A 238,678-nucleotide genomic window follows, 5' to 3' on the forward strand; every position below is an offset into this window, starting at 1 on the left:
TGTCAGTGTCGGGTTTTCTCCAAGAGCCAGCAGCCGCCGGATTCAAGCAGTGCCACCCTCAGGGGACTCGCATGTCCCCAGTTGCCTAAGGGACGGCTGGTCCCCTGATGTCCCCAGTTGCTGCCCCGGTTGCGGGGGGGCTGGCAGAGCCCGGTGTGGGGGCATTTGGGGCTGTGCACACAGAGCAGAGAAGGGGAAGGGAGCGGGTTCAGGAAGAGCTTTATTGGGAGATCCTGGCCATAATAAATAGGGGTTACACTAGGAGATGGTGGCGTGGGGCCGGGAGCTGGAGGCACGCTGTGCTCCATGGGGGCTGGAGCCGCCGCCCCTCTGAGTGGGATGTTGCCCTGCATCCCGTCCGCCCCATCCTGCTCCTTCCTCCCAGCGGCGAAGCCGGCCTGGGGGTTGCTGCCTGCTGCCCCTCTGGGGATTTGGGCAGGGAATAACCCAGCAGAAATTGGGGCAGGGACCGTTTTGGGGAGCGGTGTGGGGCAGAGGGGGGTGGGAGGGCAGGGATGTGGGTGCGGTGAGGCCCGGCTGTCACTGTGCCAGGGCCTGGACGATGTCCTTCACTAGCATGGTGCCAATAACCATCTTCTCGCTGTTGACGGTCAGCTGGGCAGCGGCACCTTCCCGTCGCTCCAGGGTGATGAGCACCAGGCTCCCGCTGGTCACCGTCTTGGCCGCGAACCTGCCCGCCGGCAAACACAGGGCATCAGGGCAAGCTGTCCCCCCGTCACCCTCCCGTCCCCCAGGATGCTCCGGTGGGGACCGGGGAGGCATCTGCCACCCACGGCCACCATCATGTGTGGGTTCACGCAGGCTCCTTGTCCTGAAGGAAACCCTGAGTGTCCCCGCTGTGATTTGGGTGGGACAGGAGAGGTGACAGCGCCTGCCTGGTCCCGATGTGGGGGTCCAGCTACCTGTACTCGTTGTCAGCACCGCAGGGCACACGGCCCACGTTGGCGGCTGAGGTCACTTGCTGGACTATGGTGTGGTCGCTCCGGCACTTCTCGGGCAGCGTCAGCTTCTCTGTGATCTCGCTCATGCCCGTCAGCTTCCCTGGAGCGGGCAGCAGAGGCACCTGCCGGTCTCCGGCCACACACCCAGTGGCCATGTCCCTGCCAGGCCCGTTTTGCCATCCCCAAACCAAGCCCGTCCAGCCACCAGCTCCCTGCATCCAAGTCCCCCATGACATCCTGAGCTGGCTGCCCTGCTTGCTCCTCTCAAGCCTGGCAGAGGCGGATTAGGGAAAAATCCTTCTTCCACAACCCTTCCTGGGCTCGTCCCCACATCCCTGCCCGGTGGCAGCAGCCACGTCCCTGGGGACAGACTCCTCCGATCACCGGCAGCAATGGGGCTGGGTGCTGCAGGGCACCAAGGACCCACCGCTCAGCGCAGATATCCCATCCGCGGGGCCAGGGCGGGGATGCTGCTGCTCCAGGAGCACTGGGATGCGGGGCCAGGGTGTCCCCATCACTCACCGGACACGGTGCTGGGAGCGCCAGGGATGGCACGAGCCCTCCATGCTGTGCGGGGACCCGGCAGGGCCACCCTGGAGCACCAGGGTGATCACCCCGACCCATGGGCCAGGGGGTACAGGAGGGGGACAAGGGGAGCAGAGCTAGTCTAGGGGCCAGCCCAGCGGCCACTTACCCTCGCCCGGCCGTGCGAGGTGCTCTAGGGCCACAGCGAGGGCGGCAGAGGGGACAAAATGGGGGGGTGAGCATCGGCGCTGGGGCAGTGGGTGCCCAAGCGCCACCCTGTCCCTGTCCCCATCCCTGTCCCCCACTCACCCTGCTCCTTCTTGAACTCGTTCTCGCTCATGAAGACGGGGGCCATGAGCTCCCCCACGGGCGGCTGGATGGAGACGTAGAAGTGACGCGTATGGGTGCTGGGGAGAAAGGAGGTGAGGGGGCACATGCTCAAAATGTCCCCCTGCCGGGTCCCGCTTCCCATCCCTGCCCTGGGCAGGGGGCAGCTGGAGGGAAACTGAGGCACAAAAGGCCTCGGGAATAGGGGGAACCCATCAGGCTGGACTTGGGGCTGCTGCTGCCTCCTTGTCCCCTGCAGGGACCCTGGTGCCTGTCCTGCTGTCCCCCTGCCACGCCTTGCCCATCCTGGTGTCCCCCTTCCCCTGGAAGGACTCTGGAGCCCATCCTGCCGTCCCCTGTCCCCCAGAGGGACCTTGTCCCACTGGCCCCTGGGGCCTCTCCTGCTGTCCTCCATCCCCTAGAAGGACGTTGGTGCCTGTCCAGCTGTCCCCAATGCCCTGGAGCACCCCATACTCTGTCCTGTTGTCCCCCGTCCCCTGGGGTACCCCATGCCCTGTCTGGCTGTCACCTGTCCCCTGCTGCCCCAAGTGCCCTGGAAAGATGTTGGTGCCTGTCCCACTTTCCCCATCTCCTGGAGCACCTGTGTCCCGCCCCACTGTCCCCCATCCCTGGAGCACCCCCCTGCTGTCCCCACCTCCTGGGACACCCGTCCTGTCCTGCCCTGCACTGGGTGCTCACCACAGCTGGAAGTTGGCTGCCTGGGTGGAGTCGCAGAAGTCGATGCCCATCACCACGCTGGCCGTGTCCCCAGGTGCCAGGCGTTCTGAAAGCACAGGGCTGCCACCGTGTCCCACGTCCCCTCCACCAGCCAACCCCTGTCCCTGCCCCTCCCCGCAGCATCGTGGCTGTGCAGTGCCATGTGCCATACCGATCTCAGGGAACTCCTGGATCCGCATGCCGGAGAGCGGCTTGGGCTCACTGACCCGCAGGTTCTTCACCTCGGCATCAGTGTTGTTGGAGATCTGGATCTGGACGGCCACCATGTGGGGGTCCCCCGGGAAGGGCTGACGGCTGAAGCAGTACTCGACCGAGAGCCCCTCGCCCGCCATGCGGTGCAGCAGCTCGTAGGTCCTCACTGCGCCAAACGGCGGGCTCAGCAGCTGCGAGGGACCGAGGGACCAGCATGGGCTGCTGACCCACACCCTGCAGCCCTCACGGGTGGCAGGGGTCCCAGGAACCCTCCTGGGACACTTACAGCAGGTGCCAGGGAGGTGTCGGTGAGGGTGAGGCCCTCCAGGTCGGTCACCAGGCTGGTGGAGACGATGCTGCTGGAGGGGACAGGCTGGGGAGGAGGGGGGGTGACTGCGGGGTGTGAGGAGAGGAAAGGGTTAACAGAGCTGTGATGAGCCACAGCCCCGTGGGGACAGCCTCAGTGGCATAGCCCCATGAGGACAACCCAGGTGGCACAGTGCCATGGGGTGGCCACATGGGGACAGCCCTGGTGGCACACCTGCATGGGGACAGCCCCATAGGCACAATCCCACGGGCATAGCCGCATGGGGAGACAATCCCATGGGGAAGGCCCCAGCAGGGACAGCCCCGCTGGCACAGCCACTTGTCCCACTGCCATCCTCTGGGGTCAAGGACCGCTTACCCCACCAGTCCCCATCCCAGCTCAGCAGAACCCAAAGGACCCACGGGACCCTGATCCCACTGGGGCAGGTGTCCGTGCCTCAGTTTCCCCAGCGCCATCGCGATGGCCATCCCTTGTGCCCCAGGCAGCTACTCACAGTCATCCAGGTCGAGCAGGGAGATCTCTTTGGCGCCGGCCCTGCTGCTGGGGGGCTGCAAGGGGGCAGAGAGATGGGCGATGTGTGAATGGAGGGTCTGGCGGTCCTGGCGCTGCCCCCCAGCCCGGCCCGGCCCTCACCGTCTTCCTCCGTTTGGCCTCCGCCTCGGAACCTGAGTCAGAGCCCGAGGAGCTGCTCTCGGAGGCACTGGCCTCCTCTGATGAGGTCTCGGCACGGCTCTTCCTCCCCTGCGATGGCTTCTTCTTCTTGGCCTTCTTCGTCCCCTCCTCCTCCTCTTCCTCCTCTTCCTCACTGGGGCTGTGGGGAGAGCCCGGCTCAGGGGGGGCTGGGGTGGGGTTTGGCTGGGGGCACCCTGCTTTCCCAGGGGGTACCTGCCCGCCCTCCCCGGGGCTGCCTTCTGGGAGCCTTCCTTCTCCTTTCTCTTTGTCCTCTTCTCCTCCTCCTCCTTGTCCTCCGACTGCTCCCCACTGCCTTCCTCCTCCTCTTCCTCCTCCTCCTCCTCGCTGCTGGAGCTGGAGCTGCCGGAGCTGCTGCTGCTGCCGCTCTCCTCACTGACGGACTCAGGCTCTGCAGGGGGCACAGCTCAGTCGGGCTGCTGCATGCCCCCACAACCCCACAGCTCCCTGCTGCGTCCCACCGCATCCCCCCATCCTCCCACTGTATCCCACTGCGTTCCCCCATCCTCCCACTGCCTCCCACTGTGTCCCCACACCCACTGCTGCATCCCCACTGCATCTTCCCACTGCACTCCTGCATCCCTGTATCCTGCTGCATCCCTGCATCCTCCCATTGATACCTGCATCCCTCCACTGCATCCCCACTGCACCCCCGCATCTTCCCACTGCATCCCGCTGCGTCCCCGCAACCCCCCACCACATCCCTGCTTCCCCCCCACTGCGTCCCTGCATCCCCCTGCCACATCCCTCCATATCCTCTACCACGTCCCCACCACGATGGGATGTTCCCACTGCAATGTCCCCTGCCTGATGCCCCACCATTGTGGCACCTGCCTGATGCCCCACCGTGGTGGCACTTGTCCCATGCCCCACCGTGGTGGCACCTGCCTGATGTCCCTGCCACAGTGACCCCCGCCCGATGCCCCACCACAGAGGCCTCTGCCATGCCACGGGGTCCTCACCGCTGTCCGCCGACTCCGTGGGCCCTGACTCGCCCTCCGAGTCGGAGTAGAAAGGTTTCTCCACCTTCTCCTTCCTCTTCTCCCGGCTGGTGCATTTGGTCCACTCAGGAACCTGCTGGCACAGGGTTGATGGAGTGGGGCCATCGCCCATGGGTGGGGGACCCAAACAGCATCCCTTGCCCCCCTCCTGTCCCCAAGTGGGTGTATGGGGACCAGAGAGTGGACAGGGGGCAGCTGAGCAGCACCTGGGCACCTTCTGGGGCTCTCCCAAGACCTCGAGATGATGCCTCCACCTCGGCCCCTCCATGTACCCCAGCACCCCAGGGTGCTCCACGCACCTCCACGTTCCTCACAGAGGGGTCGGGGGCCTCATCTGGCCAGTCGGGCAGCTCCTGGTAGCCCACAGCCTTGGCGTTGAGCAGGTGGGACAGGGAGCCCAGCTGGAAATGGTCCCGATCTACAGTGGGGTGAGAGGTGGCAGCAGCTCGGGGACAGCCATGCAGCACCGTGGTGACAGCTAGCCCTGTGTCCCCATGTCCTGTGACCAGGGGTGGGTACCTTTGAAGGAGGACTCCAAGATGGGAGCGGGTTTTTGGGCCAGGAAGAGCTTCTTGGCATACTTGTTGAGGGCCCCGCTCTTCTCGGTGGGCACGATGAGCTGGCGGATGAAGCGAGCTCGGTCGCGGATGTCGTAATTCTGGTCGTACTTGGCCAAGTTGAGGACGTACTGGGTCAGCAGCTTGCTCTGCGCCAGAGGACATGCTCAGGGCCAGCCTCTCCCTCCCCGGTGGAGAAACTGAGGCACGCCATCGGGCCATGTCACCAGTACCTGCTTGGAATTGGTCAGATACAGCTTAGCCGCCAGGTTGATGACCTGCAACTTGACGATGTCCTCCTCATTGGTGAAGGACTTGGCCATCTTGCGCAGCACGTCGGGCGCTATCTTCGGCACGTGCTCGCAGTACTCGCCGATGAGCCACAAGATGCTGGCCCGTGCCATTGGCACCTGCAAAATGCCCCAGGGCACGTGGCACCGCTGCCACTCCCCCTGTCCTGCGGGCCATGCAACGCCCTGACCCACCTGGATGTTGTCGGTGAGCTTGGCCATGTGCTTGATGATCTCGCTGTGCTGGGCTGGCTGCATCTGCAGCAGCTTTTTAATGACCACCACGGATTCGGCCACCACCAACTCTGCCAGCAGAGACCCGGTGTCAGCGGGGTTCTGCCCTGAGATCGATGGAGCCCCTGTTTCACCACATGCACTCACCATCCCGGTTGGAGAGGAGCTGGACCAGGCCATTGAGGCAGGTGTCCCGCACCTTCCCAATGTTGGTGGCACAGCGCCCGATGGCTTGGATGGTGGCCGCCACAAAGTCCTTGTCCATGCTGCGGATGTAGGTCTGTGCAGGCATGGGGAAGGCACATGACATGTCACCCACACGCTAGTGCCAGGCATCCCCCCATGTGGTGGTCACACGTTGGGGGTCTTTGGAGCCACCCATGGGGTTGGCATGGCCTCAGCCCACTCCTCCTGGGGGGGTCAGTCTCCTCCATCCCCTCCATGGTGGTGTTTTGGCACCCAGAGCCATGCCAGGGTGGCCACCCCAGTGGCCTCAGTATGGCTGCGGCATACCTGGAATTCCCGCAGGATGGTGGAGATGTTGGTCTCATTGGCCAGGTTAGTGAGGACCTCCAGCTGCGGGAAGGAGGGAGAGACAGGCAGCACAGGGGCACAGTGCTGGGGCACTGGGTCCTTGCTGTCCTCCTGTCCCCAGGGCATGGAGGGCAGCTGCCCCACAGGGAAGAGCCCCATGAAACCCCAAAGCCACTGGTGATGGGTCCTGTCAAGCATTTCCAGCTCACCTTGAGGATCTTGATCTGCGTGGGGTCCGTGGAGCGGATGTAGAAGCTCTTCAAGTAGGGCTCAAACATCCCCTACGTGCAGAGTGAGCGGCGTTAGTGCCATCCCTGTCCCCCACTCGCCAAGACCACCCACAGGCAGCTGGCCCTGGTGACTGGCTGCTGGTCAGCCCTCACTCCGCTCCAGAGTCAACAGGGCCAACTCCTCCCACACCAAGACTCACCCGCCGTTTGATGGACATGGTGGCAACATTCTGCAGCACGACGTACTGCACCTCGCTGTGGGGACAAAGAGAGGACCACCATCAGCAGGGCAGGGCCGGACCCGCCCCCAGCATGTCCCCGTGAAGATGGGGCAGGACACACCACCAGGCTGGTGCCACCATGACGCTGCCACCCCATGTCTGGGCTGGGCCAGGCCAAAAAGCCCTCTTTTTTGGCAGTTCCCCCCAACCCGACGTCCCTGTGAGGATGGGCTTTTTGGGGGTCTCTCCCAGGGTCTTGGGGCTCCCCGTGGGTCCCACCAATGGAGGTGGCGGGGTAGGGGACCACTGCAACCCGGGTGCCACAGACCTGTGACTCCGCAGGAGCCGCACCAGCGCCTTGGCGATGACACCAACCTCTGCCTTGGGTGCCAGGTGGAAGTAGAGCTGCGCCACAGCCATCACCACCTGCAGGGAGACATCCGAACATCACCTGGCGGGCACAGGGTCACGCCGGGGGATGGCTGTGTCCCCCAGCGTCCCACCCGGCAACACCTAGAGGAAGCACGGCCCTGGGGACGCCCAGCTCTGGGTGTCCCTCAAGCACCCCGGTGGCTCCTTGGCTGGCGGTGAACATCATGAACCCAGGCTGATGGACGCCACCAGTGGCCTCGGGGGACGGGCAGGGCTGGAGCAGGGGGGCTCACCGCGGCATTACGGCTCTGCAGCAGGGGCTTGGTGTTGCGCAGGAGCAGGCGGTGGTCGGGGTCCATGACGTAGGGCTTGCGCTTGGTCAGCGAGGCCGCCTCCGCCTTGGCGTCCTTGGCGTCCTCCTCCTCGGAGCCATAGAAAGCCTTCTCGGCGCTCTCCTCCAGCAGGGACTCCTGCAGGTACATAGGACACCTTGCACCCCCCCCAACAGCACCTTCCTTCACCCACCTCCCTGGCCCAAACTGGGCTTCCCAGGGCACCTCGAGGCTCCCGGGGCACCCCAAAGCTCCCACACTCACGTTCTGGTTGGGGCTGAGGAACTGGGTGCGTGCGTAACGGGTCAACATGTTGATGATGACCACCTGGCCCCACTCCTCCACATCGATGAGCAGGTTGCAGAGCTTGCGGTAGTTCTTGTGAATGAGGTCGATGCGCTCCGGGCAGACCTCCTCGAATGCCATCACCACGCTGCCGGCCACCAGCTGGGGAGGCAAAGCCTGGGGTGACTCACCAGAGAGGTGGCATCTCCATCATGATGCCAGCTTGATGGGGATGGTGGCATCCCTGTCAGGATGCTGATTTGGTGGGGATGCATCTCCATGAGGATGCAGGCTCAGTAGGGATGGCTACATCCTTGCGAGGATGCTGGATCAGTGGACACAGTGGAGTCCCTGTGAGGATGCTGGTTTGGTGGGGATCGTGGCTTCCTCGCGGAGATGCCAGCTCAGTGGAGATGGTGGCATCCCCACAAGGATGCCAGCTCCGTAGGGAAGGCTGTGTCCCTGCGAGAATGCCAATTTGTTGGAGATGTCTGCATCCCCACGAGGATGCTGGCTTGGTGGAGACAGTGACATCCCCACAAGGATGCTGACTCTGGGGATGGCTGCAGCCCTGCGTGGATGTTGGATCAGTGGGGACCATGGCATCCCCGTGAGGATGCCAGCCCTACGGGGATGGCTGCAACACCATGAAGATGCCATATCAGCAGGGACGGTGGTGGTATCCCCATGAGGATGCTGGCTCGGTGGGGACAGCAGCATCACTGCAAGGACGCCGGCTCTGCATGGATGGCTGCATCCCCATGAGGACACCAGGTCAACGGGGATGGTGACGTTCCCACATTTAGGGGCAGGGGAGACGCAGTGGCCCACTCACCGTGGTCTTGTCCGCTAGCAGCTTCTCTATCACTTCGATGAGCTGGTCCTTCTGGTCTGAGTCAAGGCTGTGAGGGAAGAGCAGGGCAGGTGCAGCTGGACCAAACTCCATCCCATCCCTGCCTGTCCCTGCCTGCACCAAGCAGCTGAGACCCCAGGACCAGACCCTTATTGGTACCCCCAAAATTTAGCAGCTGACCCCCCATTACCTGTACAGCTTGGGGATGGCGTGGGCGGCTGTCTTGCGTACGTATGGGGACATGTCCGAGGCGGCCTCCTTGATGGCCAACATCATGATGGGCACGATGATGGGCACACGGATGCTGGAGAGGACCCGCAGGGCACTGGCGCGGATCAGCTGGTTGGGGTCCTGTGGGGATATGCGGGGGGCTGCAGCGTGGCATGGGGGGGCTCACTGACCCCCCCAACTCCCTCCGGGTCCCCAAACCAGCCCACCTTGAGTCCTCGCTGGAAGGTGGAGATGGAGAGCAGGGCCAGATCCTGCTGCTCCTCTGCGTAGCGCACCAAGTAGACGTACACCAGCTTCTTCACCTGCGGGGTGAAGATGGTGGGGCCACCTCAGAGCCTCCCAAAACCCAGCCCATCACCAAAACCGTCCCGCAGGGGACGCACCAGACCCTGGGGACACCCATGGGTGCCACCAGGGCCACACAAGACCTTCCTCACCTCAATATTCTTGCAGGCGACATTTTTCACAACGGCTGGGAAGAGGTCAGAGGCATTTTTGCCCCGGGCAATCATCTAGGGGATAAAGGAGTGGTGTGACACCGGGCAGCTGGCACGGCACAGCATGACACAGCACGGCACGGCATGGCTCAGCACCGGCAGTGGTCCCTGCTGGTGGCTGCAACACCCACCGCCACGATCCTCTTCATGGCCTCCAGCTTGAGCGAATCCTTGTTGCTATCAAGCATCTCCTTAAGGTCATCGTGCCTGCACCACGCCAGGGGGAAAAAAAAAAATCCCATTTTCGATTTTTAGCAATTTTTAGCCATTTTTAGTCTTTTTTTTTGCTCCCAGCCTGCCATCAGGCTGGCAACCCGACCCTTCACCATGCAATATTTATGGGTACAGGAGTTTGGTTACAGTCAGGTGAAAGAGGAGCTGGAGGGACTGGCGCAGCCCTGGCTCTGTCCCCATCCCGGATGCTGGGACAAGGACCCGGTCCCAGTCCAGCTGTGGTTGTGACCCTAGGATGTCCCCAAATCACTTCCCAGGGAGCAGGCACCCATCACCGGCTTCATTCTGGCCAGCAGCCCAGCTTGGCTGGATATCCCTTGTCCCCTCGTGGGCACGGTGACATGGATGTGCCGGTGCGCCCTGATGCAGAGCCCTTCCCCACCCTGAGCTGGGTAAATGCCACCAGCCTCTTACAAGGCTGGTTGTCACCCCTGTCCACTTTTCTAAGGGACCTCTGTCCCCACCAAACCAGGGGGACCTGCAAGGCTGCATCCACCCACAGCGGCTGGGGGTGGCACCCATGGGACAATGCTTGGCCAGAGCCACCATCGCTGGAGGGTCCCAGGGGGGCTCCTTGGGGGGTTCTTACCGCGGTGGTGGCCCGGTGCCGATGGCCACTGCGGGCTCGGGACTGGTGAGCGGCCGCAGCTCGTCGGCTCGCAGGGCGCTGTAGCAGGAGGGTTGTCTGGCCTCGGTGCCCAGCACCGGGCTCGTCACCTCCTCGGCCACATCACCACCCGCCGGTGTTTTCGGCCACCCGGTTGGCCCCGCCGGTAGCTGCCGCAGCAGCTTCTGCACTGGCGGCAGGGACAGCATGGCTTCGGCCAGGGGTGGTGGCCCTGAGGACGGTGGCAGGGCTGTGGCCCTGCTCCTCCTCCCAGCACCGAGGACTGAAACCTGATGCTGGAGTTGGGTTGCAGCCACGATCATGACGTGGAGGAGGCCACCCTTGGGGGGGGTGTCACATCCCAAGTTACACCAGTCCTTCATCTGGGGCTTGGGGACATTGCAGGGAGCTCCTTCCCCAGGTGCTTTGAGTGGCTCAGTCCTGGCCAGGGACCCCATGTCATGATGGGACACCCACCTGGGTGGTGGGGTGGCACAGTGGGACACCTATGAGTGTCCCACGAGTGTGGTGGAGTGGCGGGATGGGACACCTGTGAGTGTCCCACCTGGGTGGTGGGGTGGCACTTGGGAGGCGTTTCTTTTGCCACATGCGCCATGCACGGCTCATGGGGACAGTGACAGGTCTGGTGTGGCCACAAGGGGACGGGCTCCGGCGAAGGGCAGCATGCAGGTGATGGGGCAGCGCCACTGAGGCAGGGTGGGGACACACTGCCGGACTGGGGGACACTGCTAGGGGCTCATGGAAGGGGACACACACTGTGAGATGGGGACACTGCCAGCGGGTCATGGATGGGGGTCACTGCCAGACTGGGGGACACTGCCAGGGGGTTAGGGAGGGGGGACACTGCCAGATGGGGGGACAGTGCCAGCCTGGGGACTGCCAGCAGGGCAGGGATGAGGGGACACACCCAGCCTGGGGGACACTGCCAGGGGGTCAGGACTGGGGTGTCACTGCCAGATTGGGGGACACTATCAGCTGGTAATGGATGGGAGGACACTGCCACAGGGGCAGGGATGGGGGGACACTGCCAGATTGGGGGACGCTGCCAATGGATCAGGGTTGGGGGGGCACTGTCATACTGGGGGACATAACCAGGGGTAGGGAGTGTGACACTGCCAGACAGGGGTACAATACCGGGGCATCAGGGAGGGGGGACACTGCCAGAGTGGGGGACACTGCCAAGGGGTCAGGGCTGGGGGGACACTGCCAGAGTGGGGGACACTGGTAAGGGGTCAGGGCTGGGGGGACACTGCCAGACTGGAGGACACTGTTAGCAAGTCAGGGAGGGGGGACACATCCAGTTGGGGGGACACTGCCAGGGTCTAAGGACTAGAGAGTCACTGCCAGAGTGGGGGACACTGCTGGTGGGGCAGGGGGGGGACACTGCCAGGGGGTCAGAGACGGGGGATGCATCCAGAGTAGGGGACACTGCTGGGGGGTCAGGGGACACTGCCAGAGTGGGGGACCCAGTGCATCAGGGCTGGGGGACATTGCCAGAGTGGGGGACACTGCTGGGGGGTCAGGGGACACTGCCAGAGTGGGGGACCCAGTGCATCAGGGCTGAGGGACATTGCCAGAGTGGGGGACACTGCTGGGGGGCCAGGGGACACTGCCAGAGTGGGGGACACAGCACATCAGGGCTGGGGGACATTGCCAGAGTGGGGGACACTGCTGGGGGGCCAGGGGACACTGCCAGAGTGGGGGACACAGCACATCAGGGCTGGGGGACACTGCCAGAGTGGGGGACACTGCTAAGGGGTCAGGGCTGGGGGGACAGTGTCATACTGGGGGACACTGCCAGGGGGTCAGGGAGGGGGGGACACTGCCAGACTGGAGGACATTTTTAGCAAGTCAGGGAGGGGGGACACATCCATCTGGGGGGACACTGCCAGGGTCTAAGGACTAGGGAGTCACTGCCAGAGTGGGGGACACTGCTGGTGGGGCAGGGGGGGGACACTGCCAGGGGGTCAGAGATGGGAGATGCATCCAGAGTAGGGGACACTGCTGGGGGGTCAGGGGACACTGCCAGAGTGGGGGACACAGCACATCAGGGCTGGGGGACATTGCCAGAGTGGGGGACACTGCTGGGGGGTCAGGGGACACTGCCAGAGTGGGGGACACAGCACATCAGGGCTGGGGGACATTGCCAGAGCGGGGGACACTGCTGGGGGGTCAGGGGACACTGCCAGAGTGGGGGACCCAGTGCATCAGGGCTGGGGGACATTGCCAGAGTGGGGGACACTGCTGGGGGGTCAGGGGACACTGCCAGAGTGGGGGACACAGCACATCAGGGCTGGGGGACACTGCCAGAGTGGGGGACACTGCTGGGGGGTCAGGGGACACTGCCAGAGTTGGGGACACAGTGCATCAGGGCTGGGGGGACACTGCCAGAGCAGGGGACACTGCCGGGGCGGTCAGGAGACACTGCCAGAGTGGGGGACGCTGCCAAGGCTAGGGGGGTGCCACTGCCAGACATGGGGACACTGCTGTGACATTAGGGAGGGGTCCAGGGATGGGGGGACACTGCCTGAACTGGGGACACCATCAGTGAGTCAGGGAAGAGGGACACTGCCAGACTGGGGACACTGCTAGCAGGTCAGGGTGGGGGACGCATCCAGAGTGGGGGACACTGCCAGGGCTGGGGGGACAAAGGGACCCCCACGTTCCCACAGCTCCGGGGACCCCCCTCACCTTCCTCTGCATCCCTGTCCCCCGTCCCAGCAGCCTGCCCCACACAGAGGTGACATTTCTCAGCTCCCCCCCCCCGGCTGGGGACCTCGATGCGGGGGGGTGCTGTCACCTGGGGACCCCCGCGAGAGCCGTGGGAGCCAGCAGAGCCCGGGGCGGCAACACCGTGCCCGGGGTGCCCCCAGCCCAGGGGTGGGGGGGTGCAGTGGGGGTCCCTCGCATCCCCCCCCGCCACACCGTCTCCAAAACCCTGCGGTTTTTCCCCGAAACCCTCCCCGGCCTTTGCAACCTGCGGTGGCGACGGCGTGACCGCGTCCCCTGTCCCCATCCTTATCCCCATCCCCATCCCCATCCCCATCCCCATCCCCATCCTCATCCTCATCCCCATCCTCATCCCCATCCTCATCCCCGTCCCCACCCCGGGGACCGTGGCCAGCCCCCAGGCGGGTACCACGTCCCCGGTGGGGATGGCGGCCAAGGCCTGCGGTGGCGGCCACCCAGCCAGGCTCGGCCTGTCCCCGCCGCCGTCCCCACCTCTTGTAGTCGGAGGAGAAGATGCCGCCGCTGGCGGGGTCGTGGCCGTACTCGGGCTCCCCCAGGCTGGAGGAGCCCCCCTTCTCCTCCCCGTAGGCCGGGCTGGCCGCCATGGCGGCGGGATGCGGGATGCGGCCGGTTGGGATGCCGGGACTGATGTCAGCGTCATGCGGGAACGGGGACCGCCCTAACGCGTCCCACGCTCCCCGGCCTCCAGGGATGCTCCGTTTCAGGGGGGCATCGCCCAGGCGGCTCGACTCTCCCTAAATTGGGGGGGGGGGGGGGGCAGGGCTCTGCACCCCCAAAAGGGGTCCGCAGCCCTGCACCCCCCCACCGCAGAGGTTTGGGTGCCAGCCAGCGGGAAAACGGGCCTAATTCGGGATATTAGTAGTAGTGTTTGGGACGTGCTTATATGGTAGCTATCATGTAGCGCGTACTTCATACGTCATAAGAGGTTATATAATTATACATATTTACATTATACCATAGCATATCATATCAGATAATAGCAGTTATATATTTATATATCCTATCCTATCCTATCCTATCCTATCCTATCCTATCCTATCCTATCCTATCCTATCCTATTATATTGTATTTATTGTATTTATTATATTTATTATATTATAGTATTATTTCATACATAATACATTAGAAAGTATACATTATATATTATATACTCCATATTACATGCTACATATTATATACTGTATACCATCCACTACATATTATATATTACATTATTGTTTATATTAATTTGATTATATTATATATATTCTATATTCTATTATACTATATTATACATAATCCATAATCCAGAACCCATTCTACAGTGTCCATTCTATTATATGCTATATGTTATACCTTATTTTAGGTGGTGTATATGTTATGTGTTATACTACATTATATTACATTGCAAATTATATTAATTCTCTTCTATTCTGTTCTAGCCTAGTCTATATTCTATATTCTATGTTCTACATTCTATGTTCTATGTTCTATATTATATCATATTACATTATATATTATACATTATACATTATATAGTATTTGGTATAATGTATATTATATATGATATATATTATATATGATATCATATTATATATAATATGATATATTATGTATTTTATTGTATTCATATATATAATTTATTCTTATAATAGATAATATTATTGTTATTGTTATTGATCTTATTCTTATTCTTCACAGAAAATTATTGATATTGGCAGATGTTTCAGTTATTATTTTTCTTCGCAGCTAACAAGCCCCGAGAGGCTGGTTGCCGGCCGGGCAGCTCTCTCACCCCATCACGCAGGAGTGAAGCAGCGAGGGAAAAAACGGACACATTTCAGATAGCAAAATTTAATCAAGCATCTAATTAACATCCCCCCCCGCTTCCCCCCCCCCCCCGCCCCCAAATGTCCTTCCCCGAGGCGAGGTGTTGCGGTGCACAGGGTGATGCTGAGGCTCCTCTGTGGGTTGCGGGGGGATCGTCCTTGGGAGGATGCGGTGGCTGCCACCCTTCACACCATGTGGTTGCTCATCTGCAGTGCCGGGGTGGGTGGGCTCCAGGTGGCCCAGAAAGCAGGGGACAATGCCCCGACTGCCTGCCTTGCCCTTCCCGCCCCGTGCAGATGGGTCTCCCGCCAGCGCTGGAAGCTGGAGCCCAGCCCTCCTGGGGACCCCACAGGCCTGCCAGGGACCTCAGCCCCCTTTGGAGACCCCAACCCTCTTTGGGGACCCCACAGATCTTCCAGGGACTCCAGCGCTGTTTGGGAACTCCAGCTCTCCCAGAGACCCCAGCCCTCTTGGGGACCCCACAGGCCTCCCAGGGACCATGCAGCCCTCTCAGAAAGCCCAGCCCTCCTGAGGAGCCCCAGTCCCTTTTGGGGACCCCAGCCCTCCCACAGAACCCAGTCCTCCTGGAGACACCAGCCCTCCTGGGGACACCAGCCCTCCCAGACCCTGCAGCCCTCTGAGGGACCCCAACTCTCTTTCAGGACTCCAGCCCTCCTGGGGACCCCACAGCCCTCCTGGGAGCCCCAGCCCTCCCGGGGACTCAGCCCTCCCGGGGACCCCACAGCCCTCCTGGGAACCCCAGCCCTCCTGGGGACCCAGCCCTCCCGGGGACCCCACAGCCCTCCTGGGGATTCTGGCCCTGCTTGGGTCTCAGACCTCTTCAGAGACCCTGCAGCTCTCCTGGAGACCCCAGCCATGTTTGGGGACCCCAACCCTCCTGGAAACTCCAGCCCTCTTGGGGACCTTGCATCCCTCCCAGGGACCCCACCTCTCCTGGAGACACCAGCCCTCTTTGGGGACCCCATAGCCCTGCCAGGGACCCCACAGCCCTGCTGGGGAGCGCCGACACTGGGGATACTCACAGCCCCACCACTGGAGCAGCCACCTTCTTTTTGGATATTCACCTGCAAGAGAAAGCTGTCCATGCACGGGGGCTCGGCTGCCCCCACGGCCCATGGGCCAGCGCCAGGGGGAATCGGGTCAGGATGCAAACGCAGGGCTGGCTGTGGGTACAGGAGCCGTCCCACCACGGCCGTGACACGCAGCTCCATGCTCACCAGTTCCATGTAGAACTCCAGCAAGCCGAGGAGGTAGAGGGCGAAGTGAATGCAGTTGTTTTTCCCCGCATGATAGCTGGCTTCGCAGTTCATCGCCTCCCTGACTTTACTACGGAAGTCATTGAGGTCGATCCCGCTTGTTTTCCGGTAGATCTGGCATTTCCCCCTCTCCTTTTTCATGGCTCTGAAGCCTTCCTTGCTGATCCGACCCTTGTTCTCATTAAAGTTCGTGTCTGGAAAACCGAGAGCCACCCTTCGCCCTGACCCAGCCACCTTTGGCCGTCAGCCGTTGGCCGCCTTTTGGTCACCTCCACATCCCAAACAGGAACAGGGGGTTGGGCGCTTACTCTGGAAGTGTATGATCTCTCCATCCCCGCAGTAGACAGCCGCGTGTTTGAAGACGCTACTGAGGCAGCCAGGGCTCCATTCCAAGGGGAAGAGCACGATATCCCCGACCTGCAATGTGCTCTCCGACACCTCCTTGAAGACCTCCTTGCTGCTGGGGGTCTTCTTTAACAGCAGGAAGTAGATTGTCTCATACTCCCTCTGCCAACCGTGCCAGGGAGGGAAGGTGAGGAGGTGGCAGAACCAGCCTCATCTCCCCCCAACGCCCCCCGAGACCCCCTTGCTGCCAGCGGAGGTCTCGCTAAGCTCCTACTTACAAAGCTGCTTGACATTGGCAAGGAGAGAGGAACAGAAATGGGGTATCAGCGCCATGCTCGTGCCGTCCTGTCCATGTGCGGAGGGCAGAGTCCCACCCTGCCACCACATCCTGCCCGTGATGGCTCTTGCCAGGCATCAGGGCTTGGCTCGGGCAAAAGCCCACCCCGCTCTTCCCAAATTCTTCAAGCTGGAAACTTCCCGGAACACGCCCTGTTCATCATCCCCCTCCCTCTCCCGGTGCAACAGCAGCATGGGCAGCTGCCTGCAATGGGGTGCGGAGATGGAAGCATCCTTACCTGGCTACTGCTGCTACTTGCCATTGTTTTCTCTGGGACAGAGCTGGTGACAGAGCCGGGCTGCTGGTACCTCCACCAAGGGCTGCGGGAAATGAAGCGGGACTGGTGAGTCGGCAGGCAAAACCTGACCTTGTGTTCCTTCTGACACACGCCTGGGGTAGAGAAAGGCTGAAAGCAAAACCAAAAGCAGTATGAATTCCAGGAAATCCCCGGCTGGGTTTTCTCACTTCTTAAAGGTGGGTTTAATTTGCTCATTCCACTTTAAACGTTAAGTTTGGGAATGGGCGGAGGTGAAATGCTGGAAACGCTGGAAATCCTGGAAGTCCTTTTGAGAAGTGCATGCCATGCAGTGACCTCCCACTTGCCTCCAAGAGACCTTCCTCCAGCCCCAGCCTGATCAGGCACCCAGCTTCTCATTTTCTTCTTAGAAGCCACGGGGACATTTCCCTCTTGCTCAGGAATCAAACTTCCCCTCTGGTGGGAGTGAAGCCTCCCAGAAACTCTCCCATGAATTGGGGAATTGCAAGACTCCCTGAAAGAAAGCCCGGAGAGAGACCCGAAGCAGCTCTAAATAATCCCAGTGGAGGAATATTTTCACAGGCTAACAGAACAGTTGAGGCTGGAGGCACCTCTGGAGGTCACCCTCCCGGTGAAAAAAGTCCTTCCTGATGTTCAGAGGGAACCTCCTGTGTTTCATTTACGCCCATTGCCTCTGGTCCCGGCACTGGGCACCACTGGAAAGAGCCTGGCTCCATCTTCTTTACTCCCCCCATCAGGTGTTGCTACACACTGATGCGATCCCCCTGAGCCTTTTCTTCTCCAGGTTGAACAGCCTCAGCTCTCTCAGCTTCTCTTCATAAGAGAGATGCTCCAGACCCTTGGTGACCCTTCACTGGTCTCTCTCCAGTACGTCCATGTCTCTCTTGTACTGGGGAGCCCAGCACAGGACCCAGAGCTCCAGGGGTGGCCTCACCAGTGCTGAGCAGAGGGCAAGGATCACCACGCTTGACCTGCTGGCAATGTTCCTCCGAATGCAGCCCAGGATGCAGTTGGCCTTCACTGTACCCCAAGGGCACATTGCTGACTCGTGGTCAACTTGGTGTCCCCCCAGGATCCCCAGGGCCTTTTCTGCCAAGCTGCTTTCCAGCTGGTCGCCCCCCAGCACGTCCTGGAGCCTGGGCTTGTTCCTCCCCAGGGGCAGGACTTTGCACCTTCCCTTTGTTGACCATGATGAGGTTCCTGTTGGCCCATTTCTCCAGCCTGTCCAGGTCCCTCTGGGTGTCAGCACAGCCCTCTGGAGCATCAGTCCCCCCTCCCAGTTTGGTGTCAGCAGCAAACTTGCTGAATGTACACTCTGCCCCATCAACCAGACCAGTAATGAAGATGTTAACCAGGACTGGACCCAGTATTGACACCTGGGGTACACTCCTGGTGACTGGCCTCCAACCAGACCTGGTCCAGCTGTTTGGCCAGTTTTCAAGCCAGCAGCCCAGGGACTTACTTATTTTGATGCTCAAAATCAAACACCGGCAACCAAAGTAGCATTTGTTTCGAGAGCAGTTGCTCCCTTTGAGCTGTGTCAAGACGGGACATCACTCGCCAGCAGCTTTTGGGAAAAGGAAAGCAAAAGTGAAAAAAAACCTACAAATCAAACAGGGTTTGCACAGGTTCTCCGTGCAACGGTTTATTGCCACGCAAGAGGGTTGCCAAAGCTGCCGGTGCAACATTGGTCCCCTGGGGAAGGATGCTCCAGCCCCACACGTCCCCCGGGCACTTCGCCGCCTCCATCACTGCAGCTCTGGGGATACCTGGAAGAGAAGATGGGCTGTGGTGACACTCAGCCAGGGTGGGCGTCGGGGTCCCCTGGGGTGGTGGCACCCACTATGGCGGTGGCACCCACCGTGGCGCCGGCGAGCTGGCCCAGCCCCAGCAGGGCAAGGGCGAAGTGGACGCAGTTGCAGGTGATGGCGTCGTACTCCACCACCTGGTCCATGGCCTCCCGGATCCGCTGCTGCAGGGTGGCCTCATCCAGCCCTCCTTTCCTCCGCAGTACCTTGGCCGGACCCCGCGTCCGCAGGAGGTGGCTCTTGCCATGCTTGGCCACGATCCCCGATGGGGATGTCCCCGAGCTGCCTGCGTGGTGGAGGGGATGCTGTACCCCGTGTCCCTTCCATGAGGACATCCCCACGCCATGACCACCTCCTGGGGCTCACCTTCCAGATGGATGATCTCCCCATCACCGCAGTAGACACCAGCATGGGCGCCCCACCAGCCAGGGCCTCCCGAGGCCAGCGGGAAAAGGAAGAGGTCCCCAGGCTGGGGCTCGGCCACCCCATTGGGGACCACGTCAAAGTGCTGGCCCAGCAGCCCCTCGCAGAGGAAGAACGCCGCTGTGCTCGTCACCCCGGCTACGGCCTGGGGACCCGTCCATGTTTCAGGGCCACCGGTGTCCTGGGGACACTGGCAGCATCACTGCCCTGCTGGTTCATCCCCCATCCCCAGTGGCTTGGGCACAGCTTGGGTCTCCACGGATGGGGAAACCCTCTGAGAAGGGGCAAACTCCTCTAGGCGCTGAGCACCCATGGGTGCTGAGGAAAAGGCAGGGCATGCAGGATTTGGCCCTGTTGTGCAAGGGGTGAGAAGAGTGGTGCAGGGCGTAGAGGGGAAGCCAGCACTTACCTGCTTGGAGCTGCTCACCTGGAGGGACAAAGACCCAATATCAGCCCTGGTGGCATTGGGGAGGTGGGACCCAGGGGACCAGTGTCATGGCTCAGCCCCTGCCCAGACTGCTGCCATCCCCCCATCCGAGCCAGTGGCCTGGGTCCCCGTGCCAGCACCCCCAAACCTGTCGCACCCAGGAGTCCAGCCAGCGCCGGGGCTGGAGGAACAGCCCGTCCGGGACTCGCAGGGTCTGCACCAGGGTGCTCACCTGGGGGGAGAAGGGGCAGAGCGAGCCTGGGACCCATTCTTGCTGGTACCCATCCCCTGCTAGCACCCATCCCCTGCTAGCACCCATTCCTGCTGGCACCCATGCCTGCTGGCACACATACCCTGCTAGCACCCATCTCTGCTGGCATGCAACCCTGATAGCAACCATCCTTGCTAGCACCCATCCCTTGCTAGCACCCATCCCCTGCTAGCACCCATCCCCTGCTAGCAGCCATCCCTGCTAGCACCCACCCCTGCTGGCACCCACCCTTGCTAGCACCCACCCTTGCTAGAACTCCCCCCATGCTAGCACCCGACCTTGCTAGCACCCTCCCGTGCTAGCACCCCTCCTGCTGGCACCCACCCTTGCCAGCACCCACCCCTGCTAGCACCCAGCCCTGCTAGCACCTATCCCCAGCCCAGAGCAGCCTCCCAGGTTCCCCTGCTCCCCCCTGCACCCCCAGACTCAGCACCGGGCAGGTCCGAGCCACGGGGTCCGTGGGCACTGGGTGCCATGGTGGAGGGGTGGGACCGCCTGGCCACGGGTGCCCTCCCCACCAGCTTCCCCTTTACCTGGGCAAGGAGGTTCATCTGCAAGGAGAAAACACGATGTCCGGATTGCTGGGGACACAGACCTGTGCCCAGCCCCACCTCGGGGACCTCTCTGTCCCCAAACGGTTGTGGTGCCACGTCGCCCTGCCGAAACCCAAGCCGTGGCCTCAGGCACCACGCCAGCCCTGGCGCTCATGCAGTGCCCAACTCCCTCGCCCTGGGGACGCCTCCGCGGTCCCCTCACTCCACCGTGGTCCCCAAGCAGCTGCTGCTCCAAAGGTGGCCGCCGGGCAGGACCTCAACCCGCCCCGGCAAGCACCGCAGTGGCTCTTGGCACCTGCACATGGCTCCGCCGGTGCCTGGGAATGTGCCCGGACCACACCAACCGGCCCCACCGTGGCACTGAGCCAGTCCCATGGGGCCAGTCCCAGGGGGACAAACCCAACCTGCTGTGACATTTCATCAACGAACCCCTTGGGTGACCCCAAAGGAGTCACAAAAGGGCCCTGTGGCCACAATGCACTGATAGCCAGTGGCCACCCGGCTGGTACCAAAACACCTCTTGGTGCCAAAATGCCTCTTGCCCTGAAGGTGGCCCAAGAAACAGCCACCAGCCTGTCCCCAGCCCCGTGTTGCTGGGGTGGTTCATGCCCAGGGTCAGCTCTGGAGCCACATTAAACTTTAATCCTTATGCTGGGGGGTCAGCGAAGGCTTTGGCAGGACTTGGGGCGGGTGACGTGGCAGCTGTCACCCTCTGTCATCGGGCAAACTCCACGGCATCATTTATCACGGAGCCTCCAGTGAACAAGAGCTAATTACGGCTGAAACTGGACCCTGGCCTGGGCATGGCTCAGCGCTGAGCAGCTGCGTTAACCCTTCTCAGCCACCTCCAGTCCCACAGCCATCTTGTACCCCTCCAGACCTTGGTGTCTTCCTTTGGTTGCTCTTGTCCCCTCCTGATTCCCACCATCCTCTCCTGGTCCCCGTTGTCCCGTCCTGATGTACCCTCTGGTTGTCACCACCCCCTTCTGGTCCCTAGTGTCCCTTCCCGGTCTCCACCATCCCCTCGTGGCCCTCACTAGCTGCTCCTGGGCTCCATCATCATCTCTTAGTCCTCATCAACCCTCTAGGTTCCCTTGGCCCCTCTTTGTCACCATTGTCCCCTTCTGGTCCCCATCGTCCCCTCCGAGTCCTTATCCTTCCCTCCTGATCCCCATCTTCCCCTCCTGGTCCCCATCATCCCATCCCAGTCCTCACAATCCCCTCATGATCCCCGTCCACCCCTATTGCATCCCACTGCCCACTCCTGATCCCCATCACACCCTCCTGGTCCCCATCGTCCCCACATGGTCCCTGTTGTCCTGCCCTGGCCTCCATCATCCCCTCCTGGTCCCTGCTGTCACCTCCTGCTCTCCACCATCCATCATTGTCTCCTGGTCACCATCAAAATATCCAGGTTCCCTCCTGGTCTCCATCACCCCCTCCTGGTCCCCACACTCTCCCCTTGGTCCCCTCCTCGTCCCCACCATCCCCTCCTGATCCCCACTACCCTCTCCTGACCCCCCCTGTCTCTTGCTGGTCCCCACCATCCCCTCCTTGTCCCCACTGTCCCCTGCCGTTCCCCACCACCTCGTGCCATCACCAGCAGAAGCGGGGCTGCCAGGACAGCGGTGCCTTCCCTGGGTCACCTGATGTCCCCAACCGAGCTGTCCCCCGGCCAGGGCACATCCGCCAGCTCCCCGTGGCCGGTGGGATTAGGGCAGCTGGAGCCTTGGGGCTGCTCCCAACAACAAGTTTCAAGTCCGTCGCCAGCATCTTTGGGTAATTAGTAAATTAGTAATTAAACGCTCTCTGCCTGCTGGGGGGAGAAGGGGGGCAGATCCCGAGGTTTTAGGCTGGGTAATCCCGTGGCATCTGCCCCAGCGTCTGTCACCGAGCCGAGTCACGACTCCGCCACAGGCTTTAACGTTTGCTCCTTCGCCCCCACTCCGCCGTCCGCAGCCCCTCGGCTGTGGTGTAGGGCCTGCTTGGGGCACTCCCCGAAAACAGGCTGGGTCGAGCCCCCCTGGGTGCCGGGGTTGGGTGCTCACGGGGTGTTCAGCCCCGGGAGAAGGATGGGATGCTGCTCCATGGGGACCCCACCTTGGGGACGGCACCCAGCTGCGTGTAATGGAGAAACGGGATGGGAAACCATATTTTTGTAATTATTGGCTTTCCTGGGCGTGCCGATGATTGGCCGGCAGCAGATGGTTGGCCGAGCTAATCCCCCTCCCAAATCCCTGCTTCGGAGCTGGCTTTTACCCGACGGCAAGGAGGGGACAGGCAAATTAGCCGACTCAGCTTGTATCGCCATGCCAGCCGCTCCCTGGCGTCCCCCAGCACTGGGAGCCCCTCATCACCCATGGGTGGGCTGGCACCCCGGGGTGCGGGTGCTGCCGGCGCCCTGTGGGTCAGGCACCGGGGATTCTTTCACCCATGGGTGAAGCTCTGCTGAAGGGTCTGGAGGCACCTAAGCTGTGGGCAAGGGACGGGTAGGGCGAGGTGACAGCTTGCTCCTGCCGCATTAGCCCAGCGTCATAATTCTGCCGAGGGAGGAGGGCGGCCGCTGCCGCAGATGGCGGCTGTCAGAGATCTGGGTCAGGGCTGGGGCCCGCCGTGGGATGGGGGGGCTGCGTGGTGGGATGGGACACCCCGGTGGGACTGGGGGTCCTGGGTGTGGAGGCATGCTGCAGGCAGGATGATGGAGCCATGCTGCAAGTGGGGAGGATGATGCAATGCTGCAGGCGGGATGATGGAGCCATGCTGCAGGCAGGGGAGGATGGTGCAATGCTTCGGGCAGGATGATGGAGCCATGCTGCAAGTGGGGAGGATGGTGCAATGCTGCAGGTGGGATGATGGAGCCATGCTGCAGGCAGGGGAGGATGGTGCAATGCTGCAGGCGGGATGATTGAGCCATGCTGCAAGTGGGGAGGATGGTGCAATGCTGCAGGCGGGATGATTGAGCCATGCTGCAGGTGGGGAGGATGGTGCAATGCTGCAGGCGGGATGGTGGAGCCATGCTGCAAGCGGGGAGGATGGTGCAATGCTGCAGGTGGGATGATGGAGCCATGCTGCAGGCAGGGGAGGATGGTGCAATGCTGCAGGCGGGATGATGGAGCCATGCTGCAGGCAGGGGAGGATGGTGCAATGCTGCAGGCGGGATGATGGAGCCATGCTGCAGGCAGGGGAGGATGGTGCAATGCTGCAGGCAGGATGATGGAGCCATGCTGCAGGCAGGGGAGGTTGGAGCCATGTTGCAGGCCGAGGTGGATGGAGCAATGCAGCAGGCAGGGTGATAGAGCCATGCTGCAGGCAGGGGAGGTCGGAGCCATGTTGCAGGCAGGGGAACATGGAGCGACCGTACAGGCAGCGGGCACGGAGCGATGTCGCAGGCAGAGGAGGATGGAGCAGTGCTGCAGGCAGCAGGGACGGAGCCATGCAGCAGGCAGGATGACGACGCCACGCCGCAGGCAGGGATGACAGAGGGGTGACCCCCCAGCCCCCCAATCCACCAGTGTCACTGCCACCAGCCCTCAGCAGGGACCCACTGCCAGCGCCTGTCCCCTGGGACACCTCACAGACAGCAGCGACACCCCCGGGGCCGCAGGCTGAGCCCCCCCTGGGAGGAAGGACATGGGGGGCTGGGGACCCCCAGGCGCAGCCTGGCTCGTCCCTGGGGACAACCCGGGCCAGGTGATGGTGGCCACCCGCCATCGCCCTGAGCTGGGCAGGGGGGGTTTAGCGGCTAAAGCCCTCAAATCCCAAATTGTGCTGCCCTGTCACGGCGAGGGTTTAGCGGCGGTTGCGTAACCCCCGGGGGCCACCTGGCCCCCACCCGCTGCGGTGTCAGCAGCCCCGGCCCAACGCCCCCGGGGAGCCCCGTGTCACCCCGGGAGGGGAAACTGAGGCACCAGTGCCCACCACGGGGGCTAAGGCGCTTTGGGGTGGGGGGGAGGCACTGAGCATCCCCCCTCCCTTCACCATCAGGGCCAGTAATTAATTACTTGGGTGCAGGGAAATTACCCCCCTTAATTACCACTTTTCGTTATTCCCCTCTAACCGCCTTAGCGAAGGGCTTATGCGCTTATAGGACCTGGTGGGTCCCAAGCAAGGGGGACATATGGGGGTCCCTACCCCGAGCCCCATCTCCCACCTCCACCGCAATCTCAGCCTCGCAATGCTGGGTGGGGGGTACACGTGGCAGCAGGGTGACGCCCCCACGATGGCCGGCAGTGGCGCGCTGGGCGGGTGGCTTGGGTGTCGCGGGGTTTAGGGTTACAGGACTGGGGCTCAGCACCTTTTTAATTCTTCATCGCGTGGCTGATTGATCCCCCCCCTCCCCGCCCCGCACAGACACTAAAGATTAAGAGGGTGACAAAGAGGCGGCTGCTTACACAGCGCCCGCCGCTAAGCTGCCTTGAAGAGAGCAAGGCAAGAGCCCCACTGCCCACAGAGCTGCCGGAGCACCCACCGCCTCGCCAGACCCCGGGGCACCCACCGTGGTGGCAACCGGAGGGAGGGGAGAGGGAGAGGCCGGGAACACCGGGTACGGGATGGCTGCGTCGCCGGCGGGGTCGGTGGTGAGCGCCAGCCTGGATGATAGCCCCACGGGTAAGAGGTGGTGTTCTGCTTGAGTGGGTGTGGCACAGCGGGATTGCGGATGCTGGTGGGGTCTTTCTTCAGGATGGCTGGGGTTCCCATTGTGGTCCTTCTCCAAGACACCTGGGGTCCCCGTTGTGGTCCTTCTCCAGGATGGGTGGGGTACCCATCGTGGTCTTTCTCCAAGATACCCTGGGTCTCCATCACGCTCCTTCTCCAGGATGGCTGGGGTCCCCATCATGGTCCTTCTCCAAGACACCTGGGGGGTCCCCATCATGGTCCTTATCTGGGATGCCTGGGATCCTCATCATGGTTCTTCTCCAAAATACCCGAGGTTCTCATCGTGGTCATTCTCCTGGATGCCTGGGGTACTCAGCTATCACCCTTCTCCAAAATGCTGAGGGTCCCCATCATGGTCCTTCTCTGGACCAGGATGCCTGCAGTATCCAACCCCGACGCTCTCCATGATGCCCATGGTCCTCGTCATGGTCCTTCTCCAGGACCCCTGTGGTCCCCAGCTATGGCCCTTCTGTGGGATGCCTGCAGTCCCCAGCCACAACCCTCTCCTGGCTGCCCATGTTCCCCGGCCCTTCTCCAGGGTCCCTGCGGTGACCCGCTGTGACCCTTCTCTGGGATACCCACGGCCCCTTGCTGGGATGCCCAGTGTCCCCAGCTGTGGCCCTTCTCCAGGACACCTCCAGTCCCTGGCATCCCCTCACTGGGACACCTGGTGTCCCCATCCCTAGGGACAACATTTCATCCCCTACTAAAAGTCCCATGAGAGCTCATCCCACAGCATCCCAGACATTGGGGCGTGGGGAGATGCTGAACCCTGTGTGCAATCCCTGGAGTCCCCCAGGTGTCCCCATCCATGTCCCTGGGCTGGACAAGCGGAGGTGGAAACCACCCCATCGCCAGCGTGCTGGGGGGCAGTGGGGACTGGTGGGAGGGACGAGGGACATTGAGGTGTTCCGAGTCACCCCGTATGTGGTGGCTCCACTCCCGCAGGGCTGAGCCCGGCCCCCGGCAAGGCGCTGAGCCCCGTGCTGCTGTGCAAGGTGTGCGGGGACACCAGCAGCGGGAAGCACTACGGCATCTACGCCTGCAACGGCTGCAGTGGCTTCTTCAAGCGCAGCGTCCGCAGGAAGCTCATCTACAGGTGGGGACGGGGGACGGGGGGGGTGTCCCCGTGGGGCAGGGACTGGGGGGGATGGGCAGCCAGCAGGGCAGGGATCCAGAGGTGGGACACCCAGCGGAACAGGGGCCAGGGAGACAGGTACCCATCAAGGTAGGGACCAGGGGGACGTGAACCCAGTGGGACAGGGACCCAGGGGATGGGGACCCAGCAGGGCAAGGTCCCGGGGGAAGGACACCCAGCAGGGCAGGGACTAGGGGACAGGCACCCAGTGGGGCAGGGACCTGGGGAATGGGCACCCAGAGGGACAGGGACCAGGGGGCTAGACACTCAGCGGGACAGGGACCTTGGAGATGGACACCCAGTGGGGTAGGGACCAGGGGAACATGAACCCAGTGGGACAGGGAGCCAGGGGATGGGGCACCCAGTGGGACAGGGACCCCAGGGGATGGGAATCCAGAGGGGCAGGGACCAGGGGAATGGGCACGCAGAGGGACAGGGACTAGGGGGATAGGCACCCAGTGGGGTAGGGACCCATGGGATGGACACCCAATGGGGCAGGGCAGGGGCCCCAGGGCATGGGCAATGAGTGGGGCAGGGACCCGGGGATGGACACCCAATGGGGCAGGGACCTGGGGGGTGTTCCAGGGCACCCATGGGGCCAGGACACTGATCAAGACAAGGTATTGACTAAGACAGTGCACCCATGGAGGGGACAGAGCACCCACTGGGGACAGGGCATTGATTGGGACAGGGCACCCGTTGGGGACAGGGTGCCCATCGTGGTGGGGCACACACAGCATGAAGGGCACTCTTTGGCGGGGGGGACAAGACACCCAACAGGGACAAAGCACCCCCGGGACATGGCATCCATGGGGGCAGGACACCCCTGGGGGACAGGAACCCCCAGGGACAGGGGCCACCCCAGGGGCTGCAGCCGGGTGCCACCTCTCCCGATAGGTGCCAGGCGGGGACGGGGCTGTGCCCGGTGGACAAGGCGCACCGCAACCAGTGCCAGGCCTGCCGGCTGAAGAAGTGCCTGCAAGCTGGCATGAACAAGGACGGTGAGATGGGTGGGGGGGGCCACATGGTGATGGATGGCGGGGGTGACAACGGCGTGGCCGGTGCTGATGCCACATTGCCCCCGCAGCCGTGCAGAACGAGCGCCAGCCTCGCAGCACAGCCCAGGTCCGGCTGGACAGCATCGAGCTGGACACTGAGCTGTCCCCCGAGCACATGGCCACGACCCGTGAGGTCCCCCCGACCCCCTGCCCGGCTCCTCGCGGTCCCGGTGCCACTGCCGCCGTCACCCCAGGTCCCCGAGTGCCCACGCCACCCACCAACCATCGTTTCATGGCCAGCCTGATGACAGCTGAGACCTGCGCCAAGCTGGAGCCCGAGGATGGTGGGTGGCTGCTGGTGGGGAGGGGACGGGTGGGGGTTGTCCCCATGGTGTGACCACCAGCGTCCTCTTCTGTCCCTGCAGCCGACGAGACAGTGGATGTGACAGGCAGTGAGCCAGAGCGGGCGGCCGGCGAGTACCAGGTGGCACCGTACCCAGCGGCCAGCCCTGAAAACGTCTACGAGACCTCTGCGCGTCTCCTCTTCATGGCGGTGAAATGGGCCAAAAACCTGCCCGTCTTCTCCAACCTGCCCTTCCGCGACCAGGTGGGGTTGGGGACCCCCCCGGGGCATTGGGGACCCCCCCCCATGGGGCAATGAGGACCCCCAAAAAACATAGGCAAGCAGTGGGATGGGGCTGGCTGGAGCATCCCCACAACATCCACTGCAGCGTCTTGGGGTCCCCCACCAGAAGATGCTTTTCAGCCCAACCAACCGTGGTGGCTTCAGGTGCTGGAGGCTTTGGGGGTGACGGGGGGTTTTTGGGGCTCCTCCCCTCACCCCAGGTGATCCTGCTGGAGGAAGCGTGGAGCGAGCTGTTCCTGCTCTGTGCCATCCAGTGGTCCATGCCCCTGGAGAGCTGCCCGCTACTGGCCGTCCCCGAGCCAGTCCCCGGCAAGCTGCTGCCGGCCGCCCTGGACATCCGGGCGCTGCAGGAGACCCTCGGCCGCTTCAAGGCGTTGGCCGTCGACCCCACCGAATTCGCCTGCATGAAGGCTGTGGTGCTCTTCAAACCAGGTGAGGGACCTGCCAGCACCCGCCGCTGTCTGTCCCTGTGTCCCCACCCCACCCCGTCACCCCCTTGTCCCCACAGAGACCCGTGGCCTGAAGGACCCTGAGCAGGTGGAGAACCTGCAGGACCAGTCGCAGGTGATGCTGGGCCAGCACAACCGTTCTCACTATCCCGGGCAGCCCGTCAGGTACTGCCGTCCCCACGGCCCCATGGGTGACACCAGGGATGGGGACACCCACCCATGGCCACTGCTCTGTCCCCCAGGTTCGGGAAGCTTCTGCTGCTCCTCCCGGCTCTGCGCTTCATCTCCTCCGAGCGCGTGGAGCTGCTCTTCTTCCGCCGGACCATCGGCAACACCCCCATGGAGAAGCTGCTGTGTGACATGTTCAAGAACTGACCTCCCCCCCACCCCGATGTCACCCGGCTTCTTTGTCACCCTGTGTTGGCACCCTGTCACCCCCACCCCGGTTCTCCTCACCCCGGGATGCTGTGGGACGTGAAGGTGCCCGTGGTCCTGTCTCCAGGGTGGTGGCCAGGACCGTGGGATGCTGCTGGCAGATGGGATGTGGGACCAGCTTCACTGGGGACAGCTGGTGGCAGAGGCATGTCCCCAAGTGGGTGCCGGACATACCGGAAGCACCTCATTGGGATGGGTGCCTCGATGGGTGCCGCTGTCCCAAACGCTGGAGGAACCCATGGACCCAGGCAAGGCGCCCTTGCTGTGGCACCAGCACACGTGGGGACCCACTGCCACTCAGGGGTGACACCAGCCTGGGGGTGACACTGGCCCGGGGGTGATGCCAGTCCCACGGGCGTGACACCAGACCGGGGGTAACATGGGCCTGGGGGTGATGCCAGCCCAGGGGTGACACTGGCCACAGGGGAGATGGCAGCCCAGGGGTGATGGCAGCCCGGGGGTGACGCCAGCCCAGGGGTGGCACCAGCCCGTGGGTGACACTGGAGAGGGATGATACCAGTCCAAGGGTGACACTGACGGGGGTGTTGCCAGCCTAGGGGTGACATTGCCCACAGGGGTGATGCCAGCCTGTGGGTGACGCCAGCTCTAGGGTGACACTGGCCAGGGGTGACACCACCGGCCAGGGGCGATGCCAGCCTGGGGGTGACACCGCTCAGGGGTGATGCCAGTCCAGAGGTGACCCCAGCCCTGGGGTGACACTGACCAGCGGTGTTGCCAGTCAGGAGGTGACATTGGCGAGGGGTGACACCAGCCTGAGGTGCCACCACCCCAGGGACACCACCCCAGCCCAGGGGCGACACTGGCTGGGGGGGTGACGCCATCCCGGGGCCGGGTGTCCCCGCAGCCGCCATCGCTGCCCCTCACTCACGGGGTTCCCCCGCCGCGACTTCAGCTCCGTCATCCCGGGGGACAAGCGGTGCCGGACCTTCGTCCCCATGTGTCCCCCCCCAATTTTGTACTCCAAATAAAGAGGGCTTTTGCAGCAGCCTCCTCGTGCCGCTGACTCGGGGTCCCCGTCCTCCGGTGGGGGTGGCCGCGGGCGGGGCACCAGCTGAATATTAATCTGAATATAAATAAATAAGATGAAAATACATAACCTGAAAAGAAAGAAATCGCAAAGAAATTATCTGACTATAAATAAGCTAACTACAAATAATCAGAATTAAATAATCAGAACGTAAATAAGATTAATAGAAATAATGGGATATAAATAAAATGAAAATAAGTAACCTGAAATAATCTGAATAGAAATAAATTGAAAAGGAATTGTCTGACTAGAAATAATCTGAATAGAAATAAACTGAAAAGAAATAACCTGAATCTGAAGACAAATAAAATGAAAACAAATTCTCTGAATATATATATGATAAATCTAAAAAATCTGATTGGAAATAATCTGAATTAAATAATCTGAAGATAAATAAAATGAAGGTAAATAAAATGAAAATAAATAATCTGAAATAATCTGAATATAAAGAAAATGAAAAGGAATTCTCTGACTAGAAATAATCTGAATAGACATAATCCAAACTGAAATAAATTGAAAATAATCTGAAATAATCTGAATATAAAGAAATTGCAAAGAAACAATCTTAAATAATCTGAACACAAATAAATTGAAAATAAATTCTCTGAATAGAAATATGATAAATATAAATAATCTGATTGGAAATAATCTGAATTAAATAATATGAAGATAAATAATCTGAATGTAAATGAAATGAAAATGAATAATCTGAAATAATCTGAATATAAAGAAATTGAAAATAAATTATCTGACTAGAAATAATCTGACTAGAAATAATCTGAATTGAAATAAATTGAAAAGAAATAATCTGAAATAACCTGAATACAAATAAATTGAGAATAAATTATTTGAATATAAATAAATATAAACAATCTGATTGGGAAATAATCTGAATTAAATAATCTGAAGATAAATAATCTGACAATAAATGAAATGAAAATAAATAATCTGAAATAATCTGAAGATAAAGAAATTGAAAATAAATTACCTGAATATAAACAATCCAAACAGAAGTAATCTGAAATAATCTGGATACAAATAAATTGAAAGTAAATTCTCTGAATAGAAATAATCTGATTAGAAAGAATCCAAATATAAATAAGAGGAAATGAAATAATCTGTATCGAAATAAATTGAAAGTCAATAACCTGAATATAACCAATCTGAATAGAAGTAATCTGAATAGAAATAATCTAAAATAATCTGAATGCAAATAAATGGAAAGTAAATTCTCTGACTATAGATAATCTGAATAGAAATAATTTGAATATAGATAATCTGAATAGAAATAATCTGAAAAGAAATAATCTGAATTTAGATAATCTGAATAGAAATAATCTCAAAAGAAATATTCCGAATATAGATAATCTGAATAGAAATAATCTGAATATCTATAATCTGAATAGAAATAATCTGAATATAAACAATCTGAATAGAAATAATCCAAATATAGATATTCTGAATAGAAATAATCTGAATAGAAATAATCTGAATAGAAATAAACTGAATATAGATAATCTGAATATCGATAATCTGAATAGAAATAATCTGAATATAAACAATCTGAATATCAATAATCTGAATAGAAATAATCTGAATAGAAATAAACTGAATATAGGTAATCTGAATATCGATAATCTGAATAGAATTAATCTGAATATAGATAATCTGAATATCAATAATCTGAATATCAATAATCTGAATATCAATAATCTGAATAGAAATAAACTGAATATAGATAATCTGAATAGCGATAATCTGAATAGAAATAATCTGAATATAGATAATCTGAATAGAAATAATCTGAATAGAAATAAACTGAATATAGATAATCTGAATAGCGATAATCTGAATAGAAATAATCTGAATAGAAATAATCTGAATAGAAATAAACTGAATATAGATAATCTGAATAGAAATAATCTGAATAGAAATAAACTGAATATAGATAATCTGAATAGCGATAATCTGAATAGAAATAATCTGAATAGAAATAATCTGAATAGAAATAAACTGAATATAGATAATCTGAATAGAAATAATCTGTTCAGAAAGAATCTGAATAAGAGGAAAATAAATAATCTGAACAGAAATAAATTGAAAATACTCCAAACGGAAATAATTGGCAGCTCAATAAATAGAAAGAATCGGAAGAGAAATAAGAAAATTAGAAATGCTCTGAGTCTAAAGAGCCTGAATTAAAGGTTCGGCATGAACTCATCTGCCTAGAAACGAGGCGGGAGCAGCGCCGGCGGCCGGGGGCGGCAGGGCAGGGGGGGCCGCCGTACCCCCCGCCATCGACCGCAGCCCCCAGCGCCCCTTGGGCCGACTCCTTCACCAGCGCGGGCTCAGGAGGGGACCCCCCAAAAAAAAACCCCGACAGTAATTTGGGGTTCGACGAGCGGCAGCGGCCCCCGCCTGCGGGGCACCAGGAATTCTTCGCCTTTATAGAATTACATTTTTATTTCTCCTTTTTTTTTTTTTTTTTTCCCCTCTTTTTTAAACAATTTCTAGCGCGGATGACACAGGATAATATATCCTTTTACAATACAGACTTTGTTTTTAATTTACACGCAGCAGACTTATAAATTACTTAAAAAAATTTCCAATAATAATAATAATAATAATAATAATAATAATAATAATAATAATAATAATAAACAGCACACAGCCCCGTCTCCTTTCCAGTAGTAAGTACATTCACGCCGCTCCGGAAAAATCCCGGGTTTTGCCCCCAAAGGGGCCCTTTGCCGGAGGGAGGCCGAGAAGGAGCTGTGGGAGCTGCCGGGGGGATGCGCCGACCGGGGCCCCGGGAACCCCCTGTTCCCCCTCTGATTCCTGGGGGGGTCGAGCGCTGGCTGCTAGCTCGGCTCCTGCCGGAGTTTATAGATATATATATGTATCTATATCTTCAATCTATTTTTTCTTTATATATATATATACACAAATATATTATATATATAAAGAAATCTGTTTTCTCTATATATTCTATATATATTCTACACATTTATACCTATAAAGAAATAGAGATAAATATACAAACTTATATTCTTTATATATGGTATATATATTTTAGATATTCCTTTATATAGAGAGAAAATACGCTCTCTCTGTAAAGAAATATGGAAATATAAAGAAACATATATATATTTCTTTATACATATAGAAGAAATATATTAAAAATATATAAAGTAATAGATATCCTTTATATATAGCATATATATTTCTTTTCTACATAGTTCTTTATATAGGAATATAAAAAAGTATAAAGAAATGTATATATTCTTTATATATAGTATGTAGATCTCATATTTCTTTATATATATAAATATATGAAAATACATACATAAAGAAATATATATATTCCTTATATACAGTATGTAATCTCATATTTCTTTATATATATAAATATATGAACATACATACATAAAGAAATATATCTATTCCTTATATATAGTATATATAAAATATATTTATTTATATATATAATATATAAAAATACATAAAGAAATATATCTACTCCTTATATAGTATATATATTTCTTTATATATGTATATAAAAAATACATACATAAAGAAATATATCTATTCCTTATAGTATATATATCATACATATTTCTTTATATATACAAATATGTATTATATATAAAAGAAACATAAAATATATAAAGAAACATATTTAGTCTTTATATATATTCTTTTATATATATTTTTAGTTATACAGAGAATATATATTTTTTAAATATTTTCTTTATATATAGAATATATATTCTTTTAAATATATTTTCTTTATATATAGAATATATAGTTTTTTAAAGAGACTTTCTTTATATATATAAAATATATATATATAAAGGGAAACATATCTATATCAAAAGAAATACACATATATATATTTATTCGGAGGCGCTGGCTAAGCCCGATCCGCCGTCCCTGCCGCTCTCCTGCCGCCGGGCGAGGGAAGGGAGGATGAGGATGGGGCCCTTCCACCCGCCCTGAGGGCCCGGCCACTTTGGGGGCGATTCCTGGGATTTTAGGTAAAGAGGCTCTAAACCGGCGGGTTTTGGCGCTCCTGCGATTGCCAGCTCCGGGGGGGTTTGGGGGGGCTCCCCGGGAGCTTTCACTTTCGTGGCCACCACCCGCCTTCCCAGCGCATCCCAGCTCGGTCCCCCAATCCCTATTTTCCCCGGCTGCGGATGGTAAAATCCCGGTTTTCCCTATGGATGGAGGGACGACTGACTTGGTCTTGCGCTGCTCCCGGGATGCGGCGCCGAGGCGGATGCTGCTCCTGCGTCCCCGCTCTCCCTGCGGCATCTATCGCTTTCTCCCATTGAAAAAAAATTTAAAAAAAAAAAAAAATTAAAAAATAATAAAATAAAATAAAATAAAATAAAATAAAATAAAATAAAATAAAATAAAATGAAATGAAATAAAATAAAATAAAAAAGAAAACCCCAATAAATAAACCATCCCTTGAAAGAAATGGCCCTTTGGGTAGGGGGAGAGGGGACCGAAGGGCGGCTCGGCTAAATCCAGGGATACAGGGATGCCCGGCAAAACACAAAATACTCCGGAAAACTCAATTTCTTGGTATTTCCCCCCTTTTTCGGTGGCGTTTCGGGAAAAGATGAGCCTCAACCTGCAACACCCAGCCCATCTGAAAGGACGGATCCAGCCTTTATTAATGTAATTAGTGCCCCGGGGCTCCTAATTTCACCTTTCCAGAGGTTTTCCGGTACCCGGAGCTTCTCCGGCTGCCACCGATGGTGAGGATGATGATGGTGCGGGAGGGATTAAGAGCTGAGTCGTTAGCTAGCATCGGTAATTAGTCCTATCACGGGCATTGCTTTTAAATCACGCTAATTACACCTCCAGGAATTTCACGTTCAAGAACCCCCAATGTATAGAGCAAGGTGGTAGCGGCAAGTGATGGATGGTGACACCGGCGGTGACGCCGGCAGGACGGCTCAGCCCATCGCTTCCCTCCTCCCCCGGCCAAAAATTAATAATAATAATTAAAAAAAAAAAAAAAATTCTGTCTGGGAAAAAAATATTAAAAAAAAATAATAAAATATATCTATTTACAACAAACTCCAGTAACCGGCATATAAACAAATATAGCTTCAAGTAGTCCTTGATTATTATTATTATTATTTTTTAATACTGATGGTCTCCAAAAAAAAGAGGAAAGGTGGTTAGGTCACGTTAAAAATAAAAAAAAAAAAAAAAAGGTGATTTTTGGCAGGTTTTTAACGCTTTTCCATGCGCTTGGCATTGGCGTGGATGAGGTGGTTAAAGCGCGGAGGGCTTGGCTGGCTGGAGCGGAGCCAGCGCCGGCTCGGGATGCTCCCGCGGGATTTTTAGGCTTGGTTTTTCTCCCACCGATGGGCGACGGCGATTCAGCACGAGGATTTGGCGGCACGACGCTCCGAGACATCGGATGCTCCGAGGGGAAGGGCGCAGGAGGCCGGCACTGGTGCCCCTCCATCCCCGGTCCAACCCCCCCAAAGGTCTCAACCCCCCCCAAAACCATTAAGGCCACCGTTAAAACCGTCCCCCACCGGCCTTTTTAATTAAGAATTCATCCTCCCGGCGTTAACGAAGAAGCCGTCGGGAGCGCTGCCGGTGCTGCCGACGGGGAGGATGCTCCGGCGCGCGACGCGGCCCTGGGATGGAGCATCTCAGACCATGAACTCGTTGCTCCCCAGGAGGACGAGGGGTTGGGTGGCGGCGCAGTCGGCCTCGGGGTTTCTCTTGCGTCCCCCCCCCGACCCCCCATCCGGGGGCTCTTTGGTTTTTGGGGGGGAAGTTTTCACGCTCTTCAGTTTCTGTTTGCCTTTCTCCGGGTTGAACGTCCCGCGGGTGGTGAATTGAGGCCGGTCCTCGGGATAACGGAGAGGTCCCACGAAGCCCTCGGGGCTCACCCGGCTTTCGGGGGGCTCGACGGGTCCCCCCGCTCGGTAAAAAGGCGATTTGGAGTACATCTGGAAGCGCTTCCGGGGCAGGTGGGGTAAGCAAGAGGTGGACGATTGGGAGGAGGAGGAGGAGGAGATGGAGGCATCGGCTGGGTCCGCCGGGTCCGGCCGCATCCTGGGGTGCCTTCGCAGCCGGTTCGGCCCCTCCGCCTTGGCGGGGCGCAGGGAGGTAAGTGCTACGCTTCTCTCTGGGCGGGGGGGAAGGACCACCGGAGGATTAATACCCCGAAACCACCCAGCATCCCGGCGCCACTCACCGGGGACACACGCCATGAAGCCAGGACAACGTTCCCGGCATCTCGCTGGAGGTAGCGTCACCCGGGATGACGCAGCGGTGTTGGAGGAGTGCTCACCTGCCCACCAAAACCTGGGTGCTACCACCCAGCTCCCCAGTTCCCCGTGTTTTAACCCTTAACCTCCCCCTCTTTACGCCCATTTAAATTGCCATACATCAAGAGGGGGCAGGAAAAACCAAATAAACCCCCCCAAGCTCTCAAAAAACCTGAGCAACCTGATCTAGTTGAAGATGTCCCGGCTTGTTGCAGGAGGGTTGGACTAGATGACCTTTGAAGGTCCCTTCCAACCTAAACCATTCTACCATAAACCCAAGAACGCCTGGATTTACCCGAACGATCGGAGATGGCTCCTTCGGAGTCAAAGTTCAAATTTTCGGAGCTGTCGGCAGTGCCGATGGAGGCTTCGGACTCGAGGGTTTCGTCGTCGGAGGCGCGGGGCTCCAGTGTCAGCATCTCGAACGTCAGCTCCTCCCTGCCAAAAAGCAACCCAGTCCCATTGACCCAACGGGACCGAAAAGGTGGGGAGCAGAACAAAGGGATGAGCGGATACCAAGAGGTCATGGAGGGATGGAGTCTTCCAGCTCACCCTACAAGTAGCACGTCAACCGTACGGTGCCAAATAACATCCATACGTAACCTATAGCCGCCTGAACCCCTGGCCGGACTCACTTTTCTTTCTGCAGGCTCTCGATCTGCTCAGTCAGCACCTTCTCCTCCTGCTGCATGGCCACTTGCTGCTGCTCCGTCACCTCCATCTCCATGGCTTCCTCGCTGCTCATGGTCTCCTCAGGGACATCCGTCACCGAGGGCAAGCGCACGGCGACGGGAGACGTCGGGCTGGGGTAGGCGCCGCGTCGCACGCGTCCTTTGCCCTGAAGAGAGACAACGGTGTCACCGCCACCAGGCAAGGTGATTTTGCAAACATCTCAGGTGCCAACCACACTGCTCTCCCAAGGAGCGAAGACGACGGCCCCGGCCGTCGGTCCTCAGTGCGCCGCCAGCGATTGCACTCAGGACCCTCCAAAATCTCACCCCAGGCTGGGAGAGGTGCCGGAAGGACTCAACACACTGGAGAGGGTGAGGATGGAGGAGGTGAGGATGGAGGCGGTGAGGATGGCGCTGATGGACCAGCTAACAGCTGATGGACCAAGTGCAACTTGGACTTCAAAGCAAGCCCAGCTGGTGGCAGGATGGGTTTCCGCAAAGCCCACAGTCCGTGCAATGGGAAGCTTGACCTGCCAGGTGGTGGCTTTGGGTGGGAGCATCACCAGGGCTTTGATTTCAGGGCACCCAGCTCCTGCTTTATCGCTAGATCATGTCTTGCATCCTTCCCTCGCCCACCCGTGGTGTTTCCTGAGCATCACGAGGGTCTCCACCGACTCCTTTGGCAAATGGTAACTCACACCTAATTGCGTTGCCCACACTCTGATCTCAAGTACACGAGATCCGTAAACCAAGACCACCTCCAACGGTCCATTATAAGACAATAAACATTAATTTTTGCACCTGTGGTTAAACAGGGAGATTTAATGCAGCAGTCCCGGCTGAAAAGCTCTGAAGAACCATCTATTTTTTTTAATATTAAAACCAGCGACGGAAAAGAACTCAAATGGGGTAGTACGTATGGAGAAATATATTATATGCAGCTGCTTAACCTTTCGAGGACCAGCTCTACGGATCTGCTCCACAGAGTAGAAGAAAAAGATGGATTTTTGGGGATGAGGGACACCACGGACATTAAAAAGCTTGTAACTTAACCGTTATTCATAACCAGCCACATCACGTCTTCTAAAGTCAAGATCCTGAAATGACCAGGACTTAGGAGATGTCGACCAGCCTGAGTCATGCCCGTCACTTGCTGCCCTCCTCCTGACAGCCATCCCCAGGATGAACCTGCATCTCCTTGCGGTTGAAAAGCTCGTTGCAATGCAGCTTTTCTCTCCGTAGGGCTATTTAAACCCTGCAGCTGGGGCATCCCCGGGTCTCTCTGATTCCCCATGTGCCTGGAGTAGGTTTGCAGGGTAAAGGAGCCTCCTTTTTTCCTTTAAAAGTGATCTTTGCTCCAGTTTACCCCTTTCATCTTTTAACGTCACACCTCAGAGACCTGTCTCCGGCAGCAAAGCCGCTCCCACGCCCCGGTGTTCTTCTGACGGCACCTTCTCACGTGGGTTCCTGAGCTGAAGTCCAGCTACCCAAATCCTATTAGCCAAAACCCCTGAGATCCCAAAGATCCCACCGGCTCGTGGACTTAAGCCCCTGCGAAATGGCGTGATTGTGAAAAAGCGTCGGGGGAGCAGAGCTCAAATTTTGCTCTTCTCCGTCTCCTGACCCTCGCAGGTGCTGAAGGATGGGGAGAAGCATCATGGGCAGAACCTGGTAGGAAGGGCAACAGCCCCCCCCAAGCATCCCCAAAAACCTGTGGGGCGCTTTTCACGCCCGTCGTGGTTTTGCTGGGAACTCAAACTCAAGCTGGGATGGAGTTGGGTAATACAGGGGTTGCTGGACCCCTCCCAATACAAACCCGGGAGTCCTGACCTTGAATTCAAGGTGGTGGCGGTGCTCCTCCTCCAAGAAGGTGGAGGAGACCTTCGGATGCCTCGTGGTCTCCGAGGCATCCGAGCCGGGGGTTTTATCCACCATCTCGAGATATAGCAGCACTGCGAAAGCAACTTGATGCTGAAACGCATCCTGAGCGAGCAGAAATTGGGGTGGGAAGGGAAGGGATGAGTCAAGTAAAGCAAAAAAGAGGGAAGCACAGGATGGAAAAATAAAATAAAATAAAAAAAAAAAAAGTAGGAAGGGGAAAAGGGGTGGAAAGTGTTTTTTCAAGGAGCTGCGTGCAGGGGTGGCCGAGCGCCGGCCGTCCCGAACTCCAGCCACCCGGGGAACCTGTGGGAGAAACGGTGGCCCTGAGGAGCCGCATCCGCTCGGGGACAGGACGGGCAACGTCACGGACAATGGCCGGTGGGACGAGGCTGGAATGAGCGGCGGTGACAGACAACGGAGGGACGCGGCGGCTGGCGCAGGGCGCGCTGCAGTTAATACATACCGGGATTGAACTGCGGGTTATGCTCATAAATCTAACTGCAATTAGTACGGGTTTCTGGATTAGAGAGGAGATGAAAAGGAAAGCAGAAGGTTAGAGTGCACATGCCGTCGCCCTTCCAAAAAACCCGTTTTTGTTCGGTTTTATGGTTTTTTTTTTCAACTGGGATGAGTGGGGCAGCGCTGCAGCACCAGCCCCACAACCTTGGGCAGCCCTTGCTTGGATTTCATTCCCAAAAAAGCGGGAGCAACGTGTCCCCGAGGACCACAGTGGGCAGATTCAAGCAGAGAGGTCGCTCAGCTCCTTAGTCCAAGCCTGGGACGATCGCGCTGCGCCAAGTCCGTCCCTCTCCCGCAGCCCAACAAGCCAAGCGCAGCGTGCATCTGCAGCCCGCCGGCCCCCCAGGAAGCATGGAAGCTCAATGAGATGGGTCTAAGGCTCCCAAAAAGGCGGTGCGGGAGCAGGGAGAGCCTTTGGGAAGCTCATTTTGGGTTCAGATAATGCGATTGAGCACGAAAAAGGGTGGTCCAGGTCTCTGTGGAGTGATGTTGAGCCGGTCCATGAAAGGCTTGACTCAACCCAGGACCAAACAAACTCAAATGAAGGTGGAAACTTTGATCAGGAGCGACCACGTTTCCACGGACCATTCCCACCTTCTCGTGCTTTGGTATGACTCCCTGCAAAGGTGAGAAGCCACCACGGGGCTGAGGATCCCTGTCCTGAGGGAGATGGCGTGGGAGGTTGTGAGGGATTTGGGAGGCTGGAATAAGCAGGAGAAGATCAGGTAGGGTTGCACTGGGGGCAAGGAGAGGACAGGAGGGAACAGAGATGGCTTTGGCATCTCTCACCATCGATCTGCGGATCAAGGAGAGGCGGCTCTTGGCTTTGTTCTCTGCGAACTCCAGGCTGTTGATGTCCTTGAGACGAGCCTTGTACTTGTTCATCTGCTCAATGACGATTAATTCTACGCAACTAAGAGGGGGAAAAACCCAAAAGAAGACAAAATGGGAGGAGGAAATGATTTGATCTGAGTTGGCCCTGTCTTGCCTGAAGAACGGCCCTGTCGGAAAGGCACGGAGGGAGAAAGGTCCAGCTGGAAACTCAAGGGTAGTGGAAATCCTCCCCCCAGATGAGTGATAATGGGCTACGGATGGATCAAGGAACTCAGACTAGAGAAATTAAAGACCCCCCAAGGATCCCCCCGGAGAAAATCCCCGCCTTGAAGAGGGGTCAAGGAAATACAAACCTAGGAAAGGCAGGTTGCTTCCAAGCCACAAATTCAGACTCGCTTGCACGTAATAATGCTGCAGCAAGCTTGTTTAGCTGAGCTGACTGTTTAATGCTGTCAGGAGTGTGTTTGGGGAAAAAAAAGAATCCTTTCCACGTAATAAAATTAGAGGATGTGCTATAGCTAAGTCTAAGGGAGAAGCTACAAAGAAATCCCGTAGAAGGATGAGTGCTCCTACCAGCTGGGTGTCGAAGCACATTCTGGTCTTCAACAATTATAATAGACTTACTGGAGGTAAAACCACCTTCAGAAGCCCAGCCCTTCACTGGATGGTTTCCATTATCATCACTGTCTCCGTTATCTATTTTTAAATCTATTTAATATGAGCCAGACTGAATTTGGGCAAGCGCTTCACTTTTTCTCTGTAAAATCTTTGCAATTATGTCAAATACCTTAAAGAAATCTAAGTACACAATATTAATATTGCTGCAGACCAAACAAGCTCACCTCCTCAAATAAAAAAGACAAAATTAAGTAAGAATAAAGATCTGCTTGCCATAAATGGGATTAACTATAAAACCACGTCAGCACAAGCTCCACCTTTTCCTGCTGAGATGTGCTGGGCTGGAGCGCAGGTCGATCTGCTGTTGTGGATGCTCCATCGCTTAAAAATCCCCATTCAACAACCTTTTGGGGATTGAAAGAATATGAAATATCTTCATGAAGGTGCATTTAATATGTGTTTATAATTTCCATGCTAAAGCTCCCTATTCTTGAGCCATTTGACCGTACTAAGGGTTATCAAGATGTGAGCGGTGACACCACGGCAATGGTTATGGAGCTGCACTCAGCATCACATTCTTACGTGGTTGTTTTACTGATGTCCTGAACGCTCTGCAATGGGTCCGTCGTATCGGGGCAGCGGAGGATACAAGGAGCGAAGACGATAGCCAAGGCATTAGCTGACATTCGATTGGTCTCTTCTTGGAGGGCAATCCTGAAAAAAATAGGGATTAAGAGAGAAGTCAGAGGTGAAAGCACCTCCACTTTACCTCTTCCACATGGCCATGGATGAACAGAGGAGGTGACACTTCTACAGTGCTGTCTTGGTCCGTTAGCGAGCATGCTGCTCCGCCCTCGTCTTTGCTCTGCTTGATGGAGAAAGCCAAACCTGAAGACAAGTCAGGTGTTCCCAAGGCAGGCAAACAACCGGCGTTTTCCACCCAAAAACCCTGTCCCTGCAGTGGCGAGAGGCACCGCAGACCCGCTGGCACCACGAGTGATCAGAGCACTGCGGAGGTTGCTCATCAATACAAAGATCATTTGGAGAAACAGCTCTGGGGCCACCTCCTGGGAGACATGATGGACCCAAAAGCTCTTCCCTTTCCCTTGCCCACCTGCTTTCGGTCTCAGCTGTTTGTATATGAAGGACGTCCGAGCATTGTCCCCTTGCCCGTTGCCCGAAGCTGCCCTGGCCCAACGTACCTCACCAAGTGGAAGATGAGACGCTCCAAGGTGCTGAGATGGGTGCGGGAGAGCTGGTCGATGACCGAATACACTCCCCGCACTGTCTCCTTCCTCTCCTGGAGGCCTGTGGGGAAAGCACCAGCATTTAAGGGCGGCTTCTACTTCTTCCTCCTATTTAAAATGATACCTTCTTAACACTTATTTACTTTTACTACTTAAAAGATGGATCTTCTGGCTAATGGTTTGGGCTGAAACCTGCTGAACCACGAAGCAAATGTGTGCCACCAAAGGCGAGACCGAACTGCCTGTGGCTTTGCATAAAAAAAACCCTTATAGCCAAAAAATCAGACTTTGAAACCAGGTAAATATAATTTGGCAAAACCAGCTGGTTTAGGCCCAGAGAGTAAATAAAAAGTTCGGCACTAAAAGTGGCCACGGTTTCCCTCTGCCGAGGGAATGGGATAGTGAAGGAGGCTCCTTACCCATCGCCCGCAGAAACTCCTCATAGAGCTCGAAGGTCATGAGAGGGTTGGGCAGATCTCGAAGCCACTGCTTGAACACGCTGGCGATGACATGGATGTTGTAGTCGTCTAAATTCACATTATCGATGTCTGGGTTTGGCAGCAGATTGAAGAAAAAGAAAAAAAACCCAAGAGGCAACGATCAATAGGAAGCCGTTAGCGAAGCCAGGGTGTTGGACTAGATGACCTTTAAAGGTCCCTTCCAAACCCAAACCATTCTATGATAAGCTACTCCTCTATGATAGAAAATGTTCACGTGCCACCCCAAAACCACGCTGTGTTTAATGGCAAGAAATCCAGCACCCAATTGCAGCTCCACATGTTAAAATTAGAGAGAAATGCATTTTCCAGGGCTAGTAACCTTAGGTGGGACCAGGATTTCTTTTCTTGCTGGCATCGACTGCTACGGTGTAAGTAAGGCAGCATTTTCCCTCAACTAGAATGACTTTTTTCATGTATTGCACCCAAAAAAGCATGAGTTGGTGACTCGAGTTTTGGCTGGAGACGTGAAAGCATCACTTGCACAGCCCACAGTCGGGGAAGGCAGGACCACTCCCTTGTTTCGCCCCAATGAAGCATCCCACCTTCCTTACATCCAACCTTGCCGTTGCAGAGATTTTTCTCCCCGTGCCGTTTTTTTCCCCATCCTTTTACCTGTATCGAGTCCTTGCCGCAGCTCCTTGATCTTGTTGGTGGACCCTGATTTTCTGTAAATGCCCTCTGTGTACAGCCCGTGCATTTCGATGTAGTTGATGAGCTTCTCCACCAGCACCGGCACCGCTCGCTCCTCACTGGTCAACCGGGAGAGCTCCACGCCAAACTGCCGAGACGAGAGCTCGGGGTCATACTGAAGAGGAAAAGGAAGAAAAGGGGTTTTAAAATCCTTTTAGGAAGCAATGCTGGTGCAGCACTTGGATCCGACTGCTATTCAGACTTCTTCAGCTGATCCAGGTGACGTGCAAGTCAGTCTAATGAGGGAGGACAGCCAGCAATGTACGTCTTGCAGTGCTAAATCAGTCTCTGGACATGCACCTGAAGTCATAAAAGTTTGGATTTTCTTTCTTTAACCACCCCACTGTGGTTACATTCTCAGCCTGGCAGAGCCAATGCAGCTGGGCATGGTCCTCCTCCACCTCCTGCTCCTCGGGCACCATCTCCCGGGATGATTTCACTCCCCAAAGAGGATGCACGAAGCAGAACAGGTAAATCTGAGTCTCGGGTACTTAGATCAACTTGCAGCATTGGCAGTTACAAAATGTCTGTGAATAAACATGATGCCAAAATAAAAGCATGAAAAAAACCCATCTAAATCTGTCAGGAAAGACCCTTTTGCTGGCTGCAAGCACTCACTTGAGATTTGGTATCTGGCAAATTCAAATGTGAACAGAGTCCTCCTGCACGGGAGATTCTGGGTGGGAAAAGTCCTAAGACCCAATAAAATCTTGACACAAATGCCCGGCCCCAGCAAAAGGAATGTGAGATGGCAAACGCTGCAACCCACTCATCAGCAAGATGGTGGTGACCATGACCCAGGTCACAACTCCCCGTATAACTACTCTACATCTTTGTTTTTCCCCTTCAATGTCATCCTTTCATTGATCTTGTCAACCTTATGAGATGATGTGGGGAAGGTGCCCGTGCTGTTTCATGCTCTAGGGAAAAAAAACCACCCCAGGAACATCTGGTCTCAGCTACCAGTTGAAATTCATCACTTGCTGTTCAACCAGCCTGCTTGGCTGCTAAACTCATTAGCAAATGCGATACCACAAAGCCCGTGTGCTACTTTACTCAAGTAAAGTACCTCTGAGATGAGGACCAAGCATGGGTGAATGCAATTCCATGGCCATCGAGAGAGATGAGCTTGGCATTGGCTCAAGTTCACCATAAATCTGGAGAAAGGGATCCAGTCTGGGACAAGGCTAACGGTTACAAAATCAACCGTTACCAGAAAATAAAGACCTCTTTCTCAAAGCATAATAGACGGTTTGTGGCTCCCCCTCGATGAAAACAACCCTAAAAATGTTAACCCACCAAGCACAGACAAGCCAGAGCCTTCCTAGAGAAGGACCTCCAACTGCCCAAGTGAAAAGCTACCGTGGAGACACGGTGAAGTCGCTTCCTTGGGTACAGCACAAAAACCTCCTTCTGCAGAGAAACCCCAAGGAACGAGAAGGCTCCAAGCATCTCTGAGCTTCTCTGAAAAAAAATAATCAGAGATCTCATTGAACTTCCCAGATTTTAGAGCAGGAACTCGTCTGAGGTGTTCCCAGCTCTTGCAGAAATATTGCCAGAAAGGGAAAGAGTGCAGCAAAAATACTATAGATATTCAAAATACAAATATATTCAAATATATATATCCTCAATGTATATATTCAGATTATTTCTCGGGAAAAATGTAATCATGCAGCGTTACGGAGGCTGTATGATTATGGAGGCTGTTCTTCCTCAAGAAGCCTCCCAGGGAGCTGATAAAGCTTTGCACCCATTATTATCCTGGCTGTATTTTCCTTCTTTTGGGCACAAAATAAACTATTTAAAAGACAAACCCCCAAATCTTGATGATTCATTGTTAGCCGGGGTGACCTGCTGCGTTCATTCACTGTCCTCCATCCCCTTAAACCTGGCAAACAATATTTAATTCCTGTCTAAGGAGCATGGTGAGTGCTTGAGCATCCTCCACCCACCCTTCCTCGCTCAGCTGTAGTGCTGCCGCTGTTTGGGGACCGTGCCGTGAGCCTGAGCAGGGACCAGTAGGGTTAACAATAACCCATATTTCCAAGAATAACCCCACATTTAAGAATAACCCCACATTTCCAAATCCTTAAAAGCTATAAAACGAGGCAGCCCTCTATTATTCGGTGTGGTTACAAGGCAGAGAGCATCACTGCAACATCTGCTGCATGACTAGGCAGATATATAGCGATGCATCGCTGCGTTACTCCCAAAATGCATGCAAACACCGAAGCACTGCTTGGAGAGACCTCCAGGGATCTCCGGTCCAAGCTCCTGCTCAAAGGAGGGTTATTGCCAGCATTATATCAACTTCTGTGCTTGCAAATATTTTTTATACAAGCCGGGGATTGGCGTCTGAAAGGTATTTAAGGAAAGAGAAGGAATGAGAGACATTTACCTTTTTGGAGCACTTGGTCATGGTTTTAAGACAGCACTTCTTGTGACAGGCATATTTACATACTGCAACGAAGAAAAATAGTATTTAATAATCCAAAAAGTCAGATCACTGGAGAAATATGAATTAATATGAATTAAGTAGCTCCTCTCAGGAGTAGCAGGTCAAAAGCACGTTGAATTTGCAGCTCCCAGGGGCCAAGTCTGTATTGGATCCACTCAAACCATAAAAAAATGAAGCCTTTAATTTTAAGGGTCCCATATTTAAGTCCCTGAAACATTAAAAAAACCCTGATAGATCAACTCGGAAATAATCCATGAGTCACTCTGAGCTATGAGACATGGATACCCTCAAAGGGATTGGAAATACCACCTAATTTGTCTTCTTCCTGCACTGGACATCAGCCTGAAATACCCCAGGGCTGATATTTTCAACCTAATCAAAGAAATGTTGGAAAACCCAAAGCAATGGATCAACCTTTCCCCTCGATCCTCCTCCGTTTTCCTGATCTCCCCAAAAATTCATGCGTGTGGAGGTTAAATAGGCTAAGCCAAATGAATTCGCCATGCTCACGAGACCTGCAGGCATCCTACACGCTGAAGCCGTAGGGCACGTTTGCCGTACCCGACTCTACCGTCCTTCTTACCGTGACACATAAATACGGTTTGACCATATGACCTGATGGGATAAGACGTGTAGAGCAAAGCTCTCACGCACAGAACTAACCGTACCATGAGGACTGGAAGGACTGCTGGGAGGGACTTACCACTTGACTTCAGAAACCCTTAAGATCTGTCCCAAAAGCTCTTCTAATGTGAAAAAACCCAAATTATTTGAGAGTGGGCTTGCAGGGACCAGCAGCGAACACCTTTCGAAATCCAAAAACTCATCACTGTGATACAAGCACATGAAAAAAGACCAAAGAGAGCGTGCTTACATTTACAAACAGAAGCCCTGTCCATTATCCAGATCAAGGAGGAACAATATTCACAGTAGGTGGGGATGCTGTACTGGGTTGCCTTGAAAATGTGACCGTTGTGCTCTTCCACCTGCGACGATAAAGGTTGGGTGGTAAGAAAAAGGAGATGGGTGCTTAGTCTGCTGCAAAATGGGGAGACGAACATGGTCAGCTCTCCAACCTTTAGCTGTTACTTGCTTTTATTTGCTATTTTTGTTCCCTTTTCAGCCCAATAACCCCATAGGCAATCCGAACAGACATCCAGCCTGTATGGGAACCGAACCATCATGCAAGCAGGTTAGAAACTGTGTTTGACTGAGGTTGGCTGGTCAACTTCTCCATGTTAAGAAGGTCTTCTATGCATCCATGGCTCCATTTTGCTCTGCACCTGCATCCTTCCTAGTACTATCATATCCTTTAGGAAAAAAGGAGATGTAATCTCCTACAACTCTGGTATTAGAGTTGTAAAACACACGCTATAAGTTTATGTAGAAACCCAGAACAACACTTTCTGTTTCACTTTCAGGTCATTGACACAATTTCTCTTGACATTACGTTTACTGCCTTGACTGATGTGGGACGTGTTTTCAGAGAACAACCTACAGTGATCCTTGGTCAAGCAAACCAAATCCACCTCATCCATCTTTCTAGCACGTCCTTTCACGGCTGCACGTTCATTACGGTGTGATGTTCAGATCTCAGCATAGGACATCTCACGAGCTGGTCTCTTATCGCTCGTCATTCTGGCCACATGGACATTAATTTTTTAATGTGCAGGCACAGAGTGCTCAACTCACCACATCCGCTTCCTTTTTTCTTCTCTTTTTTCGCTCCGTTTTTGGCACCTGGTATTAGAAAGGGATTTAAGCGGATTTAGGGGCAATCTCCCCAGGTAAAGGGTACAGAGGGCTTGTATATAACGTTGCCCACCGCTTTCCAGCCCCATCCTCCAGTGCACCTGGAGCCCCGGGAGAGTCACTCTGAAAAAACTCTCCTACAGATCACCCTGGGCAACTGTCCCCATCTTCATCTCAGAGTTGAGATTAGCTGCTGCTCTAGCTCCAAGTCCAGCATCAGTGACCTAAAGCTCTCCCATCTCATGCGAGATGCCCAAGGAGAATGTGGCACAGCACTGCAGAGAGAGCTGATGCTCAGCCTGCTCCGAAGAAAACCTGCCTGGAGAGGAGCCTGGGGGGGACTTGGAGCAGAAGAGCCAGAAGAAGGGATATTTGTACAATAAACACCATCTCCCAAGCCCAGCCTGAGAGCCCGTGGTTGTCCTCGCAGACAATACGGAGCAGAAAGCGAGGAGATGAGGTTTGTGAAAGGCACAGTGCAAGCTCTGACTGCTCCAAAAACTGTACCCAGACCCTGAGGACAGCCGCTGCCCATGTTCCCTTCTCCTGCAACACAACCGATGGTGAAGTATGTGGTCACTTGGGAAGAGGTCAAGAGACTAGGAAAGTTTGTATCTCTTTCACTTTCCTTCAAAGACTGAACCAAACCCCCCCAAACTAAAACAGAAGCACCAGGAGCTGCCTTTCCAACCATCCACAGACAGTCGCAGCTTTGCCCTAGAGACAACCTCTACACGTTGGCATTGGCCAAGGCCCAACTCAGCCCAGATGTGAACCAGGGTTTGCTGAGCCCAGTGAAACACAACCAATGAATCACGCTTTGCGTGCCAGCTTATGTTGTCCACCTCAGCTTAAAGCAGAGGAGAAGACAACAGAGGTTCCCGTGTGCCTACAGAGAGCACAACCCCACGGAAAGACAGTTCCCAAATCTTCAAGGAGCTTAAGAAAAGTGCCGACTACCTTCACCGCGGTGTAGTCCAGGGGTTTGTACTCTATCATATATTCATCCAGGAAGACTTTGAAGGTATTGACCCAGACTTTAACTGGAGACTCACTCCAGTCCCTCTGCTCAAGCCTCATGGTCTTCTCCAGAATCTGCTCGAATAAGGCGTAGAGGTCCTTATAGCGGATGCTTTTCCCATCATCCATCTTTTAAGGAAACAGAAGCAAAAAGCAAAGGGATTTTTATACACTCCAGACTGCCTATTCTGCTCCAGACAATTATTTCAGTCTGACCGGCTTCCAAACGCTCAGGGAAAGCCCAATTATGATTAAAAGAAGGAAAAAGGGATCATCTAATAGAGAGTTGTTTCGTGACCGTTGGCAGGGTGGCTTCTCAGTGCACAGAGCGGAAGGACGTTAAATGCCAGCTCAAGTCCTAGAGGGAACTTTTTGTACAATTTGGGCAATAAAATAGCTTTTTTTGATCACTAAGCCATAGTGGTCATTGCTCAGATTCAGAAGTAGCAGAAGAGCAGAGCTCTGCATTGCTCAGATGTCCATCACTCGCAAATTGAACACAAAGGTTTCCAGGAACTTTGGGTGGGAAATAGGAGTTTATTGACTTACTGTCATCTCCCACTTGGCTGGGAGCAAGCTGTAACGAGGAGACCAGAAATCTCCACTCAAAGAGGAAGAGTCTAGTCCAAATTTACAGCTTGTGGGACTGAATACAGAGAAAAAGCATCCTTCCTTTGGGATATGCAGACCAGGAATGGAAGGCTTGGCAACGTCTCCACCACCAGGAAGACTCAGAGCATCTCATTTCTCCTGGAGGTGGAAGTTCTCACCCACCATCCAGTCACTTACCGCCAATGCCGAGGAGTAAAAGCTGAAGATGTTTTGTCGGAATTCCTTCAGTGCCTTCTTGAACACGACATCCACCAGCGTGTCCTTCTTGCTGTCCTCATTATCCAGCTCATTCATCTGGGAAACCAAAAGGGTTTATGCACCCATGCCACTTTTGCTGCGGCAGAGCACCACATGAGATGAAGCAGCACTAACAAGCAGCTGCTCCACCACTGGCAGATGATGGTAATAATGATTACAAGGTGGTTTCTCCTGCATTCAAACTAGAAACACGAGTATTTCCCTGCAGCCTTCAACTCCTGCCCTCCTAGGTCATCCATTTCTGATGCCACCGGGGCAGCTCAAAGCAAGGGAAGCACCGAAGCTGCGGTGCCCATGCAGAACGGCTGCAAGGCGCACGCACAGCATGCCCCTCTTTTCTCCCAAGCCTGCCCTGGTGCATGCTGTGCACCCTTAGATGAATTATTAGTATTTCTACTGCTGCCCCCAGGATAATTTTGGCTTTGTTGCCTCCACCTGCTCTTCAAGCTCTCTAATGAGGACGGGAGTTACCTTTTTCAGGAGAAACTCATCCATGCTCTTCAAGTCGCTAGCGCTTGTTATAATCTGCAGCGAGTCGTTCTGCCACTGCACGGGCTCCAGAGCCACGTTGCTGATCTTGACGCTGCGCTTGCGTTTCACTTTGGGAGAGGGCTCCTTGTTCTCCTTAAACTCCCGTCGGTAGATACCGGACAGCTCAGGACTCCGTGGAGGGGTCAGGTGGTGAGGACCCAACTCTACGGGTGATAATTAAAAAGGGGGAAAGAGATTGAAGAGCAGATGAAAAATAGTTCTGCCACTAAAATAGGGAGATGGGCATTGGAATAAACCTGCGGAGGAGAAAAGCACTGTGTGGTACTCATAGGAAGATGAAATGTCATTTCTCCTTTGGTTATTTCCTCTGTCAAGAGGGGAAACATCTGTCCATGTCTGGATGGCTGCCGGGTGGGTTAGCGACATGGAATTCCTTGAGAACCATTTTCGATCCCACCTCAAACCTACTTGCCATCATTTTGGGCAGATGCCATCCATGAAGTCAAGAGACATGAACCAGCACGGACATTTGATTTGTGTAGCTTCCCAACCCATCTTCCTACAGCAGCCTCAGCTAGACCACAGCATCGTATATGATACTCTCAATTACAGATACCTTAATGCTATAGATAAGCCAACCTTCCTCGGTTCTATAGCTTTACCCAAACCCCTATCTATTGGGCTATACCAAGCATAGCCCAAAGCCAGATTTACAGTAGCTTTTCCCTCTGCCATGAGAGCAAATGTAATTCCTCTGCTCCTTACAACACCAGCAGCACGCCACCCCACCACTTACCTTCTCCAAGCTGCAAGCCAGAAATCATCTCCCGGCCGGGAGCTTCTTCCTCTGCATACAGCTCCAGCAGCTCAGACTGGGTAGCAAGCTTCTCCCGTGGGGTCTTCTTCTCCCCCTGCTTTCCCTTCACCCAGAACCTCATCTTGGCTCGCTGAGGCCTGGAAATAAGTTGTGGAAAGAGGAATCACCTTACTAGGAAAATGTCCTTCTGCCCAAAACTACCCCAAATCTCCCAGATCTTCACGGTGTTTGAGGAGGAGTTAAATCCACACAACTTCTACCAGAGAAACCAGGCTACGCATCCTCAGGAAAGGCAAGAAACTCAAGTTTCACGCATGCAATTGGGTGGTTTGGGATGGGACGTCTAGCCCACGGCATCAAAACTTTATCACAGAGCAAGACGCCTCTTCCAATTGGGCATGTCCGTGGTCATGTAGGCAAGATGGGACGATAAACTCGTGTGCTGGTTTTGGCTGGTGGAGCTCCAAAGGAGCTGGGATAGTTCAGCAAGGTGATTGAAACCAAGAAGGACACAGGAGGGACTCATCTCCCATCTCCAGCTGCGTTTCCTACCTCCCATCTGGAGCCAGGCTCTTCTGCGCGGCCGCCAGCTTCCCGATCTCCCCCTGAGACATGGTTTTGTGCAGTTTCGTTTGGCCTTCCCCAGAGGCAAATCGCTGCACCGTCTGTAACGATTCCAAGCATGAAGCGTTTAAAAATGAGACAGCTCTTGGGATGCCAGCTGATTAATTTTTTTCCCTAGCAAAAATTAGATATTTCATCTATTACGTCTTTATTTCTATCTGCCTAAGGTGAAAACCTACAGTCTGTCGAGCTAGCTACAACTAAAGAAATATTTTAATGACTCCTAAAAAAGAAAGGTGTTTCCCTTGCTCCAACTCTACATCAAGGTCCAACCTTCTTTCTCCTTGAGCAACCAATGATGAAAATCAGTGTGCACCAAGCCACGGGTTCTCATCACTCAGCCTGCATAAATGCTCCACCACCTTGGTTCTGGGCAGCCCAGCTCTCCATCCCAGAAGAGCCATGATAGCCACGATGGTTAGTCACGACAAAGTGATTTGTGGTGTTCTTAGCACCAAAGGAACCTTCAACCACGTGCACATGGTTACGTCCCACCAGAGCTTCCTCCTCCAAGCCTCGTTGAGGACTTTACAGAAAAGAAGACCAAAGTCTTTGTGCCAAGGCCACATCAAATGAACCCTTCAGAAAGAAGAGATTTTGCAGCTTTAATACAAAGGATCTCTGCTTTCGCCAATATTTAATATGCCCTGGGATAATTTTTAAGGGTGAAATGAATTTGCAAGAATTCAACCTAACAGGATTCCATGAAATAGCCCAGAAACAGTCTTGCCATATTTTAAAAAAATAGCAATTTTTGTTCTTTTTTTCCAATTGCAGCTGTGATTTCGGAGTTGGACTCCTGGAGGAGAGACTTTTGGCATGAGGAAAGCAGGGAATCAGGTTGTGTGAAAGGATTTGGGAGATGACGGTCAAATATCTCCTGTAGCTTTCCCATCACCTAAGTGTCTGCACTGAACGCACTGTGTTTTCAAGCATTCCTTTTTCTTCTATTAAAAACTTTTCAAATATAATTGTATAAAATACGGGTTGCAGGGGAGTCACATTTATCGTACTTACTCTCTTGCAACGTTTCATTTTTCACCTCTGGACTAACCTCTCTACCAGCCAGGAGATGGCAGCACATAAGGCAAAATTGCCACTGGGAAAGAAACTGCCTAAACCATCAAAGGGTTCTTGTTCCTGTTGCTCTTACATTTAGGCGATGATCACGCTCAAATTGCAGATGGATACTGAGAAAAAAAAAAACCTCAAAACCCATAAAAGTGATTTCCATCCAGCCCAAACTTACGACTTGCTTTTAAAAATGACCTATTAAAACATTTGCCCCCATGATATAGTTTTGCTCTTGAGTAATTTCAACCTTTTAATCACTTTCAGTGCTTTTTTTTTTTTTTTTTAAGTTATTTTGTGGGGGTATTTACTCCCTTTTTTCTATTTCAAAGCCGTTTAAAGCACATTGGTACGGGCTGACCATAGCAGGCAGGCTAAGGGCATCGCCGGGGCAATGCAGAGGTTGCTCTATAGGACACCACAGACGCTTTCTTTTTTAAATATAGATCATACCTACTCCACAAGCAGACCTGGCATACAGATTTTGGAGTAGAGCAAAGCAAGTGAAACCCCTGGCTCATGCAGAAGACTTTGAGTCAAAACCATCTGTAATGCGTTTTTTAGAACTGGAAAAAGGATTTTCTACCACTACTACCACCACCTCTCTCTGCTCTGCCCCAATTCTTGACCTACTATAGTTCAGTGTTTCCTCTGCTATCACAGCAACCCCTCCACCTTTTGAAAGTAAGGATTTTTGGTGCGAGAGCCTTCTGTTTGAGGGACTCCTCCAAGAAGCTGTGATAGCCAAGGTCCTCGTCTGGATGGGAAACCTTCTCAGATGCCAAGACAAACCTCTGCGCCAGAAAATCCCTGGCCAGGGAACACCACAAAGCACCACGCGTGGGCAACCGGCAATAGCCAGGGAGTCTGGAGTTGTCCCCTGGATGAAGAGGGGACCAAATATTTTTCCTCTGAAAGAGCAACCTGTATTTCACCCTCCGGCACTAGGAAGATATAACTGTGGCCAAGTGAGATGACTTGTCCCAGCAGGCAGCAGTGCTACGTGCTGCATTGAAGAGCTTCCTAAAGTGCAATGCTCCCTCTGAATGGCTTAGGACAAGAGATCTTCTTTCATTGCTGGCTCTTCAGGCATGCTTGGGATCAGCTGGTGACAGATACTTGGACTGATGTTTGTCAATTCGTGGCTTTAGTATGGAGGTTGGAGCTAAATCGCTGCTTTGCTATCCAAGACCCTCTCTCTTAGAGCCTCTGCCGAAGGAGAGTATTCAGAAGATACTTCTGGTGTGGTTTCTCTAACCAATGCTTTCTATTTATCTGCTGCAGGAAAGCTCTCCAGGCTTAGGTGCAAAACAGAAGTGGTATTCATATGTGTTGACCACAGCCAGGAGCTATTCCTCCCACTTGTACTTGTCTCACCACAAGGCAGGCTAATCCTCAGCTAATCACTAGCCAAAAAACTCAAGGAACCTTTGAAGGCTTGGTCTTGTCAGGAAGCCCTTTAGCCTTAAAGGCTCTTTGGAGTCAACTGTACTTTCAGCAGCCGCCTTATATACTGGTGCACCTTGGGTTTCAGCTCTGGCTGAAGATGCTCTTGGTCTTTGCTGCTCTGGGATACCACAGACCTAGATCAGGAGCATCAATTTCTGGTAGACCTCTACTTACCAGCTGGTGATCAACAGTCATTGACTTGACGGTCAAGAAACCAATGGGCAAAACAGGCAGGTTCACGCCAGTGCAGCTGGTGAGCCGTCACATGCTCAACTTCACCAGGTCGCACATGATCTCTCTTTTGTCTATCCAGCAGCCCTTGCCCACTGAGCAGCACATCAAAAGAGGCTTTTTTAGAAAGTCATAGCCGGGGGCAGGAGCCGTGTGAATAAGCTATTCACTGGCACGGAAACCAGCCCGCGCGTGGCGGCTGCCTGACTCATCTTCACGTGAACATCACAAGACACAACGAATGTGTCTACATAGGCATCCACCTACTTGAGCTTGTACCCAAACCAACATGCACCAGTATCACTCTATCGTAGGCTGCTTCAGCTGCAACACCCAGCCAGGCTCTGCTAATAAATATGAATAAGTAGTCCCTAAATTTTGCTACTTGTGGCGATCCTGACCCAGAGAAGCCACAAGCCAACGGGCTGGTCCCAAACCTGCAATACAGATGGAAACACTGTACATGTTGTCAGGACATACAGACGTAGGGTGTTGCTGAGCACACGACTTCACGGGTAGCGTTTGCTAGGAAGCAGAACACAACCGCACAAGGGGTGAAAGTGCTGACCACCAGTTAGAGCTAGTGAGGGAGAGCAGAGGAGAAGAGGGATACGGGAGAGACGAGAGACAGTTGGCACCTACTACTACTTGCATGCGGTGAGAGTTGTTAAACCAGCTGAGCAGAATCCCAAGGAGCATTTCTAAAAAGTGGGATAAGCCAGGTCCCTTCCCAAGGATGGAGCTTGCCAAGCTCGCATCCCAATGGGAAAGATTTCTACGGCTAAAAAACCCCTAACGCGTTGTAAGAGGGTAGCCTCCAGGAACACAGCATGGCACCCTGAGTACGGCGCAGCCCCTCGCCTAGAGCTTTCGCCAGGCTATGTAAAATACTACTTTTTACTGCGTAAAATTCTCCCTTTCCTGATCTACAAGCAGGGAGATGTGCTAAGATGCAGTCAAGTGAGCTCAGTTCATAGAGCCATGACTTTCAATCAGGTTTTGAGTATTCCTGGCTCAAATCCCCTGTAAATTTATCAAGAGCAACCTTAAAAATCCATGGAATTTTAAAATCTCTGCCCCTTTCCCATGAGGAAATTATCCTGGGAAAAATTTATCCTTTATAATAAAAGCCGCTAAGAGAAAAGTCAGGAAAAGCACTCCTTGGCCATCTGCCTCTCTTGGAAAAGCAGATTTTAGGATCGCACAAGATGTTTGCTGGACCCACGGCAACGCATAGCACAAAATAAATCGTCGGCTTTGGTTTTCATGCTTTTGTTTGATTTTTACACTCAGCTCCACATCCAGCACCATAGCTGGAGCAAAGGAGCAAGGCAGCTCTATGCAACGCTCCACCTGAGCTCTTACGGCAGGAGACGATTCCTGGTGTTTATCCACACTTCTACAGGAACATCTCCACTACCTCAGGAAAAAAACCATGAGTGGGTTGGAAGCCGTTGGCCTCTTCTGCTCCCGAAACCTCCGGGTTTGTGGTTTTCCCAAAGCAGCTTATCTGGGTGGGAGATTAAGCCCGAGATGCAAATTCTCTGCAGCGCAGGCTCACATAGCACGGTGCTGCAGCCCATGCACTTGCCAAGGGAGACCGGTTACTGAGCTTGAAAAAGCCACTAAGGTTTGCTTTCTTTTTCTTTAAAACCCACTGTTTCTCTCTCACTATATTTTCATTGCCCGATTTACATGTTTTTGCTTTCTCTGAGATGCTGTCTGCCAGCATTGCTCCGATAATTGAGGACTGAATAATCATCGGATACTGTGGCTAAGGATACAAAATCAAAAATAATAGGAGGTGCAAGATTTATATCATTTTCTTTGTTGTCTGTTGCTTTCTGGACAATGTTTGCTTTGACCTTTTCTATGAATTTGTGTAGATCATTTTTAGAGCAAAAGGATCGTAGCGGAATTTTGTTATTGAGGTTAAAACCCCAAAAAACTAGGGAGCTGTGCAATACCAGTTGCAATGCTCCAGGAAAGCTATGGAAACCGTAGCTGATATCGAATCGAGCCAGAAAACGTCCCCACGGCCAAGAAATCCAAATTATTTCCCTAGTTCACATCTGTTTCTGCTGTGTTCACTGAGTTTACCCATCTACAGCATCCTTGGAAGTTGGAGAAGAAGCGGTGGAGGGATCAGTGCAGCTAAGGTTAGCAAAGAGAGGCTCCCTTGTAAAATTTCCCCCACCGCGTTGGAAAAAATTACCATTTCGGAGTCACTGTAACAGGCCTGCCCCAGCCGGGCTGCAGGCACTGCCTCGGGATGAGGAGGTTGGTCAGAGGAGAGAAGAAACTCAAAATTGCCATCGTAATCATCTTCCTCCGTATCCCCCTCCCCATCAGCAAAAGTACCTCTAGTCAAGAAATCGGAGCGCGTCCGCGCCATGCGGGCTTTCTTTTTATGGGTCGGTCTGGGAACCTGCTTGACCAAATGATAAAACAACAACAAAAAATAAAGGTTTTTAAAATAAAAAGGAGATTCTACCGATGTTTGGCATCATAGCGTAGCTCAAGCACAGCCTTAAGACATCACTGAGAGACACTGCACCCCAGGGAGGGGACACAATACTAGATCTAGTGCAAAAAAAACCAGGACCAGCAAAAAACAAAAACCAAGACAGCACGGTGAAAATGAACAATCATGGGTGTTACTCAAACGTACATTAAACCGAACGAAGACAAGACTGTGTTGGACAGTGTTTGCCATCAGGACCGCAAGATCCTTTTTATCCAGAGCTGCTACGAATTAATGTTACGGGGACTTTTTCTTTTTAAGAGAAGGTGTGAAGGTTGCCGTACCGTGACGTCTCCCTTCCCTATGTCTAGCAGCCCTTGTGCTTTATAGTTTACTTCTTCAAAGCTTTTGAGGAAAAACTGGCGGAATAAGGTGGGTTTTTTTTTTCCTCTTGTTCAATTGGAAGAGAAAATAAGCAAGCCACAACTTACCTCTCCTCTGCCAGACCCCGGCATCTTAAATGGCTTCCTGGCTAGTTCACCCTTGGAAAGGCATTGATGACTTGTTTCCCTGCTGAAACACAACAGAACAGAGATGTTTCATCTCCTAAAAGCCTTCCCACCGCACCAGCCCGGCTCGCAGGAGCGTACAAGGGCGCAGCCCAAGCAATCAAAACCAAGTTGCAAGTTTGAGGTCATGGGGTTTTGGAATCGTTTCGAATTCTTCAGGATTTGAGTTAATACCAAAGGACAAGAAGATGTGAAGTTCTGCCTGCCAACTCTACCCATCACGGTGGTTACGGATGGTACCTTTTCACTTCTGGCTTCTCAAATGTGATTGTTCTGTTGCAGAATGAAAAGTAAAATAGAGGAATTTTTTTTTTTTTTTTTTTTTTCCTGTTGCTTGTTCTGTGCATGAACTAGGAAAAGAATTGGAAAGACATTTTTTTGCGGGAAGACTATTCTGAAATACCCCCTTCCAAACCAATTCTCCAGGACCTCCTGCAGATTTTCATACCAACCGGTTCGGAAGGAGAGCATCCTCGCTTTGCATCTAACATAGCATTACAAAATAAGCCCATTTAAAGTTGCTTTTTGCTCAGCTCACTCTTTCTACCATCACTTCTGAATAAAACCCTCACCATGCCCAGGCGCGAGGGATGCTGCTGGCTCTACCGGCGGGGAATGGGCTATTTTGTTATTGACTGCTTTTTTTCCCCAACACGTGTTTCTGGACTTAGTTAAAGAACCCACACAAATTAAACGGGAATCTCCTCCCATCACAATGGCACATAAACCACGAGACTACTACACTCGGAGGTACCTTAAGCAAACATTCACTGGTAGCTTTTGCCTTGGAAAGGGCACAGCAGGATTTGGGAGGGGGTTGTGTCCTTTTTGAGCTAAATGGCCAAAACCTCTCCAAAATTAGGCAAGGCAGCTTAAGCAACAGGATAGAGTGGGAGTAAATGCTGTCCCAAGATCTCGTTGCCATCTCTAGACCCTGTGCTGGAGCAGCCCATCATTTAAGCAATGCGACGGAGCTGAACGACTGCTAAGCCCATTACATGTGGAATTATATATGTAAGCGATACGCTGTCAAAAGCGCATTCATATCCCAAATTCCCTCCGGACAGTTGCTGGTTTTTAACCTGCAATGGTAAGATTGCCCGAATGGCTTTGCTAGCTGTGTTAATTCTAGAGTAAGAAAGAAAAATCCTGAAGTTTTCTGCCTTATCTACTCATTTCTACTCTGATCACCCAAAAGTCCTAAGAATTTTTTCTTCATCTTTTACCTTGACAAATAAACTATCACCATTCATCTAGGGTAAATGAAAGCAGGGTCGACCCTCTTTCTATTAACTCCCTTTGCCTGCTAATGTCTATGATTTTCTCCCCTGGCTTACATAATGCCCATCGCATATGAGACCGAGAAATCACATTTCCAGCTCTTTTTCCTTTTTCTCTGATCTCTGCCTGCTCGTTGCTAGAAGATCAAGAAACCCATCTTAGTTTTGCTAGGGGTTTTGTACGCTCTCCAGAAACTATGTTCTGGACCATTTGTATAAAATGGTCTCTAGGAGAACAAAAAGCCTACGGAGAAAGCCTACGGAGAAATCACATCATCTTTTTACTCACTGGAGGCCGAAGGGATTGTCTTTCGGCGTGAAGAACATAGCGCTTGCCCTCGTCTCCTCGGTGGCCTGGTTGGGCATTCGGGGCTGCCGGAGGCGGTCCGTCCTCGAGAAGTGGCTGCCCGGGAGGTCCCTGGGGTCCAGAGCCGGTCTCGAATGGCACCGGGGTTCCAGGGCCGATCCCGATTGACCTTCTCTTCGCTCCATGAACATGCTGACGGGTCTGTCTTTGGGGGCACTGTGGGCTGGAGAGCTTCCCCTGGTCCCAACGGTGAGACCTTTAATGTCCACCGATGAGGTTGGAGGCACACCTGTGGCAGGGCCATGCTCCCCTCTGCTCTGGGGGTGCAGGATGAGGACCGACTGAGGCCGGTTGTCTGGTTTTTTGGATGGTTTGAGGGAGGGGTCCTTCATTCTGCTCTGCTCAGCCCTCTGCAAAGCCTCCACCCTCCCTTGCTGCTCGAAGGCTTTGCGTTGTCTCTCCAGAATTTCCTTCTGCTGACGGATCTGCTCCATCATCTCCCTCTCATTTTGCAGCTGAAGCTGCTTTTGCCGTTCCTCCTTCTCCACGTTGAGCTTTTCCAGTCTCTTGATGACAGAGTCTGGAGAATGCGCCTGTGTCGCAGTCACTGTCCCACGTTCCTCTCTCTTGGTAGAGGACTTCTCCTCTTCCTCCTCTCCCAAAGCTCTGCCCTGGTCTGGCTCAGTATCCTTCCTGACCTCAGAGAACGTAACTGTCCTCTCCTCTCTTTCCATTGCTTTGTTCCTCAGGTTATTCTCCACCAGCTTTACCTTCACGTTGTCTTGTGGTGGAACATAGAAAGTAGGTAGATTGCTGGAAAGGAAGGTTTCTCTCAGATGTGCCTTGTATATAACGTTCTGGGGGTCGCAGACCACGTGCTCCTTCACGGTGAGGTTATCGGGTAGCTCCAAGTCTGAAGGCATCCTTCTGCAAGCCGGTAAATTGCTGTTCACATCTGCCGCACAGAAAGACTTCTCCTGCGGATGAGCCTGGGGACTGCTAGGCAAAGAGTCAGTGGAAAACGACTGCGCGTCTTGCTCGTCTAAAAACAGGGAAACGCGTTTATTACTTGAGGTATCTTCACAGCTTAACATCTCAAAGCTGCCTTGAGAGCTTTCGCTCTCCGGGGTTCCCTGAGGGGAATGAAGTGCCTCAGATACAAGCTCGGTGGACCACCGCCGCTCTTCGGAAGGTGACAGCCCACCGGTGGACCGGACCTTAAGCAGCTCCAAGCTAAATTTTGCCTGTTCCAGTTCACGCATCCTCCGGCTTTCTCTTTTTGCACGAACCACTTTTTTCTGGTTGAGATCCTCCAATGACTTGGGTCTCTCTCTAACAACGACCTCCTCTTCGGTGTCCATCCCACTCTGGCTACTGGCTCTCTCGTGCCTTTTGTACAATAAATTTGCAGAAGTATCCAGTGGGTCCACGTGATTCACCCGATTATTCTCCATCAGCAATTTATGTTCCTCTATAGCTCTCACTCGCTCTTCAAATGAGCCATCCTCCCACTTAGATGGGTCGGAGCCCTTAATTTCCAAAGCACCATCTGTCTCCAGTCCATCCTCTTCTTTAACTGACATGCCGTTCTCCAGCTGCATCTCTTTTAATCGCTGCTCTTTCAAAGCTTTAAACCTGCAAGAAAGCAGAAAAACAGTACATTTTACCCCCGTGCCCACTCACATCCTTTCAAGGCACTGCACCGGTGGCTTCTCATCACCACCACCATCATCACCTCACCACCGTCACCATCTCAAGCAACCCTCCTTGCACGTCCGCTGCAAGACAACGAGAGCGCACGTTCAGTTTTCAATCTTCTCCTCTTACCTCATCTCTCCTCCTCAAGGATTGCCCCAATGCACCTGGAAGCTCCTCTCCCGCTGGTGGCAGCAGCTCCAGCCTCTGTCCTTGGTCTGGCTCGTTTGCAAGGTGACGGAGCCAGGAGAGCTTAACCCATCGCACCCCTTTGGCTTCTCCATCTTCACCATCCCGCCTGGGCTGCCTCCGGTACTGCTAGCAGGGACTCATGCCCTGTGCAAAGAGCTCTTTGCAGCTCCCAAATCTTCCCCCCTATGTCAAGGTGCTCCACACCTTGCAGGCAGCGCCTCCGGAGAAGGAACCAAGACCTGCCCCGCAGCCAGCAAGCCAAGGCATGGCTGGAAACCCTCTCCCCTTCGCAGCGGCTGGCTCCAATATCTCCTGTCCCTGCGAGACAGCGCAGCAACCAGATCGGTGAGGCAATCTGAGTTAAAAATAGGCTACTTAAACGGGTGCTGCTGCCAAGGGAAAAAAAAAAACCAACAACTCACGAGTATTTATGGCCTCGGCTTTCATTGCCTACGTGCTCCAACCTGAAATAGGCTCTGCTTATTCTAAGAGGAGGACCTGCAGCTAAATAAACTCCTTTGTTAGAAAGCGTGGACAAGCAAAGGGTCAGGGCAGGTCGGGATAGGGTCAGGGATCCTACGAAGGGACACCATCTTCTGTAAGTCACCGTAGTCCGAGCAGTGCCAGAATTCACATAAACCACATCCCTTAACACTTCCTTTTATAACCGAGGCCAAAGGCGTTACCTTTGTCGTGCTAAATATCCTCTGCACGCCGCTTGCAAGCAGACGACTTTGCTTCTGCTGGCTGCGTAGGACTGCTTTGCGCGGTGTCCTCGCCAGGCTGCCTGGATGCTGGTGGCCGCGTCGTGCCGCCGCTTGGCGTACTCCCGCCAGCAGCTCTGGATGAGGTGGGCTGCAAACTGCATCTGCAGGAACCGCCGCCTCTCCACAAAGCCACGCCAGTGGGTCTGGAGAACAACGGCGGCTTTGCCAAGGACGAGAGGGTCCGGGGATGGTTCGCCTTGCTTTCGGCTCTGGTAATTACGCCAAAATCTCTGCAAACACAGCAGGCAGTGCCTTGTAACGGATGTTGTGGGGATGGGAGAGCACCTGCCTTCATGCAACCTTTCCAGCTCTGCCTCCCCCATTCCTAAGTTATTATGGCACTAGGAGTCAAATCCTGACTGTAAGCTCCTTCCTCGGAGAGGGGACCTGATTTTACCCATCAGCTGTATCTGAAGGATTTGTGGATTGTAATTTGCATCGAAATCGGGCACCATCACCTACCTGTATGATGACTGCAGCTTGCTTTAAGCTCAGGAACTGCCTCCTGCAGAGCATGCTGCGGAACCAGCGCTGCAGCAGCGTGATCCGGCGCAGCACCTCCTGATGGAGCAGGTCCTGCAGAAGCTGCCGCTCCCGTTCCTTCATGAATACCTGGCCAAAAAACCCCCAAAAAAACACTAGCGTGGGAAGCTTCCGAGACCACAAGACAAATGATTTAATCCTCCAGGTTTCCATGTCCTGGATGCCCAGAAGAAAGTTCAGCAGCTGGTTTTAGTTAAGCCACCTCTAACAGGTTTCTGCAGTTTTACCTACAGCCTGCGACTGTCCAAGCTCTGAATTACGGAGCCTCTGCTTTCCCTTCAGGGGAGGCAAAATGCTAGCTATCGTACCAAGCTGTGTCTACACACAGACGTAGTTTTTTTTGAAGGCTGCCTCGTTACAACCAGACCTATGTTGGTTAACATAAACCAACGATGTTCCTTACTATTTTGTGTTAACGATATTCAAAGCTTCATTTAAGCCATTGGCTTCTGGCAAACAGGAGAAAAATAGTTCCGTTAATTAAAAACAAGTATAAAGGTGTTAATTTATCATTACAGAAATGCAAGCAAATGTTATATCTGTATCTTAAACGTACGTCTGAGCTGAGGATAAACATTTACCATTGTTCTTCCAACTTGGTAATTGTCTGGATCGAGTTTTATTTTCTGGAAGAAATCATGGATATTGTGCTTAGACGGGCTGATTCCTTGCGGGAGAAGGACATGGAAATGGTTCACAAAATCCTGAGAAGGAAAAAAAGAAACACCAAATTTGGTTAGATGGGTCCTCCTGTGTCCCTTTCTTCCATAAATAACAGATTTGCTCCACTGGCCACCTGAAACGGGATCTATCGAGTGCGCAGAAGGACAGATAACATTTTATGGACCGGGGACCACCAGGTTTCATCCCCCATTTGTGATTTGACGGGAAACACATCAAAGCAGGGACCCAGCAACATTCAAACGTCTTTCAGCGTGGGAGGAGAGGTTCTGCAGAACCCATGGGGTCATCTTGAGCAAAAAATGCTCCAAACCCTCAGCAAGGGCCACTACGGAAGGGGATTAGCAGCATCTGCAAAGCATCTCTGAGATGCTCCATTGGTTACTGCTGTAAGGACTCAAAGAGCAGAGGAGGTACGAGCGGAGAGATCCTCCCAAGTAGGGTTGGGATCCATGCTCACGGCAAAAAAACCATTTGAGCATTTTTCTTTTTCTCAACAGCTGCCTTGCAGGACATGACATCTGGCCCAAAGCAGCTGCCAGCAGGAAACAAATCGGCACCAGCAAAGCATGAAAGGACTGACATGTGCGCAAAACCTGGCAAACACGTGGAAAAGAGGAAAACAGGAAAAGCCGGATAACTCCTGAGCGGTTTAGCGGATGTCAATCACCCTCCCGATGGGGCGAATGCCATTCCCAGGTGCTTCCAAAAGACGTGCAGAAGAGCGCGTGCAAATTGCATACCATTTTTTGCAAAAAACCACTGCTTTTGTTCAAAAACCATGATGTTATCTGCAGAGGGGCTCGCAGCCTTCACCTAGGTCTAGACCAGCTTGCTAGAAATCAGCAGCGCAGCAGAGGACCACTCCATGCCAGACATCAGCTCATTACATCTCCTGCTTGCGCGAGCTATAAATTCATTACTTGTTAAAAAAATGAGCTCAGCAACATTCAGACAACTCTGATAATGGTGCTAAAGGCGGCGTAAGACGGAAAACGTTTCACCCAACCTGGAAGGAGTATTTGCAGCTGTATCCTGACTGACGAATGCGAACGGTCTCCAGCATCCCTGTGTACCGCAGCTGCCTGAGCACCAGGCTGTCGTTGAACCGCAGGGGCAGCTGGAAGGGGAAAATCAGGCCAACGTTGAGCAAATATTTCCTTTAACTGAAGCTTTTAAGCCCGCGGACGGGGAAACGAATTCAGCAGATGTAGCACATCTGCGTGACGTGCACGTTGGCAACGATGCTAGGGGAGGGAGGGAACGCGGGTCCTCAGGAACCGTACTAATCCTACCAGGGTTGAATCCTGTTTGCTTCCAAGCAGCCATCAGATGGAGACTTTCAAACAGCTAACTAGATATATAGAGCTATAAAGAAGGTTTTTTGGAGCCCCCGAACTGAGTAAGACCCCCCCACCGCGAGGGCACGGCTAATGAGTAAGATTGTGAGCAACTAAATCATCTCTTAGGCATAAAGCTTCGTCTTTAAATGTCTGGGTAAAACTCCGAACGATTAATCCACAAGAACGCATCGCTACTGCAGCCTTCATTTTAACCTGCGGGTCCTTAGCCCATGAGACAAATCAAGCCTTAAAGCCAAATTCAAAAAATACGATGCATCACAGAGTCAGATTGAGTAATGTGGCTTATTCTAAAAGTATAGAATAAGAAACCCATAGAAACTTTATTTTAAAGAAGCGTTAGGGCTCGGTAACAGCACAAGTGAATTCACGGCTCTGTAAACCTCTATCACAGGTGGCAGGAGCTTCAAAGGTGTCGAATTAATTTATTAAAACCAATATATTCTTCATATAAATTAAATCCAGATATTTTTCATATACATGTTTCTACAACTACAAGAAAAGCCGGTGCAGTTTATCAAAAGCAACACCCAAGAGAGAACATCCCTGCTTCCCATTGCTCATATACAAATATCTTCTAAATCCAACTCGATTTGAGGCTTTCTTTTCTTTTTAACCCCCCTGTCAAAATCTCCAAAATATTTCCAAGATTACTTTTAGCAGCGCCGCTTTCCCGGGATGGGGTTTACCTTTTCGGCATTGGATCGAATGCACTTGACAAAATAAGGTTCTGCTTGGCCAAGGGTCTCCATCAGCTTGTTGAGCGATGCCTGCAACAGAAAAGACGTCTTCAGTTGGGAAACGGAGAAGATAATGAAAATTTTCCTCTGTCCAAAGCGACTCCACGCAGCATTTGTTCCTGATTTTTCATTGTCAAAACTTCATTGCTGGCCAAGAAAGGAATTTTCTTGATGGTTTTGCAAAGGGAAGATCTGGCAGCTTTCTCTAATCACTGCTTTCCGTAGTTTGCCTGTCCCCTTCTTCTTGAGCAAACTCCCATTCTGTCAAATAAGTTAATTTATAATGATTTTTAAAGCTGGCGAACCCTAAACACTTCACAGGCTAGTTTTAAAGGAGAACACCTTCAAAGCTGGCATTTTCCTGGCCATATTCCTCTGCTGAAATGCCCAGTTGTGATCACCAAGGCTCAAGGGTTTTCCACATTCCCATTTTCTATTTCCCCTTATTTCCGCATCATTATTAGAAGTCTACCTCATAAAAATGAATTTATATTGGCATCATTGCTATGCGCAACCACTCCAGCGGGACGTCACGCCGAGTTATTCCTCCACCTTGCAAATCTTGGACTCTTTTGCGGCCAAGCACAAGCGTTTCGAATAAAACCGTATTGAAAATCAGAGCATGCTGAGTCAGCCTGCGGCTGGCCGGGCTCCTCGGCTGCGTTTTTTTTGCTGCGCCCTATAAATATTTTTAATATCTCTAATTGCCGAGCACATTACTGACGTGGTATTAGTAACGTGCTCCAGAGTTGATTACTCCTGATTTTAATAGCATCTAAAACTCAGTTGTGTAAAAGACATTTTGCTGCGTATTTACTATAAGCACAGTTATAAATTTATGAATATATCTGTTAATAAAACAGTGTGATATTAGAAAGAAGCATTTCATCTACAGATCTGCTTGCAGGAAGCCTTTTCTTCTGATCATTTTAAAGACATCTTTATGGGAAGTCTTTCATGTTTAGAAAAATTTATCTACATCCAGGATCTGGGGAAGAGTAAGGGATGGATCCCACGCACGTGCGATGCAGCTGCGTCATGTGTATATTAACTGCATGCAAACGTCCCCATCGTTCCCATCGCAGGGAACAGCGGGAACGCCATGAGGCGGCAGACCTCCGCTGGCCTGCTCCTGGTTTTCTTAAAAGTAGGCTGAAATAATTCTTTTTTTTTAAAAAAGAAAGCCTATGTGGAGCTATCGATCAGCAAGGATGTTGGTTGCAGCATCCCGCCACGGCCAATGCTGGGCTGGTGGGAGGGAAGTGGGGGACACACGGGATGCAATCCCCTTCCCAAAAAGCCCTACCGAAAGCCCGGCAAGCGAAGAGCTCCTGGCACTGGGAAGTGTGGAAATCGGATCGGATCGTGACCGCCGGCCCTGTAGGACGGGGTATTTCCATTTCAGCAGCAGCCAGCCGTATCCCCCGCGCGGCAGATGGTGCAGGGACCCTCCGCCATCTGGCACAAGCCCTGGTCATCGGGAATCCGTAAAGGACGCGCGAGGTCCCCAGATTAACCCTGTACTCTGCTCCTTCATCCCTCTGCCTGCAAAACTTTCCAGCCACCCGCTCTTTCACCACCTGTATTTGGTCTTTCAGGGCGCGATGAATCGGTTCAGCATCACGCTGTGCTAGGCAGGGCAGCATCCTTTTCGCTTGGGTACCACCCGCACGCGGGAGAAAAGGGGAGGCTATAAATAGCCATGCTGCCGTTTAGGTACCAGCGGTCTAGTTTTCAACTGGGAAAGCCATCGCTGCTCTTACATCATCCTCTAATACAGCTATTTTGCCTATAGATTACCGTAGGTATAGGCGACGGAGCAGCTGCGAGGCCGGTGTTCTGGCATTAGCCACAAGGCAGCATTTATCAGCAAACCCCGCTCCCGCCGCCAAACCCGGTGATAGGAAACATTTGTATTTCCTGCCTGTGACCCAATTCCACGCGCAGCAATTTTATTAGCCTGCTCTTGATAAAAAAAAGCGATCTAGCTGGTTTGCACCAGGCTGCTCTCTCGAGAAAATGCTTCTCTCTTACAAGCATTAAATGAAATTAGGGATGGAGTGCCCAGCATTTGTCTAAGAGGAGAAGCAGGCAGTCATGCCAGAGCTGCCTCTGACTTAAATATGGTTTTATTCATTTAAATAAAAAAAGGCTGTGTTGTAGGCACAGCTCCTACATTGTCGACGTGGGGAACATCAGAAAGCGTAAGGAAAAGGGTATTTGAACGACCTACTTGGCTGCATAGGGCCGGGGGGGCGGGAATCTTCACGGCGTTTAGTGGTCTTTCATTTGTACGCGCTGTAAAAATGTATATATAAAAAACTCCATCACGCACCCTGAGGCTTTTCAGAGTTTCGTTTGAAGGTTGGATAGGTTTCAGGAAGGCATTTCACTTCAAGCCATCCCTGTTTCACCCTCGCCATGGGATTGTACGAATTAAACTCTGCAGAAGTGTATTTTAACCAGCATACCATTAGACTAGACTAAGCTTAATACATATACACACACACAGATGTGCATTCTGCAAATTATATGTGTGTGTGTGTGCATGTATATATTTAATTACTTAATCTAACCCAGATCCACGCAGGGAGACTTTCTATAAATGACCCACATCTCCAAAAAAACCCACCACCAAACCAAAATTATGAGTCAAAAGCAAGCCAGACTTGCTTAGTAACTGATTTTTAACTGAAAAGCTGCTTTCTAATATTACCACCTGCTTGTGCATGTGTCTTGTAGCAGTTTCCAAGCCCTGATACGCATATTGGAGGATTATTTTTGCTGCAGCTATTCCTAGGGATGGATGGCTGGTGCACAGTGCCAACACAACAAATGCTGTATCGATCCCTCCTCTGCCTGCCTGGAGATAATGCAGCAATATTTTGACCTTTCCGCCCCTATTAAAACTCACATTCAGGCTGACTTGAAAACAGATTGAATTTCAGATGCTGAATACAAGGAAAAAGACTGTAAAAATGTCATTTGGGGATTTTGCGGTTTCTGGATGCGGCGGAGAAAGCGCCACGATGCGATGGTTTGGAAAGCGAGGTACCGGAGGACAGGGGCGCACCAACATCTCTGCTCTGCAGCTCATCCTCACGTCCCATCCTGCTCCACCGCATCATCCCCCACAATATCCGCCACTGCTCTTGTTTCTCTGCGTTTACACCATTTAGGTACCTGGAAGGTGTCTCCCAGCTCACCCGAGCCGCCTCCTCGGCTGAATTCAGGTCCTAAACGGCAGTGAGGGTGGGACAGGACTGTGTCTGCATGTGTCCTCCTGGGCACCCTGGGGACCTGGAGCAGGTATTTGCTTTTAAGTCGCCTCTTTGTATCAAAGGCAGAGGATTACCTGGAACTGGGCGCTGATGCTGGGCGGTTTTTTCTTCTTGTGGAGATGGAGGAGAGATTTGGTAATGCGGTCGTGCAGCGTCAGGTTGGTTAGGTGCTTGAGGGACTTCACGTCCAGCATGTGCTGTGGAAGAGAGAGACTCCATTTGTTCTTTATAAATAGAAGAATAACTAGATCTTATCGCCATGCTATCTGCTCTATCCCTCTTTATACCCTCTGCAGGGCTTCCTTAGGTGACCACCCTACGTAATCTCAATGGGAAACATCGAGGAATGGCGTGAAATGCTGCTCTGCTCTATTTGGCTGGAGTCCGATCCCCCAGATCATGTTCCTCCAAGCTCCTCTGAGTACTTGCCAAGGGCATCTTTGACCATGGGAAATTTGGCTCTTGTGCCCACTAAGGGTTGCAGACAAGCTATTCACTATTAACGAACAGTTCATCGATTAACTGTGCCTCTCCAGGTGCAATGTGCACGCAGAGAAGAGTAAACCCAAAGTTTGCTCCTCCTGGTCCTCCGTTCCCGACCACTGACGTGGCACCAGTAAGGACCACAACAAGCGTTATACTTCTAGATACAACAGATCTCTTAGCATCTCTCAAAACATAGTAAATGCAGCCAAGTTGGAGGGAAACGGAATATTAGACAAGCCCGTTGTCTACCAGGTACCAGTCCTCTTGCATAACCTATCTGCTCATTTTAGAGATTTAATTACCAAATTTCACCAGCATACTCCTTCCCAGGAGGAGGAAAAAAGGAGCCAGAGCAGGTCCAAGAAAGGAGGATGTAAGCCCTCATACAGTCTCCTCCCAGGGCTGAAATCCTTTGGTTTTATAGAAATTAAAGAGCCCTGAACAGAGCCGAGTTGACCAAGGTCTTGATGTAGACACAAGCGGTCTTCCTCACACCCATCAGCATCTCAACATTGTACCTACAGTCTTAACCCAGGGACCAGCAAAGTAGAAAAGCTCCTTCTCGCTCACCTTCGGGAAATTTGGTTTGGCTTTGAAGTTCTTATTTCGCCTGGGGAGATAAATAAATGGCTCAGGTTAATCCACATGTGCAATTGCAGAATGGAGGAGTTTTTGAAAGAAGCCCTTCAAAATCCCCTTTAGCAGCTGCTTCCTATAACCTGCACTGAAATCGGGCTGCTTCTGCACGCTGCAAACTAGTTTTACAAATTTAGTTGCACAGGTTGGAAAGAAAGGTATCCAATTAAAGGGAATCGTTACATCGGAAATGAGGGGGAGGCCAGTAATTTGGGTAGAGCGGGAGAGCGGCGTCGCGAAATGACTGACCACCCTCCTGCTTTCTTGTACACCACGTTAACTCCAGCCACCCTGGCGATGTTCTCTGAACCTTCTGACGAGGCTGCAGCGTGAATCATCAACATCATTTCCCCACCTAATTTGTAATGGAAACTTTGATATCACATTAAAAAATGTGACTGCATTACATCGCTGGCATATCTTGAGACTGGTTTGACCGGCAGATTCATTCCTTCTCTCTCCCTGCGTCTGTCATTACAAATGAATGATAAGAATTAAATAAATCAGACGCGTAAAACATACTGGGGTCGCTTTGACCCAACCGTGAAACGTCTCCAAGTCTACTTGAAACCCTGATATTTTTATATTGTGGCTATTTACATTCCTCTAACTACCCATGCTGCTCATTACGCTCCAGGAATAAAGCCAAAATCCCCTCCTTTTGCACTGACATGAGGATGCCGTGGGCTCTCTCCAGCAGCTTGCTGTTGGTCGCGTTGACAAATATCCCATCTTTGTCTAGGAAGGCGCCGGGGCTGGCGAGCCTGCTGTGCCGCATCCCCATCCGGCCATTCCAGCCAACCGCGTAGGCATCGCTGCAACACCAAACACCGCACAGCGTTAGGCAGACATAAAACCACCTGGTTCTATGACAAAATAAAAAATAAGATCATAAAATAATCCGTCGGTAGACAATGAGAGTCGCCGTTGTATTCTTTTAACTGTAAATCCGCTCCCATGGGATGAGTTCATGATGCCAGACACCACATGAAGTGATCGGCTAATTAAACACCTTTTAAAAATCAAATATTCATAAAAGGATCAAAACTATCAGCAGGAGAATAACAGCTCCCAGTTCTCCCAGTTGCAAGGCTTGGATCTGCAGATACCCAGGTGGTCGGAAGGATTTGAGGCTGTGACCTCTGCCATCAGCCTTGCCACCATTAATAGTCACAACTTTGGATGATGCTGGTGCTGATTCGGTCTTTTTTAATTCATGCAATCACTTCGTTAGGAAAAGAAAAAGCAAATATCATTTGCAATAAACTAATTATTTGCCACAAACAAAGGATGCCAGCCCCAGCAAGATGGATGGGTCGGCCCAGAATCACTCACTGGGATCTGATCGCAAATCACCTACCCAATTTGGTCCTCTCTGCCGTGGAGCAGAGACGCTTTGGTCTCCAGAAACTCTCACCCGGCTGCAGGAGGACCAAAGGGAAGGGCGAGAGGAACCAAAATCCTCCCTTGGAGGAAGAGAAATGGGTACTCAACAAAACCTCATGGCAGGGCAAATGATTTCCAGAGTTGAGGATCCTCCCTATGGTGCCTGGGGTTACACAAAGCCCCTCCTGGGCTGCACCCAACTGCAATACTGTTGGTTGGTTTGGTGGTGAGTCTCTGGGGTGGGTTTTTTGGTTTTTTGAGTTTTTTTTTTAATTTTAAATTCTCTATCAGCCTTGTAGAAACCATCATATGAAATAAAGGTGATCTAAGGAAGGATGTGGGGGTCTGCAATCCCCCCCCGAGCTATCTCAGACAGGAGGAAAAGGAATAGGAGGAGATTCAAGGCAGCACCAGTCTTCTGGTCATGAGGATGCTGAAGGACACGGTGGTTTAAATGGGGCCTCCAGCAGCGGTCACTTCTGAGGTCTAGCAACAAGGCAGCCTTTTGCCTGGAAGTCTTGATTTGGAGGAAGAGCAAATATCAAGTGCCACATGGAAATTAATAAATAAAGCATGTAAAGCTGTTAATTCAGCCAGCTCAAAGCCTGGAGCCAGATCCTTGGAGCAACGTGACCCTGGAGCGCAAGTCGCCTTGCTGCCTCGCCGCAGCGCTTTTCAAATTCCTTCCTAGCCCCATTAAATCAGCATTTTGACGTTTACCACTATTAAAAGAAAGGATGAATCACAGCAAAGTAAACCCCTGGCTGAGCGCTCCAGGACCTGGTTTTTTTAAGCAGCCCGTTCGATTCAAGGAAGGCCAGTGAGAAGCTTTAACATCCAGGTGATCTCTCCTGTCCACCTTCTTTCTCCTTACAGCTAAGGTCCCAGGCATCAAAAACCTCCTATTTGCAGGAAGAAAAAAAAAAAATCACCCGTTGATGGGTACCACTAAACCTCAACGGCCACTTCTGGGATCTACAACCCATCATTAATCCTGGCCGACCTCAACGCACTCTCAGGCTTCAGACCAGCTGTGGATATATGGACTCTGAATGAGACTAGAGAATAGAAAACCCTAGAAATTCCCATGAGGTTTTGAAAAAAAAAAAGAGATAAACCAACAGCTCTGTTTATTATGGACACTTTCGGATGGATACATGCATATGGCGACCGAAGCAGCTTTTTCGGTACTTGGGAGGTCAATCATCTCACCAAGGCCAACCAACTGTTTCAAGACAGACTGATCAACACCTGCTTTCCTGCATGCCGCTTAGACATCACTGCACATAAAACAGTTTCATCAATGAACATAAACCAGCAGGAAAACACAGCCCGAGTGGTTTTGGTTAGCGGTGGCATGGCTTTCATTACTCGACAGCCGGTGAAGGCACTTCCAAGGCATGCCGGCTTCCCGATGCTCTGCTGAAGCCTGGTTTCCCCCCCGCCAGCATGTGCAAACCACCCGTCCGCTTTCTTCTGAGATCAGAGGAGAGCGCTTGGCTCGCTAAAGCCTCCGCAATGACTTCCTGTGTGACGTCATGCCTCAAATTTGCTTTTAGAAGCAAGCCCCAGGCTACCCTGTGGGTTGGATGCACAACGCAGACTTATCAGCGACCGCATGATCATGAGGTGGCTTTGAAAGCAAATTCCTGTTTAATTTAGCTCCGTAAAATCTCTTGCTGGTCTATCTGTTGGAAAGCTGTTAAAGTAAATCTCTCTTCTATATGTGTTACCTTCACCCCTGTATTTAGCCCTTCTTGCTCGACAAGCGCTATTTAACTGAAATACCAACATTTATTAAGTGTGATATGACTCTTCAGATCAAAATCATGACTCTTCAGATAAAAATCATCCCCAATGAAAGGTATCAAAAACATCCGCCTACTCCGAAAGCGCAGGTTGGATTTTAGAGATCTTATGAGAGACCCGGTTTGTGCTTTCAGAAGGAAGGGGCACAGAGGACATTTGGGGACCCATCACCGCTGATGCCCAAGAGAAGTAAAGATCATGGACAGTGCTGCTGAAGCACCCCACCAGGAGGAACATAGGACAGCTTCAAAAGTACATTTTCTACAAATATATCAGTAAGGGGAATAAATTGTCTGTCCCGACCCTGTTGTTAGGATACAACTGCTGAGGATGACGGAAGGAAGACACAGTAGTTGCTGCCCTTGATCCTGGCTGTTTAAGGGAACTTGCTGCTACGCTGGCTTGGGTTAAGCCAAATAAATAGAGCTGACCACAGGCTGAACTCCACAGTAAACAAATACATCCCCCCTCGTTGCCTGGGCCAGGAGGAGTTTCCCTGCCTTTACAGCAGCCCCTCGCTGAGATAATTGAGGTGTCTTGGGCTATGAAAATGCTAGCAGCCCAAGCTGCCGCACCAACGTGCCTCCAAAGCTGGAGCTGTACGGTCAAGAAAAGCCCCATCCCACTTCCGAGATGTTCTTCCCGCACCAACATCAGATTTGAAGGCGTGCTGGAGAAACTGCAGAACTTCTCTTATCTACAGGTGGAGATCTCCACAGGGACAAAGTTTCACGTTACATCACGTTTAGGGAAACCTGCGCAACCAGAGATGCTGGAAACGGTGAACGTCACCTCTGGAGACACCAACCTTCTCTGCCTCAAACGTTATCATGTACCTACTATCGTCGTAACCCAACGCATTAGAGCCACAGCAGCTATAGCATTGGGAAAAAGAAAAGGAGGGCTGGGAAAGACTGACCCGAGGACAACCAGGGTTGCAACGCCTTCCCACGATAAGGCGAGACTGTTTGCACAAGCTGGATTTGTGCCCAAACTCGAGAAGTGGCACAAATTGATGAATTAAATCCAACAATTTTATGGAAATCACAGCCTCTCCAACTGCTGAAAATAAGCCAACTTGTAATGATATGAGAATATTCAGTTCTCCTTCAGCAGGGTGCCACCACCGTTCTCAAAGGGAGGAAATTCAGGACAAGAGGGATATTCTAGTCTTGATGGCAATCAGAGGGCACGTGGTGAACAAAGCCAGACAATAAAAGCCACTTTTGTTCCCCTAGAAAAAAAAGGAAGGATGTATATCTAATTTCTGTCTTGGCCATTTGGCATTAAAGCCAGTAAAAAAATGAGGTTTAATAATAAATTTGGAGGATGTTTTATTTTGTGTGGAAGGGAAGCCCAGTGAGATGCAGGGGATTTGACAGACACGTTTCAGGAGACAGTCTCAGACTCCTCTCGACTTGTTCTGGACTTCTCATGAAACTCAGAGCAGCCATGAAGTTACACCCGGATGTCTGCAGCTCCAAGCAATCGTTTTAGGAGCTGAGGATGCTCTGATCGTATCTCTCCCCAGCATGCACACACATCTGCTCAGAGGGAAGCAGAGAGGCAGTGTACCCCTTTAGAGGTGGATAATCAGACTTTCTGGGGTCTGCAGAGAGACAGCACAAGAGTAGCTGGAGAAAAGGAGGAGGATCAGTGCCCAGATATCCATTTTGCTTCACAAGCAACTTAATTCTGAAATGGATTTGGAAAACCTTTTGCAGAGGAGGCAGAGATCTGCATCTCAATGTGTAGACCTGACTCTCAAGCAAAAAGGTTGCTTGAATGGCCAGAACCTTCAAGGAAGGATTAAAAAAAACCCCTGTACATAAAAACTGTAAAAAACCGAACCTTTTTGAAGTTAACATGTGTCTTTCCCTTAAAAACAAGCAAACATTTGACAAGGTACCATCTCAAGCCCCGTAACTTCCCAGGTCCTCCACACTCAGTGGTGCCTAGAGCCACCATCGCAGCGCTCGTGTGCGGTTCTGCACCCAAACATATCATTGGGTTTTTCACGCCAGAAGAATCCTCGGTAAATTTTTACTTCCTTGGTGTGGGCACATTCATTAATTTTTTTGGCAAGTTTCTTACCACCTCGTATGCCACACCAGCTACAGTTGCTGCCTTTGGACACAGGAGAGTTGCTTTCCCTGCCTGCTGTTTAGTCAGGTAAAGATATTTAGATATGATCACACAGCAGAGAAAGAGCGAAGAGAAGACAAAATTAATAAGCAAGCTGGGAGAAACATTAATACAGTCATTTATAACAACAGACAGTGCTCTCCCATCCCAGATTTCCTCGTCGTGCCAACGTAAAAGCAAGAGACTTACCGCTGAGCCCTCTCGTTGATGGTATTGACTCCCTGGAGATCCGAGAGCGGTGTCCGCGGGCTCTTCCGAGTAATACCTAAAGCAGCACATGAAAGAAAGAAGTTTCTACCTGGCTCTTCACCAAAAGGCAATTAGCACAGCCATAGCTTAGCGTTGACTACAGCGAGGAGGAGCACGTATGTGTCATGGCACATGCTGGGCATACAAGGGTGCCAAGGACGCTGACGTACCCATCGTCTACTAAGTTGTACCTCTCTGCCACAAAGTCATCACTCTTATGAGTAACGCTGTTTGCTCAAGCCTACTAATTCCCCTCCCACACATGCACGTTGTATTAGGGACACGTTGTCCCAGATAGTAAGCAAACGGGGTGAAGGAAGAGGTCGCTGTGATGCGGGGGGGACCAGCCACCCGTGTCCTGCATGTCCAAAATATTCCTAAGCTCTCCGCTACGCATGGGACAACCCGGTTGCTTGCATGGGCAAAACACCCGGACATAAGTAGGGTGCTTGGAAAAACGGTCATTTATTCCTTGCACGCTTCTTCCTTTCCTACAGATATACGGACAGGGACATGTATAGCAAGTAGTATATACTGCACGGGGCGGGCTTTATTGCCTATTGAACCTATATCCTTTGATAAGGGTAGTTTTAGAATAATTAATATTTAATAAATAGCCAAGGAAGTTATCATGCATGGTTATAGAACAGACGTTTCAGGCTCTTATCTTCCCAAAGTGGAAATGTTTTGTAACCAAGCATTTAGAAAGACAGAAGACAATTTTTGTAGACAACAAAACACTTTTCAAGTCACTAAACTACAGATATTTAAAGACCCGATAAGCTTGAATTTGACATGAAAGCAGCTGAGCAATTTTTTAACTGTCTTGAAATCGCTGCTGTGAGACAGAAAACATTGCAGTGCTCACCTCAACACGGAGAAAATGTATTTTCCTTTAGCCTGAGATTTCTGCAGCGGAAAAAAATTGCAAAAACCCCCCCTCTCTAAGAAGTCTAAGCTATAATTTGTAACAGAATAGGAAGAAGCAATAGCATATTCCCTCCTCCCCACGTTTATCATTTTTCTATTTCATACAGCCCAGCTGCTGAGCTAAAAGGTATCGTAAGAATCTTTTAATTCTGAAGATGAACACAAAGCAAATATGCAGAGATCTGAGCCCGTCCTGTTGACCTGAAATTTCGAAGGAGAAGATGATTTCCTACCAGACCTCAACAGTCGCCATCCCTTTAACAGGACATCTACTGTCCTTCTCTACCTGTTGAGATATAATAACAGCTTGTCTTGAAGCCTGAACATTGGGCACGAGATGCCTGAAAAGGCGGATTGTCCACTGGGCTAAGTTACTAAACCTGAAGGTCTGAGTGTCCGAATATCCTAGAAATACGAGCAAAAAAAGAATTTGGGAATGTGCTGCCACAGGTCATCTTTGATCCTGCCTGTGCTCCAAGGCAGGACCAAATCCCTCCTGCTGAGAAGGTTTTGCAATCTCCAACTCCGGAGATTTTTGAGAAGCAAGCCAGATAAGCTATCCGAATGCTTAGCTATGCCTAGAATCCAAAACTCTCTTTTTAATCTCCCTTGTTGCCATTTAAGCCATTTTTTGTTACATTTCCCATCCCAGGAACGTTTTCACCTCTTTCGAGGCTGGCATTTCTGTGCTAAAAGTTGCTTGTTTAGAACACAGAAACCCAATTGGAAAGGGGAAAAAAAAAAGAGAATAATCAGGACTCTGCTTAAAATACTGTATTTAGTATTTTTTTTTAGCTAGTATTACACTAAGAAAGCACCGAAGGTCTAGCTGCGCCTAGTTTTTTATATCGTATATATGCCTGGATACTTCCCCATTAAGGCACAAAAGGCTTCTCTAACCTAAAACATTTAATTTTGATTTGAGTGTTTGGTGACCAGCTGCAGTAGTCATGAAAAATGGGCTTTCACTGGTATTTCAAAGATTTTTTTTAGTCCGTGCCCTTCTTTTCGGAGCAAACTCTGTCTTCCTTCACTGTGGTGCACAAGCTGGGTTAAAGAGGATTGCTTTAGACATACCCCCCAAGAAGAGACTTTTCTACATTGTGCCATCACTTGGCTCTTAAAAGAAGAAATAAATATATGCCAAAGCCAAATAAAAGTCATCATCTCGATGTAGCCCCTTTTCTAGGAAATAGAGCAAGGTTTTTTAGAAATGAAAGGCCAAAACGGTTTTAGATTTAACCCGATGAGTTGCACGTGGCTTTGAGAATTTTGTATAGCGAATACGGGCTATTAAATTGTACCTATTAATACGCTGCAAGCCAAGGAACAGGGGTATGAGTGGAAACCACTTGTTCCCCACACCCAGCTCAGATGCAGGCTGACCTATTTTACATTTCAGGAATAAAACTATTCAGATTTTTCAAACACATTCCCTTTTCTCCAGCTGTAGTGTTTCAGAAAGACAGACTGATTTGCCTAAAAGGTCTTTGCCCTCATTAAGAAGAGCTTTGGATAATCCTAGTCTACTCCCTACTCATGAATGTCAACTAGCAGAGCTTTGGTCTTGAACTCAGAGCCATCTAAATACAGTGCCTTCCTGTTGTGGAAGACCGTAAATTAATTGACAGATCCAAAGACACCAGCGAAGCGGCTGAGATGGTAAGGGAAGGGCGATCGGTTGGCTACACAAGCTGAATACCAAGTGACCTAAAGGAAATCTCAATACCAAGTGACCTAAAGGAAATCTCAATATATTCATCAAATCAATTAGTTTTCTCTCTTTGTGCGTAGCTGGAACTAATTGCACAATCAAAGACAAGAAGATGACCTATTTGGTCGCTCTCTCAAGGATGACATGGGTGTAACCTCATCTGACTTCTAGGAAAAGCCGAGGCCCCGGGGCCAACCTCAGCCCGAGCATCCTCGCCTGCGGGGCCCGCAAGCCCGTTAAATTCAGGACCAAAGAATTATACACGCTCCAACCCCGTTTTAGCCTGCCAAAGCCACGAAGCCTGAGGAAACAGCTTGTAGGAGCACACCCCGTGGAAAGACGGGAATGATTTCTGAACGCAGAACACTAATTACTTGTTTGTCAGGTCAGGTGCTCTTGGCCAGTTCACAAACTGTGGCAATGTTACCCTCAGATCCACGTGTTGGTTTTATCCTAAGAGAGACCAAACTGTGTGGACTAGTCTATAAAAAGTGAGGTTTTGAAATGTTGAGCTCAACACTGAGCTCAACTTCACTGCTTCATATTAAATTAAAGCTCTAAGTGGCTCTTGAGTTGTATGAATTTCCCTCTTCACACCTAAGCAACTGCAAATTAACCCCCCCCAAACTTCCCATATTGTTGAGCTAACTGACAAATTAAAATTAAATTGATTAATTCATTGCAATTAAACTTCCTCTACTGATAATCGCCTTCCTTTTCAATAGTTTCTTAGTAGTATTGGTAAGGTCACTTAGCACACCACCACTTAATAAAGCCTAGTGCTGTGTTTGTCTTACTGCTTTTTATTTCCTTGTAGCCATAGTAGCAATGGTGGGAACTTCTAGGAAAAAATAATGTCATCTAAATTAAGAATTAAAGTCTAAATTAAGAATTAAAACACCTCTGCTCCCCCAACGCTACATGCTGCAGGAAGCATGGAAATCCGATACAAGGTTTCTAGCAGGAAAAGAATATTTGTGAAGACTTAACATGCAACGACTGTACTTACCGTGCTGAGCTCTGCAGAAAAAACCTGTGTGTTTTGCATTTACACCTAAGTTGCACGATGTTTAAGTTAGCAACTCGGGCTGAGGATTTGCCCTTGAAGACTGAATATAGCAGCGCTCTATTTCTGTAAGCTTTAATGTACAACATGAAGGAAGAAAATAACGGCAGAAAAATGATATATCTAAAGATACAAGCACTAAATAGGTATTTTTTTATATCTATAAAATATAGTAGTACAGGCAAGAGTGTCCGTGTTGTCATGCAGGATGAGTTTACCATGTGACAGAGGAGTGAGGAGGAAGAAACGGAGACCAAGTGCATCTTTACCCAACTCATTCTGTAAAATAACATTGCCAAATGCTTTAGTTTTAGGTAAAAGCCCTCAGAGACAATATTTTCACAGGCTAAAGTTATTTTCAAAATCCAATGAAATGCAAATAAAGTCAAATTCCAGCTGTGTCACTCATGTGCCTTATACCAGGAATATTCCTACCGGACCTGCGGTGCTTTGAACTTATTATCACGCATGTGATAACAACAATAACACACACGAAAAATACCCCTATCATCAGCAATGTCAGCAAGTAAATGGGGAAACCGCCAACAAAATGATGCCGTATCTCAAGAGACATGGGTTTCCATTTAATTTTACTCTTCAAACTCTGCCTAATAATTTCCTGATAGGCTGAAAATTGCTGGATGGCAGCCGGTTCAATCCTGGAAGGCTCCTTGGGCATTTTTTTTCTTTACCCTTTCTATACGCTGAATGCACCTGGTTTCCATTTCTTGGCGTGTGAGTGTCGTATCAGAGGGAAGGGCGGGTGGTGGAGCCTTACTGTACTTCTCCTCCTTGCATCTCTGCAGGATCTCTAAGCTCCTCTGATGAACTGGGTGATGGAGAAAGCTAAAACTATCCACACTTTTCAAAACCGCACATGGCACTGCATCATCATGCCCTTGGGAAGCAAAATAAAAACAACAAAAAAAAAAAAATGGAGAGAAGAGAAAGATTATATAAGCAGAAATCAGGAGAGGGTAAAGAACAAGCTCGAAGGACGCAAGAGCTTGAGGGTTGCACATTTTTTGCGCTCGACACAATTTAACCTCGGTTTCCTCTGGACGTGGCACCATGGCACAGGAGCGATGGGCTGGACGGCATCCCAACCCCACTTACAATCCTTATTATAAGAGCATAACCGCTTTATAATCACTCTGTGATTATTTGGGCAAAAAATAGATGATTAGATAAATCTTTACTTTTATTGACTGCTGTAAAAATCCTTTCCATGCATCTGCCAGGTGTTATCTGCAATTCCCTGCACAGACGCTCTCGGACACGGCCACCTCGAATTCTCATCTCGCATCACAGTGCCACGCTTCGCTCCGATATTGGCAATTAAAAGGAAAAATAGAAATTATTTGTATTAAACAAGAGTTCTGTATTCCTCAAGGGCAGAGGACACAGAGTCTAGAGTCAAGTAGGATGGGTTTGAGGTCAGAAGTTGGAAGAAACCATCGCTGCGTGAACAAGAGGACTTTTGATGGCCCAGCTCCAACCATAGGGTTGAGGAGAGGTTACAGAGGTGACGCTGTGCAGCACCTCTCCGCCATCATTTAAGTGGCCAAGTCAAGGGATACGTCATGCTCCCGTTGAGTCGTGATGAGGTCACCGAGGAGTTACTTTGTGTCAGCACGTACGGAAGCATTTCATACCAACGCATTAAATCATCAGAAAGGACCAATCTGAACTTTCCAGAGGAACACTGTCAAGGGGCATCTTCCTCGCGTTAACACCACTTCATACTGCTCAGTGGGACCTCAAAGGTCATTTTTTTGGTTGCTATCACCTTTATTTGGCAAATACAAGTTTTTTTTTTATTCTTCTGGGGGCGGTGTGGTTTTTTTGGTGCCCAGCTTCAGGACTAAATCTGCAGAAGTCAACAGGGTTGTTTTTGAGATGGCGTTATTGTGTAGGTCAGCCGCAATGGGCACTAACCCAAGGAGCAACCCTTGTTGGCCGAATGCAAACGCAGAGCCCATCGAGGGAGCGCACGGCGCCAGGACCATGAACCCTTTGTCAGAGTGAGGATTTAGGTTCGTGTTCAGCAAAACCAAGATGAGAAAGCTGGGAGTCTCCACAGCCTGGTTTATATGAACAGCACCAGTTCTTCCGTCAAATTTCCTCAAACAAAGAATTAGGGGGTTTTGTGTAATAAATTCCTATCGATGATACAGCAAAAAAATGTCAATCAGCCAAATTTCTTTGCTAAAAAGCTTGATAATGTTCCTCTAATCAAAGTTCAATAACAAATCTAGTTCAAACGCGTAGTTCTTTTGGAATATCTCAATCTCCTTGATAAACTCAATAATTTTATTATTATAAACCCCTCAAATTATTGAGAAAGTCCACCCTTCAGCTAACGTATCTCGCCAGATCCCGGCATATTTCATGCGAGGAGGGCTGGCAGCACCGTAAGAGGTATCTCTTGGGCAGAGGAGAAAGGTACCCAATAAAATTCACGGTGACACCGCTTTGCTGCTCTTCACCTCCAGGTGAACGAGGTCAATCGCGCAGTCACTGAAAGCTGCACTATGAGGATACTAGGAACACAAAAGAAGGCGAGTCCCCAAAGCCAGCAGGAGAAAATGCTGATTATCCCTACAGAAGCATCCATAGCCCTGGTTGGCACTGCTAGCACGGAGAAGATAACCAAAAGGATGATGCAAAAAGAAAGCAGAGCAAAATTTTGCAGAGCTGCTTAGACATAAGCCGGAGATTTTTCCTTAAAATCCCCGTTGGGTATTGAAAGCATGAGTTGGACAGGCCTTCAGACAGGTAAAAGCAAGGGACATCCACCTGGGGTTAAGAAAAAAGCATGCAGAGTCTGAAATAAAAAAAAAGCATGTTTCAGCTAGTTTCTTACTCATTAATTACACCTGCCTGATGGAGGGTAGCAGCAGCAGCGGACAGGACCTCAGAAATCAAGAAGGGGGCAGCACGCGTTTTTAAAAATTATATACAAATATTAAGCATGCACACTTGGATGAACGTATGTGTGTGAAGTTACTCTCAGCTCATCTACTATAATTTGATCAAAAGCTCCACATCCGTGGGTGGTGAGGCATTCAAATCAGGCTAATTAAAGCCAGCAAGGTTTCCTAAAAAAAAAGGAGATAAACCTAAAACATACGCTGTCTTTGGTCGTCTGCATTTGTCTATTGAGATGGGGTCATTTTAATGATTCTTTAATAATTCATAAATACCTTCTGCCATACGTGCACAGCATCAGTTTGAGGCTTTTCTGTGTTATTGCGGGGAGCAGGAGGGACCAGCAGCACCCAGTAGCGGATGTGCCGTGCCGCACCAGCCTGCCCCACCATCCAGACACCGGCCGAGCCTTCCGCTCAGGTCCGCCTCTTCTACAGCCATCTGCTTTGCGGTGCTTTGGCAAGAGGGATGGGATTTTGGAGAAGGACAGCTGAACGGGAGACGGGCATGAGGTCCCGCCAGCAAAAGCATGATGAAATCATGGCTACGGATCTCGCCTTGCTAAGTGCTACAACTACCTGGGCAGAAGGCATGCTAGGAGATGATGGGTACCTCTCCGAAGAGGGCAGAGGCAACCGAACGTGAGTGGTCCCAGCTCCGCCATCGCTTGTAGGGCAAGCTTTCCCGACAGATAAGGTGTACCACAACATGGGAATTAGATTTAAGCAATCTTCTCCCACTAGTTCTGCCTACATAACGGTGACTTTCTCATGACTTTTTCCCAATTTAGGCTGAAGACACACATAGAAATTCAGGGTATCAATTATCTGAGGATTGTGGGGAAGTTTAAGACAAACCTTATCTAGCTTTTTGAGGGGTTTGTTTTTTTTTTCCTTTCTTTTTGAGTCAAAAAAACAAAGGTTACAAAGCACAAAGCCATTCGAAATGTGGCCAAAGGACACCAGACAGATAAACCAGCAGCAACGTGTGCCAGAAAAGGTTTAGAAACTCAGCCATTACTGTGTTAGTTTTGGTATGGAAAGAGAAGGCGGTGCAAGAAGTGAGTCGCCCAGAATTGTCTGAAAACCTCCTGGACTCTATTTTATACCTATATATTGACTGATATCTATACAGATATATAGATATAAGCAAGTTAATGCCACAAAGTCAAGACTGAAAAGCGGAGAGCTAGCTAGCGGGGAGAGGAGCATGGCAGGCACGACCGATCGCCAGAGACACAGAAAACAAAGCAGGGCTTGAAATTAGCTCTTACTTCCTGAGACTGAATGTATTTTTTATCATCTCCTTGACCAGCTCACTTTAGTTCAGCCTGGGCTTTATGCAAGATGAAAAGGCGACGCTAGGAAAATGCAAATACAGATTTCTGAAGCCAGCTCTTTCAAGTGATGTTTCTCCCAATGCCAAACATCTTTGCCATCTACTTCTCGGCGTTTCGAAACGCCGCCATCTGTAGATCCTGCCTTAATGTGCCAGATAGACCCAGGTTCATGAGAAACATCTTTTCTCTTACGCCGCATCTGAGCGGTTCGAGAGGAAGAGCCTCGAGAGCTGAGAGCTGATTTTTGCCTCCTGCTCTTCTTGGGATGCTATTATTCGCCCCGAACAAGAAAATTATTCTTTCCGCTTGTACGGTTTCCGTATCTATGTTCCTCGTCCCCAGCTCCTTGGCTCTCCTCGATGCACACCTCTCCGACTACAAAAAAATTCATGGGGCGGCTCTGTGCTTAATTTTAACCCAGCTGACATTTTCCCTGCTGAGGCTCTAATCGCATCATGAATTTCAAGCCCTCTTGTGCCCAGAAATTAATAGTAATAGCTTGTACCCGTCTTTCCAAGATTGCTTTATGCAGAGAAATAGTCTAAAAGCACAGCCAGGTATTGCCTGCCACAGCATGATGATGCACCATTACTTTCCTTTAATTTAATGCGCCTGTGTTCGGCATGAGCTGGTTCTGGATGACTGTGAAGCAATGAATTTTGCTAGACAAGAGACACGCTCCCTTGCAGCTTAAAGGGTGAACAGCTTGAAAAATTATAGAGAAGATTTATTTCTTTTTTTTTTTCCAGCTCAAGAATTCTTAGCAAAAATAATTTCCCTTATTTGCTGAATAATTTTTATGTCTCTACTCAAATAATTCAGGATTTCCTATGCATGCATCCTACAGAAAGGAAAAGTTAAAGCAGCAGGAAAATGAAAATCTTTTCTTATGGTGTGTTAAAATTCTACTGCAAACGTACCTTTAAATGCCACTTTTGGATGGCAAAAATCTATATACTATCTTAATCAGTTTTTTAATAGATTAATAGCTCCTAATAAGCCAGACAGGCTACTTAAAATACTGTAGTAATATATTAGATCTATGCTGCTGGTGAAAAAAAGGCGCTAGGATTAGGAGATCGGCACACGTACCAGTTTTCTTCTCCACGTATCGTTTTCCAGCCTCCCTAAAAGCAACCATCGCCCTGAAAAAGGCCCGCAGGACTGCCCAGCGGAACACGGCCACCGGGTCGATCCCGATCATCCCGCAGATAAAGGCGTTTTTGCTGCTTCGCAGGAGAGCTACAATGTCTGGGCGCATATGATCTGTGTTTTTCTCACGGAAATCCTAGGGAAGGAGAAAAAGGAGGGGGAGAAAAAAGGGAAATAAGCAATATGTACAAGATATGCCGGGTAAGATCTGCCAGGCTATCCCTGGGACAGCACAACTATTGAATCCTGCTTCTATCTTTTTTTTCTGCCCCCATATTAGACACCTCTTTATGTCCAGAAAATAAATGTTTTATCCCAAAGCACTGCTCTCGGAAGCATCTCTGATGCTTAAGTTTGTCATGTGTATTTATTGCATCAGAAACGCAATTACAGATTTGCAGTCGTAAAGCCCGAGGCTGTTTCTCACACAGGCTCACCTGCCCATCAGAATTGCTTCTGCTAATAATTGGCATGAATATAAATAGGATCAACTTTGAAATTATTTGCATGGGATTTTAAAAAGTACCTGCAGCGGTGAGATGCTGAGAGCTACGCTCGTTTAACCTGCCTTAAAAAATGGCTAATGATGGAAAAAAATGGGGTTTTGTAGACAAACCAAGCCCAGAAAGGCTACCAAATACCCCATTTCAACCCATCGCTGGAACGCACCATTAACCTCGGTGCGCGTCGCTAAATTATTTCCCAAAATGCCAACACGCAGAGCTTGCAACGTGGAGGAGAACAGGAAGACACAATCCCCACCACCTTCTCATTTCAGCCAAGCTTTTCACCAAACACTTCTCTCCCAACCCTTGCGTCTCTTCTCTAGCCAAGGCGTCTCCAAAACATCTCTGTGGAGCCTTTGGGGCTCTCCTTCCCCATCACAGCTAGATGATTTAAATGAAAACAACTGCCGGGGAACAGCTGGGCGACAGACCTTCACTCCGTACTTCACTTTGCCCGCGTAGTGTTTGATGATGAAAGCCGGCTCCATGACCGCTGGGAATTCGATGTAGGAGTTCCCTTCGTGTTGACGATTAAACTTGTCCAGCAGCGTTTGGTTTGTGGCTTGAGGAAAACTGAGTGGAAAGAATTAAAAAGAAGATAGCTGTAAACCCAACGAAAAAGCTTTTACAATTCTTTCTTGACCACAAATGGGAAAATAGAGATATTCTGAGCTTCCACTTCTGTGCCTGCAGATACTAAGCAAGCACTATTTTGTATGCTGCCATGTGGTTATATACAAATACAAGGTATATCTGGTGTCTGAAGAGCTCTTAACTGATTTAGTAACTGTCTGAAATCCATTTAAAAAGCACAAATAGGTGTATTTTTATTGTGGTATACTGCATTGTATGCCCATTGCATGGAAATTAGTGTGCCCAGCAGGAGTAGGGAGGGGATCGTGGCCCTGTACTCGGCACTGGTGAGGCCGCACCTTGAGTACTGTGTTCAGTGTTGGGCCCCTCACTCCAAGAAGGACATTGAGGTGCTGGAGCGTGTCCAGAGAAGGGCGACGGAGCTGGTGAGGGGTCTGGAGCACAAGTCTGATGAGGAGCGGCTGAGGGAGCTGGGGGTGTTCAGTCTGGAGAAGAGGAGGCTGAGGGGAGACCTCATCGCTCTCTACAACTGCCTGAAAGGGGGTTGTGGGGAGGTGGGTGTTGGTCTCTTCTCCCAAGTGACTAGTGACAGGACAAGAGGAAATGGCCTCAAGTTGCGCCAGGGGAGGGTCAGGCGGGATATTAGGAAAAATGTCTTTCCTGAGAGAGTGGTGAAGCACTGGAAGAGGCTGCCCAGGGAGGTGGTGGAGTCACCATCCCTGGAGGTGTTCAAGGAACGTGTGGACATGGTACTGCGGGACATGGTTTAGTGGGCATGGTGGGGTTGGGTTGATGGTTGGACTTGATGATCTTACAGGTCTTTTCTGACCTTAGTGATTCTGTGATTCTGTGAAATTATTCAGGGTAGCTCTGTTTGTCTAAAAACTCAAGTTTCTGTCATTGGTTTTGAGGCTTAGACTGCTCCTCTGTCTATGGGGTATTTACACATTTAGAAGATATTGGGCTGTTTTGCCTACAAATCTCACTTCAATTTCATAGGTTACTTGACTGATCCTGGCATAGGAGAGAGGAAGAAAAAGGACAGAGAGCTTGAGCAGAGCCTCTTGGTAAGAGCAAGGCAATCCTCCATCCTCAAACTTCACATAAATCTGCAACTTGGGGGTATATTTCACAACTTCACCTAATTTAAGCTGGTTTAGCCTGGTACGGTATCACTGGGACAGCATCACTGCTGTGTGTCTGGTCAACGAGACAAGAGACAGAGGAGAAACCGGCAAGCAAACGGTAGGAGGAGAGCTCATGCCCTGGACCGGAGCCATGCGGATCCAAGGCGACGCCAGCAAATCTGCTTGGCTTTTCCCTGCCCTTCACGCAGAAAAAACCGGCACGTGCATCTGATGGGAGAGCCCTTACGCTCAGAAGTTTCCACCTAAAGGCAGACCCAGAAGCCACACGCTCATCTGATAACTTCTAGCAAGACAAGCTGGATGGATACAACCAAGGGTGCAAATCTGAGCTGCATCCCTGATGCCCATGAAACCCTACGGAAGCGCAGCCCCTACGTACAAGTGCCCTCAGTTCACTCTGGTTTAATTTTTAAAAGTAGATTGATAAATCCACCTTATAGCTCAATAACAGCACCCACACAACCTGCTTTAACTCATGCATTTGGCTTCTCCCTTCACTCGGCTCAACGTCAAGCATCTTCACGTCGTTACACCACAAGAGACAGGGTGAGAAATGAGGAGAGAAGCGAAGGAAACCTTTGCCCTTCCCTTTAAAGGAAGAAATTCTTGAAACAGAATTTTAATTATTATTTGTTAAGGTTTTTTGCTCAGCTTGCTGATTCTCTGCTGTTTGCGTTACCACCTCGGAAACAAAGCTAGAGACATACGATAAATCAGCCCAGCGAGCTATTAGCATCTTTCTGGGAAGAATCACAAGAGGTTAAGACTTAAGGATAAACACTTTTTAAGTGAAAAAACAAATGTCATTAGCAAAACCAACAGTTTCCTACTCACTTGCTTTCCTCATCCAGCAGATGGAGCAGGCCCGTCGGCTTCTTACTGATCAGGTTGATGCAGCCGGAGTTGTCTATGTAGTCGATGTTGTGCCAGCTAATTCCTTCTGCTCTATATTCCTCCTATTAAAAAAACCCCACCGATATTATAACGATATTAGGTGCAAGCAAAACAAAAAAAAAAAAAGGTGAAATTCAAAGGGTTTCGTGGAAACTGAGGCACCATTTACCAAAATGAACATCTCTCCTGCTAATACGCCACCGATATTTTTTTTGATGGAAAAGAAGGTGGTAAAGAACCACTTGAACAATCTAAACCACAGGGAACCGCACCGCATTTTACAATTCCAGGTGCGCCAGACTTTTGCTCAGATATAGGTTAGCTATACGGCAGACCATGACTACCGAGGATGCACGGCATGCTACGCGTCATTGCTTCTCGCTTTCCTTTTCCTGGCTTGCTGTTAAAGCATTATACAATGTATTTGCATCAACTAATATTTAGTATTGAGTTGCTAGAAGAGAATGGTGGTACAAAATATTCATTTAATTACGCAGAAAAAGCAATGTAACTCCCTTTCCTGCTTCACTGGGCTCTGCTCTTCTGTACCTCTTTATATTAATGGTTGGTGCTATAAGGGCTAACAAAGAGACCTCCAGCTAGCAGAAATCACCGCTCCAAGACCAGCAGAGCCACAACCCTTTACAGTAAAAGTGAGGATGTGTCCCCAAATTCATGCTGCGGAAAAAAAAAGCTATTTATTTTCCACCAAAACAACTCCGATCCTTGCTCATTTATAAAGGTTATCCCCTCCAAGATAGATTTTCAACTGGATTACTTTGAGAAGTCTTCTGCAGAAATTATTTTAGGGCATCTGGAAGAAAGTAGAGCTTTAAAATCGTAATATTTATCATGTGCTTTTAAGACTTGTCACTGACTCTTGAAACAGCGATATTGGAAGTGTACTTTACTCCATGTATTGGAAAAAGTCCTACCGGTCCAGGCTGCATTTTTACTTCTCTAACGTAAGACGTTTTGATGGCAGAGTTGAAAAAAAAAAAAAGAAAAGAAAAAAATCTGCAAAATTGCACTAATATGATGCACCTTTATAACGATCCAATTATTACTGCTGCTTCTGCTTTTCTTTTTAGTATGAGCAAAAAACTTTAAAAAAAAGTATGGTCTTCCAACTCTCCAATTTATCCTCATCCAAAATTAACATGAACTCTACATATATTATTTTTAGAATTAAAGAGCCTGAAGCGCTTTGAGAAACTCCCAAGGAAATTTTTGCTAAAAACCTACGAGGTCCTGAATTCAGTATTTGAGACATCATATACCTTTACACCGACGATACGTATTCTATGCATATGTGTGCAGGCGTAGAAGGAGTTTTTAATGGCCCTAAAGCCTTTCAGGTTCAAAACATAACACATCCCGTTGGAAGAAAAAAAATCCTGAAAATAAGGAACAACTCCGCATTATGAATTTTATTTTTTCTTTTCTTTTTTCTCAGGTTCCTCTAGAACAACCAGGACATAACAGGCATGCAGAATAGCATTCACAGGTCCCTGCTACACTATAGGCATTTAAAAATCATATATTTCATCCAGACTCGTTGCATTTTCAGTGCAAGTCAGGAAAAAAGCTTCTATACGGCAATCCAGCCAACTGTAGAAGACTGCGTATTTCTTATGCAAGCGTGAACTTCTCCTGATTTAAAAGAGAGAGACGGCGATGCGTGCAGCGGTAATGGAGTCAGCATCATTTATCAACCGCCTGCTTCTGACAGCTGCTTAATCGGATGCAGGGTCCATTAGTTCCAGCTTCACCCGCTCAGGACTGGTCCTGAGCGCCCAGGGAGCAATAAACCTTGCCGTGACGGTAAAAGAACTGCCTTATTTTAGTGGTGATGGGTGGCCAGTGCATGGTATTTGGCTTACCGATTTATACTGTGACTCTTTTTTGAACTATTTGTATGGGGACTTTACACATATATTTTTTCCCAAAAAAAAACCCCAATTGTCTAGAGTTTTAAGTTTGCATACATCTAAACCGGGCACACACCATCACTCTGGTCTCGAAGCCCTCTAGACATCCATAGCCCCGCATGGGATGTTGGGCAGCTGCACAGTGAACGTTGTTGCTGTGAAACTCTTATGAGCACACTAAAAATTTCTACTACTCCTAAGATTGGTGCAAAATAACTAATTCACAATGCCAACTCTTGGTTTTTTTAAATATACTCCTGTAAATGACCATAAAAGACCACTGAGTTCAAGGTCTCTACTTTTTAGGCTCATCTTCAGCTCTGCAACAGACAGTGCATGACCTGAGGTTAGTCATCATGAACCTCCTGGCCTCGGTTGCTTCAGCTCCAGGCTTTTGGCTAGTTTTCCCTCTTCTTTTTCCTCCAGGCTGGGTCAGAAACATTCATTCCCAGGCTGTGCAGTTGTTCTCTACATCTGTCCATCCGTTGCTCCCTCCCTTCCATCCCCAGCGCAACCTCTGGCTGCGTTGGCCAAATACGAAGAGGGATTGAAGCCCTCAACTAATAACATTTTCCATAATAACTCAGATATATGGTCTCATTTCAAGACAGGCGCGTACGCAGCAGCAGGAACTATGCCAGAGCAATTGCTCCAAAGCTTAAGTGGAAAAAAAATTCCCCTTCTTTCTTTTTTCCTAGCTTTTTTCCAGTTACCGGTTTGGTTGCCTTCGGAATCACAGCCCAGGAGAAGTAACTATGGCTTTGTGATTGACCGATATAATTCCTTGGGTGTTAGTTGGTCTGCAGAACCCCACGCAAATTGTCCACATAAAGGCAGAAGCTTTAGGGTAAAATCATTGCTGTCCATATGTATACGTTAAACTTACTCAATTAAGTTTCAGTTATTAACCTTCTATATGATTTTTATATGATGTCTATAGTCATCTTCTAATGACCATCTTTCTGCAGAATTCAGGAGATATCCTTAAAAGCTACCTCCAAAATATTCCTTCACTTCTGAGTACGACAATAAAGCCTCTGCCATCCTTTGATGGAAGCAGGGTCCTCGCAGAGCATTCGAATATTAAGGAATTAGATCCAAACAACATGAGGTTTTCATTTAACAAACATAGAGTCAAGATGAAGACAATACAAAACACTTACAGCCCCTTCAAACAAAAACCCCTAAAACTGGAGGTTAATAAAAAATCAGCTTAAATTTATACCTTGACTTAAAACTAAGTTATGTTTAGGGGCAAATTCAAATGTCCTTTTTCTAGAAGACGACCTTTACATCAAGAACCAAACCATTGACGTTACCACTATCTGCAAAAGTTTCTAGCGCAGTAAAACCCAGAGAGTCCTATTTTTTGGCACCCTTACTCCCAACAAAAATGTACGGATCTACTCCTCCCATCCCTGGATAGCTGAAACCTGGTCTGCTGGAAGGTGGAGCGACACAAGTTTGCTGGAGAGGAGAGCACTGAGCTCCCAAACTCGGCAAAAGGAATTGAGCAAAGAACCAAAAAAAAGACATTCAGGTTTTTTTAGAGTCCAGCAGCTCCATATTTTCATTTAATTATTGGATGAGATGCTACTGATTGCTCTCCGGGGGACCTGTATAGCCACCACGAGTAGATGAATGCTTCCCAATTGTGTATTTAGAAGCAATTCTACTGCCCCAAGCACGATGACGTTGGCAGGACGTCAACGTTGGCACCGCACATCAACGAAGGGACTCGTTCTGCCAGCGCAAGTGGCATCACTTCTCAAATGCCGTCACCCAAATCAGAGCAGCGTTGTGTTGCTGTAGCTGCATCGGCGCACTCGCTGCGGCAGCCAGGTCAGCAAAATTGTGTGACGTGGATTTGGCCTCTCTGACTCAGCTGAAGCTCAGGAGAGAAGGGGGTGAGTGAGTTCATCTCAGCTCTCTTTATGGGGAAAAAAAATACACATATATATGTACTTCATCATTGCATTCAATATTTAGAAAGACGTGGCAAAGCAGGGAGGTGGCTCGTAAGAAAAGATTAGTTTGAATTTGCAAGGGATGGGTTTTTTAGAGCTTAAAATGCTCAGGCAGACCTGAATGCTACAACATGAAACACAAATTGTGATGTTCAAACATCAAAAAAGACTCTAAAGACCATTAAAAAGGACCATAAAATGCGGGTCCAGACTTGCAATGCATGTCCTCAGAATATGAGCATAAATCTTTACTGAATATAACACAATGTTACCTGAGACATATTAGCGTGTAAGATTTGGGGTACCAAATAAACAGAGTGTGGCAAAATTTCCAACATCTTTATATATGAAAATTAACAGAACTCTAGTAAAGAGATAGCTAAGCACTATTAAAGAGAAACCCTGCCTGCCTACAACCAAGCCCAGAGTACAAACACTGCTTATGCCACACAGAATAATGATTTTAAGATTAAAATACGTGTTCTGAGCATCAGGAAAACCTTCCAACCTTCCCAACAGGCACACAAGGCTTGATGGAAACCCTACGACTACAAACAGAAAACATCCGTAATTTTATAGTTCAATGTGTAGAGAAACGAGTCCCATTATCTTTACAGGAGTGTTGGATCAGTTCTCTTATCAGGACTTCATTTCGATGCTAAGCCAAACAGAAACACGCTCTAATCCGCAGCAGAATTAAAGGTTTATATATCCTGAGTGGGAGAAAATACCCACGAGCCCAACAGCATCTTGGAGGTGCTGGAAAAGATCTCTACACATCCACACATGCTCTATTATGAATTACTCCGTATCCAGCCATGGTCAACAGTAAGTAAAACCAAATGCTAAAAAGCATAATTAGAGGAGAAAGCTTTAAATATTATTCTTAAGCTCACACTTATCTAGAGTGTCGTGCTCACTGGGAACTATTGCTCCTCAAAATTGTATGGTAAAATTAAGAGTTGGTTGGAGGGAGTGAACTGGAGCTTGAAAAACTTAGAGAAGAGGGGCATGGAAACCCAGAGAAGAAATGAAACAGGAGAGATGTGATAAAAATACAAAATAAAAAACATAATAAGAAGTTTCCCATCTATCTTAAAGCACAAACCCAAAGGATTGGTAAATGAAAATCAAAAGGCTGTGAAACATCAGGCCTGACTATAAAAGCGTGGGTTTTTCCACGGTGTATGGAATTTGTTGCCCTATCACGGGATATCAAAGGTCAAAAAATTGCTACGATCTAAGGAGGTCCGGAGGGTGTTGGGCATCCGTCCACACAGCCTGCAAGCCAAGAGCCACGAAAATATCTCAGCACTTCAGTGCCCAGGAGGCGGACGTCTTATACCGGAGGAATACTGTCATTAGTCGCAGCGAAAATTGAGAAGCAGCCCCAAAAAAATAATGTTTAAAACCCAAAGACAGGGATGTCTCCCCTTCCCTAGGGATGGGACAAGGCTGAAGGTAAAAAGAGGGGTAGAACGTAGCATGCAGTGCTGTTTCAGCTTTTATCAAGTCCAACGAGAAAATTAGAGCATATTAAGAAGGAAATGTAAACCAAAATGATTAATTATTTGCACGGAACCGCGTGCAAGGGAAATATGGCATTTTCTGCTTCCCGAAAGCATGGCAATCCCTCCTTCAGAAATGCTCGAGTAAGTCACAAGAGCAGAGGAAAACCCCATCAGCTCAGTCACCTCCTCCCAGAGGGAGCTAGATAAGCCCCAGGAATTTATCTGCCCGAGCTTTTCATTACCGAGGCATAGGAAAACCTTGTTTACACAATGAAAATTCCCAAAATGAAGAGGGAAACCAACTGAAAAATCCCTTTTTCCAGCGTAGCTCCACAGGGAAACGCTTCCCATCGTGTTCCTATCGTAAAACCTCACGTAACCCTCTCACGCGATCAATAGGCAGATACTTTTGGGTGTCTAAATGTGTATATTTTGCCTAAAATCCCCTTCCACGTCTCTCTCTATTCCTAGCTGACTTCCCCAGCTTAAAATAATCTTAAAATATTCTTAAAAAAAATATTACAAGTCAATTTGACACACGCAATAATATAAACCTTTGCAAATATAAGCTTAGAGCCGCTAAACCCAAGCATGTAAATTGTTTCTCTCTTGATCGCTTACCCAGGAACAAGGTACCATCAACCTTGCAGATGCTGATGGACAAGAAGATAGGAATAACACCTCAAAAAGCTCAGTTCAAAAATTAGAAACAAAGCCGTATTTTGCAAACTATATTGAAAACCTTCCAGGAATGAACATAATATTTAATGTTTGAAAAATTACATTAAATAGGTCATTGTTATATGAGAAACTAAAGGAGCTAAAGGTTGTAAAAGCCCCTTTCTGGATACGTCCGTATACGTCCGTATCCTAAAATCCATCTTGGGGAGCTTGGGAAAGCTTTTCTAAGGCTGGGAACAGCAGCAAGGCGTAAGAAAATCTCTCCATCCAGGAGAGATCCATGCAGGATCCGTCCACCCAGGAATTAATCCTTCCTGCGGAGGATTAATTGCTCGTTCAGCAAATGCAGGCGGGCATCGCGAGCCAGCCCCAGCAGACTCATCCCGGCATAATTTGATAATTAAAATGAGCTTGATATGATAAATCCTTGAGATGGGAAAACATTATTATGGAGAGTTCCCGAATGAACGAGACCGACGTCTGGTTTGGTGCCGGCGTTTATGTGCTGCAGATGACGCGGATGCCTCGAGTTCCCGACATCCCTCCAGAAGAAGGACGCCGAGGTTGACCATGCTGACGCTCTCATTTACGAAGAAGGATTTTTATGTTTGTTCTCAATTTAAGTAGAAAAGGAATTTATGCACAGAGCCATATATAAAAAAATATATACGATGTATTTTTTTTAAATAATGCGCCCACAGACACAGTATCTATAAATATGTACCCACACGCTCTCTAAATACACAATCTATAAACAGGTTTATAAGCCGCTCTATTTTAATGACAACGTCTGGCAATGCAGGGGTTCTGATAAACAGCCTTCCCCTGCGTTTCTTCTGCCGTCCGTTTTAAGTCGCAAACCACTTTTGGAGCGTTGGCAGCCGCCTTTGAAGCAAAGGTGCTCTTTGAGATGGTCTTCTCCTTCGAGGTGACCGTTTCAACGGCCCCTCAGCAAATGGCAAGTGAATCTGGCTTTATTTTGAGGCTCTCCCTTCGCCCACTGACAACCTCGCGCCTGCTTTACATATGCAGCCTGAGATTTTAATTTATTGTAGTATGGATTGTCCATCGTTAGAGAAAGTGTTTTAAAATAGCAGGTTCAGCCCAGGGGTTCGTGCAGCTGGCCGTACGAGCTAAGACGGCTCTGCAGAATCCATCTCTGAGCTCAAATCAGCTCCCTACGCTTCAGTGGCAACAGCAGGTTTCAGTCATAAATTATATTTTGCTCTCAAAATAGGGAAAATTGGTTTTGCATGATTCAGCTGGCAAAACACACCTTGCCATGATCCCGTTTGCTCTCCTTGCGGGAGCATCCTTCTTCCCAACCTGCTCTTACAACAGCCAGGAGAAGCGTGAGCCTAAAGACGCTGCGTGATCTGCTGGCAGATTGATTTCTTTAATTTCTTGCTATCTAAATTAAAGAGGAAAAGAAATATATATATATCTCTGAATGCAATCATTGCAAGATGTATCAGGCTTAGAAAATGTGAAGGGGATCTCCACGGTGGTCATGGTCAACACCAGACTGGTCCTCCGGGTTAAACGTCTTCTTCCCCTTCCAGTCCTCACTCCAACCTTGTGTCAAATAAATACGCTTGCTCCCGATTCCTCTCTCATTCATTCACACTTACAGTGGGCTCACTGTACTCCCTATGACGTATAGATATACACATATATACCTGTGGAAAGGGACCTGGGAGTCCCGGGGGACAACAGGATGACCGTGAGCCAGCAATGTGCCCTTGGGGCCAAGAAGGCCAACGGCATCCTGGGGTACATCGAGAAGAGTGGGGCAAGCAGGGGCGAGGGAGGTTATCCTCCCCCTCTGCTCTGCCCCGGTGAGGCCACATCTGGAGTGCTGGGTCCAGTTCTGGGCTCCCCGGTTCAAGAAGGACGGGGAGCTGCTGGAGAGGGTACAGCAAAGGGCTGCGAAGATGATCAGGGGACTGGAACATCTTTCTTTTGAGGAAAGGCTGAGGGACTTGAGGCTTTTTAGTCCGGAGAAGAGACGACTGAGGATGGATCTTATCAATGCTTATCAGTACTGAAGGGGTGGGTGCCAGGAGGATGGGGCCAGGCTTTTTTCAGTGGTGCCCAGTGACAGGACGAGAGGGAACGGGCACAAACGTGGTCACAGGAAGTTCCATCTACACATGAGGAGGAACTTCTTTCCTTTGAGGGTGGCAGAGCCCTGGAACAGGCTGCCCCGAGAGGTTGTGGAGTCTCCTTCTCTGGAGATACTCAAAACTCGCCCGGACGCATTCCTGTGCAACCTGCTCTGGGTGACCCTGCTCTGGCGGGGGTCAGAGATGACCATTTCTTGGACCAGATGATCTCCAGAGGTCACTTCCAACCCCCTTCATTCTGTGATTCAGTGATATATAAAGAGTTGTCTTATGCTACCCCTATAAAACCTTGTTACCATGCCAAACCAACTGTCCAGGCAGGAATTTTGCACGTAATGAGTGGAAGAGCCACGGTCAGGATGGACCATCCAGTTCTGCCTCACTATGACATTTTTTCGGATGGGTTGAAGTATTTTTGAGGCTTTTAGAGGTTTCTCGCTCATCTTCTTGCTTAAGAAGAAGGGAGCTCACATTGTACAATGCTGTCCTATGAAAATCCACCAACATGCATCGAGGTCTTTTATTTTTAAAGAAAAGCTGTTGCTCGCAAGTATTGCTAGTGCCTTTTTGCTGAAATAACCAAAGATTTCATTATGTTGTTGCCTAATTTAGCCCGAAGGTATAGGGAATGTGCAAGACCTTCCGCATGACTGTAGTTCTGGACCATATGACCCAGGGCTGGGCCCTGAAAGACCAGTGTAGAAGCATCCTAGATCATCCCAGAGCACACCTGGTGCTCTCCAAAGCGGGATGTGCATTGGAGTGCAGGAAGAAAATACTTTTTGTACCATTAATAAATAAAAATTGGCATTTATTTCATCTTCATCTCATCCCTTTTTAATTTCTATTTTTGTGGGGAGCCTTCATAACGTACATAATATTAGTACATATATAGAATTTGAAAATAAAGAAATATACGTATCTTGGATTGCATCTCAGGAGTAGGTCCCAGAGGAAAGTCAGGCTCGGCATTCCCAAGACAAACCTGACCCTGAGGGGCAGGGCTCCGGCTGGGCTGGGGGGACAGGACTGTCCCCTGGCACTGTCCATACCCACATATATTTAGCCAATATATTTCAGTAGGAATCACGATCAGCAGAAAACATCATCTAACTGGAAAAAGTCAAGGAACCAGCTCAGAGAAGAGGAAAAAAAGGCTCAAGGGATTATGGTGACTTGGGAGAGGGATAACGGAACATGGAGCAAGGCATCTGCAACTTGGGGAGTTCCAGCAAGGAGCGTGGGATGAGGGATGGAAGAGGGGATTTGAGTGCGGGAACCAAGGTGGTTTGGGGACGACACGGCACTGCTGCAAGCAAAGCCCGGGGATGCACTCAGATGCTGCGGGATGCTGTACGGGATGCCTGGTGACGTTCCTCTTAGCTTGTCTGGCTCACGAAAAACATCAGCGAAGGCCAAGACACAGGGACAGCACTGAGATAATCTCTTTATCAATATAACCTTTGCTTTTACTCACTACAAGACAATTTCTAAAGCAGCCCATGTTCCTAAGTCACTATTGCAAGAGTGTCCCATACAGGTGACGAGCAGAAGGAACCGTGACCATCACACTCCTCCTCCTCCCCGACAGCCACGTTTCTAACAGACGCAGGACCGCCAAACCCTCTTCAGATCATCTGCAGCACAAACCACCTCCAGCCCCGTCCTTCGTTAAGGAAGGACCGTATCAAACCCATTGACCAAAAGCCACATGCAATATGAAGTGGTGACAACCATATATTGAACCTGCCTGTTCATCTCACCATCTTTTTGTCCAAATAATTCTTCTCTAGCACAATCTTGTTTGTTTTTAATTAAAAAAAAAAAAAAAAAAAGCTTGGAGCTTCTGTTGTCCATCTCCCAAATCAATTCTGCTTTCCTCTCTCTTTCTCCTAGGCAAAATATGAGCTTGAACCTTAAAATTACACATTACCCAACTTGCAAATAGGAGCTCTCAGTGCATTTATCTCAAGAGTTTTATGCTTTCAACCACAATTATAATATTTTCACAAAAGCTGGGCTTCACAGATACAGTTCTTCTCTGCATTGGGCTTTAAGTAAGGGTCAGGGAATCAAATAAAAAACACCCAAAGCAACCCAAACCTGTTTCTTATGGATAGCTAAATATAACGGAGAAAAGATACAGAAAACCTCCGAGTCTTTTACACCAGCACATCACACCAGAAAAGCTTTCTAGAGTATTTTCTAATGATATTTTAAGCACGTTTACTAATTTGCCTACCTAGGACGCCGCTACACAGATTTAAGAATACTGCTTCTGGGGTTCATATATTATAAATTATAAATTGTGTTTGATATATTATATATGGCAGGGGGGTTGGAACTAGATGATCTTTATGGCCCCTTCCAACTTGAACTATTCTATAATATTATTGTATATACACATAATACAATATATTATGATGTTATACATGTTATACATGAACGTTCATCATCCGGAGAAACTCAGGAACAAGGGAATGGCAAACAAAGCCCCCTCGGACCCAGCCCCGGCCAAGCAGCACCCGGGAAGGACCAAAGCCAATGCTTTGGGGGACCGATGACAACCAGAGTCGTGTTTTATTTCAGTCCTGCAGTTTGACATCTTCCTATCCTAAAGATAATATTTAAACAACTCTAAGCATCCTTTGTGATTTTTAAAAATATGAGTTACATACAATGGCATATAGCCAAATAATAAATCAATAACTTCTGCAGCTTGTTATTTCTCCGCCTGTCATATGGCACACAGCTGACGGCAGCATTTTTCGGAAAGCACCCGCTCTCCCAGCTCCAACGAAAACAGAAATTTGAACCGAGCCTCCCAGTCCTCAACGGTTGACTTCTGATGGTTGGCTTTTGTCTTCAGAGGCAATAAAGAGGCGATCACACCTAACCAGTGATGAGATACCAAAAAAACCCCCTTACTGGAAGGAAGGGAAAAAGTGCTCCAAGCAGTAGGAGAAAGACCCTTTTTCATAATTTATTTTTAATTGATTTATTTTTAATTTAAAAAAAAATATTTATTTTAAATTTTCCTGTTTTATTTTCTCTAAACGACATGGAAGGATGCGGGGAGACGGAGCAGCATGGCCTGAGACACCCTGCGTATCCAAGATGCTTTAAAATATCGCAGGCATCACAGCCATTTCACAGACTAAATAAACCACCTATCACTACGTCCTGTGACAAATCGATGCTTTTTTTAATTAATTCGCTCCCACTGCGATGAACAAATTGATATAATTTTCATGATGTAGTCTGGACTGTCAGATTTCTCCACCTATTACACAGGACCACTAAACCCTATAGACCTCCCTAAATATTTATGGAGCTTTAGATTGCTGAGCAAACATTTCATAGGATGCGTTATCTTCATGAAATTAAGTTTGACTGTCTGAGCAGGCTGAGGTTTGCTGGCTGAGACATCAAGCTCACCAGGGACCATGCCAGAAAATACATTTTGCTCAACATCTGAGCTCATGCCAGTTGATCGTGCTCCAAATAATTTTTTTTTTCAGTCTCAACCTTGGTTATTCATCAATTTTTTTAAACAATAAAAGGATGTCCTCGAAATTGAGGTTTGGCAGGTAAACAAAAGGTAGAAAATGGGGTAGAAAGGAACTTAAACAGCAACACCTACGTGATGGAAAGCTAGGGGATGACTTCTCAACCTTTGCAAAGCATCAGTTGAAACTGGGAAAGGTGGGTAGGGTGGGGGTAACCAAAAAGCCAAGTGTCGGGGATGAGGGAAGATCAGTGAGGTCAAAGATGACAAAGTTTGGAGAATGGGGTACATAAATAAAAACTTGTATTCCTGGCCCTCAAACCACCAAAGATCTGGAAACTTGGAGGAAACTCCTATCATGGGTGCTATGTTACTGGTGACCTTCAAACTACATCTTCATACCCAGCGATTATTTCGTGCAATGCCCTAAGTTGCAAAAAAAAAAAAAAAAAAGGCAACTTGCAATGCAAAAATGCAACTTTCCTCTCCCAGAAGCACCTGAGTGTTATCTGAAACGTCATGGCAGCTCTGGGCTTATCTGCTCTGCAGAGGAAGCCACCTGAGGAGGACACGGGGATGGAGCAGTCGCCGGCGAACAGAGAACCGCCACAGAGGTGTGATGCTCTCATAGCACGTGACGACTCCAAGAGCAATGGGGACGTCTCACCTGAAGTCTCTAGCCCGAGGGAGGGATGAGACTGTGCTGTCTGGAAGAGCTAAACATGTCTGCAGTTTGTGTGGAGCCTGGTGAAGGACACTCCATCCTCCTGCCTCCTGGAGCAAGCACCGCATCAGGCAGCAGTTGCAACCACCAGCTACAGCACCTCATCCAACCTCCACCCCATAAACCTGTGAGATACACAGGGAGGAGAAAACCACCCTTGCTACGTGACGGGGCAGGCTGTATTTAAGTTACGATTCCTGCAATAGCAATCTTTCTAAATTAATAAATAGATCGTTACCAGCCCAAACCCAAGAGTTTGCCTATAGAGATAGACCGGCATTTATAAGCCTGGGCTTTACCGCCCCGTTAGGGTTTGTGTCTCTTCCACTTTTCCATCATCTGCTAAAGAATATCCCCGTGCATCACAAATGATCACTAAATTTTCCTTAGCGATCCAGAACAGTCGGTTTCAAAAAAATGGTAGAGAAACATCAATAACTGTCTTTATCCAAGGCAGAACTCTAACATTTACCATTTTTTTGCCTTCTCTTCCTATTTTGCTAAAAACAGCGAGCGCAGATGCGTTATCCTTATTCTCATGGTTGGCTCAAAGAGAGGAGGTTGCTATTGCAGAGGTCTTTGCGACTCTCGGTAGGCAGCACGACAGCAGCTGTATTTATAGGAGGCATCAGGCTGAAGCCAGACTGCCTGAGGATGCCTCGGCCGGTTGTTTGCAAACCACTGGAAATAGCGTTGTCTTCAGACAGGAGGTTTAAAAAAAGATACGCAAGGCGCATTGTATTAGATTTCACCAAGAAAAAAAAAAAAGAAAGGTTAAAATAATCCTATGCTTCTGTTAGAGGACTTTGTGGTAGGTATTTTGGTTTCCATAAATCAGCAGTATGCCAAAGCAACAATTACATCATGGCTAAATATCGTTCTTGCACACAAATTCTATTATGATTTAAATAAAAATCTTTAGTGAATACTTAAATTTGTCATTTCTTTTAGCAGAATTGTCCAAATAGCTCAGCAATCTGTTTTCTGCCTCCTGCAAGCTTTGGAGATACAAGAAGCCTATCTCTGGATGCAGAGAAGGACCACTCCGTGTCAGGTACCCATCACCAATAACCCCACTTGTTTTTCAGCCATGAAGTCATCAAATAAACCCTTGTAAAGCCACAAATATCTCAGATAAAATCACAATTCAAAGTAATATAACTATTTTGCCATCTTGAAACGCAATATTAACTACCTAGTCTTCATCTGTAGACTGTCAACTCTCATTAAAGAGCAGGTTAATCTTTGGGCCAGCTAGGAAGGAAGAATATTCTGAAGACCCAAGATCTGAATATCAGTTGTCTTTCAATCAAATCCCCTCCTCCACACGCAGCACATAACTCCAAGAAGAGGAAAAGTAAGTGATTAAACCATACAAATAATTCACCCAAGAATTAGCACTCGTGCAGCTGTACAGCTTATTTATATTTATAGAATGCAAACTATGCAGAGATGACCGTATTTTCCACCAACACAGCTTGCAGTGCTCCAGCCCTAGATGGATTATGGGCTCCGGCATTAAGAATTGGAACGAGCCCTTTGCAATCAGATGCCTCTGCAACTGCTCCTCTCATCTCTACAGCAAATACTGACTTTAATGACTTCATGTGCTTGACAGATTTACAGGAGAAAGCTAATTAGGTCACTGGTTATAAGCCGGTCCAAGGAGAATTACAGATTGCTGCAATCAGGAGCTCTGCCTATACCCCGGGCCCGGGGAGGAGCACTGACCCGCTAAGAAACCCCAGCCCAAGCACGGGAATTCCCTTATGGATGACAGCATCTCGGCTCGCTCCCGCGAAGCCAGCGAAAGCTGCCGAAACCCAAGTGCCCTGAAATCCCACCTCACCGAGGTATCATCTCTCTCCAGCTTTCAGGAAGGGTCCTCCCTCCCCAAGTCTCTTCTAGAAAGTGGATCAGTTACCTTTATAGAAAAAAAACAGCTATATTGGCTTTGCAATCATCTTTTAGTTTGCCTTTTTATGGTGGATAATGGTAAAATAGACCTATTCCTAGAAATACAGACAGGTTTTCCCATTAACTTCTTAGAGCATCTGTTGAGTAGGGTGCATCAGATACAAAGACCAGTTAAAAAACTGAAATAAAATTGAGTTTGAGCAGCTCTGCTCCCCCTTCTTGACCAAAAAAAAGAGAGGGGTAACACAGAAGCATCAAACTCTAGAGCAAACATCTCCCAAATGATCCACTCAGGGCTTTATTGCTTATTTTTGACCGTCCTCATATTCAAGGAGACTTCTCTTTCTGACTTTTCACCTCTCTTATAACACTATAGAGGCCCAAAATGAAACTATGAGGGTTTCTGGGAAGCGGTGGTTTGATTCTTTGATCTCAGCTGGACTCAGGCGGCAGAGCGCAGCTCATCAAATACTAGCTCTACCGAAACTAGTGATAAGGAGGATTTCCCTTGACCTCACCCAAAGAAGAATTTCACCTGAAGGGAGGGCATGAAGGCTGGTATTCAAAAAAAAGGCATTTTGAAGGTCTGTAACATCTTTACTGTATTATACAGCTCAATTATATGTTGTGCATCCATGAAACAACATGTACTTTAGCAGTTTTCTTGTCCTGCTTGTTATTAGATAACAAATGATGTTTGCAGAAGCCTCCTCCCATCCTAAGTAATAGACTACGCCATCTTGTCGTACATGTAACCTGCTAAATTACGGCCTGTGTTTTTTGTTATCTCTCTTACAGCACATCAATTTGAGGCTGGAAAGCGACACCCAGTCTTAACAAACCTAAAGCAAAGCTTAAAGTTCAACCTTTCCTAATCTGCCGTGGCTATTGGACGTCGTAAGGATCTCAAGTCTCACCTTGCAAAACATGTACGAGAGCGACGTTTCCCCTCCCTCCCCACAAATTAACACTGGAAAACAAAAAACCACCGGAAGATTGGGGTGGCATTTTCAACAGATGTCGAAAAATCACTTTTACGTGATACTAAATGACGCAGCAGCAAGTCCAGGCAAAGGCAAGAAAGAAATTGCTCCTGGATGAGTCCTCTGAGCATATATCAAGGAGACAAAAGAGCAACGGTTAAGGTCTTCATGATGTTTGAGGATATTTGTATCCCAAAACATTTACTTAAAACTAGCAAATCTCTGGCTGGATTTTATCTTACAGGTAGCAATAAGTCATATGGTAAATTAGAAGTTAAATTTGAATATTTCAGCGTACACTCCTTAACATAAAAGTATTAAAGGGACAATTTACAAATTTTATCGGTGCCACAAACTCATGTCAACACTCACAGGCATCAGAGAGTAAATGTTTCCAGACCTACCTGTTCAAGTTTAAAGATGTGTTGGTTAAAGTAGTGCTGCAAGCGCTCATTGGCGAAGTTAATGCAGAATTGTTCGAAACTATTATTTTCATAGTCTTCAAACCCAAAAATATCAAGTACTCCAATGGATAAAGTCTGTAAGAAAAGTAAGAATGCGGGTTAGAATAAAATCACATAAAGTAAATGGATTATTTGTACGCAGTACATAGCCAAAAGCATATAAACAGAATTAAATATACTTAATAGCAGGAGTTTTAATTTTTACTGGAATTGTTGATATTATGCCATCTGGAAGACTTCACCTACATCAGAGAGACAACATGTAACTTTAGATATCTGGACAGATGGCCTTTTTCTAAAAGAAAAGTCCTTTTAGAGTTGTTTGGTTTTTTTAATTTATAGACAAATTGCCCTCTTTGAAGAAAGCTGAACCCAGTTCCAAGTTATTCTATTGGATCTAAGACAGTATTTAACTTTTGAGGGGAAAAATGGGGATAGGTTTGGGGAAAAAAGGCTTACACCGTGAAGACAGTCCACAGAAACATGTCTACAAGGTGAATACAGGGTGTCTAAGCAAACACGGCAGGGGTTTGCACGGAACTAATCCATTGCAATGAAGGAAAATAAGTCTGGTCAGAAGTAAAACAGTATCGAATATAAAATAGCCACCTTGCATATCAGATGGCTCAGATGAATGTCTCCTACTGAGAAGTGTAACCCAGACGGATTGATTTTTGGAAATGTTGAGTTGCCCTCGCCTTACTGAAGGGGATGTAAAGTAACACAAAAATAGTAATGCTGCTGAAAAAGAGGGCTCAGATCCTTCCCCTGAGTCAGGTTCCTTCATAATTAAAAACTTAGGCAACAGAGCTGTTGAGCAAATAAAACAAAAGCTCCTTTTCTAGCCTGACGACCCAAGAATGTGCCTTCCCAGCCTTCTGCGCCCTTTGAAGACTCGGCTACTGCTTGCCTTAAATGAAGGGCTCTGGGCAGGGAAGGGAACCAAGATGCATTTCCCACGGATGCTGTCCAAGGGCCCCCGTGCTCCGGCACAGCCATCCCAGCCCTTTGCCACCAGGCCACACAAAATGCTCTACAGGACCAGCCCAACACTCCTCCCTGCCCAGCATCTCCAACCACGGCAGCAGGACATCCCATCCTGGTGTGACGGATGCACTCCTCCTGTTTGAACTAGCTGAACTTGGGTCCAGGCAGATGCTCAGCACGTAGGCCTAACCGAAGTTAATCCTATTGTGTGAGTGAGAACTCAGCACCAAACCCCCCCTAAAAAGCCTGTTTGGCTAGAGGCTAGGCTGATAAGCGGCCAAAACGGCATTAACGCAGCAGAAAATCCAACTACGAATCAACAACTTTATGCTATAAATATCTGCAGCCATCACGGTCCGTTGAGCTCTCTCTCCATCGTAGTTGGCTGCACGGCGGTGATCTCCCCTTGAGTAGGGACACCTCTCAAGGTTACCACTTGAGGCTGAGAGATCCTTTACCTGACACCAGGCAGCGATCGCTTGGTAAGTGACATTTTTTGCACGCATGTAACATTTAAGGTGCGTATAGTAAGCTTAAGCAACCATCTTTGTATCCCATACTAACTTTAAATGTAGTAGAGCACTGACCGCCAATTCATCTGTACTTACTAAATATTTTACATACCTAAATTTACTGATTAGAACTGAATAAACTAACTATTAGCTCAGATCTGTCTGAGTGATCTCTTGACTCTTCTCCTGTAACACCTGGGTATGTCAGCATGGCTCTTCTGCAGTCCGTCACCCTTTTCTACCAGCACCCACAGTTTTGGGATGAGAGAGACGGAGAGGCACCTCTGTGCTCCCTTTAGTTCATGGGCAAGAGATGTGTGAAGAGGTACCCATCCAATTTTTGTTGGAACCCATTGACAGTATGATCCCTCACAGCCTCTCAGGTCAACTTCTACAAGTTCACAGAATGAGGGGGGTTGGAAGGGACCTCTGGAGATCATCTGGTCCAAGAAATGGTCATCTCTGACCCCCGCCAGAGCAGGGTCACCCAGAGCAGGTTGCTCAGGAATGCGTCCAGGCCAGTTTTGAATATCTCCAGAGAAGGAGACTCCACAACCTCTTGGGGCAGCCTGTTCCAGGGCTCTGCCACCCTCAAAGGAAAGAAGTTCCTCCTCATGTGTAGATGGAACCTCCTGTGACCACGTTTGTGCCCGTTCCCTCTCGTCCTGTCGCTGGGCACCACTGAAAAAAGACTGGCCCCATCCTCCTGGCTCCCACCCCTTCAGTATTTACAAGGATTGATAAGATCCCTCCTCAGTCTTCTCTTCTCCGGACTAAAAAGCCCCACGTCCCTCAGCCTTTCCTCAAAAGAAAGATGTTCCAGTCCCCTGATCATCTTCGCAGCCCTTTGCTGTACCCTCTCCAGCAGCTCCCCGTCCTTCTTGAACCGGGGAGCCCAGAACTGGACCCAGCACTCCAGATGTGGCCTCACCGGGGCAGAGCAGAGGGGAAGGATAACCTCCCTCGCCCCTGCTTCTCACTCTTCTCCCCCACTCTTCTCAATGTACCCCAGGATGCCGTTGGCCTTCTTGGCCCCAAGGGCACATTGCACAAGTTCATGATAGAGAAGTGTTTTCTTTTACTAAATCCATATCCCATAACATAAATTGAAGGATTTGGTGAGTTAGAGATCTAAATTGTCTTTTTTCCACTGCTTTGATGATTTTGTAAACCTCAACCGTATCCCATCCCAGCATTTCTCCAAATTAAAGAGCCAAAGCCTGTTTGGTCTCTCCTCTAACCTACCATGACCTCCTGAGACGCTCATTAAGACGTGGGTGCACCAAGGTTTTCTATGTTGGCAAAACGAGGCCAATGCTGCCGTGAATTCACAGTGTGTTTTGCAACCTCCTGACCTCTCCTCTCCTCCCAAACCAACCCCGCTCCCCCCATACCAGCCAGGCAAGGGGCAGCAGCAGACTCCTGGCCACACGTATGTTGGCCCACAAGCAAGCGCAACCCATCACTCCCCGGCTGAGGCTATCCTTCCTTCCCTTGACGGGAGTAGAAACATAGACCTTTCTCCTTCATGTAGGTACTGGTTTTCACAAAACTTGACCCCTCTGCCTGTTGGATGGATTTGGTAGACCTGGGGGAAGAGGGACACAGGGATGTGACAGCAGATAAACCTCATCGACACAGGGAGCCAGGGTGAAAAACAAGCTTAAGGAGGTATAATTTCTGCTGCAACTTCCAAAACTGTATATGACTGTTCTGTTAAACAAGTAATTAATAATTAGTTACAAATAAAACCCAAGACTGTGTCCACCTAGCAAGCCTGTTGTCATCAGAAAAGGAGTGAAGAGCCTGAAGGACACGTGCACGGAGAGCTCCACCAGCAGTTCGTTAGCGAACCACGTTCTGGGGTCTAACCAAAGCCATCCCACTTATACTCAGGCTCTGTTCATACGTTACAATTAATTATATACAAATATTGAGAGGTAAAAGCATTAGCACTGGTCAACTGAACCAAACCTCAAGGAGGGAGGAGAAACACCCCCTCCTCTCTTCCTCAGAAGAACCTGAGAGCTGCCAGGCACCCTGGTTTTAAATTTATTGGTCTTATCTGGATTTCATAAGACTACTTTCCTAAGCCTAGCCTAACTCCACTGCCAGAAATATAAACCAGACTATCCACAAGTCTCTCTACGCTGCAGTTCGTCCATTTTCAACAGATAACGTAATGTGGGAGGAAAATATTCCTTCTGTGCTTGACTCCTGACCAGGGAACCACCTACGGCCAGAAAAGATACAGCTGCCGTGGGCAGAGCGGCCACTTGGCTTGTGAGTTGAAGCTTTGTATGATATGGACTTCGGCTACTGGAACAAGTGAAAACACAATAAAAAAAGCATATAAGCACAACAATAAGACTCTAACTCATTTTCCCAAGAGGTCTTTGGCTATTTTATCCTTCATCCAGGCTTTTCTCCCTCTTCCAGGGCCAGACTCTACCTCCTCACCCCCAACCATGCCATGACAAGGATGACTACTGAAGGTCCTTGGCCAGCTTCCCAGAAGTTTGCATCACTTGACAAAATGCCCATGAGAAACAGCCGTTTGACCAGAAAATATAAATTGGGAAGCCACTGGACCAAGGAGTGAGCCTGGCAGAGGGATTCGCTCTCACTCGCTGCTTCCCGAGGGTCAAGCATCCTTCTCCTGCTCGTTCCAATGAACATGGCAACCCTTTTGTTCACAGATATATTCATTAAACGACAGCCTAACAAGCAGAAATCTTCTGCTTTGTCTTTTTTTAAAATAGATTTCAGTAAGAATTCTTCTTACTCTCTTTGTATAATTAGCAGCTCATATTTTACCTCTATTACACATGGAAAAAGTGATGATGGAAACAGGACAAAGTGACTTTTTCTCATCCACGACACCAATGCTCCATTCGCTCCGCCCTTGCGTAAGCAAATCCCGACCTCAACCACCCCACCGCTGTGCAAGCTTCTCCCTACAATCCACAAGAGCTCTCTAAAGTTACCCTAGATAAAAGTCTCTGTTGCACTAGATAAAAACAAGACTTAGAAGATAAAATGCTCACACTTCCAGAATCCTTATGGAATTACCGACACCAGCTTTCGCAAGCACCGTGCTGATGCTCTGTGGAAGTAGTTAAGCCCCTGACACGAGTGAACACTTTAAACCGAACAAGGTTTTCAAGCTCTCACAACCATAATTTAATATGACCACAAAAACCACTCCCCCTTTTTTTCAATGCTGGTTCATTTGCTGTGTTGAAACTGCGACAAAATGTTTTAACGTGTGTGTGTAAATCCATTTATAAAGCAAAATAGATGAGTTAACTAATAGAAAAAAAATGGCTATTTCAGTTGTAAAAGAATCCTATTAAAAATATTATATTTTGAAGTTGTCTTTTTATAATTTTTTGCTGACACCCAAAATTAAACAACCTCAGACAGGTAAAATGCACAGAACTAAAAAAAAAAAATAATCTGCATTTAACAAAATCACTGCAGGTATCAAACCGCAGGTACAAGATGAGGATGGCTAATTCTGCCATGGCTGTTACATGGGGAAAACCATCATTTTTCTCACATCATTGACTATAAGGATAACTCCCGAACACCTCCAGAATACAGATTATAAGATGTGGGTTTTTTTGCAGAGTTTCATGCCAGAGAAATTAGGGCAGAGCTCTGCGGTGAATCAGGTCGTTTGCCCTCTGTTGCAGGAGGCAGCATTGCAGAGATCCCGAAAGAAAGAGGTCAACGCATGTGAGTTGGTAAAACGTTTAAAAAATGAGAAATTGGGAATTTATGGCTATTTTTCTGCTTCCTGGCCAAAAAATCTCATGGTACCTATGCAAAAGGGATATATCAGTTTTTCCATTATAAAGCAGCACGAATCTACCGGTACAGAGTAATTTCTTATCGCAAGGTGAAAAAACCCTATTTCCATTGAGGTATGAGTAAATTAAATTATTTTGTTAAACTGCCTGACAAAAGCATGTAATCCGACTGGTTTTAAGATTAAGTTTGAAGTCCAATATTTACAGAAAATAATCAGAGGAATTTTACATTTTACATTTACAAATCTAATTCTTCAGTTTCAAATTTACACTTTGAACGAGTGCCATAAGGAAATCATGCAAAGATGTAATATAATTTAGACCTCAATTAGCCACATCTAGTTTATGTGTTAATGTTGTTCCTTTATCAAAATTAACATTTAAAACTCAGAAGTACACAGCACAGACAAGCCTGCAGCAGGAAACTGTATTACTTCGTATATCCAATCTATAGCAAAATTCCTGTAATGAAAAGTATAAGTTGTCAAGGATTTTTAAAATTTGGGTGAACCCTGGGTTAGTAAGCACTTTCTCGGTGAGATGATAATAAGTGACCTCATGCTTCTCTAAAAATGTCACAGCCATGACATTTAAACACTAAGCACGAGTTTTAAGGGCTTTTGGCAAAAGGCGGTCTTGAAGCTAAGTGCTCTCCAATTCCCAAACCACCAATAAATAGCGATCGTTGGAGCTGATTTATGTCACCTCAGATGCACGTTGGTGACGTCATTCTGCTACGGAGGTATATTTTGGCAATCACAAATAGGTTTGCTTCAAATTGTGGGGGAAAATCTTTTTTATTATTACTATATTATTTTTTATCTGTTTTTTAAAAAAACTAAATTTAATTTTTTTACAATATACCAAAGCCAATACTGTAAAAAAAAATGCCAAACCCAACCCAAAACCCCATCACCACTAAATCTAAAAGGACTACTCCAATCTACATCACCACAATATATGTGACCTATTATATATAGTGAGAGGCAGTGATTTGCTACAAATTTGGTATTTGGGACCTAAAAATAATCACAGAATCACTAAGGTTGGAAAAGACCTGTAAGATCATCAAGTCCAACCATCAACCCAACCCCCCCATGCCCACTAAACCATGTCCCACAGTGCCACATCCACACGTTCCTTGAACACCTCCAGGGATGGTGACTCCACCACCTCCCTGGGCAGCCTCTTCCAGTGTGTCACCGCTCTCTCAGGAAAGACATTTTTCCTAATATCCCGCCTGAACCTCCCCTGGTGCAACTTGAGGCCATTTCCTCTTGTCCTGTCGCTAGTCACTTGGGAGAAGAGACCAACACCCACCTCACCACAACCCCCTTTCAGGCAGTTGTAGAGAGCGATGAGGTCTCCCCTCAGCCTCCTCTTCTCCAGACTGAACACCCCCAGCTCCCTCAGCCGCTCCTCATCAGACTTGTGCTCCAGACCCCTCACCAGCTCTGTCGCCCTTCTCTGGACACGCTCCAGCACCTCAGTGTCCTTCTTGTAGTGAGGGGCCCAAAACTGAATACAGGATTCGCGGTGTGGCCTCACCAGAGCTGAGTACAGGGGCATGGTCACCTCCCTACTCCTGCTGGCCACACCATTTCTGATACAAGCCAGGATGCCGTTGGCCTTCTTGGCCACCTGGGCACACTGCTGGCTCATATTCAGCCGGCTGCTGACCAACACCCCCAGGTCCTTTTCTGCAGGGCAGCTTTCCAGCCACTCGTCCCCAAGCCTGTAGCGTTGCATGGGGTTGTTGTGACCCAAGTGCAGGACCCGGCACTTGGCCTTGTTGAACCTCATACAATTGGCCTTGGCCCATCGATCCAGCCTGTCCCGATCCCTCTGCAGAGCCTTCCTACCCTCGAGCAGATCAACGCTCCCACCCAACTTGGTGTCGTCTGCAAACTTGCTGAGGGAGCACTCAATCCCCTCATCCAGATCATCGATAAAGATAAACCGAACCGGCCCCAAAACTGAGCCCTGGGGAACACCGCTTGCACATTCAGCAATTCTTCCTCTGTTTCAGGTCAGATAGCCAAGGATTAACTAGTTGATGAAATTTAAATTAATTTTCTTCATGGCCATGAATTCTTCATGAATTCAGCCATGAGTTTTCTACGTGGCCGTTCATTTAAATGAATTTTCTTCATGGCCACGAATTCGCATTCACCATCATCACCACGTACGCAGCACCTCATTTTGAAAACAGCAGCAGGGTTATTTAGAAAGAAATTAAGACACTTCACAAGAACCAAATGGGAAAAGCTTAAAAAAAACCTCTTGGAAGAAATGCCTTTTGGTCCGCCACAATCTACACTATAACATCATTTTAAGCAACGAGACGGACTTCTAACAATTCTTAACCTAATTTATGGAAGGGGAATTAAATAAAAGACTCTCTGAGGTTTAGTAATCTAGTTCTCAAGAGGAGGAAAAGTCTTCGACCTCATTAATAAAGGTCAAATTTCAGACAGTTTGTAGGGGATCATGAGAACATAAGAGAAGCTAAAAGCGGTAAGAGAGAAGACCAAGGAAAACAGAGTTGGAGTGAAACCAACATGCAGCAGCACTGCTATGAGCATAAAACAAGCCGTATCAAATAACTTATTCACAACTCGGTTCAGAAATGATATGCTACGAACCCTGTCAGCAAGCAAGATAAGCCAAATTCCACTGTGTTTTCCCAAAATAATTCACTGTACATTTAACTAAATTTGGATATCAAAGATCTGATTTACATCTTTCAAATACTTGCTTGAAAAACAGTGGAAGAACGACGGCCGGCTGTTTATTTTTTTTTTACCCAGCTTCATCTTTTGATCTCCTTACTGCTGACATCAAATAAACGCACATACTGGGATATGAAAATTGTCTCCATTCCCATTGTCCCAAGTTCTCCTGGGGTTAGGACTTTGTTAGGATCTAGGTCTTCTTCCCACCTATCATCAAACCACCTAGTCCACCAGCAATTAAATAGGATTAACTAGCTATAAAAAGCCTCCTCGTCAAACCCTGTGTGCAGCGGTGAATATTATATCCACCACCGGTTTGGCTGAACGTGGGTTTTGGTCAACGCGGTTGTCCTAGGTGGCTGGGGCACCTTTGCCAGATGCGGAGATAGCTGCACGTGTTTCCACAGCACGCAGAGCGGAGAGCAAACCAGATTTCGCGTGCGTGCCATATGTGCGTCTCTAAGTATTTGTTGTCTCCTGCAACCTCCAGCCTTCATGTCAAAACCCTGAGCTACCACAACCAGGCGAATGGTAGCTCTGGTCACGCCAACTTCTGTGAAGGCTCTACAAGCTCTCCACGAGTGTTTTTATAGGACAGCTGTGTACGACCACTGAAAGCAAAATTCACACTCATGAAGAGATATACTTTCATATTCGTTTTTCTCATCAACTTCAGGGGCAGTTCTCCTCCAGATACACTCTGAATTGAGATGGTTTTGAGTCTTATTCGACCTCTGCATAACACGACTGTCATATAAGAAAGCCTTGTGCCAAAAATCCATCATCTGACAACCTTCTGAACCTTCACAACCTGCGGGATTATTTCAAAATCTATCTTAAAAGTCAGAGGAATATTGATGGCAAGCGTGGGCTGGGATTAAGCCAGGACATTTGCTGCAGGGCGAATCGCATATTGCTCACCCACTGCAAACTCAGGAGTCAACAACCTTCCGTGGTGAGGTGCAAGACCGTATTTTTCTTTCATCAGTCAGAGACTCAGTGAGTTTAAGGAGATTTTTTGAGGGAGCTGGTAGATGCCAGCAAGTAGATGTCACCCAAGTGCTGAGATCTTGCCTTGTAGCGAGGACCTATTCCCAGGGTCTGGCGGTGCCCCTGGTCCCAGTCCACCTTCCAGTTACTCGTTGGTGTTGCCCAACCTCAAGACCACATATGGGAGGTTAAGAAGAACCTATATCCTCATCTGGGGTTTCTCCAAGCATGAGCTGAAAAGGATTTCAAGAGGATTGTGAAGTGGTAGGAAAAAAAAAATTAATCGGCATCAACTCGGTTCCTCCAGGGCAGAGAAGGGCGGTAATTGCTGGTTGGTGTCTCAGCGGCAGCCGCAGAGCCCGGGATGCCCTCAGCCGCTTGCTGGCAGCGACGTTATTCCTTGAGGGCAAAGGAGCAGCTATTCCCAGCCCTGCCCGGTCCAGGCAGGCGCTTCTCCTCCCTCTGTGCTGGAAGGACCCAAGTCAGGGGCTAAAAAACAGGGGCGAGGAGGTGACGCTGTGGTACAACTCGAGAGAAAATTGGCTTGTCAATGTTTAATGAAGCTGCTCTCTGCAGCTCTGTGCAATGCACATAAACTCTCTTCTTTAACCTCTCTACTCATAAAACGGATGGGACTCAGCATTTTCCTGATTTCTGGGGCACTTGTGAAAATCAATCAATGCTCATAGAGGACTCTGAAGAAAAACCTAATTACGCTCCTGTCTCTAGAAGTATGTATTTCTCGGTATTTTGTGCACTACCTTCCTGTTTCAGAAAACCTGGCCCGCGTACAGCCCAGGACCGCCTCGCTGGATCTCGCCGCCGGTACGAGCCTGCACGTTCCTGCGGCTCCGGTTCCTGGGCGTTCGCCAGGGTAGGCGGATCTGCTCTTGCGCAAGGGCGATGCCGCTCCCAGCTCCCGGCGCTTGCTGCCTGACCTGGATCTTATTGTTACACCGTGTGATTTCGGGCAAAAAAAAAAAAAGGGTCAGAAAACCGGGAATTGCGAATTTGTGAGCTGATATAGGGAGATGGGGAAGGTGGTTACACTGCACAGGAGTCTTGGCTGGAGGAAGCAGAGGGTTAATATGCAGCGGCGATGCTGGAAAACAGCACGAATTTGGGCTGTTCTGGCTCTTACCTGCTGAGATTTGAGGTTGGGAACCAAAGTTTAATGGCCCATAAACACCTACCGTTGTGCCCTGCTATTACAGGCATGCTGACTAAGCAAGCAATAGTCTCCTAGTCTGAATTTGTATTTCAATATTACAGGACAGATAATATATTTTTAGAAATCATTGGATCATTAAAAAAAAATTAATTAGTATTTGAGACGCATTTCCTTGTCAAAACGAATCCACCTTTTCTGCTTCACCAAATACGCAAACAGTTGTGGGTTTTTTCTCACAGCCCAGACAAAACTTTTGATGACTTGGAAAAAAAATCAGGAAAGAACACAACATTTTTGGTAAAATATTAAACAGAGGGAGAGGAAGCATGTGCAGTCAGAAGACACGCTGGATGTTACCCACTTTAACAACCTTTCTTGTCAGAAAAGCATATTACCAAATTTTATACGCATGTATTTATTTCCAGTCTATAATTACGCTCCGCAAGCATTTCTATGGAGTTAAATAAAGGACCGGCTACGCTGCAAGCCTCTGCAACTTCGGTCCTACGGCATAATTCAAACGTAATGTTAGCGCTTAGCAAAACAATCCTCCTTTTGGCAGCTGCAGCTTCAGCTTGGACGTACAACCCCCCAAAAAAACCCCACATGCTGCTGGCCTGGGCCCAAAATTTCCAAGCCAAAGGTAGCCGGTGAGCTGCAAGCGTGTGCGTGCCTGGACGCATCCGTACACCCGTGCTTTTTGGGGTCAGCATCCCCCCTGCTGCGATGAGCATGGGTGAACACACGAAAGGTTTTGGAGAGGATCTCCTGGGCCGCGGCATCCAGCCCCTGCTATCGCAGGAAACGTCATGTCATCCTTTCCATCAATTCTTTGGGAAAGCGGTTCGGCACCGCGCCGGCTTCACTCTTCCCATCGCAAGGTTTTTTTTCCCCTAATCTCACTTTTCTGCTCGTTATAGCTGTGCTATCTCAGTACCTACCGACACCACAGCTTGTTCACCTTTTCGAATTACTTTCATGCAGCAACTTCATCAAAACACCTCACGTTAGCAAGATTTCCCTTTTTTCCCCTCAATTATATACAGTCCTATAGTTTTACACACAGGAGGAAAATTATTTGGCATTGCTCCTGGCAGGGTGGGGGAACGGGCTTTTGTGGCTACAACAGAATCTCTTCCCCAGCCGCTTTGAGGATATATTATTTGAAGTGCTTCACTCTTCCCGGCTCAGCAAATGCCACTTAAAATAACGATGTACTCAGCCTAAAATATTAACCCAGGAAAAATTAACTTTACGTTAAGCAATGTGCTGTTAGGAGCTTGGGTAATGTTTTATCCTGTAGTGACCTATTTTAAAAGCACAAGAGCGTGGTCAAAAGAGCTGGCGAGACGTTACCTTGGTGCTTTCCTCCATGTCCTTCGAGTTGAGGAGCGCGTGGTTAATTCTGAACACTATCCAGTCGAACAGGGCGCTGTACAATGATTTAGCCATGGAGTTTCGCACGGTCACAGCCTGAAAGAGAAAAGAAAAAAGGTGATTGGAAACGATTCCCGCTCTGCACTAAAATGGGTTTTGCTTCTCAAGCTCCCACGTCCAACGTTGATATTTCTCTCTTGCCAAAGCTTTTGTCTACTATTGTAATTTACGCCGCGTACGCCAACGGTCCTGACGCCATCAGGAGTCGGTTGCAGTCCCAGGGCCATGAGATGCGTCCCCTGACTTTGGCTTGGTTGCCTTTGGTGCATTCAAGCGGATGATGCATGAGATCACACCATAAATCCCATCGCTGGCGGCGAAAGGGGAAAAAAAATTTAAAATATATTTAAAAAAAAATCTATTTAACTTCACCGAGATCCTTGGAGAGTTTACTTGAGGAGAAGGAAAGAGGAGGGTGGATACTGCACAGCAACGATAGCAAGTGATGTGAAAGCACACACTGGGGCAGGCAGCGCCTGGTACCAGCAGGAGAGTTGCAAAAGGGGAGGCTAAAACCCCTATAGTAAATCTGTGAGCATTACTGAAACCTTGAAGTTTTCCAGGTACTGCCAACGGGAGCTACAAATCACGACAGGCAGATTCGCTGCTCCTCCAACAGCTCTCCTCGAAAGAAGATTAATACCACTGAAGAAGGGCCATCCCCAGCGTGGTGCTCTCAGCCGCGACGCAAAGCGATTTTACTTGATCAACAGTGATGAAAACCAAGATCAAAGGAGGGAACCCGGGCTGCGCTTTCCCAAACACGCGTGCTTTGGGACAGGCACCGATGTACGTAACCATAAAGCAGTATTTCGTATTTAAGGGCTATCTTTGTTCTTGCTGCTTGTGATTCTTCCTCGGTTTAAATTATTACCTTGCGTTGTATTGCCGTGACTGTTAAATTTTGGTTCATTTTAGCCACTGCAGAAGAATAAACAAGGAAACAGAAGGTTCACGCGTAACTATTTCAATAAAACCTTGAACTATAACAAATTGGTGGCCTGTCACGCGTTGCCTTGGAATCCTTCTCACCAAGCCTCCCATCAAGGTACGTCATCTGAGTGGCCTTATTTGACTGACCCAGAGCAGAAGAATAAAGCTCACGTAGCATCATTTATCTTCTACTACTTTGTTCCCACCTTTTTTTCCTTGAATATTTTGTGATAACATCTTTCAGCATGATCACATACTGTTCTGCCAACGTTTTGCTCTTAACATGCAATTAATCCGGTACACGGTCTCACTTTCTCTCCCTCTTGAGTTGGAACAGAAGGCAGTAATGTGGTCCGTGACTGAGGATGCTCACAAGCTCACAGCGTACGTAAGCCTCCGTACACTGCTAACCATTGCTCGGTGGCAATAAAATTCATGTCAGATAAGCCACGTTACAAGAATAATTACAAAACATTGCAACAATTAAGAAGGAATTACTCACTTGCCCAAAAAAAGCATTGTTACAAACCGAAAACGAGCGTACGATGAAAATATATGAGCAACGAGACCAAAAGGATTTGTTGCAGCGCAGACCAAAATAGCGCTTTTAAAGACTGAGCATGAGCTGTTGAAATGTCTGAGTTATCCAACAAGCATTGGAAAGCAGCTGGCATTTAGAAATACAAACAGGTCTAGCTTCCAGTAACCGGTTTTTTGTTCCCTTTACTGAAGAAAAGGGTTTGGGGAGGGGTTTTTTGCTGGTTTTGTTACAAGCAAATGGGTTGCTTGGGGTTTTTCTTGCTGTTGGTTTTTTATTTTTTACATTTTCCCAAAATGTGGGGGAATATTTCAGTGATGAATAGAAAATTTCAAGACGGATTCTCTAACCCCGCGCTCTATCTCAGTTTATTTAATTGGCTAAAACTGGAAAACAATCAGTGCCTCTGTCACACCAGAAAAATCAGTCTCCGGGGAAAGACGAAGGCCAAGACCCAGGAACATTTCTCGCTGCCGTAACGCTTTGTCCTAGCGCAAACCAGCCCAATTAACTGATCCAACACAAAGGCGTGCAATTAAAAATGAAAACTATTTCTATTTAAAGCCAACGAAGAACGGCATAGTTTCCTCTGTACAGTCATATATGGGTTTATATTGCAATACTTTGCTTTCCCCCTTTTATTAGAGGCTATAGGGGATGTGCAGGACTTCACCACTGAATTTTCCTCTTCTTTTTTTCTAAAATAGAGGAGGATATCGTTAAGCCTGCACCCACTCCAGCATTGCCCAGCTTCCTCCAGGGATGTGCAGGGTGGGGGGCTACAAGCCATCACTCTTCTTCCCGAGATGGGCTCGGCTACACGGCAAGCTGGGAAGCCCACGGAGAGCTGCTCTCCTTGCTACGCTTAGGACCCAAAACCGTCAATCAACAGCCCAAATCTCAAATTCTTCAATAGTTATTTTTAGAAGCGATGGCTGTATCGTAAGAGTTGGTAGGAAAGTCCTGGCAAAGCAATGTATAGAGACTATAGGGAGGGTGGAGCACATGTACACATGGATCTCATTTGCAAATTTGTTGGCTCCTTAAAGGCCTGTTTCTTCTCTCCGTTGTACCGACAAATCCAGATAATTCCTTGACAGACACGCCGTCACAGCAGACTTGTGGTGGTGTAAACAGCACTTTGCCCCGCACACTCCCCCAGATGATGAAAGGCAGCGGGGCCGAAACCAGGATGCTCGCGTTGTCTCATCGTACGTGCAGTCTCCTCCTGGCAGGATTTCCACCGCACGCGCAGCAAAGAAATCTGCTTTCCGCGACCCAAGCAGCTCCAGTGCTGCTGGGTGCTATGGGGTCACCCCAAAACCCGCTCTCCAAGCCCACCTCCCCAAGCCGTGACGGACCTCGTCGCGGGGAGCGATGTCCACGGTACCCAACGTCTGCGGTACCCAACGTTCGTGGTACCCAACGTCCGTTTTCTAAAACGAGAGATTTTTAATTGGCTTGAAGAGTTGAATACAGCACTTTGTTGCCTTCATGCAACATCCATTCATAAAATGCCAGCAGAAACATTAATCTATTTTACGTGACTTAAGTTTTTGGGGTTTTTTTCTATTTCAATAAAGTATTTACTCTTTAGAATAGATACTGGCTGATATTACGTTCTAGATAAAGCCCCTCTCTATCCCAAATAGATATCAAACTACCTAATCTAAGGACTGTCAGGGAATATTATTTCTCTCAAATCAAGGAGCTGCTGCAATTTCAAGAGCATGATTTCACGTTTGCCCCCAAATTGTTGGAATAGTCCACTTGGAAAACAAGTTTTCCACCTTTATTTTTAATTTCACCCATTCATCTTGCATTGCCATACGCCACCAGGCAAACGGTGTTATTATTAACGGTGTTAAACGGTATTTATTATCCTGTATCTATTAAATGTGAATATTCTCTGAAATATATAGCACATATTAGATATGGCTTGTCTTTGGGTAGTCACCTACAGCTTCTTGCCTCTTCTGCAAGTCTTACGTGACATTTAGGCAGATCTGGAACACCGTGGCACTCGTCAAACCTTTTTTATTTCACTCACAAAGCAAACCAAAAACAGGTCCTGCAACGCCAAAACAAATCTCGCGGGGATCAAAGCGAGCGCAACATCTTGCACACACGCAAAAATATTGCTGATTTGAAAACAAAATAGATCAAACGCACTTCAACTCGGCGATTCAGGAAATAAGCTGAAGACAAGGTTTTAATCAATAGGATCCCTATTATCAGGCTAACGAGGATATATATTTTATTTATTATGTGCTAGAAATGCCGGGGTTGGCCAACTTTTGCTAAGATCCTGATGTAAGATATTTGGGGTTCTTCATAAGATTGCATTGCCGAATTAATTGGCCTGAAAGTTTTCATGATGGGCAGTGGATTCAGGCTACCTTAAAAATAGATATAATTTTGGAGACATTTTCTGCCAAAAGGAACAAGGGGAAGACAAACTTGAGAATTAAAATCTCTCTTTGAAGTGTTTTGGAGCAAGGACTTACAGTTTCGGCAGCGACAGCCTGTGTTTTAGAGATGGCGAAAGATATAATCTAAGAAAACCAAACTTGCTCAAATTAAAAACCTCCGTAAAACACATTTGTACAAGTGCAGTAGATTCTTAATTCTTAAGATTGCAAACTCTCTAAACACATACGAGCACATCTTCCGTCTGTTGCCATCCCTCCAGCATCGCCACCGCTCCCCACCCCAGGGTCAGGATTTCTTACTCCTGCTATTCCGCACTCAGACGAGATTTGAAACTCTGAGTTTTTCTTTTTTACCCAGATAATCCAGGAAAAGCAAAAGGCTTAGAACCCCCCCAACTTTTCCAAAATGGAAAAAACAGAGAAACAAGGGGGAAGAAAAAAAAAAAAGGCATTAACACTCTAATTTGTATGCCTGCTTTGCAAAAAAATGGAAAATTAAAATTGTATTTCCTTCCCCTAAAAAGTAGTTCTGCTGGTTGCAATCAAATTCCAAACCCCAATATTTTTAAAAATCATTATTACGTATGAAACTTTAATTTTACAGGCTTCTTCGCTATAACAATACCATCTTTGCATTACACAGTCCCATACTACCTTCTCCGACAGAAGCAATGCCTCACAAAGAGCAAAACCCAGGAAAAAGCTGTATGTGATGATGTAAAAGGGTGGTACTTTAATAGATATATATTTTTGTGCTGCTTCTGTTGGCTGCTGTTAAAGCCTGGGCAGGGGGCTGGACGGCCAGAGCCGGGATAGCTCTCAGAAAAAAATAAATCATATTTTTAATAAATGTCAGAATGATGGCTTCTTTCACCTTGCTGCATAGTCAGAAACCACAACAGCTTATACATAGATAACCAAGATTAAAGCGTCCTTTTCATTTCCTAAAACCCTGGTTAAACCAGCAACGTTTTACTCACCCTGCCACAACTTATTTAAAAAAAAATAATAATAAAAAATATCTAAGGGAGCACTTTCATGCTACAAGCTGCCAGTTGAATTTCATGGCTTTAAATACTGAAGAAAATGGACTGCCACAAATGTAGTGCTTCACAAGCAGATGGGCCCCTTTGCTGTAAGGCTCGGGCACTGGATGTACCGACTCTGAAAAACTCATTAGAAAAACTTCTTCTTACTTCCAATTTCTTTTCAAACCTCAGGTCTTTCCCCTGCATGTCTCCCTCGACTTTCTTAGAGATGCAGGGCTGCCAGAAATAGTAAAACTCAGGCTTGTATTTGTGCAAAGTCCGTGTTGGCGTTGCGATGTCACAAATCTTCTAGACTCTGGACTTGGTCCTGGAGCCAAAACCAGGAGAAATCTCCAGCTCTTTGACCCCGGCGTGGTATTAAGTAAAGCACAGGCTGTTGTTGTAGGGGCGACATCACCATTTAAGATTAGGACAAGAGGAAATGGCCACAAGTTGCACCAGGGGAGGTCTAGGCTGGATATTAGAAAAAACTTCTTCACCGAAAGGGTTCTCAGACACTGGAAGAGGCTGCCCAGGGAGGTGGTGGAGTCACCATCCCTGGAGGTATTTAAAAGACGTGTGGATGAGGCGCTTCGGGACATGGTTTAGTGGTGGACTTCGCAGGGTTAGGTTTACGGTTGGACTTGATGATCTTAAAAGTCTTTTCCAACCTAAATGATTCTATATACGTATCTACCAGCATGCAATCTAATTGGGAACCTTCTATCCCAAAAAACCATCTTGAATTGAGCACAGGCTGCCATCAAGGTGGTCCGTCACAACCGAGCTCAGTCCACTTTTTAGTTGATGGGTTTGGTCTTCAGTGAAGGCTTAATTTAAGGTACCCTTACCAAACACAGCTCTTGATTTCATCTTCTTGACACAGCCCAGTAGAGAAGAGAAGCCAAGCTCTGCCTTGCTTTTCGACATCGGCTCCTTGCAAAACCAACAGATGACTTTGCAAGGTGAAGAGATGCCCACGTACCACCACGGTCTTCGTTCTGCTGACTCCAGCTTCTCCCCCTCCAGTGCCGCTGCAGACCTGAAGGCCACAGTGGTGACCTGCCCTCCTGGCAGATGCCCAGTTAACCTTTTAGAGATATTTTCGCATGATCTGCTGGGATAAGGAGTTCCCCAGCATGCAGCCCGTGATCCTTATTGGATCCAGTGTTTATATTGTTGGCTAACCTAATATATGAACAAGAGTGAGCAATAGTTCAATTCTAACAACTAAAACTCAAATATTTATAAGTTTTTCAGACTAAGGGGAATAATAAAGCCTGGAGAATAGATGATGGGTGGAAACAAACGCTGAAAGGCTTTGAAAGGCAAAGAGCACTGGCTTATCGTGCATAAGTGCAGCAACATCCCAGTGATTGCACATCCCAGGTGGCAGAAACCAAACAGATCCTGCTGAAGAAAAAGCCATCAAGAGACTGTTGGAAGGGACGTGGTTTTAATCAAACACTTCCACAGCCAAGATGAGCATTTTCCGGAGTGCAGACCCCACTCTCTCCAGTGAGAGTCAGAGCGACAGTGAAATGCAAAAGCCAGATCCTCTCCCCCGTTACTCCGTCCAAACCAAACCAACCATAGACCGTGTCTGGAACAGCAACCAGCCTCTGACATTCAACTTTAAACATTTTTGACCCAAACAAAAACATAGCATAAAGGACTCTTGTAACCAGCATGAACATTTCCACTAACATTTTGTTTAAAAAAAGCCTGCGTAAAAAAATCACCATTTCTGCGCAGTGCATCACGCGACACGGAGACTCAGAAAATTAGAGTAAGGCAGAAGCAAAGCAAAGCTCATCGCTTTTGTTATCACTTAGGAAGAGCACTATATTGATGCACTGAGCAATTCCGGGTAAGAAATTATTCCCAAGTGGTATTTAAGAGCCAGCTACAGACCTCTAAAGACTTTAAACATCTTAGCTCGTTGAGAGATCTGCCCATCTTCCCTCACCGCTAATGCAAAGGATGAGATATTCGACTGAGCCTGGACAAATAGAACAGAAAGGCCGGGTGATGGATTTTCCAGGACCGGCAGCTCTTATGACCAGTTCATCAAAAAAGCAATTAATACTCCATTTTAACAGGCACTGAGTTTGCTCAGGAGGGATGCTGAGCATCACTCCATCACTACTACCTCCTGAGGGTAGGAAGCACCATATGCTCCTCTACAGAAACCAAAACCCAAAGACCATTTTGCACTGAAAAAATGCCCTTTAACGCACACGTATTGGAGAGCAGTAATCTATTTTGGGTCACTGTTGTAAAACATGCGGCTTATGACGGGTGCATGTGCCCAGAGCTGGGTTTTTGGAGCCCAGTTCCTAAGTACAGATTCAGTTAATGAGAAGTGGACTTAAAAGTAGAACTGGAGAGTAAGCGTAAGCACCAAACCGAATTAAAGCTCTAACGAGGATTACAACCCCGTAGAGTTTATTAACTGTGCCAGTGTACAACCCTTATCCTATTTCTTCAGCATTATGCAAATCTATGAAATATCCATAAAGACACACTGAAGGATTCAGTTGGTCAACATAATGTTATTATACCTTCAACAATTTTTGGTCAACATAATGCTGTTAAATCCCAATTTTTCACCAGGGATCAATGTGGACATGGGAGCGAGGTCACTGCACCCACTCCAGATTCTCCACAAGCTATGAGTACTTGAAAACAGGATGTTTAAATACCTCAAATGCCGTGTTCAGTTTTGGGCCCCTCACTCCAAGAAGGACATTGAGGTGCTGGAGCGTGTCCAGAGAAGGGCGACGGAGCTGGTGAGGGGTCTGGAGCACAAGTCTGATGAGGAGCGGCTGAGGGAGCTGGGGGTGTTCAGTCTGGAGAAGAGGAGGCTGAGGGGAGACCTCATCGCTCTCTACAACTGCCTGAAAGGGGGTTGCAGAGAGGTGGGTGTGGGTCTCTTCTCCCAAGTGAGTAGCGACGGGACAAGAGGAAATGGCCTCAAATTGCGCCAAGGGAGGGTCAGGCTGGATATTAGGAAAAATGTCTTTACGGAGAGAGTGGTGAAGCACTGGAAGAGGCTGCCCAGGGAGGTGGTGGAGTCACCATCCCTGGAGGTGTTCAAGGAACATGTGGACGTGGCATTGCGGGACATGGTTTAGTGGGCATGGGGGGGTTGGGTTGATGGTTGGACCTGATGATCTTACAGGTCTTTTCCAACCTTAGTGATTCTGTGATTTCTCAGGCACAACTCTGGAAAATTCGTTGGGGCTAGAAGAGAAGACTTGTTAGAAAAGACAGCAACTTCTTGCTTTGTTGTTAGCCTAGAAGACAACTTGTTGCCTTGCTGGTCATGGTCCTTCCTTTCACCAGTTTTTCAGCACTTCCCCTGCAGACTGTGTGTGTATCTCATGATGAACATTATCAACTTTATACGCTCCCACTGCATAAACCCATTGCCAGTGCCTGTGTTCCCTACAAATGCAAAACTCCCACCCATCCCAAAAAATCCGGCTTTGCAAGCAACTCTCCTTGTAAACTTCCCAGTAAGAACTTGCAATAGTCTCAAAAGAATTTATTTGTTAAAATAGGAATGATCTCAATACAGTCGTAGAAAGTACCTATGGACTTTTCCTCTCCTAGTGACCCAACAGCTCTTCCGTAACACATACATGAACTCACACGTGTGCGGGTGTTTCCTGCCCTCTAGGAAGAAAACAAGCAATGCCCGCTCTCCTTTCAGGCCTGTTATCATCAAGAATTTACAAAAAACTATTAGAATAATTCCAGGATGGCAAGAAACGTTTCTTTCCGAGTGTGAAGTTTGCAAGAGTTTATGTAAAACACAAAGAAAGATAGGAGTGAAGTTCTTTAAGTAAAGCCAGGCACCACAAAACACTTCACATTTTCTGCTTGTGTGTAACAGAAACGGAGATTCCTCTTCTCTTCAGGAAATAAGATATGAACACAGGAAGAAAAGAAATACCCCGTTCTCCCTCAGGGCCTTTGATAGACTTCCTATAATTTCTATACAAGGATGAAAGGTGCTTCCAATGAAATATTCGGGGGGGGGGAAAGCAGCACTAGGATTCTTCCTATTCAGGAAATCCCTCCAAAAATCAAATCTATATACCGATTTTTAGTGGCTCTACAGGGGCTTTGGTTTTTTGTTTTTCTTTTAATAGGTGGAATAAATTTTCAGTGCATTACCCATTGAATCAATTGGTGTTTCTGGTCACAGGGATTTGGCACTAAATCCCGGGAACCTGCTGATATCCTACCAAAAAAAAAAATAAAATTAGTGAGCTATTACGATACACGAGATTTGATTTTTGTTATCATTTGATGTCTATTTTAAAATCCTTATCAGCCGTTGCCATTTTCCCCCATTTATTCTCTAAGGCGAAATTTGGCTTCATAATTACATTTGTACTTACTGTAACACAAATGTCTTATTCCAAGATGACTCAGAGGAAAAAACACATTTTAACACCTACTGAATTTTGCCCATGGTATTTACCTAATATTTTCTGATGATGTCTCCCTCCTTCAATCACTTCTGTGGGTTTGAGTGATACACATAATTTTCAAATAGGGGAAAAATCAGGAAAAAAGTGTATTTATTTTCTTATTTGACTCAAAGTATTTATTCAACAATAATTACGTTGTATGCATGAGTAAATGATGAAAAAAAATCTGTTTCTAGTCTAAAAAAATCCACATTTATTTCTAGTTTTAAAAAAATACGTAATAGCAATGCTTAGCCAGTGTGAAGAGCTATACCACTGCTAGGAATATGTCTTATCTGAGATTAGAAGAAGGAAAACCAAGAGCAATTCAAGCTCTCCTAATACATTTGGTTTGTATCTCATAAGGGCGTCTAATGAACAGGAAGAGAAGCCAATCCTCTGTTCTCACTACGTCTTGGACATGCAGTCAACTGAAAACAGCCCACGTAGGCATCTAGGTGATGACGATCTCTGCACCAATCATGAATTACATGATTAAATAAAACAGACTGAAAAAATAATTTTATTTGAATAGGGCTTAGGGGTGCCAGCTACTAGTAAGAGCATTAGTGTCGGAGGAGTAGCTACTGCATGTACTAAAATGATATTAAAATCCAATTTTTATCTCTGGCGCTGTTACTGCTCCGTGACGGCTGGGAAAAAAACCATACGTAAGATGGCTTCAGCTTGGATTTGTGTTTGTACGGACAGGAGGACAACTGCTGAGGGATGGCTTGTTGGGTCTGTCACTCCTGTTCTCACACGGAGTAACGTCTAAGGAAGGGAGAGACATGTAGCTGTGAAGCAGAACTAAATTAGGGAAGGAGCAGAAAATGAGGAGGATGGTGATGAAGTATAGTAGCACTGCGTACAAAACCTGTCGGTGCATCACATCGTCTCTACGGCTCACCACCGAGGTTGGTGACGTTTCTGGACTTGAAAAATAGATGCAAAACTGTGAGTTGCTGGAATTAGGCAAGGTCTAAATCCCTCTTTTTGTCCAAATGCAGGTTTTAGCGTCTCACTCTTATCTCACATCAGGTTCAGCCTATTCAGTGGGTCCCAAGTCACACCGTGTGCGCACGGAGAATTATGGTTTCCTGCTGTTCTGCTCGCTTTCGCTTTATTACCAAATACATCGTGCGTCTGGTTTACATTCACGGCCGTGTCCTGCGGCGGGAGATAGATTAAGCAGCTTTTGTGGTTCCCCTTTGGGTCACGGGACATAGGCTGAGACAGGCAGGCTTAGCTTTTTTTTTTTCCAAACAGAGGCTTAACACCCAGAGGAAAGTACTCTTGCAGGATATCAGACTCTAGTTTAATCCCTGTCTTGGCATCAAGGAGTATTATATCATACTCAGGCTGGATAAGTATGATGTAATTTTCCATACTCGTATTTTATCTTAGCATCATATTAAAATCTTGTCGTTCTCATGTTTGCTTTTCCTAAGAGAACTCAAATCATTAATGCACCATGCTGACTCCAGCCTGCAAAAGGGCTTTTTTTATGATTTGTATGTTTGATTACGGAGGAGGAAAAATATCCTTAAAAGTATCATTGGAAGAAGAGGAGTGACAAATGCAAGAGGAGTCTAATTACAAAAAGGAAAAGTTCATTTAAAAATGCTATAAACTTTCCTGCAAAGGCTCAGTTTTATGTTTTATTTCTATGAATGTACCTGCAAAAAACATACCCCAAAACCCCCACACTAAGCCCTGCACCACCACAACTGCTGGCTCCTGCCTTCCCAGCTGGCTGCCACCTCCCAGCAGAAACCTTCCACTATCACCCCGGAGCCGGGAGGCAGCGGGGTGTCCTGCCAACGGATTTTATCCAAGAGATGCAAGTGTCAATGATGTTTTCCAGAACTTACGGGTGGATTTTACAATCAGAAAAAATAGACTGGAATGTCATTACAATACAATACCAAATCATTCCTCAATACAACACTGAACTGAGAAGGCATTGAAGAATTTTTCCATTGAACCAGTTATAAAGTTCTCAGATTTGGACATTTTTTGGTACTAGTTTCTGTTTTTACATATCAAACATCTTTTTTAAATTCTTCTGGTGCTCTCCCTTCTCTTGTATCAGTTTCCCAGTACTTTCCATGATGACCTTCCTTGGACCAGTATCCCAGTACCTTCACAACCACCTTCCTTGGACCAGTATCCCAGTACCTTCACAACCACCTTCCTTGGACAAAGGTCCATCTCCAACCTGCCAGTCTGTATTACTCAGAGGTATTTTTAGGGGCTCTCCCAAACCATGCCGACACTCTTCCCAAAAAATCCCAACCACAACAGGAGAAGTCAGATCAATGGATTTATCCAGTGAGACAATCTTCCTGCATCAGTATGTCATCAGCTTGACAAGAAAGTCATTCAGAGCTACCAGCTTACCTCCTACTCTAGGAAATAAGAAACCCAATCTTTGTCATTAATAACTTAAAAAAATCATTATTATAAACATTTTTAACGTCATTGCATTCTCTTCATCACGGGTTGACATGTTCATTCTTACACCGCTCCCTATTTCGCATACATTCCCACTGAAATGGCTCATGCCATTCCTGTGCTAACACGACTCCTGAGGAACAACACGGGAAGTGTCAGCACACTCCTGCAACCTTCCCCCTCTTTACTCATCCTCCCGTCGTTAGAAGGACATTAATAGGGAAAGCGAAGTGGAAAATCTGAAATGAGAACAACATCTTCTGTGGGTGTTGAGGACACACCTACTGTATCCCAGCTGGTGGTAGGCAGGACTTGGAAGAGGACAGATGGAAGACCCGTCATCCCCATTACATTTTGCTACTTATTTTGAGAGATGTTTTGCAAGTCCCCGTCTCTATCGTCATGTCGTAGCTGAGTATCCGTAATATGCTGTGGTCACGCTTTTCAGAAAAAAGCGCCCAGGTTACAGTCAAAACCAAACTAAACCAACAAAAATCTTGTCAGTGATTTTCTCAAAGTCTCAACTGTGGACCCACGCGGTTACGAGCGTCATCTTCCTAAAAAGATTTCACTCAAAGCCTTCAGCCTTCTGATTTGGACAGCGTGGTTAGAAAATGCCATCTGTAACAAGTCAAAAGAAACAAAAAACCCCCTCTCTTCCCGAAATAAAACTTTTCCAGAAAACAAGTCTGTGGTTCTCGCTTCTCCCCGTGGAGGAAAGGATGGCATGGCACACCTCTACCGAAAGGTGCTCACGTAGACAATCGTGAGCCCACCATAAAGAGCTGCAGAAGAACACAGTCACCAGGCAGCCAAATTTGAAGGGTCCGCTGACGGCAAAGGTCTCAAACACTTTTTGCAAACAAAATAAGTGTTTTCCTCCACCTGTGGTCATCCAGAGTCTGTTCTAGCAAAAATATGAACTGAGATCCCATTCAGTTCTTCTTTTCACAGTGAAACCAGTACGTAAATAAATTAATGGGTTACTTAGTGGCACAAGAAGTAGATGTGTGACCTGTCCCGAGGAGGAACACGTAGGCTACGTTTAGGGAAATCTGCTCAGCACTTTACAGGCACAATGTACCAGCATTCCTACCGTGAAGTCCAACGCATCACCACAAATAGCACTTGAGCTTTTATAAGCCAAATCCTGCCTTTCTGTCGGCCCTTCCCAAGCAGAAGACACTACCGTAGAAAAACTTGTTCTGCCAGTGTATCATCATCTTCACTACAGGCTGTTTTTTTTTTTTTTTTTTGGCAAGACTCCCCAAAGAGAAATCATTTCTCATCACACCTTGGCTGCCACAGCTGTAGAGACAAAGTCTGTACAATAGACCCTGCCCAGCCATGGAGCTTCTACACCTCCTCCTACATCAAGTGTTGATAAACAGCCTTAGGCTGAGAAGAAATCAATCTGAATTTATTCAGATTGAGATTATATAGAAAAATCCCATATTCCAAGCAACTGTACCAAAATTACATCTTGCGTGGGAAGAGCTGACTTGCTCATTCTTATAAAACTTTTCACGAGTTTAGCCGAAATTTAAGTAACAAAAGGCACTCTGTGAAATTAAAGCATCTTTTCAGTAATCAGATGTAATTAAAAGAAGCCTTTAAAGACTCGAGAATGGATTTGATCATAGAAAGGGCAGTTGGAGTGGGGAGGTTGATTAGGGGCAGAGCACTCCATGGGAAGTCAGCATTTCCCTTCTTAAAGTCCTTAGTTTGGACTCCGCTCAGAAATCTTGAAATCTGAGAGTTGTCCTTTTTTTATTTGCAGATATTAGTGCCAAATAAATAGCATGAACACAGCTAACACACAAGAATTTCTGTGGCGGCACAGAAGAGAAGAGTAACTATAACATCTTCGCACATAAGCGCTGGGTTCCCAGGATGTTCAGATGTACGTTGCCAACCATGAAGTTCTGCAGGTTTGGGAGGTCCCCGTAGACACGAGCTCCGTTCAGCCAGATCTCAGCATCAAATCCCACACACCGCTTCGTGGAAATGTTAGGGCATATAATCATATCATAATGTGTGTGTGGGGGGGGGATCATCGAAACAGGTTAAAAAAATAAAAGACCCAATGTTGATGGGCTCAGTCTTCCTAATAAAGGAAGGATGCCGCATCCCGTGAAGAAATACACGCAGGACACCGGTCCAATAAAACCACTAGTTTCACCTAATCCATATTCTGTCACCAAGCACAGCTGTTCCTTGCATTTTGAAGGGAAAAATGAGAAACCTAATCCCATGAAATAGTTTCTTTTGAAGTTCTACACTGCAGGTTGCCCTCATGTCCTGAAGGAGAGACGCTTGCTTGGCTCCTAAAAGCTTTGTAGGGTTTCAGTTTTATTCTATTAATATTTTTCTGTTAATTCTGAACACACTCATCAATGTACCAGGTCTTCAAAGGAATCCTGCTAAGCTCCTGATGCTAATAACCTCTGGTGACAATGAGTCTCTAAGCTAATGGGGTTTGGTATAAGTAGGTGCTTCCAGCAGTTTTGCTACTTTCTATTCCATTAAGTGTCCCTGTCCTCATACTTCAGGACTGAGAATTTTCATTCCACTTTCTTCACGCTATTAATTATTTTGTCTGCTTCCCACTTTTTCTCCTCTAATATTTTCAGTTAGTTAAATGCTCCTGATTAGTTGCAAATATGTTCTTTTCCTTTGTTTTATTTTTTTTTTCTAACATCTTAGGTAATGTTACGCCATTTGGCCCTGGAACTCCATTCCTTTCCTCTTTATAATGGCTGAAAAAGGCATTAGACAGTACCACGACTAGCACATAAACTAATGAAACCTCGCTCAGCTCTTTGCCGTAATGAAATACTTTTTTCCCCTCATTAAGGTCTGCTCCGCAAGGCTTGTCTATCTTGTGTCTCTGCCAATTAACTGTTACCACGCTGAAAATTAAATGTTCTCCCCAAACTCATCCCATTAACGCAGCGCAGTTTATCATCTGAAATAAACATCTTGTGATGGTTACTCACGAACGTGCTGAGTGTCTTTTATTCATCAGCAAGAAATTCATCCCAGGTAAAGCAGGTGGGGGTGAAGTGACGTATTATGACGTGAAAAAAAAAGTATCTAATGGCTGAAGGGATGTGTCTGCCCCATCGCTCCTGGGCAAGGATTCCCTCCTCTCCCTCTTTCTCCACCCAGCGCAACGCTGGTGTTTACTAGGCTTCTACTGAACTTAGCAAAAGGACACAAACCCACCTCTCCTTCCACTCCAAGGACCTTCTCTAGGTTAGCTAATTGAGTCCGCACAGAGCCAGGGGTGACGAACATCTGAGACGCCGAAAGGACGGAGCAAGGCTGCACAGCTCTTGGCAAAGGCAGACAGGAGACCTAGACTGTCTTCTCCTGCTTTACTGTCACATTAAAAACACAGGTTCGATGCTCATTACCCTCCGCTTTTTTCTGCCCCTAGCATATTTTCAGGAGACTGAATATTTTTGTTAGCAAATCTGACCTGAATTGCATAAGCGCTTTTCTAACTAATCATTAGCTGACTCCACGTAGACCTATAGCTGCATGTATGTATGCAGAATAAAAAGCATTTCACAGATTCAGTTGCCATTTGGGTGCTGTGCACACCGTCACAGCACGGTCCCACGGTATCCTTCCATGGCCGCGTAACCACCTGCATGTAACACCCATTTGCTAAATAGGTTATTAGCGTGTTGGCAGTTGGACTAGATGATCGTTGTAGGTCCCCTCCAACTGAAAATATTCGATTCTATGTAGCTATTCAAGCAAAGATATGATGGCACATTATATCCTATAAAAGCTTGTAAATAAAAATTTTCAAAATATCTTGGCATTACATAGAGTTTTAGCGGACCCCAAGAACTAGGGACGCTTAGGGCAGCGCAGCGGGATTAAAAAAAATACATTTGCGTGCCAGGTCTTGCTATCACAATATAGAAGAGTGCCATAGGGCAGGAAATAACATGCCTTTTTTTTTTGTGCTTCATAACCTCTGCTTGCAGGGACTTCCCTGGACATACAACTCAGTCCCTGTCAGTTCCTCTGGTTTTTAAGATAGCCGTTTTCCACTTAACAATTATCGTAGAATCATAGAATCATTTAGGTTGGACAAGACCTTTAAGATCATCAAGTCCAACTGTTAACCTAACCCTGCTAAATCCACCACTAAACCATGTCCCGAAGCGCCTCATCCACACGTCTTTTAAATACCTCCAGGATGGTGACTGGAATTATGAATTAAATACAAGACGTATGGATAGTGACACTCATCACATCAAACAACCAGCTCCTAACAGCTTTCCAAAATTAAAGGGAGGGAAGAATCAGGTCACTTGTTGCCCAAGAAGTTGTCTCACATCTTTTATTTCCCTTCTGTCGGGCAATTTCACATCAGATTCTTCCGAAAGTGTGAATTAATTCATTAACTAACCCTTAGGGATAAAACATCCTTGGTCACAAACAGCTGAAAATTATAAAGATCTGTTAAAACAAAGTCTTTTTGCAAAGTCATTCGCTTAAGAAATAGCAACAGAACTAAATGAATTGAAGGCGTCATGGAAAAAAATCTGTTTTCTGCAAGGATGTACGAGAGGATTCACTAAAAGATGTATTTACTTTGATAAGGAGTTTTTCCTCATCTGATGAAGAACACGGAAAAAATGCAGAGACGGGTGAAAAACACAGAAGCAGGGGACAGACGCCAGCCTGATACGCAGAACAAATGGGATGGAAACAAGGTGGGGATGGTTGAGGAGCTCAGACACGGGGCTCATCTCTGGCGCAATGGACAGGGGGAGTGAGAACCACCGGTCAAGATGTTGCATGGATTTGAGAGAGGTATATGACTGTGTTAGTCGAGGTATATACTAATGGCCTCGGAGCCTTGCAGTAAGCTGAGATGGAAAAAATCTGAATTCTTTGAATTATTTAGATAGAAGCAGGAAGACAGACGTGGCCCAGAAGGGCAGTTTCTTGCACAGATTAAGTTTAGGATGATGCTCAGATTACAAGTAGGATCAAGAGAAAGATTTTTAACAACCCTCAAGTTCTCCACAAAGATTTGATTAAAGTGCTCTGCTCCTGCATCGGCTGCATGTTTCCTACCGAACATCAGTCAAGTTGCTTAATATTTAGCGCGTCTGTTTTGTTTTTTTTTTCTTTTAAATACCTGAATTGTGGCTTACAAAACTTTCCTACCCTCAGCAGGAGGACTGCAAAAATAGACATAATAATATATGAAAAAAATGCCCAGAGTCTGGAATTAAGGGACACTTGGGAAAGGACAACAGCAACGCTCAGCGTGCATTATTATTCTGCTACCATTAAAATCCTATTTTTCCTATTTCATCTATGTGCCTGCTATAATTTTACCTTACTAGGAAGAAGAATACTGTGGCTGCAGAGGGATACCCAACGTTCAAGACAGACCTGAATCAAAATACTCTAATCATCCGAGACACCACCGATGGCTCTCTTGCTCCCATAGCCAAATCTTCTCTTTTCCAAGGGTCCTTACCACTGCATTTTATTTGCTAAATGAAGTGGACTTGGCCAGCTCGCTGTTACCAAATACTGCCCTCACCCTGCATGGATACACCGTAATTTCTCTGGAAAACTGCTTCTAGCTCCATTAATACACCATCTCGCTCTTGATAAAAGACATTGGCAGCTGTTTTGGACAACGAACCAAGACCTCTGAACACAACTGCAGCCTTTCATGTCCATGCAGCCTTTTTTCTAAGTTTATCTCCAGCATAAAGCTTCTAAACCTTAACGCTAGACCAAATTACGCAGTCGTTTCAAACACTGCATTAAAATACCATCCAGCTACTATAAAAGGAAAAATGAATGGTTCCAGGAGGCAGCTCTGCGGCAGACAAGCCAGCGTGGCTCTGAAGATAAGAGGCAGCTGCCAGAGGTAAATGTAAGCATTATTTATGGATGTGGTGTCCTTGCTCATTTAAATTTCGACAAGCGCTGGAGATGCAGACCGAGAGCGGACAGGCAGCTCTCCCCGCAGGGCTGCAGACGCATGGGGTCTACAATCAAGCCCAAGTTTGCCATCGGTGCCACAGCAAGGAGAGGTCGCAACTACAAAGCAGTTGTTGATTTTTACCTTCAAAATCAGGTCTCTCCTTGACTGCCTCTCCTTAATTTCAGCAACACGAGGCTGTACTCGACTGTTAATACCATGATCAGACACAACCTCTTAACGATACACCATGATTTACTGAACGATCAGAAAAACCTGACGGCACATTACGCTTTGCAGGGTCTTCCTGAAGAACCATATGCTCATTCCATAATCCTTGTAATACCCTGAGGACAGGCACTGACTACACACCAAGACACAACAGATCGCACCTTGAAACGGGAGCTCATTTCACAGCAGTTTATCTGCTCCTGGCTATGGTCCTGCTCGAGCAGGTGCTGCTATCACTCATCTTGTACCCTCCTGGGTGAAATAAAGTAAAACGAAATCTGTACGTGCTGGGAAGAACTTGCTCAGCTGAAGATGACGGCACCGGCAACTGCTGGTACACAGGAGGTAGTGCTTTTGCTTTGTTGGAGTCCTAAATTCTTGTTGGACTTCAATATAACATTTTAACCCATTAATCTGATTTAGACCCTCCAAGGTCATCCAGCAGAAGAGCTGTATGCAGGCAAGAGTCAAAAAGTCTTGACTTATTAAAAGAAACACAGAGTTGACAAAGTCAACGTTTCTGCCTAACTTAAAAATGGCACACAACCCATGGGGGCAAAGCCCAACGCAACCCATGGGGGACAAAACCCAACGCAACCCATGGGGGCAAAGCCCAACGCAACCCATGGGGGGCAAAACCCAACGCAACCCATGGGGGGCAAAACCCAACCCAACCCATGGGGACAAAGCCCAACGCAACCCATGGGGGACAAAGCCATCAAGAAAATTCATAATTAAAGAAGTACAATATGAATAAACAGAGAGGAGACCGTTGCTAATTGCAGCTGTCTCCTTCAACACCGTAGGCTTCAAGGCTGCTGGGATGTCCTTCTGGAAGTTGTCCCCACAAGGACATTTTGCAGTACCTTTTACCCTGGCATCAGAATGCGCCAGAATAAAATATCTAGTTTTACATAAATTACTGCAGAGACCAACAGAACAAACCCAGGAAGAGATCCTGATATAACTTTACAACTGTCAAGAAGGAGAATGTTTCGAACGAGGAGTTGCCAAGCGCTCAAACCACTGTTTCAAAAAAAAAAAAAAAGAAAAAAGAAAAAAATAAAATAATAGCCTCCAAACCACAGGACAGTGTTTCTAATCAGCGTACAATAACAACGCAGCGAGCAGGCATGCAGACAGAGAGGAATGCGGCATCACTGCAAATCCAACAAAGGCATCCTCTCCGTGCGCTTGTGGGGCTACAGCTCAGGAAAATGGAAGAGAAAAGGCTTGACTTGGTATAATAAAGTCCAATCTCAGCTCTGATGCCTCCAAACCTCTGAAGGAAAGGATTACTCCAGGCCACCTGCGTCTCCTCTGCCCATTCAAGACTATTAAGGGGGGCTGACAATTGTCACAGCAGGACCCTGAGGTTACAGATCTCGCAGGAGCCAGGCTGTGATCACAGAATGATCACATTAGCATAGCCATTTCATGGAAAGTATTTCTACGTCGTGTTGTCATCCACATATATTCCGACACTGTTTGATGAAAGGCCCTGTGCAGAGCACAGAAAGTGAAACAACGCCTGAACCCCTACGGGCAAGTCCAGCCACCCGTACCGAATACAATACGTGTCTCTTTAGTATGGAATAGATGCACGTAGGAACCTCATCAAAGCTCAAGAACCCATCCCAAACGTAAGTTCTCAAGGCTTTTTACATAAGAATGTTTATTTCACATTAAAGCTCCGTATTTCTAACTCCTCGCTGAAAAAATTCATAAAAAGGTAGAAGACAACCAAAATTCATAAAGAGGTAGAAGACAACCAAGAAACCCAGGTCTATAAGTGCCTCATCTACAGAGCCAATGGCTCCATCAGAAGACACACGATATCTTCAACAACAAACCCTCCCGCTACCCTGAACGATCTCATCAGCGATGTTGGAGGTAGAAGCCCAATGCTACTTACTCCCACTTCACCCACAGAGCCCAATAATTCACTATTTCTACTCACAGTTGAGATGACAGGTTTCAGAACCAAATAAAATTTCTAAGAATTCCTTCTTTTGCCAAGTTTTTGCTCTTCTTTTAATAACTGCTACACTGTGCAGGCTGCCTATATAAAGTTGTTGAAAGCCTTGGAAGGCACTTGGTAGATCCAAGCTGCTTTTCTTGCTGGTGTAAAAAAGCAAGCACATGCCAAAATGACATTTTTACAATCCTTTTTTTGAGAGCCACTGCAGTACAGACTTTTCCAGACAAACTCCTCTGAATCTTTCAGTGCATCAACAAGCTATGCAAAAAACATCAAGCATTTCGGCGTCTGAAAAATAAAGTAGCTGCTACACACATCATCGCTCTATCAGGAAAGGCAGCTGCCTATGAGTTATAGGAGTCGTGGTGGAACAATCATGTCTGAAAATCCTCAAAACCTCAATCACTCCATCCATTTGAGCCAACTATAATGCTCTATTGTAAAACACACAAGAAGAATAACCAGCCCATTAGTTCCCAACAGTCCAATTAGTCATGAGCGGGATTACCAGGCATCAGTATTCTTTCTAAAGTCCCAAAATGTCACCTGAATCCTACTCTGCCTTCCTGATTCAGACAGATCTGAATCTAAGTCACTTCTCCTACTCCCTGAGCCAGAGAAAGACCAGGAGAAGACCTCTTATCATGGCGAGGTTCCAGTTAGAGCATCTCAAATTCTGTTCTAGTATGTCGAGCATGAGCAAGTCGGTAGTGAACCTGCTACCAGAGAGAGGTCACTGTCGGCTAAAATTTGGTGGTCAGGATGCTAATGTTGTAAGGACAGTGAATAAAAAGCACAGGTGGTGCCTATCTTTAACACAATTCACAGCTTCTTACAAAATGATTGCATCACGGAGATGACATCAACCTTTCTCACCAGAGCCTTGTGCTCCTTTGTCTTCCCCCACAGTCACCACAATCACCACACCCTGATCTTTCATTTCTTGTGCTAGATATTGGTGACAAACCTTTAGAAGTGAACACCTGAGATTTGTGAGCAGAGACATCACCAAAAAACATTTTGGAAAGCACTCGAGAAATTCACGCTCAGCCATTTTAGGGAGCACAAGGGGCTCTTTGATCTCAACAGAAGGAGCATCTAGGAAAGACTGTTTCAAGCTATTTCAATACAAAACCTGGTGGCCCAGGTTAAAATATTAGAAGAAACAGTTTAATCCAACCTGCCAAGTTTTGCAGAGAGGTGGTTGAAGGCCCATTGCTGCACGTTGTTCCATCATCACAGCTGTTGGGAAGTAACCTCCAGCAGAAGGGTGGTTATAGTTACATTTTAAACTTTTCTAGCAATTTCTTAAGTCTGTGCCCAAGACGCAAGAAAAAAAGTACAAATACCACATCCATTATATGTCCACCGCAAAGATGCAATAAGAGCATTTGTGTGCCATTTGTTAGGGGAGATTCAAGCCTTGCACAAAGGCAACACTTAACTTTTAAAGATTAAAGCTCAGTAACAGTTACTGAGCTTAAACACACAATCTCAAAAGGGGAGAAAGGGTATTTTTTTTTCCTGGAAAAAAGAAATCAAAATATCTACAGTTGACCCTAATGGCAACACATCATGTGCTTACTTATTTGCTCTCAGAGACATTACTCAAGACGTTGCAAATTCTCACACAACCATATGACAAGGGGGAACCGAGGGACCAAGTGTGGTGCGATGCCACACTCAATGTCCTTAAATCGGGGGGGCATACAAGAACACTAGATGCAGAAACAACCAGAACAAGTATTGCAGCAGAATAGACCTTATATACTTTGGAGAATACGAGAAGAAAACAGAGGTGCTGCTGTTTACCCGCCACAGAATATAATTCAAAATTCCTGGGAACCACATATTTAGAAAAAACCACGTGTTTGCTAACATTGCAATCCTGAGACAGACCATAACAGAGAAGTTAAACATTTCGTGCAGTGCCAGCCCCACGGTTAGCAGCGGCACAGACTACGCTCGAGTTTGAGCGCAGCTGATGTGGCTGCTCCAAAGCATCACGCAAGGACCCAGGTTGTGAAAGGTCTGAAGAAAAAATAATGAGAATCTCCTACAGAGGATCTCCAGCTCTGCCCATACAAGAACCATGACTAACGTAGGCACTTTGGACCCCACCAAAAATTTCCTGGAGGTCTTAGGTCACCACTCTGCTGCAGGATGAATCAGTGCTACAGTTTAAGGAAGGACGTATGAAGACTACTACTTGTCTCATATTCACTCAGCAACGCACAGTTCTGCTTTGGAGAACACTTACACAACCGTAATTCATTAAAACAGTTGAAGACTATCACGGAATAAAGTGCAAAGCTGATTTCCAGGAACGGCGTAGAAGGTAACGTAAAGTCTATCATTTTCTAGATTCATACACATCAGTTTCTCCTATATTACTTTTATGTAATAAATAAAAACCAAAAGAAACTCTACCAGAGCCGAGTGTACATCTGAAAGAATTGAAAACCATCCCAAGAGTTGCCCTTTTAATAACAAGCATCATGTACAGACCTCTGCTAGTTTGTATGGTAAGATCAGCTTCTCTCCTACTGTCACTGTCTTTCTGGTAACCAGCGCCTCAAACAGCATCTCTTCTTTCACCTACAACAAAAATCATGACGTTAATGATTATTCTAGGAATATTTTTTTTAAAATCTAACGTAAAAAAAAAAAAAAAGTATAAGTGTAAGTATTTCCATACATTTAAAATTTATAAATTTAATTTTAAAGAAAATTTACAACATTTTTGCCAGCCCTTGCAGAGTTAATGTTCAATGCATAAGAACAAACCAGCCATTGGGAGGAGACAACTCAGCACATAAATCCAGCATCAGAAATCAGACACCACCGTATTCAAGGGAACCCGATTTTCCGCATTCGGTCATCGCATTTCTAGCAATTTCACATTGGTTTCCTTCATTCCTGCTGCAGCTTCTCCCTCCCACACTTTTTGTTGGCAAAATAAGTCAACTTTCTAGTGTTGTCAAGATGACATCATACAAATTACTCTACAAATAAGAAAAATAGCGTCATCAGTTATGATGATGATAAGAGATATCCAAGTGGAGGGGGATTTTGGTGTTTTTCAGGGCGGGGAGGAATTAGAAGGAGGAAGAAACCTGCTATTTACTCTGCTATTCACACTTGATATTTACTCCCTAAAGACGCCAGTTCCCAGCGAGGCGACAATCCCCAATCAGCCTTAACAGAAACCAGTTTGCAGAAAGAAAAATCAGTTGTGTAAACACAGACACTTCGGCGAATAAGTAAATGGTGCCAACAAATTAAGTGATACCTGCCACGAATTGTTGGGAGAAAGCCTTCTTTGCGACCAGTTTCAAGTCCCTCTTGTTTTGATATCTTCTGGACAAAAATTCAGAAGCGTGCTCTCTCTACCAGAATAGATGGCGAAATGCTTATATGTAAGTTAGACCTAAATACTTTGAGTCGTTGACTGCTCTTTGCTAAATTTCAATGTCAAAAAAGGAGTTGTTAGCCTGGGTGAAAATCTTTGAGCTCAAAGGTAGTAGCTGTGCATTGATACGGAGATGATGTTGCTTGAGAAGACGCACCGAAGTCTATACAAGCTCCTTATCCTAACTGAAGGACTCGATGCAGACACCAGACCTGCTCAGAACATCTCTGATGAAGACTAGAAGCACCAAATCCACATTTCTGAAGCCGTCCGAGGCCATATTTTGATCCCAGGTAAACAATTTACGATTTGACGCTGACGATGGGAAACTTAGTGGTTTATGTACTTTGACTTACTGCTTTAATCCAGTAATTAGTCTGAAAAGCAATGCAAATAAGCCAGTGGAACTTAAGAAATCTCACAAACCATCGCAATAATGATGCCGTTCAGTACAAAAAACGACTTTCTACCAAAAATACTGTCATGGGAGTCTCCCTGATAAACTCCAGTGCATTTGTATATAACCAATTTTACCTGCAACACCCACTAACAAGAACTTGTTGCTGTGGTGTGGAAAGCAGAAAACGTCAAGTCACCTGTATACAACCTCCACCTACCAGCAAGGTCTATGTCATTGGAAATCGAACGTCAACACCTTGAGGTTCATTTCATTAGCCCTCAGTAATACTCTAGAGCTCCCAGTTCCTCTGATCTGATTTTACCTTTCAAAATCAAGCGGGGAAAAAAGAATCTTCTGGTTCATCTGGAAGTCCACAGCAAGTTTTCACATTTGGTTTCTATTCTATTCTACATTCAGCAAAACGGTGATTTTTTTTAATTTCAGCTCTGCAGGCAAAACGCAGACACTTTTCCAGCAGCTTGCAACGGCGGGACCATCGCCTGCCCTCCCTCAGTTGCACAGCTTGGAACAAAAGTGAGTTTGACACCACCCGTTATCCTACTTCAGGGATGCTGCAAACCCGCAGCCAGCACGCGGGCTTTTTTTAATTATCAAAGGCAGTAAGGCAGAGGGATATCAGATGGTTACTGGTCAAAACAGTCCAATGTAATAATCCTAAACAACCTAAATGCTTCCAAGTCCCAGATTTGTCAGCAAACACAGAGATTTTAAAGGGTTTAAACAACTACCCGCGCCATCCCTCACCATTCCCATCTAATGTTCACCCTGGTTTCCTTCTCCCTCTGCTCTCCTGATGGATGAGACCTGCAGATGCGCGTCCTTCATCTCCAGACCTGCTGCGAGCTGGCCCGGAGGGATCGCATCGAATCATCTTCTCGTACAAAACTGTACTTGGCAAGGATGGGAACGTAATCCCTGCATCTCCCTGGGTCTCTGCCTGCAATTACCACCCAGTGGGGCTTCATCTTGGTCGCTTCATCACCTCTGAGAGGTACAGCCAAATTATCCTAATTTTCATTTAAGGTCACAGCTTGAAGGTAGCTGACTCCAGATGCCAATGAGGAGCCATAGGAGCTTTCTAAAGATAAACTCGGTGCATCTCGATGACTAAGGACCCCTGGTGCATGGAGATATTTGCAGCTTCCCCATCGCATACATCCTATGTTTCCTCTTCCAGTAAGTGTGATAGACTAAAATAGAAACAAAAACCATCCTAGCAGATTAGCAAAGAGGAGAACACAACTTATTTCTTTATTTTGTGTCCTGGGAGTTACACTTCTAAGTTACGTTTCAAGGATTTTTGCTTTCTGGTGCTAAAGGGCAAGTCCTGCTCTCCCTCTTAAAAAAAGCTACACAGCCCATAGGAGTTTATATCTTAATTACAGGGACAAAATACAGATTTAAGACTTCACTGCCACACGTACGTCGAACCAACGCTGAGAGGGCTGGATGACTAGAGCTCTAAAACCCAGTGAAGGATGACCGGCAATGCTGCCGTGGCTATAAACGTCAGCGGAGCGCGGCGGGGAGCAGACAGCCAGCGGGCTCCCGCAAGGGCTGGGCTGGAGCCAAGGCAGGCAGAGATTGCTTCTCCAGTAATGCTGGGGTATTATGTTATAGCAGCTGAATTAAAATGAACCATTTCCAACTTGAGAGCAAGAAAACATCGCTTCTTGTCTCTCCTTCCATATTTGAGAAAGAGATTACAGTGTTGAGCGCTCGTTCAAAAGCTGCCTGGTGTGGAGTAACAGCAAATAAATTCAGATTTCTATCAGATCTTCTCAAAAAAGATCGGAACCTTTTCTTCAGACTTTCTTTCAAACAACCAGAAAAATATCTGACTCGAGTTCTGGCTCAGAGCTTCACATCTGATGAAGATGTCCCTGCTCATTGCAGGGGGGTTGGACTAGATGAACTTTGGAGGTCCCATCCAACCCAAACCATTCTATGATTTTTATGATCCTCAAAAACTTCGTCCGGAAAATGGATCCAGAAGAGAAGGCTGGATGCAAGCACCAGCTGCCTCATAATCCTTACCTCCCTTTTGCTCCCCAATTACTTTCCAAGATGTTTATCACACCAGGAGCACAATGTCTGTGGGATCCCTCTGGGAAGCTGAAGACCATTTTTTAGTAGAAAAAGAACTTGAACACATAAATCTCCCATGGAGGTAGACATCAGCTCCAAAAGCTAACATCACCAATGCAAAAAGAGATCTGGCAAAACTATTTTAGGACACTTGATAACTTATATTTACCTTTATTTGCATTGAGGCTGGCTACCTAAGCCTGAAAACTGAATATAAAACTGCTCCATTGAGCGAAGACAGAATTTGCCTTCCTTACTCAATGCTCCATCCACGGAAATAATTTGCAGTATAAGTAAATGTAGACAATTAAAATGCTCCTGCTCTTCCAATGGGGAAAAAAACCCCAGTCTCTCTTAAGGTCAACTGACACCAGATCATTTCTAACAGATTGCTTTTGTTAATAAGCCCACAAATGAGCCTTTCCAGGCTTTTCCCCAGAAACACAAAAGTTTTCCCCAATTTTACACAATCCTCTATGATTTCTGCCGAGGACCCCTGATATTTGCAGTGCTTGCACAGGACTCCACGTCTGCTCGATCCATCAGGCAGCCTTGACATCACGCAACGGCACGGTATTTCAGTAAAGTTTAAACAAAGGCCGTGAAAAACCTGCCAAGAGCCTCACGTAATCCACACGCTATGTCTATTCCTCAAAAAAAAAAAAGGAATCAGGGTCTTACTGTAAATGAAACAATGATCTGCAGAGTCTGGCCAAAATCCTATATTGCAGTTTGCTTTTTCAACAAATGCTGGTCTGAATGTTTTAATAAACCAAAACCATATTGGACGGGGTTGTTGGTATCTAAGAAAAATCAAATCCGTCGCAGATTGTCATCTCCTCCCAGATTCCTTCAAAAAATCTGCATATTAGCTTCATTTTACAGGGACACGAGTCCCGTTATACAGAGGAAGGACAGTTGTTCAGTGTTGTTGCATTAACTGCTGCAGCAGGGAAATCCCCCCAGTTGACCTTAGAGGCCCAGAGACTCCAACATAAACCAGCTAAGCTCATGATAATTTGGGCCAGACTTTCCTTTGGAGGGGGAAAACACCTTAGCTTTGCCTAAAGTTTTCATTTCAGCCAGGCTATTTGGTCCTCCCCTCGCCATGAAGGCTACCGCCCCACCGGTGCGGTGCAGGAGGACCTCTGCATCCCCTCTTCTTGGCTGGTCTCAGAGATGGCCAATTCAGCTCCTGCTGCTCTGAGCCTTTCCACCGAGTCCAGTTGGATTTTTTTTTCCATGTCAAATCCTTGAGCGAACAAATCCAGCGAGTCATTTAAGGAAAAAAACCCCAAACCAAAATATTCCCCAAATCTTTGCCTGCAAATACCAGATCACAACAGAGCTGGCTTCTTGCATCATTTTGCTATGCTCAAGGCAGTCCTGCCAAGCACCCAGTGGCTGTATGAAAAGAAGTTAAACTATTTGTCAACTAATATTATTTTTATTGCGAGATGATTTTTCAGTCTTAGCGAGTAATGCCAAGATCTAGAGAGGGGATTAATAACTTTTTCAAGCCAATTCATATTTTTAGCAACAACGATGTGAAAAGCAAAACTTTATACTGTTCAGTGACCACAAACAAAAAAAATGTAATAAAAATAATCACCCAAATGAGACAAAATACAGCGTGAAACATTTCAACCAACATTTTTGGTCTCTGGCTGAGAAGAATTCACTGCACTTAATTTGGAGAGTCGTAAGTAGCTAACTAACGCATGAAGTGCAAATGGATGCTCTTTGTGATGATGTTTCATCTGTTTGAACCCTTTAGTCTTCCTTCTGGTCAAAATTGAACAAGAATGAAAAAAAGATCTGTTCAGGTCTGCAAAGGTTCAGCATTTCAGAAAGAGAAACCAAGCCTCTTCTGAAAATGAGATTGTTGGCTGATTGGGAAGTGGATCTATTGGAAACTTTACATTTGGAGGCAACCAATGTCTCCAATTCCACGGATAAATTACCATATAAATGCAACTTTAAGGACAAGCAACAGCGCTTACCCAAACTCAGCAATGTATTTCACAAGATCATACCTGAGATCTGCACTGTCCTGATCTAATTAACAAGCATTTTATGCTGTATACGGTAATTTAGCTTGCAAGAGAATTACCAAGATGAACAGAAATCTATCACTTTGCTCAGCTACACCAGATTCTAGTGCTTTTTCAAAATGGTGATGTTAAATAGATATATATATATATATTTTATTTTTTACATCTTGTTGACATTATCTGTACGTGAGCACGGTATCCATGCTCTATGCTGTACCAAACCATGGCACTAAGCCACCGTTGGATCTATAGGGTTCAACCGATGCATCATTTCACATGTACACGAGCAAAAAATAACCTGATACCTTACAGCATGCAGATGTTGCAGAAGAGTTTGTTTGCAGAAGAAAGCCAGGGCAAAGACCCAAAGCCTGGAACTTTCTCAGATCTCTAAGTCACTCTCTTATTCAAAGCTTTTTTTAAAAACAATTACTTCTTAAATGACTTGGTGCTCTCGCTATGGCCATTTTTAACGGGGTAAGATCAACCACATTATCCTCCAAACTCATATTTTCCTTCTGTTTATTCCTGCAATCTCCAATGCCAAGATGCAAAGAGCATCCAGCTGCTTATACCCATATTTTACAGAAGCTTTCCCCTCCCTAAATTCAAAGCATTAATGAAGTGCTATGAAAATCTGAGAGCCAGTTCCCGAGTTCTTTAAGTAGTGAGATAGCACAACCGTTATTTAAGGGAAGGAATGGGAAGAGCATTACGTGTACACAAAATGACGAGTTATCTTCCGATGCTATCATATAATTAGCAAAAATTAAACTTTCCACACCGTCCAGTGAGTACAAAGGGATAAAGATAATAGGGTTTTTTATCCAACTACAAGTGTAACATTTCAGTATCCTTTGGAGTTACAGGTGGTTTAGAGTGTTTCAAGAAAAGTGAGACAGCAAGGAGAGCTTCTGGCCACCTATATCCACGTCAAGAGGTTTTGACCTCAGCTCTTGACCGTGCAAGGCAAGCGCACGCCAAGGTGACTCCTTGAAATTAAAACTTTTCTCATGAAAAAGTAATGCCACAGCTTCTTAATCTGCTTGGGCTAATAGAGCAGCTCTCCTAAGAACGAACTTAGTGCTTTTACACTGATTTACAGACTTGGATATGGCCCTGGGCCATCTGGGCTGAGACCTACAAACCCTTCCTAAATGATACTGGCACAGCGGTGACTCACAGAGGACAAAGTGCTTTCGGTAAAGGGTCTTAAAACACCAGATAGCATCAAGAGGTTCACAAAAGAACTAGAGAAATGCATGGATAATAGGATAAATGGGTACTAAAGGGATGAGAAGCACCCTCCAGCATCTCTAATACAGCCTTTGGGGATGCTGGCAGGGTAACAACAGACAGCAAAATACGGCGAGCGAGCTCAGCATCTCCTACAGCCACCACCTGAACCAGAAGAGTGGGCTGATGGTCTTACAGTTGCTCCAGTTTCTTATACAAATATTGGGACAGATTGCAGGAGCATCAGGGAATTTTGGTGAGGGAGCTGATGGTTGGCGATTGAAGAAACTACTGTATTGAATGGCAGGTTTGCTTTCCACCTGGAACTGGTTTGCAATCTTTCCAATTTAAATCACAGAAACAGTATTTTCAATCAGTTAAACCTGAAGTTGAAGAGTAGGGGAAAAATCCCTACATTAAAAACCTCATTAAAAAAATCTTTAGAACTTTTCACCGGCAAACTTGAACAGCCCATATGAACGGTAACACAAGAGAACTTCCTCTCCAGTGAAACTGGAAATAAATTCTATTCTAAAACGGAGGTGGCTCATTAGGTGTGAACGTTACAGGCTGGAAAACGAAGGCTTACCTCCAGCAGGTCCGACACAATAGGTAGTATTTCAGGGTTACAAATATCAATGGAGTCATCCCGGTAGGTCTTCTTTTTGTAACGGATGTTACCCAGGTGTAGTATCGCCGACAAGAGAGAGAAAATTCTAAAGAAAATAAAGAGAACTCATTTTCACTCGGTTGTTTTGTCTTAAAGCCAATGAAAAAGCAAACCGCATCCCCAAACATCCAAGTGCCACCTTTGTATTCGATTCATTCCTCTAATTTTCAATCCAAAGCAGTTTATGCCCCAAATCTCTAAAGGTTTCCTCAAAAATTATGCTCAACTTAAGCATCCAATTCGCCTCATGTAAATTTAAATTTTAAATTTTAATTTTTTTTTAAATTTGATAATTTTTAAGTGATATCCTCACTCCTCCAAAAAAAACCCCAAAACTCCTCTGAAAAAATAGCTCTGAGACTATCGAGTCGTGGCTGACTTCAGCAATAAACTCTGTTTGCCCCTATTTCTACACTCTCCAGGGAGCTAAAAATGAATAAAATCAAATTTGATTCTTAGCCATGCCACCAGCTCGCCTGCACAACACACCTTGCACCTCTCCAAGCCGGTCCTTCCTTATCTCTAAAATGGGGATACTGATTCCTTGTCATGAATTACAGGGATGCAATTATAAACATTCCTCTTCTGTAACTGTTTCCACAGAGGTGAAACCCTATGTTTTGCTATAAACAATCAGGTATAAAAGTATAGTAATAGTTAAAATGTCCTCCCTTTTTAGAGTCAGCTGAAGGTGGTTACTCCTTCGCGTTACAGTTGTACCATGCCAAGGAGAATAAATTTGCTCGTGTAGCGAAGAATCCGCTATATTTTTTGACAAGCAAAATTCACTAGGTCAAATACAAAAACTTGTGCGCCAAGAAAAGTTAGTGCACGGTAAATTAAAAGCATGAATTTACTGTGACATCCAACTGTGCTCAGTCCAGACTCCTTAGTCTGTCAATTAAATTCCTTTACTCCACAGCAACCTTGCACCCTGAAGAGGCTTGAGAAAAACCTTGTCGCTGAAACCTGATTCTTGAACGATACGGAACCACGCTGACAAATAACGTATTTGCATTAAAAGGACGTATACTTGGGTTTATCCACCTGCGTGGAACGGAGAGAGAAAAAGCAGCCATAATGTCGTAATTAATTTGTTACAAGGTAGGGATAAAGGATGAGATTGTGAAAAAGATTCTCAGCTGGGTAAAAATTTCTGTTGGAGCAGAAGGCAGGACAATGTCTCACAGTTAAGGGCTTCTAACTGCTGGCTCAAATACATGTTAAAAAAGCAAGAAAAATGATGCTTAAAAGAACAGGAGGTAATCCACCCAGCTGGGAAAAAAAAAAAAAAAAGAAAAAAAAAGTTATATGTTAGCATCTTAAACGTCATTTACCCAAGGTGATGAATAGGGTTTCAAGTGCCGTTAGTACAAAGCAGTAATTCTCTGTTCCCACGTAAACCTCCAGGATTTCAGACAGAAAGATCCACGTTCATTAAATTATCGTTTGAACGTTTTGACTCGAAAAAGCACAAGATTTCTCATTGTGTTCCAGCTACCGATGTGCTTTCCAGCAATACTTACGACATCAAAATCATACTCATTTTGAGCTCTTTTTTTAAATACATATTTTTTCTATCCCTGTTACTAACCTCAGCAACATATTTGTCAAATTCATTCAAATCTACTCAAGACTTTCAAGCCAACGATCAATACGAGAGGAATTATTTTGCGATTTCGGTTGAAGATGACTTTCGTGAAGCATGTAATTCCTTGCAGTCGGGGGAAGGCAGTATTACAACCCAGCTAAGAAGTCCAGTTTTTCAACCAGTACTCCCAGTGAATTAGTGAATGAAGGCCAGTTGGCAATGAGTCTATAGAACCAGCAATTGCATGCAAACAATTAAGAATGATGACTAATAATCAGGATTTCTGATTAAACCAGGATCTGAATTCATGACATGCAGAGTAAGGCATGACTATTCATGAACGGTTGAAAAATACTTCGAGGTTCCAACTTCCTGCCAACACTCCATAAAGAGAATTGTTAACTACAGTAATGATTGGCATATCTTGTTGATATCTTTAAATTTTGCTTACTCCTTTATTGTATGAATGGTCAAGTGTCATTATTCACAGAATCACAGAATGGCTTGGGTTGGAAGGGACCTTCAAAGATCATCTAGTCCAAGCCCCCTGCCGCGGGCAGGGACACTTTCCACTAGACCAGGTTGCTCAAAGCCCCATCCAACCTGGCCTTGAACGCTTCCAGTGATGGGGCATCCACAATTTGTCTGGGCAACCTCTACCAGTGTCTCACCAATTATTCCTTCTCACCAGCCTGGTATGTTATGTAGAGCACAACAGTTACGTTAGCTCAAGTCAGGTGAATTATCTCACTGATAATGGAGGTTATATTAACTAACATAATTTTCAAAGTATGGAAAATAAACTCACTGTCTGCGAGTCTTGGGAAGAAACCCCACCATCTCCATGGCCAGTTGTAACCGCTCAAAGTCATGTTTCAAGTCCTCCCCTTCCACGGAAAAGCAGTCCTGTCGGGTTTGAACAGAAAGATTTAGCACTGAAAGAAATTAAGATCAGAACAGGTCCAGATGGCCAAGTCAACACTTCATAAATATAATTTAGTGACTCCCATGCATTTTATCGGCGACTAGAACATTTCCAATCTGGCACAGGGAAATGAGATATCCAGGAGGCCCCGCTGATATTATGAGGAATAATCATGGCTAATTAGCCCCGACACCCAGCCCAGGGACAGGAGGATTCACAGCACCGTAGCAGATATAGCAAGAAACACATATACGATACAATAAAAGACCAGGATTAGCTGCAGTGGCAAGGCAGAATTTTTGTTCTTAAATATTAGAAAGAGTAGGCACAATTAAAAGTGATTTTTTTTAGGTTTTTTTTTTAAGTTTAATTTTTTATTTTTTTAAATCAAGCTGTTTAGTAGAATCTGCTTCTACAAGGGCTTTATGGAAAAGCTAACCAGAGTGCAAATTTCAATATAAGAATTATTTATTGCATAAACAAACATTTTTCTCTGTACTGCTTTTTTATCCAGCATGGCAAGATGGTCTTTCAAAAGACAATAGATCTCCACCACAAATGCCTTGGTTTGAATAGCCTGGACCTCAGGGGGGACTGTGTTGGTATACCTTTTCCAAAATAACGGGTTTGGCTATTTTTTCCCCGGAGATACATCCTTATCTCCCAGGCTTAACCTTGAACGCAAGAGGTGAGTCACACCATTCTAACAGTATGGCGAGAGTTCATCAATGTGGGACGATTAGCATACAAAAAGGACGTGAATTAACAACGAGATGAAAGATGTTACACATTTACAGGCAGTTTATTCCACATTAAGTCCTGGGCCATTAGGAGTTCCTATAACTAAAGAGGAAGAATTCAGTTTTAAAACAGAATTCACAAGATTTCATGTAAAATATCAGTGAATTAAATCCTGCATAGGAAAGGGAAAGCTTTAATATATTTTTCACTAACTTTATTCTAACCACCAAGAAGTTTTCTAAAAATGCGAGCATTGTGAGAATTTGAAATCCATTACATTTTATATTTCTTGGAAGCCAATGCATCTGAACAGTTTAGTTTTTCAGATAATCCCCAACCTGACAGCAGTCATTGATACTTTCAGGGAAATCCGATGACATTGTGGACCCAACTAATATTGTCCTGCACCAATAGTTAGGGGACGCATTTAAATTAATGCTCCTTAAACGAGTATATAGACTATTAACGCCAAGATCCTTTTGGTTTGGCTCACCTTGGGCCCCCCCCCATGGATTACCGATTATTCTGTCGCGCGTCGTAGCCCATATTTAATACTTTTTCCCATCGCTGCCTATAAAAATTCCCAACCTTTGAATTAAAATTACTTTATTGTGCATCACACAATATAGTGTTATCTTAAATCTCATCGTATTTTACTAACACTTAAATAGAGACTTTCTACAAGTTAATCCAGGTATATAATTGAAAAATTGCAGCTGTATTTACAGTGACAATTAATTAAGCAACTGTATCCACACAGTCTCTTTTGGTCATTTGTCTGTAAATCATATTTACCACATGAGCAAGCGTGCACGAACGCATTCTGAAAGCCTGCACTAAACAGTTACGTGACTACTACAGTGAACGTCATTGAACAGCTACCAAGTAGTCACAGGATGATGACTGTTGCTTGAAAAGACACTTGTACTCAATTATAGTATGTAGAATAAATCATAAATATAGAATAAATACAGAATATATAGAATAAGGTTATTTATTTTGTGTTATCAGCTTCGTGTCTCAAAGCACCTATCCCCTTTTAAAGCCTCACAACTGTATCAGTGGCTTCATCCCACTCTGTAGTGTCATTACAGCGATAGCTACTGATCATGGGGAGAAATTCTTATTTAAGATATTTATTTCAATGTAGGAGACTTACTCACATGCAACTGCCCTATCCCCTCAACTAAAAGCTAGAGAAGTTCAACTGGACAAGAAAATAAAAAAAAATTATCAATGGTCCTCAGGGACAACAACTTAATACTACACGGACAAAGTGAATTTAGAGATGTTGAACGGATTATTGAAAATTACCCGTTTTAACAGACATATCAGCTCTCTGTACACCTTATCCAAAGGAATGCAACAAAGATATCTACACTCTATATCAGTAAGATCATCAGGGATCAGCAATGGAATTATTTACACCATAAAATATCAGGATAAGAAGCTGTCCCTCCTAAACTCAAACCTTGGCCAACTGGCTTCCTTGGCCACTACACATACGCTGAGGAGAGACTGGAGAAGTTTACACACCCACTAAGGTGGGACCTGGAGTCTGCAGGACAATAATATACCCACAAATTCTGCAAATAAGTCTTTTTAAAAACTTTTTTAAAAGATACCAAGTGTCGTTTTTAGTGGCACTCCACATTCCAAAGAGACAGTTTCATTTTGTGGCATCATTCATCCAAAATTAAGTCACGAGTCAACAGCGAAATACCATAGACAACTCAGTAGCACAATCTACGCCAAAGGCAATTTAATTAATGATTTACATAACAATTGCCAAACTCATTAATCCGCCTGGAAAGGCCTTTTGCAAATTATCTACTTAAAAGCAGATGCTCTCCGTAGTGGTTCGGCTCTGTACTGTTTCCTAATGGATGATAAAAAGATGATAATTATAAAAAAAAAGGAGTTTCCTTGATATTAGGGCAGACAAGCGTTACAAAGTCCATGCCCACAGACCAAACTCGTCATTAATATTCTGCTGGGGCAACTAGCTTCCCAGCAAAAGTGAGTCCCCTGATTTACTATCGTCACATTGAAGCAATCCACAGACTTCCATGGAAAGTTAAAGAAGATATAAAAAATAAGGTATCTTTATAAACAGGACGTCTGCAGCGGGTTGAGTCCGTGGTTACGGGGAGAGGTCCAGGGTATGTTTAAGAGTGAATCATCAACTGAAGCAAAGATGTGATTTCCCACGAATATCACAGAAACTGATCCCGAGCAAAATAAAATACCAGATAAACGGCCAAATTGGAACGGCACGTGGTTTTGCTGCGCAAAAGAAATATGAGTAACACGGTAAGTGCCAAGCTCCTGAGCTGGCAGGGCATTATTGGCCCCGCAGAAGAAGGTGGCAAATCTGGGGTTGGTTTTAACTTTAATTCCTCCAGTAAATTGTCCTAACCCATTCCTTAAGCAATTAAGATCTTGGCAACTTAGTAAAGTGTATTAAGTCATATAGAAAAGCATTTGCTCTTCACTCCCTGCTCTTTTAGAACCTCTACGGGTGCTGGTGTATTAAAGATGCTAATAAAATATTCAACATTTTTAAACCTTGGGGGGTTAGACTCCCCTTCCCTCCTCCCCTCCTAAGGATTTTGCAGCTGAAATCTTGCTGTTAAGATGCTTATTTAGCCAGAATGAAACCCAACTCCTTCACAGATTACCTCTTACTCTTCCAGCCGTATCAGCCAGAGTTCGGCAACCGTTAAGCACGCGGCAAAATCAGCAGGAACAACATGCAGCTGATCTGAAACATGCTTCCCCGTGCAAGACAAAACCAACAGAGACCATCACGGGACACACAGACACCCAAAGCACGTCGCCAACTGAAGCCACAGCCTCCAGCCCGGTTGCACAGGAGGAGCCGGAGGAGGGGCAGAAGCTTCACCGTTCCCTTTTTTGGGTCAATCCATTTGGAAAGGACGATCATGTCAGCAGAACTATTTTAGGAGAGGGAATTGTGTTTGCGTTCTGAATAATATCAGGATAATATCGCAGATGGTTGAGTGGGGATGGTTTTGGTTTTGTCTTTTTTCCTGGAAGCTGGAGAGCAGATACACTGCTACAACCATCATGAACTGATGCATCTCTTAGGGCTTTGAGAGACTGATTTGCTGTTTTATCGGAAAGGAATTTCAATTTTCACATTGCTGCCGTATCACAATTTCCATAAAACATAACGTACTATATCAAGAAGGAACAAAAAATACTTCGTTTGCTAAAACTAGATGACCACACCCAACAGTTGAAGAAGCTTTCCAGATGGAAGGAACCAAAAAAGAGCAAGGGAAAAAATATCTGTATTGTCACGAGCTAATACACAAGCGACACCACTGCAAGGCAGAGGAGGGGAGAGGGTAATCAAAAGGTTAAACTTAATTTGGCTTCATTTTCTGCTCAGGTCTTGGTGCACCTAACAAATTCAAGTGAGCAGCAGCCCTGCACCAGCAACACAGAAGACACGGGTACTTGTACTGACCGGCTCAGAGTCATAGCAATAATCATCCCAGCTCTGTCTGAGGGGTTTCTTTGTCATCTGAAAGCAAGGCAGACCGGGTTAAGTAGTGTTCAGACCAAAAATAACTCCCACTACCTGCTCTTTAACCAGGGCGGCGATGTTGACTTTCCAAGTAAAATAATTGTTGTTATTCTGCATAGTCATTCTTTTTTTTAATTATTTTTTTTTTTTAAGGTAAGATTTATAATGCTTTTGCATTTATGGTGCTCTGATTCCTGCTTACAGTGTTTTCAAGACAGTGAGGACCTGTCATGCAATAAGCCTAATGGATCTTTTATTTTTCTCCACGGTTGGAGAAACCTTTGGTTTACTTAGAGCTGAAGAGCTATTGATGGAGAAATCACACCGAAGAGCAGATTTTTTGTTTCTACTCTCAACCTCTGCTCGAGACACGTGTAAGTGCTGGAAAAGTGCAATTCTCCAACCGATTAGAAAGCCACATCTGAAAGCTTTTTAGGAACTTGTTTCTTTTTCCTGGGGATGGAGTTGAGAGAAGTCAAAGGACATGGCCAGTCTCCAGGCTCAGAGAGCAGTCCCAAGGTGGAGAAGACATATGACACCAGAGCTCCTGATGAAGTTAAAATAAGGACTTAATCCTGCAAATCACTACTTTCAAAATGGATAAATGTGAATAACCAGCACAGAAACTATTCAGCAAGTTGCAGGGTATGCAATGGTAGGTACACCTGCCGTTGGTATGAGGTATCGGGAAGTCATCCGAACTCAGGGGATAGTTTAAGTAAATTTGCTTTTAAAAAAAATTTAAATCTCTTTTTTTTCAACCAGCTCCCCGCATTTACAGATCAACAAAATAACAGCACATTTTGCTGAGATATCTGAACCGATTATTTCTCATCTGCAATGCAAAAATGCACGTTTGTTTTGCATAACACAGCGTGAGCTGAGGAACCTGGGAGAAAGAAAATAATGCTTGACTCAAGGACTAAGTCAATCCTTGACTTAAGGGGCCTGGTTCAATATTTTATACCTTCTCAATTTTAGTATTTAATTTTTAGTTAAACACTCAGGTTCATTTCTGAGCTCATTCTTTTTCCTTTTAAAAAGGCAGAGATTTCTCTAGGACACACTTAAGAAGTTACGGCAAATGCTCAGGGGTCATTTTATTACTTTCCGCTTTTATGTTTCCCTATTCCTCCACTTCCTTTTTTTTTCCTTTTATCTCTTTATTTTCCTTTTTCCTCCTGCCTATAGGGCACGGAAAAGCTGTTACTGCATTGTCAGAAAGCCTTAATTTGAAACGATGCCCTGAACACATCTAAAGAAGCCATTTTCCCATAATTATCAATTTCAAATGGTCTCTCTAACACTAACTGGAATTATTAAAAATTAAAAAATTATTATAATAAAAACCCTAAAAATTCAGACTGTGGCTATTGCCCATACACTGCGCTCAGCCAAGTCCAGAGTCTGCTTCCTTTAACCACTGGACGTACCTCAGCATCCTTCCTCCAGCCTGCTTGCCCCCAAGATCCTAATTTAGATTAAAATAAATGTTTCAACCTAAATTATCAGTCCTATTAGATCTACACATTACACATCATTGGATTTATTCTTTTATTTTAAATATTAATGCCCTTGAACGTTAAACTGCTATTAAAAAAAAAGGACTATAATTAAAAGCAATGTTTTCGACTAACGTAAAACTACCGGATTGCCCAACAAAACCTGTGAATCTGACAAAACATTCGATCCAAACGATCTTGGCACTTTCCCGCTGCAAAAACTACAGCGCAGATGGCCGTGAAGATCACACCACGTTCTCCAACCAACGCCTGAGGCACAAAGACAGCGAGCAAAAAGCCTTCAGCTCTTAAGATGTTACTCATTTGTGCGAATTTCCTGATCCTGCGAAGAGTGGGTGGGAGTCGTTAATATTACAATAGATTTTGGTTTTCATAGTCCTCTTTAAAAAGATCTTTAAAAAGCCCCGGGTAATTGAGACGTATTCCACAGTTAAATAATATTTCTAGAAAGACTAAAGGCTATTTGGGTTGCACTGCGCGTACAAGTTTCTCTCCAGCTTGTGGTTTAAATCGCTCTTTATTGCTAATCATGTTTCAGCTCCGAGAAAATTGCAATTAGTTAAAATCAACGTATAACCTAACCACTCTTCCATATATTCCTAATGCTTTTTTTCGGTTTTTTTTAAGCAAAAGGCAGTAAAGACCCTATTCACCAGCATCAGTGGACAACCGTATCTTAAATACCTGAAGTAAATCAGATTTACCAAAGTAGGGGTTTAGTTGGTCACCGGTAGTACCTCACTCGTTTTTAGTTCACACATTTTCAATGGTTGCCGTGTTTTTATTGATATGAAACTTATTCTATTGTTAAATTCAAAGGATCATGCTAACAGCCAGCCATGAAGCTACAGAATTAGGACTACCTCATGCAAGACGTCATATCCTGAAGACCTACGGGTATCACGTATTTTCTTTTTTCTTCTGCTCAGCAGACAGATGTTGATGAGTAAATGACGTTCCCACAGATATCAGGTAAATTATTACTGTTTCTCCCTTCGACAGGAGCCTGACTATAGAGCATTCACACAACTCATTTTTACTGCTCCACACATTTTCTTTATTAGCATTCAGTATCAGCAGTAGAAAAGGCAAGACCCTGTATTATATTCCTGTATGGTATTCCCACCTGGTTGAGGTAATGATATTCCTCAGGCTGCTTCAGATGAAACGCTGATCTCTCTTCCTCGCTCGCTCCTGCCAGGAGGTAATAAAATACGTGGTAGTTCCTGGTGACAAATGAAAAAGACGACGTTAGACTTCAAAATGAACAGCAGCATTAAGCCGAGAAGCGCATGTAAACCTCATAACCTGATTTTCCAGCTTCCAAGCTCAGACCTCAACGCTGTTTAGAAATGGCCCATACCCACTTTGCAGTGATGCAAAAGATGAAATTAAGTAATGGAGAGTGAGATCCCTCTTTTCCAGCCAAGGACATCCACTGCCCTAGAATATACTTTAAGAATTCCTGGCTGACATCGTCACGTTTTCCTCCAGAAGCATGTGCAATGCCTACGTATTTATTAGAATCAAAACAACATCTTTCCTTGCAATGCAGAAATTACTATTATTTTTAATACATTATTGCCATTAAACAAGGTAATGGTTTTGCAGTTGCAGTTCTCTATGCCGTTCTCTACGGCTACTCAAATATTCAAAATACTTGAATATTACTAATACTAAAACCGGCCCAAGTGACACTCATCTGTTTTGCTTCAAGACAACTCTAACACGGATTAAGGCTAAGAGTGTAGCAGTATTTCTAAAATTAAAACGTTGCTTTTCTGTTGGATGTTTTCCAAGACGAGCCAAGTTTAATCATCTTGCAACACTCAAGAGTACATTCGTCAAGGCTGTTTATGCTATTTGACTGCGGGATCAGCCCATGAGCATTCGAGAAAACTTCACGCACAACATGTATCTCAAAAGGGAAATACAGACGGAAGTGCCAACAGTTGCAAGACAACTAGAAGCAGCAAATTTATTTAAAATCAGAGTAATATTTACTGAGAGAGGTGGATGTAAATAACACTTTGCAGTTAGGAAAGAACAACTTGCTTAAATTTCTTGCCTGTGTAATCTTAGCTTTTTCTAGAGGCCCTTCTGATGGTTTAATTCTGTAAAACAGATTTAAAATACCATCTTCCCCCCCAACCCCATATTAGATATTAAATAGGTTACCAGTCGCACAAGAAAACAAATGGTACGTAATAATCCATATGACAGGAATCATACAGACAATGGAAAATATAAGTCAAGGACTGTCAATACAATAATGGAGTTTATTTCCCCTGGGGAGTTTATTCCTCCCTAAACAGCAAAATATAAAATGCATCATTTCTTTTTGAAGCACAGGGTTAGGAGCGTGAAAATCCTGAAGTCAAAACCAACCCTGTAAGCAAAATATAGGCACCTACCGTTCATTGTGCTCCTGATAGACAAGTCTGGATTTCTCCAGGAGGTACTTTTCAACATAAGCTCTGGAAGGAAAAAATAAAAGCGTTATTCATTGACCCAATATTCAACTTAAATGAACACAGCTTTACCGGGACTTTTCAGTCTTAGTGCGCACAAAAAAAAGTTTCAGCCTTGTTTCACTTAGTTATATAAATTTCTTCCTAGGCAGAACAAGCCCAATATTATGTTTGGCTTTTGAGGTTTTTTTGGTTTGATACAAAGCCAACACTAACTTGGATATGAAAAACATGATCTCAGATGCGTTAGCCTATGGGCAGGGAGCGCAGGAGGAAATTTTGACAGCAACGAAGAATCTCGGATACCTATTTCATCCAAAGCCAGCAAAATAAAATTGCTTGCAGACCAAGATTTGTGCACAAACCCTACTTCAACAAGAAATACATCTGGATGCAAAAGTTTGCAAGATCAGATTTAGCTGCAGAATCAGTCCCCAAACTACTGTCCTCTCTTCCAGAAGAGCCACTTCTCAACAAAAACTCCGGTTATTAACTCGTGGCTACGGTCAAAAAATAAACAATTGCAAAAGCTCCTTATTGGAGTTTACATTTTATCCTAAGAGCCTCTATAATAAACATGTTTCATTTACATATTAAATACTTTTTTCAAGCTTGAAGAGCTAAAACAAGCTTCAACAGGTTTTTTCTTCCAAACAATACTAACCAGTAATGATAGGGATTTAGAAACCAGAGTTATAATTGGCAATTTTGATGATGTAGCTGTGCTTTTCCAGCTACAGAGTCCCGGTGACGTGGCACCAACATTAGCAGCCACGTCTTTTTTCAGTGGTGCCCAGCGACAGGATGAGAGGGAACGGGCACAAACGTGGTCATAGGAAGTTCCGTCTACACATGGGGAGGAACTTCTTTCCTTTGAGCCCTGGAACAGGCTGCCCCGAGAGGTTGTGGAGTCTCCTTCTCTGGAGATACTCAAGACTTGCCTGGACGCATTCCTGTGCAACCTGCTCTGGGTGACCCTGCTCCGGCGGGGGGTTGGACCAGATGGTCTCCAGAGGTCCCTTCCAACCCCCCTCATTCTGTGATTCTGTATGAATCGGGAAACCCAATGAACCTTGGGCACGGTAGGCCAAGGAGGTGCCTCAGTGCTCGCTTCTCCACCAGATTCTCCAGTCAGGAGGACAGATTCATTTATTACTTGCATGTCAGTAATTCTCCCCTCCTTTCACTAAAAAAGAAAATGAAATAAATCACTTGGACACTCTGCGGAGGTTTTGTGACAACTCTTACGGTAGCTTTTAGGAGAGGCTTTGGGAAATGGCATATCCAGCCCACAACAGGATGCTTTTGCCGGACAGGAGGAGTAAAGAAAGACAGACAGCAAAGCAGTATTATTCCTCTGTATGATGTGCACCAAAAGGGTGATTCTTGTTTGTTCTCTGCGAGGAAGCTGAGAATAGTCTATGGATATTCCTCGACCACAGGGGGTTTTGTATATCTCCTTTCTAACCCGAAACCAATTTTTCCTTTCCAAGCCATGCCATGAAATTCTCTGCAGGCTCGGGGAAGAGATGAGGTAGTGAAAAAGGTATCAGAGTGTCCCAGATCCCGCTCACACCCCTGGGCAGCAGCTGAGCACGCTGCTGAACGACAACCTGGATCACATCCACCGCCCCTGACATTTCATCCCTTCCCCTGTGGTTTCTGCTCTTATTATAGACAACCCTCCCCCAAAAAAATCACTATCGTGCAATAATTTAGGTTGGAAGGGTCTTCTAGAGGTCATCTGGTCCAAACCACTATTTAAAGCAGGACCTTTTTTTGTTGTTGTTTAGTTTTGATTTTATAAATTTATTTTTGTAGATGCAACTAAGATGCTGTTTTGATAAAATACTCCTTGCGCAATGCAAAGGTTATAACGAATACATGTCCCAAGAAGAACTTGTGTCCCCCCTTGTAATAGGATAGTGAAAAGGAAAGCAAATTTAAGTATAAAAAAGTAGACGTCTCTGAATGTTTTCTTTCTATTTACTGTTGTCAATTATGTCAAATTTACCTTTAACTGTAAAGAAAAGGAGTTCTAAGAGTACGATTTCGTGCAAAATACTCATTTAAGCGTGCTACAGAGCCTGTACTTAGCATACCAGGTAACACCATCTGAAATCTGAGACTGAATTTCATATACAAATACCAACATGCAAAGCACCCAAGCGCAGCGTGGTTGAAAGCGCCAACTCATGGTATTTGAGATACAGCCTCATGCCATTGCACAGATTTACCATTATACCAGGGCACTGTTGCTTTTAATTAAAATGTCTCCTATCTGGCTCTTCTGCAATTTTATGGAGCGTGTCAGATGTTGAGGCTTTTGATCATCTCAGGAGGACTGAACAGGTTGCAAAGACCTTCCTCCAGAACTCGCTTATCATCGAACAGGACATAATAAATTCAGAAAGCCTTATGGGAACGCACTTAACTGTAGACATTGCTCATGCTCCATCAATTTTAAAGACATCTTCAAAGACTTCATTTCATGGGGCGGGGTTGGCTGCTACTAAATCTTTTGGCTATTACATCTCTTAAGTTTAAATTCGCTTCAAGTTTTGGGTCATAATATTCATAGGGTTGGTAAGCAAATATCCAACTGCTATTTTCAGCCTCCGACCAGAGCAAAATTGTGATTCGGGGCTGCAAATTACAGTTACATTAACAAAGCAAATAATATGCAGAATACAGGATTATAATTGACGTGGGTTGTGCTTAAAACCTATGCTAAGTTTAAAAAAAATAAATAAAAAAAATATTTGTGATCTTCTTTGTAGGACTATGGAAAAAAAATTGTGGTCTCGTACGCCAGGAACAGCTCACAGGTTTTTTTAAATGCCTTTTTATTTTCATTGGAGCAGCACTGCAAGCTTATAGCAAAGCACAGTCACATCACGCCGTGCAACCAAAGACCAAGAAAGTGCATTTTTTTAAAGAGAGAAAATTCCTCTTATTTTATGAACTAGAGTATACGAATGCAACATCACTTGTACCTATTTGCCAAGTATAAAGAGAGGTGACTTCCACAGAGTTGACATAGCATGCCAAGATAATGCTATTATTAAGATTATTATTATTAATATAATTAAGGCATTTGTTGGATTCTTGTTACCCTGTATTTCAGTAGGTATTAAAAAAAAAAAAAGAGACTTATCCTTTTAAGAGAACTGTTCACCAGAATTAAAGAAGGAAAAGAAAGATAAAGAACATCAGATTTGACGTAGGATGAAAAAACAGCAGGAAGGTACACAGAGTACCCGAGCTCATTTGAAAAATTAATGGAAGCTATTTGTGTGATACTGTTCTGCGGGAAAATAAGAAAGAAAAAATTTTAAAAGCATTTCTCTAAAATAACAACAAAGTCCCAGCAAGAGATCTCTTAGCTAGCTGCAGAAGTTATACAACCCCTGGAAAGCCGCTTCTACTCTTCGTTCTTCCAACTGAGTTAATTAACCTGCACAAAAAGCGGAGTTAACGAAGCTCTGCTCATTCAGAGCTAGCTTGAGTCACTTTGTGATGACCTGATGCCATGTAAATTGTCTAAAGTCAAAGAGAAAGCCAGGCTTAGGTAAACCCACCCGGAAGGCTTCATCCATAGGCTTCCAACCATGCAGCACTTCTGCTGCAGCCCTCTCCAGGAGAAGGAAGGCTTGAGTCACAGCTGTATGGCCCATGAGCTTTGGGTAGGAGAAGAGCTGCTGAAATAAACTGGGGAGAACCACGATGGAGACAAGCGTCGCCTTGCAATGGTCCGGGGGACAAAAAAAAGAGGCCCTAACTGGTCAAGGGCTAGGTTAAAGAGAGACTTCAGGGTAGAGACAGAAGCATATGGAGAATTAGACAGCGATCAAGAAGAGTCTGGCTCCATCGCGTCTGTAACACCCACCAGGCAGCTGGAGATTAAATCCCCCCTTGGCTTTCTCATCCTGCGACTGAGCAAAGCCAGCTCGCTCAGCCTCTTCTTCCTATCATATGCTCCAGTCCCCTGACCCACCCTAGCTAAAACGTGCCCCTTTCCTGCCTTAACTGCTATCTTAAGAGGAAAAGTTCTATTTCAGCTTAATTATAAAGTTGACATCACGTCTGAGGGAGCTGGGGTTGTTCAGCCTGGAGAAGAGGAGGCTGAGGGGAGACCTCATCGCTCTCTACAACTACCTGAAAGGGGGTTGTGGGGAGGTGGGTGTTGGTCTCTTCTCCCAAGTGACTAGCGACAGGACAAGAGGAAACGGCCTCAAGTTGCGCCAGGGGAGGTTCAGGCGGGATATTAGGAAAAATGTCTTTCCTGAGAGAGTGGTGAAGCACTGGAAGAGGCTGCCCAGGGAGGTGGTGGAGTCACCATCACTGGAGGTGTTCAAGGAACGTGTGGACGTGGCACTGCGGGACATGGTTTAGTGGGCATGGGGTGTTGGGTTGGTGGTTGGACTTGATGATCTTACAGGTCTTTTCCAACCTTAGTGATTCTGTGATTCTGTGTGATTAAGGAGAGCTCAACTGGCTTGAAGCCAGCTCAGGTGTATTCACACTTCGATGTGCAGCTCAGATATGCCAACATTTTCATACCCATGGATTCAAATATACTAATTTTTTTTCTCTCTTTTTCCCTCTCTCCATTTTGGGAAACATACTGGCCAAAAAAAATTCACCTTCTTTTTCGTGTACCCCCTACAACAGCCTATTTAGGCTCCTCGGGCAAGAGTACGTACAGCATCTTCAACCTGATTCCCACTTACCCTCGCACGGTGCCCGTCTCCTGATAATTCACTTGAATAAACTTGCCGAAGCGACTCGAGTTGTTGTTATGTGCCGTTTTTGCATTTCCAAAAGCCTGTGAAAAGAGAGAGATGCCATCATTACGTTCGAAAAGCCACCGCCTTACCTTACTTATATGCACATCACTAACAACTTAACTTTGGGGATTTTGCTATCGCCGTATAATTAATAAAAAGCATATGGTGAAAGTTAGTTGAATGGTCTACAAAATAATACGATGAGCTTCTGGGGACCATATTCATTTTCAAGTTGGTATTCATGAAGGGCAGATAAGCACTGTTTAAAAAATAAAGTGTTAGCTGTACAAGAGAGATTTAATATTTGAAGTTATTATAGTCTATATTAAGGCTGTGCTTTATTCATTTAAATAAATATAAAAGTACAGTGCTCCAACAAGACTCTAAATTTTAATGAGCTAGAGGAAGCTGCTTTTTAATTATATATGGAATTAGGGGACAAAAATGCTTTGAAGGCTACTCAGATGTTAGACAATGTCATATGTAGCACCAGCACAACCCGGAGTATTTTCAGCATTTCAGACACTGTCGTTTTGATTTGTTGCTGTTGTTTTTCCAAAATCAAAACGCTTTGTTATGCAAAGCTTTTATTAAAACCCTGCCTTACCGAGGCACCTAATATAGAAAGTCATTTATTGCCATTTAAAAGAAATCTCTGAACAGAAGAGCCACTGGAAACCTGTAAGAACTGCAGCTCAGCTTCACTGAAAACTGGTATTTTCAATTCTGCCTGAATCACTTTAATAATAATCCAGCCCACGGTGACAGAATCTGTCAAGCTGCCAGGTCCAATTAATGTTTCATTTATTAAATCAGTTTTGATAATCATTCACCTTTTCTTCTAAGCCAAACTTATTTAAGGTAATTATACGCAAGATAATTTCTAAGTGTTGTTTGTGTATGGACATTGAATTATAATCACAAATACATTTTGTGCTGAGGCTTAATATCAGAGCTCAGCTCCGAGCTCCCAACAGATTTATTCCCTACTCAGCTATTTATTAGAAAAGATTAAAAGAGCTTTCCATCTATAATCTGAAGCTTTTCAAATGACCTCTTCAGATTTAACTTTGCAACTAAAAGAAAAAATTAAAGGCCAAATTAAATGAAACCTTGGCGAAAAAGCATTCGATACCTTCGGTACCTGCGTGATGCGTGCTCTCACGTCTACTGTTATCTTCCCAGGCAGATTTATTTAGCAATCTGGTGAGATTTCATGATTTAAGAACCAAAGGAGGTTTGCTAACAGAATAACGACGTGATTTTTTCCCCCTCTATTTGAATACAGGGATTTGTTTAAACTCAAGCTGTTGCATATGAATTCGCTTTAGTTGACTAAAACAAGTTCTGGGATAGGCGAAACCTGCCGAGCAAGCAGATTATACTTGGGAGGTGATTTCAGACACACAGCTAAGAAACGCTCCCCTACAGAGGTTTCACATCTTTTCAGGCTGCTCACACTTGTTTTCTGCTTATTCCTCCCCAAAATCCTCCCCGCACCCAGCATCTCTCCTCTACCCGCCCCCCAAGAGGGCATCGAAGGTGCCCACACCTCCAGGTGATCATTGAAACCCCCAAAACTCTCCTGGCGACAAAAATCTAGGCATCCTTTCCCCAAAAATAGGCATTTTGGCATTAAAAGATGGGATGCTATTTGACATTTCCAAAGGATTTACCCATCCGCCTCCGGTATTTCAGCGAGCAGAGACACAGCAAGAAGCTTAGAAGCAGAATACGTTGATATTAAACACAAGCTAGCGCATCGCTATATATAAATATATTTGTTTTAAATAATGCTAATCGCGTTATGAATATTCCCCTGCAATAGGAGCAACCACAATCTAAGACATCACGTGAAGGCAAGAAGATAAATTTTCTATATGTCTAATTAATGCCGTTCACTTGAGAAGAAACGAGCCAGCAGCGCTATGAACTCAAACAGACTACATGGACAGCAGCCCTATTGTAATCACCTTTTCGTACAGATGAATAAAAAATTTGAGCAAAAAACAATATTAAAAGGATTTTCTGGTTCGGTTCCCTGTGCTTATACCTTAAATAATAGCTCATGGAGAGAAAAAAGGTCTATTTATTAGGATTTCTTTGGAAAGAGCCTTACCCAGGAATAAATCTTTTTTATTCTGTTACAAGGACCATTGAGAGTCAGGAAAAAACGTTTCAAATACAGCAGTGGGGAACTGTAAGCGTCCTCTTTTTTTTTAATGAGCTTTTTTTCCTGGATTAATATGCCTGACCACATTATATAGTACAACCCAAACGCCTACAGAAATCATAACCCATAATATCCCTCTTTCATGCGTTTTTCTTTATTGCTGATGTAAATGAGAGAGCTCTTTGGATCGCGTCTTCTTAAAACTTGAGGCTGACTCGATGGTAAAGGCACGCTGGTGACGGGCCAACAAGTAGCTAAAGAAACGCCTGATGTTTAACTTGTGACAACTTAATACGGTTTTGTTTGGTTTACTCACCGTGTTTCTTTAACAGAACTATTGGGCTATAAAAAAACGTGCTGTTAATTCAATTTAGGCTTGCCGGACACCATGTCCTTCTGCAGCCAGGGCACAATGTAACAGTTCAGCCTCAGAAAACATAAAATGAGTTACAACTACTTCCCCAAACCAAATTATCATCTGTTCGTATTATACCTCTTTACTAACTCGTTGATTCAAAGCTGTTGAGCAGCTCAACGGACAAAACTCCGTAACAGCATTCCTAAAATTCTCGGGGAGACCAAAGCTTTTACTGGCCAGGGCTCAACATTTCGAAGGAAACAAAATTCAATACGTTCCTCTGTAGGAGCCGAGCATCCCTCTGGACCCGGCGCTGGTGATTCAACAGAGAAACGAGCAGCTCCATTCCTCCTGCCTCCTACCACCCTCCTGCACAAAGAGATGCTTATCGTGGACGGCAGGGAAAAAAATAATAATTAACAGTTTCACGGCTAAATACGTCACGTTCCTCCTCGCCTGATCCCGAAGGCTCCTGGTCTCTTCATGCCATCTGGATTAATTGCAGATTACAACCGGAATAAGGATTATTTTAATGTCTTTCCTCAAATAAAGTTATTTTCCAAACCCCTGCATCTAGGAAAACGCCGTGCCGACTTGTTCTCATATGGCAATGACAATAAGATGCTGTTAGATAGATAATCCTAATTGAATGTCATTCCCCTATAGAATAACAGATGCATTCCCCTATAGAATAACAGTTTGTGCAGCGAAAGCACTAGTGGAAATACGCGCCTTTGCTGGCGTATTTAAAATCGCCAGCCCTGCCCTTCTCAAATGAGCCTCTAGCACTCACTCTTAGAGGGAAAAATAAATACATTATTTTATCTTTGCTATATAGAAAGGGAGATGTATTAATAGACAAGAGTTTTTTAAATGGTTTCCCGTCTACTTGAAATGTAAATTTAATTTTTCAGAAAGCCCTACCATGAATATATCAGAAGCAAAGCCAGCCAACCGCTTAAATCTCAGTACGGGCTATGCCATCGTGGAGTAGTTATATTAACAGTTATATTCCATCGTGGGGCACTGAAGGGACTGGGAGCAAGATTTAGTCATGCTCATTTATGCTAGGGACAAGAAATAGGTTAATATCAGACAAGAGACTGCTGGAAGACTCGTGTTTCCCGGTTTACTGTGAATTTGGGAATTCATGAATCAAATGTATTCATAAAGTATGAATGACTTGTGACTGTATAAGCAAGGTGGAAACTCAAAGCGTCAGCCAGCAATAGAGCAGCCAGGGAAATAAAACGCTTGTCTGAACTTACGCAACTAAAGAGAATATTTGTGAATTAAAAACTTTACATATATAGGTGCTGGTAAAGGCCAAGAGGGGTGCAGAGTCCATACGATGCCCAAAGAGCCCGAGCCCTAATGCACGGGGACCCTACTAAAGAAGACAGTACAGAAGAAGTCCGTTTATCATCAAATAACGTAAAGACAAGGCCAGGGCCAGAGTTAGATGGACACGACACAAACCATGTAACAGCGAGGATTCAATGCACATGTCAGACGTGCATTCGCATGCTTTACCTATAGCTTCTGTTAGAGAAGCCCAGAGTATGCTTCCACAGAGAGGGATGGTTTTAAACACCACTTGTAACTTATTTCCAGATTTGAAGGCTATTTTTCCCAATATTCTATACATTATGCTTGAAAAAAAATAATAACTCACAAATAACTTTATTCCAAAAGAAAAAAAGACACAGGGGAAAAAAATAGTGTATTGAAATTTTGTAATTTTAACGTCTTTTTTATGTGACCAGGGCATTCACTGGCTTTTTAAGTTGTTCTCTGTAGTTACAAACTCCTTTCTGCATCTTGAAACATAAAGAGCTGGATGATAAAGATCATTTTTGCTTGTTTTCATTCAACCTGCAACCAAGCTCCCAGCACTCTTCTTGTCCTGTTATATTGCTTTTTAACAGAAATACATTGAATTATGGCCAGAGCATAAAACGCATCGAGACTACTTAAGTTAGAGCCTTGCTAAAATAAATCCCTGCTCATTATTGCTTCTGCCCTGGGAAATAATTCTTTTAAATCTGCAGCTCACCGCCGGATAAAACCTAGCAACCTGCAGCGCTCTGCTAAAACTGTATCACTTTGACATCTCTCCCCCGACTTTCGGTTTCCAGAAGGAGCCCTAAAAGCCACCTCTATGCAGCAGAGACCACGACACCTAAATAAGGACCTAAATAAGTACCAAAGCCAAAAAGGGTGAGCTACAACTTGAATTCTTGCAAAGTAAAATAGCATTTCTGTGAATCCTTCCAGACGTTGCTCTGCGTGGCCAAGCAATAAGACCGAATATCTGGTTTATAGCGATTAAATACGAGTTCAAGCGCTGACACCTTGTTCTTTAATTCTCTTGGTTGTGGCTAGAAGTTCCATGCTACCTAATGAAACCGTCGACGCTTTTATAGTAAAAAGCACAAACCACAAAGTATTTATAGCGTTCGTGCTGCAATGCTTGAGCAGAGCTCTCGCCAAGAATGACCTGCAACCCCGAACTGCCAAACGTTGACCTTTAAAATCTTTTAAAGATTTCTCTTTCGTTATTCTTTTCTTCAGTGGGCCACTGGAGCACATTGAAGAGTCAAACCCCAATTTTCTATTTCAAACCACAAAGCAGTTTAAACGCAAGGTGTTATAATGACAAAGTACATTTGGGTTTTTGTTGTATTACAAATTGGTAATATTTTTCTCCAACATTTTAGAGAAAATTTCTCCGGGCTGTTGACGTGAGCGGAAGACTTTGAATGGCAAGTAGGAGTTTGAAAAGACTACATATGCACATATATATCTAAAATCTCCAAGTCTCTCACACATACCAGGATTTATATACAACTTAGACTGAGTCACAACACATTTTACGGTATTCCTCCTCAAGGCGACCCCCCATTTAGTTGATAACCCCCATGGCATCTCCTGGTTGGCGATATCTACAGTACACAGAAGGTTGCGCGAAACAAAACAACTCAGTATTTCTAAAAGAAAGTATTTGCAAAGTTCCACCTGCAGCTGTACCACAAGAAAAAATAAAAATAATAATAAGAGCAATAAAATAATACTAGACCTATGTTTTCCTTCCTTGCTATACAAGTTTGTTGCAGGTAAAAGAAGAAATTAAACGCACGCAAACCTCTGCAGCCCTGCAGCAGCTGGCTGTTCAAAGGTGCTAGGGATTTGATCCGCGGTGGGAACCCAACTCCCCATCAAGCCAAGAAACAGCCAGGACAAGACCCTGAGCTCCCCTGACCTGCTTTGAGCACGGATGGACCAGATGTCCTCTGGAGGTCCCTGCCAACCTCAGTTATTCTTCGGTTTTCGAGTATCTAGCCATTTTCCTGACTATTCTGGTGCAGAAAGAGCAGGGACATGAAAGTCATGTCTTGACACATTGCCTAGAACAAAATCCAATCCTAGACAGGTCTTTGATAGCAAACCAGAGCAGAACATCTCTTTGGTGGTGTTTACTTTCTGTAGTGTCTCCTAATAGCGTGATTTTTTGCTTACAAGCTTCTCAAAACCATGTAGTTTTCTGTTTCTTCCCATAAAATCACTAATGCAATTTTTTAAGCTGGCACAGCCACCAAAAGATGCAACCCTGCCCCCTCCTTGCTTTTCATTCCCCATCAAAGAACCTTTCAAATACAGGACCTGCAAACACTTCAGATGGGAAAAGTCCAAAGGATAAAGACACCTGGGAAGCGCTGATGAGACCCTTCCTCTCTCTCCTGTCCATGTGGTCCTTATGGAGAACAGGTCCATACGGACAGGCTTGCAAAGACTGCCCGAAGGTCCAAAGCCACGTTTAAGGGGTCTCCCCGCTCCAAACAAACGTACCGTTTGTTCCATTTACGAAGGTTAAAACACCCTTCGTCCCACTGTCAATGACGGCGCACCCTTCACTACGCAGAATTAAACTCAGCGGTATTCTTCCAATATGAAGCACGTCAAATACTCCATTTCATAATTACGATTACTGAATGGCAGCCAAGTGAGTTCTACCGTATTAACAGACATACCTTCTTGTAATTTAACTTATGTATAAAATACTACTCTCACGATACAGGCTATGAAACATATTTTTTAAATTTTTTTTTTTATGGTTACGGATAGTTTATGCCAACTAAAAACGTCTTGACATTGTAGAACATTTGCACTAAACCTACCTGGCCACAGCAAAAGTGAGACTATTCAAGGACAGCGATTTCCCCCTCTGCTGAATCAAGTCGCCATCCTGGTACGGAGCAATTAACCAACGAATCTTTTGCAGCAATTAGGCTTAAAATAGACGGCTTTTCTTTGTGCACTTAAGAGTTCACACTCCCTAATACAAATACGGGAGAAAATGACTTTTAATGGGAGAGCACTGATTTGGAGAAGGTTTGGGGGTCAATTTAATTGAATAAAAGAAGTGCCAGTGCATGTAATGGAAATATCAAGAGCACCAATAAATACACTTATAGGGTAAGATACCCTAGATAAAGTACTATAAAAGTCATTACAACACGCACTTGTTTGGGAGATTTACAGCTCTGCTGATGCAGGTGCTCTATCAGCTATATAAGAAATAGGATTTAGCATCTGCATTCCTGGCAAACGCTTCAACATTGGCAGAATATTCCTCCTTTTCCCATAATTAAGCACAGGATCAGACCATTTCAGCTTCTTCCTTTTAAGCAACGCTCTGGAAAAAAAGGAATTACCACGTAACCACGATGCAGCAAAATAAAACCCTAAAACCAAACCAAAGCCTCCTACTTAAGTCCTCTTCCCGAACGGGGCCAGTTTTCCTACGCAAGTGCCGTAACGGGAAAAAAAACCTGGCTAAGCTGGCAGACGGTCATTGGCAAACGCCAATACGGATGAATCCTGGAGGCAGAGGCTGCCAAATCCGTAAGGTCTGGCTCACATTCCTGATCCTCCACTCATACATTTGATTTTTTTATGTGTAGGGGGGACGGCCCTGGGAAGAGCAGCCAAACGCATGTTTTTTCCAGCAAGCTCGCTCACATCGGCCAACAAATGCTTTGGTGGAAAAAAATCTTCAGCCCAGGTTCAGCTTTGGATTTACAGAAGTATCCCAAAATGAAGTTGGGTACCTTGGTGTTATTACGGTGGTCTCACCAACTTACAACTCCCAATGTTTATATTCTGCGGCCAAAGAACAAATTTTGCTACATCAGGTGCAGATAGGAAGTGTCTGACAGGTCCCGGGACCGCACAAAATCTCCTTAATCGGAGCTTCAAATGATTTTTTCATATCGATAGAGACAAAAAATAATCATAGAGCAATAAAACGACCAGCTGAAAACAAGTCATGGCTTAAAGAGGAGACTTCACACTCCCTCAATAGGCAATACAAGTACCATAAAGGAGCAGGACGGCAGAAACAAAACAGCACTGATAGAATACTGACAGATAAAAACCCCTTAATATATATTTAAAGTGACTATCGAATAGGTTATATTATATATTACAACACCAAGTCTTACCACAATTTCCCCACATTGCATAATCCGTTTTTACAGAGCTAGATTAAGTACAGCGATGCGTCGCAAACAGCTGATGCTGCAATTAAAACTCCTCTGTAATTGCTAGAAATAACACTGCAGCCTGTCAGGACCGCAGCTGATTTTCTTTACTTTAAATAAAGTCTTACTGCAAATAATACAGCAGCTCACGTCCCTTGAGCCAAGGAAAAGACGACATACGCAGCGCGAGGATTGCCCTTTTTCTCAAGGTTGAGGCTTTTGAGTCTCCAGAGCTGTTGACCACTCGTGTCTCACCTGCCGTCAAGCCACCGTAAAAGAAAATATGACTTCTCCATTTCTAAAACCAGACAAACATCCACGTGTTTTAGTGCTCTGCAGGAGACGGGGCAAATCGCTGCCTCTGAAGCATCTCCCATAGCTTTTTTAGTGCATCAAGCATTATAGACAGCTGTAAGAAAGGCAGTCCTCACCCCTGGTTTCACATACTTCCAAAAGCAACATGGTTTAGGTCTTTTGGGCCAGAAGCGCGGCGTCTTGGAAACATTAACACGACATCCCAAAACCAAATACTATTTTTTTTTAAATATAATTTCATCATGCAAAAACATCCACGCAGGAGACTACGATCCCTTAGGACAACCTTGTAGGACAACGTGTTTTGCCGTACGGAAGCTCCTATCTCCGTTCTCACTTTTTGACAGCTCTAGTACCACTCAGAAGCTCTCGCTGGAGCTGTGACTCGCTTATTTTAAGAGCTGGTGATGACAGGCTGGTATTGCCGACGGTTCGTCTGGGCTGGAACTCTTGGTGCAACGCTGCTTGCTTCATGTGGTGGAGCTGTGGACCTTCAGCCCAAGGACAGGTCTGGAAACAAGCCATCAAAGTTTGGGGAGGTCTTCTTGAAGAGGACCATCTCCAACGCAACGCCAACCTAACCAGAGCCGAGAGCCGCTGCCTGGCATGGAAGCGATACATCGCTCATCGGCAAGAGTTTCATCCCTTGGATAGGCATCTCCGTCAGCTTCCATCCCCTCCTCACCAACCATCAGCCTCTAAATTAGGGACAGGTATCTGATCTGGTGTACAACCCTTGGACACTCTCCAGCCCTTGGAGCAGGCCTCTCAAAGTCCCTTCAAAACCCTATTTTTTTCCTTTTTTTTAATATAATGCTTCTACATGGGGCCATAAATATTTAGAAATGAAGTTTCAACTTCCCACTGCATACTTGGATAGCCCAAAAAATGCTAAAAAAAAATTGAAGCATTCAATGTTCTGGGCTTGACACTAGTTTTCCTGCAGTTTGTCACCAAAATCGATGCCACAAACCGAAAGGCAGGAGAAAGTGTCCCTACCGTAACACCTCCCATCTGGAACCTCTTAGCAGAAGCACGGAGCCCTCATGTATATTTTACGCACATATTTTTCCTGCTTTTCCCAAGAGAAATATGTGTAATGAAGAAAAACAAAAACACGTTAGAAGCAACAAAAGCATACCACTGTAATACGAGACCCAGCTTGGCTTCTGCCTGTGTTATCCTTCCTTTTAGACCTCAGCTACTTTTTGCTAGTTACAGACAAAAAATAATACACACCCTCCCCTCCAAAAAAAAAAAAAAAAAAAATATCAGAGCTCTGCCATTAAATCAACACAATAAAAACCACATTTGTTTTCTGCCATGTAAAATATTGCACGAGTAAGAACAAGGTTAAACGTGAATATACACGTCTCCAGCCCTTCCCTGCTCTTCTGCGGGATTATATAAATAATCCACAACTCCTCTTGATGCAGTTCCAAAATTTTGAGCGCTATTAAGCTGCAGCATCAAATTTCTGTGCATTGTACACAGTTAAGATTACTCGCTTACACCACAGCAGCTCTGCTGGGCTGATGTTTTCCAGCGTTTGCGACGTTTCAGTAGCCGTGGGCAGCTTCGGACATCCGATCGATCCATAAAAACGTCTTTTCCCCTTTTCAACACAGTTCAAATGGTGAAATCGGAGCTTAAAAATGCTTATTGCTAAGTATTGGGGATGGACCACAACACCTGCAGGAGCCACGTCGATGCGTAGCACTGAAAAAAATTAATTAGCTCATTGGGCTGATGGGTAGCATTGAAAAAAAACAAATTCTCTTATCAGTGACCAGAATATTTGATAAGTGCCAGGAAAAACAACGGCTGGCACTGATTATTTTTAGGGAGCAAAACAGAAGTCTCAAAAATCAACGTATTCCTAGCAGGCATTTGTCTTTGGAGAGGAGGCAGCTGCTTAAACGTGTATTTTCAGCCGTTAGGTAAAGCAAAATAGGACAATTTAATTGTCACCTTTCCGAAGGTATTAATGTGGGTATTTCTGAGGTCGTGATGGAGAGGTTTTCTAGAAACTGAAAAAGGTTACTAAGCTGGGGGTAAATACGACACCGTACCATCCGCTGTCTACAGAGAAAGGAACAGCTGCAACGCGAGCGCGAAAGAGCCGGTGCCCCGTGGCACGAGCCGGGCACGGTGTTTTAATTCAGTTTGTCATGCAAGAGGTCTCCATACGAAGAACGAGCTTTCACTTCAAAGCACACCCTGCCCAAATCACCTATTTAGCCTTGCACAGTGTTCTTCAATGCTGCCAAGGTTGGTATTTCTGAGAATAGCCGTTGGGTTTCTCCTTTTTTTAAAAAAAAAAAAAAACAACATAACAAAAAAGAAAGCCCTGAATTAATAAAATTAAGGGAAACGTGCTGAGATTTTGTCCTCCAACTTTCCACGCAGCAGAAAACACCGTGCGAAACCAACGCAGCTATTTTTCTGTTGCCCACCTTCTCCTAGGTTGGCTTTGCAAAACGCCGAGCGGTTGGGACGGTGTATGGGGAGCGTCTTCCCCTGCTTTTCAGAAAGCCCAGCCTTGGCGCGCGTGCTGAGGACGCAGAGCCCTCGCTGCTATTTCTCCCCGCGTGAAGATGAGCAGCAGCTCTTCATCTTCCACCTTGGCCAAGCAAGAGAGATCATGAAGTGGGGACTCAAAAGCACCTTCATTCTATTCTATTTTTTCATGTAGGTATTAAGAAATGTACCTCGAGGCCGTACCTTCCATTAACGGGCAGGATTTTTACCAACACTTCAAGTATTAATTTTTATGGTGGCTGCATACATCCAATATCGCTGCAAAACTTCAAGCACTCAGACACCAAGGAGCAAAAAGCCTGCACAAACCACATGCTTTGTGTTGGAGATTTGTCCCAAAATGGAGCAAACCAGAGGAAGGAACGCAATTCCAATTTTTAAAGCAGCATCTAAGAGCCGCTGAACCTCCTTCTGGGATCTCCCTCCATCAGTTGCAATACCTCTTCCAAATTTCACAGCAAATGAAGCCGGGGTCCTCCCAGACGCGAGCTCGCTTTACTGCGCGAATGAACTGATCCCCGGAGCTCCACGCAGCAGGGAAGCGGGCGGAGGACGCCGTGCCGCTGAGGATGCCTAAGAACCGCAGCGCAAATTAAGTCTCCAAAGGCATTTAATAGCATGCAACTTTGCAATCTCTTTAGTCTTTGTACGTAATGTTTTGGAGAGCACCAACTTTTAATACCTTTTTGCTTTTTAGAAGAATATAGCAAACACTAGAATAACGCGTGTGTGCAGTACCGCATTGAAATTCTAGGATCTTCAGAAAAAAGGTGTGTGATGGATGGATGGACAGCGAGCTGCTCAGAACGAACGAGTGATGTTCTGTTTGCTGCACTGGGAGCTGCGCACAATTATTTCGTGTTACAACACTCCGCACAGCTGATAGCAGGAGAAATGCAGAGATACAGTTGGAAAATTCACAGGGGCATCGCTTGCCGGAACAAACAGTAACGGCAGACTTGGTTTTCCAATTAATTTCATGCAAATAAGCAATGCTTCATCGGAGTACACGCTCATTAAATTCTCTCTCTTCTGTTTTCCTGAAGCGCTGGTTTCCAGTAGACAGGTACTGTACATCTAATTTTTTTTTAACGCCTTTTCTGTTTAATTGCCACCATGCAGCCTGATAAACCCTCTCGGTTTGCTCCCCGCTCTGAAGATATTCAGCCGACATGCTCCCTCTCCATTGCCATGTAATTAAACAAACGGTGTACAACTACCCTTGTAAGAAACCTGCAAGCTCTACAACAGTAAAGTTTAGACCAGCATTTCTTCTTTCAAGCTTTGAAGAATCACTACAGTGTGTTTAAGCCTTTTGGTAATTCTGTTAACTAAATTTAGAGTAAATAAATGAAAATCCCAACCTGATGCTGGTATCATAGTAGCTGCGATGGAATACAGATAAAGGCGAGAAATTTTGTAGGCAGACATAATATTATCTTTAACTAGACTAACTGGAATAGCTGGAAAACCCAACAAGCTTTTGTGTACACGTCTTCTGCCAGGCTGAGACAAACTGCAAAGCTCAAGTACAAATTCAGAGTATTTTTTTCTGAATTTAGCAAGAGATTCATCAGTTGAACCCAAGGGGAAAAAAGGATCTTTAACCAGAGGAGCACAGGGATGTGAAAAAGGAAGGGGAAAAACAAGCACTCCCCGTGCTGAGCGGCAGTAGATAATTTATAACCGACATAAAACCACATTTTCTTCTATTATTTGGAAGCAGGTGGTGACCTAACACGCAGCAACACAACAGAATAAAGAGTGGGTCATTACTAATCATGCTTGGTTTGTAAAAACGAACTGAGAACCAGCATTTACAAGGAAAGGAGCTGATGGCACTCCTGCATTCGCTCCCGGAGCGGGGACGGACCGCTGGAGCATCCCTCCCTGCAGGACCGAGGGCAAAAGAGTGATGCCCAAAGGTACAGCCCCAGCTCTCCAGCTCCCACCCATACCACCCTTCCATGATCTAGAACTTCCAGAGCGTGAACGTGACTTCATGATGTTTGATCCAAGACACGATTTTTGTGTTCTCAATAAAGAACACGAGACAAGAACACATCAAAACACATAGTTTTGATGTCTTGGATCTCCCTTCGATTAAAGTAGAACTACAGAGACGACAGAATCATTTAAGATTGGACAAGAGCTTTAAGATCATCAAGTCCAACTGTAAGCCTAACCCTGCTAAATCCACCACTAAACCATGTCCCGAAGCGCCTCATCCACACGTTTTTTATATACCTCCAGGGATGGTGACTCCACCACCTCCCTGGGCAGCCTGTTCCAATGTCTGACAACCCTTTCGGTGAAGAAGTTTTTCCTAATATCCAGCCTAGACCTCCCCTGGCACAACTTGAGGCCGTTTCCTCTTGTCCTATCACTTGTCACTTGGGAGAAGAGACCAACACCCACCTCCCCACAACCCCCTTTCAGGTAGCTGTAGAGAGCGATGAGGTCTCCCCTCAGCCTCCTCTTTGGGCTAAACAACCCCAGCTCCCTCAGCCGCTCCTCTTTATTAATTTTTCAGTACTGCAGGTACGAAAACTTCGATGGAGCCCATGTCACAAGAACCACAAGCATAGGTCATGCATTGTCTCTGCAACTAAAGTTGTCCTGTAACTACTAGACGTCTTGATCACGCGGACCATGTCAGTTGTTGAGAAAATTCAATTTTCCCTAAGTCTTTTTTCACTTCCTCTAGTTTACTTGGGTTGCTTCCACCTGCGCAGCTTTGCAGTGTCAGATTCGTGGTGTCGATTCACTCTTCAGAGGAAAAAAAAAGATTTGTCCGGGAAAAGACAACACCCTATAAGATGAGGGCTTTTATACGTATAACGATGGTTATAGTATGATTTTAATCAAACTCAGTAGAGCGCATGTATGTGGAGGTATCAGTCTTAGCAGGGAAAAAAAGGCTGGAGGGTATCTTAGATCCAGATCTCACTTTCTTCATCGCATATTATTCACTTCCAGAACTTCTGCTCCATACATAGAGCTATAAAATTACCACCAACAGACAGCAGTCTGCTTATTCTCATTATACACCACCCCAAATCTGAAGCTGCTGAGATCACCAAAGCGATGACCACTCAAGTAGTTATAGTATAGTCATAGTATCATCAAAATGTCTCAGCACGCATCACTTGGAGCGATTTGGAAAGATTTTAGGGGGGTAGAACGGAAAGATATCTCCCTTAAATAATAAAGAATACGCCATCCTGAAAGTGGGGTTAAAGCAAGGAGCCCAGCCACCCTGGTTGCATTTGGCATGATGTGAATTTACTATTTTTTTAAGCTGCTTATTATTCTGTTTCCTTTTTGCATAAAAAGATGTAGGCAGGATGTAGCAGAAATTGCTGGAGTGCATCTATTTATCCCGAATGGGAAAGATGGGGATGTTGCTTCCCCTCACTCACTCAAAGCAGCTTTATAAAACCCCAAACAAAAATACCATTAGTGGTAGCTAAGGAGGGGTTTGTTTGCATCTTTAAAGAGAGGGTATTAAATGTATTTGTTTATTGACTTTAATCAGCAAGTAAAATACTACATTAAAAAATTAAAGTCATGAGAAAACAGCATTTCTTCTTTAAATAGCTGTGCCTGCAGTTGAGGAGAAGGAGGAAGGATGGAAAAGGAAGCTAAAAAACCAACAAAAAGGAAAAATACAGAAAGAAACCTTTCTTTCTCTTGCTAAGCCTCATCCTCTTGTTTATAACTCACAAAGAGAACAGCAGCATGATTGTCCTACCTCGTGCTGGCCGGATTTCAGCAGGAAGGCTTTGGTCACCCGGCCTCCGGCATCCGATACGAGAGGCTGTTACCCTGGTCATCTCTCCTTTTTTTCTGCTGTTTCTTCCCCGTCTCTCCCCTTGGATGACATCCAGGCAGACGGGAGCTACTGAAAATTCATCAGCTGCCTAGCCTAAAATCACTATAATAATTAAAACCCAAGTGGAAATTGAAACAAGGCATGGAAAAAAAATCCCACGCTGTCAGGGACTGTACAAAAAGGGATGGAATTGGTGCTAAGGAGCTCCAAAATCAAAGTTTGAAGGTAAGTAATGCTGAGCATCAACATCACCTTAAGAGGTTCCCACCTGCTTCCTGGGACGCGTGGCATAAATACATGGGGGACCCTGTTCCCAATCGGATCAAGATCCTGAGCCAGCCTAAAAACATAGGGATTATTACTACATTTGCAATTCTTTTAGTGCCACTTTAGAAATCAAATGCATCAAAGATAACTCACTTAATAGGTAGAAAGAGGTAGGAAAATCTCCACGTTGAATTATCAACACGTTCAAGTAGCGACTCGCTGACCGGTTCACCTTTCGCATCCTCTTAACCACGTCCCTGGCACCGATCCACAGCAAGATGCACAAAAGTAAACTGAGCTTAATTCGATGGCGAGGAATAGGATGGGACCACAAAATAACATACCTCCGATATTTCTTTGGAAAACACTTTCAGCAATTGCAAGCGCCCTACCCCAAATCACGCATCCTTGTCCGAAGAAATTTTGCTCCTAAGCAAAATGAAGCGTGGATCTGGCGATCTGGGGTGAAGTCAAATCAAGGGTGGTTTGAATCGAGTCAAATAAATGGAAACGCAGCGTTTTCTTTCAAAGTATAAAACTTCAGAGTAAGCTCAAACTTATTTTACTTTTTACTTACTAGTAAGTTCAAACCTGTTTTACTTTTTGAATTGCCAGTTGAAAGCTAGAAACTTAATTAAACTCTTTGGACAAATTAGTGCTCGAGATCTTTCGATGTGATAACCACGAAGCAATTTAAAAGTTACAATCATTAAAGTCAAAACGCAAACTTACGGCTCCTATAGGCTTCAACATTTGCTCGCACAGGTCCTTTACGCCTTAAGCTAGCAGGTAAGACGACCTAGTTACTCAAAAAGCTTCTTCTCCCAGCTACATTTCTCTTGCCAAACAGACGCGATGAATACGGAAAAGCAGAAATATTTTGCTTACTCATAATTATATCTTAACGAAGCTTTCACAGCAACAACAAAAAAACCAACAGCGAGGCCAGGAGCAGACAATCTAATGATCCGCAAGAGTTTTGCGGCCTAAATGGAAAATAAAATGACTACATATTCCTCAAGTACCCGACTGCTCGGGTCAATACCGCTCGTAGCAAGACAAATACTCCATGTGCACGCCACCGAGCCCTCCCCAAGAGCTTATGGACTTCTTTAAAAGCCCAACGATCAATAAAGTGCAATTTAAAAACTTAGTCGAGGGGGGCTGCTAATGTGACGGAGATTAAGCAGACACTGATCGACGCTACCTCTAAACTTTAAAATTAGCCCAAACGGCAACTTTAATCAGACTCAGAGGGGCGGATATAAAGAAAATAAGATACTTGTATGTCGTATTTGTATATCTCATGTATAGATATATTTATTTTATATATCCCATATCTGTTATGTATTTATTTTCTATTAGTATATCTCGTAGAAAAATTATATTTATTTTATACCAATATATCTACTACTTGACAATTTAGGGAACGCATCTTTGTTGCGGGCTAACGCGACGCAGGTATTGCCGCGTGCTTAATCCTTGAGCAAACGCGGCCGGCCCCCCTGAAACAAGGCTGTTCCGGTCAGCAACATCGCCTCCGCGCTTCAGCGCTCTGCTGAGACGTCGGCTGGGGGACGCACCGAAATTCAGAGTAACCTCGGCTCGCGTTATTTATCGTTTCAGACCCTTGTAAGGAAAAACGCGCCGCTCCGACCTCGTTAAGCTGTAATTGCGTTGTCCATCAGATGATGCATTTACTCAACCATCCAAGTCAGCATCCAGTCCGTCAATAACCCAGGCTGATAAATTTAATTAACAACGCCACTTGAAAATCAGGCAAACATCAATATGTTGGGTTTTTCTAAAGCATTATGTTTTCTCCCAGTTTTATTGAAATTATTTGGCTTTCCTGTAGCAGATGAAAACCAGATGTTATAGAGAGGGAAGGGTTGCACGAGCCAGAAAGAAAAACCAAGACGGCAACAGGCAGGTCGCACCCATTCATTACCCATATATTTCCCTTCTGCCATAAGGTTATTTATATTGCATCTCTATTATTACAAATATTATAATTGTGATGTAATCCTAGAAACCACAGTTTTCTCCTTCGCATCCCAAAGTAGAAAGCAGCACGCGAGTCGAAAGGCTTCAGCAAAGTTTCTTTGTGCTGCATAAGCACTTTGGAAAGCTTCGCTCCCATCTTGCAGTGTTAATGCCAATATTATGGTTTGTAATCCCTTCTGAAGCAGCCCAAGCCCAAGATTAATCCAGGCTTACCGGCTCTTGGATGCCCACTTGTTATACTGAGAATATTAAAAAAGAAAAGGAGTTTGTGTACATGCACACGAGCAATTTAGGAAGTACCACTGTGTGTATCGCTGGCGAAATTAAACGTGCGCCCTCGTTTATGTGATTTGCAGCACAAGCGGAGGAGCAGGACTGGAGTTATTTATCATTTCAGGCAGCAGCATGATGCAAAAATGGGGAGTATGAGTAAATCACGGGTGATTGAAGAACTGACTGGCAATACGCAGGGGCAACTGAAATGACCGACGACCTGCGCCGTTGAATTTTTAGGCATACTTCACAAACAAGGAAGGGTCTTTGAAGGTCTTTGCTCTCTCCACATTATTCTTTTCCCCATTTAACACTCATCTAAAACTTCTGGCAACGGAGTATTCTGATTTAAAGCAAACGTACGGTGGCAATTAAGAAAGGATGCAGGAGCATTGCATATTCTTTGCTTGAATTTGCAGAAAAAGAAAAGCAGACGGGGAAACGAGCCTCGGCAGGCTCCGTTTGCTACACAAAAATCACTGCCCGAACGACGGTTGTACTGACAACACATACACTGACAGCACTGCTCCGAGAACCACGCTGGGAATTATAGATCATCACCCCAATATTGACTAGCTGCTATTTTGGGGGATTCACTTAAATTCCTTTAATACATATAATTTTAAGTTAGCTTCGACATCCTTTTCAACTGTCAATTATACCCCTATGTACTGGAGTAGCATCTCCGGTTATTCGATGGGGCGACTTGTACCCAACAAGCAATAAATAACACACCTCGTTCATTATCAGATGCAATAATTAAAATATTGGACAAATTTCCCTTGCTAACTACTCTCCAAAATATTTTCGGTCTCCATCACGGATGTGATTTTCCATAGCAAAAGGGGTTTACTCCTATTGGCACACGCATTCTTCTGAAGCTTGAGAATTGAGTTAAAATAATGCTTTTTACAAGGAGGGTGCTAAGCTTCACGCCAAGCCACGACCCAGAGAACGAAGCGGGGTTTTACTTGATTAATTATTCTGAGCTTCTATGCGACACCTGCAATGCAGATTTTTTGTGTATATATATTATTATATTCTATATATTATTATTATTATTATTATTATTATTATTATTGTGGACTTCTATATGACACCCACAATGCAGATTTGTGTGTGCATATATATTATTATATTACTATTATTTTGCATATATTATTATTGTAGATATTATTATATATATTCTTTTGGACTTCTATATGACAGCCGCAACGCAGATTTGTGTGTGTATATATATTATTACATTACTGTTATATTTCATATTTTATTATATATATTATTTTGGAGTTCTGTATCACACCCGCAACGCAAATTTGTGTGTGTATATATATTATTACATTACTGTTATATTTCATATTTTATTATATATATTATTTTGGAGTTCTGTATCACACCCGCAACGCAAATTTGTGTGTGTATATATTATTACATTACTATTATACTGCATATATTATTATTGCAGATATTATTATAAATATTATTTTGGACTTTCATGACACCTGCAACACAGATTTCTGTGTGCTTGCGCATATATACACGCGCACACACACATATAACCCCCCAATACTTGCAAAATACCACCACAAATTATTATTATTGGAGGTCTTATGTCAGAGATACATATTACTTTGGACTTCTATATGACACCTGCAATGCAGATCTGTGTGCGTGTGTGTATACATTATCATATTGATGTTATACTACATATATTATTATAGTAGATATTATTATATATATTATTTTGGACTTTCATATGACACCTGCAATGCAGATTTGTGTGTATATATTATTATATTAATAATATATTACATATACTATTACAGCAGATATTATTATTATATTACTTTGGACTTCTATATGACACCTGCAATGCAGATTTGCGTGCGTTTGTGTATATATTATCCTATTAATATTATACTACATATACTATTATAGTAGATATTATTATTATATATTATTTTGGACTTTCATATGACAACTGCAATGCAGATTTGTGTGTATATATTATCCTATTAATATTATACTACATATACTATTATAGTAGATATTATTATTATATATTATTTTGGACTTTCATATGACAACTGCAATGCAGATTTGTGTGTATATATTATTATATTAATAATATATTACATATACTATTATAGTAGATATTATTATTATATATTATTTTGGACTTTCATATGACACCTGCAATGCAGATTTGTGTGTATATATTATTATATTAATAATATATTACATATACTATTGTAGTAGATATTATTATTATATATTATTTTGGACTTTCATATGACACCTGCAATGCAGATTTGTGTGTTTATATTATTATATTAATAATACATTACATACACTATTATAGTAGATATTATTATTATATATTATTTTGGACTTTTATACAACACCTGCAATGCAGATTTGTGCGTGCTTGCGTGCGTGCGTATACACCTAATCGCCCAATACTTGCAAAATACCTTTGCGTGCTTTCCTCTAGCTGCTATTTGGAGAAATGAAAAACATTTCCTCGTTATAATTTTTCCTGGAAAGCGCGTCCCACTGCGTAGCGGGTCAGCTCTGCCCCGCGCACGCGGCAGAGCTCTGCCTGCCCTTACGGCCGCTCCTCTGCTTGCTGCCGCCACCGCCGCGCCTCCCGTTAGCAAAGAGGCTTTTTGCAGGGTGATTGCGCGCATTCATCCACTCCTGATTAACAGCTCCGGGATAAAACAGCGCTGGAGAGGGAAGGGAGCGATCTGAAACACCGAAGCTAAAAGAACAAGAAAAAAAAAAAAGAGCAACGAAACGCCAAAAAACAATAAAACGTTTTGCAGGTTGGGGTTGGCAGCGTGCTGGGATTAGATCACTGTGAATCCCAGCTTAAATAAAGCTCAAACATGAATTTCCTGACTAAGGTAAAAAAGCCTGGCTCAAATTTATGAACTGCTGGCAAGGTTACCTCTATCCCAGAGGCCTCCAAATACTCTGGCCCAGAAACGCAGAGTTCAGCCTGATAATTCAAATACATTCCTCTGAGCATCCCCGTTCCGGCAGCTGTAGCCCAGGCAATAAAGAAATAAACTCCAAGACTTCCAACTTCACCTTTTTCAGAGCCTTAAATTAAACCGTAGAAGTGTATTTCTAAAGTAAAGTTTATTTTCGCTGAATTAGCGGATATAAGCCATGGGGAGAAGGGGGTTTCAAGGAGGCAATCCCAAATCTTCCCCGGCTCCGTCGGGTACAGCCCACTCCAACTATATTTTGCGAACAACAACAAAAAAAAAAATTATGGAATTTTCTACTCTTCAGGACAATCTGGATCTCCTTAATTAAAGGATAATTCAATTTCACAGTGGCATTTGTAAGCTGTAGGAAGAAAATCCCACCTGAACCCCATACGTTCCATTAGGAGAGATTCAGCGCTACCCCTTATATCTCCCAGCCTGTATTTAAGTTTTTCCAAATTCAGAGAAAGCAGTAATTCTTAAAAAAATATTTCCCATTATTAAAATCTGCTTGGTTTCTTTCTTTCTCCTTCTTCTTTCTTCTCCTTCTTCTTTCTTCTCCTTCTTCTTTCTTCTCCTTCTTCTTTCTTCTCCTTCTTCTTTCTTCTTTCTTCTTTCTTCTTCTTCCTTCTTCTTTCTTCTTCCTTCTTCCTTCTTCTTCCTTCTTCCTTCTTCTTCCTTCTTCTTCCTTCTTCTTCCTTCTTTCTTCTTTCTTCTTCTTCTTTCTTCTTCTTCTTTCTTCTTCTTCTTTCTTCTTTCTTCTTCTTTCTTCTTTGTTCTTCTTTCTTCTTCTTTCTTCTTTCTTCTTTCTTCTTTTTCTTTCTTCTTTCTTCTTCTTCTTTCTTCTTTCTTCTTCTTCTTTCTTCTTTCTTCTTTCTTCTTCTTCTTTCTTCTTTCTTCTTCTTCTTTCTTCTTTCTTCTTTCTTCTTCTTCTTTCTTCTTTCTTCTTCTTTCTTCTTCTTCTTTCTTCTTCTTCTTTCTTCTTTCTTCTTCTTTCTTCTTTCTTCTTCTTTCTTCTTTCTTCTTCTTTCTTCTTTCTTCTTCTTTCTTCTTTCTTCTTCTTTCTTCTTTCTTCTTCTTTCTTCTTTCTTCTTCTTTCTTCTTCTTTCTTCTTTCTTCTTTTTCTTTCTTCTTCTTTCTTCTTTTTCTTTCTTCTTTTTCTTTCTTCTTTTTCTTTCTTCTTTCTTCTTTTTCTTTCTTCTTCCTTCTTCTTCCTTCTTCTTCCTTCTTCTTCCTTCTTCTTCCTTCTTCTTCCTTCTTCTTCCTTCTTCTTCCTTCTTCTTCCTTCTTCTTCCTTCTTCTTCCTTCTTCCTTCTTCTTCCTTCTTCTTCCTTCTTCTTCCTTCTTCTTCCTTCTTCTTCCTTCTTCTTCCTTCTTCTTCCTTCTTCTTCCTTCTTCTTCCTTCTTCTTTTTTGTTTCTTCTCCAAGCACGTCAGATGTTTCGCTGAAGTCCAGAGAGATTAAGATCTGCTCTGCTTTGGAAAGCGCTCAAGCATCAAATATTTGGGATACTGCTCCCAGCCCGACCCACCACGCCAAACCTTTGCTCCCCAAACCTGCCATTTCTCAAGAAAATTTCCAATTTCCTCAATGATAAAGCAGATTAAAGTTTTAACATTTTGCCCTTCTCTTGGACGTGAGCATTTTTATCCACATGCTTTCATTCTCCCTTGGCATCCCTCACACGGCTCCTTGTCCAAGATTTTTCTCCCGATTAAAAACCGTAAGTAAATCTGCCAATTTTGGGACAATCAGAAAGCTTTGGTCTCTGCCACAAAGTCGCTGCATAGAAATGCCGTTTCTCTGTTCTTATTCCCCACTATCAAACACGAGGATATTTTAGATCTGGAAAACGTTGGCAAAAAAATAAGATTTTTTTTAATTGCCTTACGGCCAGAAATTGCTGAACTTTTCTTTTTTCCTTTTTTTTTTCTTTTTTTTTTTTTAATTCTTTTTTTTAATTAAAAAAGTCAGGCTCATCCCCAGCATTTTTTGGTACACATACCCCTTTTTCTGCGATCTGTGCTCTCCTCCTTCAAAACCTCGCTTTCCTGAAAGTGGTAATGAGGGGAGGGGGCAGTTCTAAACAGAGTTTCTTATTAAAAGGTCTTTTTAAAAATTATTTCTCCCTCCCCCAAAAAATTCATACTTTCTTAGTGTGTGGCTTTAGCATTGCTTTAAGTATTTTCATAGGAACTGCTCGGAAACCACTACATTATACCCTGCCACCAGTCTGCCCACAGCAGCATGAACTGGTCCGCATTAAATTAACCATCTTGGTAAATGCAAAAGTATAAATATATCCAGTAATGCTTAAAATCAGAAATAATCACAATTAGTCAGATCCCTACTTCTCCTATAGTGGATTATAACGTTTCCTGGTACCTTCTATAATGGAAATAATTGTCACAATTTGCTTTCATGACTATAAATAATGTTTTTCATAAAAGCCAACCATCCTGAGTTGTCTTGTGCTGTGCTAAAATTTGAATTATTTAGATTCTTAAACAATATCATACCATCGATGGTTGGACTCGATGATCTTACAGGTCTTTTCCAACCTTAGGGATTCTGTGATTCTGTGATCTTTTCCTCTATTCTGGCTTTACGTATGGGCATTGGATAGGGCTAGGACTCTTGAAAATGGAAATGTATAATTTTAAAAATGTTCTGCTTTTATAACAAGGAAGATTAAATTATTCATTTTGCATCCAGACAGCTTTGCCATGGCTAACAAGCACCAGCGTAGGCGGACGGCAGCTATATAATGTAGACACCGTTCATTTTATCAATTGTGTTGTTAAGACCTACCAAAAACTTTTAGCTTTCACGTTTGCTGTAAGATACATTTTTAGGAAAATCCTTACTGGGTTAGCAGCACGTGGTAGAGTCATCCAAGCATAGGCCAAAAAGCAAGCGGCGTGCTGCCATTCCTACGGTGCTGGCTGGAACAAAGATAATTTACGGTAGTCATCGCAAGCTTCACGTAGTCAAGTTGACCCCAAAAAAACCCATCCAGATTTATCAGAGATCGCCACCAATTTAGGAGATCCCTGAGCTACAGACGAGCGAAAGCCTCACCCTGCCCTGCCTAACGTCCTCCCAGGGATGGGATGAAGGATGAGGCGAAGCCTTCATCTGGTTGAGCGCAGCCATCCTTGTGGGCAAAGGAGGAGGACCTCACTCTCCAAGGCTCTTCTCTACAAAACAGAGGTGGTGCTCACCTACATCGCGAAGCTTCACGAGAGCGAGCAGCGATGCACGTGGGGCACCACCCACCCCAATGATAGAAAGCTTCGTTAATTTGTTGCTCACGTTAATGCAAAATGAACATAATTTTTTTTTTAAATGCTTTATATATCCTAAAATAAATGATCTGCAAAATGGCTCCGTCATTTTAAACTCAAAGTAACCCTTAAGATTCAGCTGTCCTTTCATCTTCTCTATCGCAGCCTTTGCCCTTAAAAGTCCAAATCCCCAGTCACTGTGACAAAGCCAAAGGCTCAACTGTCTGGCACGACGTTTATCCCTCATCCATCTTAATTAAGCGCATAAAAGCGAGTTGCAATCAGCTGCTGCACTTAAGGCAGATCCTTTCCGCAAACACAGGAAACAATGATTTTATTTGCCTACCCCCAAATCCTTGCCACGAGCTTCAGTGAGACTTGTGCAACGTGGGTTTGGGGAAGGATTGTTCCGACACCCTCTGCCACACACTCTGTTGAGCTTTAACTCAACCTCTATATAATATTTAACCTCAGAGGCTGAACAAATTGGAGCAGCTACCTGCCTACGCTTTGCTATATTGCCTTACTTTTTTAAATGGATTCCTGTTGAATTTGGCAAAGCTATTTGGTCAAAGCCGGAGGCACTTGGTTAAGCGTCTTTATACCTGACAGACATTGGGACCACAAAGAAAATGCAATCTCCTCCAAGCTGTAGAAGAGATGGTCAACACGGCTCATCCCAGCAATTCTTGGGTTTAGACATTTTCATTGACACAACCCTAAACGACGATCACGATTCACACCGATGCTCATGCTCTACTTGCTGTCATCAATGAACGCCATTGACTTCTCTCTTCCTATAGGAAGCATATGGGGATATAAAGCATATACATGGCATTGCCGCAGTGCTGTAGTTGCTCAGGAGGTCTTCAGAAGGAACCTTTTGACCACCCCACACACACACACTAAATCCACTACAGTTCCTACGCTCCAAAACTGCCGCGATTCAAACTAAATCCCAGTTGTAGGCAACTGAGGTCTTCTGCCGCAGGACCAGATGGGAGCTCGTCCGCAGTAAGACGCTGGAGGTGCACACACGGGCTCGACACCGGCTGCTTCCCTCCACACAACAGCTCCCTGTTGTGCTGAACCGCTTCCTAACGTATATATAGGGTGTCGATGCACATATATGATATACGCATGTATACATATCTTTAATTTCCATCTAGGACGTAAAGGTACTGAAGTACCTAGCTAAATACGATGCTTGCAGACCTGTCCAGGCTCATACAGGAAAACAAAGTAAACAAGAGGCAGGAGCAAGCACCAGCCATGTGCACCAACTCCAGAAGCAACCCTCTTCCTTTAGGTTTATATACATCAACAATCATTGGAGACTTTAAAAGAAAAAAAAACCATAACTAATCGCATTTTCTCTGTCTCCCCACTGTATAAAATAAGTGACATTAACAATTTCTGTGCTATAAATAGCAGTTTCTGTGCTATAAATAAGAAGGGAACGCCTCTCGCTTTTGAAGACAGATTCAGAAAATTTTATTTGCTGCCTTGGGAAACAATTTGTTCAAATTCCCGGAGCTCAATAAGAAACCATCGCCTTGTCATTGAGCAGACAAGAGAGGGCATTGCTCCTCGGGCAACAAAACAAAATGCACTCATAGACATTTAGCGGAGGGCACTCATGTTTTGTGCCTGGAAAAGCCATGGGGACAGCAGAAACCATTAAAAAGGCAAAATTTGTCAACTGCTACCACCGGAGCTGGGTGTAGTCCCTGTCCTACAAAGGCTCCTTGTTCTCCGGCTCTTCTGTTCCCCACCGAGGGCGACCAAGCTGCAGCGTATCACCTATCTGGCATCCACCCAGCACCCAAGCCCAGCGTGTAAAATCCGGTATGGGTTCCCCAGCCATGAAAAAAGTCAGAAGGGTCTTAGTAAACGGTCCTAAAACCAAAATCTGTATTTTTACTGGGAGAAGGGAGGGGGGGAAAGACACAAAATCCCTACTAGAGCATTAATTTCTCATTCCATGACTAGAGAAATACAGTACCATATTAACGACACACACTAGGGATAAAAAGTCTGCGCCTCGGTTATCGATATTAAGTCCTCATGAAAGCCTTACCGGACAGTAACAGCACCGTCTTGGATCAAAAACATTACTTATCAGAGTGCTACATTATCCTTATACTATTTGATAACTACATATAGTGAAAAATGAAATAAAAAGCTTTCAGAAAAGAGGTCCTTCCTTCATCCTTTATAAAAGGTGCATCTTGATATTCAGGTTTACAAAAAAATAATACAAAACCAAATAACAGAGCCACTAACTTATTGCACCAGTGTAAGATAAAATAAATCGGTATTAAGAAAGTCAATTGTTCTCTAATATCGTATAACGCCGAGCATCATCTGGGTTCGCTATGATTGTGTGCAAGCATGAATACACGGTCCCTGCTCCGGTCAGACTCAGGATTATATTTTATAGATATATCGATATTTATATAGATAAATATCTATAAAATCGAGATATCCAGATATCTGGGGATCCATAAAATCTAGATCTCTAGGTATCAAATAATTAGATATCTATAAAATCTAGATCTCTAGGTACAAAATAATTAGATATCTATAAAATCTAGATCTCTTGGTACAAAATAATAAGATCTCTACGGGTATCTAGATCTCTACGGGTATCTAGATCAATTGAGGGAAAAGTGAAACCCTAAGAAATCCGTGAAAGAAAACTAAAGAATGGAAGGGTATGAATGAGAATGGATGGCAAAACAAAGCAACTCCCCCAAAAAGAGATGGAGAGGAGGGAGGGAACAGATGGGACGCTTGGACGTATAGGTTCAATAAAAAGCTCCCTGTAAGGCAAGCGCTCGCTCGACCCAGCAAAGGCAGAGGTTTATTTTGCGTTTCCCTCCTGGAAACAAAATCACTGCTAATTCTTAAGGGTGGAGAAAAAGGCAGCTTCGCCTAAACTTGCTTTAATAACTAATCCATTTTCCTGCAGTCATCTCAGGTCAGAAATAACCATTTCCGTCATTTACGCCTAATAAACTGGATTTGGTGGTGACAAAATGTTTGCTGAAGATACCAAATAATGAAAAAAACAAGTAATATTAAACTCAGCCACCGATACAGCCAATCTGGCTATTGCTGGAAGCCTCTAAAGTAAAAAGATTGAATAATTCAGCATCAGAGAAACAGATGAACAAGACGCTATTTGATACAGAGCCTGAAACTGTAAAATATCCCCGGCTAAAGAATAACAGCATTTTGAAAGCGCTGGTGAAAAGCATTTGGTGCATGAGCCTTGCTGTATGACTCCTTTGTGTCACTGCTGCCGGCGGAGGCCTGCACAAATTCTTCCCACATTAGGCATCATCTGTATAATCTCTGTGCGCTGCTCCCTCTCTAACCTTTCCGTGCACTGGGGAGGGAAGAACGCAAGGCGAAAAAAATCCCGGCTGCTGCATTAAACACCTACCCCAAACTCAGACCACACAGGAAATCAATAATTGTATATATTATAGGCTAAAACTAATCAAAAGTGGGTAACAAGCAGAATAAAGATTCTTTCCTCTTTATATAAACCCATTTTTCAGACAGAAAACCTCTAGAGCCGCATGACACAAGCTAATTACTAAAAAAATGGGATTTTGTATTTTGTGTATTGGAAACGGAACGTCAAGAACTAAATCAGATAATCTTTTCTTTTTTTTAAAGTCCATTTTAATGAAATTTGGTTACCTCCCATCAATACTGTTCCAAGTAGGAAAATAAATGTGATTATACTCAAATTTTACCTCCCATTAATACTGTTCCAAGTAAAAATATGAATACGCTCAATTGGAAAATGCCTTTTCACGCAGGGAAATAATTGCGCCATAATTTGCCATATAAAAATAGCATCGCCTTATCCTGGCTCCGCACTGCAGGAGTTAACGGAGTGAGATCGGCCGGCGGAGCTGGGTCCTACCTGGGATTACTACAGCTCTTGCACACGTCCGATCAAATTGCTTGGGAGAAGCAGCGGAGGATGCCTGCACAATTAGCTTTAGCACCTCCGTGTTGTCCGATGCCACTCGAATATACGGAAAGTCCAGGACGTGCGCGATTCTTCTAGTTAATTGATTTTTTTTTTTTTTTTTAAACTCCGCTCAATAGCTCTTTGTTTAACTCTGGAAACATTCAGCAGCATCCACTGAAATTTTGGCAGCGCGGTATCATTTTCACTCGCACCTAACAGCGGCCAGCCCTTCAGCTGCTGCTGCGAGAGCTTGGTTCAGTTGGAAGGAGGCTGTACATTACCACGACAAAGTCCTAAAAAATAAAATTCAGTATTTTTTTGTTGCTGCTTACATTTTCCTCGAACGATCCAACAATCAGAATTAAAAAAAAAATAATCTAACAGCTTTTAGACTTCTAGACCTTAAGATCGAAGCTATAACTTCCCCATGCAAGCAAAACCGCGCATATTGTGCAATATTCCTCCAGAAATTAAAAAGCAATTCCAGTTGCTGTTCCTAAGGTTCCTATGCAAAACCACCACCTCTTGAGAATGCAAATAGCATCGCCGCCACTACAAAAGGGGAGCTGCAATTTTTTTAAAAGCAATTCAAGCAATCAACTCTTTTTTTTTTTTTTTTTTTTAACTCCGGCGTAGATGCTGCAGATGCACGTCAGCTGTGAAGGACGGCAACAGCTACCCCTCCGCCACCGCCAGCGTTCCTCAGCCTGTCACAGAAACATTTCTTTTTGCTATTTTTTTGTTGTTGTTGTTTTAAAAAAGCAATTGAGAAATCCCCCCCTGGGACGTTTGAAGAGGCATGTAAACAGCTGCTGAGAAAACACGTCTGGTTTTTGTAGTTGCCATCGCAGTACTTCTTGTGACAAATGAGATGTTGGGGAAGTTACGGATGATAACACGATCTGGTGCGGGCTCCGTTAGATCTGGGCTCATCCGATACCTGTCCGGGGACCTTTGGGCATACCTGAGCCAGGGAGAAATTTGCTACTTCTGCGTTTTTGCTGAAAATTGAAGAAAACAATAAAAAAAGTAACATGGTGGAATAAATTAACGTGGATTCAAACCTCCCCAGGAAAGCTGAAACATGGTTTATGTTTCATTTTGCACCAAACGGAGGAGGATGCTCATGCGCTGCATCGTGGACCGGCGCAGGGTGATGATCCCAGGGAGGGCTGAGGAGCAGCACACCAACATCCACCTCTAAAGGTTTGAGTCTACGAAAACAAGCTGGGCTTCCAATAAAAAGTTCATCTGGATGTTTCTAGCTAAGGTAATTAAAGAGAAAACAGGGTCTTAAAACACTGTCCTAAGTTCACATGAACAAGTTACCTACCTCCGGGGTAAAATAGCCCTGTGGCTAAACCACAGTTCTCCAGGTAGACCACTAAGCGACTCACAGAATGGTTTGGGTTGGAAGGCACCTTCAAAGATCATCTGTATCAGAAACAGTGTGGGCAGCAGGAGTAGGGAGGGGATCGTGCCCCTCTACTCGGCGCTGGTGAGGCCGCACCTCGAATGCTGTGTTCAGTTTTGGGCCCCTCACTCCAAGAAGGACACTGAGGTGCTGGAGTGTGTCCAGAGAAGGGCGACGGAGCTGGTGAGGGGTCTGGAGCACAAGTCTGATGAGGAGCAGCTGAGGGAGCTGGGGGTGTTCAGTCTGGAGAAGAGGAGGCTGAGGGGAGACCTCATCGCTCTCTACAACTACCTGAAAGGGGGTTGTGGGGAGGTGGGTGTTGGTGTCTTCTCCCAAGTGACAAGTGACAGGACGAGAGGAAACAGTCTCAAGTTGCACCGTGGGAGGTTCAGGCGGGATATTAGGAAAAATGTCTTTCCTGAGAGAGTAGTGAAGCACTGGAAGAGGCTGCCCAGGGAGGTGGTGGAGTCACCATCACTGGAGGTGTTCAAGGAACGTGTGGACATGGCACTGCGGGACACGGTTTAGTGGGCATAGAGGTGTTGGGTTGATGGCTGGACTTGATGATCTTACAGGTCTTTTCCAACCGTAATGATTCTGTGATTTAATCCAACCCCCCTGCCACAGGCAGGGACATCTTCCACTGTATCAGGTTGTTCAACCTGTCCAACCCGACCTGGAACACTTCCAAAGATGGGGCATCCACAACTTCTCTGGGCAACCTCTTCCAGTGTCTTACTACCCTTAACCGGAAGTCCTGTGATAACGACATTTTGGGGTTTTTTTAGAGCAAACCATTAATTGGGGCTTTTGGAATTAGAAACGAAGTAGAAACTCTTCATGGACTGCATAAGTTGCCTATAGGAAGCTCCTCCTATACTCCTCTCCAAAAAAAAAAGTGCAATTGTTGGAGTAAAGTGTTTGCCTGACCGGCACTCTTCCTCTCTGCTCTCTCAAATAATATCACGGTTGGCATCTAACTGAAAAACAAACCACCTACGTGGCAGCAAATTTACGCACTCTGGATCCCTGATGGAGCATCAAGCCGAGTGTAATGAAGTTGTCATCTAAAGTATTGCACGAAGTCAATCAGAAGCAGAATTGAATTGCAGCACGTGCAACTCTTCCTCTGGTAACTACATAAAATAATTGAATTTGAGAAGCTCAGTCTTGAAACTAAATAGCCAGAGAGCAAAATTTTGGTAAGCTCAGCTCTATGGATACCCGGCTGAAAAAGCAATCTTCCATAGGGAAAAATGTGTTTCACAAGAAAATGGGGAAAAATACAGAAAAAATATAAAGAAAATCACCCTTTTAATCCAGTTGGAACCTTGTTATTAGAAAAATAAGTACGGTATTTAAGTAATATCATTTATCACAAATAAGAAATATATAAATATGTCAATATTTTATAATATCATATGTCACAAAACAAAAAAGGCATATTGCAACCACTCCAGGCAGCACCGCTACAGAAAAGCTTGCCTATTAAATCCCATTGTAGGAAAAAGAAAATCCATAGGATTTACGTCAAATACACTTTAAAAGGATGCGCTTGGTCTCAGCACCCACCTCTAACTGCAGTCGCTGCTACAGAAAACTACTGGATGGTGTTACCGTGTTTTGATGGCACTAACAGCTTGCCTTGACAGCCGTCCCCAAAAGCGCAATTTGGACAAGGCTCACAGGAATCTCGTGCAACAACAACAAAAAAATTAAAAAAAAAAAAAAATCACAAACAATAGCCTGAGGCTATTCAAGAAAAGGTAAATTAGGAAAACAGCAAAGCTGCAGGAAAAAAAAAATTAAAAAATTTATCTTCATTTTGCTCCACTTCCGCTCCTGCCGTGCGAGCACGACTGCAAAGGCATTCCCAGGAACGGGTGGTTCGGTGCAAACAGTCGTACTACCAGAGATGCTTTGCAAGCAGGGAAAGAAAAAGAGACTAACGGGTCCGAGTAAACTCGTACTTGCTGTGCTCCGTTCCCTAAATCAGAAGTGGCAGCACGAAGAGGTATGTCGCCGCCTCCTAAAAGCCAAGCCTGAGCCGAACGTAATTTAATTTTAAATACGCAGAGGGAAAAACAAGGGGATCGAAGAAGGTGTCTGGAGGAGGGGAAAAGAATGAAGAAAAAGAGAGGGGGGAAAAAAATACACGAGTTTGGCGTCTAAACTTAGAGAGAAGTGAAAAGCGTATTTCAAGCACAAGCGCAAGGAATCGAAAGGTCAAATCTGCAAACGGGTGGCAGGGTACCACAACCCCTTACAACACATCTTCTCCGAAGATCCCTTTTTTAGGAAATTTTAGGAAGGGAAGGAAGAGCAGAAGTATGCATGTTTTATCTTTAGGCCCGTGTGATTTGTGACTATTTGGGACTGGCGCTGGCAGAGCAGAAGAAATTCTGGATTACCCTCACTTTCTCCAAGAGACCCGGAGGCAGCTAGAGAAGCACAACAGCAGCCGTCCAGCTGCCAGAGCGAAGGAATGCAAACTTCTCTTCCAAAAGCAAAAGAAATAACAGATATGATTCAGATTTTTTTTTTTTTTTCTCCTTAAAAACAGCTGCAGATCTTGCGAAAGGAAAGCAAAGAGGTTTAGTGCATCCCTCCCCTGTATCTAATCCCAACACACGCAACAGTCGCCGGGAAGAAGTGGCCATCACCAAAGCAGCATTTCCAGTAAAGTCTTTGCGCTGCTGCCCTGCATCCAAGAGCCAAGCAAGTAGACTTAAACTTCAGATCCTGAAACACGGGGGTAACAACAGGGATCCTGATAACCAGGGATCTTCAAAATGCACCGTCCTGAAATTGCTTGCACCCTCTCTCCCTCTTCGATAGCATAAAATAACAGCAAGAAAAGCAAAGAAACATGCAGCTCATGGGCGTCCTCTATTTCTCGCCTCCAGACACAAGCTTGTTTGATTATAAGCAATGACTGTAAGTCTGTATTTGGGGGGGAAAAAAAAAAATATTTAATCTTTCAAGTAGGTGGAACAGTTCATTTATTTAAGTGACTGCATCAGGGGACTGAGTAATGCTCAGGCAGTTTTGCAACTGGACTATTTTACCTATTCCTGAAAAAAGGAGAATTTAAGAAATATAAAACAATTCCCAAAACTAACTTCTACCTTCTCTTTCATGGAGATCTCTCTTCTCCACCTCTGGAAATCTAAGCTAGACAGAGAAGCTCTCTCCGACACTACTTAAGAGAACTATAAAGTGGACCTTGGTCCAACAAGATACGTTACGAAGTATACCGAACACCAAACAGGCATGCAAATGCTTCCAATAAATAACAGGATTGGAGGTGGAATACGATAGTTTTCATACCTGTTTTCTTAAATTCATTTGGTCACCTAATTGGGTCAGTCAGTAACAAGTATTAACTGCAGACTACTGGAGCCTGGTCTGATATTTTCTCATCGACTCCAGCAAGAAATTGCTCCGTGATCTCTTGCACAACAACAGGAGAAGCACTGGCAAGTGCAAGAACTGGGAGTCCACTTGCCTGTGTGCTTTAAAAGAATTAACACACAGTTTCATACAGGCTGTCAAAAAAAAAAAACCAACTAACCCACCTTTTTAATTTCTTTACCTTCAGTTAGTTATACAGCTTTGCTGCTTTTCTTGGCAAAGCCCATCCCAAATGACTCGAATTATTTGCTAACTCCAAATTAAATTAGCTCACAGAATCACTAAGGTTGGAAAAGACCTGCAAGATCATCAAGTCCAACCACCAACCCAACCCCACCATGCCCACTAAACCATGTCCCGCAGTGCCACGTCCCCACGTTCCTTGAACACCTCCAGGGATGGTGACTCCACCACAGCCCAGCCCATTCTACCTGACGTGAAAACAGAAAAAAAACTTGTCGGCTTTGCCAAATGAAGCTGTTCGCTTATCCTTAGCCGAGACACCCACGAGCGCTAGTCCTTCCTCTGATTCCCAGTCTTCTGCTGGTAGTTGAAGCTGACCCAAGTCCTCAGACTCATTAACAGAATATAGACACAGAGAGCAGATATCTTTGTCTACAACTGCCAAAAAACCCTTTCAAAATAGAAAAAAAATCCACAAAATTCCATGAGTTTTAATATCCTTTAGTTAAAGCCACTTTTTATTATAAGAGAAGAAAACGCAGCCATCAGGCCACCTCTCTGTACCGCGGCTGCAAAGAAGAACAACGGCACGGCTGAAGCTGGTGTTCGCATCACCCACGTACAGAGGGGCTTTAGCAAATAAAACTCTTTAACAAGCAAAACTGGCAATTCTAAGGAAAACCATTTCAAAGAGTTACGGGGCAAACTCAAGGCAAATTAGTTAATGAATGCTTGTATCCCTCTTTAGAGTTTCATATCTGCGAAGTTAATGGTGCAGTTCATCTAATCTCCTTTCATGCGCAGGAGAAGTCCTCATAAAGTAACTAATCGCACCGGCCAAATCAAGTACTTATGATTAGAAAATAAAATTTTGACCACTAAAGTTACATTTGATCTCTTCCCCAGCTCAAAAAAGTTGAGTGCACAGACGCTCCGTAAATACAACGCTATCAATACATTACGTGCAATGAATTCTCTTTTCAACGTACTATAAAGACAGGCTACCGTTAATTCGAGAAAGGCTTTTTCATTTCCAGTTTCAAACTGATAAATCACTGAGATATACGAGTAGTAAGAAACACTTGAGTGAAAACAAAACATTAATAATTTTGTCAGCAAGCCATTTGCTGTACTTTTATTTTTCCTTTTTTTCGAAGCAGGTAGGATTCTATAGGCAAAGACACAACCTTCTCTTATCGCTAATACTATTGTAACTTTATTATCAGCATTTATTAGATAACCCCAGACTAGTGTCATAATAAAACCTCAACTACTTAGTGGGGGTTTTTTTGCACTGTTAAAAAGTTTCCACGCTACTATCGTTTTCATCTTACCTCAAGCACTGGTCCAGCTCCAAGAATAATCTGTTCTACTCCGCTGGCAAATCCCTTCTGGCTGAGGGCAGTGAGGTGATGAATCAGAAAGTTGGTGCTCTGCGTCTTTCCCGACCCGCTCTCTCCCGAAATCACGATACACTGGTTCTTCCTCCGCTGAAGCATGGCGTGGTAAGCCACGTCTGCCACAGCGTAAATATGGGGCTCCAGCTTTCCCAGCTGATGGTTATCGTACATCTTGACATACTTGGGGTTATAAATAGGTAGAAACTTGAAGGGATTAATAACGATGAGGATGCTGCCTACGTAGGTGTAGATTTTTTCTTGCTTGAAGCGGTTTCTGAGATTTTCCAGGAGCGTTTTCTCGTTCAAGTCCGGCAGGCTGCACAAGTCATCGTAGTCCTTCTGCTGCGGTTGGGGAAGGAAGCCACGCTCCACCATCCTGCGACGCTCCTCCGTCACCCGCAGCCAGGACTGGAGGCTCCCATAGTGAATGGACCCGTCCAGGTTCTTCTCCCGCAGGAGGAAGCGATAATCCTCGCCGCTGATGCGGTTCTCCAGAGCCATGCGAGGCCACAGCATCATGCGCTGAACCGGGCAGTCCGTAGGGTTGAGGATCCATTCCTCCCCTCCAAACTCCTTCACTTCGGCGAGGACGTAACATTTTGTTTTCTCGAGCTGAAGTTTATTAATGAGCGAATCGATCACCTCGGCGGCCGTGGAAGTTTTCCTGGCGGTGATGGGGCAGTAGATAGTCCCTTCTGCGATGCTCCCGGGGTATATGTGCAGCGTGTACTCGCTATCCTCAAAGCGTCGTCTTCCTCCAACATCATTTACACTCATATTGGATCCTTTCCCATCAGTACCTGCGCTGCATAGTCAGGACCGTCCTATATCTTGTCAGGTCATCATGTTAGCAATGCTAAAAAAAAGCAAACCAAAAAGAGGTTAGGGTGTTTTATCTTGGCAGGGATCCTTGAAAAACAGTTGACGTACACCATGGGCTGCAATGGAGCAACTCAAGTGACGGTACCAGTCGCCTTAAAGAAAGTAAATGAAGATTCCCAACCGACATCTGAAAAGAGAGCAGGGTTTTCATACACCAAAGCTGTAATAAATAAAGCTATTTAACACACAAACACTGCCCACACCTCAGGCTCCCCTCTACTCAGATGTAACTACCCACAGCACCTCAAGCTTTTGCTAATTTTTCCCCGACTCTGAAGCACCAAAGATTCAAAAAGACCCTCTGATTTTCAGTGTATTTTATGGAGAATAAAATCAGTATTTTGTGAGCAACATACCAGACAGCCTACTGAGTCAATGGTGGCATTCTCCTCATGTCAAAAGTTGCTCCAGTCTTATTGCTTAATGTTACCAAATAACTTATTTAAGAGTTAGTGCCTCTATGTTCATGTTTGCATACTTCGTGCCAACTTAGGGAAAGCATCATTCGGCTAACCGTGACTTTAGAAAACACCCCTTGACTTTCCCAACACTGACTTACCATACAAATAAATTACATATTTTCTAGATGTTGTTAGAGAACTAAACCTTTTGAGATTTTGAACAGTGGCCTAAAATGCTATCTTAAAAAAAAAAAAAAAACTACTTTAAAAGATCACCTTAAAGGCATACTCCAACCAAAAGGAAAACACCACCTTTGTCATAGAATCACAGAATCATTAAGGTTGGAAAAGATCATCAAGTCCAACCATCAACCCAACCCCACCATGCCCACTAAACCAGTGCCACGTCCGCATGTTCCTTGAACACCTCCAGAGATGGTGACTCCACCACCTCCCCGGGCAGCCTCTGCCAGGGCTTGACAACCCTTTCGCTGAAGAAATTTTTCCTAATATCCAATCTAAACCTCCCCTGGCGCAACTTGAGGCCGTTTTCTCTTGTCAATTCAAAGGCCTTCCTGAGCAACACTCAGAATGACTCTTGAAACACAATGATTTGCCTAGTCACAAGTTTAAAAAAAATAAATAATTGAATTACTCCATGGTCACAAGCTCCAAGTTCTCTCACACTGTAAAGGGACATGCGACCCCTGCAGCGGTGCCCATCCAAGAGCACACACTGCCGACACGCCTGATGCTTTGCTCAAACACTCCTGGGATGAGGACCTTGTATTGACTGAATTCACCTATTCCTACAGCTGCTCCGAAATCCAGACTGTGAGAAGAATCATCAGCTTCTCGTGGGTGTGTGGTACACAACACCCTCCAGTTTTAGTTGCTAAGATAAAACGACCATCGCCTTCCCCTGTGGACCCGTTCCTTGCCCTAGATATGTTATCCCCTGGTCCTGTGCTGGTGAACAGTAGATAAACTCCTTTCTCTTCCTGTCCAGATTTTCGATCCACCGGGATTCAAACAGTAGCACTCTTCCACCCACCAAGTCAACCTTTTTCAGAGATGTCCATGTCTGACATCAGATACGAAGTATTACAGCCAACTCTCTCATACAATCTCACTTTTTATTTCTCTTGTACTGCTTAAAACCACAGAACATCAATCTCCAGCGCCGAAACATCAAACGCACAGCTAATTTCTCAAACTTTAATCACTACAAGATGACGACACCCCACCACCAGTCCCAAATGAAAGCAATTCCAGAGGTAATGGTCCTCAGTTCTCCACCAATTGGTTCTAACAAACTCAAAACTCCCCTTGAAGATGTTAAGAGTTATTCCAATATAAAGACAAAGGGTAACTAACAAAGAAATGCGGAGGACCCTCAGAGCCAGGATCTGGGCAATCAAGTGGCAGGTGACATTTAATACAGATAAAAGTTTACGTGATACACATCCTAACGTTACGTATATCGTTGAGCTTTTCCTTGAGCACTGCCCCACACGAGCAAGACCTCAGGACTATGACACTTCCCTGATGGCATCAACAAAACACTCAAAACCAGTCAAAAGACATGAGGTCAAAAGCCACATCAGGTTTAGGGAGCTCCTGAGCTTCAGGTATTTGATGTCAGGAAGAGTATTCAGAGGAAGCATTTCACATGGTCGCCCTGTCCTTGCGCTCCGCCCCAAGTACCCAGATCCAAGACCTCCAGTCCAAGCACAGCCACCCTCATCTTCTACATCCATGCAAGGCTGGGATTTGGAGATTTGTTTCATTTACTACAAAATTTCTGAGGTCCTCAAATGAAAAGCATTATTTTATGTTGTATTGTTTCTCGCTCCAATATTTCATTAAGTATATTATCCCCAGCCACGCGCTATTCCAAGCAAAGAAATTAATATGTCACAGTGAAATACATCTGGCATGAATTCACGGCGCACTGCTTGGTAGCAGGACATATATTATATACTGGGAAGGGCTCCAGCTGCCTTCCTATAGCTTTAGTATAGGCACAGATGCAACAGGGATGATGTCAGTTAAGTGCTGGGTTGGATTTTCTTTGTCTAACTCTACGACTCCAGCATCAGCTTTTCTTCAAGAAGGGGAAAAAAAACCCACCACACTTAAACTAGATAATTCCTCATCGCGATTTTACTTCAAAGCTTACGACGAGAGGGTTGGCTATTTTTATTCAAGTTATCAGAGTGTATCGAAGACTGCTGACTCACGTGAGAACTGCAAACAGGACTTTAAGTTAGTTACCTTGAGCAAACCCACCTTTCCTTCTACTTCCTCCCTCCTGCCAAATATGTGCAAGCTCAATAAATCCTCTATAAAGCATCAGGTCACTCTACCCCATCTACCCAAAAGCTTTCCTCACTTCTCTATAGATGCTTATTCTGCATGGACTCGGTAGAATAACAAACATCTGGGTCTTCTGCATCCAAACAACTTGAATCCAGCAGAATTGCGAGCCAAGCACGAACCCCATGGAGATGCTAAAAGCCCCAGTAACTCTGGGAACGCAGAAGAGCCAAGTCCCCCCCAAAACCACTCAAACGCCAGAAGCTTCCACTAATGACTAAGAAATTTAGCGAGGTCAGAAAGCAAAGAGGTGTTAATTTGAGCCTTATAAATCACAGGAGGCATGCCACAGGATTTGCTTTTAATAACGCTAAACATGTCTCAGAGTATTACGTTGGGTCAAAGAAACATTAATGAAGATAATTGCTTGTGGTCTCCCAGCCGCTGATGCACGCGAGCCTGGCTCTGCTCAACATCAAACACGCCTCTTGCGGACAGTCAGTTTCCAAAGTATTTTGGAGAAAATATTGCAATGAAATAGGCGTAATTAGGTAATTAGCATATGTCAGGGAGAAAGGCTCTCCTAATGACAACTGTTCAAGCAGGCTGTCATATTAGCTTTTATATGACTTTTAAAATTAACAATATTTTTGCGTTTGGACGCAAAAAATTAAATAGGAACATGAAAACAACGAAAGAGGGTAAATATTTTGCAAGCCCCCAATACTTGCTTTATGCACTATTTTAATTAAAGGCATTTCGCATTGCTACATGTTTACATTTAAATGATAACATATAAAAAAAACCGATGCTACGTCTAAGTCATTTCTATAGGCTCATGGAAAAGAAAAGCTAGTATCTTCTTGAAAGGGGATGCTTGTCTCGGTACCCAAGTAAGTGGCAGATTATAAGATGCCCTGACTTTATCACCAAGCTATCGTTCAGCTGCTTCACTCATGTACGGGCTTTGGCAAGGATGAAGGAGGCAGTAACGGGATGCTGATCCCACGGGAGATGGAAATCCAGAGGATATTTCTGACCTCTGAGGTCTGATGTACCTGCAAACTCCCCTGAACACTCGGGCCAAAATTGACGGACTATGCATGCCTGTGAAAGGAAGAATTTATGACATTTTAAGCCAATATACTTTCAGCCTAATCTTTTCTATATCCTTTTCCATTTTCTACGTTTGAATGAAGATTCTTACTCAAATTGACCCTGCATGCTGATTTTTGCTCAATTTTACCGTCATAATTCTACTTGCAATGTAAAAAGCGTGCTCTCCAGACGAGCATGAGGTTACAAATTAAACCTTGTGTCCTCCTACATAACAAAACAGACTGATATTTATAAGGACCTCAGAGGCCCTTATAAAAATCGCAATAATAATCTGATTACCAGCAGGTTGACAGAAAAAGCGTGCTAAAATTATGACGGTCAACTAGGCTTTGTGCGTACACTGAACTTGTAAATAGCGGTTTACTTTTACATTATACACAATCTTTTACTAGTTGAGCACAGTTTAATATACTGGTAGCAAATACACTTTCTAAAATTAAACATATATATGACCGCGTCCAGTGAGCGCTCTTGCATTGGGGGCTGCATTTTTCAGCAAGCGTTATTCTGTAAGGGATATCAAACAAATGAGGATGCTCCCATTACCTTCGGAAAGGTAACTGAAATGGAGGCTTACAGTCATGCCATGTCTTATTTTTCCATTCAGAAAGACTAATCTCAGTTATTTTCATTTTCAGGGACAACGTAAGCAACACGTGGCAAAAATCCAAAATAAACCGTCCACTGGAAGCATCAGTACCCATCATAAATAATCCGTGACAGCTAAAGCCTGAAATCACTGACAGAGTTTGCCAAATACTGGATGATTTGGAAAAAATAGAGATTAGTGTCAGCGTTGAGGCTGCTAAGGGGGCAATTCTGGAAGCAAAGTTCACTTGGTTTTATTATAACATCCCATAACCCAGACAAGGGACTACAAAAATAGTGATGCTTTCTCCCTCTTCCCAATCCTCAGGCAATCACTCGGTGGCTCAAGAGAGCCCGGATTTATCCATCCACCGGTACGTCAAAATGCATACCTTGTGGGGCAGAAATTCCTGAAATAGATAAACTTAAAAAATCTGATAAAGAAACAGCCAATTTAAACATACTTCACTGCTTAATCTCAATATGTCGGCACAAGAGCTCTCCGAATCTCTCTCCTGCAGCAGCAAATAGCCCCGTGCTGCTGGTACCCGAAATAACACCCCCGCGACATCAAAACTGACGCCAGACTGACACATCTGTGACAGCTGATGCTGTAAAAACTACCACGATCATCTGTATAATGCTTAACCCTCTCCTTTTTATCGTCTTTCTCTTCCGTGCTCCCCGTTTTTCTCTTCCCACTGTTTGCTGATGGGAGAGAAACTTCATTATCGTCGCTTAGTCGTCTATGTCGGTCCGTCTCAAAGAACCTCGTGGTGCAAGTGCAGGAGGTGGTGCTACCTAAAATGCAGATTTATGGACCCAAGTGTTGGCGTGGGGAAGGCAAGAGGTGCAAAGGAGACTGTTTTGCAGTAAAACCACATGCAAAATTTCAATAAAATTAGTTTCGCCCAAACGAATGAAACCTCTAATGCAGGAAAAGTGAGATTTGTAGGTGTTATCGTGATCATAGAATGGTCTGGGTTGGAAGAGACCTTTAAAGGTCATCCAGTCCAACCCTCCTGCAATGAGCAGGGACATCTTCAACTGGATTTGTAATCGCAATTCAAATTTACTTCTTCAAAAGGGATGATAAGCTTGGATGGGGAAAAAAAAAAAAACACATCAGCACTCCAAGATCATCCATACACAGAAGAAAGGTCTTTTGGATAAATTTCAGAGCAGTTTATTTGGACTGAAGCACCTAAGCCAGACGCCAATGCAGTGAGACTACCTAAATTAGAAGAGAAAACGAAAGCAGGAGCGGAGACAGACTTGCAGGTGCTCGGCAGTGACCGAAGTCCCTGCTGGACCCGGCGCGATGGGGTGCCACTACGCAACCGAAACGCAATCCCTGCAGGCACCAAACCGCCCACCTCCCGCGACAGCGAGGACAAGCGTGCAATGGCAGTAGCATCCCAACTACACATTTTACTGCTTAGGTGGTTTCTTTTCTCTCCCTTTAAAATTTTCCATTTGGTCCCAATTTTGTAATCAAGAATTCTTCTCCCTTGCTGAATCCGCTTCATCTTGCTCGGAGTCCAAAGCAAACATGGGTGAACCTAAAAATCTGGTGTCCCTTCACTTCCTGCAAACCCAAATGATTTTTCTAGATAAATCTTCTCGACGTCCCTAATCCAAGTCGGATTCGTAAACTGGTTTTTGGCTGTTAATGTCAAGAGTCACAATAAAAGGAAAAACCACATTTGGCCAGTGCTAACCACTAATGCCTCTGGTGGGGGGAATATTTCTGCGAGTAGGAGTGATCCAACACCGTCATGCCTGTACAGCCAGAGATGTCTACTCAGCCTCCAAGGAGGATTCCCAGAATATAAAAGAAGAAGTTGTGAATACACAGCTCAGACTATGTAAATCATTCCCAAACATGTATAGTTGCCCACAATAATTGTAAGCTAAAATAAGTTGCAAGCGTTTTCTAAGAGGTTCCTAAGCTCACCAGCTTCTCCCGTGGCTTGAATATTTGAGAAAAGTTATATCAGGCTCATTTTTCCCATGTTTTTCATTTTTCTTCAGCACTTTGGGCAACTTCATCAGCTTCTTGTCTATTCACCTCTATACTAGAGGATGAGACTTGCGTTTCAGCTTGTCACTGGAAGCTTCTTGCTGTGCACTGGAAATCTTTCTTCTTCTCTTTCAGAGATGGGTTCTGTTTACCCATACTTCAATCTGACATCTCTTGCTATTTAAGAAGCCCATTGATACACAAAGCACCTCAGTAGATGATAATCCCTTCCAGAGCCTGGAATTATCCCATGTCTTGAGGTTTTGATATTCCCCTGTGGTCCTCAACCACTCAATGGTTCCTCTGCTTCCAGCAGCTGGAAGACGGGCAAGGATGCTGCTACCCATTCATCACACTCTTGCTGATGCATCTCACGTGGACATCTGTCAGCTTCTACCAGACCTTTTAGCTGAGACAAAATGAAAATGGGAAGAAGAAAAAAACAACTAAAAAAGAAAAATTACAGGAAAAGCTGTTGCAAAATGAATTATTCCTAGAAGCCGTTGCAAACAGTTCTGACAAACAAGGAACTGAATTAGGACGTGAGTAATAACACAATATCTTACTCTTCCCCCTTAAGGTCAAAGCACCTTCTGTGCAGGGAATGAATTGGCGTCCGAGGAATTAACCAAGGGTACGCAGTGAACGAAGCTCTTGTCTATGGTATTTCTGCCTCGCCGGCTGGAGATCCTACTGTAGGCATGGACGAGGACAAAAAAAATGAAAATAAAAAAAAGAGGCTACAGGAAGTCTTGGTGAGGTCTTGTGATTGAGGCAACTGAATGGAAGAAGTGATTTCCATCTTCGCTTCCGTCACAGCATTTCTGCGTGATGCTGAGAGACCCCAAGAAATGGTGCAAACCAAATCTTGCCCTGGACCGTTCCTCTTTCTTGAGCGCCCGATTTGAGTCACTGCACCTTGATTTCTGGAAGGGCTACCATTCTCCCAAAACGTGCACGCTACACATAGACAGCGGCAGTGGTGTTAAAGTATTAAAATAATCAGCTTTTTTCATGGTACTCACTGAACAGTCAGTGCTTAGAAGTTAATTCTCTCTGTGTCCTGGAGCTTCTTTGATGAAATGACATCGGAGTAAGCAAGGATGCAAGAAATGTGGGGTACTTAGCAAAAATGCAGCATCATTAAAAGCTTCGTTCTGACAAATGAGGACCAGTAACGAAGCCCATATTGGGCACCGTGCCCTCCAGCTGCTCCCTCGGCTTTTTTGCCAGAACCACCACCCCCAAAAAAAAATTTAAAAAAAAAAAAATATCAAAGGAAATTGCTGAATCCTCTCTCAGGCTGCAAGGGTGGCACTCGTTTTAACTTAAACTTGCTGTTCACGTATTCCTCACGTGGCTAATGAGAGCTGTAAGCTCAATGGCAAGGATGAACAAAAAGCCAGAAATAAAGGAAGTGTTTTGTGTATCCCAAGGGTTTGGAGACTTTCAGGGGGACGAATCATTGTTATAGGTTGCTTTTGCTTCTTCTAATGACTAATTAAGTAGTCACCAGCCAGAGGCATGACAACCCTGTTCCAAATACCAAGATAAATATGTCATTTATAGAAGTGGCAAAATTACATTTACAGCACCATTGAGTGTTACCAGATTAACCCTGGGCTCGAGCGTCATCGTCTGACAGAGCATCGCTCACCAATACAGCAATTCTGTTCACACAAATAGCCACAATATCCCATTTTCTAGCTTTGCTGGTTGGATTTGCTCCTTACAGGTGTACGCAGAGCGGTACACAGTCTCTTGAAAAGCCAACTGGAGAAAAACCTGGAGTCGATATCCCAAAAGCATAGATCGCTGTTGAATACCACGTTAATACAAGCGCAGAGAAGAGCCAGCTAGCAGGGAGACGGCTGTGTAAACTGTTAATGGACACAACCTCTTCCTATTATCTCAAGAAACGCATGCCTAGCTATTTATATTTTTGTTTGCAGCCAAAAATTTCATGTATAGAACCTGAAAAAAAAAACACCCCAGTGATTACAATAAAAATCTTTTTGAACCTGTTAAAAATGAAGTGTTAGAGCACAGAGAGACACTGCCAAGGACTACAGGAGTTCACACTGAGGAGCATCTCGCCAGTCCCAAAATAAATCAAGAAAATACCTTTTTCGGAACCCAGGAATTACACCAGTGTTAAGGACAAGACCTTTCTATCCTAGAAGAGCTCAAGAGCTTCAGAGAACAAAACCCAGGGAAATAAAGGCATCCTACCCTTCCTAATCCAGCCCTGCAGGCACCGGCGATAGGAGGAACCCGACTACTACCGCGCCGAAAAGGATGCACATTGAAGGATGCAGCACGGCACTCCAGTACCGCTTAGAGCTTCAACAAGCGCCACACTTAAAATAATAGCTGAGCAAAAAGATATTTGCCTTTCCAGAAGCAATAAGCGTTACACAAATACACTGCACTAATACCTACATGCCACCGTGTCGCTGCATCAGAAATTTTCCGAAGAGAAGGGAAATAAATGGCAGCTTATTAAAAAAAACATTACATTTTTATATGCTATCATCAAGACATAATTTCTCACATTGCAATTTCATCGTAACGTAAGACTATTTTAAATATTTATATATCAATAGATACTGATATATAACAATAGATATATATTGACATACTGATATATATCAATGTATCAGTACACTAATCCTTTTGAAAGGATCTCGTTGGGTTAGAGAACCATGTCGTTCAGCAGATCCTCAGCGTGGAAGTCTCCTTCCTCGGGAAACTCAACCCGCTTCCAGCACAAGCCGAGACAAACCAATGCTTCTTAGCCTTGCTTATCGTGGAGCCCACGCACACATCAAAATAAACATTAAACCACTTTGGAAGTGACAATACCTGCGCTGTATTTCCCTAAAAAAAAATATTAGGGACAATTTACATAACTGAATGTCACCACATTATTTTTGAATACTGGGTCAAGTAATATCTTGATAATTTCAGATGTTTTTCCTGTAGTCTTAAGAGCTTTGAAGTTATCTGGAAGAAGTTAACACAGCTTAGGTGCAAAATCAATAGTGCAATAGTGCTAGGAGAAGATATAATAATGTCGTTACTGATGTTCTCTCCTCATTTCTTGGAGGATTATGGACAGCAACCGATAGCGAGAAAGAGATGATTTTAAAGCCTTCTCACAGAAAACTTTTTTTGGCAAACAATCTGCTTCAAATAAAGTTTTCCAGTGTTCCCAATGCAGTTTTATTACATTTCACAAAAATTATTACCTGCCTGCTCCCAGCGACCCATCAACACAAAAACCTGAGCTTTCTCTTCTGCCAACAAGATGTTTTCTACTTTCCTCCTGATAGGATATATACCCCTCAAGATTAAAACGAATTATAAAAACCAACTCTGGCTGGTCAGAAGCCAAATACCCTTTTTTAACATTTTGGGTAAAGCATACCTTTTAACGAACGAGAGTTCAAATAGCTAATTCTCCAATTTTTCCACTCGGTCTCGTATTCTTTAAGCGACACTACAATTCAGCTTTTCTCAAGCATCTGTATAGCAATAAAGTTATTTTTGGAAGTCCGTATTCCTACAGTACCACGCGCACCTACCCCTGCAGCTGCTGGCAACTGCCAGCCGTGGTTTCTTCTGCTAGAACTCTTATTTCCGAAACACAAATGGCCAAGGTTTCCACACAAGCCCATCCTTGTTCTTTTCAAATCCTCCTTGAACGAAGGCAACCCTCAACTAACTGCAAAACGCGTGCGAGTTTTGTCCGCCGGTTTGCCACTTCTGCTTACATCTCCTTCCCGTTTTCCATCTGCAGATGAAATCATTTCCCCAAAGAGAATCATCTTTTCTGCAATAAATGAAAGTCAGCCCTCAGCAGCAATAACTGCAGCCTCATCAGAAAAAAAAACCCCACAGCTGTTCATGACTAGGCTTAGGTTCACATTAAGCAAGAGGTGATGCCATGTGTTATCCGTCTCCTCTCGAAGTCCAGCATCTGAAACAGCTTAGTGCATCACTCAACCTATATATTTTAGAGATGTGATCTGTAGAGCCAGACCGTCCAGGTAGCTTCCATGCCTTTAAACTGAGCACTTAAAATCCTACAAAATCAGTTTCTTTTCAGAGCAGAACTATACAAAAGCTTGTAACGCTGACCTGAAAGAATCCTTCTGCTCCCCCGTCCATGCAGGTGCTGGGTGCCCCATCCCGTTATCCACAGACCGTGAGCCGATGCATAGCTGGTAGTAACCTATACATTCTCTATATAGCCCAAAGAATAGATCTTAGAGCATTCAGAAATGTGCCATTAGACATTAAAGGGAAGGGAATATTGAAACTGTACTGCCAGATCTGCTCAGTTACCTTAAGAAAACCCCAAAAAGCCCTCCAAAAACTAAACCAAACACAATGAATCGTATTTTAAACAAGGCTTCCAGCAACTAGTTTATGAAAAAAATAAGTCTTCTTCCTCTAAAGGCCATATTTATAAAAAAAAAAATTCATCCCAGAGATTAGGATCATTTACAAGCAAAGGCATGAATAGGATGTTGCATTTAAACGAACCACAAAACAATACATTCAATCTCAAAATTAAGCTGTCAGGTAAGTGCCACAACACAAGAGTGGCTCTTAAATTCAAAGAAGAGTGCTGAATGCATCAGGACACGAAACCAAAACCAAAAGCCTTCTTACAATCCAAGAAGTACTGAAAAATCCCTTGAATTATAGATGACAGCTTCACTAAAAATAGTTATTGTCAGCTACTTGCAAACACAAGCTTTGTAGTTCTTTGAAAACATTAATATTGAAAAGAGAAGCAAAAAGAAAAAGGGGGAGCTGTTCAAGTGTTTAATAATGCATGTCGTCAACATATTTCATGGCTGATATTTCCCTAATTAATATTGCTATTCTAAAAAGGAAGGGACAGCTTGTTTGAGACACCACCTATATTCTATATCCCACCACTGTTGGCACAGTTAGTCCTTTCCGCACAAACCTCCGCACTGCGGCTTGTCTTTTTGTTCACTTAGCCCTAACAGGGGCAAAGCTTCCTATGCAAATCTTATTTTTTCCCCAAATCTTTATCTCGTTTCCGAATTCTGTAGCTGCAGCTTTCACGGGGACACACAGCTGCAATCAACGGCTGCTTTAATTGTTCATGATATACCTGAAATAAGCTGGGGATTTCACGGGAAGGACTAAGAAAACTAAACACTATCTTGGCATGACTCTCAACGTTTTTAATAGGGAAGACAAGAACTGGATGGACTATGGAGACGAGGTTATTTTGGGAAATTTGAGATCCTTTTAATAAACAGAGGCGCAGTATGGCAACGTGGAGAATGTTTCCACCTCCGCTGCTCGTCTAGGAGCAAAAATACAGGAGGAAATCAAGCTGCATTTTGAAAAATGGATGCAAGATGCTAATTAATTAACTAACTAGGTTGCTATCCTCTGCAAGATGGGAGGTACTGTTACCAAGACCCACTTTTTATTTGCTAGGTTAAAACAAGCATTGGAATATCACAGAAAAGACCACTTTATTTAAAAAAAAAAAATTAGCAGCAAAAGGAGAAATTCCTACGTGTGCATGGTGTTCGTTTTCACAGGCAAAGTGCTACGGGTGGCCGCTGAGAGATCGGCGCTAGCATCCAAACACAACGTATATAAAAGACAAACGCTTGACCAAGCAAGGACTCAACCTTTTAATGGGTCTACGGGAACTACAAGCCCTGGTCGAGCTAAATTCAGCTTCTCCTTAAGGTTATCAGGTTATTGCTTTTCTTGATGGGGCAGATATGCTGACTGAAGTCCGCAGAAATTCAGCGATGTCCGGTGACGTGTACCAGGGAATCGATGCATCCATTAGGGATGCCATAATTCACCTTTTACAAATGAAACAAGCAGTAAATGATCAAGGATCTACAGCAGATGCCGTAATAAACATGTATTTTAGGGTGCCTCTGATATCCTCTGGGTTATTTGAAGCTGGTTTATGGGCGCTCTAACACCTTTTGCTAATTGCACATCACCGATAAGGATTAGGAAGAAAGCATCCTGAATTCCAAACCCGCCAAGCAGGTAACTCCATAGGGCCACCCAACATGAAGCAGGACAAGCAGCACCTACAGATGAGGATTAAGATGACACCGGGTGAGGAAGACATACAGGGACTTTGCATTTCATCTGAATCTTCCCAGCTTTGGGCAAAAGCTAGAACAACAGAGCAGCTTGGATCACAATTTCATTCTTGCGCTTGGGTAACAGCTTCCACCTTAACCGGCCAAGCTAGAGCTCAACACAAAATAGGGCAGCAGAGGAATGTTGCTCAGCAAATAAAATTCAAAAGCACATTCTGGAAAAGAATTTAAAAAAAAAAAAAGCACTAAATTAGTCCGATAAGGTAAGAATTAGGCGGATCGAGGTAACAGCCTGAATCTCATTATACTCTCTGAAAAAACCCATCTCCTCTGGAGGCTGGAGATCTGGTTTCTTTGGAGATCAAGCAGCAAAAATAGAAATATTCACAAGACTGGCAGTGGAATGATTTTAATGCTTCAGTGAGCACAAATTAAAAAGGAGCATATTCAGTTCAAACTAGCACAATGTATTTGCTTTTTCTCATCCGTTTCGAGTGTCTTGCATTTTCCCTTGTCTTTAGAAGGACTATTTTTCCATCCAGAATAAGGTGGGGGGGTGAGCTTCCCACTTTTTTCCATTGGCAGGTGTGATTTTTCATTAGGATAGAGCATCGCTATGAAAAAGAAATTCTGACCTGGTCCATCCTCGAAAAGGAAAGATTAAAACAAATGGAAAACAAATGGCCCTCGAGCACACAGCTCAGGCAGTCTGCACCGACCGAGGTCAAGCATCCTCAGCTGGTTTAAGAAATTAGATGACAGAGATTGCAGCAGCAAAGTATTAAACATCTCAAAAATAATTCCACATCCCAAGTAGAATCACCATGGGGAGAAAGAGAAGCTCTTTTAAGCCCGGTCTGCAAAACTGCTTCTTCGACATCTGTTCGTGCATTTACCGCAGGGCAGCTCACAAAGCAGCTCCGGTGACGGCGTTTGCCCTAATTGCAGTCAGCGGATAATCGCACTTCTCCTGACACGGGGTGCCAAATGCAATATGAGAAAAATCTCTCTTCCACCTTGTATATTCATTTTCTTTGAAACCTGCTATAAACCCAAAGCCTCCCCTAGGATATTTTGGGTTTGAACATTTCTAAGGTGATTCTTTTAATTATTCAAGGACTGTTAGCTTCAGCTGCAGGGTTATTCCCAGAGAAAGTCATCAGGCCCTCTCACCTTTTACTTTCCACCACGTGCCGATCTGTCTCTCCCAATTTTTCTTTCCCACGTTCAAGGGGAAGCAGAGGCGCCTCTTCCCCACAGAACATACAGTGACACCCGTATCTCAGTGTAGAAAACCATCAGTTCCACCTGACACAGAAGACGAAATACAGACATCCCTCCAAAAACTGCAGCACACATGGGTTTGAAACCGTTTTCTTTGTGAATAATATTAGCAGTATATTTTAGATACTTTCTTTGCTAGTATAAAGATGTCATCAGTAACAGAAAAAGACAATTCTGCATTTAACAAATCTGCAGTGAAGAATTGATTATAAACATAATCCTTAAGTTTCTTGAAGGTTTTTTTTTTTAATTATTATTATGACTTTTAAATTAGAGAGCAAGCAAATAGCTCCCAGAAGCTTGAAACAATTTCTAGACCTTGTTTTCTATCTGCAAATGTCCTAGGAGAAGGGCTTGTTACAGCAAGCAAGGGCCTCGTAACATTCACCTGCTTCTGTAGGGGACCTTTCATCTGATCCGACCCCTATAAACCAATTCTTTCCACAAGCAGACCACAGTTTCCAAAATGTTGCCCTAACTCTTTATATTATATCAGGTATATTGAAGATCGGTGTATAGTGATGACAAACAAGAGCACACAGTAGGCTTTACTAAGACCATGAGTCCACCCAAAACCAAACACAGACCACCGTGCGTCTCTCCATCCCGTCATACCTCGCACCCTGGAGCAGACACCGAGCAGGACCTGTATTTAAGACAAAACACACCACCAGCCTGGCATCCCTGCCCTTGGAAGGGGACAGGACGCAGCCAAGGTCAGCCACGTGTCATCCGAGGAAACTGAAATGCAATGCTGATCGTAGTCGAACAGGCTCAGATAACACAGCCGGCTTCATCTCTACCTTTTATTTACATGAAGGACAACTGAGACGAGACCTACAGGCACTCCACGATATCCAGTTCTAAATGGTTTCCCACAGCACATCATCACCTAGAAAATATAAGGCATTTTCCCTGATACTAGAAGCTGATTTATGGGTATCAAACATCGGTCATAAAAGAGAAACCATACTTTCTGCCACTTTAAAATACGATGTAAGGTCACAAACCTCTCCCTAAAGCCGTCAGACCTCAATACAAAACCACCTTCCGAGATCCTACCTAAAAAAGTTACACCATTTACTTTTCTTAAGTTATTAAATTTTTTATTCACATTCAGCAACCTTGCAAATATTTCAGCTGAAATATTTTCAGTCTTGGGCATGCAGTTCGTCTATCTTTTTCATACTCAGAGGATTTATTTCAAAACGCTCATCCACCCAACTAAACCAACATACCTAAAAGTTTCACGAGAATCGTTTTATTTAAAGCAGAAGTTAGGTGAGGGGGACCATAAACCATTTTAACCAAACGCGTTCAGATTACTGCGAACTATTCAGCTGGCACAAGGCCAGCACAACTCTCCACATCAGAAAAAGAGGTCAGGTAAATCCAATAACGAGTATTTAAAAAGACAAGTCGACAAAATTAGTTCCATTTTCTCGCTGGAGGCAAAGCAAGGTCATTATGAAACGGGGAGGGGGGGATGAAGAGCACATCCAGCAATAAAATAAAATAATACAAAAATCAGAAGATTTAACCTACTGGTTTTTGCAATCACTTGCACTCCATTTCACCAGCAGAATTAGAAACATTAGGACAGCGGCGCTGGCCACAACAGGCAGCTGCCCGGGGCAATAACATACAACAAGCCATCCTCTCTACCATCTCCCTGCAGCGATAACGGGTCCGTCCCGGAGCAGATGCTACCTCTCAGCTCTCATCAGGCATACAAAGACACGGCGCTTGTCCGATGCACTAAGAGCTCCCAAGATTAGCTGTCGGCACGAACACAGTCGGAAGAAGGTGCAGGTGTGTTACTTCTGCAAATGTAAAAATACACTAAGGGAAAATTAAAAATGCGCTAAAAAGGAAATTATGAGACACACTGACCTTGCACAGAAAGGTTTTTAGGACTCATCTTAGTTGATCGGATGAATGCCAAGTTACTGCTAATCAACGTGCATTGTTCGGAGAGGACTGAAATAAATCTACTTATTTCTGTACCGTCACTGAGATTTAGACACTGTCTGTATTGATATTTTTTTTGAGAGATAAGACTATATGAAAAGTTCTTTCTGTTCAAAACTGTCCTGTCCTCGTGTCCCCCCCTATAAAATGCTGTCCCTGATATACCAAGTCCACCTATATTGTATGCACGGGAATCACAGACCACGATTTGGATCAGAAACCTGAGATTTAGCTGACTTTTCAGGACAGAAAACTTGTTTCCTATCTTATCCTCTTTCCATCCTCAGCCCAAAAGTCACTTTCGACAGAAACATGTATTTTAACCAGGCAAAAATGAATCTAAAGTTTCCCAGATGTTTAAGGGCGTCGATGTTTTAAGCTGATAGTATTTGGGGTCTGACAGACACACGGGAACCCATTTGTTGTATTCTTGGTTGTCCTCACTGACTTTACACTTGAGCCTCATGGATTTTCCACTTTCCTTGAGCCTTTCCAATCAAGTCTGCAGGGAAACTCATCATCAATTCGACTTAAACAAACATCCTTAACCCTAACATTTAAAGAATGATCAGGTCTGAAAGACAGAATTGAAAAGAATGAGGACTTTTTTGTTGTCGCTGTTTTTTAAACATGTTTCTCTGAAACAGAGGTTTGGGGATTTTTTTTTTTTTTTTAAATGAAGAGTGAAACACAAGACCAAGTTATCCATCCTCATACTCCATAAACTGCTGGTTTGGGATTCCCACCCCACCAAAAGTCACCCCAAGCTCTCAGGTTTTCATGAGGAAGGTACCTCCTGCATCTCCAGCTTCCAAACCGCTACCACTAAAGGGATTCCCCGATTTTATCATCTAACTCGTTCACATCCCTCCTTGGAAGTCTCCCTTCTCACCTTTATCCCTGTATCACTTAGATCCCAGCCGCAGTCCTGAAATCAACTGGGTAGAGGTTTCGGCTTCAATAACCTAAAATACGGCAATGGATTTGATGGGATAAAGTCGCTCCCAGTGATTATATACCAATCTCTTTTTAGTTGCTCAATTTATTTTCTAACACCAATTATTAGCAGTCATATTTTCATAACATTTCAAGATTTCTTCTCTACTAAGACCGTAAGTTCATAATTTATACTAAAGGACATTAATTTCTACGTAAGTGGTAAAAATAAGTCCGTTAGGGGAAAATAAGGGCTCTCTCTGCACTACTTTGTCAAGTTAAAATTTAACTGAGCAAATACCAACTTCTCTAAACAATAAAAAAAAAACCATACTGGCATTCTGGTTTGAATTCTATCAGGCTCCAATCATCATTAAAAAAAAAAATTAATTAAGAAAAACAAACTCTAATGAAGTGTGTGCAAGGAAGAGGAAATTTCCCAGCCTAAGTTACCAAATAATCCAACTGAATATTTTTTCTCCAAACTTCAGTCACATCCTTTGTCTAAGGGTCACCTCTAACAAAACCACTCTAAACAAACTACTGTATTTGTTTAAAGAAAGTAAGTTTCAATGTTTAGTACCATCCAGATGTTGTTAAATTTGTCAACTACAGTACGTTGCTCCAGTGATTTCGGTAAATTAGTGAAGCTTCAACAGCAGTTGGTAATTGCAGCTGAGTTTATTTTTCAGGCACCCATCATGATTTGTTAGATAGGAAAAAAATCATATCCTTCCCAAAAGAGATCGGGGCTTTCTCCAAATAAATAATTCCTTTTTATAATTTACATTTACCGTTAGCTACGGCGATTTAAGCAGGAAAGATCCTGCTTTGCCTCAATCCTTTCAATTCACTACAATACATACAGCTACCGCATGAACGCCTGCCTTCCCCAATATTTAATGTTACAGAAATAGCGGTTTAGAAGTTGCTCTTCAAGGAAACATCCCACTAGAGTGGCTGCGTGATCTCCTTGTCCTCACGTCCAAGGTGTCATCCTTCCTGGCTCCTCTAGAAGACAACAGGAGATGACACCTTCAGAAAACACAAGTCATCTCAGAGCTTCTCTGAGAACACGTATGCCTACCTCCGTTACCTGAAAAACAGAGTACATATTGGCATCATATGGTAAAGTAAAATATATAAGCATAATTATCCCTCCAAAACGCCTTAGAGAACATATGGTATGGAAATGAAACTGCCTTAAATCTATTAACTTGGCTATGTGATGAGATCAACAGAAGGGAGCGTGAAAAAAATGTTTAAAAATATAGTCAGTGTAGGATCACACAACTAAAGCACATCCATCATCCGGATATTGTAATGACACTAGGAAATGAGCTAAGTAAATCCAAGATTGAAGTTTCATTTTTCTGAAGTGCATCTGTTTGGCTCCTATCACCCTGAACCTCATCATTTAGCCATGCCGGTTTTCATCTCGGATGCAAAAGATGCAAGAACATAAATTAAAAAGGCTTCTTCGATAAGCAGCCATGGAAAACACGCTTCTAATTTGTTTTTATAAATAAATAATCTGGATCCCAGCAGGTCCTTGCCACAGCCCTCCATGCGAGTATGGAATGGATGACATCTCGTTTCAGGTTGACCCTTACTAGTTTGCCAGGTTTTAGGTTTTTTGGGTGAAAGAGCGCCAATCTTCACTAGGAGAAGTTAAACCAGCTGGTTTTTCACTGAAGCAGATGAGAAGCATTGGATCAAGCCAACTAAACCAAGGGAGACAGCATGTTCCTGCAGCGCAAGTAACATCCTCCACTACGCTCCTTCCCTGGGATCATCTGGCCATCGCTTTCTGTGATTGGAAATGAGAAAAGCCAAAATTGAGCTGGGCTTACCATGGATGGGGCCAGTCAATGAGTCAACCGAAAACATTTCTAGGGATGGCAAGTTTTTTTTTACATTTCACGTGCCAATAGTACAAGCAACTGGCCAAAACTCTGGCTGAACACATCCACAGTGGGACTCTGACTTTGGATCAGGCAGGTAGAAAAGGGGTTGACTCCCTCCAAATGAGTCAAGTGGAGGCCCATCACACCAACACCAGGAATCCTGTTAGGTTGAGAGGCCTAAAACAACCGATATAGAGATTTGGGGAAATTTCCAAAGGAAAGCACGCATCAGCTTGTCTGTCTTCTCCACGCCTAAGGACTCTGGTCACCAGTTCAGTTTTAAGGTGGACAACACAGGCAGAAGATTACTAGACCAAGACCGACCAGAAGACGTTCGGAAGTTTTAATCCCATGAGTTCTACTGGCAAACATCTGCAGGAGCACGAATGAGAGGAAAACCAAGCAAGACCCAGACACACAGAAGCTTTCAGAATTAATATATGGATATTCCATGACCTGTTCAAATTGAATTTTGAATTACCTCCACCAAAATTGCCAAAGTTGATGACCTCTTCGTACATCATGCAACTTGACTCCAACATGCTGATCTGGTTACTGATTTTGTCGAACTACAGAGTCTGCTACATCACACTCCCATCTCTGTCGTTACCCTCTTATCTCCCTGAGGTTTTGCAGGTCTCTTCCGCACCACAACCAGAGCAAACCAAAGCACCATTATACGCCAACGCACAGAATGATTAAATGAGATTAATATCAAAGTCACCAAATGGTGGCACTGGGGCATTTAAAATATGAATTAGGAAAAATACAACGCGGAGAAGGTTAGCTAATGAGTTTACATAGAAATAGGATGAAGTGAGAATAGTTTAATCTCCCATACCATGATGAAGAACTTCACAGTTTTTTTCAGATTCGTCTCGAGCACAGCCACTTCATGGGCTGGCTTGCTATGCTTTGCAAGAGTTAACAAGGGGGTGCTCTCCAAGGGGAGTGCTGCTGTTATTTTGCAAAGGATTCCCCCGTAACATAAAGCTGGGACAAGAATTGTGCATAAGAACAGGAAGAAACCTCCTCTGTCTGCAACGCCTGCCATCTCTACTCTAGTGCTACCTCACTCATCAGGATCACCTCTGGAACCAATTTTCTCTCCCCACTTTCCCCCCCAAAAAAGCCAGAAAATCCACATCACAACCGCTAACGCTCTGGAAAGTCATGAAGACACTTCATGTGTACGTCATTTAACAGGAGTTCAGAAGTACTTCATTTAACAGGATTTTTATCTTCCCTTCTGCCTACGCTTTCCAAGCCTGAACAGAAGTAAATAAATTACAGCCACCAGCCCCACAACACCAGCCACCTTCTGATACCGATACCGTATCTCGCTCAAGCTTTGAGGCTCACTGCAGCTTGACTTGCTTGTTACATTCCATGACAGAAGATGCTCGATCTCTGGGATCCCTCCGCTCCGGAGCAGGACAGACGAGTGGTTTTATTTGCAACGGCAACAATCTGCTTCTGGCCCCCGTCATCGTCCTCCTCCTCCTCACCAGGTCGCCGGACCGTGTAGGCGCTGAAGGAACAGCCTGCACATATTTCAGCCACGGCACTGGAAGCTCTGGACTGACGCGGGAGCTGCCCACGGACACCGGATTCTTTATGCATTTTCTGCGTGCACGCCGTAGGCAGCACCAGAAATACCGTCCACGTGGAAAAATGGGAAAATATTTTCTTTCTGTGATAGGGAAGATGCCATTTAGCTAAATCCAGCTTTGTTCGGGGGCAGGAGTGCCTGCTCTCTGCAATAGGGGTAATTCAGGAACGCTGATAAGTCTGTTTTCTGTGCATAAATAACCTATGTTCAAGCTCAACCATTTTATCTCAGTGAAGGATAAAGCCCTTGGTGGCAATGCCCTAATATTTGTCTACTCGCTTATCAAGCGGGAGCCTTATTACAAAGGCTAATGCAAGCAGAGATTAGATTTCACATATGAAGGAAAGGACAATAGCATCAGATATTCTTCAAACACCAGTAAATAAGATTAATGCAAGTGCCACTGCTGCGGGTTTTCACCTCGACAATGCCTTAAACAAACAGAAAAACCCACCCTGGTACCTCCAAACTAATCTTCCCGAACGCTTCATCATATTTCATTGCACAGACATCACCTTGCTTCTCTTGACCAACAGCAACTACAAACAGTCTGCAGGAAGCCACTAATTTCCTGAAAAGAGGGTTAACTGAGAATGATAGGAAACAGAGAAAATTAAAGCTGGGTATAACGTCTTGACTAGACTAAGCATGCTGTAGGTGGGGGGAAAAAAAAATTGTTCGCAGCACTAAGCATGATCAAAAATCTAAACCCATGCAAAATTCAATAAGACTATTAAAATCATTCACACAGACCTAACAAAGAATTACCTTCTTCGGCACACTTGCCTATAGAAAGCCACTTTCCACGCTCGGGTAGTTTTCACATGTAACTACCTAAAGGTGACCATCTAAAATCTTAGAAATAGAGCCAACTTAGTTGTAAGATATACCGAGCACCTCACAAATCGCAATAACTTGCAACTAAGTGCTCTCTCCTAAAGGATTAATTCAAAAACTGAATAGCAAAAAAGAATTTGGCAAAGCAGCGAAATTTCACTTACTCAAACACTTATCAACAGTTGTGCTGACAGATGAGAGACACGCGAAAAATCAACTCAGTGCTCTGCGGGAAACAATCCAAAATAAAAATATGAAGCTTTGATGACTTTGCAAAAGAAAGTAGGAACCTTGGTTTTAAAACGTCCTAAATTGTCACAGAACATTGCGCAACAAAAAGAGAGGAGGGACTGCACAGACCGATGCATCAACACCAACTGAAAAAAATAAAATAAGAAAATTTGCTTGAATATACTTATAAGTATTATAGAAGTCCTCCAAAACTCCAGGGATTGCATGATATAGATGCAGAATAAGGAGGTGATATGAAAACCGTGACAGCTCTGTGCTGCGGACCCTGTCACGCACATGAAATAACCAAGAAGTGGGCGAAGGAAAGACTCGTATATGCGATGTGGCAGCAAAAGAGGAACCAGAGTGAAGCAGTATTTAAAATGTCACTGTCTAAATAAAAACTGAGGGGGCTAAATTCAGCAGAGATGGAAAAGAAAGAAAGGTAGAACTCCCTTCTCGGGCACTTATCTCAGCCGGTGGAGCACCTTCCCTCTGATCAGGGGAAAGGCAATCTTACCCTGCCCCAACCTGCCAGGACATTGCAGCAAAAATCATGACTTTTATATGACCGCGTTGCTCTTCTCTTGCATCCTAATACTTCCTTACTGAATTAACTTTGCATTTTTTATCTGTATCTGTAAGGCTCTTCCTCGTGTATAACTTAAGATCACTATCAAGAGGTTGACTCCTCTGCCAGCTCAGGATGCCGACCTCTATTTCCAACCCATTAAGAAAAAAAAAACAAAAAAACAAAAAAACAAAACACACACCACTTTCATGATTTTCCAAGACTCCCCCGTCACACATTTGAAAGAGGCAGCCTCTAAATATGTATACATCCTTTTCATATTCTCTCAAGCTTTTCTCTCCCTTACACGACACCTACAAAACAGAAATATCCCACAGCCAAGGCTGTAGGCGTGCCAAGGCCCCGCACTAACCTATAGTTTTTTGTTGCCCACCTTGACAGACCCTATGGATCCGTCTCAAACGATGAAGTTGTTTGCAACAACTTCTTCTGCAAGAGACCTGGGACTGTAACTAGGGCACACAGGCAATACAATAAACAAGTAGAATAAGCCTACAAATACTATATAATACTGTAAAGCTTTTCTAAAATAACATTAGAAACCTACAAAACATTGACAATGCGTTTCGGTTGGGAAAAAATCCCTAAAAACAAGAGTAGAGCTCACAACGAGGAGATTCTCGCATGAAGTCACTGGTGACATATCATGCAGATGGATGTCCTCTCCTAGGTCCAGCTGTGTCTTTCCCTGCTGGTGGCACCATCCTCGTGGTGGAACTGCTCACACTCCTTGCTCAGAATAAATAAGGTTATCAAAAAAAATATTACTATTTCAAAGGTTTAAAGCTAACTTGATTTATCCAAAAATGAAGGAGAAGCATTTATATTGCTAGTTTTACCGGGAGAACGAAGGAGAGGAGGGCAGGAGTCTCTGCTTGGCGTCACACCCCTGAGCAAAGCGCACCTCTACCTATATCCTCAGGAAAAATACAACTAAAAATTCCCTTCCTAGCTTAAGAATTTCCTGACTGACACACTGAAACCCTACATATGAGCTCTAAAATGTGAAAAAACTGGTCAACTGATTGTATCGTTTATCTCAAAGGGCCTTTTCCAACCCATTCCCAGTTGGGCAAGACCCTCTGGACAAGCACGTGTCTTGCTCAAAGCAGCAAGAAGAAACCCTTCTCACCCTCAGGATGAATTAAGCGAGTTTATCATGAATTTCCTTGAGATTTGGGTGCACCTCGCTGCCTTCCACGCAACGAGAGATCCCAGGACCAGAAAAACAGCCTTCACTCAAGGAAATTCCTGGTTCAGCTCTGGTTTGAAAGCATGGGCTGCTCCTTTGATGCCCTGCCAGACGTGGCCTCCAGCGAGGAAGCCCGGGATGAGTCACGCCACCGGCAGAAGGAACTTGCCAATCTGGATCAAAAAGCACAGATGAAACTTGGGATTTTTCTCCCTGCTCCGCCACCTCTGTTTCTACACAGCAATTCTCAGCAGTTGCCCGCTGCCAGGCAGGCGGTCCGGCAAAGGAGAAGCAAAAATACCTGGCAGAAATGGAGAGCGTCTGCCAACCAAGGCTTTCTTCCTAAAAGGAGAAAAACTGAGACAAGGGGGTGTTAAGGGACTGAAAGGATCATCTGGTAAGAGCGCCGTAAAAGGTTGGAGTTTTTTTACTGACTTGCATGAATTCCAGTTGGCATAGGGGTTTATTGCTTTCCACACCTGCGGAGCTACAAGTCAAGAGCTCGTACCGCTTCTGCATGACCTCTCTAAATACTGTGTCCTCTGATCCGAGTTAGTTCATACATAAATCCGGGGGGAAAAAAAAAAAAATCCCAAACCTTTTAAATCCATAAGACAGCCTCAAGGATAAAATGTTTAGCCCCAGTTTGCTCTCCAACTAGGGATAAAACACGTCCAAAATTGATCCATTTCACATTTACACAAGATGCAGGGGGCAAAGTAGTCTTTTCATGAAAATACTACATCTTGAGACTTAAAATTATTGCACAATTCCTTTTTCACAGAAAATCCATTTTACTCAGTGGTTAGGAGCAAGGCATTTCTTTGCTTCATTCACTATCACAACCTATTGCTATTCAAAAACATATTAAAGAGGACAAACAGTAGTAATATCTCCTCTCTCTTTTCAGTTCAATTTGGCAATTCTGGTAATAAAACTACTAATTCAACATGTTCTTTACTTAAATCAAATCGAAACTGCAAAACATCTGCTGTAGTTGCCGACCTTGCTCCGCACCAGAGCATTTGAAATCTCACTCCATGCCTCTTTATTGTTTTGGGTTTTTTTTTTATCTATCCAGCCCAACCACTAATTTAAAGGAAACTGTGCTGGATGCTCTAATTGACCCCGTTCTCTTCCTTCCCCAGTTTGTCTCTATAATTAGCCCTTCCCAGCTCAGCCTAGCAAAGGGAATCAGAAACAAGACCTTTCCGAGCCACACCCTGCCGACCACAGCAACTGCCTCGTATTGTTTTTGCCCCAAAATCAACATACGCTGCAGCATTAACTGCTTCAGGACAAAAATAAAATTAAAAAAGAAAAAAAAAAAGAGCAAACGTGGATTCCCCCTTTGCAGGCAGGGTATAGCGAAGGACGCAGCTAACGCAAATGAAAATTTCACCTGCAACACTAATCCCTTGGGCATACTTTGTAACATGAGCAAAATATTTGTTTCCCTCAAAATAATACACAGTTGCACAGCTGCCCACGCTGAATTCACCCACTCGGGACTTGCACCGCCGCGGATTTCAGCACACGACGCAAAACGCGGAGGATAATTCAGTTCTGCGCTAAGGCACCAGAAGGACCCACACCTTGTTTCTCGAGAAAGTAGAAGGCATGTAGAGAATGAGGAAAGAAAATGCATTAAAAAAATAGTCTTATCAGCAAGCAAATGCCGCCAAAGAAAATTTACTTCCCTACTTGCCTCTACAAGAGGCGATGATTCCTACCAGGTGACCAGAGTTGTGGTTATTTTTAGGTACTTGGGGAAAAAAAAACAAAACAAACCCACCAAACAAAAAAAGAAACCAAGCCCAAAAAAGCAACACAAAACTCCCCAAACCCCAAAAAAACCATTTAGCTCAAGATTTGCAGAGCTGCTGAGCACCGGAAGGTGCAGGACGAAGCAGCAGACCTCAGCAACGCCAGCAAAAACTCGGGGTGATGTCAAAGCCTGCAGGTCTAACCTGGCCTGACCCATGTCCTCCGTGCCACCACGGCATCTTCTGTCTTGCTCTTCACATAAGGATGATACTACAGCCTAAGTCAACGAGCCAAAACTAAACCAGAGGAATTTTTTTTGGTTAGTTTTGAGCTTCGTTTCCTTCCGTTTCGCTTCTCCCATCTCTAAAGTTCCAAGAGCACCCATCTCAAGAGGCTGTTCCTGAAGAAGGTGCCCACCAGGAGAAGCACCCCAAGGTCTACAAAGCATGATACCAGTGCGCACCAAGTCCCTAACTCACTATTTTCTACTCAACTTTCACACTTGACTTTGCAGCTTTACAATTATTTTGCACCCCACGAAGCTTTTTTTGTTGCACGGAGCTTAGAAACCAAAACCGTTGCGTTTTTGGTGATTAATTAGCATTACCAGCTATGACTGAAGTTCTCATCTTCAAATCCATCAGCGGCCGGTCGCTAAATATTATCCTGGCGTTTCAGAGCTACGGCTCCCCAGAGCACATAAATAGGCATACTTTCATAACGATCAGGAATTTCAACGTTTATACGTTTAGAAAATTAAATCGCAGCTGGCCGGAGTCTCACTAACAGCAGCAGCATCTAAACCTATAATGATCCTTCACCTAAGGAAAATTGTTCAAGTTTTTTGAATACTTGTCCCCTCCACCCCCTGAAGAGCATACCTGAAAGAAAAGTATGTAGATTAATGCGCCCAGAAAACCTAAACAGCAGAAAAGAAAGTTGATCCAGTCCTACACGAAAAAAAAAACCACAAACACAAAAAACCCTCCAGCTTTCTCAGTGAAGAGGATAGTCCATGCTCAAGTAAAAATAACTTATAACACAGAAAAACTGCACCTAAAACATTTTAAATCTGTGTCTGCAGGTTTTAATTTCAATTTTTTTTTTTTTTGCTTGAAAGAAGAGATATTCTCTCAAGGATTTCATTTTCACTAAAAATAAACACAACGCAAGAGAGAAGATTGCAATCTCCCCACCGCACAGCCTGAATCACGAATACCAACACTGAGCTAACTTTTAAACTGAGTTTTTAAACGAGTCTTGCAATTGAAAATGGTTCCTTTTTAGCACCAGAGGTCTCGCACCGGGGCCAGTCGCTAGACTAAAACAACTGCATAAAACTTCTCATTCAGCTTTTACTCCTCAAGTTTCACGTGTTCCCGGACAAAATGAAAACGAAAGGGGCTTGAAGGCTTGAGCTCAAGTAGGACAGCTGCACCGCGGAGAAGTAAACCAGAGGAGGAAACCCTTCATGTTGCTAAAAACCCAGCCAGTGAACGCTGCGAGCGAGATTCACACCTTCCTTCAACAAGAACAAAATACAGGAAAATACGCAGGCAGGGTTTTTGGTTTTTTTTCCTTGTTCCAGTTTTCAGATCTTATTTCTTTCCAGCAAAGGCTTTTAGGTGGGAGGATGAATTCTCAGTACTGCAGGCATGGACTTTGGTGCTCACTTTTTTCTCTATTCCATTTTCCTTCCCCCATCCACTGAAGGTGCTTTATTTATTTTAATTTTATTTTTATATTTAATTTTATTTTTATATTTATTTTTATTTTCCCCCCGTATTTATTGTATTGTTCACCACAGGCAAATAGCAATGGCTCTAGAGAGGTATTTAAATCACAAAAATGGAGGGAAAGGAATATAACAGTACATATAGTAGAGCTGAACTCGGAAACAATTCGTTTGAAGGCAGGCCGGCAGCTCCCATCCTGTAATCAAAAAGGGATTTGAGCCTGAAACAACACACAAGTCAATGTCTCTTCCAAAGAGTGGTAGAAAACGTGGTGGGGCAAGCGATGGGCAACTGCTGCACAGTCATCTTCCTTGGCAATGTATTTCTTAGCGGTACCATTTTTAGCCTTACGAGAAGAAATATTACTGCTGATATTTATTAATGTTAATAAATTCCTTAAATAAATCACTGCAGACCGCAGTGAAATCGGAGCTGTATTTGGAGAAGTGCAACTACGCTTCGAAACGGGTCCTGTGCTTTGACAAGTCAAGATGCGCTTGGCAATCACTAGAGTCAAACAAGGTTACGCAGCGAGCGGAAAAAGAATTTTTTTTGTTTATAAAATCATACCTGCAGACTCCTCAGCTGCTTTTGGTTAGTTCATTCTGTTCATAGTTGAGAAATACTCTTAAGATTCCTCGTTATCTGCTGCAGGCACCTCAAACCTGACCTCTGCTCTACATTGTCCTCCCTATCTCCTCGCTTACCTTCCAGGCACGGTGAAGCGCCTCCGGATAAGATTATCCAAGGCGATGGCCACAGCAAACGAGCCTGCTCTTCTGACACGAAACGCAAGCGCCTGCCTGCACAGATTATTTATGCAGCGGTCTTGCCGTGAAGGATAAAACACGTAGCACGTGTCCTCGCTGCTCACCGAGACGTTCCGCCTCGCTTTGCAAACGAGGTGGCCCAAATCCAGACCGAGTTGCCTGTCCACTGCATCTCTCTCCAGCAACGCTTTCCTGCTGCAGGGCTGTATCTTTATTTTCTGATGAAAAGAAGCAGAAGAAACAGTGGCTCTGCTTTTAAACAACTGTCTGTCCGAGTCCCTCTTCGAGTAGGAGTCATTCAGCCATCCTTACCACCACAAGCAGCAACAAAACCCACATAATTATCCCCCGTTTACTGAGCAATCAGTGAATTAAGGAGCGGGGACCGGTTCTCCTGCCCTTACATCTCTCAAAGAAACCCCCAGAAGGGTTGTTTACCAACACAGCCTCCCTCTTCCAAAAAACACATATTCCAAAATCTTAAAAAGTCGATTGACATAGTTTTAACCGAGTGCTACGTTTCTAACGATCTACTGCATGCAATTAGTTATTTTTGCCTAACGGGACCACATTCCGTAACAACTAAATCATTTACTAACTCCTCTCTGGGGGAGGTTGTCCTACGCACCCCACAAGCATAAACCAACCTAACAGTTCTTAGACGAGTACTGCGAAGGTAAAAATGTCGACCTTTTTGAGAATTTTATTTTGGTCTACGTATTTATGTAAAGTATGAAAAGACAGTAGACTTACGGAAGCCTTCTCAAATAAATATTTTTGGTTAACTTGTTTTAACTTCATCCCTCAAAACCAACCATGTAGGTGCCGAATACAATAAAAGAATTCTTGGCGGTCTATCAAAAACATTCATCGTCTGGGGTGGTTTTAAAGCTCGCGTTTTTCAAAGCCGTATCTGTATGTATTAGACACTTCGCTTCCATTAATGCTTGACCATGATATATCATACCCAGGATCATATACCTTTTTAAAGATCATGCTTTACAAGTAATAGAAGACAGTCATAAGAATTTTGATTAAAAACCAGCACTGTCAGATTATCGGTGTTTGATGAACAAAAGCAGAGACCCTGAACAGGCATCCGAAGGAGGAGTAACTCTACCACAGATTCAAGGTCATTTTGGGGTATACCAGAAGTAATTCAAGGTGGAGAGATCAACAAATAAGATTCAAATCTGATATCGAAACCCATATATTATTGCCATTTGTACATCAATAGTGGTGGTAATCAAAGTAGCAGCGTAAGAAATCGGTATTTATATACCTGGTATGTTCAGTTGGGTCCTAAATAAATAGTTAACTACCAAAAAGTAAAAATATTGACTAGCAGCCCATTACAGACTGAATGCAGTATTTCTGTGCGTTACAATTTGTGTATTTTAAAACACGTTTTGCCTCTGCTACCGCAATTACCAAGCAGGGCGCATCACCACTCTAGTCCCCATTGGTCCTAAGAGATATTTGCAGTAGCTCCCACGAGCTGTACGATGGAAACCAAGATGATTTCTCTAGGAGAAGCTGAGCACTGCAGTATGGCCACCCAGTTTGAACCGTTGCAGACGCCGGGGTCGAAAGGGCCTGACAGAGCGCTCCCCTTGACGCAGGCAACTTTAGACCAACCAACACCTACAGCCAGCCTATTCCTCTGAAGGAAACACTTTAAATGCACACCAGAACCCAACGGAGAGATGAAAGAAGACCACGACAGAGCTACGCCCACGTCTTGCGTGTAGGTCAGGCGCGTAGCTGCAAAAAAAAGCAGCAACTCAGTAGCCGCGTGAGACGAGAGCTTGGATGAGCCTCCCCACGTGCTTATCTTACATCAACGGCGAGAGGATGCAACTAAGGGGACCGTATCGATATTCCTGGGGGAGGACGGAAAGCTGCATCTCCAAGGGTCCAAGCACACTGGGTGCTTTAGGTAGAGAAAGCACAAGTATCTACACCCAAACTTGGACATATTGTCTATCTGGCCATACAAGAGCAGGATAATTTGCTGCCTCACCAGCTCACATAGCTCCTATCTTCTTCCTTTTCCATGACAGCATCATGTGCCGAGACTACGAATTTCTCGAGGCAAGGAAAATAAAACTTCATCCCTCTTTCCAGCTGTTGAGCAGTGAGGTCGGTTTGTACAGGGGGACCACGCGCTTGAGCTGGGGCGAGAAATGGACGCATCCTCACTGTCTTCCTACCCCTAGGCATCCTCAGCGCTCCACGGGCTTTCCACTCTTGAGACTTATCTCCCTTGACAGATGATGGGCTTGGCAGGAGACCTAGCTCCATCTCTTCACGAGGCTCTTAGCGAAACCCTAAAAAGGACTGACAAGAAACGCCAACAGAGCCCGAAACAACGACCCACGGCTTTGTTTCACAGAGCCGGCGCCAAGGCACGCCTTGGCACAGTGTGGACAGCCAAAGGTGTACAAGAACCCTAGGCAAGAAAGAGATGCCTCATCCCTCTCCAAAGGGATGCTCACCTGTGCCTGAGGAGAAACCGCAATGCAACATTTTAATGGCAGAAAGGCATCAGGGGAGTAAGGATAATCCTTAAATCTACAGGCATTTACTTGTTATTTCATTTTACCTAGAAAGATGGTGCGCAACCATTTCACCTCCAAGGAGTTTCCACCAAAACGCTGCAGTGCTGGCCACTTGCCAGCTTCGGGCTGATTATCAGCAAATCAACCCAGGCAAAGACTGTCCTTGTTCCCCTCCCAAGATTAACTTCAGCCAGGTCAGATCCTCTTTCAACAGAAGCCTGCTACTAGATCAGATTAATGAAATCACGGAAATGCAGCGTTAAAGAGGCAGTTTAACATGGTTGCAGTGGAAGGCTGTGCTCCATGAAGAAGGGCTACCACGGATCACGTATAACCTTGTTCTCCTTGGACACTTTCCACCCAACACAGCTCAAACCCTTCCCTTCTCTTCTTGCCATCTGCAAACCACGAGTGGAAGAAAACTGACTTGAGGCATCTAAAGCTGCGAGGAACCCGGTCTGACATCGCAGCCAACCGTGCTCAGAGCAGGATTTTGGACCGAGTGACCTCCCGAGGTCCCTTCTGACCTAAACGATCCTACGATCCTCCATCAGAGGAAAGAGGTGGAAAGAAAAAAGTAACCTAAAAGCAGCAATACACAACTGGGTAGCATTAAAATCATGGGGGGGTTGTTTAAAATAAAAAGCATTTGTGGCAAAGGTGTACAGTTCTCACTTCACCTATAAGACTTTTCCATAGGTACCTCTTACAGGATTCCTCCCCACAGAAAAAAAAAACACTACCACGATGACTAACAGAGACGTAACTCTTGATAATATTTTAAAAACAGATAGAAAAATGAGTGCAATTCTGAAATCACTGTTCAATATGCTTCCCTTCTGAATTTTGACATTTTCTGAGGACACATGGTACGTTGAGTTTGCTTTTAAATGTTCAATTCCTAAGACGCAATCACAGGAGTGAGACGTACATCGCATCATGGCGTTCGACCTGCCAAACACGGCAGCAAGATTTAATATTAAAGAGTCAGAGTCACATAGAGAAAACAAAGACTATTCCATTTCCCTTTTTTCCTGTTATTATCTATTATCTGGCAAGAGTTTCACATGTTCGGTTTCTATATTTTCAATCCTGAACACCTGTGCCTTCACACATATACCCAAAGCCTATGGAAAAATTTGGCCAGCGTGAAAAAAAAAAAAATAAAGGACCATAAAAATAATCTCAATTCTGACTATCTACAGATATCCCATCAGCAGCATTTCATCCCTACAATTCAATAAGAAACCCATGCCTAAGCTTTGTGATAATCCCCAACATCTAACCTGAAAACACAGCGTAATATTTTTGAACGCCAAGATGCAACAGGAAGCCCGAACAATTAATGAGTGCCTTCCCAGAGCACGGACCCAGACACGACCAAAATCTCCGATGATACTGCTTTTGTCCAAAGGAATGCTAGAGAAAGTCTCAAATTTGCAAACTTAAGCCGCGATCCTTTAAATATTTATGCTCATGTTTACTTTTTAGAGAAGAGAGAAATCCCATTCACTCAAGAGGAAGTTAAGCAACTGTAGGCACGCAGGACCCAAGCCTGAGAAAATAAGATGCTCTTTTTAAGCTCAACACAAAAAAAACCCCATCTTCTAAAGCCGAAACCTGCACCCAGACCGTCTTGGGGAGCCAGACTCCAGGACCAGGCTGGGAGCTTCATCAACTACGTAACGAATGTGCCTTCAACCTCAGGGTGACACGACAGCAAAACAACCCCTCTAAAAATGATGGGGTTTCTTCCCGCAGACGGCAGCTATTCTCAGGCGCTCGGTCTGCCTTCATACTTCTCGAGTATTTTGAACGCAAGTGGCACTGCAATCCCATTTTATTTATAAACCAAGGGGACGCAGGAATTTCTGAAATCGGGTTTGACCAGCTAAGACGCTTCAAGAGGCTCAATGACCTTGTTTTCTCCCTAATAAATGTATTTTTAAAGGAATCGCTGTCAAAAGCCGCACGGTTTGGAGCGAGAACTAGAATTTGGCAGAAAATGGCCACGCTACGTCCACTAAAAACAACCACCCCAAATAGCTTTAGAAACTCTCGGATCACATTCGCTCGCAATTTTGCTAGACTCGAGGTATTTAAGGCTTCAGGACTACGTGGCGCGCTTGGTCCCAAGGCTGTAACAGTGAACCCCGGTCTTCCTCACCAGCTGCGTGGTGGTGCCAAGCCGCAAAACCAGCGGAGGGACCAGCACCATCCCCGTGCTCCCAGTACTCCCCCTGTTGACTTGCGGGCGATGGGGAGGAGCGATCCGTTCTTTCGTCCGGAGCCGGATACCGTCCTTCCAGAAATCAAGCGGCGTACACGGGCGATTAGGGTTTCTAGTACAGCCCTACCTCGAAACAGGCTAAATTAAGGTTGCACAGGTAACCTCAGGTTTCACGTTTCCCCAGCGCCTGACCTCGCATGCTTCACATTCTCAGAGGTTTTCTTGCAAACGTGATGAACGCTCGCTAAAATCACCATGAACATCCTAGATAAAAATAATTTAGGCAGAAAACATTCAGATGGTTAGATTTTCTAGCAAAGGATCCCAAAGGTTTGCTAGTCTGAGTTTTAGGCGGCACGTACAAGTGATGGTGTTTGTAAAAGATATTGCAACAGCAGCTGTCACGTCGGCCGCTTGATAACTTTAAATTTTATAAATGTAGCTTCCCCACCCAAAAAAAAAAAAAAGAAAAAGAAAAGAACAAAAGGTAAAAAATGTGAACTTTATAAATCGTAACCGGAGCTGCGGATGCACAGAAGAAATAACTCTGAGGCACGCTCTGCAAAGCTGAGTCTACATTTTAATGCTTTTTTAAAAAATAATCAGGGTATTCAAATAAACCTTTTTTCGGATGTTTCAGAGGCACCATTGATGGATCGTAGGCCTTTCATTAAAGATGCAACATCTCTAAAGCCATCCGGATTTATCTATTGATTGCAATAAATCAATAAAAATATATAAAGTTACATTATCATTGATAGCCCAGGAAAGAAAAGCTTATTAGTCGTGGGCCAGGGCTGCTGAATTACCTTCCCTACCATCAGCAGCCGGACCGACAGCTTCCAAAAGGGTCTGGGGGATGAAAAAATCACGGCCAGGAGCGAGAGCAAAGGCTGGGAGAGCCTTCGTAAGGGAAAAACACAAAGAAAATCCTCTTACTTTAATTAAAAATAATTTTTTAAGAATGAGAAAAGTCACCGAAACGGATGAATTTACTCAAAAGACGTAGGGGAAATCGTGGTTATCGCATGACTCCAGGACAGCGAGCTGAAGAGAAGATGCTCTTCAGCGATAACGCAGCCTCTCTAACCCCAACCGGAGTTTGCTGGCGCCCACGGTTAAGCTCAGCTCGGCAAGGCTGCGTTTAAGCATTCACAGCCCATCGCCACCGCGTCCACGCACGTCTAGTCAGGAGAGACGAGAAGACTACGGCTCCCCTGTCATTTCCTAGCGCTCCCCGGGGAAAAGAGCTGGGAAAACACTCAAGCCAGCCAGAAACCCATTTCCCCAACTACTAACCTATTTACGAAGAGATTTATTAAAGCGCTTCGTTATCGATTTAGCAAAACGCCGCGCTGTTTTCTCTCCCCGCAGCAGCGCTCTCCTCCTTCCTTTGCCGCTACGTGATTATTTTTTTATACGCCGATGGGCAGGGTAACGCGCGCTGCAGCGAGGGATGTGAAAGCCATGATTTCTGCTGAGCTCACGCTCCCGACTTTATTAATCTCAGCTTGATTTCAGGATATGAAAACGTAAACGGAGAAGGACGAAGCCGATCTATAAGCAGAAGGGCGGCAAAACGCCCGGCTCTGAACTTACGGCAGGTTCTACCGCGAGTCACGTCGGAGGATTCGGGGGGGGGGGATAAAGCAAAGGCTGTTTTGGCTACATTTAGGAAAATTCCAGAAAGAAATATCAACTGTTGTAACCTTCGGAGGAGCAGCGCTCCCGTAAAGGTCCGGAGCGCCGGGGAGCGAGCTGCCGTGGGTTCAAATACTGCGTTAAAACCCAGAAATATCTCGTTAAGACGAAGGTGGGAATCGTTAACGCCGATCTCGTTCTCTGGGCAGCTCCTTTGCCAAAGATGACGGTGCCAACCGCGAGCCGGTCCCGTTGCGGTGCCCATCATCGTGGCGTCGGGGCTGGTTCCCCACGCGGGGGAGGGGGATGCCACCAGCCCACAGCCCCACTGGTGACGCTGGAAACACTAAGGGAGGTAAAAGCCGCCCCCCCCACCCCCCCCCAGGCTGATTTTTTTCACGTCTCGAGCCTCCGACCCACCCTCAAATGGGTGTAAACGGCAGCGGGGGATTAAAAACCCGCAGCTCCGCCGCCCTCAGCCTTCCCACGCGTGGGGAAACCCCCGCGGGCCCCGCGGACAGGACCCGACCGCCGCGCAGCCGTCCCGCACCTTGCGGCCGCCGCTCGCCCCGCGCGCCGGGGGCGGTGGTCACGCGCGGGGGCGAAGCTCGCGTGGGCTCAGCCATCTTGACCCGCTGCGGGAACGCGGGGGGCCCCCCGCCACCGGAGGGACTCGCCCTCCTCCGCCGAACAAAAGGCTCCCGCCGGCGGCACCGGGCGATGCTCCGCCGCACCAACGGGGATCGCCTCACGCTGAGGGGGGGGGGGGGGGGGGACGACGCGGTCCCGAGCGGCGGCACCGCCCGCGGGCGCCGCTCCCCCCTCACACACAGACGCGCCCCGAGGCCCCCGCTCCGCTCCGCTCACCTGAGGGTCGGGGCGCGGCGCATCCCTCGCCCGCCGCCGCCGCCGCTGAGGGGGCTCCCGCGGGGCGCTGCTGAGGCGGGGGTCGGGGCGCGGGGGGGGGCCGCGGGGAGGAACGGGCGCTCCCGCCGCCGCCGCCGCCGCTCGGGCGCTGCCCGACTGCCCGCGCGCGCCTCCCTCACGCACCCGCCACCGCCCGCGCGCCGCCAGGGGGGGGCGGGGGGGGGGGGGAGCGGGAAGGAGGAGACAGGCGCGCGCCCCGCCCCGCCCCCGTTCGCCCCGCCTATCGCCCCGCCCTACTTATCGCCCCGCCCCTCAGGCCGTGCCCCCGCCTCCTCCTCCTCCCGCGCCTGCGCACCCCCTGCGGCCGCCGGGTCGTTACGACGCGGCGCTGCCAGCTTTACGGCAGCGCGCAGCAACCGGCCGGTGCCGGCGCCGCGGAGGGTGAGCGGGCTATGAGGCGGCAGGTGAGCGGCGACGGCGCGGGGAGGGCCCGGCCCGACTGGCGTTGCCACGGCAACAGCGGTGTCGGTAGGGCCCCGACGGTGGTTGCCGAACCCGGTGGGGGCGCAGGCCGCAGCTTTTGGGGGTCCGTGCCGGCCTCCACCGGGCCCGGAGCCTTCAACGCGCGTTTTGAGGGAAAATAGTTAAAATCGTTCAATATAGAGCCGCGTTACCGGCACCGGCTGTCGAGCTGGGGCTGCCCCGGGCATCGCTTGGCCTGGGTGGGCTCTCAGGGAGCAGCGGTACCGGCTGGTCCCGGGCGAGGCCCCGCTCCCCACCCCAGCCTGGACCCCGGCCCGGGCCCCGCCAGCCCGGGCGAACCCTCTCCCCTCCCCTGAATCCTCATTTATTTCCTTAGAAGCAGCAGCAGGACGAGCGAGCTCTTCCCGGGGGGCTGCTCACGTGCTTCGACCCCGACCGGCACCGACTGCCAGCCACCGCGCAAAGCTCGGGGTCGAGCACGTCGCTCTACCCAGACGCCGGAGCAATGACAACCCAAATCCGTTCCTCTGACCAAATTCCTCCTCGTGACCAAATTCCTGCGACCTTTAGGTCTTCCAGGCAAACGATATTCCCTCCCGGCCCTTCCCGCTACTCTCTTGAATAAACTCTTTCTCAAAGTAGGTGAACGCGATCCGTCGACGTCCAGTTTAACATCGTTTCGATGAACCAAGCTGAGGAGTTGCCCGTCGTTACTTCTGGGAGAGTTTCGGTGGCATCTCACCCTCAAGCGTTCAGGTCGCTGGGTTTTTTTTCCTGTTAAACTTCATGCTTTGGCCAACCCCATCCTGGGGAGCAAAATGCGTATGATTTAGTAGCAGTTGGTGTAGTTTCTCCGGCTTTTAGTTTACTGCCCTGCGAGGTGTTGTGAAACAAAGCAGGGTTCTGGAGTTTGGTTGCGTAGAGCAGCTGCCCACATCTGGTTTGGGGAATTTTGTCGGGAATGGAAAGGTTTGGGCATCGTCTGTGCGTACAGAAACGATGAATGTTTTCTTCTGAGTCTGGCATCCAGGGCCTATTGAACCCGCAAAGGCGTTCTTCTTGTATCATACAGGAATTATCATCTATAGGCTATGAAGAGATTGCTTATATTTAACAGAAAAGTAGACGAGTACGCTTCTTTTCTGGCTTAGTTGTTTAATTTTGCTTGAGTTTCTTCTCTGGCTCTGTTAGGAGACCGATCTAAGTACGGAGACTGAGGTGCTGGTAGCCCAGCTCATGCTGATAAATAGAAATTGATGTTCCTCATCTGATCTTGCTACCATTAACAACGCTGACACGGTGTCTAAAAACTGTATTTCCAGTAAAAGGGAATGGTCTGGTGCTTAAATCGTGGGGCCTTTTACACTTCATCGTTCCAAAGACCTCAGCCAAGCTGCCAAAAACTTCCCTGTCCCTCCTACTCTCTCCCGGTAAAGTCCGAATAATTTGTTTTTCAGGTGGCTTTTTGTATTTGCCTCCATATTCTTTAAATTTAGTACAGGAGTTGAGTGATGTGGCACCTCAAAATACTCACCCTGGATGTTCTTAGCATCTTTAATTTATTAAAATAGACTTTAGGAATCTGATTCATCATCCTTAATTTATGCTCTCTTTGTTCATTCGTTGCCTATTTACGCTCAATTACTAGGGAGTTTCATTCCCTGGCTCTCAAGTGCTGCCTTCAGCGTGCAAGGCAACAATTACATGCCGAAGGTAATTGTCTTTAATGTTGTGAAAATAATAGGTTTGGGGTTTTTTTGTCAAGCATTACAAAACGCAGGCTTTGCCTCGCATCCTGGACACGAAGGAGTCCCGTCAGTTTGTGGATCAAACCTGCGCTAACGCCGGCGGCTTATTTGTTAAATTGTTATAACTTAAGAGATGAGAGAAACTTGACTTCTTGCCACATTGATGCAAGACAGCACCGTTTTCAAAACTATAAACGAAACGGGCGGTTTCATCATGGTTGGCTTGACGACGTTTTGATTAAAATGCTCCTTTTTCTCTCCCCGGCCTTCTCATCTTGGCGCTCGAAACGGGGCAGATGAATATCCCTCCGAAAAGGTGAGCATTACAGAGAGTTTGCACAAATTCCAACTACTAATATGCAAATAAAATGAACGAGCAAGGCTCTTGTTGGCAACCTACAACAAACGTTCCAGGCCTGCGTCACTATTTATTCCTATTTTTACGAAAACTTCGGAACAGAGTGTGCCTGAGCCTTCAGGAAGCAAATCCCGGCTGTGTCTGAGCAGAGCTGCTTGCGATCTGCGACTGGATTTCAACACCCCTTAACGCCAGAGGTGCTCAGATCCACCTCCCGGCTTCTCTGCGGATTCATCTTTTGCTTTAATGAGGAGGTTCTCCCAAACAAAACCACCTCTCCGATGGCTTTTCATGGCTCCACTACGCTCTTTCGGTCCTCGCCGCTTACCTTAAGTGGCTCTGAAAGGCGTCCGAGCCTGCGAAGGGTTTTCCTCTAAGCTTTGCGCTGCACACGGTGAGTCATCCTGCAGAACTCACAAGCAGTTTCATAAATACCAGATGGCAATAAAATTAAAAGTAGTAGCTAGTGGCAATTAAGCATTTGCTATAACCATTCTCCCTTCCTGACTGTAGGAAGCTGCCAAATGTCTTTTTTTCCTCAACCGAAAGAACCCAAACGATGTTTCTGCAGAGCGGAAAATTAACAGAATACAGGACGCACGCTTCCTTCCCTACCCTGTAATCCCATTTGGACTTGAGTGGAAAGCTATTTGCTGTATTTCGTACATCTCTAGGAGAAGACGAAGCAGAAAAATCATGCAGTAAAGTCGGGGCACTGTATGAGCACATGCAAAAAGTGTTTCAGCAGTGACCCTGTTAAACCCGCAAACCAGTCGCTTCTAGGCTCACAGGATGAACAGCTCTTTAAACAAGACTATATTCAGGCATGCTATGGAGTTGCTGGGACTTGGTTTAGAATTTTTTTGTTTTGTTTTTATACTGCAGGCTGTCGCAAAGGATCTGCTCCACAAACTTGGAAATAGTTCGAGCTCATTACCGTAGGAAGCGTGTCCAAATACCATTGTGTTTGGCTCAGTATAAATAACAATGACTGCTCCCCTTCCTTTTCAGTGACTCTTGCTGCTTGGCATGTCTCGCATCTATCAGCGATACACAAATAGTTATTAGCTTTTTCAAACCCTACATACTCTACCTTGGCCCTTCCTTCCGACGTATGACACATGCAGCATGCTTCATCCGTTCGGTTATTTACAAGTCACATGCGATGTGTCCTTGCCAAGATGATGTAGAGATAAATCTCTCTTAATTTATGCATACCTGGCCGGGAAGGATTTTTTTTCATGATTCACATCACAATAAGAAGCACAAATCTACTTCTTCCTAACGTGTAAACAACACAACACGTTGTTTTTTTATTAATTTCCCCCTATCATAATGGATAATCAGTGTCTCATTTCTAGTGAATCATATTAAAGTGATCTTATCGTTATTAGTTTTCACACGGTGCTTTAAGAAATCCTAAGATGTTTTCATGCTGCGTTTGGCACAGATGGGGGAAGGGTGAGGCCAAACCAGCTCCACGTCACCACTGTCCCAAGCTCCGGTGTTTTTAGCCCTGTCCTGGCAAGGAGAGAAGCGTCGGGGGCTGATGGTGCATCACAGCAGCCGAGGAGCCCGGGCTGAGGGACGCGAGAGTGAAAGGAAAAGCGGGGCGGATATAGGGGGTTTAAATCAACAGTTTCTCTTTGGAAGATCTCCTCCTAAATCCTAGTCTGGTGCCAGCGAGTATTTCGTGTTGTCTATTGAGTAGCACCTCCTAGCGTGCTGTGCAACCGCTTTCTTAAAACACACTTTAATCCCCCCGGGATGCGAAGGCAGCAAATGCAACAGCTTCTGAAAAGGAATTATGTGACTGGTAGAAAGACCAGAATTAGTGGATACTCAGATGACGTGATAAATGGAAAGGAGTTGGGAGAAGTCTTGCCTGGAAGACCTGTTGAAGTCCCTTGAGCACGTCCTCAAACACATGGGTGGGGAGAACCGGGTGCTACAGTCTGCTTGAATTTCCAGGCGCCTTTTTAAGGATAAGCGGTCTCTATTTGTGGAAAGCAGGCACAGATTAAGAGGAAAGAACGTAGCCTGGACAAATAACAGAGTAAAAGATTGGATAGAGTGGGTCGGCATGACCGGTCACTTCTGTTCGCAGGTGGACATCACCAGTGGAGACCTGCAGGGATCTTCACCCCTCAGCGTACCCGCGAGCGCTTTCTCCTTTTGCAAGCAAAATTTTGGCAAATTAAAACCTGAGCTGAAAAACTATAGGTATTTTGCAGACCACCCAGCTTCAGTGGTACTGGAGTTACTGAAATCTCTCCCGGCTAGGTAGAGAGTTGTCCTCAAGATTCCCACGGTAGGGAACTGGTTTGTTTGTGATCTTGTTTTGCTTTGCTTCTCTTTACTCATCGCCGCCTTGCCTCCTGTGCTGGCGGGCCAGCAGGTTTTCCTGGAACAGGTCATGCGTCTGGCACCGAGCTGTGGCACTATCTGCTAGGTGAAAGGGACCGTATGCCTGTCAGACAGCCCCGACAAGACTTTTATTTAAGGAATAGCAGCGATGAAAAGCATTACAGTGATTGTCACTGTGCAGGTGAAACACTGAAACACCAAAACACCAACCGACTTCTCCGAGATCACGTACCGTTTCCGTGCGAAGCACAGAACTGAAGGCGTGCCTGCAGTTCCCGAGCAGGAACTGCTTTGAAATCACTTTGCTTTGAGGTTAAGATCATAACGATCTAATCGGACCATGCACTGCTCCTAGAGCAGCAGAAGAGCCCAGCTCAACCCGACACATGCCGCAGATGAGGAGCTGCATGTCCTCTGTCTGCTTATCTGGCAGATGGTTCGAATGCCGGTCCTTCAAATATCCGTCTGGGAAACCTGGGCTTTTGCTCACCGCTTGCTGAGAAGGAACTCGAGATGTTTGTTGCGCTGTCTCTTGTCCCCAGTGCGATCCAATTCCTTAATTCATCTTCTCTTTCTATGTTTCAGCTTTTGAAGTCTCCTGGAGTGCTGCAGCCCCCACCTGCGCAGGATGGACCCCGTTGTTCTCAGTTACATGGACAGTTTGCTGAGGCAGTCGGACGTTGCCTTGCTGGAGCCCCCAAACTGGCTTAACGACCACATCATCGGGTTTGCCTTCGAGTACTTCGCCAACCACCAGTTCCAAGAATTTAGTGATCAGGTTTGTTTTATCAGCCCCGAAGTGGCTCAGTTCATTAAATGTGCCCTTAGTCAGGAAGAAATAGCCATATTCCTTCAACCGCTGGACCTTCTCCACAAGAAGCTGGTGTTCTTGCCTATCAATGATAACTCCAACCAGGTCGCTGGGGGCACCCACTGGAGCTTACTGGTTTATTTCAGGGACAAAAAGTGCTTCGCCCATTACGATTCCCACAGTAAATGCAACTCCGTCCACGCCAAGCAAGTGGCGGGGAAGCTGGAGGCCTTCTTGGCCAAAAGAGGGGGCAAAGCAGCCTTCGTGGAGGAGAAGGCGCCTGCCCAGCAGAACAGCTATGACTGTGGGATGTACGTGATCTGCAACGCGGAGGCTCTGTGTCAGGGATACTTCAGGGGCCGGCCCGAGCCTTTGCTGCAGCTCCTCACCCCCTCCTACATCACGCAGAAGAGATCGGAGTGGAAAGCTCTCGTCACAGAACTGGCACAGAAGTGATCGAGATGCAGCTCCAGCCCCGCCCAAAAAACTGCCTTCTCCGTCCGCGAGGCAGCACCCCCAGTGCCTGAGGGAGATGCCCATGCGCAGGATTGTCCCAAAGAAGAAGAATGTAACCCCTCCAGCATGGCTACGCCCCCCCAAACACCCTGTTCCCTCCTGGAAAAGCCTTAGTCCTATCTAGAAATCGCTGGCCTTTAAACTTCTAACCAGAAAAGTCACTTTGCTTTCAAAGAAATCCTCCTCTCTATGCTGAATTTTTACACTAATCGCTGTGGCAAAACGGGTTGCTACAGAGGCTTCTCCGCCTTTGCCCAGCAGGCAACACGCCCTCGTTAGGTGGCTTTAATCGGCTGCGGGCATTGCTGTTCCAAGCCGGGTTTAGCAAATGCCCTTTACAACCAAGCCCCCGAATGCTTTATCGTGGCTATTTCTAATTTGTGCCTCCCGCTAGTGGTATTTGAGCAGTTTAGGATTTAGCAGCAAGGATTTTTACCCCCGAAAACCTGACGCTGAGATGCTGATGTCAAAAGACGAGACTCCAAAGGACTGATTAAAGAACGGGGCAAAAAGAAAATCGGTTTTCTTCAGATAGTGCTCCTAGGCTGTATGGCGATAGCTTTTTTTTTTTTTGTGTCCCCCACCCCTGCTTGCTCTTACTACAAATTAAAACCCGACTCTGAACTGCTGGAAGATTAATAGGAAGCTGAGAAACCCAATCCTAGGAAAGGATACTTAAATGAGATGAAAAGTGACACTCACTCTTTGAAGTTCTTGGCTTTTTTCATTACAATTTTAGGTCGTCTCCATTCGGGGAGGGTTCGTCAGCGCTCCCCAACCCTCGTTAGCATTCGCTGCACTCGGAGCATACGAGGCGGTCGCTGCTTCCTCTAGCACAAAACCAGTTCTGTTACTCCAGATAAAGAACACACCAGGGAGAACAAAAGGACAGAGGTTGAGGTATAAAAGCCAAAGATAACTGTGGTCTCCTTGAAGCCCAAGAAGTCCTTAATGCACTTCTAATCGAAACGCTTTTCTTCCTGTGCTGGATGATGGCTGGGATCTCAGAGCAGATCCTCTCGTTAAAAGACAGGCTTAGCAGTGGGGAAAATAAAAATTAACATGAGATGTCGTTGCAGGATAAGAAGTAATCTCTAACCTCATGAGAAGCAAAGAGGTCACTCAGGTGGTGTCTGGCAGAGCAACTGCACCCCGGCGCACCAACTGGATGAGGGAAATCCAGGTTAAATATAACCCTCGGAAACAGGGAAAGGATTATTTTGAACCCAGAGCTCTTCACCCACCTTATTGCCAGCCCAACCCTGCCGGTGTGTTTACCAGCACAGCACCGAGGTGATGAACTGCAGGAAGGTCTTAAATTTCCCTTGTTGCTGAGAAGAAGGTAAGTAGCCACAGCCCAGGCTCTCCCGAAACACCCAAGCAAACACACACAGACAGCGGAGCGGCAAAATGAGGGTCGGGGTCGTTCCCGTCCTTCCTAGGCTGCCCAGACAGGAGAACAGCCGGCGGGCCAGGGCATCCCTCTGAGCACCAGCCCTCCCTGGAAAACCCTTCCCACCACTCAGGACGGAGCCAAAACGGCATCGAGCCGCTCATCAAAGGAGATTCACGTGGGGCTTCGCCGGCGCAACATCACTGCCACCGCGGGAGGTTGCCTTTCTCCCGGGTCCGGAATAAAACTCAAACCAAACCACGCGCTTGTCAGCATCGTCCCATCTTTTGCGTAGGTACCTGCTAACAAGCGGCGGCTTCCGCTGCCCCACGGTTTCTTGCGTGATGGTGTCGCGACCGCAAGGGTTGTGACTCCCAGGCAGAGCCTTGGGTCTTGCAGCGGTTTTGCAGCCACTCTGCGCCCTGCAGTGGGTGAAACCGAGCAGAAATCGGTCTTGAAGAACCAGCGAGCCTGGGGACAACTCCGCCAGCACCTTGTGCAATAGCAAGGAGGCCATACGGGCTGATTTAATCTCCTAATCATACTTTTAGGGGGCAATTTGGGCTGGGGAGGAGTGCGGGCAGAGGGGAGGTAGGAAGACAGGAGGGTGGGAAGCATCGGGGGGACTCGAGGGCAGGGCTCATCCAGAGGACACCCCATACTTCTTGTCCCCGTCCCCAAGGGATGGGGCAGGGCTGCCACAGCCAGCAAGGTGAGCACCCAGCGACGTTTCCTGCACCAGAGGCTTTTACGTGGCATTTCTTTACACAAAGAAAAGCAAACAAGCTCGAGCAGGGCGTTGCTGGGAGAGCAAACAGGCACTGATCAGGGAGGTAAACACCGGCTGGAAAACAAAACCGGAGCCTTGCAACCAGCTTCCAGCAGCAGGGCCCCCCCAAACCACACCAGGGGCTCACCCTGGGCTCCTCATAACCTCCTCCACGTCAGCCGACTGCACCCACGGGTTGTCCCAGCACTGGCTTTAAATCAAAAAGCCCCAAGAGGAGCTGAGGTGGCCATCGCCACTGTCACATGCTTGGCCCAGGGACAAGGGACCCCACGCACCTGCTTTGTACTGGGTGCTGCTGAGCACCCAAAAAACCCATCAGGCTGAGCACACGAGACCAAAAAAACCCCAATCCTAAACCTCTAAACCCCATTTTTGGGGCCATAAGCCCCACTTTGAGGTCGAACCCGTTAAGCACCGATTTGTTTTTAGAAAAAACAACCCCAAACCCTCTAAACCCATTTCGGCAGCCGCAGCGGCAGAACAAGCTGGGCGAGTCCCTGGCGGGGATGGGGCAGCAGCGAGACAGCGTCTTTCATCTGCTGGGTTCCCCCAGGAAAGGAAAGGCTCCAACGGCCCCATACCGCCAGGGCTTTGAAGAAGCGGCTTCGATAGTTTGGCTGCAGACGTGGCCGAACCGCAGATTCCTGCCCCCCAGGGTGCTACACCTCCCAAATACTGGGGTGATAAGGTTAAACCCCACAATGGCGGTGACACCATTGTGGGGTGACACCACCCTGGTCCCCATTTAGCCAACGCTACCTCCGCTGCAGCCTTCAAGTTGGGCCATTTTCATGCG

General features: G+C 46.1%; 4 protein-coding genes across 8 annotated transcripts; 2 read left to right on the forward strand and 2 right to left on the reverse strand.

Annotated features, from left to right (window-relative positions):
- Positions 1 to 540: 540 nt before the first annotated feature.
- AP3B2 (adaptor related protein complex 3 subunit beta 2) lies at positions 541 to 13,596 on the reverse strand. 5 transcript variants are annotated; one of them, XM_059823694.1, is made up of 28 exons: positions 13,484 to 13,596; positions 9,531 to 9,606; positions 9,340 to 9,414; positions 9,109 to 9,204; positions 8,862 to 9,022; positions 8,654 to 8,720; positions 7,798 to 7,980; positions 7,495 to 7,671; positions 7,158 to 7,255; positions 6,809 to 6,863; positions 6,588 to 6,659; positions 6,358 to 6,420; positions 5,992 to 6,124; positions 5,806 to 5,915; positions 5,554 to 5,730; positions 5,283 to 5,469; positions 5,063 to 5,181; positions 4,725 to 4,836; positions 3,958 to 4,153; positions 3,706 to 3,877; positions 3,566 to 3,620; positions 3,031 to 3,137; positions 2,704 to 2,935; positions 2,514 to 2,598; positions 1,797 to 1,894; positions 1,657 to 1,680; positions 924 to 1,062; positions 541 to 691 (listed from the first exon to the last, which is right to left on the reverse strand). In XM_059823694.1, exons 1-28 carry the CDS (start codon positions 13,594 to 13,596, stop codon positions 541 to 543), a joined length of 3,333 nt encoding a protein of 1,110 aa, XP_059679677.1. The 5 variants fall into 5 exon arrangements, with proteins under 5 accessions (XP_059679677.1, XP_059679676.1, XP_059679679.1 ...); XM_059823693.1 differs by having other exon boundaries at positions 3,706 to 3,883; XM_059823696.1 differs by lacking the exon at positions 1,657 to 1,680 and having other exon boundaries at positions 4,045 to 4,153.
- An 11,494-nt stretch (positions 13,597 to 25,090) lies between these two features.
- Positions 25,091 to 28,802, forward strand: NR2E3 (nuclear receptor subfamily 2 group E member 3). Its single transcript, XM_059824019.1, has 8 exons — positions 25,091 to 25,148; positions 26,145 to 26,295; positions 27,232 to 27,335; positions 27,422 to 27,676; positions 27,758 to 27,939; positions 28,179 to 28,410; positions 28,487 to 28,592; positions 28,670 to 28,802. Exons 1-8 carry the CDS (start codon positions 25,091 to 25,093, stop codon positions 28,800 to 28,802), a joined length of 1,221 nt encoding a protein of 406 aa, XP_059680002.1.
- Positions 28,803 to 35,554: 6,752 nt separating this feature from the next.
- On the reverse strand, positions 35,555 to 194,599 carry MYO9A (myosin IXA). The gene is made up of 43 exons (XM_059823674.1): positions 193,757 to 194,599; positions 159,763 to 159,857; positions 154,973 to 155,035; positions 153,685 to 153,784; positions 150,976 to 151,032; positions 146,622 to 146,719; positions 144,142 to 144,268; positions 136,850 to 136,939; positions 114,203 to 114,319; positions 102,577 to 102,711; positions 86,765 to 86,886; positions 84,620 to 84,761; positions 83,623 to 83,818; positions 79,039 to 79,158; positions 74,491 to 74,566; positions 69,633 to 69,776; positions 68,896 to 68,935; positions 67,914 to 68,036; positions 64,508 to 64,588; positions 63,467 to 63,577; positions 62,358 to 62,480; positions 61,696 to 61,845; positions 61,153 to 61,463; positions 58,562 to 60,214; positions 56,915 to 56,996; positions 56,175 to 56,387; positions 51,137 to 51,249; positions 50,564 to 50,721; positions 49,747 to 49,970; positions 49,195 to 49,311; positions 48,346 to 48,534; positions 47,326 to 47,373; positions 46,508 to 46,619; positions 45,574 to 45,635; positions 43,098 to 43,290; positions 42,405 to 42,533; positions 41,941 to 42,046; positions 41,321 to 41,452; positions 40,076 to 40,199; positions 39,231 to 39,284; positions 36,851 to 37,053; positions 36,511 to 36,653; positions 35,555 to 36,073 (listed from the first exon to the last, which is right to left on the reverse strand). The coding sequence occupies exons 1-43, from the start codon at positions 194,597 to 194,599 to the stop codon at positions 35,592 to 35,594; spliced, it is 8,001 nt and encodes a 2,666-aa protein (XP_059679657.1). The 3' UTR covers positions 35,555 to 35,591.
- A 35,247-nt stretch (positions 194,600 to 229,846) lies between these two features.
- On the forward strand, positions 229,847 to 235,678 carry SENP8 (SUMO peptidase family member, NEDD8 specific). Its single transcript, XM_059823987.1, has 2 exons — positions 229,847 to 229,880; positions 234,958 to 235,678. Exon 2 carries the CDS (start codon positions 235,001 to 235,003, stop codon positions 235,637 to 235,639), a length of 639 nt encoding a protein of 212 aa, XP_059679970.1. The 5' UTR covers positions 229,847 to 229,880; positions 234,958 to 235,000; the 3' UTR covers positions 235,640 to 235,678.
- The last annotated feature ends 3,000 nt before the right edge of the window (positions 235,679 to 238,678 follow it).

This window comes from Gavia stellata, chromosome 13, assembly GCF_030936135.1.
Source record: "Gavia stellata isolate bGavSte3 chromosome 13, bGavSte3.hap2, whole genome shotgun sequence".
Taxonomy (NCBI): Eukaryota; Metazoa; Chordata; class Aves; order Gaviiformes; family Gaviidae; genus Gavia; species Gavia stellata.

Bases quoted from the DNA above. Each gene is read 5' to 3' on its own strand.
- AP3B2 (XM_059823693.1), bottom strand. From the start codon at position 13,596: ATGGCGGCCAGCCCGGCCTACGGGGAGGAGAAGGGGGGCTCCTCCAGC. The intron at 9,415-9,530 runs GTGGGTGTTGCA...TTTATCCCCTAG, and splicing joins CCATGAAGAGGATCGTGGCG to ATGATTGCCCGGGGCAAAAA. The intron at 5,731-5,805 runs GTGGGTCAGGGC...GGCATTTTGCAG, and splicing joins AGCTCACCGACAACATCCAG to GTGCCAATGGCACGGGCCAG.
- NR2E3 (XM_059824019.1), top strand. From the start codon at position 25,091: ATGGCTGCGTCGCCGGCGGGGTCGGTGGTGAGCGCCAGCCTGGATGAT. The intron at 27,336-27,421 runs GTGAGATGGGTG...TTGCCCCCGCAG, and splicing joins AGCTGGCATGAACAAGGACG to CCGTGCAGAACGAGCGCCAG. The intron at 28,411-28,486 runs GTGAGGGACCTG...TTGTCCCCACAG, and splicing joins TGTGGTGCTCTTCAAACCAG to AGACCCGTGGCCTGAAGGAC.
- MYO9A (XM_059823674.1), bottom strand. From the start codon at position 194,599: ATGAGTGTAAATGATGTTGGAGGAAGACGACGCTTTGAGGATAGCGAG. The intron at 74,567-79,038 runs GTAAGGCTCCAC...GTGCTGCTTTAG, and splicing joins ATGCAAGGAGGAGAAGTACA to GTATTACTCGGAAGAGCCCG. The intron at 56,997-58,561 runs GTGAGTAAAAAG...GTTGTGTTTCAG, and splicing joins GACAATCCCTTCGGCCTCCA to CAGGGAAACAAGTCATCAAT.
- SENP8 (XM_059823987.1), top strand. From the start codon at position 235,001: ATGGACCCCGTTGTTCTCAGTTACATGGACAGTTTGCTGAGGCAGTCG.